This window comes from Rhipicephalus microplus, chromosome 8 (assembly GCF_043290135.1).
Source record: "Rhipicephalus microplus isolate Deutch F79 chromosome 8, USDA_Rmic, whole genome shotgun sequence".
Classification (NCBI taxonomy): Eukaryota; Metazoa; Arthropoda; class Arachnida; order Ixodida; family Ixodidae; genus Rhipicephalus; species Rhipicephalus microplus.
In genome coordinates, this window is record NC_134707.1 from 20,433,684 (window position 1) to 20,671,844 (window position 238,161).

The 238,161-nt window shown below is 46.1% G+C and overlaps 7 protein-coding genes and 1 non-coding gene across 12 annotated transcripts in view; 2 read left to right on the plus strand and 6 right to left on the minus strand.

Annotated features, from left to right (window-relative positions):
- Positions 1-6,785: 6,785 nt before the first annotated feature.
- Noc1 (Nucleolar complex protein 1) lies at positions 6,786-54,216 on the minus strand. The gene is made up of 18 exons (XM_037416378.2): positions 53,986-54,216; positions 52,789-52,903; positions 51,665-51,856; positions 50,093-50,160; positions 45,772-45,975; positions 44,539-44,736; positions 31,294-31,557; positions 27,201-27,380; positions 25,026-25,220; positions 24,363-24,529; positions 19,146-19,334; positions 17,044-17,229; positions 15,730-15,928; positions 14,642-14,822; positions 13,866-13,938; positions 13,053-13,089; positions 9,898-9,976; positions 6,786-6,966 (listed from the first exon to the last, which is right to left on the minus strand). The coding sequence occupies exons 1-18, from the start codon at positions 54,199-54,201 to the stop codon at positions 6,827-6,829; spliced, it is 2,883 nt and encodes a 960-aa protein (XP_037272275.2). The 5' UTR covers positions 54,202-54,216; the 3' UTR covers positions 6,786-6,826.
- Positions 54,217-57,176: 2,960 nt separating this feature from the next.
- TRNAV-CAC (transfer RNA valine (anticodon CAC)) lies at positions 57,177-57,249 on the minus strand. The gene has a single exon. It is a non-coding gene; the product is annotated as a tRNA-Val (tRNA).
- Positions 57,250-57,832: 583 nt separating this feature from the next.
- Positions 57,833-90,972, plus strand: LOC119164231 (uncharacterized). Of its 2 annotated transcripts, XM_075871254.1 has the most exons (3): positions 57,833-58,393; positions 63,428-63,597; positions 84,794-90,972. In XM_075871254.1, the coding sequence occupies exons 2-3, from the start codon at positions 63,539-63,541 to the stop codon at positions 86,706-86,708; spliced, it is 1,974 nt and encodes a 657-aa protein (XP_075727369.1). In that variant the 5' UTR covers positions 57,833-58,393; positions 63,428-63,538; the 3' UTR covers positions 86,709-90,972. The 2 variants fall into 2 exon arrangements, with proteins under 2 accessions (XP_075727369.1, XP_075727370.1); XM_075871255.1 differs by lacking the exons at positions 57,833-58,393; positions 63,428-63,597 and adding an exon at positions 80,636-81,340.
- On the minus strand, positions 63,880-174,027 carry LOC142768855 (uncharacterized). Of its 2 annotated transcripts, none has more exons than XM_075871258.1 (2): positions 173,756-174,027; positions 63,880-64,449 (listed from the first exon to the last, which is right to left on the minus strand). In XM_075871258.1, the coding sequence occupies exons 1-2, from the start codon at positions 173,986-173,988 to the stop codon at positions 64,227-64,229; spliced, it is 456 nt and encodes a 151-aa protein (XP_075727373.1). In that variant the 5' UTR covers positions 173,989-174,027; the 3' UTR covers positions 63,880-64,226. The 2 variants fall into 2 exon arrangements, 1 of the variants encoding a protein (XP_075727373.1); XR_012885502.1 differs by lacking the exon at positions 63,880-64,449 and adding an exon at positions 98,070-98,522.
- LOC119165730 (uncharacterized) lies at positions 94,428-100,410 on the plus strand. Of its 3 annotated transcripts, none has more exons than XM_075871256.1 (4): positions 94,428-94,614; positions 97,044-97,224; positions 98,404-98,545; positions 100,288-100,410. In XM_075871256.1, the coding sequence occupies exons 1-4, from the start codon at positions 94,449-94,451 to the stop codon at positions 100,372-100,374; spliced, it is 576 nt and encodes a 191-aa protein (XP_075727371.1). In that variant the 5' UTR covers positions 94,428-94,448; the 3' UTR covers positions 100,375-100,410. The 3 variants fall into 3 exon arrangements, with proteins under 3 accessions (XP_075727371.1, XP_075727372.1, XP_037273710.1); XM_075871257.1 differs by having other exon boundaries at positions 97,047-97,224; XM_037417813.2 differs by lacking the exon at positions 94,428-94,614 and adding an exon at positions 94,813-95,011.
- Positions 174,028-182,236: 8,209 nt separating the features above from the next.
- LOC142768411 (uncharacterized) lies at positions 182,237-186,981 on the minus strand. Its single transcript, XM_075870381.1, has 2 exons — positions 186,252-186,981; positions 182,237-183,252 (listed from the first exon to the last, which is right to left on the minus strand). Exons 1-2 carry the CDS (start codon positions 186,719-186,721, stop codon positions 182,796-182,798), a joined length of 927 nt encoding a protein of 308 aa, XP_075726496.1. The 5' UTR covers positions 186,722-186,981; the 3' UTR covers positions 182,237-182,795.
- Positions 186,982-188,315: 1,334 nt separating this feature from the next.
- LOC142769394 (uncharacterized) lies at positions 188,316-192,298 on the minus strand. The gene is made up of 4 exons (XM_075872612.1): positions 192,284-192,298; positions 189,395-189,620; positions 188,411-188,960; positions 188,316-188,319 (listed from the first exon to the last, which is right to left on the minus strand). Exons 1-4 carry the CDS (start codon positions 192,296-192,298, stop codon positions 188,316-188,318), a joined length of 795 nt encoding a protein of 264 aa, XP_075728727.1.
- A 27,583-nt stretch (positions 192,299-219,881) lies between these two features.
- Positions 219,882-238,161, minus strand: part of LOC142768856 (glucose dehydrogenase [FAD, quinone]-like) — an 87,157-nt gene continuing 68,877 nt past the window's right edge. The window contains exons 2-11 of the mRNA XM_075871259.1: positions 236,743-236,945; positions 234,705-234,894; positions 233,253-233,384; positions 231,689-231,810; positions 230,093-230,263; positions 228,740-228,893; positions 227,136-227,299; positions 225,241-225,418; positions 223,789-224,011; positions 219,882-223,127 (exon numbers count right to left, since the gene is read on the minus strand). Coding sequence (XP_075727374.1) covers positions 222,944-223,127; positions 223,789-224,011; positions 225,241-225,418; positions 227,136-227,299; positions 228,740-228,893; positions 230,093-230,263; positions 231,689-231,810; positions 233,253-233,384; positions 234,705-234,894; positions 236,743-236,945 — 1,721 coding nt within the window. The 3' untranslated portion in view covers positions 219,882-222,943. The remainder of the gene's footprint in view (positions 223,128-223,788; positions 224,012-225,240; positions 225,419-227,135; positions 227,300-228,739; positions 228,894-230,092; positions 230,264-231,688; positions 231,811-233,252; positions 233,385-234,704; positions 234,895-236,742; positions 236,946-238,161) is intronic.

The following is a 238,161-nucleotide window of genomic DNA, read 5'->3' on the forward strand; positions in this document are numbered from 1 at the left end:
AAATTGCTAGACTATAGCTTTTAAAAATTGCCTAGTTATCGATTTTTTTTGTTTGCGTGGCATATGAAGTAACTCGAATTTAAGACCTATTTTGGTAAAATGGCAAACCTTTGATAAGTTCCAATTTGTATAGCTTGCGTCGAATGCTGATAACTCATTTCAGCATCACTATGAGAAAAAAATCGCAAGCCTATTGCATTTGAAAAGTTTCAATTTTTGAGGTTGCATCGAAAGGTGATAATTCATTTCCAGGGCCTTTTTTACACAAAATGGCTAGCCTATAGCCTTGAGAGAATGCCTATTTTACAATTTTTCGACGTTCAGTCACCTTTGGAGTAATTTATTTCAGCATCATTTTGAGAAAAAATTGACTTTAAAAAGTTTTAATTTTTTAGGTTGCGTCGAATGCTGGTAATTCATTTTTAGGGCCATCTTGAGACAAAATGGAAACCTTCCGAAGACTAAAGGCTACCTATATTTAGATTTTTTAACGTTTAGTCACGTTTTGAATACGTAATTTTGACATCACTTCCAGATAAAAAATCTCAAAAATTTAAAATTTTTCAAGGTTGCTTCGAATGCCGATAATTCTTTTTTGTGGCCTTTTTCGTGACAAAATTGGTAGCCAGTAGCCTTCGCAATCCTTCTATTTTTCGATTTTCCGACGTTCAGTCGCGTTTTTAATAATTTATTTTCCGCATCAATTTTAGAAAAAAAAGAAGTCTTAGGCCTGTAGGCAAAAAATAATTAAGATTTTGAGATAACAACTAAGGGTCTACCGATACAGAGGCGAGAAAAAAATGCGTGCGTCAAGGCAAATGAAGCTATCCAAAATGAAGCCTGTACCTGTACCCTTCAGAAAGCTTCTAATTTTTTCCGACGTTTGGGCGTGTTTTGATTGGCTCAATTTCGACATCATTTTGAGGAAAAAAATTGCAGGCCTATAGCCTTTGAAAATTTTAATTTTTTGAGATAACGTCGAGGGCTGGTCAATCATTTTTACGGCCATTTCGAGACAAAATTACCAGCAAAATACTTCACAAAAAAGTCAGTCAAATAATTCAGGCATAGCCCGTCGCCACTAGCTGTCGGCCGGAATTCCTTGGGACACGGTTGCAGCAAGGTTTGGACTGTCGCGCTGGACGTTGGGGTCTGGGCTGCGGAGCAGAGCCTCCCAGGATTCTACAGTGTGGGAACCATCGCTTTGACTTCGACATGTCCACACCATGTGGACCAAGTTCGCTACCTCATCACAAAATTTACACTGGGACCGGTAAACAGCGGTGTGCCACTTGCTGTAAAGTGCGGAGTTTGGAAAAACCCCGGTATGTAAGAAAAACGAAGTTTTGTGGCGAAAGTTACTCAGCGAGTTGTCCACTCTCGGGTACACCTGCCGATTTCGTCTGAAGTGTGCGACAATTTCACGGTGTGTGCGCGCATACCCTCACTTAGAATACTCGTAGGTGAGACTTCGGGCGACCGAATGAGCTAGTTCATTGCCTATAAGTTCCTGGTAAACTGGCGCCCAGACGAGCAGAATCAGCTCTCTTGGTACTCCTACAAAGTTCAAAGGGATCCTGCAACACTTTTTGAGCATGGTCAAAAAATGCTGCTAATCAGTGGTAGATGCTCCCGACAACACGCGAACCAAAAAATATAGCGCGGCACGCGGCCTGTAATTCACAATAAATTATCAGTCAGCTAAACATTGCTTTCTCTTCTCTCGACAAATCATGCAATAAGCCCAAACACCACTCGTAGTAAGCCCATCTATCAGCCATTGGCCGATTTAAACATGGCGGGCTCAGTCGTTACAGATGTCGCCGCGGGAGGTCGTCGCTTGTCCACGCGTGCGCACGCGATCGCACTGAAAAAGCCACGTATTCGAAGAAGAAAAAGAAAAAGTGCTGAAGGTCACGAGGCGCGCCTCACGTTTTTTTGTTTGGCCCCATCCCCATCCCTCTCTGCTTGACTTCGAGCGCTTTCGTCGGGACGAGAGAAGAGAGAATGCGATTGCACCGTGTGACAAATCTTTGTGACTCCACTCGTACTGGTCGGATTTTAAAATGGCGTTGACTTTGCGAGGCAATACGCCTTTCCAGTGAATAAATTCCATGGTTACTCAAAGAAGTGTTTCAGGGCTCCTTTAATATACGGACAGTAGTCTCCGTCTATACTCACGATTTTTAACTTCTCACGGCGTTTTTGGAGCCACTGATGACCACCCTGACCCTGGCTCACGGCCAAAGCTATGGCCACTTCGTCGGCCTCTACAGCTTCGACACCACGGACTGTGCAGCATGCCAACAGGCCGCCGCCGTCTCTGACCGCCACCGCCGTGTGTGCCGCTTTGCTTTCATATTCCGCAACGTCTTTCTGTCACCTAGTGTACCTGGATTGTAATGTCTCTGCCCTGGTTTTACGCCTGCCTTCGTGAAAGGTAGGGTTCATGTTTATGAGCAGCCAAAGTACCTTCATCCTTTCGCTGACCTGTACTGCTAGGTCTTTTGAACGCGCTTGCTCACGCGTGGGCTCAGAGCCCAATTTCTAATATTGCTCTGCCCATTTCATCCTTTGATGCTGCACAGTAACAGTAGCCTCAATCAGCTAATTGAGTGCGTTAGATACCCCTAACTTCATAAGTCTGTCGATGGAAGTGTTCGGGGGAAGTCCGAGTGCGACTTTTGCACTTTTGCTAATAACGGTGCCGAGCTTGCTCCGTTCCACTTGGTTTAATTTTACATAAGGTGCCCCATACATTATCCTACTTATTATGAAGGTTCGCCTCCTTCGTCCCGGCATGCCTGTTCGCTATTCGTCTGACAACACGACATGTATGATTAGAACTGGCTTCCAAGCAGGCAAGCGTTTCAGAATTCTTACGGTTCGCCTGAACCCTCAGTCCAAGGACACCGATACTGTCGACCACGGTGATCTCTGCGCCGTTAACTTACAATTGAACGTCCACTTCGGGCTTTCACTGAATGCGAGAAACGAGAACTTAAGCGACGATACATGTCTGCTGGTAAAGTTCCGCTTTAAACACAAGCGCTTGTTTCTCCCCTGACGGGCAGATTCGTGGGTATACATTTCCTCCGCTTTCTTCCAAGTGCCGGTAAGGTGGGGCTGGCCCACCCCAGTATCTTCTTACTCTGCGCGCGAAACGTCTCCCGTTTGTGATTGCGCCCCTACAGCAGGCTAGCAGTTTCTGTTTCGTTGTGACGCAATACCAAAAACATGAACGCGAAGGAGTTTATGCCAGCAGTGAAGTTCCAGCAACTCGCATCAGAATGCCTAAAACAAACAACCAACAGACACCGATGATGCACAGTACTGCGTAAGCAATTATGGTGCACTATGCCCTGCAAAAGACGGGAATTCATTCCTTCACCACTAGTGAACCGATCACTCGAGATTTTGTGTTCGACGAGGCTGCTCCTGTTCGCGCTGGCGAGAGTGCTAATAACATAAATGCACGTAGTATTTTGAACAGTGCATATATATGCTGCGCGGTGGAATATTCTGCATCGTTCTGTATCTGTCAACGTAAAGGGAATTGAAGGCTGCACGCTTGTAAACAACGGAAAAGATCTTGCCGCAACCCTATCGTTTAAGGGAGCATAGCAACTAAACCTAGGGGGGAAAAATAAAACGGAAACATAACGCGCTTTTGTGCGTATTTAGCTTGTTTGCTGCATATATGCACTGGAAAACTTATTTTTACGTGAGTAGGTGAAGCTTGGTCCCAGGTGAATTTTAGATTTCGACCAAGTGAACGTTTCTCAATAATGAGTTTCTTGCCCTTGCAGATTGCACGATAAAACATCTACAAATGGAGTACTTGACGGCTATCGAAAGTCAGCGCCACTGTAATGTCAAACAAGGCTGCGAGAAAGTCAGCCCGAAAAATAACGTGTGCGAATTCACGTTGGCAATGTGCAGCATAACTTACAAAACAAAATGCTTATTGTGCATCGCTAGTGTGCTTGGATGCGCGCAGTAAATAAAAATGTTGACTTAAGTGCAAACCTGCTGTACCCCATATCCCCAACCCTACCCGGGAGGAGTCGTAGGCGACCCAGCTTGGCTGTTCTAACCTTCAGGCCCCGAAGGGCTCGGTTCGACGAGCCCAGACAGCAGCCGATCGACGCTAATGGGGTCCCGTACTAGGGATCTCAACCTACTAGTTGTGGCTGTCGTCCTCTTATGAGGCGGTCACTGCATACCTCTCCTGTTTTTTTTTTCTTCGTTTTGTTAAATGTTTTTACCACCACCACCACCACCACTTAAAGCTATCACTGCATCAGGGCTATAGATACTTGACATATACAGCGTAATATAAAAAATCCTTCTCATAGGCATGCAGTCACAAACATTGACAGTAAGAAATTATTCGCTCAGCAGAGTAAGCAGAACAGAAATGTAATGATGAAAGCACAAATAAATGCTGTGTATACCTTTTATTCTTGGAAGTTAGCGCAGCCATCCTTGACTTGTGAAACGCAGTTCGCCCCGACGAGGACTATACGCCATTATTGCTTAACAGAAATTAACGATTAACAATGTCTTCTCTGATTGGGTACTTCATCGCAACGATGCGTTTTTGTAGTCCATTCACTGGTGCGACTTGAAGCAGTTGCTCCAAACTGTCAATGTATTCGTCGTTTGCTGTATTTTACTGCGATTACTTTACTTTTATGTACTCTCTCCACAGGCATAAGCGTTCCCCCCCCCCCCCCCCCCGTTGAGTCAGCGTGAACCCCCCCCCCCCCTCCCCGAAAAATTTCTGGCTAGGCCCCTAGGTAAAGTGTGGGATTGGGCTAGTTGGTAATCCATATAAAACTTCTAGGCGCGTAAAACTTCAGACAACTAACATAAGAGACAAGGACGAGGCCCCTAGGGTGCATTGACGCGGAACTTGCCCACTACCCGAGTCACACGAGCCATAGTTTCCTAAATATACATTAGAGGGAACTCTGGCGCTAGCTTCTATGGGAGCTACTACGCTCGACGCTTCAGCGAGCATGGAAATGACGGGTAGTTCACGTATTTGTCTAATCTTCGTACTTCTGGCTTGGTTTGTGTTCGTGTGGTTTGTCACGAAACAAAAGTCGGCAAATGTTCAGCGGTTGCGCTTTATCGCCATGATCTTTTAGGCTTGCCATTTCAAATCTGATCACGTAGTTCAAAAAGATCCATTTTTTTCCTTCGAAACAAAACCGAAGCACATCAATAAACAAAGCCACAAGTGCGATTCAGCGCCCACAAGTACGAAGACTAGGCAAATCCTTGTACTACCCATCGATCCCAGGCCATCGATCCCACGGTCGCTGATAAGGTCCCTAGATGAAACGAGTTTCCAAGGTAGCGTCACTCATTGTTCTTGAGCCGTCCTCCTAACTCTCTCGCTTGCCCCTCCGTTTCTCCAAAATCCACGTCTGTAATCGGTGCATTCTTTGCACGTGATCTTACAAGTGGCTGGTAATGTTATTATTCAAGAGGTTCAAAACGAGTACGCATGCGCATATGGCAGTAGCTGAATTCTCGCCGCAGCCAAAGACGAAATCGTAGCCAGGACATGAACTGAAAAGTAGGAGCGTTTCAGTTGGTGCGAGTCGGCCAAAATTACTTTGTGGTGCTCGTTTAATGCAGTATACGAGTTTTCAAACAACGCTCGGTTGCCGTAAAACAACAAAAAACAGTTTCACTCTCTTCAACTTACCTTGTGCTATCCAAAATGAAGCACGTCGAGAAACGTAGCTAGGGAACATTTCACACGAATGGTTTCGTGCAACTCTATCGGCGTACGTCGACGCGGATTTGCGAAGCGAGTTTATTTGACGGTTTCTATTGAACGCCAGGTGCACGTCTAGTGTATTTCAGTTGGTACAAATACTTGTGCCTATGCACGTATAAAGAGCAGCTTGAGCGCGTAATTATTGCACCTTCAGAAACATTTTACGCTTGACCAGTTGACCAGGATGCGGCATAAAGAAGCCGGAACGTGCTGCTTCGGGACACCTCCCCAGTAGAACTCCCACTTTTCAGGATGATGCGCGAACCATACCAGAGTGACCTGGCATCACGATTGACAAACAAGGGCACTTTAAAAAAAATGGCAGCATGTCCACGGGGTGAATGATGGAGAGTGGGGCGAAGCAACCGTCTGTCCATTCGTTCTTGCTTCCGTCCGTCCATGCGTCCGTCTGTGCGACTGTCCACGCGTCCATCCGCCCGTCCGTGCGTGCATCAATTTGTGCGCCCGCTCGTTCATCCGAGCGTCCGTCCCTGTGTCTGCCATGCATCCACCCCTGCGTCCGTCCGTGCAGCCATACGTCCGTGCAGCCATCTGTGCATCCGTCCATGCATCTGTCTGTGTGTTCATTCGTCCATCTAGTCAACACTCCAAGTACCACCCTCTCGCATATATTCCGCATATAGAAGCACCGCCATCCAGCGCACATTGCAAGGACTAAACGAGAGGTGGCACACGCACAATTTCTTACGGCTTGCACTTTGTGTCTACTTCCCACCTTTAACCACCTCGAGTTCATGGTATATACTAGTTCACTGTATTCGTGGCACTGCGGCCCAACGGTTGCTAAACCTTTCTAAAACCAAGGAGGTTACGCCCAGCGAGTGTAACCTAGCAACCTTTTCCTGTCAGATAGTGCTCAATGTACATGCAAATGGCTGCTATTGGAAAAAGAGAGACAGGAGAATTCGGCTTTTACTTTCTTATGGCTTGCGCTTCGTATCTACTTCCCATTTTTAACCACCTCGAGTTAATCGTGTCATTTTATTATGCGAAAGGCAAGAAGCAACACTATCGCTGCTTCTGTCGCTTTCCCGCCATCTTTCCACGTCTTGGCTTAGAACCAGCACCCAGCTTACGCTTCCGACTTCTCCAGTCTTCGCCGCGGACCCAGGCATCTCGGTCTCTCTCCCATCTGAGCTGCTTGGCGCCTGATAAAAAAAAGAGATAAGAAAACATAACAATTTCACAACTGGCAGCAAATATCTGTCATGTGGGAACAACAAGGCATCCCAGAGAGATGACTAATCCGGAAAAAGGTTCAGTCCCAAGCAGTACTTCCAATAGAATGACAACAGCTGTACTACCCTACCGCAATGTGTCTTGGGTTTCATTTATTATAATTTTGAAGCACATACTTTTATAGGCATTTCCACACAATGTGAACAAACTTAAGAAGCAGCGCACCTACATCCCGAAACTTGCAAAAACGTTCAAATTTCTCAAACGATGAAGCTAAAGTGTTCAATACGGAAATGTCAGCCACTTTAAAAAGTTAAAAAAATTTTTTGATTTGAGGTATTTGAGGAGAACATGGCAAGTTTAACGTGACTTCATTAGCTTCATGGTCAGAAAATCCTTCGACGACTTCACATTTTACACCCTGTGATGGAAGCACGCAGCCCCATAACAAACTAAGGCTGCAGCTAACGTCTTTTGTCTGCTCTCACGAAACTGTAAAATGCTGGTGTATGAGAATACGGCCACTCCCGGAACCAGCAGTGTTCGTGCAGCGATATCAAAGCGCGTAGAAAGGTGCATGAGCCGTTCGCTGATGCCGGCTGTAACAGCGCTTGCGACCACGCCCTTATATTCAAAGTTCGTAGATGCGGATCGAGTCATGCAGCCTCCTACCTCAGCGTCTCTTCATACTCCTTCGTCCAGCAAAAGATGAACAGGGCTTCCCTTCTAGTTGAGAAGCAATCAACAACAGGCATCGCACGCGGAGTGATGTTATCGCATGCGCTCTTTGTGCAATGGAGATGAGCAGTTTGTTTCGTCTATATGCTTCAGCAGTGTTCTCTGCTAGCGCTCGCGAAAGTTTTCTCGCGCCAACAGCCCACAATGCCCATACAGAAGTTATCGATTTAGGATTTATGAATGAAAGCCTGTACGGAGTCTCCATACAGTTCTTCTCACAACGAAAACACTTACAAAGACCGTCTAAGCATGCTGGCCTTTTTTTCTGGAGAGCTGTGTCGTCTTCGCTGTAAGGAATTCCTCCGTTGGGAGAATGAAATAGTCCGGCACCTCTTCCTTTGGTGAATTCTTCACTACACTCGACAACACCCCTTCAACTACAACTCTTACAGGCTATATCTTAGACACTCATGTTTTCATGAAGCACGTGCGCAATGTGAGGACTAAGCATTGAGCCTATGAAGATTTCGAGCTTGTCGGCTACACTCTTGTTAATTCCGCTTGCACATTCGGGTACTCCGAAGATGCAGCGAAATCACGAGTTCATCGGACGCGATAACGATGCGAGATGAGGAGGAGAGGGGGGGGGGGGGGTGAAGGCATGGCAAAGCAAAGTTGGTGACAATTCAGAAGTTATATTTCTCCTGTATGAACCATTCGAGAGTATCTGCCCTAATCACGTCCCGTGAGTCACTGTTTTAGCCTCACGAAGAGCGCAAGAAAACAACAACAAAAAAACGAGAAACACCAAGAGTGAATAACGCGCTCCATTGGGTATTTTCAGAAGCTGTTTTACAGCCCTCTTACATAGACAGCGCAAGCAGACATGGACACAAAAAAGTACAGTCGAGACACTGCGAACGCCACTCCGAGAAATATTAAAGCTGCAGAAAAGAAGGTGAAGTAATGCCTTTCATGTCCCAATTCCCCGCTTAGGTCAAGATAAGACTGACGGCGGCTCGTTGCAATTATTGCGTGGTGGCGGCATGGTCCTTCTCAGGACATCTTGGTCACAACGTTCGCGCCGCCACCGAACGAATGGCCGCGACATGCCAGCGCACAGCTTTATTTCCAAGCAGAGGAACTTATTTTGACTGTATTTCCAACCTGACACATGGCTCTGTGGTACGTGCTTGCCATGTAAATGACCCTGGTTAGGACCTCACTCACACTGAGAATTTTTTATTATTTATTTTATTTGCATATTCCTTGATTTTTCTGTCACGTACGATATGATCCAACGGCACCAAATCATTTTACTATGCACTATGTTCATTAATGAACCAACCAAGCCGCCTAATAAGAACCCTTATGGACTATCTGTGTACAGGAAACGAGCCTCAAATGGTAAGTAAAGTGCTTGCCCAGACAGGATGCAGAACTGTGGATGTGCATCGTAGCACTGGCAGTAAATAAGCTCGCACCATCTCAGCGAGTCTCTTCACGAAACAGGTCTGCCGAACCAGAACGTGTTCAAGCCAAGTTCAGGTGACAGCAAAGACAAACAAGCCCAAAATTATGGGCATGGGTAACATCATGCTTAGGAATTGAAAAATGTTGGGTGAACTTAAACAACAGCGTGCACTACCCTTTTCTTTGATGATTGGTGGAGTTTATTGGCGCAAGGGCCAGATATGGCCGAAGAGGGCCGAAGCGATGATAATGAACTGTGTGATGTGCAGTGTGGATAAAACAGATGTGACGTGGCTGTTAATGGGCCTAAAAAACAGTCGCTGTAGGTGCGTAAAAATATACATATAGTAAAATTATGGCAATGAGAAATGATGTGTGCTATGGAGACATAAAATGCTTTAAACGTGATACGTATGTAAAATAAAAACTTGCAGAAAGAGAGTAGCTTTATAAGCTCTGATCAATTGTAAAGATCTTCTATCGGTCAATCTCCATGACTTACCAAAGTAAAAAAAAAATTCCCTGAAAACTCTCCGACTTTTTCAGGTTTGTGGACACCCTGCTGCTACTGCTAGTATGCTAAATTGTGCAGGTGATGCCTTCACAGTTAGCCACTCATTCTGCCCCCCCCCCCCCCTTTTTTTTTTGTTGGCTGCACCGAGAGACATAGGTTTCATCTTAGCAATGATACAGTACTATAGTGCGTTAAGTCTCAATAACCAAAAAAACCAAATACTTCGCAGACTTACTTGCTTTATCCTTGTTGGACACAGCCTGTGATGTTGTTGTGTCCACTCCTCCAGCATTTTCTTCCAACAGATGTGAAAACTGAAGGTGTACAAAAAAAAAGATTACTTACACTTGGATATAATGAAAGAATGCACACAGGGAATGGCACGAAAGTCTACAGCTTGCTTGCGGTAGCACGTGACAGAATGTCACATTTTAAGCACCCAGGGGTGTACGGCTGCCACACAAAAAGATTAACACAAGTGACCTGTGGCCAGTGTGGTCGCCTGTCCTAGTTTTTTTTTCTACAGTGACTATACATCACTGTTCACGATGTTTGCTTTCCTAGTGACATGAAAATCTGGTTCACATATAACCATGTTGGTGTGCAAATACTGCGTATGAACCGATACAACACTATGTTAAGCAAATATGCTTACCATGTTTATCGCAAAGTGACCTGTGCTATTTTGAAACATTGTACTCTAAATACAGTAGCAGAAGATAACTTCGTGCTGCCATTATGGCCGAGCAAAAATAATTAGCACTAGCAAGCTTATAGCTGCATATTCATTGTACTTCCATTGTAATTCATTGCATTGCCATTACATATCCATTCCATTCACTGCATATCCATTGTTATTGCATATCCATTGAACCCTTGCCACTGTACTTTGTTCTTACTGTTATATTCGCTCAAGCGATGGACAGCATGTGTAAATAAAATAAGGTACCCGTAAAGTATTCCACTAACAAGCAAGAACTTATTGTGAATTAGTAGACCGATTAACAATTTACCAGGAAAACACTGCAAAAACACTCAAGAGGCAACAGATTTTTTTTTTACAAAGCACTGTCATCAACAAGGCAATTCTAAAAGAAAGTGACGATTCTCCTAACTCTACATAAGCCAGCTGGTTTAGATAGACTATGCCAAAACATATACTATGAATATCTTTAAAACTGAAGACAAATGGCATGGCGTAATTTCATTGCCATGCTGGCCAACATCCACAAGTCCACAGTGGAGTCCAGGCACCGCAGACTTGCTTGGTCTGAAAGAAGCCTTACAAGATTTGCGACAATGCCACGACACATACCTTGTTTCAATCGATAGGAGCTTATGGTTCAAGTCAAAGTTTATAAAAATGCCAAGATACCGTATTTACTCACATAATAGGCACACTTTTCTTTCGGAGAATCCGGCTCGAAGTTAGGGGTGCGCTCATTAAGCGGGGCAAAACTTCCGAAAACTTTTTCTACTCAGTTCTCACGCTTCAGATCTACACATTTGTCAAGTAAATAGCGACTATCCTTTACCAATTATTTCAGCATAAAAGAAACATACCTACGTACATTTTAACAAACAACCGAGAGGCGTCAACTGCACACACACGTAAAACTTGTTCACACAAAAGTCGTAAGTGTTCCTCTTTTTATTTATTCGGAGTTTGAGTCTGAGAGCACACATTCATCTTCCCCAAGCGAGCATTCGCTTTCGGTGTCCAAATCATCTGCACCCCACAACATGTCATCCTCACTCGTATCCAGTGCATTCGAGATACCAGTCTTCTTGAAGCTTTTCCCAACGATTTCGTCAAAGATCGCCTGCCACGGCTCGACGATCCACGTGTACAGCATTTCCACAGGCAGCCTCTTAATCTTATCACCTGGAGTCAGCTGATGTCCTCCCCCAGCCATCCAGATGGTGTACAGCCTTCGAACATTGTGCTTGATAAGCTTATTCAAAGACGCGTTTAAAAGCTGCAGTATCGATGTGAGGCCGCCCGGAATTACTGCCAGATCTGTGCGCAGCTCTTTTAGCTCATCTCGTACGCGGTCTACTAGGTGCCCATAAAAACTGTCCAGGACAAGCATAAACGGGAACAACAGACCACCTGGCCACAGACCCCAGACTGTTTTCACCCAATCCACGATGAGTTTCGCGCTCATCCAGCCTTTTTCCTGGGCTTTGACGTAGATGCCTCGAGAGAAATTTGCCTTTGGGAGTGTCTTACATTTAAAAATGACGTAAGGCAATAACTTGCGCCTATCCGCTGTCACCACCAACATTACGGTGCATCGTTGTTTATCAGCACCAGACGTTCTGGCGATGACACTCCAGGCACCTTTTTCCTCCACTGTCGTGTTTCGCGGCATATCAAAGCAAAGGGGGGTCTGATTAGCGTTGCCAATCTGGGACGAAATGGAGTCTTCCTGCTGTCACAGCTTTATAATGAAACGGTGGAAGTCCACCACTTTGTCCTCGTATGCTGCGGGCAAGCGCTGGAACAAGATGGTCCACCTTCGCAGTGCGAGGCCATGTCGCCGCATGAAACGAGTTGTCCATCTGGAGCTGACTTTGAGCTCTTTTGCTTCGATGCGCTGCACTCTGGCTATTCTGTGCGCCACAGTCTGCACAATATCCAATGACACAGCACAGCCATCTTGTAATAGCTACCGTATATGTTGGACCAGTTGCTCTTCGACGTTCGTATACCTAGCTGTCTTGGCACCGGGGAGAGCCCGTCGTGTCTTCTTCGTCGCCTTAACTTTTTCTTCTTGATCCCTCCAGTTTCGAATACTGATTTCTCCAACATCGAAATGCCTGCTTGCAGCCCGGTTGCCGTGCTCCAGTGCGTACTGCACTGCCTTCAGTTTAAATCCAGTCGTGTAGCTTGCTTATTTCCCCATGGTGCAACCAAAGTTGAATACACGCTTACAAAATGGCTTTTCTTTTTCTCTGATGGTGGTGATGGCGATCGAGCCCCCGGCGTTGCACACGTGACCTCCAAGGAGCGCGGCGATTTGGGGGTATCAGTAATTGATGGAACAACGGGTTTTTTTTCGCGCTCATGGACGCTTTCTTTTTTTTTTTCAAGTTTATTTTGACAAACACGCTGGCTGGGTTGTAGCACTTCGAACTTTTTTTTATTTGCTCGTCCATTTGCTTTCTTTTTTTTCTTCAGGGTACGGGGACCGCGTTCCAACTGTACCGCTGGGGGGGGGGGGGGGGTAGAATCGTTGCGATCACGGCCAAGTTGCTGTGCGCCTCTTATGAGCTAAATTTTAAAAAATCGAATTTTCCGCGACCAAACTAGGGGTGTGCCTATTATGCGAGTGCGCCGATTATGCAAGTAAATACGGCATCAGGCTTGAGATGCATGCGGCTTACCTCTTCTGCAGAAGCAACAAGCTTGGACAAGTCGAAACTGAAATGCAAAAGGAAACATGAATTTCGAGAAAGAACCCAGGCGTCATTGGGCTGTGGTGAATATAAAACGATTGGTATAACCTCATAGCAACAGACCTCCATTGTGAAGAGGATTTCGGTCTGTTGTAAAAGGAGTAGGTAAAATCTAAGTACTGTTACAACAGACTCTTATGTAAACAGTGAATGGGGGTATGTTGTCACCAGAGAGTCATAGATGAATTTATTCTCAATAGGGGCATACGTAACTTTTTTGACAATCGGGCTTTTTTTGTTTATCCTTTTGCAAACACACTTAACCGCTCATTACACTCCTCCATGACCATGATCATTGTGAGGCACAATGTGTGCGGCATTTCAAAAACACTGCGATAAAACCAAGCCAAGCAAGTGTCTAACCGCTAATATGTAACTAATAATTGTGAAAGGCTTCAGTGCATCGTCAGGCTGAACCCACTGCTAAACAACAGGGCAGCACGTTTCAACTTTCACCGGTAAACCATTTGTACAGAATGCTTTGGCAGCGATTTTTCTTGGATGGTTATGTGGGGTTTAACGTGCCAAAACCACAATATAAATATGAGAGACGCCGTAGTAGAGAGCTCCGGAAATTTCAACCACCGTTCTTCAAGGTGCAGTGATTTTTCTCACAAAAGTCACAAGAAAAAAAGTGATTTTTCTTGCTTGTAGGTAGCTGAACATTGTGGTCTGGCAAAGCACTGTTACAAACCCAAGCACACCAACCAACAAAAAATCTGGCAAAGTATGTCTACTGACCCTTTACTCTTGACCTTGCCCTTGCCAGGTATCTCTCTGGATGGCCTTTTTTTTCCGACGCTGAACTCGTCATCTGCACAAAAAAAAAGTGCCCCATGACACATCTTTGACTGATGTCGTGACATACGCTTCCACGATATGAGGCATGATTCCGTACAGAACGTCTGTTCTATAACTGAGGCAAGTTCTAGTTACAACAGAATGTCCGTTCTTGCTGCATGCATGTGGTCGAGGCTCCAACGTACAGCAGAATCTTGTTGACCCGATTCTACATTGTACACTTTTATGTGCATTTCCAGACGTCACTTGGAAATAATGAATTTCGTGCGGCTAATACGGTCATAGTGAAGATGAATGGGGGTGGAGCAGCTTGAAGGTTCCGCGTAGGTGCAGTGCTTCAAAAGCATTTTAAGTGATTTAATGTTAGTCATTATGAATCCTTATTTTTGTCGATTACACTCAAACTTCAATACAGGTGAACCCCTTTATAAGAGACACTGATATAAAAGACAAATGGGTATAGAGACAAATGGGTAAAGAGACAAATGGGTAGTGTTCCTACAGTAAAATACGGGTTGATAAGAAAATGCATGCGGGGTACCCTGCTTATAAGAGACATCTCATAAAAAAGACAAGAATTGCTAGCCGGAGCATGCCTCTTATAAAGAGGTTTAACTGTATAACAAACATGCATGTAATGAAATATCAGTTATAGCAAAGCAAATAAAAATACGCTCAAACCTCATTATAACATCGCTAACAATCAATCAGCTTACCCTCATCTGAAAATTCAATGTCTTCCTCTTGAATCTCCGAGCCGCCTTTGCCAACGGGCAGCCCCTTGAGGGCCTGCCGGTATTCCTCGTCATCTTCAAGCCCCTCGAGGTCGTCCTCATCTTCGTCATCCGAGTCCTCGTCACCAGAGTCATCAGACTCCGCCTTGCCCTTTTTGCGCTTCTGAATGGAAGATACAGAGCGCGATTCCTTACCCGAGAGAAAACAGAATCTTTCCTCTTTGAAACACCCTCCATATTTACTTTACAAGTTGGTCTGCGTAGAACCTGGTTATCTAGGGTTACCAGTTTCTTTTATTTCCCCGAGGAAATTCAAGCCAGCAGGCTCTCCAAAACTATATAATGACATTTCTGTAGCTTTTACACTGTTGTGAGAAACAACAAAGCTCATAAGCATAACAAAGAATGCCTGATCTAACGCATTTTTACTGTGCTTACCAGACATTAGCATGCAGCTTTTTTTTTTTTTTGATGAGTTCAGAAATCTTGTTTGACAAAGTTGTATTTCATGAGGCAAAATGAGAAGAGCAATGTTCCCCTATTAACCCTTCATATGAAAGCACCTCTAGTGCATGTACGCCAAGGATACTTTCAGCATTAAACATTCACTGGAATGTGCCTGTCGTGGCTCGAATTCGATCCTAGGACCCGCAGGTCCTTATTTAAAAACAAACTTGTCTAAGAACAAGAGCCATTATATAATACGACTATTTACATATAACACAAATAAAATTTTACACAAGAAGTGCTGCTTCAACAACGGGACTCGTTTTGCCGGAGAAGCAGCTGCCGTTTCTCTGACATTTGCTGCTCTGACCTCTAGCTCTAAAAACTGTTGACAGACCTGTTCCTGCTCTGGCAAGGACAAGTTTCTTTGTCGAAATATTTTCAAAAGCATCATTCCTTTTTTGACAACTTCCCATAATTTCAAGCCCCCAGTTTTGCCCGACAGTCCATCTTGTCTAGACTGATGACAGTATTGTGATTAATAGGTTCAGCACAGAAAAATATGGGAAAGTAGGTCTTTTTGCACACACTAAGCTTCTACACGAGGCCACATCCCAACTGACCTTGCCTTTGGAGAAGGCCGAGGCAAAGTCCAGCTCCCCATCAACGCCGGGTTCAAACATGTCCAGGACCCGGTCGACGTCATCGCTGGCCACGCTCTCAGCGTCGGATGAGAGTTCGTCGTCGTTTGCATCCTTCTTCTTCTTGTCTTCATCCTTGCCTTTTTCAGCCTTTCGCCGCTCCCGCTCCTGCTTGAAGTACCTGGTGGCCGAAAAAGCAACGTGCCGAAACTGTTTGTTTACTTCACAAGACCACATATTTGGCCCTCACACAACGTTGTCAATTTGTTGGGAGGACCATTTCAGGGTTTTCTTTTTAATGTGATAGCAAATAGATGTCCCGTCAGTGTATTTTCACGTCTGCCATTGGCACTGCTGCGCGTGTGCGTGTCTGTATTAACCCAGAGAGAAAAAGAGTAGCAGAAGATTTTTCAGATGTGTTTCGCCATAAATTCGAACCTACGAAACCCCGCTGCATAGCCTGATGCGATAGACGCCGCGACTACAACGCATACATGCTCCATCATACACTCAGACCTCATTATAACGAAGTTACATCTTACATAAAAATAACTTCTTTATGACCGAAAATTTGTTGTAAAGGTGTATACTTAACACTATATCTACTGCAAGACTATTCTTAATTTACTCAATTATAATCAATATTTAATTATATCTGGGTTCGTTATACAACAGCTAGAGTGTACTAACGGCGAGCCATTTTTTATGCACCACATACCAATGGTGGTTCGAAAAGCTCTGAAGTGCTTCACTATGGCAGAGGCCTGTTGGCCACCTCCCTTGAAATTGTGCAAAGAGTGCACTTTAGACGTCATCACCCCACTCTTCTTTCGCCAAACTTAAGATCCACATCTATGCCCCGTTACATTGATCTACAGGGTGTGGTCACCTGCGCTGAAATGCTTACCACTTGAAAAGAAAGGTTTTTTTCACCGAAAAGTGTGCACTGATGCCATAGATGGCAGGACAGTCCCTTCGCACGCTGCAGTGACCACTCTTGCAAAACGAGTGAGCCGTCAGCCTTTTTGTAATGTGAGATTTCAATGTGTAATCATATTAGTTACTTAAAACTTGCACCAAAACTGTGGTTATTGTTTTCAAAACATTTCCTAACAGTGCCTTCTGACTATTTGTGGTGACAGTATAAAAGCAACTGAGATACAGACTGACAAGCAATCAACCCAAACAGACGTCACGTGTTTTCCGGATATAGCTCTTGCAGATGCCATTTTGCGGAGCACCTTCCCCAACCTATCCAAGAAACACCTTGTCAAGGCAAGGATGCCAGTCACTCACCTATACAAGAATGTCTCCTCCGGTGGAATGTTGGCCTCGACCTGCTGCTGGTACTGTTGGCTGAGCACATCCATCTTACGAACTCCCTTCGGCGTGTACTGTCTCCGCCTGCCGAAGACACTAGCAGCCTGGTCCTCCATGACGGGCTGATGGGCGCCAGGTGCCTTGGGATTTCGATATACAAACCTGCCATATGGAACGAGAGAGATTGAAAATGCCAGTTGCACGAAACGAGAGAGACTTCGCGTTAACAAATCAAAGCAGAATTGCAAGCAGTAGCGGCCTCGGCTAAAAAGAGAACTTTTCAACACACCAAACCCAGGACCATAGAACGGCAAACTCACTCGGAAGTCCACCAACTCTGACTCTGATCAAGCCACGAGCTTGCGTCACAGTGAGTCCAGGTTAGTTAATACTTTGGAGAATTTGAGTCCACTTGAGTCCAGCTGAGAAAATGTTTATTAGCAATTCTTCCAAGTGGGTCCAGTTAAGAAAAATTTTGGCGAGTCTTAGCCTGAGTGAACCCTATGGGGAACACACATGCATTTTTTCAATGAGTCCGAGTGAACTGCTGTTTTTGCTGACCCATACACAGGAAAGTTCTCTTTAAATTTTATTTTTTGCCCGATAATGAAGTAAAAAGGGTAACCAACATCAAAAAATGTTGTCGAGAACTCATTCCACTATTTTTATTTCACGACTGGTGAAGAATTCCGCAAACCTCATTTGCAATATTCTTAAAGTTTGTGCTTCGAGCTGTTGACTTACCTATTCATCCTCGCTCTGCCAATCAGCTAGCGTGGTGGTTAGCTCAACTGGTAGACTGGCCACCCAGAAAAAGCACCGGTTTCAGGTTTGAGCCCCGGATTGACACAAACTTTTTGGCAACTAGAAGCTTTGAGTCTTGTGAAATCGGTAGGGATTTCCTCGTGCCTGCATGCTACAAACTGATCCTTGTCGATTCAATAGTGTAAAAAATTACTAAAAAGCAGTGTTGGGCTTGTAATCTAGTTTGCAGAAAATATAATGACTGGCTTTGGAAGCAAGACAATGGTTTTCAAAGAGAAGGAGTAAAAGGCAGCAATGAACTAGATGAAGTGAGGGATTCAGACCGTTGACAGCTACGGCAACATGTTAATAGGTCATTTTATGTCGTTCCCCTTTGCTGTTGTGCTAATCAGAAAGATTATGCTCTGTTTTGTGGGAATCGAGAGTGCCCTCCTACCTGGCACCTCGTTCCCCAGCTGCCCCGCGCGTGCCGACCGCGTATAATCACCGGCATTCGCCAAGATGGCTGCCAGGGCGCCTCTTGGTCTGGGCGAGTCAAGCCTCGGCTCCGTACCCTGCTGGCATGTCCGGGCACGCTACGCTGCGCGGGCCTACGTCACAACGCAGCGCCATTTCCCTTTGGGCGAGCGTGACATCCTCCTCTCCTACGAGCTGTGTTGCGCCCGACGGTTCGCTCGTCGGGGCAGATGCTCTCAGGCCTTCACGAGGGTTGACGCGCTGCTAAGCAGGCGGCTTCTCGTTCGTGCGTTCGACTTCGGCCCTTGTGTGGCAGTCGTCGCGCCCTAGGCAAGCGTACTTGCTCGGTCTTGCGGAGTTCCTTATACGGCCTGCAAGCCCGTGAGTGTCGCACTGTGCTGCATCTTGGGTTAATAAACCCGTTGTTGTTATCCTGCCTCGTGCGTGGTTTCTGCGCCGTGCCGGAGAAATCGACGAACCCAGCCACAGAGTCTTCGCACGCCGCGGCAGTGGAGGATGTCGCATCCTTGCACGGTTACGCTTAGTAGGTAAGCCTTGTGCAAACCTATCTCCACAGTTTTAAATATGAAAATTAGATTAATTACATAATAAAGGTCCGACTTACTGTGTTAAGATAATGTTATGACACAGACTTGATGACACAGTACCACTGTCATAGCTCAAGGTCTCCCAAGGAGCTCATGACTAAATTATCATAATGAAAGCCACTGCACCTGGTTACAATCCCGACAGCAGTAATGATAAAGGCCTTGGTTTAACAATACATATAGCAGATTATATCATAAAAGTGAATGCCCAGAGCCTCGGAGACATTCAGAGTGCACACTGCCACTCACCTGTCGAGAAAGCGTGACAGGGTGAAATCTTGCAGCGGGTCGCCGGGATAAGCGACGGGCTGCCCTCGCAGGATGCGCTCGGCGAACAGTGCTACGGATGGGTGGTAGTGACGGCTGAGGTGACGCAGCTCCCATGCAGGGCAGAACTCAGCACCACAATAAAGTGGGTTGCGAGCCAGTGGGTCATACCTGCAAAAAATAAAAAATAAATGGGGAAGTTATTCAAGAGAAACCAGAGTCTTCATGAAATGAGGTAGACATGAACTCTAGCGCACATGTTCGACTCCTACTGCTGCAGCATGGGACCTTCAAGAACAGCCTTTGAAGCTTTGGCCATTATGAGAGTACACTAGAAGAAGAATCCTTTACTTTCCGATGAAATTACTAGCAAAACATTTGTGTGAAAACATCTAGATCCCCAGTTGATATGGCTAGTTTTAAGGATTTGTTAGAGACATGGCATGATAAATTAGCGAGTAAAATCTTTACACAAAGAATTTCATCACAGATCACAAAATCAAATACGGTCACGTAGGGTAATGACCCAAATATTGTGACATGTACATACATTTCCAGAATATTAATGTGGCAACTGGTAACTGTCCGATATAGAGAGTTTCCTGAGCGACTGCACCATATCTGGCAGACATTTTATTAGGGTAAAGATGCTGTTCCAAATTTTAGCAGCAACAAAGGGTATTGTTGGACAGTCGTAGACATTGTGGACTATTTGCAGACTTGCAGATTAAGGTTTTATTGTATGGTCTGCTGAGTGCGAGCTCTAGGTTTTAATAAAATTGATGTGTGAAAGGGTACGTTCTTATTCATTATTTTGTGTACGAATACAGTAAACCCTCGTTAAGTCAAACTCGCATATCTCAAAATCTCGGTTAAGTCGAAACTTTTTTTTCGCCATGCATTAACCCACCATAGGTGCTATGTATTTGCCCCCTCTTATCTCGAAACCTTGACCGGGAGGGGAGAAGGCAAAGTCCACTCCCAACAGGAAACGCGCTTGCACAGCGCGTTTAGTAAGAGCTAAACGCGCTGTGCAAGCGTTTAGCTCTTACTATACATGCTGAACGTGGTCGTGAAGGGTGAATTTGAAATTCGTGCAGTTGTAGCCGTTTGCTATCTGCCTTGTCAAGCAATTATGGGAGTGATCATGTGAGTGCACCTGCACGCGACTGCTGCCCGGTGTGTAGCGCGCATGGCGTGCTGTCAGCACCGTCAGTACGTAAGCTAGCACTCGCATGTGCGAGGTGGCTGTCTGTGTTCCCTGCGATCTGCACGCGACGAATCTTCAGTGCATGGTCTGTGCAATGGACGCTTTCGAATATCAACGAGGATGTCTCGCCCAAAGCAGTGAAAATCACTAACGTTGGAGAGAAAAGTCACTTCAATCAAGAAAGTGGAAAAAGCATGTCGAAGCAAGACGTGCATCGCCGAAGATTTCAGCATCTCTTTGTCAACCCTCTTGATAGTGCTTAAGAACAAGCAAACGGTTTTGGAAGGCTTCGAGCAAAGTTTTTCGAGCAAGCGAAAGCGTGTTCAAGCTTCCAAGTTCCCGGACATCAAAGCAGCACTTCTGTTGTGGCTCCACAACGTTCAAGCAGCCAATCTTCCGGTGACAACCCACGTGATAATAGAAAAAGCAGATACTTTGCCACTGCAGATGGCTTACACGGACTTCAGCTGCAGCAATGGCTGGTTCGAGAGATTTAAAAACAGAAAACGCATCATTGAAGCCTATTCACGGCAAAAGTGGCATTGTCGACGAACAGGCTGCAGATGAATGGAGCAACCTACGCACCGCCGCGCTGCGAAAAGAGTACGCAGACAAGTACATTTTTAACCTCGACGAAGCTGCTCTCTTTTATAAGATGCTGCCTAACCGCACTTACACACCAAAAGGCAAAGCGTGCTCAGGCGCCAAGCAACACAAAGACAAAATTACCATGCTTTTTAGTGCCAATGCTACCGGCAATGAAAAGCTGCCCCTTCTCATCATTGGCAAGTCGCTGAATACCCGGTGTTTTCGCAATGCACGGCTGCCGAGAGATGTGACCTACCGCGCAAATAAGACGGCCTGAATGACGGCAGCGCTTTTCGAAGAGTATGTCTGTGCACTTGAGCGGAAGGTGGCTAAGGATGGTCGGAAAGTGTTGTTTGTTGTCGATAACTACCCCTGTCACAGAAAAATCGACAACTTGGCGGCTGTTACGCTGGAGCTCCTGCCGGCAAATACGAATGACGTCCATTCTACAGCCTATGGATCATGGAGTCATTCAGATAACCCAGAAATATTACAGGAAAAGCCTGCTGCACCATATTCTGCTATCATATGACAATGAGAAGAAGTACGAGATCGATCTCCTGGGTACAGTCAATCTGGTGGCCGAAGCCTGGTGCCAACTACACCCGCTGACGATTGCCAACTGCTTCGCTCATGCAGGGCTTTCTCGCGCTCCGGCATCGATCAATAAGACATTGGTGCTGAATTCAGCGGCTGTAATGCGCTGTGCAGTGCACAAGGCAACCGGCAGCGTGAGCGATACTGAAGACGCCGAGATTGCCTTTGAGGAGTACGCGCTCTATGAGGCGGACGTCCCCGTTACCGGTAGCTGTCGGACGCGGACATCGTTGAAATGGCCGTGAACAACGCAGATGACCACGCAGAAGAGGAAGAGCCCCGAGAAGTGCCTACGCCAATAGAAACGCGTAACATGCTGAGCTTGCTCCGCAACAAGGTCGAATGCAGCGGTGGCGACCAACGGCTCATGCGGTGTATTGAGCAACTGGAAAATGCCTTTCTCTGACCGAACGCGAACGCGAAACAGGCGAGCATCACACAGTTTTTTGGTCCTCGTTAATAAATTCTTTTTCCCTGCAAATTCTTGTGCCTTTACTACTGTAGCTCTCACGTGCAGAGGGGCTTTTCCTGACAATTTTTCTTCTGCAGTGACCGGGGCAAACATTTTCAGCATTTTTCTCAACTCAAAATACCACTTATCTCAAAATTTTCCAAGGATTTCACAGCTTCGAGTTAAAAAGGGATTACTGTATTGCGCTTTTCAATTGCCTAAACGTAATAAAAGGCATTATGTTGAGGTTTGTGAAAACTTCAGCAGATGGTGCATTCTTGGGTGCCGACGCAATTGTTTGTACAGCTCTTTTTTGTAAAATGGTTATGACCAAGCAATATGAGGCATATGTGTAGCTCCATGATTCGATGCAACAAGTTAGGTGACAATAGAAAACGTTGAAGTATAGAATACGGAGTATGCGTGCTCTAAAGTATTTTCTAGTCTTAAATATTGTAAAGCATGCAAAGCTTAGTTTTCTTCACAAATTGTCTATGTGCAGTGTTCAGTGAAATGAATGGCCCAATGTCACACCAAGGTAAGTACATGCATTTACTCTATCAATGGGAGTTTCACCGATGAACAGACCTTGTGTTTGAGGTATCACTTTTTGTTAGGGGCAAAAATTATGTACTTGGTTTTTTTTTCTGTATTTGGTAAAAGGTTGTTTTGTTTAAACCACTGAGAAGTCATTTGCAGCTCTTCATTGGCTAGTGAATCAGCTTTCTGAAGGGAGTGACAAGCTATGAGTAAAGCAGTGTCATCTGCATACAGAGCTGCTTGCATACGGCTTAAGGAGAGAGGATAATCATTTATGAAGAGAGAGAACAAAATCGGTCCCATTACTGAACCGTGCAGCACGCTAGTTTCAATGATCTTCCTGTTTGATTTGTTACCAAGTATTTGTACATATCGAGTCCGTTCGGACAAACAACTACGGAAAAACTTTGAAGATATTCCTCAAAATCCATAGCGTTCAAGTTTGTTAAGAAATATATTGTGGTCCACCGAATCAAAAGCTTTTTTAATAGCAAGGAAGATGCCGAGGACGAATTGGTTATCGTTTAATGCATGGTTTACCGTTTCTGCCACAAAGCTTACCGCAGCAGCCGTACTGTGTTCTTTCTTAAAGCCATGTTGATGCGGAGTTAGGATATTGTATTTTTAATAAAGTTCATGATTCTTTTGGCAACACGCTTCTCCAAAAAACAGTTCTCACATGATAGAATTGTTATAGGGTGGTACTTTGCAATGTTGTCAGAGCATTCGCCTTTGTGGACTGCTGTCACCCTCCCTATTTTAAGCTGCTCTGTGTACACACCTGTCATGAAGGACAGGTTGAAAACAACAGTGAGAGGCATGCTTAAGGTTTTGATATTATCCTTCAATATTTTAACTGGTACTCTATGATGTCACATGGCCTTGTGTGACAACGTCTCACGTACAACTGCAATAATTCAGCTTCAGTAAATTCATGAAAAAAAAAGGTATTCTAGAGAACAGCAGAGAATAGCAAGTAATGTTTTTCGTTTGTACTTGTTGCCAACTGCTTTCAAATGGTTATGAAATAATCATTAAAAAGTACATGGTGCATGGAGTAGAAGACCATGCAACAATGAATGCTACAATGAAAAAAATTCGTGATAATTTTGAATGCGACTGGCAATCATGCCTTCAGGTTTCGAGAAAATTAAGTTGGACATTGTAGCAACGAATGGTCAGGCACTGAAGTTTACATTCCAAGATAAGAACAGGCACTTCTGCTTTGCTGTGCTGTGTTCTTGAGTAACAAAGTCCTCAAGATGGGAAGTAAGACCACAAGAAAGCTCTTAATTGAACTGGCAATGAAAGTTCTGCAAGTGACCAGTGCAGAAGCCTGGTTTTATGATTGTCATTAGACAATTTCAAGAACCCTCTGCTTGCTAGGACTGTTCCAAAAATAATCCACATGTGCGTATATGCACCCTTTTTAACGGAGGGTTCCAGGGTGCCACCATAGTCTCCCCAAAGGCCATTGTAAATGAGCATGACCCCCAAAAAATGGACTGCTGAGACTGTGCCATCAGCCTTTATACTCCTGTCTTCAATCTTGCCATTCAAAAGGTCTACTTGAAAACAAGTAGACTAACTGCATAAAGGGAAGGTAAAATGCACAAAAACATTATCACTAGAAGGAACACTTACAACAGACGAGCGCAAATCTCCTATTGCTTCAGACTATATAATCGTTCTTTCCACAAAACATTTGAGATGATTGTAGAACCTGCACCCTAAAAAAAAAACACTGTTCCTACAAATTGCATCAAATCCTGAAGTGCTTTGCAGTACACCAGTCTTAAACGCCACTACTTACCCAGTCCTCCGCCGCCGCTCCACAGTTGGAGCTCCAGACTCATCTACAGTGGTCAACTTAGTGTGAACCCAGGAAGCTGCGCTTTGCTTCTCGCCGGTTGTTCCTGTCCAATTACTACTTGACCCAGGCTGTACCGGTTTTACTACACCTGACGGTTCCTCTTCATCCTGAACACAAAAAGAACAATTGACTAGGGATGTAAAAATAAATTTTAGGTTCATAGCAAATTTGAAATGAATAGCAACTTTCATAAATAACTTCAAATCGAATAGTTTGACTTTTTGAAGATCACATTATCAAGGAAAATCAGCATTTTTCAGATGATGCAACTAACTTGTACAATATTTTTAAAAATTGAAACTACACATGAGCGAGTGTTCCTTTTTCGGTTTTACGTGCACGCAAATTTGAACAGTGGAAGAATTCACAAAACATCCATTCTTATTTTACTACATACCGTAGAACTTCACGTTGTAGCAGAATAATAATTGCATATTTGGAATCAGGACATAAAAGGAAACAAGCTGCAAACACTTCATAAAAATGAGTTCAAATGTAAAGAAATACTAATCTAAAGCAGGGTATTCTCTCAAATATGAGTGATAATTAATTAATGACGTGACTGAACATGTATTTAAGAAACTGTAACTTGATGCTACTCACGCTGTCATCCGGAGCATCGTCATAATGCTCGCCGTCACTGTCGCTGTCATCCATTTGCACCGCACGTTCTGGGGCTTCATCTTTGGGGCTGTCGTCAAACGTCCGTGCATCAAGGAGCATCGGCCGTAGCTTGACAACTTCAGACACGAGGAACAGGATGCCGCAAGCCAGATGCGGAGAACGGTACAGACACGCCTGCAGTCAAAACATGAAAACGATGCTTGCCATAGAGTACTAGTTTGATGAGTTAATCAGGTTGATGCCACAGACAGTAAAAAAAACAAATATTGTGCTTACTTCCTCCTCCATTACAAAATTGCCTCCATTACAAAATTGTGGCATCACAATTAAATTTTTTTTTCTTCCTGAGTAACAAATGCACACTGAACCTACAGCAGAGTCACGCCATATCATTGTTATTCGTACAGGAACATTGTGGCATAGGCACAGCTGTTTCAATACTGACACATACACATGCTTGGTTGGTTTATAATGTCGAATACATCAAGCAACCCAGGCTATAAGGGTGCCACAGGAATGCAAATGCCACATAATTTTGCCCACGTACGGCTCTTTAATGTTCAGTTGATCTCGGATATACCAAACTCGTATATACATATATCTAATTATTTGCTATATCTAACAGTTGATAAATCCCCTTGAATTTCCCATGCAAAAGTATGGGACTGTTGCACATGTAGATTCAACTCTCACAAAGTGTAACATTCAACATATTGAACGATGCACCGGGCCAGAGCCCAGAAAGTGCACTTACTCTGACAAAGATTGAACATTTTTTGGATGCATTCTAACAAGTATCGATCTCTCCACGAATGCAGGTAATGAAAAGGCAATGTAATTCATGGCTCGCAAGGCTTTTGCAGGTGCACCGGCACGTGATGTGCGATTTGTTGTAGGTTGTAATACGTGGACACAGTGTTTCCAAAAAGGCCGATCGCCGAGGGCACTAAAACCACATGAATGAGAAGCGACTCAGCGGCCTCATCGCAATGTGCATATTCCCGTTCTTGTTTGCTCACGCATGATGGCACATGGGCCCGAAATGCATAGCCTTTGAGATCAGCAACCTAGTGACATATTTTTAGCTTTTTCAATTATAAAATACACATCTCCAAGGCTACGCTTTTTCATGTTTTTCACTTGCTGCTGCAAAGCCGCTAGTGTCATTGCCACCGCCAAGATATGAATGGTCGGTACATGGTCCTTTTGTTTATTGTTTGTGGATAGTGTTGTCACTTTCGGCTTGTACTAGTTTTGCCTTCGTTGTGGCTGAATCTTCCATCGGAAGCCGAACTTACCATTGCACCCCTCGTAGCAATAAAAATGATTAATGGTGAAGGAACGATGTCAAAGCAAGGCACCGCCGTGCACAGTTTCCACATGGGCTTTGGTGTTGGACCACGACTTCGTGTGCCTAATCTTAGCTGACAACAACATACGATGCCTCAATCAATTTCACTACGTATTAGCATTTCCAAGCGTCACGTCAGGCGGGAGTACAGAAAGAGACTTCATCAGTGCAGATGACGTCTCCGTTTATGACTGCATCGATGCAAAACACTGCAAAAATGGTCTTGCTTCTGCGTGCAGCAATTTGAGGAAACACAAGTACAAATGCTATTGCACGTCTTACTTGCTCAGAAAAGAGAACGCAAACAAGTGTTTCGGAACCAGTAGCAGGAGCACATCCTGAAAACGTGATCATATTGAAAAAATAACAAGGAGCATCGTTAAAGGCTTATTTTTTTTTTTCCTTCAGCATTCCAAGTTCCTTTCTGTGTGCAACAAGGGACACAGCAATACGTCAGCATTGGGGTTATCAGCCAATACATGCCTCACGTCAATACGTATATGTAAACACAGGCGGACTGTACATACCGTGCCATGTTCGAGCCTCTAACAAGGCGGTATGCACACGATGGCCGCCAGACGACAGCAATTTTGCATAAAGTCTATAGAAAGGGAAATACAAAAGCACCTGTGCTTATATCTACATACAAATTAAAAATGGAGCATCAAAATTAATCCAAACTGCCTTGCTATGGTGTCTGTCAATATCATATTAAATTATTTGTAAGTAGAACCTCCAAATTTAAGTATTTATCAATATCCTTCATTAGAATTCCATAATTAAGGTGATGAAGCGGTGGTTACCTGAAGTAGTCGTTTCAGGAACGCTTTGACTCTATTGTTCTCCGTGTCCCTCTTGAGAGACTTGTAGAGAAGGTTGAGAAACATGGTCTGGTGGCTGGAGTGCTCTAGCGCGGGGTCCAGTGCCTTACGGTAGAGGGCACCATAGAACCGATCCGACAGCGAACTCTTGGCATCCAGGATCTGGCCACAAGAAAGAGAACCGAAAAAAGGTTACGCTGTTCTTAAAACTCCTCATGTACAATATTTCCTCACTTACAATTTCCTTCTACATATGCACACGCCAAACAAGAAAACACACAGAAATAAAAATAAAATATAAAAAAGCCCGAAGTATTGACGTGAAGCCACATTTTTTCCATTAACCTGAGGCAGTGTGGCAGAGTCAATTTGCACATCAAAATTTGTGTATAGCCTAGGGCTCCAAATTTTGTATATAGCTAATATACCGTAAAATCTTGAGCAAGCACAAGCCCAGGCCTTCTTTGGGAGATGCCAAATATGCAGCCTCTTTTCCCCTCCCAAGATTTTCACTGTTTTATTGACAGTCTTTATTTGCCCAACCAGGGCGAATTAAGACAGTGAATGCATACATATTCAATAAAGCATCTTACTAAAAGCACTGGCGCGCATTATTCATTCTAAGCGTCTATCCTTCAATCATAATGAATTTCGAGCCATGGCCAAGCAACAGTTCCTCTTCCAAATCTTTCGATTTATGCTTCACCAAGGCAGGGGGGGGGGGGGGGGAGGCACTTGCTCGGGATATTATAGTACAATACACTCTCAGAAAATTATGCAAAAATCTTTTGAGGGATGGGCAAAATATTCCGCAATGCAAAAAAAGTCACAGTTTCACCGCTATGGTGTAGTAAAGAACGAGATAGTAACGATTCGGAATGTTAGACAAAGTAGGACTGGCAGCTAACTTAATAGAAAATCGAGCCATTGCAGCGGGAAATCATTGTGGAGCTGCCTACGGCTTCAATGCAATCTTCGCTATGAGAACACAACATGCACAAAGCTAAGAGCCATCTACAGATTGTCTCTAGTATACACAGTAGCCTCTCATTAAAAACAAAAGCTGAAGGGACCCGTAAAACATGTTTCCTTCAACAGGAGTTCCATTTACCGAGAGATGAACAGAGGTGCAGAATGCAAGAGCAAAACCAACCTTGCGAGAACCACTCCTTACATTCAAGCAGCAGTTTCATTTCACAGATTTCCGTTTACTGAAAGTCTTCTGTATATGGGTTACGTATGGCACGTTCACCTACTACACACTATGCCTGGGTAGTCAAAGTGGCATTTAATGCTAGAGCTGTGCAGCCCTCCAACTTCTATTTCCATGCACTTTTTGTTGAACGAAAAATGGCTGGGGTGTTCCCTCTGTGCCTGAGCATCGATTGCCAGCCACTGTTGTAGGTTCCACACGCACACAGAGGTTCCACACGCACACAGATCATAACACGCACTGGGAAATATTATCGATTTGGAGTTTATACAGAAAAACGCAGCCAAACCAATGGAGACGCCAGTACAAGAAGCACGTAGCAAAATACACCTCAAGCGCCCGTATCATGGCTATCGCAATAAATAAAAAAAAAAAGAAAGTGCTACATCAAAGTGGCACAATGCAGTTCCTGCTCCTGCTGCCACGACGTCAGTCAGATTCCGTGAGGTGGAGAAAGCTCTGAGTGCAATCATTCCCGAGACGGCAGAGTATCAAAGTTAAGAGAGGATCCATTACGTGGAAAAAAAGCAATGAATATTTTGACTACTGAAGTTGCAGTTGCGTTCACTATACAGTTCAACGCCTTATTTTTTGAACCGCTTCAATGTAGCCACAATCTTATACAGTCGAACCCGGGTATATCGAACTCGCCAAAAAACGTTTATTAGTTCGATATATGGCATAATTCGACATAGGCCCGGTACAGGATTTCACACAAAGGCACATAATAAATTATAAGAAAAGTAGTTTATCAATATGGGGGCTTACTTGCGACCCCTACTCTGGTACAAAATAGTCCCGGATTTTCTTCTGGGTCAACGACTTCGCTGCCTGCCACAGCACGCACGACTCCACGTTCTCCAACGAGTCGGAGCAGCTAAGGCCACAACCTTCCACATTCACACAATAGCGCTGGACCAACGCAAGTGCACTAATCACTTCGGAGGATGTAGACAATGCGCCATCAATTTCCTTATTGCTGTCGCTTTGGCTCGTGGTGAGCACGACATCTGCAATGTAGTCCTGATTTTACAGCTGACCAGTGATGGTGACATAATCGTCCGCACTGACGAACTCGTCGAATATCGATCCCTCGACAGCACCCGCGAACTCTGCCAGCTCGTTTTGAACTTCGGCGGAAACACCTGCGGTGACTTCAGCGCTGTGGTCGGAATTTGGGGTGCATGCCTAAAGCAGTTCTGGATGGTCTCCTTCGTGACATCTGCCCACGATCTACTCAACATTGAAATAGCTCCAAGCAAGTCGATCTTAAGCTCCCTGCCGACATGAAGGTTCTACAGCAGCCTCTCCACGAGGCGCTTCCGATAGCCGGCTTTCATTGCGCGTATACTAACGCCTTGATCCAGTGGTTGCAGTACAGACGTAGTGTTCGGGGGCAAAAAACGCAGATCGATGTTGCTGAAGGTCGTACTGCAGTGGTACGACCTTCAGCAACATGAACAATTGTCCACGAGCAGGAACACCTTGCGATTTTCGCCTACGAAATCATCATTCCACGACGATAGCCACCTGCGAAAAGCTGCCCGGTCATCCATGCTTTTAAGTTTGTTCATTAGGTAACTGGAAGCGACAGCGCATTTCGAAAACACCGCGGTGCCATGCTTTTCCCGATAATCAGAGGTCGAAGCTTATTCAATCTGTCTATATTAGCTGCCAACAGCACGGACACATGAGCTTTGTTTGCCTTGCCGCCGCAGGTCTTGTCACCACGACACGCAAGTGTCTTGTTTGGCAACATTTGCCAAAATAGAGCGGTTTCATCCGCATTGAAGATATCTTGGGCTTGATATCTTGCTGTGATATCTCGCCAATTTTCCTCGAGCCATTTGTCTATGCTGTCCAGATCCGCCGCTCTGCTTTCACCTGTAACAGCTTTGCCAACGATGTCATGCCGTTCTTTGAACCGTTGGAGCCAGCCTGAAGCGCCTTGGAAATCGTTCCTGCCAAGCAGGAAAGCAAGGTCCTTGGCTTTCTGCTTGATCATAGGGCCCGACACCGGGATGTTTCGCGACCGAACGTCCACAAACCACTTGTAAACGGCTGCTTCAACATCTTCGTACACAGCAGTGCGCACACGTCCGGCGCCATGGGCACCTGGCCTTTTGTATGACTTGGCCCTGATGTCTGCCTTGTTCTTCAGGATAGTACTCAAGGTGCTCCTAGGAATTTTGTACGTGGCGGCGACGTCGGACTTCTTTTCACCGCGCTCGACCCGATTTATGATTTCGAGTTTCGTGGCGAATGGCAAATTCTGCCCCTTTGAGCAAGCCATGACGACAGCGATCAACACAGTTCACAGAGCAACAGGCAACACCACCAGCACAGACTACATTGAATGAAGACTCGAGGAAAACAGGCAGCTGCAGGCACTCAAGCATAAAGAAAGAAAAATTGGCGCTCACTTCTACCGCCTCCGCACCTCAGAGAAAGCATGACGGCCTCTGATTGGCTGTGAGCACTGCAAGCGGGCCAGGATTATTTCTTGCAGGGGGGTGTTCGCCCGTGCACAACCGGGTCTAACCAACTTTTTCTAGAGTGGCGCCGGCAGTTTTCCCCGCCACCGCGAGGGAAAGCCAACTTGCTGGGGCACTTTTGAAGCACATGGAGTTCGATATATCAGTTGTCGTTGCTATTTTCATTCGATAAAACAGTAACTTTTGCTATATATTTTCAATGTAAGTTTACCTTGTTTGGGAATGGTCCGATTTACGGGATAATTTGATATAAACGGGTTCGATATAGTCGGGCTCGACTGTACAGCATCTTGTATAAGAAGGCTTAACTGTACTTGTGCATATACTATGTGCTGTTTAAATTCAACAGAAGTTATTGTTCACCAACCTGGAAAAGCAGGGTGAGTGCCTGTACTGCAATGTTGAAGTCGGTAAGGTGGACGAGACGAAACATGAGGTCTGTCTGATCGTCCGGCAGTCCCTCAGCGTCACTAGCTCGGGCATAGGGGAATGCCCGATTGACGCCCGTCAGCAGCACCTTCATTGTTCGGGCGTCGGCTACCTTGGAGCGCTGCACGCACTTTTTGAAGAAGGTGAAGTAGAAAGACACCAGGGAGCGGGCCAGTGACACATCGTTGTCCGACAATAGGAGCTGGAGAGACAACAAAACGAAAACAGGTATGAAAAGCAGAAAGCTGATACTGTATCTTTCTACGTACAAGCTGCACAACTAATAGCAACACCACAGCAAAATAAAAACGTACTCACAGGTACAGAAGAACGCGAATAAGCATCTTAGCTGTTACTTCGCTGTGTCTGAAAAGCACACCCTTTTCGTAAACGGAGACTGTGCAATGGTTGCACTGACATTTGTGCGCCCAGTCACTGCGACAAAATCGTTCCGGTGAAAGTCTAAAGCCAGCCAAGGCGTACGATCCTCCTCAACGTGAGATAATATCCCACGAGTGAGCGTCCACCTTCTCCTCTCAGTGGGGTAAAGTATGCGTAGGAGATGAGAGCGTGCGCCGCCACATTGTGATGACGTGGCGACATGCACTCATACCGCCATCTTGCTGGTAATGCTGAAAACACGTTAGTCCACACCCCTCGAGATGCCCAACACCAGCGGTAAGTGGCAGATATAAATAGCTTGCCATTTGAAGGTTCAAGGTCGTGCTCTTCGGTGGCTCGGTGGTTAAAATTTCGCACCCGCGTTTCAGAGATCCGAACTTTGATTCCGCGCTCCAGTCTTTTTCTGGATTATTTTTCTTTCTTGCATTTTCATAAATAAATTATATATATATATATATATATATATATATATATATATATATATATATATATATATATATTCTTACGGTGCACCATCAACAGGAGCAAGCGTAGCACATTGCGAAGAGGACGAAGAAGACGCCTGTGGGTGAGACCTTGCGCGAGAGACAACTCGACTATCTTGTTTGGCTGCCGATTCTCTGTGGACGCTATACTATAAACCAAAATCTTTCCCAGTCACATTTGGTGGATGTGCTTGGTAACCGCCTCGCAACGTAACTTCGAAGTGGCCGTCGTTTACGGCTCGTTCTGGCGACCCTGCTGCGTGGAGAACCGTCGACAATCGACCAATTTGCTTTCATTGCCATCGTATTGGTCATGTCGTCCGGTACTGCCATTACTGCTGGTCCTCACCACCTCGAACGTCGTCTGAACATTACTACCGACAGAAAAGCACCCGCTTTGCATCTGCCGCGCAGCCTTCTTCGCCAAACAACTACAGAAAGTTCAACAGCCGATCTTCACCGCATAGTCGTCAGTCGCGTTTGTCTCCAGGACGTCGCCAGTCATCTCGCTCACCGCAGACTCGTAGGCCGTCATCCCCATTCAGCCCCGCTCCTGCCTATCCAGAAAACTAAATGATGCAGCGCCCGGAGGTGACGCTGCATTATCGACTTCCTCCACAAATCCTCTCGACGCTTCTGACGAGACAAAGTTTGTTAGACATTGACGTTGATGGTGTGACTATTTCTGCCCTTATAGATACTGGAGCGCACATTTTTGTAATGAACGCAAACCTTCGCCGACGCCTACATAAAGTGCTCACACCTGTCGCTTCCCGCACACTCCGAGTCACTGATGTGTCCATTGCCGGTCATCCTACATTAGTTCAGTTAGTCATCATTGAAATGTGTCCTCATGACCTAATACTTGGCTCGGACTTCCTGTCACGTCATTCTGCGCTCATTGATTGTACCACTGGTGCTCTTCAGCTTGAACTGCCACAGCTTGCCGATTTTCCAGCTGATCATTCTCCTTGTTTATGCTCCCGTCACCACGTTCGCTTGCCTCCGCAAGCTGCTACATACGTCACTTTGCCGTTCTCACGTGATGTGCCCTATAGTGACTACCTTGTCACTCCTATAGTCGACGTACTGATGACCCAAGACGTTGCCCTTGCTCACACTGTTGTCTCTGTCGCTGATAATACAGTGGTCATACCCCTACTCAACGTCAGTCTCTTGACTCAAGTTATTCCGCAAGACATGTCTTTGGCCACCCTATCTCCACTTGACAGCTGCAACGTAACTGGTTTGGACACCGATGCTAGATCCCCCTGTCTTGGCTGCAATTACACTCTGCCTGCCGATGGCATTAACAAGATCTCACCCCAGCGCAAGCTGCCGGCCTCCAACGTCTGCTAACATCATATAGAGACATTTTTTACTTTGACCACCGTCCTCTCGGCCAAACAACTGCCGTGACTCACCGGTTCAACACTGGTGATGCCAGTCCTATACGGCTGCGTCCATATCGCGTATCTCACAAGGAACGCCAAGTAATTCAGAATGAAGTGGACAAAATGATTACTAAAGACGTCATAGAACCATCATCTAGCCCCTGGGCCTCCCCAGTCGTGCTCGTTGAGAAGAAGGATGGCAGCTGGCGCTTTTGCGTGGACTATCGCCATTTAAACAAAGTTACCCACAAAGATGTCTACCCTTTGCCTCGGATTAATGACGCCCTCGATTACCTCCATGGTGCCCAATACTTTTCGTCTATCGACCTTCGGTCCGGCTATTGGCAAATCTCCGTCGACCCCATGGATCGTGAAAAAACCGCTTTCGTTACGCCCGACGGCCTCTACCAGTTCAAAGTCATGCCGTTTGGACTGTGTAATGCGCCGGCAACTTTCGAGCGCATGATGAACTGCCTTCTCCGAGGATATAAGTGGTCCATCTGCTTATGTTACTTGGACGATGTCATCGTCTTTTCACCTACCTTTGACAGCCATATAACACGTCTGTCAGCCGTTCTGGATGTTTTTCGAAGAGCCCCTTTCCAGCTTAATTCTGCTAAATGCCATTTCGGACGTCGCCAAATCATCATACTCAACCACCTTCACAGTGACGCTGGTGTTCAACTGGATCTTGACAAGGTGCGAGCAGTACAAGAATTTCCTGAACCACCTTCAACCAAGGACCTCTGAAGTTTTGTAGGGCTATGTTCCTATTTTCGTCGATTCGTCCGCAACTTCCCCGACATCGCACGATCGCTTACTGATCTCTTAAACAAGGATGTTCCCTTCACATGGGGCGAAGAGCAAACGAACGCTTTTTCGGCTCTTATCCATCTGCTGACTACGCCACCAATACTGGCCCATTTCGACCCTGCATCACCTACAGAGCTTCGAACCAATGCTAGTGGCCATGGAATTGGAGCGGTCCTCGGCCAACAACAGCACGAGAGGAATCGCGCGATTGCTTACGCCAGTCTTCTTTCACCTGCTGAACGGAAGTTCTCCATCACTGACCGTGAATGCCTAGCTTTAGTGTGGGCCGTGACAAATTTCAGGCCTTACCTATATGGCTCAACTTTTTCCGTTGTTACTGACCATCACGCTCTCTGTTGGCTCTCATCGCTAAAGGACCCATCTGGATGTCTCGGTCGCTGGGCGCTGCATCTCCAAGAATACTCGTTCATGGTGCACTACAAGTTGGGAGGCCTGCACACAGACGCAGACTGTTTGTCACATCATTCGGTTGAAACGCCCGACTTGACAGACCTCTCATCAGACTCCTGCGTGCTCTCCATCCAGGCTTTGGGTGATATCTCCACCGAACAACGTGACCCATCGTTACTCTCCATCATAGAGCATCTGACCTCTGCTCCAACAGATCCTTCAGTTCACCTGTTCGAACTGCACGATAACATTCTGTACCGTCGCAGCTTCAACGCCGATGGCCCAGAATTACTACTCGTGCTTCCCCACCACCTGCGTTCCAGCGTTCTCGAACAACTCCACGACGTACCTACAGCCGGTCACCTAGGTGTCTCTCGTAACTATGATCGTGTGCGACATTGCCTTTTCTGGCCCGGACTGTATCGTTCTGTGGTTCGCTACGTCACTGCTTGCGACCGCTGCCAACGCCGCAAGCGCCCCTCTGTGCTACCGTCTGGCCTCCTACAGCCCATTGACATACCGACCGAACCATTCTTCCGTGTTGGCCTTGACCTGTTGGGCTTGATTCCTACGTCCACCTCCGGGATTAAATGGGTTGCAGTCGCCACAGATTACGCCACACGCTTTGCCATCACTCAGGTACTGCCGACAAGCTGTTCCACTGATGTCGCCGACTTTCTCTTGTATGAAGTCATTCTTCATCACGGCGCTCCGCGGCAGCTGCTTGCTGATCGAGGGAGGTACTTCCTTTCATGTGTTGTGGATGACATTCTGTGCGCCTGCTCCACTGAGCACAAGCTTACCACCGCTTTCATCCACAGACAAACAGATTGACATAGCGTATGAACCGAACGCTGATGCATATGCTGTCAATGTACATTTCACCAGATCACCGTGACTGGGACAAAGCACTCCCCTTTGTCACCTTTGCGTACAACTCTTCATGACACGACACAGCTAATTATTTGCCGTTTTATTTGCTATTTGGCAGACATCCAACGTTACCATTTGACACGCTCCTTCCTTAAGCTGCCCCTTGTTTACTGAGTACGCCAGCGATGTCGTTTCTTGAGCCCATGCAGCCCGTCAGCTTCCCCATGATCGGCTGCACTTGTCGCAAGAGCACCAAAAAGACCGTTATGACAGTCGCCACCAAAGCCTGCACTTCCAGCCGGGGTCTCTGGTACTTCTCTGAACACCAAATCACCAAGTCGGCTTCTCAGTGAAGCTACTACCACACTACCACGGCCCCTACAAGTGTTACGACAACTCAGTGACGTGACCTACAAGATCACACCCCTAAACAATGCCTCTTCGACCCCCTCACTCCAGATGGATGTTGTCTACATTTCCAGACTCAAACCCTATCACCCTGGTAGTTCGTACCAAGCGCCGAGATGGTGCTTCCGCCGCAGGGGAGTAATGTTACGGTGCACAATCGACAGGAGCAGCCGTAGCACTTTGCGAAGAGGACGAAGACGCCTGTGGGTGAGACGCTTGCCGGAGAGGCAACTCTGCTATCTTGTTCGGCTACCGAATGAATTACGTAATTTTCATGTGCGAGGAAAGAAACTTTACTTAATGTCTGTACGTGCTAAAAAGGTAGCAAGATTGAGCTCGAGGAAGTTGCACACAGAGGAAGGCTTGGCAAATGACAAAAAGGCTGTGTTTGAAATGCAACATGAATTATGAATTGTCGATTACTTATGTTGTGCAAAAATTTTAATGATTATACACAACGACATACAGAAAGAGGTTCTAGCTTTAGTTCATGTAATGCTAATGACGCTGAGAAGTAGAGGTTTTACCTGCAAAAAATGAAACAGGCAGTTTTTTTTTTAACTGTTTCGAGTCTGAGTATGTCGCATTGTCTGTAAGGTGACCACACTATGGAGGAATACCGTATTTACTCGCATATTGAAGGCACTCGCATAATAAACGCACTCCCCGACTTCAGTCGTCAAAATTTAGATTTTCACCGACACCTGGCGCCTCCTTACCTGTTGGATCTCTTCCCTTTTTATTTACTACGCTGACCTACCATGGCTCACTCCCTCCCACCCCCTTCGCCCATTGCCGCATGCCATATTGTTTTTCTTTCTATCTGTGCGCAGCACATCTCCAGTTTTTTTATCTGTGCGCCACAGCAGGGTTCACGAACGGTGCGAGTGTAGAGACATCTCAGCTGATAAGCACGCAGCGAGCGAAGGTCACGAAACTGCCCGTGCAAACCGATGGTTGCTTCCTGCAAACAGAAAACTTTAACGCCCAATGACGTGCACATGATTTTCGAGCGACAACGACAGGGTTTGCTGTCGCGAAGGGTCATTCGTCACTATCGCGTCACAGGTTTCTAGAAAATCAGAAAAAAATCGCTTCTTGCCCAGAAAAGCTCGTGACGATTTCTGCAACGTGGTAGCACCCCCGATTCTCGCTCCACTTGTTCTCCCCGCATACAGGGACTTCTCATATAGAAATGAGGCGGCGGCTGTGTTTTGTCGTTAATCTTGCTATCGACGGTTTGTTTCGATGCTTTGGGGTAGCTTGCTGCAATGTCAACAGCGGCGGCGCGGTCGTGGTGCGAGGTTGCCGTGAAGTTGGCAAAGTGTGTCGTAGCATCGTAGCGCACGCTTCTGAGTGCCCCTTGAGATCACAGCAGATACCACTGTTGCGGTTAAACGATTGCAAGAAACGATAGCTGCAAAACGCTTTTATGGCGTGTGCGGACAGCGTGGGGAAAGCTTGCAGAAGACAGCTGCCATCAACCACCAAAGATGAGTAAATGATGATATATGGTGTTTTTTGGCGCAAGGGCCATTTGATGGCCAAAGAGCGCCAGTCCATGGGACAAAGAATGTGGACAATGATTGTGATTAGCGGCTGTATAAGGGCCATAAAATTCCTCGCAACAAGGCGGGTAAAAACATACAAGTAATAAAATCATGACCACGCCGTGAAAGGTGTGTGTGGTGTGAATAGGTGACAAAAGTTCGTGATAAAGAAAAACGATGGTGGACGTGTCTGGCATTAGCACAAGTGCCTCACTCGTTCGTACCCTTGCGTCCAAGGGCCGTGAGGCAAGTGCTTTCTTGGGTAGCCACCGCAGCAAAAACCTCTCTGGAAAGGTTGTGCTACGGAATGCCCGGGTATATGATATGAAAACTATGAAGTGCTTTTAAAAACGCTAACAAGGATTTATGACTAAAAAGCGGTTCCCTACCGACGAACATTGCAGGGTGTAAAGGTATATGTTGTCGGTAGGGTAATGGAAAATGTTGTTTTCTTAGAGTTTCTAAGTGTTTGCACTGGATTAACGTGTGAAGCACTGTTAATGCTTCACCACATCTGTCGCACAATGGTGGATCGCCACCGGACAAAAGATATGTGTGTGTCGTGTATGTGTGTCCTATCCTAAGTCTCGTTAGTATTACCTCTGTATGACGCGATTTCGATACGGGCAGCCAATGACCAAGGTATGGTTTAATAACGTGTAGTTTGTTTTGTGTGTGTGTATCCCACTTGCTCTGCCAGTATACCCTGAGGTTTCGTTTGAGAGACGGCTTAAGATCAAGGGCCGGGATTGATATGGGTGTAGTGGCGGTGCTTTTGTGAACGGATGCAGCGAGCTGATCCGCCCTCACGTTGCCTTGAATCTCACGGTGCCCTGGCACCCAGCACACTACAACATGTTGTTTGAGTGTGTAGAGTGTGCACAAAATGGAGTAAAGTGAGACAAGGACCGGGTTTTTTTGTTTTTTAAGACTGTGCAGAGCCGTTACCACACTAAGGGAGTCTGTATAAATTACTGCTTTTTGTATTTGTAATTGTTTGATGTGTTTAGCCGCCACAAGTATCGCATAGGCTTCCGCTGTGAAGATACTTGTGCCTGGATGTAGAGGGCCAGCATCCGAAAAGGATGGGCCGACAGCAGCGTAGGACACAGAGGAGTTAGACTTGGAGGCATCTGTCAAAACTCAGGATGTGTGTATTTGTGTTGAAGTGCGAGGAAATATGTTCGAATATGGGCAATAGGCGCATGCTTTGTAACTTCTAGAAAAGACACATCACAGTCTATAGTCTGCCATTGCCACGGTGGCGGGTATGCTACAGGAGCCATTAAACTGTGTTCAAGTGAGACTCCAGTTTCCTCAGCTAGACCCTTCAGGCGAACTGAGAAGGGCTGCCTCATCGAAGGCCTGTTTTGAAACAGAATTGAGCTCGACAAATCATTAATAGTAGAGTATGAGGGGTGCTTCTTGTCTGCTTTCACCTTAAGGAAATAAACAAAGGACATGTAAGTTCTCTGCAGATGAAGCGACCACTCATTTGACTCAACGTAAAGGCTTTCTACGGGGCTGGTGCGAAAAGCACCCGTAGAAAGGCGGATGCCCAAATGGTGCACGGGGTCCAGCATCTTCAAAGCACTTTGAGTTGCAGACTGATAAACAACGGCCCCATAATCTAAGCGGGTGCGAATGAGGCTTCGATACAGATTCATGAGACATTGCCTATCACTACCCCAAGTAGTACGTGACAATACTTTTATAACATTCATGGCTTTTAAACATTTTGTTTTTAAATACTTGATGTGCGGTACGAAGGTCAACTTGTTGTCCAAGATTAATCCTAAGAATTTATGCTCCGTATTAACAGACAGACGTTGACCGTTCAGTTCAATGTCGGGTTCTGAGTGCATGCCTCTCTTTCGAGAGAACAAGACACACGTGCTTTTTTGTGGGTTAAGTCAAAATCCGTTTTCATCTGCCCATTTGGAGACCTTGTTTAAACCCAGCTGGACCTGCCACTCACACATTGCCAAGTTGCATGACTTGAAGCCAAGCTGAACGCCGTCGACATATGTACAATAGAACATATTGCTGGGGATGAACAAGTGGAATTCATTTTGATAATAAAAAGTGTGCAATTAAGTACACCACCTTGTGGCACGCCTGTTTCCTGGACAAATGTTTGGGAGAGAACACTGCCCACACGGACACGGAATGTCCGGTTTGACAGGTAACTTTCGATTATGTGAAACATTCTTCCGCGCACACCAAGGTGAGACAGGTCTCTTAGAATTCCAAAACGCCATGTTGTATCATAAGGCTTTTCGATATCGAGGAACACAGAGAGAAAATATTGTTTATGGACAAAGGCGTCTCTGATCTGTGCCTCGATACGAACAAGGTGGTCTGTGGTGGATCTACTTTCCCGAAACCTGCACTGAAATGGGTCGAGCAAATTGTTTGTTTCAAGGATATGTACAAGTCGGCAGTTTATCATTTTTTCGAAGACTTTGCACAAGCAGCTTGTAAGTGCAATAGGCCTATAACTTGAAGCTAAAAGAAGGGTCCTTGCCCTCTTTCAAAATGGGAATAATAATAGCCTCTTTCCAGGAAATAGGGATAGCGCCAGAAAACCGGATAGCATAGTACAAACAGAGTAGGGTTTTTCGTGTTTCTGCTGGTAGGTTTTTTAACATTTCATACACCACACGGTCAGAACCTGGGGCAGAAGTACTGCAGGAGTTTAGAGATGCTCGGAGCTCAGCTAGACTGAAAGCTTGGTTATATGCCTCGTATCTAGTGGTTTTGTGTTTGAGTTTCTGCTTTTCTATTCTTGTTCTGTATTTTTGGAAAGTGTCGGTATAGTGGGACGAGCTGGATACCCGTTCAAAGTGTGCACCGAGGAAGTTTGCCTGATCTTCCAAGGTATCGATCACCCTGAGTGTTTACGAGTGGGAATGAGTGTACTTTTCTTCCTGCTACCCTACGAACCATGTTCCAGACTTTGGCCTCTTGTGTATATGAATTTATTCCTGATAAAAACTTGTGCCAACTTTCTCTTCTGGCCTGCCGACGCGTTCTCCTGCCTCGAGATTTTATTTTTTTAAAGCTCTCAAGGTTTTCCGCCGTCGGCGAGTTCCGCAGCAACCTCCATGCCCTGTTCTGTTCCTTTCGCGCATTCTGACACTCAGTGTTCCACCACGGGACATGTCGTTTGCCGGGCAGTCCAGACGTTTGTGGAATGCACTTGGCTGCTGCGTCAGTAAGAAAGGCCGTGAAGTACTGCATAGCTTCATCTATGCCTAATCCGCATATGTCAGTCCAATTTAAGTGGGTAAGCTTTTGAAATTGTTCCCAGTCGGCTTTGTTTACCAGCCATTTGGGAACATGTGGAGGACATTCATATATTATTGGTGTACTCAAAACTAAAGGAAAATGGTCACTTCCGTATGGATTTTTTATGACTTTCCACTGAAGCAATGGTACAAGTGAAGGAGATGCGATACTCAGGTCTATGGAAGAGTAAGTTTTGTTGGCAAGGTTATAGTATGTTGCCTCTTTCCTATTCAACAGACAAGCACCTGATGAAATGAGGAATTGTTCAATGAGACGACCTCGTGCATCACAGCGAGAGTCACCCCACAGACCATTATGTGCGTTCAGGTCCCCAAGGACCAGATAAGGTTCAGGTAGTTCGTCTATTAAAGACTGGAATTGAAGTTTTTCAAGACGGTGGTGCGGAGGTATGTACAAAGAGCAGACAGTGACAAGTTTGTTTAGAATAACTGCTCGGACAGCCACCGCCTCGAGGGAAGTTTTAAGGGGTAATTGTGTGCATGCTATCCCTTGACTAACTATAACCGCTACACCACCGGATGGTGGCATGGCATCATCTTTATTCTTTCGGAAGATTACGTACTTACGTAAAAAGTTTGTGTTTGTTCGTTTTAAGTGTGTCTCTTGTACACACAGCACTCTTGGATTGTATTCATGGAGGAGTTCTTGTAAGTCATCAAGGTTTCGAAGAAGGCCTCCGATGTTCCACTGTAATATTTCTGTCTGCATATTAAAAGAAGAGATGCTGCTGTGTGTACAGAGAGTGTCCTGTGTTAGAGTGAGCTTGTTATTTTAGGTGGCAGGACGGTCGTCCGGCCCCGTTATTGGTTTTTTATTTTTCTTGGCGCGCTCCAAGGAGGCGCGCCGCTCTTTCGGTACCAAGGGTACCGTTGTATCCATTGCCTCCTCAGAGGCACTGGATGCCCGCACATGCGAGCTGGTGGTTCGGATTTTAGGCCTCGCCTGGTGAGGGGAGGCCTTGAGACCAGAGGACCCTGGAGTCTCCGGCCTCAATTTGCTTGAAGGCGGAGTAGACTGAACTACTGCTGCCTTGGGGGCAGGCGCCACAGCCAACGGCTCGCTCTGCGCTGGCCGAAGGGGTGGCGAGGGCTGGTGCGGCGTTGCCCCTGATGCGCCGCATCAGCATATGTTGCGCCGTAAAATGGCGACACTCTTCGTCTTGCTTCTTTGAATGTGATGTTTTCTTTGACTTTAAGAGTGATTATTTCTTTTTCTTTCTTCCAGTTAGGACACGAACGCGAATACACGGCGTGTTCCCCGTCACAATTCACGCAGTGAGGCGTAGTAACACAGTTATCAGATGTGTGGCCGTGGCTACCACATCTTGCACAAGTTTCCTGACCCCGGCAGTTCTGCGAGCCATGACCAAATCGTTGACATTTATAACACCGTCTTGGATTGGGAATGTAGGGACGGACAGAGAGTTTGATGTAGCCTGTGTCTATAGATGAAGGCAGTGTGCTAGATGCAAAAGCGAGTATTAAATGTTTGGTAGGTATTCCTTTGTTGTCGCGTCTGATCACGATTCGTTTCACGTCCCTAACATTTTGCTCTTTCCACCCTTCAAGCAGTTCCTGTTCAGACATTTCAAAAAGGTCTGCTTCTGAAACAACGCCGCGTGAGGTGTTCATTGATCTATGAGGTGAAACAGATACTGGGATATTACCAAATGCTACGAGACTGCCAAGTTTTTCATAGTGGTGTTTTTCAGGCAGCTCAAGGAGAAGGTCTCCGCTAGCCATCTTTGTAACCTTGTATCCTGGGCCAAAGAGCTCAGTCAGAGATTTAGCAACAAGAAATGGAGATATGGCTCTGGCTTGTTTTGCTGGCTTTTCGCTGTGCACTACATGGAATTTTGGAAAGCATTGTCTGGGTTGGCTGAAAATTGATATTTCATCGATGCGTCCCCTCTTAAGCGGAAGACGATCTAGGAGATGGGGAAATGCAGGTGTTCCCATAGTAGTGTACTTTTTTTTCGGCAGCAATGGCGACCACCCACCATGGAGTCCAACCAGGGGACGCTGAAGCACTTAATAGCATAAGGCTGCAGACGCCAGCCGTACATTGCCACTATAACCAAATATAACTACTCAAGGTTGAGTAATTACACAAGGTTAACCCTTGCCGCCAGGAAAAATCGGAAGTAAATAGAAGAGAGAAGAAGACAGGATAGATTTAAAGACGAGAAAAGACTAAGATGTAGGAAGAGAGAAATAGGAAAAGGCGACTGCCGATTTCCCCTGGGTGGGTCAGCCCAGGGGTGCCGTCTACGTGAAGCCGGGGCCAAAGGGGTGTGTTGCCTCTGCCGGGGGGCCTTAAAGGTCCAATCACCCAGCATTGACTCAACCCCCAGGATCCCCTTTTCCCCGGACACGGCAAAGCCACGCACGGCTAGGCGTGGGAGGAAGCCGAAACTCCCCCGTTAGCTCGGGTCCGTGGTGTCGCTACACACCAAAGGCCTACTTGCGCAGGCGCCCCTGCGGGGACCAAAGATGAGTAAAGTGCAACAAAAAAACTATTTCCTAACAGTGTACATGAACATCAATTGCGAAGGGCTAAGCGACCTAACTTTTTTTTGCATTACCACATTTATTGGTCATCCCAAAAAAGTTTTCATAAAATTTTCCCCGCATAACAAATGCACCCCTTACCATGCTCAAATTTTTCGAGAAAAAAAAGTGTCATTACGCAACTAAATACGGTAATCGATGATAGGGAGAACAAGCGACTTATACATTTAAAGTTTAATATCTTTTGAGACATTCTGCATTGTTCGACGAAGACATCCCAGTTGTTTGAAGACTTTAAAACATGTTAAGGCAATGTGAGTAGACCATGAAAGATCTTGAATGTGACACCGAGATACTTGTACAGCACAACTCTGGTTAAAGAGGCACCATTGCTAGTGTTTATTGCAATAACCAACATTACTTTTTTATGAAGAACAAAACAACAATTCTTCCGAATCTAATGTTAATTTTTCACACCAGGCACAAAATGAGTTAATAAAATCACTTGTACGCTTTCCGTCCGCGGCGGAAAGAATCGCACCATATCAAGCACCATCATCTGCATAAAGGCAAATGTTCGAGGATATATGTTCTGGAAGGTCGTTTATAAAAATTAATGATGATAAGGAGCCCAGGACAGACCTTTGTGGGACTCCAGAGCCTACTTCTAGAACTGATCAAACATAATATGCACACAAAACTACAGCCCCTCTGGAAAATTTAGAAGACTCGCGCATATAACCCGCACACTCTCATCCATGCAAGCTCATTTCACAACTTAATAGAAACGACCCTGTTAAGTATTCTGGAAGTTTGCAAAAGCTTTGTTTTCACGCCATTTCAGTAACTAGCGTCACTCCCCGTTCTCATCTGCCATCAGTTTCAGCTGTTGCTGTCGGAGCCATCTTCCCTGCATTGACGTAGAGCCACCTTGTACACCAACATTTGAGGAGAGCTTGAGCCGAGTCTCAGCTCATACTATCTTGTACTTTTTTCAGATGCAAGAAGTTATGGTGACCACCCACCTGGCTAAGAAAACAGAGGGCGTAGTATTGTGCCTTTGGTGCCACGTTTGGACGGTAGACAAACCGGTCCACTTCGGTCAACACAGCGCCTTTCATGCGAGGATGGTGATTGGTCAGCTGGGTCAAGTGGTGAGCTACCCGGGAGGCAACTGCATGCGTGCGGTCACCTAGTTTGTTGATCAGTCGCTCCAGTAAAAACTGAAAAGGCAAGCCAACAGAAAAATGGATTACGCAGGAGAAGCGACTGAGAGCTCGCTTATTGAGTAAAACCATGCTAAGGAAGGACAAAACGACGCCTCAAAGATGGAACACATAGAAAGATGGACAGGTGTGGTACTAGGGTAATACAGTCAAACCTCGCTACAACGAAACTGACGGGGCACGGAAAACATTTCGTTGATGCGAAAATTTCGTTGTAGAAAAATTTTAAAAAATATAGATGGCTTGAGCTGGCAAAACAGGAAAAATTTTTTGTTCCTAAAAGTCGAAAGGTATCTGTCAGCTGCTTTTTTTTCTTTCCCAGCAGCGTCACAATGCGAATCTCACCTATGCATAGCGATGCCATGATGAAAAGCATGTTGAAACAACGTCCACAACGGTTTTCGTGAACGAACATAATTTAACTGACACACTAACACCAACCTTGAAAGTGTATCCGACAATATCGAGACGGAGACGCGGCATTGTGGAGCGGTGACTTATGCCTTACTCTATGCTATTCTTATCATCAACTAGTCTTGGCTGGCCGATTTTGCGGATAGCACAGATGACCAGCCGCTTTGTTTTCGATTGATCATGGAATGGAAAGCCTTACATGCACCCAGTGATGAAAATTACGAAATAGAAATGTTGGAATTTTCGCTTATCAGTTGATAAGATTGATTGTTTTTGCCTTCCCTGTCTGTTTTTTTTTTTTTTTCACACCAGTTGCTTTATTGTGTGTTTCACACATGTTATGCTGCTGGTTTTGCATGACAAAATCATATTGTATAACTTATCACTGCAACACACTCTGCAAAAACTTTTATGTGTTAGCTACTGAAACCCCGACACAATCAAGCCAGATATAACGAATTATCGGTTATAACCAGATGAATGAAGAAGAGTATTATAATAAATGTGGTATTAAGAACATACTTCTACATTGAATTTTCAGATCTAACGAACTAATTTCGTGTAAAATACAACTTTGTTATAACGAAGCCTTAGGGTATTGTCGAATAATCAACGCACCAGTTCTCTCTCAGGGTGGTACGTGAGCATGTGGAACATGCAGGTGACTGCACGCAGCTTGAGCTTCTCCACTTGGTCGAAAGACACTGTCTCCAGGGACTGCAGAAAGGTCGCGTAACGCTGCTTCAGCAGATCCTCCAGGTACCACAGCAGCAGCGTCCGAGATTCGACCAGGCCACTACCGCTCACACTCGCCAGGGGTCGCTGCGTGCGTTGGTAAGCAACGCATCCCGTGACGCAGCCACGTGACTCGGTGACCAGGCAGGGGAGGTAGCGTGACGCGATGATAACATGACACGATCATAGCACGCCTAAAAACGCTGGTAAGAAAAGCATTTGCTGCTTTGATGAAGGCAAGTCAACCTGTTGATTTAGTTATTCATTTACGTAGTAGTTCCTGCAATGCCAAAGTGGCATCACTGCAGGGGAATGTATATACAAAACCAGTATAGCTGATGACTTTTCTGTGATTGTACACAAAAATATAACAAATACCGTATTTACTCGATTCTACCGCGCCCTCGATTGTAACGCGCACTCGGTTTTTCTCGACGAAAAAAAAAAGTAAGACATCGATTGCAACGTGCACCCTTTTTTCTCCTTGGCCCGCACGATCACACTACTCGGGAAAACGACTCCTTTCGGGAGCGCCTTCCGTTTAAATATGAGTTACAGGGGAAGCTTGTGCCTATCTGACGTGCAACGGAGCATTGCCGTCACTCTTGTTTTACCGTGGCCCGATGTCAGCATGCGAACTTGCTTCGCCCCCTTCTTCTCGACGGTTGTGGTGCCAGGCATCTCGAAGTAAAGAGGCGTCTGATCGGCATTCCCGATTTGCCCAAGCAGGTAGCCGTTGTTGTGCCGCAAGTTTAGGACGAACCTCTGAAAACTGAAGCTTTTCTTCGTACTCCTCCTGCAAGTTTTGGCCCATGTCAGTTCGCTTTCGGAGGGAAAAGCCTTTCCTCTTCATAAAGTTAGTTAGCCAGCACTTGCTCACTTTGAACTGGCTTCGCGTTAGCCCTTTTTCTAAAGCTAACTGCATAGCCCGCACTTAGAGCAGTTCTGTCGTCACGGGCCGCTGTGCCACTCGCTGCTCAAGCACGTACTCAGCGAGCAGCTCTTCAATTTGCGGAAACCGGCCCTGCTTTGGTCCACTGAAGCCTTTGCGTGAATCTTTGCTGTCGACAATCTTCTGCTTTTGTTTCCGCCAGTCCCGCACGCACGTTTCGGGAACTCCGAACGACCGCGATACGGCCCGATTTCCGTCTGTTTCGTCACACGCGATGACTTTTCTTTTAAAAAAGGCATCGTGGTGCCGCCTTTACACACAGGCAGAAATGACCGACGCGCCATGCCGAAGCACGTAGGGGGCGGTCATTTCGGAAATGCCGATGGCAATAGAAGGATCGTATTCATTTTTTTTTCGCACTCGATTTTAACGCGCATGCGATGTATGAACTCGCTTAACCGGAAAAAAGGTGCGCGTTAGATAGGACCCTTAGGCTTCACCTTTAAGAGCTGAATGCAGTACAGTGAAACTTTGGTGGTTCGAATCTCCCGGGGTCACCAAAAATATTCTTATCATCTGAAATTCGTGTCCCCAAAAAATAGAGAAAATTAGCATGTGACAAAAGAAAGCTGGTGTATGTTCTCATTTATTGTTTCTCATGGCTGCAGCAATGTCATGAACGGCTCTGAATGCTTTCCAACAAAGTTTTTAGACGTACAATCACACTTGTACTCGTAGATATACGACTTCTGCCCTTTCTTACTGCTACAAGACGTCACTCGAGATTTACTTTGTCTACTGTCACCGTGATTCTGACGAATTGGCAGCGCTGGGCGTATGCCCGCGCTTGGGTTCATGGATCCGCGACAGCGCGGGCAGCACCTTTTTGTATCTGTGCAGTAACTTGCGTTCGTATCAAACGACCCGCGGGAAAATCTGTTCGCAACACTGTACTCTATGGTAATGCAGGCCAATGGGTCCAGCCAGAGACCAAAGAAAAATTCGTATCACCCCGAAGTTCATACAAGATGAGATCGTATCGCCGAGGTTTCACTGTGCGCACTTCAAACACTTGGTGCATGAAATCTTTTAAAACTTGCTATGCACCCACTACGAATACGCGCAGTAATGCGTGTGCCTTTTGTAGCCGATGATCGGCTCTAAACCACACAGTCATCACGATAATCACAAGTTCTGATGCCGATGGTAATGTACGCTTTTACCACGCAATATCACTGCAATACTTCATGTTGAATCGTGAAGCATGTACACAGCTTGTGTGCATTTGTAAAGCATGAAAGTTATTTTCACTGCATTCACAAGCGGAGGAAGTTATTTTCACTGCATTCACAAGCAGAGGAAGTTATTTTCACTGCATTCACAAGCAGCAGTGTGGCTGCATGGTAGAACACCCGCTTGCCCCGCAAACGACACAGGTTCAATCCCCATTCACACCCAAATTTTTTGCGATTTATTTTATTTGCATCTTTCTCGATTTTTCGGTCACACACAAGATGATTTTTCCCTCACAACAACGATGGTGACACCAGCCCCGACACTGGAATTTTTGCATAATGAGCTATTCAATGCTATCGCTTTAAGATATAATTACTATAAAAACCTATAACGATTACAGTATACAAACAAAATTTTGGTACGATATGACACATAGCAAAACAGGTACAAGGCAACACACATGTCACAATTTCACAATGATACAAAAAAAGCCCCAGTGTCCCTCAAGTTTACTTTAATTCTGGGAAGTTCATTCCAATATCTAATTATTTTTTTAAAGGAGTTGACAGAACTAGTGGTTTTGAATGAGTATGCTATCTTATGCGAGTGTTGGCATTTTAAGAGCAATATATTGGTGCTAGTAGGTATTCGAACTTATCAATTCCCGTTTGGTTTTGTGTTCACTCGAATCTAGGCCAACCTCCAAAAGTCCGAAGCCCTGAAAAAGAATTACCTCAAATGCAGGCTGAACGAAAAAGCGAAGACAGCGTTCACAAAGAGAAAATATTTTTTGAATGTGAAGATGAAACAAAGCAGTCGGTTCATGATACAAATAACTCGAGAAACATTTAGCAGCTAATCCTGCTGTGTGTGTTTCTTTGCCTTTTTCTTTTTTTGTGCTGTTCCTAGTTATTTGCATCGTGAAGATACCGCTCTTGCCAATGCCACGCTCAATCCGAGTCGTCATCACTGACTTCTTTGTCGCTGTCTTCAAACAGTGCGCAATCCTCAGTGTCATCAAGCACATTGGATATCCCGCACTTTTTAAAAATATGCACCATCAAATCAAAGCTCCTGGGATGTCGTCCCGCGCGACAGACGCTTCAGTGACGCACATTATTTTGTCAACTCCAATGTCCCGCCCGGCTTGAACGTCGGACATCGACTCCCCAGCTAGGACAACTTTGCTTTTAAAAGCGGCACTAGCCAGAAGCATGACTGACAAGCGGCTCGCTTCAACACTCACCACAGAGACGAAAATGGCGGCCTCACGTGTGTGCTTAAGCCGGGTCTTGGCTCGGCCAATAACCACTACAATGCCGTCTAAATGACGCTAATTGTGCACCACTTTTCTAAATGAAAAATGGCACGTCTTTCAAAAGCCGACCTTGGGGTTTGATAGAAAGAAATTTGAAAAAGCTATTGGCCTAGATTCAAATAAATACGATATGCTATGCAAAATGCATTGGCTCTAGCGACATGCTGCATTGAACAATTTTTAGTGACCATAATCACGTTGCTCCATTCTAAAGATGTAGCAGCAAGTCATGGGACATTATCATCGCGCACCTCCTGGCTCTGTAAAAAAGTAGGCTGTGCGTAACATAACGTAATCATGCCAGTAGTTCACAAGGCAGGCAGTGGATAAAAACATTTGGCCGTGTGCCATGGTTACAATGCAGTCAGGCCTGTGATATTGTCATGCGACTATAACACCAGGCACAAATCACAGATATAAAGGGTTAATGCGGGCTCGCTGGTGCATACTAACTTTGCATAGGCTACAGCGAGCCTGAGAAGGAAGCGACAGGACCAAGCACTTGGTCCTATCTTTTTTAGTTTTTGTCCCTTAGTAAGGTTGTTTATTTAAAAAAAAAAATTACCCGTTTACGAGTACCTATGTGTCCATATATCTGTTTCAAACTTCACAGTTGATGACCATAAGCAACAAGCTATATGCAGTATATATAACGGCTCACAACTGCAAACCTCTAATATGCTATAACTACTATGCAGCCTGGTATAAACAGTTTAACAGATGCTAACTGTGCTCTGAATGACTTGATGTGCTCTCACCTGACAAAAAGACTTTAGCTTCTTATCGGGTACAAGGAGATCAGATAAAAACAGGTCCCTCAGTGCATCTGAAAAAAACAAATGTATGTATGTATGGCAAAAGTGAATCCCATAACATTGAAAGGGGCAGCGATTTCCTTCTTAAATAATTTTTGTAGTTGAAAAGCGACTTGGCACAGACTGAGAATGAAAAAAAAAAAAGAAGAATCATGGCTCAAACTCCATCAAGCTATTGTGGCGAGTGCTCACTGTATGATATGTCATGCCAAGCTGAAATACACACATATTACTCAAACAGCGGTCGGATGTCTGCGGAAGTTGACAGTGATATGACGTACTACCAACAGCAAAAGTTTGCGGGAACTTGGTTCCACAAAAATTGCAAATATCTGCTATATCAGTGCTTAATGCTTGTAAAAAAGCTGTTGATGGTATAGGTTGGGATGCCAAGTGCAGAATGGAACATTTCTTTTGAAATTAAATTACCAGACAAAGCGGGAATCCAGCTTTATCGAACATTGCAAGTCCCGCAAACTTTTGCCACTATTAGTACATATATAGTAGCTATGTCATTTCGAAAGGGTCGCGAACTGCCCCTAATGAGCAGGCAACCGATTGTTGCCGTTGGCCTATAGCCGACATAAACCAAAAATGAAGTTTGGGTAAGATTCACTTCCTGCCACGGGGTGCTGCCACATGCCATGAGCCATGCTGTAATTTATAGACTGCTGCTGCAAAAATTAGGTAGTTGAACTGCGGAATCACACCTTGAGAAAGCAGTCGTGTTTCAAGGCACACACTCAAGATAGTGACAAGTGTGATGTAGCTTTTTTAACACGCGTCACCTATTTCTCCATAGTTCCTAGCAAACTCGGCGAGAATTGAGAAGAGGGAAACTGAGGATTTAATCCCTCTAACTCTGCTTGTTCATGACAGAGAAAAAATTTTTCCAGTGACTTATTCGTAAGGCAATAAACTTTGATACTGCGGTAAGCCAACTATTAGTTTGAAAAGTAGCTATACGTTTGTTGCCTACAATCAGTTTTCTTTTTGGCAACAATAACGGCAAACAAGCTACTTCGGATTCCTGTGGTAGCCTCTACAGAAGTGTCTTCTTATCACTGCTGTAAAAAAAAGTATTTTGCATCAGTAAGTGATACACTTTTGAAAAGGAAGTATAGGAAGACCAGTAAAAAGATGCTACACAGAACTTGTTCCTCGCCAAGTGGGTGCCATAATGAAGGCATAGTTTGTCACTAAAAATATGCGCACAAAAGAAAACGAGGATGACAACGCAGCCACCTGCGTCATCATCCTTGCCTTCTTTTGTGCGCGTCGTTGAGTTGCTCGTTAGACGAACCCAAAGTCACTAGTCGAAATGTCATCTCCAGAAACTTTCTTCGTTAACAATGTTTCATCACTGTACGAGCAGTGCGACGGCAGACGGTGTTTGCCACGTGAGCTATTTATCGTTTACGAGAAAGACCCCGTGATCTTTTGTTTTATCGCGTTTCGATTGTTGAGCACCCTACCTGTAAAGAGCATTCCAACAGAAACCAGCACAATGTTTACCCATTGCAAGGAGACACTCCTTTTTTCCCTTGGGCGTCACCATGGCAAGCAACGCGTCCAAGCTCCCCAGGTTGTGCAGGGGGCTCTCCTGAATCAGCAGGGTGTGGGCGGCCACCTTGTCAGCGAGTACACCTTTCGCCAACACGGTTCGCACCCAGCGCATGTCTGAGGCACGTGCCCGTGACTCCGAGTCTGCAAATGTACAGCGAGCATGCTAAATAAAAAAAACTACATCAAATGTGCATACGTCACAGCTAAGCTGTAACGTATGCACATACTACGACTACGTATGTTGTAGTTGTAGTATGTGCATACTACGTACGCACATGCAACTAAGAAAAACTCATCCCACACTGCTGTACTGCCACCCTGCTCTCAGCATTTCTATTCATCAGGAACACAGATCCCGAGTATAGGGCAATAATTAATCTCACTGACTTGCAACTTATTTTGCCTAAAGTCACACAGTCAATGACCGCTGTTACTAAAGGGAACAACTAAAGTGTAGAAACATTTCTTTATTATTTAATTCTTTTCTCAAACATGGCAGCATTAAATGCTATCAAAATGCTTTCCAGGTAGCTAATTACCTGCTCCCGCCTGAACGAGCGTGTCTGACGACCATGCTCATCGTAATAAAGCGAATGATAGTGAATCGATAACAGCATAAGAAAGCTCGGACATGAATCTGAGACACACGTGTACTCACAATGTTTACTTTCAGTAATGCACGAAACATATAGCATTAAATTGTGAGGCTAAACAATTAAATTTCCGGCTTCCAGTAGCTGGAAGAATTATGATTATGAGAGCGATAGCATAGCGGCCGGATTCTAAATTAATTTTGGCCACCTGAGGTTTTTAACATATCACCTAAATCTAAGCACACAGGTGGTTTCAAGCTTTGCCCCTTTCATAATCCAACCGTTGCGACTCGGAACTGAGCCTAAGCCCTTGAGTTTAGAAAAGCAACACGCTACCCAATAAGCTACGCCAACATGTCAAGTGCAGCGGTGTCATAGATATAATGCAGGGACCTTGCAATGTGCATGTCTCTTTCACAAAATGTTTGCACATAAAGTTCAGAGAGTTCTATGCAATCGTGACTCCAGCAATGGGCTTACGTTTTTTGTAAAGTTCCTTGTCATGCTCGAACAGGGCTTCTGCCAACTTGCGCTTGGTCGAGACCAGTTCGGGAGGGTTGTCAGCAACTGTCGCAGCAGAGCCCTCTTCCGGTAGCTGTGTTGGACATAATACCGGAAATAAAAGCGTGGTAATATTAGTGGCGAACATTAGAAAACAACAAACATAGTATAATTTGCTTATGCAGAGCCCTCGTCTATCCGTACTTGAACCGATGGCCTTGTGTTTCGTGACACCAAGCTGTTGCGAAGGGTATGGTCATGAGATAATAACAACTTGATCTTTTTAAACAGCCCGAGGAAACGATAAATACAAAGAGGGAGTGTCACGTGACAATTCAAAGCCTAGTCATATAAATTTTGTGAAAAAAAAAAACCTCTAGTCCAATGATACGCAAAACGGTACTATTGGCCACCTTGCTTTGATTTTGTCTGTTGAGGATAGAGAATTCTGCATAAACTTGAAGGTCGCTCGAGTTTCGCCATTAAATGTAGAACAAAATAGCGTAATCAAGCCCCGTGTACACCGTCTCTTTAATCATTAGCCTAACTTCAGTTCTGGGCGCTTGCCTCAAATTCGACACAAGAAAAAAAAAACAGATCTGTGCATGTAATATGGGCCCATTTTCCTAGAATGCACTATCCTAGAATGCCCCCTGCAAGTACAGTTAGGCAGCATGTTCCGGGTTTTTTTGTATGTTGGTCTTTTCGCCGAGTGTAACCGATTCCGCATGTGCGCCTGCTTTTATCGGCGAACGCAAAAGCTGAGAGCGTTACACTGATTTTTTTATGTGTTGGATAACTAACGTGAGATATCAGGTATTCGAACCTCAAGTAATACGCCCGTTTCTGAATACATGTTGAAGCCAGAATGTGATCCGTGTACCTTTTCTTTTCTTTTTTGTCCTGAATCTCTTGCGCTTTTCAGAAAGGTCACTGCGCAACTTTACCAACTAGCCCAAAGCGCCGCACAAGACGGGTTTCTTTCCCACGTACTGCAGCTTTCCATAGTAACCCACTGGTAGCATATAAAACAATAATAATTACCAGTTACATCAGGTCGCCGGCTCTAACTATAGCTGATGAACTATCACGATTGTAGAATAGATTACCAGCGAGTCCTCTCAGCGAGGATTCGCGAGAACCATGCATCAGTTGTAAACACGAGGACATGCTCACCTGCTCGTACCACTTCTTGTTCGGTTTGACAAGCATCTGGTTGAATTTGACGGTGTCCGAAGACTCACCGACGAATGCCGACTTTGACGCATTGTTATGAAGCTTGGGATTTGTCTTCTTGAAGATCTTGGTCCTGGGTATGCCTTCTTTTTGACGTTTTCTGTGACCAGCGTCACTTGACCGCACGTCGCCAACCATTTTAATGGGCGCAGCCATTGCTAAAACCGCGTTGCCAGACGCTTTTTGTGAATCTGCTAACTGTGGCTTAATTTTGGATATAGGTGGATAGAACTGGCTGTGAGAAGTCCTGACTACTGTAATGACGATATTATGATGGTCGTGACGTTTGTGGCAGTACACAAACATGAATGATCAACTGAGCATTGGTTAAACCACGGCGTATTCCAGAGATACTGAAATAAAATAGTGCACCACAATTACGATGGCCTTCAAGATTTGTGATTCAAATTCGGCGATGGGTGGGGGATACGGTATTTGGGATATGAAATGCAGCACAAATCCACTGTCCATGGGGTAATGACCTTGTTAAATTGTACTTTAAAAATATAATGGTCACTGAGTAACATTTTCAAAGCGGCAGCAAAATGAAATTCAGTGACGTTGTCGATGAACCTTGAATCCTCGCTTAAGTATCAAAACTTGCCTTGCCCTCCCCTCCCCCGCTCCAAAAAAAAAAATAAATAAATAAAAGAAGGAAAATAAAAAAACTATTTGTCATAGATCATATTTGCTATTCCAGAATAAACCGGCCAACATATTTATTGCGCTATTCTTTAAACATGAATATCTGGTTGCACCCAGAATTAGTTCACATCTCTTCGGTTACTGACGAGACGCCAGTGTTTAGAAAGAGTTTATCACAGCGGGGTTTTGAATAAAGTTTAATGATTTATTCATAGTGTCTTTAAAATATATTGTGAATACTTCAGAGCACGATGGGCACTCGACTATGAGAGAGGCATGCGCTGTCCCAATTACACACGTTGTGTTTAGAAAAAGTGTTTAACAATTTCCAGAACTGAAACAATACACTAGTGACCACCGAACATGCACAGTGTTAAAGGCCCGCAGATGTTTACGTATGACATGTTCAATACCCGTCACTTTTAGGAAATGTGACAGTAGAGTTTGTTAACATGTCTCGTCTTATTGAAACTCGATTTCATCTATGCAAATGTATTTCAGGATTATTTTGTCTGCCACATATGACTTATCTAAACCTTGGGAATGTTGCAGGCTAGAAGGAAATAAATGTATCATGTCGCAATACGTTCGGGCCCGCTCACTGCGAATTCAAGGATACGAGGACGCTCATGTAACACATCACACATTTGGTGGTGCGTTTAAAAGTAACTACCAAAAAAAATTGCAGACTGATGAATTACATGGCGCGACGTGGGAGACATGATCCCCGGTCATTAATCTGATGGTTAATTAGCAAAAATTTTCCATGGAACCATGATGAATTATATTGCACATCCGACACGTTTGTACATTGCGTTGCTTGCGCATCGGTGACGTCGCGATCCTCGAGCTGTACCTCGCTCCCAACCAGCCGAAGGAACAGGTTCAGCGCTGTCTGGAGGAGACACTCCTGACTGTATCGCTCTCAGGTCTTACCTCAAGTCCATGCTGACTGGCTGAGGGAGGCTTCAACATTGACGTCAGCGAAGGTGGGGGAGAATGACTCGTCGATTACATGCGTGACGCGTTCTCGCTCAAGTGCGTGTCGGCGGCGCAACGGAAACTACCGACTGCGATAACTGGTACTTGCATCCATCTGTTTTTATTGAGATAGCAATTATATTGACCGTCTCGGTTGGGTTTTTTGCCGCCGCCCCCGTCATTCACCGTATATGTATATACACATTCATACATATGAAAACTCAAGAAAGAACAAAAAAAGCCAGCCGCGCTCGGCGCTCAGCTCGTCGATCTGTAGGAGTTTAGCGCGTGTCGATGCGCCGATGAGCGCTTATCTCCCATGCGTACTTTGCCCCGCAAATGGCGGGGGGATAAATGTTTGTGCGTGCGCGCTTATCCTTCAGTGGGGAGAATGGTGTGCCTTCGCGGCTTTCACCGGAACGGTTGCGTTAGTTGCCGGGCCCACAAATGTTCCTTCACTCGCTGCACAGGCCCCGTTTGCGAAAAGAGCGCGTTTTTTATATACAGCGAAGTATAGCAACTGGGACACTTGTTAGCTTGTAACTCATCGCTACTTGCGACTATGTTTCGTGAGTCGTTTTTGTTTGAAAAGGGGGTTAAGTGTCGATCGGTAAACGTTTGTCGTTCGCTCTCGTACTGTGCATGTTGTTTCCGTGTGTCATTTGTGCGTAAGCAGTACACTGCACGTTTCGATCTGCTTGCCGTTCTCAGAGTTACATTACAAGTTGTTGCTATTGAATTCATTGCTTCGCCCTTGCGGCGAAACTGACTTTTTTTTTTTTGCGAACTTCGACATCGTACGTGTGTCTACAGGAACCTCTCGGTGTGCATGCACTTGACCGATCACAAGGCACGGTGGTAGTCAAGGCGAAACGTGTGCCTGTTCCAGTCCAGTGCCCTTGTCAGTGTCTGATGTCCAGCGCCCATGGTTTTTTAGATGCGATACGTCTTGTGGTCGACCTCATTACGGTGTGCTGCGTGATAACCCCTACAGAAACGACGACCACGAAAAAACCGAGGACTACGAGGTCTTCTCAAACGTTTTAATGAAACTTAGACGAAAACCAATCCGCCACCTCCTTCGTACGGTAACAGTGATGTTCGATGGCCTTTGGGAGACGGAAAAAGCTCGTGTTCATCGATTACACCCACAAGTGCAGTTGGAAGAACAAAGAACAGTGCAGATAACAATCGCAACGTGTCGAACGTTCCGCCGACATTATTCCCACTTCACCGACGCGGCCGCTGGCCCGCTGCACCAGTATGGCGGATAGTGTCCCAGGATTCCCAGACGTGACGTAAGTGCATGCTATGTATTTACTGTCTCAATTTAGTGTCCCATTATGGTCAATGCAAATTCTATAAAGACACTTTCCAGCTATGAAAGATACTGATCCCAGCCTTATTTTCTGGCGTTTCCTCGAGCTACCACTACAAGGCAGGTTATTTTTTTTAGAAGTTGAACCAAAATCTGAACCAATATAAAAAAAGTAAAAACAAAAAAATGTTTCCGCCCGGGATCGAACCGGGGACCTTGCGCGTGTGAGGCGCACGTGATAACCACTACACCACGGAAACGACGTGACTGCTGGGCTAAAACTTGTGTTGTTAAGAAGTTGACGCACTGAAATTCAAATATCGTAGATGGTAGGCAAATGTTTTGTTCGCTGCTGTGATTACAGGTAACGTACTCATTGAAAAGTCCGTGTGTGAATTGAGTGGCAGTTGCAGCGTTCCAAGACAGGCCCTCCTCAAGACGAGCGAGGCTTAGAAGTTTGGGCACATTCATTTCAGGTGCGCTACGAAGCCTACCATTGCGAAATGTAAGCTACACAATTTTTTACTTGAATGAAAAAAAAAAAAAAACGTTTACAGGAAAGAAAAAAAATATAGCAGAGCGTGGTTTCGATCCACGGACCTCTGGGTTATGGGCCCAGCACGCTTCCACTGCGCCACTCTGCTAGACGGCAAACGAGTTTTTAAAACCTGTCAAGGCATTGGGACGCTATTGAGTAGCAACATTCACATTCAATATTGATCAGATAACAGTTTACGAACTTTCGCCTGTCCCCACGTATCTATTTTACTCAAGGCATAATGAAAACAATAAGACTCCAGTTTGCCGCGACTTACAACTTTATCTTACGATGTCCAGAGCTAGGGTAATCAAACATGGCAGCGCCCTGTCGCCAGGAATCCCTGCGAAAATCTCGGATAAGCTCATACGAAGTTGTCGCGTTTGTTCCCATCCGAGTGCGTTTTTTTTTTTTTTTCGCTACTCCTTGACTCGGAGAAATCCTCCCTGAAATACGACGCGCACTCAACCCTTCGACTACATCGGTCTCGTGAACGAGGCCTGCCCTTGTTTTATTTCGAGACTCCACCGGCACGTGACGTCCAGGAAACGGTGTTTTCGGGATTACCAAATTTGGCTGAAATCCGAGTCGGCGACCTCCGGCTTGCCAAATATGCACCGAAGCGTAATGGAAGCAGCGCGTTTTGGGAGCGGGTGTGCGCTAGAAACTGTGCCACATTCAGATATCGGCGCACCGACTAGTTGTGGGCTTCGTACTGCCCGGTGATAAGCGACGCGCGAAGTCGTGCCGCTGGCGGAGGTTGCGTTGACGGCGCGGAATCGGTTGGTGCGGCTAAGTGATTGGTGAAAAACGAGTGAAGTGACAGTGGCGGTGTTCTTGGTGCGTTGTTTACAAGGTTACAATTGGTGAGTACGCGTGCTGTCGATGTGTTTAAAATTTGAGTCGATGTCTACTTTCGTTCACTTACACATCTGATCAGGATGAAATCGATCATGACCAGAATGAAATTGTTCAGCAGTGATTGCCTCCTCTGTGCAGCGCTCGTAAGGGGGTCAATTTCGGTTGTGAAAGTTGCCCATATCGCGACTGAAAGTGATCGTGTAACAATGATTACCTACTCATTTGTTCATTTGTGCGTTGATAAAGTTGATTTGTGAAAGTTGCTTAGTATCGGCCCATATCGCGACTGAAAGTGATCGTGTAACAAAGATTACCTACTCATTTGTTCATTTGTGCGTTGATAAAGTTGATTACCTGTTAATTTGCTTATTTGTGTGTTGATTGAAATGCGCTACCCTGTGAATGCATATTTGCTTGAATAATAGCAAACCAGTTCAAGCAGGCTAGTGGAAGGAGCATGTGCGCAATAAAGAACCCCTGGTGATATTTAAGTTTGCAGAGCCCTCCACTACGGCGTCTCTGATTGCCATATCGTGGTTTTTTGACCGTGAAACTCCAAGAATTGTGTTAAGTTAGAAGAACGTCCATCAATAAAGAGTATTTTTTGTTTTTTAGTCACGCATGACTACACAAACAAGTGTCATTCCACTTTTGGGGAAAACCATGCACTGGTAGGCTGACGGCGTTTCAACTGCAATATTTGAATAACTAGCGCAGTTTTTCCTACTTGAAAAATTGAATTGCTGCACAAACTTGAAGGAAAACAAGGGAGACAGGAAAGCGCGCAGAAAACTTGAAACTGGATTGCTGCACAAACTCAGTCATGGCTAAGGCACGCGAAAAGACTGAAAGGGAGACTATCGAAGCGTACTTTATCAGGCAATTTAATGACAAGTGCATAAGCATGCCTTCAATTTCACTTTCGGACAGGGAAATGGTCTTCCTACATGGTCATGTGTAATGTTATGGGTAGCGCCTTGCGTTGTGTTCTCTTCAGTTTCTCTTCGTTTGTTTTGTTCATGAGTGTACCTGTTTCATTTCCCATGTGATGCTACGTAATGTCTTGTAAGGTTTTATGTTCGTTATTATACATGTTTTTTACTTTCTCGGCGTACTGCTTCTTCGGGTTCGCTCACTTGGGGCTGCTTAGAGTGACTATAAAATTTTTTATTCGGTGCTAAGCGCTATTTAAAATGTTTTTAAACAAAAGTCTCTAGAGTACTTTTTCATTTTTTCACGCCTTTGTTGATGCCTGGTGCAATAAAAATACAAAAAAACAATAAAAACTTGTTTTAGATCAAATAAGAGACCTTGGGAAAAAAAAAACTGCACTCCTTCCTGTCTGGCTTGTTTTCCTTCAAGTTTGTGTAGCAATTCAATTTTTCAAGTATGAACGAACTAGTCTGCAAAAAAAAAAGTATTGCAGTTTTTCAGTGTTATGTCGTGACAGCTGAACTAGCCTGTTACATGAACTCGGGTTTGATGAACCTCTTGTGTGTAGCCGATTTCGTTGACATGCAGCTAGGTGACCGGTTTCGTATCTGCGGTCGTGCACTTCAAAACTTACTTGAAGTTCATCGTAGCGGACGCTTATCAAATGTTATCGGTTGGAGACCTATGCCAGTGAGCATTTTGCTTTCGTTCGTAATCAGCATGTTTTCTTTTTGTGTTCTTGGTTGTGCATGCGTGCTTTGCTCGTTCAGTCGATACTTGAATCAGCCGCGTTGAGTTCTTCAATCATTGTTGATATTGGGCAGTTGGGGCAGTGTGTATCGAAATTCGAGAGACGGGCGTCCGAAACACGTAGATAGTGGCGTGGTTTCTCTCAAAGGATTTGCTTCCGGCGCACGCAGCGCGCGCTAAGCATGGCCTTCGAGATCCCAGCTCAATACATGGAGAGAGTGCACTTGATTTCGGCGACACCTGTTCGAACGCAACGTGCGGGTCACCGCCCAACAACAAGTTCTTCTACAATACATTTATAGCACAGTGGGCCTGTTTTACGCTGTTATCGCGCACTTTGACAAGCTTTTGAATAAGCTCGGACAGCCCGACATCTGATGGACTATAGGGAGGGTGATAATGATTTCGTCGAATTATCGACATAGAGTTTCCAAAAAGTAACTCTATGCTTATCGACATACTTTTGAAACTGGGAAGCGACTAGCCGCATTCTAATCTGATTTGATCATGTGTTACTTCATTTAATGCTGTCTAACACCCGTACTCCTCTTTTTTTTTTCGTACTGGTGGAACATCGATCGTGATCGTTGAATTATTGATTCGTCACGGACATTGAAAGCTGGCTTGCTTGCATGAGGTATGAAAAATCGTGGGTTGATAAAGTGGACTAATAATGTTTTAAAATAAAAGAGCAGAGAAGCTGTTATGAGCAATCGTTTTGTCACTGTCTATATTAAAATACAAAGAAATTGGAATAGCACATCAAAGTCGATGCAATGATATCACCACCTGACATGACATTCAGTGATAAAAGTTACCAGCGTCGTATAGTTAGTGTAATGATTTCTGCGTGGGGCACTTCTGTTAATCGGTCAACTGAATTTTCGCTGTGCACATTTCTAGCTGTCTGTGCAGAATGTGAATACATTGAATGCGAAGCGCTGCATTGGAAGCGAGCTGCGGTTTAGGAGGAAGCATTTGGGTTCGCATGAAATCGCCATTTTTAGGGCTGAAGGGGGAGCGTGAAAAGGGGGAAGATCAAATAACTGTAGTGTTGCAATAAATAAGTGCATAGACAACCCCTATAAAATTATAATAAACATGAAATATATTCCACATGATTACTAAATTTAGAATGAAAACTTACTGGAAACGGGGACTGATTGGGACCCCTACAGAGGGACCCCTACATAACAATCATCATCGCCCGGCTGACCACGTTAACTGCTGGTAAAGGTGTATCCAACTTCTTGCTAGTCAACCTTCTTGCTGCGGCCATTTTATGCCCGCAAACTTCTTAAGCCGAACTTTTTGCTTCCCCCCCCCCTCCCGTACACTTGCATTATTTTGGAATCTAGTTCGTTACGTCTAATGGCCAGTGGTCAACCACTGTTTAACAGTGTCCTTCCTCTCATAATCGATTAGTGAGAATATAAACGTGGGCAATATTATTTATCCGCTACTGTGTACTACGCCTTTGACTGCTTTGCTGGCCACAAAACTTCCCTTAGGGAAGGACTCGGCCTGATTGTGCGCGTATGCATTAATTCCGTGTTCAAGCTTTTCCCAATGTGCATTTTTACGTCCCATTGAAATTTCCTCTCGTTAATGAAGATTGTGTAATAGCTTCTCGTGATTTTCGTCCCAAAACTACGATGTGATTACGAGAAACTCCGTATATGTATACTAGTTGGCTCCGGAAACTTCGATCACCTGAGGCTCCTAAACGTCATCATCAGCCCGACCGCACCCGCTGCAGGGCAAAGGCCGGGACAAAGATCGCGAAAACACAAAGACCGCTGTTTGTTGATAAACGCAGCTCTGGTAAACAATTACGCTCGAAGATCTCGTTACATCACGCTTCGTGAACGTTTATTAGGGGTGGTGGTGGGGCCCAGCAAGAAACGATAATGTCATAAGATAGAGATGAAAAGCGAGAGAAAAAGGAAATAGAAAAGAGAAAACCGAGAAGAGGAAAGTAAGGTAGAGAAGAGACGTGTAAGTGGCAGAAGGTAAGAGTTAAAAAAAAAAAGTGCCCCGCTTTTCCGCGCACACATGTATAGGTTCAACCATTCGCAGGTACAGGGCATCTTGAGGCGTCTTGAGGCATCGTTCATGGTCCTATACCCAACTAAAAAGACGGACAAAAGTAGGAGAGAAGAGAAAACACTGTCCGGCGATTGTCCAAATACCGTGCCACCAGTACTCTTGCCCACACCGTTCTGAGTCCGGGTTGAGTCTATGCGTTCAACGGGGTGGTTGTGAGGTTCCATTAGGCCGCCGTTGAGCGAGGATGGCATCACTGTTTAATTGGAGTGTGTGCCCGCAGGCAAGGACAATGCGGGGAGGCAGAGGCAGCCGAGGTTCTTACCCTCGCCAGTGTATGGCATACAGGACAGCTCCTCTTCCACATCATCCCAATCATGCGGGTGTGTATTTGTCCAATGCCGCCTGTTTTTTTTTTCCTGTTTTTTTCCCTCCGTCTTGGCACTCTCATATAGCGCGAGGAATTTCGCAGTCTACGTACTCAACTGAGGTCGGGAATGGTGTCTCCTACCAGCTTAAGTTTGATGATCAGCGTGCGGTTCTTTGCGTATACCGTAGCGCGTGGCTGGATTCGCGCTGCCAAATTTCGGGTCAATTACTGATCGCTCCGCGACGTATATGTCCCCGTTGACCTCCTATAGGGAGACGAATGGGCTACCTTTGCCCAAATTTAGCTTTTCTTTTCTAATTGGCTTTCTTATGTAAATAGCGCCTTGGGTGTTAACTAAACGCCCCTATTTATTTATTTTCCATTGGCTTTAAACATGGTATGTTTATGCAGGGGCCAGTTTTTCCCACACCTTTACTTTGACATTTCTTTTATCAAAGGTGGGAATAAAGTTTGGAATGGGGTGGTGGTGGAGGGCGGGTACACTATATAACGTGGGGAGCCAGCGAAGTCGGTTTTCTTTATTGTGGCACCTTCCGGACAAGTCTAGTTTTTCGTTATTCTTTTTTCTAAAGTGGCTAAAGCCTCTCGCGGCCACCACAGCATCGCTTCGCGTGCGCGGCTCGTGCGAACTTCGTGTTGCGTAGCTTGACGTGAAGTGGATGAAATAAAATCACCTAACTAGATAGTCCGGAATGAATCCGGGACATGTAGCTTGCCTGGCAAGAACAGCGTGGAACATAGCACGCTGTATGAGAAGTCGGGACAGTCCCGTAAAATCCGGGAGGCTTGAACTTGTTTTGCACTTCGATACGATGCGTGGTAGAGCAGTGGTCGACAATCTCTATTTGTATCTTCGTAGTATCCGCACTTTTGAAAATTTTTTGCGTTGATCTTCAGTGTTCATTCGCATTTGTTTCAGAATCCCAGCGAAGTCCATAATTTCGCACCAATCAACGGAGGCCTGGATGTCATGACCTGACACATTCGGAGTGGGTTTGGCTCGCCTAGCAAGTTGGAGCCTACAGCAACGATGACCGTGTTAGATTCTTCCTGCAGTGCCCTAGCCAAGGAAAGTCCGTCGGCTACCCTGTAAGTCGCATTGTTAATTTTCTATAGCACAGATTTCAAGAGACGTCACAGACCCTTGCTGGGTACCTCCACATGGTGGCCACCGTGGCTTTTTAATTTATTAGAGAGTGTTGCTACAGCGGAGGACACGCAGTCTTGCAGTACCCGCGTTCTTTCCTACTCTCACCGCCCTCTTATTTTTCACCAGCCGCGCCAAAGGGGAACACAGAGGAACGTATTGCGGGCACCGACACTAAACCTGATGTCACCGTTTCTTGGCCCGCGTGTTCGAGTAAGAAATAACGCGGCTAGACGCGGCATCTTAACCGGCTTGTACCCCAAGATGGTGACCACGGTGACGTCAATGAAAACAGCCTACGCAGGAAGGGAAAAAACGCCGCCATGATGGGTTGCGTGCGGGTGCACGATGGCTAAAAGCAAGGTACATCCTCTGCAGTGCATTTTTTGGGGGGGTCACGCCAATTTGCGCAGTTCAGAAAGAACAATGGCGGCTCCCGGAGAGCCGTTTCTTCTAGAAGCCTATATACTAGGTTGTGCGAACAACTAAACATTTCGATCGAATTCCGTGGCTGCATCTGCGGAGTAGTCTAAGGCAACGCCCTGTCGCCGTCACATGTCTCGCGTTGGCGTCACTCGAGTCCCACGTCGGACAAATACAGACCCAGCAGGCTACGCGTCTGGAACGGCAGTGCTTGCTTGTCCGCGGACGCCAGTTTTAGGTCCGAAGAGCGCCACAAGTGGAGGTCGTCGAAACCGTAACAAGGGGGCGGGGTTCCGTGGCCTTTGAATTCGTTCGCCCTGCACCGGTGTACTATCTCGTTGGCCTCGTACTTTTCGGGATAATTTGCAAACCTGCGACACCAGGTGACAGTCAGCTCACACCTGTCGCTGTCTGGTGACCCCCAAAAGACATGGCGCGCGTGACGTCACCGCCGTTGCGTATGCGCAGACTAGTATATGAAAAAAAAAAGCCCATTCGTCCGTCCGATACAGCGAACCTTAACCGAAACGCCTGCGACGGGAGTTAAATGCACATAAACATATAACATATAAGCATATAACATAAAATTGATAATGACAACACAAATAAGATAACCACAAGAAAAGAACAGGAACGGATAGGGAATATTGCATCCTACAAAAGAAACAGATCAGCACAAGGCAGGCACCGGAGAATCAGCGCTGCGCAGTTCGGGCAGCTTTCACATGTGGTAGAATCTGGCTTAGAATTCTTGAAAGGAAATCGCCTGAATGGGCACTGCAGGCTGACACCAGCCTACAGTATCTACTATGGTGACTTCCCGCACCAGTATAGTTAATTGCGGCGACGCGAGTTAAAGTATGCAAAATTACCGCTTGCTCGAGCGTGAGACGAGAAGCTCATACCGTTTTGAACAGCAGGCGTACGCTAGGAACGGGAACTACCTTTAAAAAAACGTGCTGTCATTCATTATTCAATGACTACTGATTGTTAACATGCGTATTTTCATTGCTACCGAGGGCTTGGACTATCAATTGACGTAAAAGTTTTCGCGTCAGTATACTCCTTTAATTTCTCGACCTACCTGACCCCCTGCTTTCTCGCAGTGCGCTGCCTTCTCGGAATTCAATCTGTCAATATGTCGAGTGGTAGCCTTACGCTTTCGCTACATCCCCTACACATTTTCTTGTTTAGATGTGTATATTGCTTGACGCGGCAGATCCGTCCATGGATAGGATGTTGTGCGAAAGCCGTATTAACTTCACACTTTCTCTGTGCAACCGCCAATCCACGGATGATCCATGTCTCAGTACGCATGCGCCGACGCCTATATCCGAGACATGGTTAAGCTCGGAGGCAAATACAAGATTTTTCGTGATAGAGAGGGGTGGGGGTCTGGTTCCTAAAGCTGAGCGTAGAGTCTAGAACATGGGTCCTCTTCTTAAGGGTAAACGTTAAACAATTCATGGAAAGTGGAGTCGTACATCTTCCCTTACATTGCAACAGGATGGAAAGGTGGGCTAGTTGGTAATTCATGATGGTTCAGCGAACTGGGAGCGCGGGGGTAAACACCGACACAAAGCAAAGAAGGGGCACACAGCAAGAGCGCGAGACGAGAAGCTCATGCTGTGTGCCTCTTCTTTGCTTTGTCTCTGTGTTTACCCCCGCGCTCCCACTTCGCTGAACCATCATCCTCCCTTATTCACACGAAGGAGATATACATGGGGGATAAAGGCGGAGCCAAGTGACGTTAACAGGTGAGGATAAGTCGCCCCAAATGTTCCTCACTCAGACGGACGACGTGAACGGTGGGGGAGATCAGTCTGGCCAGAGCCTTCACCATATGATTGAGCGGGAGCGTGGAAGAATTCTTTGACCCCCAGCCATAGATACCGGCAAGCTTTCGTCTTGGAGGGGGGGGGGGGGTTCAAAGCCGCGTTGTGTCTTGATCAGAGAAGGAGGAAAGCGCTGGCGTTTCTTGGGTGAGGAAAGTGCTGGTGCTGTTTAAGGGAAGTGTCGGTTTTGCACCCCCCCTCTCCTTTGCCGCTTTCCTGCTTTTAGAATATTTCTTGTTCATATGTAGTTTTTTTTTGTAGAATGCGAACAGGGTGTTGCCCTTTGTTTGACTCGCCATCACAAGCTTTTTTTTTTTGCAAAAATGAACTCGCCGAAAGTAACATTCCAGGCAGCGTCATTGACAATGGCTTTTTTTTTTTACTACGAAATTGCTCACAGCCTCTCTGCCTCGTCAAATACTACTATTGAGTCGGTAGATAGGAATTTCATTATCTTTCGATGTCGCTTGGCTTTCTGCGAACGAAAGAATTATGCTGTCATATCATTTCTCTCATGAGAACAACCGAGAACGGAAGGGATCTAGCCTATTAATATTAGGCAATTATCTGTACAAGCGTTTCATTATAATTTCGTTACACAAGGTAATAGAGGACCGCTTTTTTCTTCGTGAGCTCAGCCTAAGATTCTGCTGCATCAGTGCAGCCGATAAAGTAAAATGTGAAGTATGTCATGTTTCTGAAAATAAAAAAAAGGCAGCTCTCGGATTCTAGGGCTGCGTATATTTTAAGCGTCTAATATTCAATAAAGAGGGCCGTTAAAGAAATTTCGTTGTAAAGTACGACATCTGCGTCAGGCTGAACAAGTAGAGCAGTAGCAGCAGCAGTAACAACAACAAAAGCGGGTGATGTCACAATTCTTATCAGAATAACCACTTTAAAACAAAACGTAATATCACTCCGTAGAGATGGTAGCGCTCGATCATCTGCTTGACTAGCGTCTCCCACACAGCATTCTTTCGGCTAGTTTTACTATAATCATCGGAAGAGATTTCCCACAAGCGATGATATTCTTCCACGAGAGAAAAGAAAAAAAAAGTTGCTTCATCGTTCATTTTCGCCATCACTGTGCACGCGAGTCCGGAGTGTAATTTGGAACAGCCACCGCCGCTGCCGCGTTCTGCAGGCACTGCCGGAGAGGTCTACAATGTGGCCAGAGACCCTCCCGAAATTTCGCTACATCTCCCGCTGCACGGGGATTGTTTGACTGGTTAGAGAATGATGATGATGTTTGATGTTTTGTGGCGCAAGGGCCATTTCACGGCCAAAGGGCGCCAGTTCATCTTATTAAGATATGGAAAATGATTGTGATAAGCGGCTGTATAAGGGCCATAAAATTCCTCGCGGTCAAGCGGGTAAAAACATTCAAGTAATAAAATCATGACCATGCCATGAAAGGTGTGTGAGGTGTGAATAGATAACAAAAGTTGGTGATAATAAAAAACGATGGTAGACATGTATGGCATTAGCACATGCGCATCACTCGTTCATACCCTCGCGTCCAAGGGCCGTGAGGCAAGTGCTTTGTTGTGTAGCCACCGCAGCGAAAACCTCTCCGGAGAGGTCGTGCTACGGAATCCCCGGGTACATGATATGAAAACTACGAATTTCTTTTAAAAACTATAACAATGATTTATGACTAAAAAGTGGTTCCCTATCGACAAGAGAGGTGACAGGCGCACCTCTCTATTGAGGGATTTGTGGGCAAAATTGTATTTCAAATTTGGAAACATAAGTGGGTCAAAAACACAGGGTTCCGGGTCCTACTCCTGACCAGTTGTGGAGCTTGGGGGGGGGGGGTTCCACGTAAAACCTCACACCCCTGAAATGAAAGATGTCACAGAACGAAGAGAAGGTAGATGGAAACCAGTCTCTCCCACTACAGGTCGCTCAAGCATACTGGGAGCAGAGTCTCCCTCAAGTTATGGAAATGAATTGTAGTCACCCACTGTGTCTTGATCAGATGGTGCATAAGACCATCGCTAAGACGCCCAGCGATATAACCCCTTGGAGCTGGGCAGACCCACTCACACCAATGCTGTGTTCATGGTACACGGGCGAAGGGATACTTGCCATGAAGCACACATCCTGGCTGGAGACGTGTCCCGTGCCCAACGTGCGCGTAGATCGCCAACTCAGCTGGTGTGGTCGGGGTCGAAGTGACCGACAGGTTTCGCGCTGTGGCCGACGTGCTCAGCAAGCCGATTGGGGACTTTCAAGCTAACCGCTTTTTCGAGTTCCCGGCTATGCTTGACACTAAGGCATATGTCGCAGCTAGTGACATTCATAGCGACCTCAGCCGTCACCCCAGGCAAATTGCCCGTCAGCACGTGGGGGGTGACGTCGCTTAGCACCTTTGGGACCCATCCCTTCGGGTGGCTCCATGCCTTTTGCCAGAAGCCGACACTAGGGTCTGGTCTGGTTAGCTCGGCCCTTGGCTCCCCGTCGGCAAGGGCAGCGGGAATTGTGTTGGTGACGTATTAGTTACTTACGTTGAGTTTTATGGCGCAAAAGCAACAATGGCTATGATGCGCCAGACACTAGGTGATTTTGATAATGGGGTTAAAATATGAGATGAAAAACAGGTTGAGGAATGCCTCAGCAAAAAACCTGCCGGACACGCTTGGCGTGAACAGGCGAATGCGGCCAGGCAATTCCAAGACGTCACAGTCTACCGCCAAGCTGGTGACGTCGTCTTCCCAAGCATACGGCCAGACTGACATCTCCAGCCTCCGCTCATCCTTGCCGAGTGGTGCCGTGGTGATCACGACGAACCCCCGTCTGACAAAGTCGATGGTGTCACACATCCAGGGTGTAAAGAGCTAGTTGCGTGATGCAGGCATCACGACACCCTCTGGAGCGGAGTCCTCGTCCTCATCAAAGTCGTAAAACCACTGTTTCGAGGGAGGCTCCTTCAGCTGCAGGCCCAGTTTTCCCAAAACTGCCCTGATGATGAATGTGGGCAAGGGGAACCCTTGCACATCGAGCAGCGTCCTAGCGACTCCATCAGTCGAGGCGTTCTTAGTCACGTCGGCATAGCCAGCCCAACAGGACCCGTCGTTGTACAGCCTTCTTTTGACGTCAATGCAGTTGGCAACATGACCATTCGTCACAAGCGGAAGCAACATCTTGATGGAAGATGTCAGATCTGAAGGCGGTGTTAGAAGGCCATTAAGCATCGCCCAATCAAGGCCAAACGACAAATAAGCACCCTACGTCGCACCAGCCAGCAGCATCGCATTGCTGCTAAGCCAGTATGGCATAGTGCACTCATGTCGGGGCGTGATGGACGGCATACCTTGCTCGATGAGTTGCAAGGCGCGAGCCATGCGCAGCTCGTAGTCAGCCTCGCTGACCACGACCAAGTAGGCATCGCACGTGTAGGAGTTCATGTATGGCCACGTGCCGCCCGCGTATCCAGTTGCCGTAGCCGTGTCTTCAGTGTGGCAGCGTGGGCTAGTTGGTATGGCATGACGATAGTTATATCGCGAGAACAAAACGACGACACAAAGACAAGAAGGACACGAAAGACACGAGCGCTAACTTCCAACTGAGTTTATTGCGCAGAGCGCGAAAATATATAGAGGAGACTGTGACCATGTGATAAAAACCATATGGCACAAAGAGCAGAACATGAGTAAGAAAAACAAAAACAAACAACACAAAAACAAAGGCACTGAAAAACAGCAAAGAAAAAACCTAGAAGAAAACGAAACAGTAAGGTAAAGATAAAATAACTACCTGCCCGCACCGAAACCTTCGAGGAACCTGCGTTCCTTCTCGGACAAAGCTACGGAGGGCTTGCTAATACAAGGCACCTGTTCGCGTGCCATCTGTGCGGCCTCGACAATGACCAGGGTGCTTTCATCTCTGTGTTTGTACAGCGTCGCTGTGTCATTGTCGAGGCCGCGCAGATGGCACGCGAACAGGTGCCTTGTATTAGCAAGCCCTCCGTGGCTTTGTCCGAGAAGGAACGCAGGTTCCTCGAAGGTTTCGGTGCGGGCAAGTAGTTATTTTATCTTTACCTTTCTGTTTCGTTTTCTTCTAGGTTTTTTTCTTTGCTGTTTTTCAGTGCCTTTGTTTTTGTGTTGTTTGTTTTTGTTTTTCATACTCATGTTCTGCTCTTTGTGCCATATGGTTTTTATCACATGGTCACTGTCTCCTCTATATATTTTCGTGCTCGGCGCAATAAACTCAGTTGGAAGTTAGCGCGCGTGTCTTTCGTGTCCTTCTTGTCTTTGTGTCGTCATTTTGTTCTCGCGCTATAACTATCGTCGTGCCTTCAGACAGCATTCCAGATGGCGAGACGAAGCAGAATCTAATCCACTCCATCTGGCTCCCAACCGCTGTTGCGTCCTTGAAGCTGTACTTCACTTTGGGTGCACCCCTGCCAAAGCTTTCCCTGAGGCCACGTTGTCGCCTATGCAAGACAAACCGTAGCTGTCCCAACCGTCACTCGTCACACCCCCTCCCAGGGAGAAGACTAGATCTGGACAACTCTGTGGCAGCGTTCAGGGCAGAGTCGAACACGCCCCGAGTGCCAATCAATGAGTTGAGCATGGCCAGTGCCTCATACGCGTCTCTTTCGCGGCCAGGTAGAGTGCCCCTCGTCAGCTGCCCCCCCCCCGAACCACGCGTCAACAACTGTGTCACGTATGCTGGGGTAGGAGGCTGGTGCTGCTCTAGCAGACTTTCCAAACACTTTCACCGATCTACCACCGCTGAGGGCGAACTTGACAATGTCACCCCCCTGGTGCACCACAATATCTATCACGACCAACAACAGGTTTTCTGGACTACCGACAAGCGCCTGACCTGCCCACGGAAGACAGTCAAGCTGAACTACGCGGGGGGGGGGGGGGGGGGGGGGGCGTGACGCCGACCTCCTGAACAGATACGTCGTATCCGACCCTCTGGGACCAGTACCTCGTCGTAAGGAAGCTCAAGACATAGGGAAGCACTGCTCGCGACCCACTGTGTTCCATTGATGATGATATATGGTGTTTTTTGGCGCAAGGGCCATTTGTTGGCCAAAGAGCGCCATTTCATCTTACTAAAAATATGGACAATGATTGTGATACGCGGCTGTATAAGGGCCATAAAATTCCTCGCCATAAGGCGGGTAAGAACATACAAGTAATAAAATGATGACCATGCCGTGAAAGATGTGTGTGGTGTGAATGATGACAAAAGTTGGTGATAATAAGACGATGGTGGATATGTATGGCATTAGCACAAGTGCCTCACTCGTTCATACCCTTGCGTCCAAGGGCCGTGAGGCAAGTGCTTTCTTGTGTAACCTCCGCAGCAAAAACCTCTCTAGAGAGGTCGTGCTACGGAATGCCCGGGTATATGATATGAAAATTATGAATTTCTTTTAAAAACGCTAACAATGATTTATGACTAAAAAGCGGTTCCCTACCGACGAACATTGCAGGGTGTAAAGGTATATGCTGTCGGTAGGGTAATGGAAAATGTCGTTTTCTTAGAGTTTCTAAGTGTTTGCACTGGATTAACATGTGAAGGACTGTCAATGCTTCACCACATCTGTCACACAATGGTGGATCGCCACCAGACAAAAGATATGTGTGTGTCGTGTATGTGTGTCCTATCCTGAGTCTGGTTAGTATTACCTCTGTATGACGCGATTTCGATACGGGCAGCCAATGACCAAGGTGTGGCTTAATAACGTGTAGTTTGTTTTGTGTGTGTGTATCCCACTTGCTCTGCCAGTATACCCTGAGGTTTCGTTTGAGAGACGGCTTAAGATCAAGGGCCGGGATTGATATGGGTGTAGGGGCAGTGCTTTTGTGGACGGATGCAGCGAGCTGATCCGCCCTCACGTTGCCTTGAATCTCACGGTGCCCTGGCACCCAGCACACTACAACATGTTGGTTGAGTGTGTAGAGTGTGCATAAAATGGAGTAAAGTGAAATGAGGACAGGGTTTTTTTGTTTGTTAAGACTGCAGAGCCGTTACCACACTGAGGGAGTCTGTAAAAATTACTGCTTTTTGTATTTGTAATTTTTTGATGTGTTTAGCTGCCACAAGTATCGCGTAAGCTTCCGCTGTGAAAATACTTGTGCCTGGATGTAGAGGGCCAGCATCCGAAAAGGAAGGGCCAACAACAGCGTAGGTCACAGAGGAGTTGGACTTAGAGGCATCTGTAAAGAACTCAGGACGTGTGTATTTGTGTTGAAGTTCCAGGAAGTATGTTCCAATATGGGCAATAGGCGCATGTTTAGTAATTTCTAGGAAAGACACATCGCAATCTATAGTCTGCCACTGCCACGGTGGAAGGTATGCTACAGGAGCCATTAAATTGTGTTCGAGTGACACTCCAGTGTCCTCAGCTAGGCCCTTCAGGCGAACTGAGAAGGGCTGCCTCATTGAAGGCCTGTTTTAAAACAGAATGGAGCTCGACAAATCAGTGATAGTAGAGTATGAGGGGTGCCTCTTGTCTGCTTTCACCTTAAGAAAATATACAAAGGACATGTAAGTTCTTTGCAGATGAAGCGACCACTCATTTGACTCAACGTAAAGGCTTTCTATGGGGCTGGTGCGAAAAGCACCCGTAGAAAGGCGGATGCCTAAATGGTGCACGGGATCCAGCATCTTCAAAGCGCTTTGAGTCGCAGACTGATAAACAATGGCCCCATAATCTAAGCGGGTGCGAATGAGGCTTCTATACAGATTCATGAGGCATTTCCTCTCACTACCCCACGTAGTACGTGACAACACTTTTATAACATTCATGGCTTTTAAACATTTTGTTTTTAAATACTTTATGTGTGGTACGAAGGTCAACTTGTTGTCATAGATTAAGCCTAGGAATTTATGCTCCGCATTCACAGACAGACGTTGGCCGTTCAGTTCAATGTCGGGTTCTGAGTGCATGCCTCTCTTTCGGGAGAACAAGACACACGTGCTTTTTCCTGGGTTCAGCCGGAATCCGTTTTCCTCTGCCCATTTGGAGACCTTGTTTAAACCTAACTGAACCTGCCGCTCACACATTGCTAGGTTGCATGACTTAAAGCCAAGCTGGACGTCATCGACATATGTGGAATAGAACATGTTGCGGGGGATGGACAGGTGCAAGGAATTCATTTTAATAATAAAAAGTGTACAACTAAGTACACCACCTTGCGGTACTCCCGTTTCTTGCACAAATGTTTGCGACAGAATACTGCCCACACGGACACGGAATTTCCGATTGGACAAGTAACTCTCGATTATGGAAAGCATTCTACCGCGCACACCCAGGTGAGACAAGTCTCTTAATATGCCAAAACGCCATGTTGTGTCGTAGGCCTTCTCGATATCGAGAAACACTGAGAGGAAGTATTGTTTGTGGACGAAAGCGTCTCGGATCTGTGCCTCGATACGCACCAGATGGTCGGTGGTGGATCTACCCTCCCGAAACCCACACTGAAATTGGTCGAGCAGATTGTGTGTTTCAAGGAAATGTAAAAGTCGGCGGTTTATCATTTTTTTCAAAAAGTTTACAAAGGCAGCTGGTTAGTGCAATGGGCCTATAACTTGAAACTAAGGAAGGGTCCTTGCCCTGTTTCAAAATTGGGATAACAATAGCCTCTTTCCAGGAAGCAGGGATGGCGCCTGAAAGCCAGATAGCATTGTATAGAGAGAGTAAAGTTTTTCGCGTTTCGAGCGGCAGGTTTTTCAACATTTCATATGTGACACGATCGTAGCCTGGAGCGGAATTATTGCAAGAGTTTAGTGATGTTTGTAGCTCAGCTACGTTGAAAGGTTGGTTGTATTCCTCGTAATTTGTGCACTTGGATTCTAGTTTCTGCTTTTCTATCTTTGCTTTGTGTCTTTGGAAAGCTTCAGTGTAGTGTGACGAGCTAGACACCTGCTCGTAGTGTGCACCGAGGAAGTTCGCTTGATCTTCCAGGCTATCACCCTGTGTGTTTACGAGTGGGAGTGAGTGTACTTGTCTTCCTGCTACCCTACGAACCATGTTCCAGACTTTAGCCTCTTGTGTATATGAATTTATCCCTGATAAAAACTTGTGCCAGCTTTCTTTTCTGGCCTGCCGACGCGTTCTCCTGCCTCGAGATTTTATTTTCTTAAAGCTCTCAAGGTTTTCCGCTGTCGGCGAGTTCCGCAGCAACCTCCATGCCCTGTTCTGTTCCTTTCGCGCATTCTGACACTCAGTGTTCCACCACGGAACGTGTCGTTTGCCGGGCAGTCCAGATGTTTGTGGAATGCACTTGGTTGCTGCGTCAGTAAGAAAAGCCGTGAAGTACTGCACAGCTTCATCTATGCCTAACCCGCATATGTCAGTCCAATTTAGGTGAGTAAGCTTTTGAAATTGTTCCCAGTTGGCTTTGTTTACCAGCCATTTGGGAACTTGTGGAGGGCATTCATTTATTATTGGTGTACTCAAAACTAAAGGGAAATGGTCACTTCCGTATGGATTATTTATGACTTTCCACTGAAGTAATGGTACAAGTGAAGGAGATGCGATACTGAGGTCTATGGAAGAGTAAGTTTTGTTGGCAAGGTTATAGTATGTTGCCTCTTTCCTATTCAACAGACAAGCACCCGATGAAATGAGGAATTGTTCAATGAGACGACCTCGGGCATCACAGCGAGAGTCACCCCACAGACCATTATGTGCGTTCAGGTCCCCAAGGACCAGATAAGGTTCAGGTAGTTCGTCTATTAAAGACTGGAATTGAAGTTTTTCGAGACGGTGGTGCGGAGGTATGTACAAAGAGCAGACAGTGACAAGTTTGTTTAGAATAACTGCTCGGACAGCCACCGCCTCGAGGGAAGTTTGAAGGGGTAATTGTGTGCATGCTATACCTTGACTTACTATAACCGCTACACCACCGGATGGTAGCATGGCATCATCTCTATCCTTTCGGAAGATTATGTAGTTACGTAAAAAGTTTGTGTTGGTTCGTTTTAAGTGTGTCTCTTGTACACACAGCACTCTTGGATTGTGTTCATGGAGGAGTTCTTGTAAGTCATCGAGGTTTCGAAGAAGGCCTCGGATGTTCCACTGTAATATTTCTGTCTGCATATTTAAACAAGAGAGATGCTGCTGTGTGTACAAAGAGCATCCTGTGTTGGAGTGAGCTTGTTAATTCAGGTGGCAGGACGGTCGTCCGGCCCCGTTATTGGTTTTTTAATTTTCTTGGCGCGCTCCAAGGAGGTGCACCGCCCTTTTGGTACCAAGGGTACCGTTGTATCCATTACCTCCTCAGAGGCACTGGGTGCCCGCACATGCGAGCTGGTGGTTCGGATTTTAGGCCTCGCCTGGTGAGGGGAGGCCTCGAGACCAGAGGACCCTGGAGTCTCCGGCCTCAATTCGCTAGGAGGCGGAGTAGACTGAACTACTGCCGCCTTGGGGGCAGGTGCCACAGCCGTCGGCTCGCTCTGCGCTGGCCGAAGGAGTGACGAGGGCTGGTGCGGCGTTGCCCCCTGACGCGCCGCATCAGCATATGTAGCGCCATAAAATGGCGACACTCTTCGTCTTGCTTCCTTGAATGTGATATTTTCTTTAATTTTCAATGTGATGATTTCCTTTTCTTTTTTCCAAAATGAGCAAGACCGTGAGTATGCGGCATGATTTCCGCCACAGTTCACACAGTGTGATGGTTCTTCGCAATTGTCAGAATTGTGGCCTGACACTCCATATTGTGCACAAGTTTGGTGACCACGACAGCTTTGTGAGCCGTGGCCATACTTCTGGCATTTAAAACAACGACGTGGGTTAGGTATGTATGGTCTGATCGACGTCTAGTGTACCCTGTTTGAATACTTTCTGGCAGATTACTGGAAGCGAACGTGAGTATTAGGTGTTTTGTTGGTGTTACCTTGTTGTCTCTTCTAATGGTGATCCTTTGTACATTGGTCACATTCTGACTCTTCCACCCCTCCAGAAGTTCCTCTTCAGTCAAGCTGAGCAAATCAGCATCAGATACTACTCCACGGGTTGTGTTCATGGATCTGTGTGGCGTTACTGTGATGGGAGTGTCACCAAAAGTTGAAAGATTCTGTAGCTTTTCAAACTGTTCTTTTTCTCGAACTTCAAGGAGGAGGTCTCCGCTGGCCATTTTGGTAACTTTGTACCCGGCTCCTAGAGTTTCTGTGAGACATCTGGCTACTACAAAGGGGGATACAGTTCTGGCTTGCTTGCTGCTTATCTCACTATGTATAACATGAAAATGGGGGAAGTTTTCAGTTGATCGGTTGAAAAATCCTAAGTCTTCGGTGCGTACGCGCTTTAAGGTGGTACGATCACTTAATAATGGAAATGCTCTATGCATGCCAGTTTAATTTGCTTCAGAAGCGTTGGCGGCCACCCACCACGGAGCCCAACGAGGGGACGCTACGAGTTTGTGGGTGCTAAAACCTGCAGACGCCAGCCGTACAACGCTACTATAACCCAATGCGCCTAGACCAAGGTAGGCTATTTGCACAGGGTTAACCCTAGCCGCCAGGAAGTTTGGAAGTAAACAGAAGAGAGGAGAAGACAGGACAGATAAAAAGTGAGAGATAAAGACGAAGATGTAGGGAGAGAGAGATAGGAAAAGGCGACTGCCGATTTCCCCTGGGTGGGTCAGCCCAGGGGTGCCGTCTACGTGAAGCCGGGGCCAAAGGGGTGTGTTGCCTCTGCCGGGGGGCCTTAAAGGTCCAATCACCCAGCGTCGGCTCAACCCCCAGGATCCCCTTTTCTCTGGACACGGCAAAGCCACGCACGGCTAGGCGTGGGAGGGAGTAGAAACTCCCCCGTTAGCTCGGGTCCGTGGTGTCGCTACACACCAAACGCCTACTTGCGCAGGCGCCCCTGCGGGGACTGTGTTCCATTCTGACAGGAACAACGGTCGTTTGGCTGCCCCAGTTGTTCACGCCGAACATACTCCTTCCTGGGTATGTCGCCTTCCTTGTCATTAGTGCGGCGAAGAACGTCAGGTCTACAGCCACGATTGCCCCGCTAGGCGGAGCAGCGCCGTAGATGCCCACGTGCCTCTCAATCTTAGTAATGTGTGAATAGATGGCGAATCTTGCTCCCATATGTGTCATCCTTTTCATTTTGTCACTGTTGACGATGACTTCGCTCAGCAGCATGCACCTCAAAAACGCAGCCTCATCGCGCTGGGCACCAGAAGAAGACCCGACCGCCTCAACAAGTTGTGAAATGGCCTTAGTATCCAGCATAGCCGGGAACTCGAAGAAGCGATTGGCCTGGAAATCCCCGATCGGCTTGCTGAGCACATCAGCCATGGCGCGGTACCCATCGGTCACCTCAACGCCGGTGACGCCTGCTCTCAACTGGTGGTCAATGCGAACGTTGAGTATTGGGCACATCTCTTGCCAGGACGTCTGCTTTAGATCGAGCTGTCCGTCGCCTATGTACCATGACAACGTCATTGGTGTCAATGGGTCCGCCCAGCTCCAGGGTGTTATGTCGCTGGGTGTCTTGGCTATGGTTTGGTGCACCATTTGGTCAAGATGGCGGATCCCCACAATTCAATTTCATGGCTTGTGGGAGGCTTTGCTCCCAGTATGCTTGGGCAACCTGTAGTGGAAGAGACTGGTTTTCATCTATCTTTTTCTGACTTCGTGACATCTTTCATTCTTGTGGTGTATGATTTTGCGTGGAGCCCACCTAAACTCCACAACTGGTCAGGCGAAGGACCCAGAACCTTACATTTTAGACCCCTGTATTGATTTCCTAATGTGGAGAGTAATTTTGCCCACAATCCCCCTAATCCCCCGAGCAGCCGCGAGGAGGTCGCGCCGATCACACTAACCCGTGACGTCGTTGTCACGTGATGTGCCATCCTCGCCTCTTCTCCGGGGATTTCTCCCTCGTGTGAATCCCGCTTAATCAGGGGACATCCGCAAGACACTTGAGTGTCTTGGGGATGTCTGAGTGAGTTGTGTTGAGGGTATCCCCAGGACACCCTCAATTTGGGGATGTCCCACCCTGGATCCGCACATGGTTATAACCTCAAACTTCTTGACGCGCTAGCGTGCCGCAGCAGCGCGTCTCTCCCTAGTGTAGTCTCTCCCTCTCTCTTCTCGCCCGTGGTTCAAAACCATGCCAAATTTGCTGACGCACTGCAGTTGCCGCATGTCGGCATTATATAGAGTATGCTTTGGTTTTACTCTCTTTCCCTCATCATCACCACTCTTACCCGGTTCTGGCCATAGGCTCCGCCCTCGACGCTCATGCCAGCCGCTGAATGCGCGTAAATCCGTCCCCGCTGCGGAGAACGGGTGCGCGCGAAACCCAGTTCCAGAATTAGCCTAAACGGGCACGCTATCGCGGGACGGGCACAAACTGCGTCAGCGGCCGCAGCACCACTGCCACACAGGCTAGGCTTCTTCCGGCCGTGCTATACTCGTATATTCGCCGTGTTGTTGCTCTTTCGTCATTTGTGCTGCTCGTCCTTCTCTTTCTGCGCGTGCGTGCGTGCGTGTGTGTGTGTGTTGCAGCTTTGTGTGTTTCTGCGTCCAAGTGTGCTTGTGTTCCTCTCGTGTGCGTATCGGGATGTGGGCCAAATGCTCTTCGTAGACGGCCATTAACACGGGCCTCGGGCGTCTAGTGTCGGTTGCTTATTTCTGCTATTCCGCTCCGTTTCCTACGTGCTGCGCAGGTCTCTGCGCCCTCCCCCTCCGGCTTGTGTGTGTATTTTTTTGTTTGCGTCATAGTTTCAGTTTCCTGGAAAACAGATTGTTGTCTTCTCAATGGAAGGCTAAAGGATTATTTATTCCAAGATGTCCGCTTCAGGATACAGTATGCGAACTGTGGGAGGGCATGAAACTGGACTGGTGTTTGGGACATGCATTAAACAAAAAAATTAGAGCATATCCACCGAGTGAGTGATGATGAGGAGGGCGAAGCTTTCGGAGGGTTTTATTGGTAAACCGTGAATCCTTCGTCTATCCGTCTGTCCGCCCATCCGTCTGCGCCTGCTGAGTGAGTCATAGAACTAGGCGATAACGTACCAAGAGACGTGCATATACAGACACACGCCTTAAGGATCTTTGCTCCTAACAAAGCAGAGCTAGAAAAGGTACGGGGATGGAGTGATTATTCTTAGAGGAAACGTTTTTATTTCAGTAGTCCTTTCTCTGATCATCCCCAATTTATTCTTGAGTATACGTACTGGGTATGGGCGCGCCGTACTGGGCTCGAGGCATCAGACTTCCCATAAGCTGTTCCCTCCCCCTATTGTGGGAAAAAATACTGTCTCAGTCCCTGAATTGTGTGCGTTGCTTAACATATCTGCAACAGGATATTCATTGGTGATCCCTACGCTTTGCAGTTTGTGCTAACACGATGATTGCCATAGCGTGAACTGAAGACTTGGGCACACAAACGGGATTCTGAGGAAGGACGAATGGCCCTCGGTGATGTGTCGTAGTCCTCATTTCGTGCTATAACAGTCATCACATAGGAACTAGACCAAGCTGCCACCCTTCAGCGCTGACACGTTGTTCTCTACATAAAGACATTACGCCATCTAATTTTGGCAGTAACGTAGTCAGAAGGGGGGCGGGGCATACAAAGCGTTCCGTGTTTCAATTACGTTCCGCAAGGTCTGCCACGTTCGAGTTTTGTTCCAGGGTCCTCACAACTTGTACTGTAAATATTTCGCAGTCTCGCCATGCCGAAGTTTGTCGTTGTCACCGTAAAGCAGGGGTGGTATAGGCACGAAATTTTTTCCCTCAAGTGCCGGTCTAGTGAACGTTGGTACGTGGGTGGGGAGTATTCCGTCCAAAATGTCAGTAAACGTTGCCACTTAAAGACCTTAAAGAAGGTTCATTTCTGAGCAGGAATAAACGTCATGATTCGATAAACATTCTCATATAAATTGCCGTTCTTCAGAATGATGCAATGTGGAAGCCGATTCTGAAGTATAGAGCTTTTTTGTTGATACCTCGCTTATGTTTCGACATATGGTGAGCGCACCTTAGCGGAACAAAACGTTATTAATTGCGATGGGCGAGAAAATATAGCGAGTACCATTTAGCAAAATTGAATGCTCATGATAAGAAAGCATGTGACGAAGAAAGCCATGGGCCGGGCCGTATGCGGCCCCCGTATTTGAGGCCCCTGCCGTAGGAGCGATCTACAGATCATCATAATGACACGCCTTCTGGCCCGCAAGCGACTCTAACTTCTCTTCCTCGAGCTTTCCATCGTTTCTTCTTTCTTTGGCCAAGTTAGGCGAATGACGATACTCTATAAATAGTGATGAAGCAAAGAGCCCGCAAACGCTTCTAGCTGGCCTTCTCTCTCCCTCTCCTTCTTGTGCCCCGCTTTGCCGTTGCCTTTCTTTTTAAAGAGTACTGAAAACACGCCCGGCAGAAGCGGGGTGAGAAGGGCACCCCCCGAAGTGACTTGTAAGGGGAAAGAATGTCTGCGAGCCGCGCGGCCGCAGCGCAGTCTCCGGAGCTCGGGCACAAGGCCCGAAACCCAGCTCTGTCGCCCTGCCCACCCTTCCTCTCCTCTTTCCTCCTCTCTCCTGCTTTCGTCTTTCCTAATTCGCTCAGTCACTGATGGCAACCTCTCGCTCATCGGTCTCTTCTTTTTCTTCTTCGTCTTCCCTTTTGGCCCGGTGAAGAAGCTAGCCGCACGTCCTTTCCTCCTCGCATGTTTTTATCGAGGCCTTGAGAGAGGAGAGATATGCGGCTGTTTCGACGTATGATGAAGAGAGAATATGCTGTTCTCTCAGCCTCGCCACGGGCGACCTGTAGGCTAGCGGCGTCGTTCGTCCCTTGGCTGGCGTTCCCGCGCCTCGTGCTGCAAGGCCCGAGAAGGGTGGGAGACTCCGCGCTGTGGGCAAAGAAGATGGGTCGGTGTTGGTGGGGCGAGCTAAATTTGGCCCCAGTTTGGAGTTTTCGACGGTGGCCGTTTCGTTTCTGGAGAAACGAAGCGGAGAGAGAACGAAAGAAGGCGGCAGAGAGTGAGGAACTGGGTGGTTGGTGGTTCTGAAGCCCTTGCGTCACTCGTCCTCGGCTTCACCGCTCCCCTTCCCCCATAATCTTTCCCACCTTCTCGTGGTCCTTCTTCCATCTTGGCTCTTGGCAATCCCCCCTTCTCCCTTCCACCCTCCTTTGCCTGCCTTCTCATCTTGTCCCTACATGTCGGTCCAGATGCGCTCAGGTGCTTGGATGACTGCACCGTTTGAGGGGGGGCTCACAAGCAAGCCGAGACGTCAGTTCCTTCACCGCGTCGGACTGTCTTAGATTGTGGTAGCCGTTGGGCGGTACTGCCGATGTTCTTGGGAACCGTGTCTGCCACGACCGGACGTCCGTTGTTGCCGGATATGATTGTGCGGGCCCGCACTTCGCAGTGCGCAGCATAAAAGGATTGCGCAACCGGAGGCTCCACCGAATGCTACACGTCTTGCGTTCTACAGTGAGTGTGTGCTCTCAACTTCATTGTGAAATTTTCCCCAGGTCCTGGAGCGGTTGTTTACTGTGTACGTGCGTCTCTTAACGGTGGAGTTACGCGTGAATATTTCCTTATCGTTCTTCACGCTGTTAGACGATTTGGAAATAGCCCAGTGGAAGCTTTCGAATAACTACGTACGCCAAAGAAGTAAGCCGGATTTGGCTGTTTCTGGACTCACTGCGACTACGTCTCACGTGGTTTTCTGAAGTGGCACGACTTATTTTTCCGGGAAGCTCTCATGTGGCTGTAACGCATGGTGAGCCAATTTCTATATATGGACTTCGTGAAGTCCTTACGCTGTGACCAAAGACGGACCGTGAGACAGCCCCCATTGTAAACCTACTTTTTGTTGAGTGTTAGAAGGTTTGCAACATAGGACCCATTTCTTCTTCCGCAATGGTTCCACCACACCAGGAACCATTGATCTAGCATTGAATGATCCGGTTCAAACGTCATGTAATAATGGTATTAAACATTGCGCATGTTGTATCAATGATGCGATCTTTGGGCACACGTGAACTTCGTTCACCATAGGCAGTGGAGAACTACTTTGTTTTTAAGCTCGTAAATAGATCTGCACTCACCTATGATGGGCTATGTGGGCGAAGCGATTGGTTTTGCGATAACAAAGACGTACTACACACGTCCCCTCCCGCAACTTCCTTCTCGCCTTTGCCTCTGAGTGGGGTACTCGCCTTCTCAGACATTGGGCCAAGGCCTGTCCTGTCTATATTTGGTCGTCTGTCGGTCGCGTGACGCGCACACTTTGGTTTCCTACTTCCGTTCATGCTGAAACGCTCGTGGCCTCGCTCAAGACGCGCAGTTAGCAGAGTTTCTTCGAAGCTTTCGCGCGCACGCTCGTGCCATTATAATTTCGCCCAATCGTCATCTTGTGCGCATGTGAACTTAACCCGAATCCGTTCGTTCCGAATGCGGCGACGGTGAGTGTAGCACGTTCGCGACTGCGGTTCTCGCAAAAATGTGGGATGTCTGCCTCGAACGCTTGCGGAAGTTTCCGGGTCTCCCACCGCGCGCTGTCGCCTTGCCGGTAAGGCCCGTGTGTCTGGGTTCTGTTCGCATTCGCAGTTGGTTAGGATTTTCTGTCTTTTTTAATATTTTATACAGATTGGCTTGGCAGCAGCGTTGTAGCATCTTGTTCGTGTTTTTTATCGCCAGGTCGCTCTCGTTGCGTATTCATTGTAGTGACTGGCAGCGCGATGGTCCTTACGATGGGTCTGTATGCATGGCCATCTCGCTGATGAAATTAGCTTTTCCTCGATCACACTGATTCACTGAACGTTATCACTGTATGTGGTAGATTGCTTGCCCGGGCCGGTTGGCATAAATGGGTACAAGGTTGCCCTTAAGGAGGGAGGGGGGGTCGCAGAGTTTTCGCTGTGCCCCTTCTTATTGGGCCAATGTTGGGGGCAGGCTTTGCGCCCCCCCCCCTTTTAGTGGACTAAAAGGGGTAGCTGTCCTCTGCACCCCCCGGATGCACGCCTGCGCCGGTTCAAACGGGAAATAACAGCACGAGTCACATGACAACAGTCAGTCTGTCCTGTTGTCCCGTGGCTCGAGCTGTTTCTCACTTTCCATGGCCAGCATGCAGTATGCGTCAGTCTTACAGTTCTGCCAACCGCTATTGACGCATGCGCAGGTCGTTATAGACGGAAAAGTTGCGGTGTGTAACGGCGGGATGGTGACCCGATGCTGAACCGCTACTTTTCAGTAAACGTGGGCAGGACGATCGAAAGAGGTGCACGTTTCATATTTTGGCCTATAATGTGGAACATGGTTGCCGTGCTCTTTCGCCGATATGCCGCGGTGTTTTGCGCCTTGGCCACGTATACTGTTTGACCGCTTCGTGGAGACTTATTTAGAACGCGCCTTGCGCATCCTGCGTGCGTCCTCCGGTGACTAAAGCTGGACCGCGTGATCGGCACTTTTTGTTCGTGTTGTTTGCCCTATATGGCCATATGACGTCAATTTATGTCAGCGTATACCGCGCGCTGCGCAGAATAGCACCGTCAGCACTGACGTAGTCCGGGGCCAGGCTCGTCTCCCGTTTCTGTTCTGTCCTTTTCCACATCGATGCTTAGTTTGCGTCATTTCTCTGTTGCATGTCTACGCGCCTGTGACACATCGCAAGTTTTCAAGTGCGTATAATGCGTAAAAAACGTGACCGCAGAAAAACACACACGACGATGAAAGTTACAAAACAATCGTATATCGCTTCGTGCTGTGTTCTTTGTAGACGGGGACAGCACTGAGTCGAGTATTGCTTACGTGTATTGTATTTTTTTCTCTTAAATATGCGAAAGATCACGTAGATCCACTTTTTAAAATAAAATTGGACGCCGTCAGGACATTGAGAGGCTTTGAATGAGTAACCATGTGCATCCGCAATGAAACCTTCCAGGGACAATGAATTGTTCTCTTTCGTACGGTATATCTTGTGAGCGGGGACGAACTCTGATGAGCTCAACAATTCGCAGTTCAACGTCTGCGTTTTATATATATTGAGGTTTTCCAGTCAAAATTTCCGAAACTTCGCTTCAAGATCCAAGCACCTCAGGTTTCTGCATGAACTCGGAGGCACGGATGGCTTAATTCTAAGAACGCCGTGCCCATGCTTCGAATGGCGCTGGTTGCGTCACCCAGATAGATATTGGCTACCAGGAAGCGGCTGTAGTTCCCGTCTCGTCTTGTGCTAAGCTAAATATACCCGGCTTCGGAGAGTAGCAAGACGAGCACGTGGCCGAGCGGCCTCGTTTTGTCGGTAGCTGCAGTCGCTACGGCACTGAGCTACTGAGCATGAGGTCGTGAGTTTTATTCCCTGCACCGGCTATGTATTTTTAAGTTTAAATGTACAATAACCGAAATGTGTGTTCCCAGACGGGCTATATAGAAAACTTTCGAACGATTGTTATCTTGGCAGTAGCGCAAACTTAGCATATCTATTGCATAGGAGATAATTAGCATATATTGAGTGCGCTAAGCAGATACTTGTTTTTTTTTTGCACTTGGTGGCGTCTGCATATACATGTCCATTTTCGCCATGATGAGCAGTGTGTTGACCAGTGCTTGCATGCATTGTCGGTTGTTACCACATGTGTAGGATTTTTTTGTGTGTGAAACCAGATAACCTATTAGAAGTTATTCGAATGAACCTTTTAAGGTTATCCCAAATTACGAAGGCCATATATTTTACAAAAATTTTCTCATCGCGACCTTAATTTGCTTACTACGGAACTTTAGAGCCGTATAAGAAGAAGGTTCTGCTCATAGAGACTCCAAGCAGTGTGGAGTTCCGAAACCTTTGCATCATCTTGCACACGCGTGTTGCATTTGTCACATGTGACAAGATCCCTAACTTAATATGTCATCCTTAATGCGCGCGCACATGCTTCTTCGCAGAACTGACGACGGTGCCGCAAACCGAGACTCTTCTGGCAGCCGGCCGGGGAAAGAACAGCGCGGTAGCGCTGGGTACTTCCAACAGCTCTTCCACGCTCCCAATGGCAACCTGTTCGGCGTACTGTCACCGCTGCAACAGCGCAGCGGCCGCGGCTGCACTATGAAGCCTTCGTTCCTGTGCCGTCAGCCGGCTCAGCAGATGGGCCAGCGTGCCACGCGCAGCCGGAGCGGCCGCCGCGGTGGCGGAAGCCGCTGTCTCAAGTTCCACAACTTCATCCCGTCCGAGAGCATCACTTCGGAGAAGGACGATGGCTCGCACGACGACGTGTGGAAAGTGCACGCTGAGTGCAAGCTCCAGGAGGAGCACGGAACTAAGCAGATCATGGTGTCCCAGTGGTCCGTGTCTTCTACGGACGCCCCTCCTTCTTCGTCAGCTTCTTTCGCCCAAGCAGCGATGGAGTCAAGGAACCCCAGCGTCAACGACGCCACAAACGAAGTCGACAAGACCACGTCGTCTCAGCTGGCGTCGAGATTGCGAGCGGAGGTGACGCGACGTCAACCACCCGCGTCGACTTGCCCACCGCCCGCATCCAGCCCGACCAACAAGGCCACAGACGTTTCAGGACTGAACGCAGGCGAAGCTTCGCCACACCCTCAGCAGCAAGTTCAAGTTACTAACCAGACGGGACTCGTGGTCACTGCTGTCACTTCTCCACCGGCAGCACCCGTGGACGAAGATGTGATTAGCGCAACGCCCGGGTGTTTTGTGCCTTCGAGAAACAGCGAACTCTCCAATGAACGGGCATCATCCTCGTGCTGCTCCGAGGACGCCCAGAGCAGGACCGAATCTGCACCTGCTTCGCCTGTCGGTGCAACGGACGAAAGTGCCGACACATCCGGGAAGCAGTCGGAAATCCTCTACGAGTGCTTGTCCAAGCGGCACCGAAGGAAGCCTTCGCAGACGCGCAGGGTAGTCCCTTACCGAAAGTACCTGTCTCTGCTGGAGAATGACGAAGCTCCTAGTGCGTCACATCCACTGGACTTATCTATGAAGACAAGAGCACGAGCAATGCCCAACGACTATGGTGCCACTGTTAGCAGCATTGCTAGCTGTTGCTTGCCTCCCGCGGTATGTGGATCATCATCGTTTGTGCCATGCTGCTTGCCGGCCTGTACCTCACAGCCATACCTTCCAAATGTTCCTTCAGAGCACTATCATTTTCCTTATCAGGATTTGAGGACATCTGTTCCTGGCTGTTTCGAGAAGTCTCCACTCCAAGTGGCATTAGAAGCACCTCTCACAACTCCACCCAGCCATAGACTTTTCAATGCTTTCTCTCAGCCTAGTGGACTTGCGTTAGGACACAAGTCTGCAGTGCCCGTACCTACAATACCTACAACCAAGTTGCCGTTTGGCTACGCCCTTTACTCAGCCCCATCATCGTCAGGTGCTGGCATGAAGCCGTCACACCCTCTTCAAACGCAGTCCTATACAGACAGTTCTGACAGTGGCAGTAGGTCAGCACTGATGGCAGTTCTGCAGAATTGTCGAGATCCGAGGACCAGCAGCGGGCACAGTGCATCAGCGAGCCCGTCACCTTCAGAAGCACCCCGGGGACTTCGCAAGCCAAGCCAGAGGTCACTCATAAAGCAGAAGCTGGAAGACACATTCAAGCAGAATGGCTTCCTTGTCAAAACTAAGCAAGTGTCGGATGGTGATGCCACCTTCTGCAAGTTCCGTCAGCTTCGCAAGTACACCCGTTACTACCTCAAGAGCTGGCACCACCATCTTCCAGCTGAAGTGCACAAGCTCTGGAAAGGTTTCCTTCCACCCAAGACATTGCCTGGTCCTGGAGGCTCTACTGATGAAGCGCCCAGAGATGCCTCCCATGGTTCTCTTTCCTTACAACAATAGTGCTGTGCTGCAGTGCCGCAAGTGTCGGAATGATATAGGCTGGCGATATGTTTCACTTGGTGTGTGATGTTTTTATTGGTTCAACTCGAGTCATCTTGGTACTACGAGAGGCTCATTTTGAGAAGATTGTTAATCTTGTGAGTAGACGTGCTCAAAACAAATTTGAGGAAGAAACAGTTTTATGGTGATTCTTTATTCCCGTTTGTCGATGACACAGTGTGATGGTGTGATCTTTTGCAGTCTTTCTAGCTGAATAGTAAACAGTTGTGACATTTTTCAAGTGCTAGCCATGTGTTTGCTCTGCCTATATATATGAATATGTGAAAAAGTTTACTTCTTTCACATCTCAAGCCTCAGAACAATTTATGCAGAACATGTATAGTACAATTTGTATATACACAAAAAGTTGTCTTTATAGTAAGTTAATACATGGTGCTGTTTGTGCATCTCTAATGTTTTTGTTGTTGCTATTAGTAGATTTTGTTTATTATTGAGTAAGGCAAATCGTACTTGCACAAAAGCTAGGACAAAAGCAAAGCTGGTACCAGAGGGCTGAGTTCTTGTCTGCATGTAAATTTATTGTCCTTGTGTTTACCCCATTTGTACGTGTGCTTCATTTTCTCTCTGGACTGATGTATGAACAACTCCGATTTCGCTTTCAATTTCTGAGCCAAAACAACCCTACATTTCAATTTTCCCAAGTACCTGGTTATAGTTTTATCATTTCTGACCTTTTGCAAACATTACATTGCGGGTAAGAACATACTGTCTTTAAAATCTGCCTGTAAAGTAGATGAGCTTGCAGACTTGAAATCTCTTCCACTACTCCATCTTAGAAACATTCGTGTCATACTTTGTAAACTTTTGTGTCTTACTTTGCTGCAGGTAGTTCTACTTCTTTTTAATCATGCCTAGTCGCGAGGTGTGTGGAAGAGAACCATATTTTTGTTCACATCTCTACACTGAAGCATGCTTGCCATGACCAGGAGCTCTATGATGCAAAAGACATTGTTTTGTTTGGTGCAGTGTTGTAAATTCTACCATCATTTTATTTCCTTCGTTATCTGTGATTTAGTCCATGACCTTTTTGAAATTAGTGTTTCATTCAATATAGCATCTGTAGAGTATGCTTTCAGTTATCACTTAAATGGTAGCTCAACACTATAAAACATTTATTTTTGTACTTAGAGCTAGTCAAGTATATATGCGGAATAATATGGTTGACATGACCATCATTTCATTAAGCTTCGAGTTATTGCAAATGTTACAAAGTAAGAATAAAAAAAGTGCAGTTGAGAGCAAATATGCAAGATATTCATGGCATCATTCTGATGTGCTTCATTGAAGATACCCTGTGCCATGCATGTCATAGCTCTTTGTTTTGTCATTGCTGCATTTTCCTCAAAGGTTGTGAACTCTGTTGTTACAGAGAATTATTTCTTTCTTTGCTGGCTACTCTTACTCTTCACTTTGTTGACACGGCCTATTGCCTTTGTGCATCTCAGAATAATAATAAGTGCAGCTAATAGGAGGATGTATAATGCAGGGTCCAGAGTACTGTAAAGGAGAATGGAAAGACAGGCTGTGGGTTATTCATGGTATTTAGCATCGCAGCTAATGCACAGGCATGTGTGAAACCTGCGAATGCTTTCTCAGTAGTGTACACACGAAGCGAATAAGAATAGAGGAAAAGGCAGGTCAACAAGAATAGCACATTGTTTTCTGACTGGGGAGTAGGCATCTAGTCAGAAGAGATTATAAGGCAGCATATCTATGGTTCACAAGCAGACCTCCTCTGAAGCCACTCGCTGCATATTTCTTCTTTCTCAGTGGTTAGGCAGTTTCCTGTGGTCTGGCAATTTATCCTAGACACAGTGCGAAAGTATAGGCAAAATAAGAACCCTCATGAGTGCTTGCAATAAGCACGCAAAGGTTCAGGCACAAACACTCCTACTTAACAGAGTAGCCTGCATGAACTAGGCTTTCAACAGCCATTTTTAGGACTAATTCTATAACTCCTAATTCAAGCATATTGTTAAACTGGTTGGTTCAGCGCAATAAAAGTGAAGCCCAGGTTTTCGCACTATGATAGGTTATCATTTTCACATCTTATGCGGGAGTTTCTTACAAGGACTTCTTGAATGAAACTAATTCCCTGTTGTATGTCATATGTAATATCTGCTGCTAGCTTCTGCTGCATGTTTTTTTTTTCCCACTGCGAAATGCTTTTTGTACGCTGTGTGCACATTGTAAAATACACAGCTATACGAGACAATTGAAAGCTTCATTACCGCCTACACATAATTTGACTATGGGTGAAGCATTTTCTTCTTAATCCGTCCTGCTAACCTTCTACTAATATCCAATACTTCTGTCTGATGTGCCTGTGGTATTCTGTTATGCACTTGTTTGTGATATTGGATGCAAGAAAGTGTTGTAATAGGAGGATTTGAAACTGTTGGGGCATGTTTTACTTTGTTCACTACGACTTTTCTATAATGGTGCTGCAAGGAAGGGATTTGCCATGATGAAAAAATTATTGCCTTTCGAACAACTCAGCTGCACCGCATTTCTTCACATTTAATGATGCACTATGATGAGCAGTTTTGCTTGTGCAACATTCGCAGTTATTTTTCGAATGTATGGAAAATAGGAAATGTGATCGCTAACTCATGCTGCTGATTTCAAGGTGCCAACACTGTGCCGAACTTCCTCGCACAGTTAGTTGAATAGCTTCGAGGGGATGAACAGGCATCCTCCCTTTCCCACTTTGGTTAGCCTTGTGAACATTGTCTATACACCACCCATGACATCTGCTCAGCTGCCTTCGATAGCCTTGCTTCACACGGCAGAATTTTGTTGGCCCCATGATCTCCACCAGCCTGTGTAAAAGGCATTTTATTGTGATGCTTGCGAGACTAGTCAGACACCGGGTTCTATTTCTTGTTTGATGTTGTAGAAAATTTGTTTACAATTTGCTGCGCTCTTGTGAAAGCAAGAGCAACAGTACACTTGCACTTCTACAAGAAAAAAAGAGCGTAGTTATGTATGATCTGTCCCTTGGGAATATCCTGCAGAATTCACGTTTGCAGTAATAGCGAAGAGGGAAGTGTGAAAGTCCTCATACAAAGCTACTATTGTCTGTGAAGCAACATCTCTTGCTCGTGAACTATTTCTTGGTAAGTTCTGTGAAGAGTGCTATTTTCTTTTCTCTGCTGGAGCTTTCTGGTGCGTTTGTTTTCATCTGTGTATTGTGAAACTCAAATTTATATTTAGGGACATGGCCACATCCCAATTCCTACCTATAGCTTAGATGTCTATTGAGACGAAAGTGACTTGTTTTGTTGAGACCTCTAGCAGCATCTGCTACTGTTTGGACTGTATTTTTCGTACACCTTTTTTTTTTTGCTAAACCTAAGTTATCAAGAAATAGAAGCTACGAGTACTAAGCGAGTGCTCGCTAGTATTCGCGTGATTGTTTTTATGCTAGTTGTTCTTTTCATCTCAGAATGTTATTTGCACTGTTATTCAGTGGTCTTTGTCATTTGCGATGAATATGTGGTCATTTGCGAATTCTGATTGAACATCAGTATAACACGGCCATCTTGTTCTCTCTGGTAACGCTCATGTTTAGCCGAATGTCGATACTTTTCCATCATGTTTTTTATTTCATTGTTAATAAACCTTTTTTTTTTACTAATCTCAGGCTTTGTGTTGGGTTAGGATTTTGTTTTGTTGAAAGATTGCAAGTTTCTGATGTGTTTAAATTTGTGGTCAATTTGCTGTAGATATTGTTTTAAGCAGGCAGTCGGCAATGTATTCTTTTTCATGCCTGTGCTGAGGCTCAGAGACTTTATACTTAATTTGTTGTTGGCACTGAACATCTCTTGAGAAGATTTGCGTAATGTCTCATGTAAGCGCCAGCTACCGTGCCTTTCAGACTGCTATTAACTTTTTAGAAAATGTCTTTGTACAGCCAATCTTTTCTTTGTTGAGTTTTTGTTTCAGAATTGTTGTTTGCAATGTTAAGTTTTCTATGATGTTTTAAGAACAGTGTGCTTGTTCATGTTCTTTCTCCCTACACCTGTTGAATGATGTGTCGCTTGCCGACTCCCTAAGGAATGTTTTAGCCATCCTGTGTATAAATATTGTGCCCCTAGCATGTGATGATATTTTTCTAACGCATGTTCCTTCATTATGTTGGTCCGTTAGGCTGATCACAAAGCCTCCAAAAAGCGTTGTTAATAAATGTTTCCTTGCCCAATGCTGGTTCTTTTGTGTCTGCTTATTCTAATATTTACAGAAATCAAGTCATCATGGTGCACTGCAGGCTTATGTAACTTTGTGATGAACCGCACTAGCAGTTCATCACAGTTACAAAACTTGGTTGTGGTACCCCCGGTACCGCAACCAAGTTTGCACTTCAGTTTTGGGCGCTGGAGTTCGGACATTCTCGCATTGTCTGTGACCAGCCGTGGTTTGAATCCAAGCACCCTACGCCTAGGAAAGACCTGAAATCACGTGAAAGACCACGCTATGCCCTTGAAACCAACTACATTCGCTGTTTCTTAAGCCTTACACGGTCCTAGTGTAAACTTCATTTTTCGGATCGGCCCATTATACAACGAAAGTGTGGCATTGTATATGGTGGTAATGTGAAGGCAGGTATCATGAAATTCAAAAACTTGTGACGTCACCACCACCTCCATTCATAAATAATGAAGGCCGAAGCAACAACATGCGTGCAAGTAATTGCTCTACCCCGTAAATAAAGAAGCGGCCTACGAAAATGTAACCTTCACTTAGAAGCTGGGTTTTTTCAGGGGGGTTCAGAATGAAAACATGAAAGGCTGGGGTCATTTGTACGCTTTCACTATATATATATATATATATATATATATATATATATACATATATATATATACATATATATATATACATATATATATATATATATATATATATATATATATATATATATATATATATATATATATATATTGTGACGCTTCTGTAGACTTTAGCGTCCTTTGTGTGCACAGATGAGGGCGACTGGGGCGCAGTCGGTCATCTAGCACTCCCGTTACGAACCAAAGGTCCCATTTGATGACCGCCTGACGAGGGCAGTGTGGCAAAAGCAAATGGCCGAAAAAAAATAAATATACGACACGCGCACGTGCACGCACATACGCACCTACATAACTCCTCCTATACGTGACTATATGGTATTGTTGAAAGTCATGCATTAACGGAAATTTCCACGCAGAAACTTCTCTGGGAGATGATAATAATATCTAGGGTTTAACGTCTCGAAACCACGATGTGATATGGAAACGCTGTAGTTGAGGGCTCCGGAAATTTCGGCCGCCTGGGGTGCACCCAATTCTAAGTACCCGGGCCTCAAACACTTTCGTTTCCATCGAAAATGCAGCCGCCGCAGCGGGGATTCGATCCCTCGACCTTCACGTTAGCAGTCGAGTGCCATAACTACTAGATTCCCGCTGCAGGGTTCTTGGAGATAGTTAATTTTTATGAATACTTCAATCCCTACTAGGGATGTTCGCAGAGTGGGTTACATGAATTACATGAATGCTCAATATGAAGACGAAGAAGTTTTCAAAACAGGAAGATAAAAACACACAGAAACAAAAGTACGCACAAAGCAACCCAAATATACAAAAAATTCGAACGTTTATGGGGACAGCGCTTAATTGGCATGCTATATTAAACACTGTTATTGAGGCTAGAAGAAAAACAATGTTAAGGATGGGTAAGCGCAAGAGGCTCGCAAAGAGGGTTAAAGTTAAATTGAGGACGGTGCAGTGTGCAGTGGAAAGGAAAATGATTGTAACTTTCGTGGACAAGAGGACAACGTAGGAGGTGAGGGAACAAACGTATGTTTTGGGAATATTTTAGGAGATTGATTTGTGGGGTTTAACGTCCCAAAACCACCATTTGATTATGAGAGACGCCGTAGTGGAGGGCTCCGGAAATTTCGACCATCTGGGGTTCTTTCACGTGCACCCAAATCTGAGTACACGGGCCTACAACAGATATTTTAGGAGAAACCAAGACGAAATGAGCACGGGCAGGGCACGTAGCGCGTAGGCAAGTTAACCGCTGGTCATGGAGAATAACAGACTGGGTGCTCAGAGAAAACAAATGCGCGAGGGGAGACAGAACGCTGAATGGGAACGGGCAGACTAGGTCAAGAAGTGTGCGGGTATAACGTGGTACCAACAAGCACAAGACCACATTGATTGGCAGAACATGGAAGAGGCCTTTGTCCTGCAGGGCCCGAGGTCAGGCTAGTTATGATGATGATGTTGTTGAAGCGCTGTGTTCAATATAACTTTGAAAAAAAACCATAAGACGAAACGGAGGAGTAGAAGTAGGGAGCCGTCATACACACGCGCCCACCGCCCGGTGTTAGGGTGGTGCCAGCCTTTGATAGAGTACCTACCCGCGCCCTGAAGTTTCAACGGTCGCCGTTGTTGCCAGCTTCTGTCGCCATTTTGATTCCCGACTCAACTGGCTGAACGTGTTCAAGGAAAGTGTGCAGGTGGTTGCAGGTTGTCGCTACGCATGCGCACTGCGACGACCATCGAGAATGTTGTTCCACGTGCTCCGCCTGTGTATTTGGACGAGTGGAACGCAATGCCGAGAATTATACGTTTTCTGTGGTGCGCGTCAACGTTCGAGAGCACCGCCTCACCGGCTGCTCGAAAGCATGACAGATTGTTGCAATCACAATGTTGACACAACAGTTCCGGCTGTTGTTTTAACATTGTGATTTCGGCACCCACACGAACCCCGTAAGTGAACGCCACATGAACATTGTGACTGCAGCACCCACAGATTTTGGCATCCATGTGGGGGTCGCAATCTTGGGCTGTTAAACCAACGCTGTCTTGCTTTTGTATATCGCAAGCTGAATTAATAAAGCCATAAAACATCGTATGCACCAGTTCAATCATTTTCATGCGTATGCGTCTACCGTAACAGTGTTCGTTTAGTTGTGAAAGATGGAAAGCACAACGGTCAACAGCCGAGTAGGGCTTACCCTCTCCCCCCACTTTCTCTCCTCCCAATTTTCACTTCGATTTTCTACCCATTTGCTGCAATATACTGTGCAGGGCTATGCCATGCTACACTATTAATGAGGTACTGGTTATATCCAGGGTATATTTAGCAAATTAAACAGCAAATTTCTGATGTCCTGGCTCTATCCATCGCTTGAGACGGGACCTGATTATAGTTTTGGAAGTGCTTGGCCCATACCCACTTTCTGTGGCGCATATAGCCACCTAGTTTTGGGTGGACGATCACGGAGACCGCCAAGCTTTGGTGTTGCGCTGTTAAAGTTTCTGGTGATACCCTTGACGTCCAATATCACGCGATTCAATCGTCCAATACCATCAATAGTGTACGTCAGTAGAAGCGGGCCTCATGAAGCTTCAATGAGAGCCGTCAATTCAGCCAAGGTTGAAGTGGTCGCGTTAACCACCTTCAAGTGCTGCTCCAAACAAGTTGTAGTCATAACGGGTGTGGTGACGCTACGTACACCTTGGACCAACTATCGTTTTCAAGGGCGCCACAAAATAAGAGCTGTCAATACGAGCTTGTTATATATACGAGGTCATCACTCCAGCAATAAAGCCCGTACTGGTCGTTGCGGGGTTGACAAACATGGAATGACAAATGATCGCGAAAAAAAAAAGTGGCGAAAGTCGCCACATCATGATTAACGGCTCCCGAAAAGTGAAAAAGACCTCGTGCCCGTCTGGTTCGACGTTCTCGGTGTTTACGGGGCCACCGGATCAGGTCGTCGTGCTCCCTCGTACTCCACTGCCAGCCTGTCTTTCTCTTACTTGTACGAGTGTTCATGCTTCACAGCCGTGGAAAGGTAATCAGTTTGCGTATAGCGCTTTCCGGCCTGAGTGCACCGTGTTTAAACAGAAGGTTCAAGCAGACGGGACCTACACGAGTAGCGTGTTTGACCACGCCTGGTCAAGACATAGAGGAGAAAATAAAAAGGAAAGTAGGTCATTATGCCCGTTTGAACAGTGATACCATAATAATGAGGCAAAGGAGGCCATGCGCACGAATGTCTTCTAGGCTTATCATAAAGGGAGCTTGCGAGGTGACCTAGTGTGGGAGTCGCCAACGTGGCGTCCCTTACAGAAGACCTTTGAACATGATGTCACGAAGTGAGGTTTTGATTTTATGCTGCGCCGGTTTGGTGCTCGTAACTTGTTCCAGCTGGGCATCCGTGCAATATCCCGTCGTAAAGTCGTGCCAATGTAAGTGTATGGATTGTTCGAATTGTTCAGGACGACCATGACGATTGGTTGTTTAAGGTGTGGCCAAGGAGCTGCATAGCAGATAATGTGGTGTTAACGGTGACAAATAATTTAAGATATCTGGATGCAATACGGCTGCGAAGTGACCTAAAACACACTCTCTACATGTTCGAATCGTTATTTAACCTCGGTAAGTGGGGTCCGGTCACTAAAATAATGATTCTTTATGTTAGATACCGTATGTGTGGAGGACTCTAACCGGTTTAATATTGACGAAGAGAAGTCACGTGACCTCGAATTCTAAGCACACAAGCGCCCGGACACTTTTCTACATCATTGAAATTACCACCGCTTCGTCGGCAAAATGAAACACGCCAGTTCTTGCTTTGTTGTACCAAGGTAAACAAAAAAAATTTCTAGGCTGCAGTGACAAAGTCGGCACATATAATGCAATTGCCGTGAATGTAGGATACAGATATACGTGTCTGTGAGAAAAAGCCCTAGTACATAGGCTGGCTAAAACATAGTAATTTATCTGCGAAGCATTCTTTTTTGAGACCTTCATAGTAATTACCTTGCTCCTCCGTGCAACAGTCAGACTGGTGCTACACTTTGCCTTCGAAAAAAAAATATTAGACAAAAAAAAAAGTCACAGCTTTGCCGCAAAGGCGAAGCAACGAACGCGATAGCAAAAAAGTGGAAAGTCATGCGAAGAACGGCAAGCAGATCGAAACGCGCCCCGTGTTTCTGATGCACAAGTTACGCACGAAACGTAATGACAGGTACAGACGAACGCGATTAACTTATGACAAACAGTACAAAACTGGCAAAACGTGCATCCACTGCATACCAAGCTGTGTCTCGAGAAGCCTTGTCGGTGGCTATGTATGCTCGTGTGCATGTTGTCAAGTGCAGTTCGTGACTGTGGTAGGAATGATTGCATAAAATCAGTTTCACCGAGAAGGTGAAGCAATGAATGTGATAGCGACAAATTGGAATGTTATACAAAGTGAGGCTGGCCGTCCACTCCCTCCGATCTGATCTCACATACCTGTACGGAACGCTGGTGTAAAAGAGCACAGCTGCACCAGGTACTCTCCTGGCACCATTTTTTAGTGATGAGAGTGTAGCCGCTGTGGGGGCACGAGGCGCGCGCAGATCTTTGCCGCAATAGCGCGGCAATCATAAACATCCCCTTCCTCCTTTGTTCGCTCACGAGATGAGCGCGCGCGCAGACGACTACGGCCGGAAAGGCGATGTTCACTATGCAAAAAAAAGGAGGCTAGTGCATCCTTGCCCGTATATAAATACATATACAATAATGATGGCAGCGGCAACGGCAAAAAACCAGATGAGACAGCACACATACTTGATATCGCAATAAAAACCAGAATATCGCAATATCACTGCACAGGCGAAACAATGAATTCGATAGCAAGAGACCCAAATTATAAGTAATTCCAGCAGCTCGATCTTTCAGCATCCGACGTGGCATAACTCAGTTCTGTAGCTGACAGGACTGTTTACGTGTTGTCTATCGCTACCACGCAAACCAAGTGTTGAAAACATAGCATATTAAAATGTATTTGAGACGTCTGATAATCTCTGTCAAGACAGGGTGGGTGCGATCGCGCTTAGCCGTTAAAAGGGCGTAGTTCCTGCCAAAGCCAAATACCAAGCAACCAAGAAACTCAGTGACCAACAACTAAGCAACCTAAACAAAGAAGGCACGTAGTACCTTGATAGTGGTGATCACAGCTGTCGGTTATATGACCTTTGGTGGAATGCGTCATCGTTTGCACACACCTCATCGCTGGTGGTTTAGTTTAAAATGAACTTGACTGCCATGCGCCAATTCTTATCGGAATAGCCTAAAGTATACGAGAAGTTTCGCAAACGTTGCAGAGTGGCTTGCGCCGAGCGGTGTTAGCAGTTTTCGAGACAGATACAAAAATGAAAAAATAAGTGCACGTTGCAGCATTATCTGCCCTTGTACTTGGAAGCTCACCTTACTTCGCAATCCTTGCCACAGCAGAGCCGAGTTTAGTAAGCCTCCACAACCTCAGCATCGAGGACGCCAAGGTGGGCCGGAACATGACCATCCGCTACACGGGCGAACTGCACGAAGTCCTCCAGGTTACGCCAATCACCAAGTTCACGATGTGGAACTCCAACGGAATGAAGATGCCTTGTGTACAATACATGGGGTCCTGGTAGGTGTCTTTTTCGGTACAAGACGATACTATAATGGAACTACAAACCACTAGCTGTCATCAGTCCTGGAAACATTGCAATGTTGTTGCGCCTCACCTGGTTTTGCGCTACTTTCGTGATTCGCCCACCTTTACGCAAGTAACGATGTCATGCAATGCTCTATTCACGTGATCACAAACTGTGTGACGCCATATGACGACCTCACCACGTGATTGTTTCTTACATAATTCATGTTGATGTCGTGTGCAGTAAATTTTCGCGGCCCTCCTCTAAGGCTTTTGCCTTAAAAAACAATGGGACGAAAGTTTGATTTCATTGATATGTGCGGTTTAACGCCCCAAAACCACCGTTTGATTACGAGAGATGCCGTAGTGGAGGGCTCCGGAAATTTCGACCACCTGGGGTTCTTTAACGTGCGCCCAAATCTGAGCACATGTACCTACAGCATTTCCACCTCCATCGAAAATGCAGCCGCCGAAGCCAGGATTCAATTCCACGACCTGCGGGTCAGCAGCCGAGTACATTAGCCACTAGACCCCCGCGGCAAGGAAACGGGACGGATTAAACAAAAAAATTAACAAAAAGAGATGACAAGTATGCGCACCTGGTTGCGCATGTCATCTCGTGTGGTTGTGACGCACGATTTTCTGAGACGAAGATTCTAGGCAGAAGCGCAAGTAAAACTGCACGTGAAGTGTTAGAGGCCTTTTTCATTGAAAAAAAGAAAAAAATAAAGATCACTGTGTAAACGCCCCTTCAATTTCGTTACCAAGCGCACTTCGGTTTATCGCTCTGAGGCTACGACATTGAATAACTGTACGTTTGATAATGTATGCTGTTGGCCTTCTATGGTGTGTGTGCGCACAATGTGTCCTGTATATATTCAAGCCTTCGAGCTATGAATAAATCAGTTGGAAGTGGGCGCTGTGTGTGTTTGATGCATGGGTGTGTGCGTGTGTGAGTGATCGTGTCAAGTTTTCGCGCTCGAATTAACTTTTCGAAACGGGACGGAAGTGCGCAGTGGCTAAGTATTTCGTTGACCGTGTGCCAGTTTTGTTGACTTGGCTCCACCTGCACGTAAAGCTGTTTCAGGATGCAACACTACGTTAAAGATTTACTTTGAATGGTGTCTAGGCCTGTTTACCATAATAAATTTACTTTCTTCTGCGCCTGCGCAGTACGTACAAGAGCTGTGGCGGTGAGAGCGACATGGAAAGGATGGTGGGCGAGCCTTGGAACAACACGTGCCCGATTCCACCGGGTGTATACTCATCCAAACTGGTGTTCTTCATGCACCCTGTAATAAAAGCAGTGCTTGCGGTGAGAACGCACTATGCTCTATTTCACCACTACATAGAACAGTACCAAAACTACGCGGTGCACTGAAAAAGCCAGTTCCCTGCGCAGCAAAACGTAGTTCCGCGCTTTTCACATAGTTTTGCGCAACCTTGCGAATAGCAGCGTAAAGACGTTCGCCTTGTTTGGTACCAATATTTCTTTCCGAGATCTAAGGTCTCAAAACCACAATATGATTATGAGAGACGCCGTAGCGGAGGGCTCCGGAAATTTCGACCCCCTGGGGTTCTTTGACGGGCACCTAAATGTAAGCTCACGGGCCTCAGTCATTTTCGCCTCCATCGAAAATGCAGTTGCCGCATCCTGGTTTTGATCTCACGACCTTCGGGTTAGAGGTCAAGTGGCATAACCGCTAGACCACCGCGGCGGGGCTTGTTTGGCACCAAGGGTTGCACTAGGTTCAAGTGGCTGAGGATCAGGTCAATTGAGTGGCCACGATCGTATACGACCTGTCCGTATCGCGGCTTGCTGGCCGTGCTCTCTCGCCTTCACCTATGACATAACTAAGCTTGCAATCCCTGTGCTGGTCGCGCCTGGTTACTCACACTTGCTCCAAATGCGGGCATCGGAGCAAATGAACCGGGCCTGTAGGTTCATATTGCCACGCTGTGTTGGTGGCAGAAGACGAGAGCGAAGTAGTGAATGGCAGCTGTGGCTGAGTAAACAGTCCTCCACTTCGAGTTCCTGCCTATTGTTTCCTCTCGCGACAATATACTCAGTTAACGCGTTACACCTTTAGTTTAAGGGGGAAAATATTTCTCTGATACTTCTTGCTGAGTCCTGAGGGAGAGACAAAGTCATTCGAGAAAGAGGGAAGTGAAAGGACGCTATTTGGTGTCTCGTGGAGGAACGGCTCAGCGACTTAAGGGGTGGGGAAGGCGGGGTAAAATTGATTGAAAGAAGGTAGAAGATATCTAGAAGGCATGAGTAGAGTACAAAAGAGTATCTTGTCAGTCTAGGCAGAAAGGACAAAGCCAAGGCGTTCTTCTATATGAGCCCTGGCTTGTAACGAATGACTCTCTATAAAAAGACACGTTAACTCTCTCAGGTGGTCATTACACTCTTGTTGGAGGGTCACAGGACCTGAAAGAGAATCAACGGGCATATTCAAAGATTGTCATAGGCCTGGCAAGTCGGGACTCATCGAAAAGAGCAAAATTTTTTTTTCTCAGATTGAAGTTATTCAAGGATATAATGATGCGCTTCTCTCCTTCAACCATACTACTCTGCTTTCTTTTCTTTCTTCAAATACTATTCCACACAAAGGAGTACATGGGGTTGCTGAAATGAGAATTTCATTTCGTGAGTTGAGTAACAGACGCTTATCGTAGGCTAGGAGTAAATAGAGAACTAATTGTTGGCGGTAGCGACCGACGCTTGACTACATCGCACCTGAGCGGCGGCTTCAATGTGTGTTCATATCTCATATGAACTGCCGGACTATTGTTCACCTATAGTTGTACGTTCTCGACGACGTGCCGTCGTGTGTTCACAACAGTGTGTGAACATGTCAACTATGTCCCCGTCATAAATGTGCCAGAAGTGGGTATGTGCGCATGCGAAAATGTTGCATTATATCAGCGATGAATTCGCAGTACTTAGTGCGTCACACTAGGGCTAGCAATGCCTTTATTCATTCACAATGTTCGGCTGCAGGTAACTTCTTCATTTTTTATAATTTTTTGTGTTCTGTTCTCACGTTTCAGAATGGCACGTTCAACGTGCGAATGGAAGTGACCAGCGGGGATCGCAAAGTTCAGTGTCGACTTCTCGACGTGCATATCGAAAAATAAACCAACCAGCAAAATAAAAGAAAACACTGTAATACAGATTGGTTCCACCAAGTGTGAAATCTGCAGGAACGGCGGAGCAGTGGTTCCGTGTTCCTTTTGTAATTTTCTGTCATGCTGCGTGATATTCTGGGGGTGTCTATGATTACGTTATTTGTATACAGTATAGAGGCACAGAGAACGGCATAATAGATTCACTACATCACTGCCCTCTACCGGCACCACCGTTTTATCACTAGCATCCTCCCTCCTGCCGGCACAATCAACGTGAAGTCTTTAGTTTTAGTCCACTACACAGAGTACATGTTTTGGTTTGCTCAAGCCATGCTCCCTTGTTTTCCTTGTGCGGCAAACAGTAGGCGATAACTTGGACAGATGGTGAAACTGTGGCAGTTTCGCCATCTATCGGTGTATCTTTGCACCAGATCGTGAAACCCTCGGCACTGATCTGTCGTCCAGCGTAGCCCTAAAACAGCTCCATTGGTAAACTATAATATACTCCTCGTACCGTCAATTGCGACGCACGGAAGAGGTATGCGTACGGGAGTGGGACTGGTTCTCGATTGTCAGATTCGCTATCTACAATGGTCAGACAGCAACTGCGTAAGTGGTCTTTAACAGCTGTCAACAACAATGAAAAATGACCTAGTTGCTAGGTTGTCAACTGGTCAAGATTACCTGAGAAGTTTGTGTAAGCCTTTTTTTGCTGGCTTAGCTTAACCGAAACATTGTTTCAGTAGACCGTCAAGCCCCTCAAGATGGGCTACAATTTGAGCTTGCGGAAATACGCTTGCGCACATATTCTGGCCCCCAGGGAGGCGTCGGTCACCTCAAAAACACATAGGTGTGAACTAGCATGCACGACGATATACAAACATACACTGGCACAATTACACGTGTACGTAGAAAGACTAATTAGTCGTAGGAACACCGACTTACACCCTTCTTTCTCTTCCTAACAGTGACAATTGAGTCTTTATTTCTCTTCGAGCACCTCCCTAACGGAGTTGACTGTTGGGCGAGTCGGCGTTTTGAACATTAAATGAGCCACGCATTGCAGCAACCAAAAAAAGATCGAAATCAGAAACATACACTAGAAGACACTAACGTATAGTTTCCGGTCGTCAGTTTGCTCTCGTCATTTTAGGAAGCCGAAGAAGAATCAATCATTACGCTGGAATATTACACAATCTCAATACATTGCATGTATAACTTATCTACTAAATACGTCTTAAAGGGAGCTATGGAAGAGTAAAACATATCGTGTGTAGCGAGATGTGTTACAGGATAAAGCACTAAAAAAGTGCCTTCTTAATTTTCGTAATTTGCTTGGGGGCATCTTTTGTTGATGGGAACTTGCTCTCTAGGTCTTTATATTTTCTTGTGCATCTATGATTGTCTGAAAACCCGACTCGTTGGAAGGAAGGAAGGAAGGAAGGAAGGAAGGAAGGAAGGAAGGAAGGAAGGAAGGAAGGAAGTTCTTGGAAACTGTGGCCCACACCCACGCTGGGGGATTGGCCAAAAATTGGGTAGTTCTGACTAACTACTGTTAATTTGTTAGTTCAGGATTTTTAAACTATAGAAAAAAGGAAAAAAAATAAATGAGAAATATGCAATTAGAAATAACGAATACAGAAAATGAAGCAGATGGTTTCCCCAACAACAATAAGTAAATGAATGAATAAAGCAACTGCCCCAAATGATCAGTGAGCACGTGAGGTAGTCTTTCCATCCTCTTTATCATTATCATCATTGCTTCCGGTATACCAAACCTAAGTGAAAACAAGAAAGAAGGGCAGAACCGCCATGGCCGATTCCACTGAACAACACGTCTCGGCTGTCCAGGAGCGAAGTAAGTTACGACCAGAGGGACTTATGTCATTCCAAAGCTTAAATAGCACTTCGGTAGTTCTGGGCGTTGCGTCGAAGGAGCTAGTCGTGAAGATAGTCGATGAAGAGTACCTTAGTAAAGTGATACAACTTCAACATAGGCATGCGAACAGAAGGTTCACCAGGACGGGGAAGACCGCCTCCCCCATCACCTAAGGGGAGTCTGAAAAAAAGGATCATTTGACTCATTTTCGGAAAGTCTGGCTTGGCGCTTATATCACTCCCTATAAGGAGTCACGTCTAATTTTTTTTTGTTGGTCGTTATACTTTCTTGAGAGAATCGTGGGGCCCCCAAAGGCGTAAACGTGTGTCTTTAAAGAAAGTCATACGTGGTAAGCCAGAAGTGTAACAAAATATCAAAGGGCCCTTTTTTTAGTGGACGCATTTCCTCAGTCGAACTTATGCCATCATTTTTTTCAGTGTGATGTTACGGTGATTCAAGATTTTGACGATATCTCTGGCTGGAAGGTTCGATATTGCATTTCGGAAACATTTTACCCCCCTACATATACTCCTGCAGCACGGGAGACTACATGCAGAATGTTCTCAGCAGCAAGGCGTCGCTTCATTTTCAATTTCTCGTGCATTGCTAGTTTTGTTTCATTTTCGAACTGGACAAACAGGTGGAAAGAAGGGAGGGAGTATGCACTGAGGTGAAACTACGACTTTCGCCGCGCGAAAACGCTCAAACTTCAGAATATGACCGTGTTCATAAACCTAACTTGTCTTTATCTGGCCCTTTCCTTATCGGTTTTGTGCCTTCAGTGCGTTTGGTACGCAAAGCAGTCCGATAATCATGAACCAATGTTCGTGAATACCAGAGGGAGGACAGAGAGAGAGAGAATGTCGATGTCACCTACACTCCTTCAAGCACCACTAACTTAAAACCAACGCGCGCAACCCATGCGTCGTGAAGAGCAAGAATAAAAAGATGGAGGGGCTTATCCTGTGACCATGACGTGGACCCTTACATGTGCCACCTTAGGCGCATTGGAGTGCGCGGGTGGTAGAAGTGAAAGGACAGTTCAGCCATTTCACAGTAATGCTCCCATCTAGCAGGCATGACAACTGAACAGTTTAATTTCGTGCACATGGTACAATGATGAATTAACGAAAGAAGGGGAATCGATCAAGAGCTCGTTTTCTTTTCCTACTGAAATGAACGGACGATGAAGCAAAGTGAAAATATAGGGGGCAGTGCTTGTTGTCTCTAGAGTGATAATTATAATATATCACTCTTTCTCTGCAGTGATAATTGCCAACTTCTGTTGCGAGCATTTCTTTCTCGATTTTTAATCGGCATAGTCACTGCTGTTTGTTTCTTCTTTTCATGATGATTATTCATCTGTCGTTTCTATGTGATATTGAATACTGCTTTATTGTGTGAACACTATGTATTATGCGACACGCTCCCTGTAATGACCCCAAGCATGGGGTTGACAGTATCAAACAAATAAAATGAATGAAATGTGGGAATTACTTTAAGTGAACGAACGGAAATCTTTCCCGCGTTATGGAAGCGAACTTACCATCACTGGATAACCCTTGTGATGCTCTACGTATTTAGCCACAATGGCGGCCATCCTCTCCGTCCGATTCACTGGTTAATTCTGAGCTTCCAAACCAGAGAGCATTAGCCAACACCACTCGTAGCCATGATAATTTTAATAACGAAACGATTTAGAAAATATTTGAACAGAACCGCCCCTAGTCTGTACCTGACAAGATTTCTCGCGTAATCAGAGCTTCTTAGTGCTGGGAAGACTTTTCGTGAGATTTTATGCAAGACACAAAAGACGTGACGTAGCATTTACCACTTCCAGAATATGGAAGCACAAGAAGTACACCGCCGCCGTCGATGGTGGGATCCAGCACCGATATCGAAGGGACAGAACCAGCCTGCTACCCAGAAAGCAACGGTAAGCTATGTGTAGAGTTCGAATGGGCAAGTTTGATTAAATTTGATTTGTTGATTTCTGTTTAGACATACTTGCCCAAAACTGATGCAAACGGAGATAAACGAAGAAAGCCGCACAACCGTGTCTTGAAAATAAGTTGACCCCATTTTGTACGGTATAGCCGCAGTGTAACGCACACTATGCTCATCGTAAGACTATACTGATACAGGGACCGTTGAACGAGTCATTACGCTACTCAGATAATGTGGCAATATGATAAATTGTATGTACTTAATGACACGGAAGAATACATTAAAAAGAAGGCGTAATACACATTAATTCTCATAACAGAACCGGAGAATGTCACAACGTCTGGTCTAAAATAGCACGCGCATATACTTCCATTATGCCCCCTGCATTCCTTAAGAAGGCGCAGATGGGATAGGAAAGGTATCTACAGGTAAAAAGGCAAGTGCATGCAACAAAATATGAAAACAACGTTCGCAGTGAAATGGGAAAAATGGCATGTAATTAGGACGACTATTAAACGGAAACCAGTGTATAAAAAAGTACACCGAAAGTGATGACGTCGTGCAAACTAGAGGTAGTAGCAGTGAATTATAGCAATAATATAGCACATAATGCGCGCTAGTCTTAAGACAGATTCACAACCTTAAGAATGCAGCAAGTTTCATTAAAAAATGACCTAAATGTGCCCGAGATTCAGTCAATGACGATTAGCAATTTTCAGGATAGTATGTAGCGCTGAAATGTCATGCGTACAGATAGTATACGAAAGCGTTGTTCTTACGTAGTAAGGTGTGGAAATGGCAACGTGACGACGATTTGTTCGGTGGAGAGTAAGTGGTCTTACCTAACAATGCGCAGAGAAAGGCTACATTGCTATTGCATAACTAAATTAAATAGCAAATACTTTTAGTACACGTTATCAAGTAGATCTCTTTGGAATGTGAAATAGTTTTTCAGACTGTAAACTATAACTTAGTTGGCGTGTGCAGGGTAAAAATATGAGGCTTAGCTTACTGCTAGATGTCCATAGGATTAGATGTAGCGGCACGTTGAAGAACCCCAGATAGTCGAATTGTCCAGAGCACTCCACTACGGCGTCTCTCACACCTGCATTGTGGTTTTGGAACGTAAAACCTGAACAATTCTTATGAACTTGATGACACAGAGAGAGGCGGCAGCGAGAGGGAGAGTGAGCTTCAGGTAAGCTTTTGTTAGCATGCACCGTTTCATTTAGACGCTCATGCAGATCCTCCGCCAACTGAGCAAGTCAAGTGCGTTCCTCCATCCAAGCAAGAGGTGGACGAACTGCCTCCTAAGGAGCTGGTGGAGGGAGAAGTACTAATGGGTGAGCATCCCCTCCGGAAAGAGCGTGCGACAACGTTAATAGATTAGTCGATCGATCTGATAAATCAATCAATCAATCAATCAATCAATCAATCAATCAATCAATCAATCAATCAATCAAATACTGTGGCACATTTTACTCCCGAACAAAGACATGAAATGAAGAGAAAGAACGCCATGCTTCAATTGCTCTTGATAACATGTAATTAAGCCGTCTGTTTTAGGGGCTTCTTATGTAACGGCTTTTACGTTTTTCGCTGTCGTTGTGCGCAACCGTCGGTGACACATACCCCAGAGAGCAGGTATGTGTCGCAGAGGATATACGGGTATGTGCCACAGGGGAAGGAGAGAGACGATTGCGCAACTACGATCGCGATGAAAAGATGCGAGAGGGTGGTACTTGGAGTGTTCACTAGATGGACGGACGGCTGGACGCACAGATGGACAGACAGACAAGCAGACAGACGGATGGATGGATGGATGGATGGACGCACGAATAACCCGATGCACGAACGAACGCAAGGAGGAAAAGCCACACGGATGGATGCACGCACAGACGGACGGACGCAAGAAAGCATGGACGGACTGACGGACGCTTCGCCCCACTCATCATCATTCACTCCGTAGATATGCTTCGATTTTTCGTTCTCAGTACGAGTCAGATCAGGTATCGATACGCCTTGCAGCAGTGACTCCAGAAACAACTGTGACACCATAGTGGTGAAAAGGATGGCATGCAAGTAATGAAGTTCAACTAAAGTCCGGCGTCGTGTGCCCTTCTATCCTGTTCATGTGTTTGTTCGCCAGTAGAATGTTTCATACTATTGACCAAAACGAGTGGCGCAGTATGCACGTTGTTATTAGAGACTATAAACTTTCCAGCAACTACATGTCGGCTGACATCGTCGTCATCTCTGGGCAATCTCCACTTGTCAGCACAATGATACATGCCCGGGGACCCCATTATATAGGCCAAAGAAATATCTTGCACTCAGTATCACCACGCCAATCTTAGCGCTTCAAAAAAATTCTGCCTCCGCACACAAAAAAGAACAAAAAACATTTTTTTGGTCGCTGCTCAAGTACCTGGACGACCGCAGGGCTCGAGCCTCAGACTCAAGCACCAGGCATCACCTTGGGCGGGACGGCCAAAACATCAGCTCACAAGGTGATCATCTTGCAGAACATCAGCTGGCAAGTTTAAGACAATGCTATTTACTGCACCGCCCCTTTTTGAATTTCCTTCACTCACCCTACATTCACTGCAGTTGATAAATAGCAAAAACGTAAATAAAGGCATGTCCACAGCAGCAACTCCCAATGCCTTATCGCGAAAAATGAAGACGTCGTTTGCTCAACCTAATCTCGGAAACCTGAACTTCCGGGTGGAGGTGACCTAAATATCAAAATGCTTCACTCGGTCAATATTAGCGGTAGGTGAAATAGCAAGCAATAGATTATTGTTCCCGACTAAAGCACCTCATCGAGATGAGTAACAATTGCCTGATCTCTAATAAAATTAGATGAAAGTGACGATTCCTGTTGGAACCAGTAACACAAAGGCAGTATATGTTCGAAAAAAAAAATACCTCATAAAACTTCTACAAAACGTCGGTTACAATCTAAGAATAAAAGCAAGCACCGTCTACAGCGGACGCAATCCCACTCATGCAGATTGGGCATATATGTGTGTTAAGAATAAGCGGTTGACATTTTTAGAGCACTATGAACCAGACAATCGGAGAGCGCTAAGCTCTCTCTAGTATGTGTGTTCAGAAGAATTGTGAAATAATTTGGATCACTTCGTACTCATTTCGTAGGGCAGTGAGCCGTCCCTTCTGAGCCCGTACCACACAATAATCACATTCTGAAATAACCTAATTAGGTGACGTCAGAGGACCTATAACGTATTTCAGGCATATGACTTGGCCGTACAGGCACGCGTTCATTTCGATAGTTTGCAGTCGAAAAATTTCACTTCTGGGCAAATTCGATCAAAATTTCAGACTTCACTGCTCAGCCAAACGTAACAATGTAACAAAAAAAAACGATGAACATTTAATGCATAATATGCGTGGTATTTCTATTATCAGCGGAAAAGTGCTTATGGTTCGAAAGGAAATCCTCAATCACTGCTCTGTTGCACTGGGGAATGACAGGCACCCTGAAGTGCGTGGGGTGGAATGCGTACCTATTCTTAGGTTGTAAGCTTGAGAGGTAACAGCTTCCTCTCGTTCGTTAAACATGAAATAAGCGTTTCCGTCTCTGCGCAGCTCTTATGTGAGCCCGGTAGCCTTCTCCGCTTAAAGTGATCACCATTTCGACGCTGCTTCCGCCATCTAACGGACTGTCCCGTATTGTACAAGAGAATTCACGCCATCTACTTTCAAGAAGTTTCTACAGCATCTAAGTTGCGTTGTACTCAGTGTATCGACAACCAATGAAACGGACCCAAAATAATTGAAACAAGTACCTATCAGTTCGAAAACTCACAGGCCCCTTTATGTCTCCACCCGAGTCGACGCGAACGCGAAAATTATTTTCTTCTATTCCCTCTAAGCCGATGTATTGAACTTGCCGCGCCCTTTGCGACAGCTTTCTGCAACTAACGCTGTGAGTGGTTCTTAATAAAGAGAAAGGAAGAGAAAAGTGAGCCCCGTTATTGTCTGCTTCAGTGAGCGACACCGCCACAGGGCTCACAAGAGATGGGGGTGAGGAGGGATAAAAAGGATAGAAGTAAAGGTATAGAAAAGAGGAAGAAGAAGCAACAACAAACTGGGGGGATAGGAGAGACAGGAAAGATGGAACCACGGTCACTGGAGTCCGAGGACGGGGTACACTTGCGAGAGATGTCGGCGTCTGTAGATGGCGTAGAGCAGGGCCAGTAAGTCAGAGCTTCACTGTCGTCGAAGGTCGTCGGCGGCAGGAGGTGACGTAGGGCGAGCCCAGTCGGCCAGAGCTACGGTGACGCCGAAGGTCGCAAGCGCGCGGAGCGCGCGGGCGCACAATCGGTCGGCACGAAATCCAGCGAGCGACTCCGCAACTAACGCTGCTTTGCAACGGCTACAGAATCGAGGGCATTGTATGTTCTCAGCCCCTCACTTTGCTGGACCTACGGGGTCCGCCTGCCTTTGCCAATCGATGGCATGTGATGACGGCGCCATGTAAGGTCACGTCGCGTCTTGATGACGCCGCATTTTTTTGTGCGTATTGTGGCACCATGATGACGTCAAGTAATGATGGCATCACTTGATTTATTTTTGCATCAAGCCCGGCGCTGACTTCGAAAGCAGACAAGGAACACCGGTAATCTTAGCGTTTAATGAGACATTCAAGGCTGTCGCCTTAAAATATTTTTATCATGCGCAGCTTGATTTCCACGAGGACAAACGCTGTACGCATGTGTCCATCTATTTCAGCACCGAAGAGGCGGGCATCCGGGACATCCGCCGATTACAACGCGGACATGACAGCCTTCCAACAAAGAGTGGCCAACGCCACCGGCTGCTTCAGTTTCACCGTCATCCTGGCAGTCGCGCTGACTGTCGTGGTGCTCGCGGTCACAAACCGGGTGCGGCGACCGAGGAGCGAGGCCCTCTTGGAGTGCGGCCGGGGACCCTGCAGCCGCGAGCTGCGATACCTGGACGCCGTCGTGGACGCCACCGTGGACCCGTGTTCCGATTTCTACGCGTACATGTGCAACCGCTGGAGCGGCATTCACGCCGGCGCGGGTTTCCTACGAGACGCGTTCGACAGGTTCTTCGAAACCCTGGCCACGGCAGCGCTGCAGTCGCGACCCACCATTTTCGGTAGCGAGGCTCAGGGTAAGCACTAGAGTACTGGGCTACAAGGCGAAAAAAACAGAGGAAAAAAAAAAGCCCGCGCTAAATCCAATGCTGACGTCATTGTTGTGTAGGTTTTGGTGTATAAATTTCTGTGCTTAATAAAGTTCTACTCCCGTGAAACCAGAGGAAGAGTCTAGCACGAGCAACTCGGCGCTTCTCTTGACAGTCGCATTCTTGCTGAGGTGGTGGTGCCCCCTATGCATGGCAAGAGCACTATTCGGATGTTTCAAAAGCCTTTTTTCTCATAAAGTAATGTCATAACTTCTTGTCGTTTCGGTAGGTGGTATTGTTTTAGGCCTTGACAGTTTATATAGCACAGCTTTCGAGCATTATCGTGCTTGCTTTAGACCTGTATTGACCACTGCGTCACGATGCGACATCAAACTATAGATGGCTCACAAACAGCTCATCTAACTTAGTGCTCGCTACACCCATAAAAATGTCAGGCGCGTCCACTACTGTCGTTGTCGCTCCTACGAAGACTTTCATTGGGTACTGTGTGTTTAGAAAAAGTGGGTAACGAGTTACAATACTATAGGTACTCTACTATGGGAGAACTTAAAGCCGTCCCGTTGGCATAATACGCCGCGTCCAACAACGGTGGTGTACTCCATTCAATAGCGCTTGCTCACTTTTGTGACGTCCTGTGCATATCCAGTGTACTAGGCAGTTTAGCTCCATATTCTGGAACAGAACTGTGTCGCTGGTTTTAAGGCAGAAGCTCGAACATTGTCTTTAACTTCGTTCTGGCATTGTCATCGGTGCTCAGCCGATCGTAGTAATTTAGGTAGTAACGAAAAACCTTTAATTCTCTATAGACATTGCATTTACAGTAGTTGAGAAAAAGTGCTCACAGTTCTAGCGGAGACTGGCCAGAAGGGAGACGCGCTTGGACGCCGGAGCGAGCGGACGCGCGTCGCATGCGCTCCGCCGAACGTGTGCTCTCGTTGACCGGATTACTTCGATATCGTCGCCGGCACTGTGTCGGATCATCAAGTTTTAACTGTCCTGGGAACCGCACACCCTTCCCGATGCTGTAGAGCATCTCCATTTTGCTCTATCGCCTTCAGAAGAACCCATGTGAGCGCTGGGCCGCTGGGCCTAAGCGTCGACCCAGCTCGCCGGTGCGAGTACGGGTGACTAGGCCTAACGGCGGGACCCCTTCCACAACAATATGGACGCTAGCACTGCGCCAACTGCTGACGTGACTACTACCGGATGCGTTCAACCTGCATTCAGCCCCAACGACACCCATGTTAACACGGAATCTCTCGACCTCGACGAGCTCGCCTCGGCAAGCGAAGATGAAGTTGCCGTGCACCATCCTACATCGTCTGCATCGCTGGGACCGGCGAGCGACACCGACGCCAACTGGAAACTGGCGATTTCCCGTCGCCAGCGTCAACGCCAGAAAAAATTCGACAAAGCTCGAGCGGAATTGATGCAGCCGGCCGGTCCTGCAAGCACTCCGCCCAGCCACGTCAACGCCGGGGCAGCTGCGGGTGCGAGCGCTCCTGCTGCGCAGGCAGACGCGGCCGGCGTCGCACCGGCGCGAACACCACCACCCGTAACGAAGCCGCGCCAGCTACGACGGAAGCTGCCGCCGCTTCCACGCACGGACATAAAGATCATCATGCGCCCGAAAAAGGGCCTGGCCATTCGGAACTTCACTACGCATCAAATCTCCCGAGCCGTAGCACTGGCGGGCAATTCACGACAACATTGTACTGGTGATCATTTCATTATACGTACTCGCCCCGGGACGAACATCATCATTGCCAGCACGCCACATGTTGAGACGGCCGAAATTCTTCGTCGGATCACCACCCTCATGCTTGAGAGGAAGACCTACGAATTCAATACCTATGTGGCGGTCCCTGAGGGCACCTTGCGGGGAGTTATTCATGAGATAGACCCTGGCACAACTCCGGAAGAACTCACCGCCAACCTCCGCGTGCGCACGCAGGGAGTGACAGTGCACAGTGCACGAATGCTTGGTGCTACCAAATCTGCCGTGATCACTTTTGAAGGCCCCCTTCTGCCCCGATATGTACTGTATTACGGTGGGGAGGTGGCCTGCCATCCGTACAAGCCGACGCGACAAGCCTGCCAAGTCTGCTTACAACCGGGGCACCGCTCAGACGTATGCCCCACGCCAAACACTCCCGTGTGTCGGCAGTGTGGTATCCTCAACCCCGTTGACGGTCACCCCTGTGCTCCCAAATGTCACTTGTGTGGAGATGCCCACTTAACGGGCGCGAAAGAGTGCTCTCAGAGACTGAAGGCCCCGCGCCCACGGCCACCTCCTCAACCAGCAGCACCAGCCAGGGGTCGCAACCCCCATCGTAACCCACCCACTCCCAAACGTAGGTGGTTCAGCAAGGAAAACGAGACCTCATGCAGCCACTCCCGCTCACGCTCAAGGTCACAGTCCTTCCCGCCCCTCCCTTCTGTGGAACCTGGCCAACAGCAGCAACCACAGCAGCGACAACATCCGAAGAACCAGATGACCAAGGGGCAGCAGCAGCAGCAGCAACCCACCTGTCAACAGTCCCAGCACGCCTCCAGCAAGCATAATGAGAAGCCCAATCCCACTCCATCAGCCGGTGCCGACAATAAGGTGAGCTGGTCAGCAAATGTAGATCCTCCCATCGCTCCACTCAATACCCTGTCCACCGCATACGAACACCTTCTCGCGGAAAACATAAAACTCAAACAGGAGCTGGCGGCCGTCAGGGCACGTCAAGCAAAGGACAGTTCTCAACTTCATGCCCTAATGGCACGTCTTGGATCGCCGCCCGACTCCCCCGAAAAAACCCCCCAACCTCCCCCAAGGGACAGAAGATCCCTAAAACGGCGCTATCAATTCCTGCTGCGTCGGGCACCACAGTCACACGCGAAGAGTTACGCGAAATGCTCTCAACGCTCGCGCAGCAGCTATCGCAACAATTCAGTGCCGTATTCACGCAGTTCGGAGAACGCCTCGACTCTCTCGAGACACGCTTCGAGGCGCAAATTGCTGAAACAGGCGAAAACATACGCAGGAAGAGGGCCACTCGTAGCTCGCACGCCACGACAGATCAAGGTTACCATAGACTAGGATTGGAATCACATGCATCCGAAATCCTCGCTACCCCCGCATTGACACCCAGCGCCCTCACCCTCACTCCTACATCGGCGTCGCAAGCCGAGATTCCGATACCCACGCCTTTCCACTCAACGAATTAACCATGGGCAGCACAGCCCCACTCATTGGCGAACATTTAGAAGTCTGGCAATGGAACTGCCGCGGCTTCCGCAGAAAGCGGAGCCTCCTCCAACAGTACATTAACACGCACCTTGCTCGGCCAGATGTCATAGCGCTTCAGGAGCCCGGAAGGCCACCCATATTTTCAGGTTATGAGTCCTATAATAGTCAAACAAAGGGCAAAGCGGCCATCCTGATTGACAAAGCGCTAACCGCAGTTGGCTTAGACAATATCCCAGACACCAACATAGAACATGTGATTGTGGAGCTAGTTCTCAGGCAAAAAAAGAAAGGAGAAAAGCGAAGTATCATCATTGTCAACGTATATAGCGCCCCAAAGCAAAAAAACACTGATTTCCATGCCCTCGTCCAAGGTGCCTGCCGATTGGCCCAGGGAAAAGAACTCTTACTGCTCGGCGACTTCAACGCTCTCGACGAACGCTGGGGTTACAACCGTTCGGATGTCAAAGGCAAACAGCTTGCGGCTGCCACTGAAAAATTTCAGCTTGAACTGCTTACGGATCCCGCGTTCCCTACCCGGATCGGCAACAGTGTGTGCAGGGACACTTGCCCCGATCTCACCTTCGCCCGTGGCCGTGCAAACTATAACTGGGACAACCTGCAGGAATCCTTGGGCAGCGACCACTTCATTCTCCGCACAAAAGTTACAGAGAGCGCAGCGCGTCGGTCTATTGGAGAAGCACGCATCACAAACTGGGACGCCTTTCGTCGTGAGAGCGAATATTCACTCGACAGCCTCACAAGCCTCACCGACTGGTGCACCCAACTTAAAGAAATTCGAGAGCGTTGGACCACCACCATTAACAGAACACCTGCACTGCCGGAAGTGGACGGCCATCTGCTACATCTGTGGGAAGCCCGAAGGAGCCTCATCCGCAGATGGAGGACGCAAAGACATAACCGACGCCTCAAGCTAAGCATCGCCACACTCACCACTCAGGCAGAGCAGTACGCTACAGAACTGGCGCGACTCAATTGGGCCCAGTTTAGCGACTCTCTTCGAGGCTCATTGGGCACGGCCCGCACGTGGCACATTTTGAGCGCTTTGATGGACCCCACTTGCACAAAAAATGAGACGAATAAGTCAGTCATGCGCCTCATACACGCCTTTGAGGGTACTGACGATGAGCTGCTGGATCAAGTCCGGCGAAAATGCTTTGGCGATTTCTACCCACCCGCATCTCAAGCTGCGTATCGTGGACGTGCCAATGACACTCTCGACCGACCAATAACGGTGGACGAAGTTTACGCAGCCATTCGCAGCAGCAATCGCAACACAGCTGCTGGGGCAGACGGAATCACGTACTCCCTTATCAGGAACCTCAACGACAGCGCCGTACAAGAAATCACGGCGTTTTTCAATGATCATTGGCAACGTGGCACGCTTCCTCCTGAATGGAAGCACGCGGAGGTCATAATGATACCGAAGCCGGGCAAAAAACTTCAGATCGAAAACCTCCGACCAATATCCCTCACTTCCTGCCTTGGTAAACTCTTCGAGCGCGTCATCACTAATCGCGTGCAAGATTACCTCGAAGACAACGACCTTTTCCCGCACTCAATGTACGGGTTCCGGGCACATCTTTCAACGCAAGATGTACTGCTACAATTAAAAGAAGTCATTGATAACGCCCCCCAGCAAGGAGAAAACATTATCTTGACTTTAGACATTAAGGGCGCATTTGATAACGTTAGCCACCAGGCCATACTTGAGGGCCTCGAGGCCCTTCATTGTGGGCAGCGCGTCTACAGTTATGTTCTCGCCTTCTTGTCGGACCGCACTGCCACAGTCGGTCTCGGCTCCATCCGATCAGATGTTATCAAGGTTCCGAACAAGGACACCCCGCAGGGCTCAGTGATTTCCCCGCTACTCTTTAATGTAGCTATGGTTGGCCTGGCACATGAACTCCACCCCATCGATGACATCCATCACGCAATGTATGCGGACGATATCACCGTCTGGGCCACGCGGGGGTCCCTTGGAGAAAAAGAATATAACCTGCAGCAGGCAGCCACATGCGTCGAACAATACGTGCAGGCACGAGGCCTGGCCTGTGCAACAGAAAAATCTGAGCTTCTACGAATTTATCGACGCAAGCTCCCACCTTCGACGCAGAACAACCAAGGCTCCCGCCTCCAGGTTGTCCTTGCTGGCAAACAAATCCCAGAGAAATCCACCATTCGAATATTAGGCATGTGGGTACAGTCGAACCGCCATGTGAATCACACACTTTCCCTTCTCCGCACCACTACACTGCAAGTGGCCCGAATGATATCTCGGGTAGCCACTCGTCGCCATGGCATGCGCGAGGAGGACACCCTGAAACTCATACGTAGCCTCGTGGTCAGTAGGGTGACATATAGTTTGCCCTACCAACGCCTCACCAAGAGCGAACAGGGCCAAGTAGACGCAATGCTCCGCAAGGCCTACAAAGTGGCACTCAAGCTACCACCGGGTACTCCTTCTAGCAAGCTCCTCGCATTGGGCCTACACAACACCTTTGAAGAACTTTGTGAAGCGCAACTCGCCACACAACTGCAACGGCTCAAGCAAACACCTACAGGCCGTGACCTGCTTCTACGCCTCGGCTACATCAGCCAGTTTCACGACGCAGCTCGTCGCAAGCCCATTCCGGACCAACTTCGTGCCCCTTATAAGGTCGCTCCCATCCCCCGCAATATGGATCCCCGACTACATCAGGGCCGGAGGGAAGCCAGAGTGGAAGCCCTCGAGCGAACTTATGCACACAAAAACACTACGTACTATGTTGACGCCGCCAACTACGACCATGCAAACAATAAGGCTGTAGCCACAGTCGTGGACCACACACTCACAGAACGTACCAGCGCTTCCGTGCGGTGCCGCAACATCACCGATGCTGAAGAAACTGCCATCGCTCTCGCTCTCGCCCTCGGCTACAGACAACGAAGGTCGCTGACAGTTCTCACGGACTCTTAAGCAGCTTGCCGCAACTACCTACAGGGGCGCATCAGCCAACCCGCTCTCAGCGTCATCATGAGCGTTACAGACACTGGCGAGCATTCCATTACACATCCACTCAGAATTTGGCATCGGATTATATGGACTCCGGGCCACATGGGACTGGAGGGGAATCAGGCAGCGGATAGGGTAGCTCGAGGGTATGCGAGCTGAGCACCTTCCAACTCCGCCCCTGAGGAACTCGTTCCGGTCCCTTGCGACTATTCGGCCATCCTAAACCATTACAGAGGACTTAGGAAAGCTTGTTCGCTACCACACCGAACACTAAATAAAGAGGAATCGGTCAGCTGGAGGCAAATTCAAACCGGCACGTTTCCAAATTTGCACATCCTGAGTAAAATGCACCCCTCGGCATACTCTCCTCTCTGCCCATGGTGTTCAGCTAAAGCCACTCTGTACCACGTCACGTGGGAGTGTCAGGCCATTACAGCCTTACAACCAGTACAAAATCCAACAGCGGAGCGATGGGAGGAGCTGCTGGCCAGCGAGAACCTGGAAGATCAATTGAGTCTGATCAACCGGGCCCGCAGAGCGGCTGCTGCAAGCGGAGCCCTGGACTAAGGGCCCCCCCACCGCAAGCCAAGCATGTCCGACTACTCGGAGCTTCTCCGCAGAAAATTTCATGTAATTAAATAAATAAATATGTTTCCACCACTGGCCAGAATGACATGTGAAAAGTAGGCACAGCTAATTTTGTGGGCGCACGTGCAATTTCTTTCCGACGTTGTAACCGAGTATACTGCGGTGGGTGCACATGAAGAAATTCTATAAATCAGCGGAGAGCATTCGGCACGTAATCTATCATGGTCAGAAGTTCTCTAGCAGTTAGTGGGTCGTGTACTCTGCACGATGTCGGCTTGTTAATTTTGCTGTATACCGGGACAGCTGAAAGCTTTCCAATAGTAGAGTACGTCACACTCTAAATCTTCGAACGTTGGTTCTAACCACAGCACGTCCTAATGTAGCACCTGTGTCTCTCGGGACGGCTTTCACCCTTCTTACAGTAGAGTACCAAGTACTCTAATTCGTTAACGAGTTTTCTAAACACACAGAAGAAAAAAAAAGTTGCTCCTTGTCACAATTGTATGATGCTGTACGAGCTTCGTGCTTTTGTGTTTTCTTTTTTCATTGTTTGCTTCAGCGATTCGTGATCTGTGTGAGTATTTCAGTGCTGTAAGTTGCGTCGTGTCTTTGTACTCTTGTTTGTACGTGCCTGGGAAGGGATTTTGTTACACCAGCCAGTTTTACTCGCCTGAAGTGCTGTTACAAGTACACAATAAACTTCCCTGTTTATTCTGTTATCCCATAGTAGAGCACCAAGTGCTCTCAGTCGTTAAACACTTTCTATACACACGGCGTTCTTACGTCGTGTGTGTAAGCAACGCAGTAAACTAGTTCAGGGCGTAATTTTTGTCAGCACGGCGTCATCAAGTCTGAGGCCCAGGGGACGGCTTTATGCTCTCTCATAGTAGAGTACGAAGTACTCTAAATCGTTAACCACTTTTTTCTAAACACGCAATGGTTTCACCCATACACGGGACAGCTTAACACTCTCCCATAGTATAACGCATCGTTCTTTAAATCATCTGACATTTCCTCTAAACACAATCAGGCGCTGATTCATCCCCTTTGTTCAGAGCACTCTTGTGCAGAGTAGCTCACTTGTACGCTTGCAGAATTGGCCATTAATTGTCACTAATGCATTCATTGAAACTGTGCTTAGCTACTGCAATCAGTCCATCATTATCTCACCCACGCAAGCGCTCATTCGCTCACTGCTGCTTTTATGGATTTATTTGATCACACGCTCGAAGAACCTCTGATTCGTAACCTTAACTGTACTCATTGCCTCTTTCTATCGCACGTTTCTCTCTGCTGCATATGAATGTTAAAATTCTACTTGGCTGTTTCTGAAAGAACCTCGATCAGAGTTGGCATGCAAGTTTAGTTTCTTCTCTTAATTCTAGGGACGTGGTTATTTTTGTATGTTTATTATTCTAATATATAGGTAGGAAAGCGATATTTTACGTCCTTACTCGAAAGCAGAAATAACTAACTGAAAAAAATTCGACACGTCTGCGCTGAACACGCAGCATTGGCGCAACAAAAGCTAAAAGAGCGGCCTTCAAAAGCCTTTTCTTAACGTTCTTTGGGTAGCTGCTGCAAGAAAACTTGCAGGTTACCCACAACGCCGTTAATTATTGTGTAATAGGCAGGCATTCACTATGTCTGCCTTCATTATTCTTCAGAGAAACGTGGTACTTGCTGCAAACTTGCAAGAAATTTATGTGAGCTGTAGCTGACAGCGATGAAGAATCATGCCATAAGCTTTTGCAATCCTTACGATCCCCCACAGTGAATATGGGCTACAGTTAATAGGTGAACAAGATCAAGCTTTTGTTAAGGGTTGGAGCATTCGATGACCCATTCGTTGCCCAATTTGCATTATGCGATAATAGGTTGTTCCTTTGCTGTCCTGTAACGCTTTGTTACCCATATTAACGTGATTTTTTCCCCGGCACCTTCCTATGGCCATTTTGCAAGAGTTCGAAGCAGCGGCGTAGCTCAGTGGTAGAATTCTGGGCTGCCACACAGGCGACCCGTGTACGAATTTCATTGCACCTTTGGTGTTTTTTTTTTGTTTACTGACTTTTTTACTTAAACTGTGCGATAGTGGTTGCGGACACCAGCGATGGCGGCGGACAACTACGGTGCACACGTGACCCGTGTTGTGATCTTATAACAGCTTTCGCAGTAAATATGCAAATGACATGCACTTCAATAGCGGAAAGCAGAAGGTTAACAAGAAAGGAATACCTTTTTTATTTTATTGTAATTTACAACATATAACAGAAAAACTTTGGCGATAAAAATCTCGCGTGTTCACCGAAAATATTGGTCTCATCGGAAAACCATATCAGCAAATAACATGCAAAATTTAGTGTGTGACCAGAGGAAGCTGGCACATCTTTTCATGTACTGCTTTTCAGCGCCACATCAACGTCACGAACAGCTCTGAATGATTGCAAGCAAAGGTTTGATTGATATGGGGGTCTAACGTCCCAAAACCACCATATGACTATGAGAGACGCCGTAGTGGAGGGCTCCGGAAATTTCGACCACCTGGGGTTCTTTAACGTGTACCCAAATCTGAGCATACGGGCCTACAACATTTCCGCCTCTATCGGAAATGCAGCCGCCGCAGCCGGGATATGAACCCGCAACCTGCGGGTCAGCAGCCGAGCACCTTAGTTACTAGACCACCTCGGCGGGGCTGCAAGCAAAGGATTTAGATGTCAATGATCATACTTGTTCGCGTAAACATGCGGTGCGGGCATGCGTGTGTAATCAACTAGATGAGTTGACACCTGCGACATAATCTCGCCCCTTCCTAAGCCCAGTGCAATTTTTCGCGTGACATCAGAGTACTGTGGCGAAAGCCACATAACAAGCTCTTTTCAGGTGGTATATCAAGGCAAGAAAATTTTAGAACAGCTGTCCTTTGTTATTATTAGTTTCTTAGTGCGAGAAGTGTGGGGGATGTCTTTCGGGAGATTGACGGACGTCCCCACGCAGTGCTGAGGTTGGCTGAAAAGGCAGGAGTCGGCAGTGCGAATCGGTGATTTGACAGGTGTGCGTGTCCCGAACAATCGCACGCGTTCCCGTTGCGAGGCCTAGCTCTTTCGCCCAGACCACCCGCTTCCTCTTTCGGTCTTCGTCCACCGTTCATGGGTTGTCTGAATGTGAGAACACGAATTCCGTCCACGTGGCAGTTACGTGTACACACATCCAAGGCCGTGACACAGCACAACGGTGCTATAGAATAACACAACACTGCTTTCAGCACAGCGAGACGCGTCGACGCGTTCGAGTATATATACAAAAAAACCAACGTCAGCCCCACCTGTTCCCCAAGTTCAAAGTGACATGAAGGTGCATGAAGGCGTCCAAAATTCATGCGCACAATCTCGGAGGCTACGACACGTTGTCACGCTTGGGTTCCCTTCGCTCGCGCGTGATTTTAGTGTCTTCCGCAATGCGCAGCTATAGCGCTTGTTTGTATCTGCGTGGTAGGGTACGTTCGTATCAAGCGTCACGAAATGAAAATTGGTTCGCAACAACCATACTCCACTAGATTCCAAGTTAACGGGCTTTGTACGGGATCACAGAACGATTTCTATCGCACCAAATTTCGTATGAGCCGTGATTGCATCACAGGCTTCTACTAAATTGCGTTAAACTCCATTGTGAACATGGCCATGCGATCGCTACGCATAAGACAAAATTTAAAATCTTGAACCAAAAATAGGTGAAATCTGCTTGCTATGTTGTGTGCTCCGAGCCCTTAGCTTCCTGCTGCATAAGAGTGGTTCTGCTATTTGTGGCAGCCACTGCTATATCACGGTAATTTTTTGCTGGATGGGCAAAGTTAGTTTATCAGGAAAACCAATAAAAACAAACGTGATATTTGGCTGTGGAGAGTCACAATCGTGTATACACATGCATGGTAGCAAATATTAGTGCAAACAAGCTAAATGCAGCAAATGCAAGTATGACATTACTGATTTGTTCCAGCATCCACACAGCTACACATTAGGTGGCCTATGTCTGTTGAAATTGATATTGCTGCTACAATGCTAAACTAAGAGGCAGGAAAATTTGCAAATAGGGCAAGTAACAGAGGACGCTTTCAAAAATGCCATTTCCCAAAAAGTATTGTTTCTTCATTTTTTGACACTGTAGCACCGTAACTGTGAGACCACCCCTGCGTTTTACGACTGTATGTAGATACGCCGAATACAAATTCCATATGCTTTCTTTCTTTTCACAGTTTTCCAGATGGCCAAGACCTTGCTCCAGGACTGCATCGGATACATGAACGCTGAGACGCCCAATCTGACTCGTGACGTTGCTTCCGTGCTTGACGTACTCAACCTATCGGCTCTTCTCGCAAGCAATACGTCGAGAGCTGCATTGCTGTTCTCCCTCAACATGTCGTTCACAACAGGCTTGCGCAGTCTTGTGGGCATCACGCGTCGCAAGGATCAGCAAGGAGGTGTTAGTTACCTGTATTTGTACAGGGCGCCAAGCTTGCTCCACGAGTTGAGGGCGCAGACCACAGACGAAGGCCTTTATCTCTATTTTCAAGCTCTGATTGCTGCGATATCACCGTCAGAGGAGAATGCTCCGATAACCGGTGCCCGGGACCTCATCGACGTCGACACCGTAGTCGAGTCCTTTGACACGAGTGAGACGCGAGTAACGTGGCTTCCGTTGGAAGTGCTAAAGAAGGGCACGGCGTTTCCAGAGGGCCTATGGAGCGAAGCCTTTCGCTTGTTTCGCGCCGGAGGCCTCGTACAAGACGACAATGATGAGGTCCTGTTTAGTGGCCACAAGCAGACCGGAGGTATCTTCAGGCACCTCGACAACGCTCCTGCACAGACGACGTCCTGGTACTTGGCAATGATTTTCCTTGCACAGGTACGTTGTGTACATTGCGTAAAACGAGGTAGCATACCTCGTGGCTCAGGAACACAGAGGCTTGTCAAATATCAAAAAACTGAAGATGTCTAATTAACCCCGTGAAAGGAACTTGGGTACAGTACTTTTAGATTCGAAGCAGCTCTTTGACTAGCCTGTATAACGCTGTCCCTCCGTCCGCACCGCCCTCCTCACCGCAGGTGTTGGAGCGGTGCCAAGTAGCTCACGCCCTCGTGGCAGTGCGCGGTGACGTCTTCTCTTCCTCGGCTGCCGTGCGCTCACCGCGTGTACGCCCGCTCTCGCTTCACGCTCTCCACCACTCGCAACGCTCGAGCCCACTCCTCACGTGGGCATCATCTCACCCGTGACACCTCTCTCCATCTGTCGGCGAGAAGAAGCTGCGAGCCGGTAGGTGCGCACGTTCCACGCGCCTCGGGAATCTCGAGGCGCCGAGATTGTGGACAGCGCGCCAATCCTTGCCGTATGAAGTGCTTATTTGGGCCGGTTGGTACATGGTCAACGAAGTGAAAAAACAGCGCGTAACACAGGACACAGGACAGAGAAGAGACGGACGAGGCGCTGACTTACAACCAAAATTTATTTCGTACAGGGGTGTATATATAGCACACGAAACTTGAAAAAAGAGGGAGAGAAGTCGAGTGACATGAAAGAGTAATTTTCGTTATGATTGTATGCGTATAACAAATAAACTGTGATTGCGCAATCATTCGCTTGTCAAATACGCCAATTCCCTGGTGAGGAGCGTTATCGAAGGTGCACTGACACACATATCGCCTTTCTTGATTATGCAGAATGCCTCATAAATCTCACGTGTCCTTTTATCTCTGTAGCGTCGAAGTATCTTGCATTTGTCAAACAATGCACGGCATCCACAAATGGAGCTGTGCGCAGCTAAGTGGCTGCCAACAGAACCCCGCATTAGATTGCGGTGTTCCCTGAGGCGGTCATTTATACAGCGGCCAGAATGCCCGATGTAACAGCGGCCGCAAGAGAGGGGAATTTCATAAATGGCACAAAAACAACATTCAACAAACTTGATTGCGTGTTTTTTATCACACACGCGAGGCCCTCTGTCCTCTCTGTTCACCTGATGGCACATACTAGAGAACTTATTTCTGGCTGAAAAAACAACTCTGATTCCAGCTTTTTGTGCTACCTTTTTTAAACAATGTGACACCTTATGCAAGTAAGGAATGACTGCTGTTCTTGAAAAAGAACTTTTTTCTTGACCACTAGTCGGTTCGGTTAGCTGTTTGATGTCTTTTAAGATACTTTCAGCTATGGAACACAGTATGTTATCCGGGTACCCTGCCTTGCGCAATCTGCGCACCTGTGACTCAAAACTAGTACACAATGTGTGATGGCAAGACCGCATCAGGGCCGCCTTTAGACAGGATTTTGCAATCGCTCGCTTTACAAGTTTTGAATGCGCAGAACTGTAGGGTAGCAAACTTTTTTTGGAGCGGGGGGCATACTGCCAGCACACGTGGTCGGACAAAAAAACTTCAATGTCAAGGAACCGGAGTTTGTTAGCAATGGGGAATTCAGTGGTTAGTTGCAGTGAGCCCAAGCAAGTGCGAAACACATCATCAAACAGCTAACCGAACCGACTAGTGGTCAAGAAAAAAGTTCTTTTTCAAGAACAGCAGTCATTCCTTACTTGCATAAGGTGTCACATTGTTTAAAAAAGGTAGCACAAAAAGCTGGAATCAGAGTTGTTTTTTCAGCCAGAAATAAGTTCTCTAGTATGTGCCATCAGGTGAACAGAGAGGACAGAGGGCCTCGCGTGTGTGATAAAAAACACGCAATCAAGTTTGTTGAATGTTGTTTTTGTGCCATTTATGAAATTCCCCTCTCTTGCGGCCGCTGTTACATCGGGCATTCTGGCCGCTGTATAAATGACCGCCTCAGGGAACACCGCAATCTAATGCGGGGTTCTGTTGGCAGCCACTTAGCTGCGCACAGCTCCATTTGTGGATGCCGTGCATTGTTTGACAAATGCAAGATACTTCGACGCTACAGAGATAAAAGGACACGTGAGATTTATGAGGCATTCTGCATAATCAAGAAAGGCGATATGTGTGTCAGTGCACCTTCGATAACGCTCCTCACCAGGGAATTGGCGTATTTGACAAGCGAATGATTGCGCAATCACAGTTTATTTGTTATACGCATACAATCATAACGAAAATTACTCTTTCATGTCACTCGACTTCTCTCCCTCTTTTTTCAAGTTTCGTGTGCTATATATACACCCCTGTACGAAATAAATTTTGGTTGTAAGTCAGCGCCTCGTCCGTCTCTTCTCTGTCCTGTGTCCTGTGTTACGCGCTGTTTTTTCACTTCGTTGACCTTGCCGTATGACCGCGCCGATAGGCGGAACGCCGTCGCGGCATGCTTCCCGCTAGTGTTCGCGTACCTAGCCAGGATGTCGCCGGCTTTGCGAGGATGAGTGAAACCAATCGCGTTGCAGCATGGTGACGTCAGCACCGACGAGGCGCAAGCCAGGGAAGCCGAACGCGAAAGTCGGCAGTGGGAGACCAGCGACACCGACAAGGTGCGAGTGAAGAACACCGATCGCGTTCGAGAATACAGACGGCGCGCAGGTAACAATGACGAGGCGCAAGCCAAGGAATCCGAGCGCAAACGTCTTCAATGCGTCCCGCCTCCCGTGTCATTGCGTTTCAAACAAGCGTTTGCTCGAGTAAACGCTACACCAAGTCTCGCTTCAAACCGTTCTTCCAGCGCCCACGTTGACGCCCGCTTCAACCGGGTCAACGCCATGGTCACCACTGCTGCTTCGCATCCCATCAAGGTTCTCTTCGGGGAGATGATTCATTATTTTTCAGAGCTAGCTCGGAGCTAGTTCGTCGCACATGGCAAGAATTTTGAACAGAAATATTTGCATGGACCGAAAGAAAAATAGTGTGTGAATGTTTTGCAGTGTTCTGAGGGGCTCTATTCTGGAAATTCTCAGCGCACACGCCGGCATTTTCCCATGTTGTGGAGCACACTCGATCCTCGTCCATATAGCACGAAAATGTGAACTCAGGTCATCTGAACTTCATAAGCCTGCCAATGCGGCTCAAAATTTCAGGGGGAAGCAATGATTTACAATCGCTTAACAGCGAAGATACGGAGGCACAAGTGCCACTCCTCGACCAGACGTGGCGGGCTGTGGAAGCTAGTGGAGCCGTAAACTAGGGGCCCCACCTACTAGCTTCCCGAATCTTTCTTTTCATTAAACGTTTTCCTAAGAAATTCCATTATTCTTAGTGGGCGGGAACTTTAACGCCATGTGTGATAATTTTGTTTCGTAACTCCAGAGACTAATATTCAAAAAGGGGTAGGTACAATAAAAAAGGGACAATATATTGACAGAAATGAAAACTTCCTTATACGTCACACATTCGCAACCCGACATGCAGGCCCTACGCGTCGACTACGCCAGGCGGTACCAATCCGGACGAACCCGGGACCAGGAGTACCTCTGCCTGGACTTGGTCGACCAAGCGTTCGAGCTTCGCTGGCACAACTTCGTCAGCAATCTCAGCTTCGCCAGCATGCTAGGCGACTCCGAGCTCGACAACATGTTCACGCTAGTGCGCGAGAATGTTGTGCCTGCCTGGTTCGGCAATGCGACGGCGCTGATGGCAAAAGAGAAGCTCAGCGTCGTGTCTTACAAGGCATACGTGCCTTCCGATGACGACACATACACACGGACACTGGCAGGTGAGCAAAGATGGCCGAAATGTGGAAAGCCGGACCAGAAGGTCTAGCGAAATTGTTAGTTCACTTGGTTGGCCGTTACTCTCCTCAAGGTGTAAATATATCAGGCTATGTCTTTTCTACAACCTAATAAACGACAAAAGTGCGATCAATAAAAACAAATACATCAGACCACCAACATACATATCATCACGACGGGATCATCTTTTGAAAGTGTGTGAATATATGTGCCGAACATCAACGTATGCAAATACTTTTTTCCTAAAACTATTCACGAATGAAACAGTCTTCCAAAAAACATTGTGACCGCCCCTTCCACAGCATTTCCTTCTCTTTTAAAGGAGTATGTGGTCACACAATGATATTGTATGCTGTGATTTAGGTATTTTTCATTTGCTTTTATTTTTTGAGTGCCGTGCAATTCAAAATACATTTCAATCAGTGGGGACAAGTTGAATTTTTAAACCCCCCGACAACAATGCCTCCAGAGGGAGCTGTAGGTATAAGTATACTACCAGGGCTAGGAAGGTTTTCAGCTACTTGTACATGAAGAATGTCGATACAAAATGGAGGAAGCGAACCAGGAAGTTGACTGGTAAATACTTAGAAAACAGCAGGTGGCCAAACAAAAAGAACTATCGGTTAAGAAGAAAGTGAAGGAAACGGAGACTGACATGTGGAAAATGGGCATGATTAAGAAGTCCGCACTAGAGATCTATCGAACTTTTAAGCAGGAAATTGCCAAGGAAAGGATCTATGATAATACTCGGGGTAGTTCTTTACTGTTTGAGGCAAGGACGGGAGTACTGCGAACCAAGACATATCGGCCCAAATACGAAGGGGTAGACACAGTATGCAGTGCGTGTGGAGAGGAAGAAGAAACTGCCGAACACTTGATAATGTTCTGTAAAGGGCTTCACCCTATAGTTCAGGATGATGGCGCAGAGTTTTTCAAAGCACTGGGGTTAAGTGACCGGGAGGGCAAAATAGACTTTAAGCAAGTAGACTTAACTAGAAGGAGGTTATCTGATTGGTGGCTAAAGTCAAGGCACGAGTGAAAATTAAACTCTTCACTGCAAAGTGCGAATCCTCAAACTCACTTTTTAAGGAAAAAATAAATAAATATAGTTTTGGGTTCATTAAGTATTACGGCTTGGTGGCGCTAGCCACAGCCCGATCTAAAGGGTACAGCCATATCCATCAATCCATCCATAAATAAAGAATAAATAAATAAATATGTGTCGATTCAACATGTCAACATAAGGCACAGTAAAGCAAATTGTGATTTCAGTGTTGTAATACTAGTACTGTTCTAGCTGTATTTCAGCTGCTTGGACGAACTAACCAAGAGACCGACAGCGTACCTATAACGCCAATCGACTTATCTTTCTCTTTCTCTCTCTCTCTCTCACACATCCACGCGCACACACACAAACACCCACACCCACACACACACGTGTGTCTGTTCAAGTGAGCATGTGCATGCACACCTGTTCACTTGAATAAGAACCATTAATTTTGCGCCAGTTTTATTTTATATGAGTCAATATTTCCATCAGCGAGGTTGTTAGTTGGGCAGGCTGGAACAGGTCATGCCGCAAGTGAGAACGCTATTTGAGCGAACACTCATTTTATATGGAAGAATGCACTGCGTCTTCGTTTTTTACCGTTTATTACAATTTTCCCGCTTATTACCATTATGAATAGCTTTTTTTGCCTATTTGAAAAGCCCGAATTAACTGATCTACCGGAAGTACATGGAAGGGAAAGAAGAGTGTCACTGGCTGTGCGTGCTACTGAAAACCAAGCAATGGCAGTAGTTATGCACGTTCCTTAATTTACTGATATAACACAAGAATTTCACACGGAAGAAAGTGTATGACTAAAAGTACTGGTACAGTGCTTAGTTAGGAAGAAAATGGCGTCGCAGTGTGTCCAACGCCACTGTTTTGCATGTCCTTCATTCTTCTTAACCGGAAGGCCCCAACATGACGTACCTGTTGCGAGAAGCGGAAGCTGCTGTGAACCGGCCTTTTCCAGGAAGTTACGTGGCTCTGCGAACCGTGACGCAACGAGAGACCATGTTTGTGAGTGCGCCCGACGCGGCAGAAGCAGAGAAGGCGAGGCATTGGGCTGAGCTGTGGCCCGTCTACAACGATGTTCACGGCACGATTATTCTACCCTCGGCATATTTGGAAAAGCCTGTCGCCTACATTAACTCTGCGACTCCGGAAGTCAACTACGCCACCGTTGGAGTGGTGATGGCCAAGGCCCTTTCCGACGCCATCGGTCCAGACTCAAGGTTCGTTGCGAGCACCTTGCGGGATGAAAGCAGTAATACTATCGTCTTTGAATCATTTTGTGGACAACTAAATGGGAATTTTAGGTTGAGGAAGATTGAAAGATTAGGCCTCTGAGTCAGGACCTCCGCGTTATACCTGGCGAGAACAAAGTACTTGCAAGCGAGGAAACGACGAAATTGAGAATTGGTAGTGCGCCACCTGTCGTGCTGGTTGATAACTCAACAGATGACGTTATATGCTCAATTTGGTACACCCAGTTACTGCTGTGGCTTGGAGATGACAAGTGAACTACATAAATTTTGATAAGAAACGTGCAGTAGACCCCAATTGTCACTGCGTAGTTCGGCTCTGCAGCTCTTCGACGCCCAGACAAGTTTAATGGGTAGCTGGGATAGTGACGTCACGTCTCTCCGTTCGGCGCGGGGGATTCAAAGCGAGCACAGCACCAGGAAATTTCTGTTTTCGACCCGGAAAGTTCGTTCTTTCGCGCACCCAAAGAGGTGATATTCAAGCTTATTACTTTCCTTCAATTACATGTTGGACAACAAATAATTAACAAATCCTCCTTTGTTTTCTGCTCACTATTTTGCAAACGTAAGTGCCAAGTCACACAACTCCGTCTCCTGTTTTCGAAGGTTTGGATATCAATTACTTGTTAAGGTAATAGTATACTCACTTTGACATTTGCCTCCTCGATCTCTAAAAGAGGGTCTGTGAGGTGAACTTCCGATACTTCAATGGCCGGAAAAGCATGGCGAAAAGAGATACTATGCCAGAAAAAACGCATGGAAATCGAATTTTTCCACTCAAGTTTTTAACTAATAAATCTAAAGCGAAAGCTGGCGCGAGTAGATAAAATGCCACGTCTTGTGGTATATACAAAATTTTCCAGTTTATGTAATAGCCTCGCGATACAAATAGTCCGGTTTGGGTGTATGGTCAGTTACAGCTGAAAAATAAGGGCAAGCTCCGCCTATAAAAGCATGGCGCTGCTTGTTATTCATACATATAAAACTGTAGTGCAAGCTCGTTTTGTTTCAAGCTTGAAGTGCAATTTTCTGCGCCAATAGAACTACCACGCATATCGAAATGTGAAACTACGTCGTTGCTGCCTAAAATATGTTCGACTAAACAGTAACGTCAAAACCTTACAAAAAAACGGCCAGGGCATACCCGTTTTTTGCTTGATACCAGCAAATAAGTTCCTGAAACACGCAATAAGTGCTTGACGTAACGTTGATGAGCGAATGTGATTGCATGAAACGTCTGTGCGAATTCTCACTGGGTCTGACAGCAAGCGTTATGAGTGGAGCTCAGTTTTTCTCAAGTTGTAACTGACACTAGGTAAGAGTACACCGCACGATTTATAGTACTTTATTATCTACTCGCACATCCCGGTTACACGTGCATAGGTGGAACGTGACGTCGTCTGACACCTGGTGGGCGTCCGAGGCGAGCTTCTCCTACTCGATGCTGGCTGGCTGCCTGCGTCAGCACTCTGACCCCAGCGTCATGGCTAACCCGACCGATCCCCAGCCGAAGAGGACGCGTGCCTTCAAGTCGAGCCTGTTCTCCTGGATGCGAGCGGCCAGGGCCGCGTTGGACGCCCTCCGGGAACAGTTCCGAGGTTCGAACCGCGACGCGGATCACTGGGAGCAGGCTCAGCGCGTGTTCTTCAAGCGCTTCTGCCTCCTATCGTGCGTCTCGGAGCGATGGGACTCCATGTCACCGCGGGAGCGATGCACGTGGCCCCTGCTTAGCATGCCCGAGTTCCGAGACGTGTTCAAGTGCAGCAACGACACGTTGGAGCGTTTCGATAGAACATGTGGTACCCTCTGAGTCTATAAGAGGACAAGCATTTTGAGCTTCTTGTCCAGTAGATTAGTGATTACCGAAAAATACGAATACATGTTGCTCTGCGGTGGTTCGTGTGGATCATTACGTCGAACCAGCGTCAATGATACCCGGCTTCACGTGAGTACCGACAAGCACAATAGATGCACGAGCTTAGGTAGCGCTTTCGAGGCCGCAGTGGCATCCGCTCCAGACCATCGCTATCAAAAACGCCCTGAATGACTGGTCCGGCCTTCAAGATTGCCACAGCAACAGATTTTGTCGTGGCTGCGCTAAGCGAAATGCACAAAGGACTAAGGACAACGAGAACATGACTTGTCTTTCTCGTTCTTAGTTCTGTAGTCGTACATTTTTCCTCAGCGCAGCTACGTTAGTATGTCATTCCATCTGGGCCAAGTTGAACCTTATGCTTAAAACAGCGAAAACACACTGTCACTTGACTAGCTCGTTCAAATCTCTTTATGTTCGCGTGGTCACTCAACAATCTCGGTGCCCGAGTTGGAGCTGAATAGCATCGTCTAGTCGATATGTGCTCTGGTTGCCTCTATCAATGAAAAATCGGCTTCCTTCCTAAAGCAAACAGCACCTGCTGCGTATCGCAGGAAAAGCGAAAGCAATAGTGAAACCATCGGAACTGATATACCAGTGAAAAAGAAAAATGTGGTGTATACTACGACGCACTTGGACGAGAGCTGCTAAACGCATCGGACATAGCCAGGGACTATCATCGCAGACGTGTCTTTGTCGATCGGTACTGCTGTAAAAGTCGGAGGCTATGGAAACAGAATGTGGAGAGCGGCAGAGGAGGAAGGTTATTAAAAAAAAAAGACATGAATGGGCTTTGAGAAGCTCTCAGCCCGGAACTTCCTTGCTTAGTTTTCTCAAACCTGCGAAGCGATGTCGTCGGCTGGTGTAGTGGCTTGACTCAGTCACCTGGTTTTTCGGGGGTAATGAAAGAAGTCGCACCTTTGCCGCAAAAGCGAAGGATTGAATGCGGTAGCAAGTCAAGTCAAGTCAAGTCAAGTCAAGTTTATTTCCAACAACATCAAGTCGGAGGTCCTTAGGCGAAAAGATGTCGGAGACATCTTGAGAGAGCCCAAGAACCCGTTCCAGAGCAGCAGGCATTTTACAAAAATATCGCGTAATTCACTGTACATGCATAAGCCAAAATGAGAGCTTAGTACTTTTTCCTTTTAGTGAACAAAATACATACATAATTTCACGTAGGTCGCATAAATCTTGTAGGCACATGCGCAAAACAACAATTCTTATACAAAAAGGAAAGAAAACATGTAAAAAACATGATAACGAAAGATAGCTAGTGCTGTTTGAGCAATTCCTATGCGTGTAACAACATACTTCGTACATGTTTCTTGAATATACGTTCAGGCAGTTCGAAGTCGATACTGGTTAAGAATTTGTTCAATATTGTTGGTATCTGGTGGTGTAGAAGGCATTCTCCGTAACGTGTGCGAGAAAAGGGAACTGGTCTTAGTTGATTTCGGAGAGCGTATCGACAGGAGCTGTCAATTGAATGCTGATGAAGTTTGTTTTTCTGAATATAAAGTATTAGTTTATATGTGTAAAGGTCACTTGCTCTAATGAGATCATGATTTATAAAGAGCTGATGAGTACGTAGTTCGCTAGGAAGCCCATAAAATTTTTCAAATATTCTAAGAACCTTTTTCTGTAACGTCTCTAGTTTGTTGAGGTTCGGGCTGGGAACATCCAACAAATTGGATGGTCACGCGAATCTAAGCAGATCTAAACGTGTCCCGCGTTTTTTACGCACTGATGACGCACAAAACGTAATCACAGGTACAGATGAACGTGAGTAACTTATGACAAACTGTACAGAACCTGCAAGAAGTGCAATACCGCTGGATACTTAACTGTGAAGAAGCTTTCTCGGTGGCTACGTGATTCTGAGCACGTTGTCAAGTGCAGTTCGCGACTGTGGCATATATGATTGCACAAAATCTATTTCACCGAAAAGGTGATTGATTGATTGATTGATTTGTAGGGTTTAACGTCCCAAAATCATCATATGATTATGAGAGACGCCGTAGTGGAGAGCTCCGGAAATTTGTACCACCTGGGGTTGAAGCAATGAATGGGATAGTGACAATTTGCAATGTAATTCAAAGTGAGGCAGGCAGTGAACTCATCCAGATATGATCTCACGTAATTTTACAAAAAGCTGGTGTAAGAGAACACGGGCGCTCCAGGTATACTGTTGGCACAAGTTGTTTCGTGTTGAAAGCGCAGCCCGTAGAAGCTCCGGCCTGCTGTGGGGCACAAGGTGCGTTCTGATCGTTGCCGTGATAGCGCGGCTAAAAACAGAATTTTCTGTAGCTTGTAAATTTTAAAAAATGTGTCCCCAATGTGCCACCTTGTTGCTCAGGTCTTGGCTTCCGTAGCGGGGTAGGGCCGAAGCCCTTCTTTGCTTAGGAAAAGAACCATTTTACGAAAGCCAAGCAGCTAACGCCTAATTTACTCGTGTTGTAACGCCCCACCCTTTGTTCGCTCAAGTGGGAGGGGGGCGACAAGCACCCCAATTAAGACGATGGCGTTCCAGACACTGCGATCTGACTCAACATCATCGTTAGGGTACAAGGCGAAATATACTTGCTTATTGAGCTGCGCTCGGAAGCGCTATGCTTTCACTTGAGCGTCCACGCGTCTACGTCTGCTCGCGCTCTTCTTATTCGGTTCCGTGTCCCAGCCCGAACATGCAAAAATAAACAACATTCCCAGCCAAGCAAAGTTAAACACACAGTTCAAGTGGCCACAGTCTTTTTACCGGCCTGATCGCAAGGCCACCGCCTTGCAACTTGAGCTTGCAGGAACGAATGAGACCGTCGGCACTACGGTACACTTCCGCGACCCTTGCAAGCTTCCATAGCTGGCGTGGAGTGTTGCCCGCATGCACGAGAACGACGTCCCCTTGCTTCAATGCTGTAGTCAATTTCGTGTCGGCAAAGTGTGCAGATCGTAGTAGCAACAGGTACTCTTTTTGCCAACGCTTCCAAAAACTTTCAACCAGTAGCTTCCTGTAGTTGTGTCTGCGTATGGCGTCTACTCGCTTGGACTTACTGTCGACTTCGTCAGCAAACGCATACAGTATGGAAGTCAACCTTCTTCCAAGGAGAAGTTCGACTGGTATGAAAGTGCAAATTTCTTCTGCATCTGTCTCGATCAAAGTCAGAAGTCTAGAGTTTACGACTGCTTTGACCTCAGCCAGCTCTGTTGATATTTCTGCGTAGTTCAGACGAGCTTTGCCTATACATTTTCGCAGCGGGAGCTTTACTGATCGTACGAGGCGCTCCCACCATCCACCCCACCAAGGAGCATTTGGTGCAATAAACTTCCACGAAATGTTGTTCGTGCAGAGGTGACCAGCGACGTCCTCTTTAGAGATTATTCGGAATAGTAGCCTTATGTCTGCTGATGTCTCGTGAAAAGTCCGTGCATTGTCAGAATAGATTACTCAAGGTAATCCTCTTCGAGCTGTAAATCGTCGTAGGCACAGCAGAAAAGCCTCGGATGTCATTTCCGAGACAAGCTCGAGATGCACGGCTCTAGATGCGGCGCACGTAAAGAGTGCAATGTAGCACTTCGTGTCCCCTTTTTCCGTACGTGCATACAGAGGGACCGCGAAGTCGACTCCTACAATTTCGAACGAATTTCTTGTTGACACTCGATGACTGGGCAACGGAGCAGTCTCAGCACTTCCTGGACCCACACTGAAACGCTTGTATATTGCAGTCATGCAGCACTCTCTTTACCAAAGCGCGAGCTCGACAAATCCAGTAGCGTTACCGAAGCTGGGTAAGGCTCCATGTAAGACTTGAACATTGGCTCTGTTTACTGAAAGTTGCGAAAAGTGGTGGCTTGACGGCATTATGATTGGATGCTTGACATCTTGAGCGATAAACGGCCTCCAACCCGAACAATTCTGTTTTTGTCAATGTAAGGGTGTTTCGAGATATAGACTCGACTGGTTGGCCGTTGGTCAAAGCGGTGAGCTCTGCAGAAAGCTTTGCTCCTGAGGACATCTTATCCAATACTGTTCAGCGTTCAGGATTTTTGCTGCCTCGAGATGTCTTGTGTGATCCGTCCTTTTTTGCATCGGTAAGTGAATCTGAAAACCCACGCCGTGACTGAGTAGGTGCTGAAGCCTGCTGTAACGTTGAATGCTGATTATCGATATTGAGAAGCGTGCCACTAGTGTGATGACGACTGTTGCAACTTCACCTTAGGTGGCCATCATTTAGACCTGCACAGAAGTCTCTCAAGCGTCACACCACGGGCGAGTCGGTCAGCTGGGTTGTTAGGTCCGGGGCAGTATCTCCACTTTGATGGATCTGCTGTGGACCTAATTTCATTGACTCTGTTGGCTACGAACTATTTCCACTTTTTGGCGTCACCTTTTATCCATGGCAACACAATGGAGAAATCTGTCCACATCGTGTAGTCAACTTGAACATTCCTCAAACCACTTTTCACGTATGCCAACATTCTTGAGCCAATTAAGGGAGCCAGTAGCTCTAATCGTGGCATCATTCTCCTTAATGGGGGCTACACGGGACTTTGAAATGAACAGTTCCGGCTTCTCGGGACATGGCACAACGGATATGGCTGCTCCGTATGTCGCTAGACTGTCATTACAGAAGACATGTACTTGAAGCACATTGGGCTTCCTTGCTTCGCCGCCCAGATAGCGAGAAACAACAACGTCTTGCAGTTGCGGTAGCTGGATGACCCCAATCATTCCATTTTTTTGAAGGTCATTGGATAGTACTTCATCCCAGCCAATCCCTCGTATGCACAGCTTCTGAAACAATATTCATATGACAATGGGTCCCAATGGGTCAAATATTCTTGATGCTGACTGCAAGACAAATCGTTTTGTGTCTGTCTGTGCTGTAAAAAACCGGAATGTGTTTTTAACCACAAAGCTGAATTCATCCTTTGCAGGATTCCACATCAAATCCAAGACCTTAACCGACGTTTCATGAAGAACAACCATCTCTTTAATAGCAGACTCTTCTTGAATCACAAGTGTTTGCCATCAAGTTTCCTGAATTTGTTGTCCACTTTCGCAATGTCATGCTAGCCGCTTTCATTATTATTTGTGCTTCTCGGCAAAGTTTAGCGGCTTCCTCTTCTGTATCGGCACCAGTAACTGAGTCATCCACGTAAAACGACTCGGCAAGAGTTTGTGCTGTTTGTGCCATGGCAGCCGGTGCTCTTTTCACGTGGTAGAGAACATTAGCTGTGAGCAAGAATCAGTAAAATGTAGCTCCAGAAGGCACTCGTGTCATTCTCCACTCTTGGAGCTTGCCCTTGCATGAATCTTTTTCTGCGAACCGGAGAAGTGCAAAGCGTCTTTGACGCCCTCCCGAATCGCAATCTGAAGGAATGCCTTTATGTCCGCGATCACTGCCACCGGGTGCTTTGTGAAGCGTAGCAGAATCTGCACGAGGTCTTGGTACATGTTGTCACCTTTTTCAAGGCAATAGTTAAAGAACTTGCTCCCTTTGGTATGTGACGAGATGTGAAACACCACTCTAACTTCGCTCGTCAGCGCTTGTTCAAGGATGACTTCCTTGTGCGGCATGTAATACAACTTCGTCACATCTGCAGGTACATCACTGACTACTTCGGCGTGTCCTGCCCGCAAGTAATCTTTTATGGTACGGTCATACGTTTCAAGCAGTCCTTTCCTAGAGTCGAGACGGTTGACAAGCTTGTCCAGTCGAGTAACGGTGACTTGCTTGTTGTTTGCAAGCTCGAAACCATCCTTCCAAGGGAGGGCCACTTCATATCTTCCGTTTCTAAGGCTAGTCGTTTTCTCAAAATGCACCATGTTGTTGCTCATTTCATGTAGCTTGTTTGTAATGTCGGTTATTCCTATGTTTCCAAGTTCCCAAAAGGAGCACAAAATCTCGTCGGAATCGGTACCTTGGACTTTTAGCACGCACACCATTATTTGTGAAGTAGTTGGTCGAAACACCAAGTGCGATGTGCTTCCCTCGAAGGTCCATCCAAGCTTGGAGTTCAAAGCGATCGATAATTTGTTGCCTTCGCATCGTGAAACTTCGCCGGTCAACACTTTCCACATCTGATCGGATCCGATCAGTACGCTGATGCCACTCTTAAGATGATAGATGGGTATTTGAGCTCATCAGCAACATCTTTTTCCAGCTTCTTGAAAGACGCGACGAAGGCTACGTTCACTTCTGTCTCTGCGATGTCCTCGCAGATGCTTGCGATCTTTATTGCTGTTAGGACTATTTCCGCGTCAGAAAACTCGCTTCGCAGTCGCAATTTTGCGATGCGACGCCTCTTAGCCTCTTGGTCTCATGCACTTGCGAAAGTATGGAAGGCTATTTGAGTTGTTCTCACGCTTTTCAGCTGAAGGTGCTTGGACAGATCTTCAGATAAGAAAGTACTCTGACTGCCCTTATCAAAAACGCCTCGTATGGGGCGGCAGGTGTCATCATTCATGGTCCATGCTTTGAAAATCTAAAAAACGCAAAAACAGAGCCTTCTTTGACGGGTCTTCTTCCAAGTGATGCACAGAACGTCGCAGCTGTTTTTCGTTGTTCTTGTTAGCATAGCCTGACTTCCGCAAACGCCTGTCGGGATCGCACTTTGTTAAATGAAGTGCTGCATGGCTGCAATATATAATGCACAAGGCAAAAGATACTTGTTTATTGAGCAGCACTCGGAAGCGCTCTGCTTTCACTTGAGCGTCCACGCATCTACCACTGCTCGGGCTCTTCTTCGTTTTCTTGTCCCAGCCCAGAACGTGCAAAATAAACAACACCCCCCTCCTTCTTGTTCGCTCACGGGAGACTCGTCTAAGGTGGCGGGAAGGGGTATCCTGACTGAGATTGGGATCAATGCGACAACGATGAAAGGCAAAAGTGTTTGGCTTTCAGATAATGTGCGACCGGCTAGTATGGTCTGCCATATTCCGAGGAACAGGCATCCAATTTTCAATACTGGCAAGAGTACGGCTTTCGCCTCTGCGCTTTTGCGTTGCGCGCATGCGCACAAGGCTGATTCATGTTTTTGTAGACGCTGCTCAGTATGAAGGAGACTGCAGTCACTTTATTACAAACGCTATGAATATAAAGGACCGAGTATTATCGGCTGCACCAATCAGGACATCGTCGGCTTCCAAAGCGGAGCAGCTGGTCATTGCGCTGGCGCTCCTGAAATGGGACAGGACAGAAATATTTACGGACTAAAGGTCAGCCCTTCAAGCTTTCTTGACCGGGGTGGTCTGTGAGGAGATAGCTAGGGCACTTAAGGGTAAGTTGCTTACTCATCATGTCATGACATGGCTCCCAGCGTACGAAGGCGCCGAAGTGGGTGGGCTGGTTAACGTTAATGATTTGGCCCAAGCCCGGGCGCCAGATCTTGCCGCCCGCGCCGGGCATCGGTACGCCGGTGTGCCGGTTGGGAGCGGTGACGGCATTGGTCTGGCCTTTTCGAACGCCAACCCACCCCACTTCAGAGACATTCTGCTTATAAACGAGATCAATAGCCACTACCAGATGAGTCGCAGGGCTTTTCCTTTGCCACATCAAAATCTCACGATGTCCCAGGCCGTGACTCTGCAGACGAAGTCATATCGAACACTCTCAGCCTTCAACAGGTACACGGAGGCCTCCCCTCTATGTCCTGGCTGCGGGGCAGTTAGTGATTTCAAGCACATGCTCTTGGAGTTCCCCTCTTTGCAGCACCACATCGATCATGGATCAATTCCTTTCTCAAGAGCCACATCTGGTTTGACCAACTCCGGGCTGTCCAGAAAGCCCACGATGCACGGTGAGGCTTGGCTTCTCTGTGCCAACGTGGGAGAGGCCCGCAGTCTTGCCTCTTTAAAACGGGGTAAAGATTCTTCTGGACGCGCAGATGGCCGTGGCGCGAAAGGCGATGCTCACTACGTAGAAAGAGGAGGCTAGCGCATCCTTACCCGTATATACATATATATACATACATATACATATACGTTACTGATGGTGGCGGCGACAGCGGAAAATCAGCCGAGACTGTCCATATAATTCCCATCGCAATGTAAAATAGGGGGCCCTTAACCGTCGAACACAATAGCGATATCCTGTTCCTATAGCGTACTTCAAAAACTCAGTACATACTTTATTATATGATATTACTCGAGAATGTATAAATTGTGAATCAATACAATACATAAAGTTGAAAGTGGCTTCTGTCGGTGAAGCTCTCACATGTGGCTGCTTTCTGTGTAATGGGTAGCATTGTTCAAACCAAGATCAATCATGCGCATAAAATTTTTTCAAACTTGCTAGGCACCCGCTACGTCGCCTCAAGAAAACAGCCGCAGTAACATGTGTACATTATGTAGTGGGTGGTTGGCTTAAAGCCATGAGGTCAATATGCTGACGTTTGATGGAAACATGTTTGCACCACGCATTATTACTGCGCTGTTACACGTTGTGCCATGGAGAATGTAGACATGCTGGACGCATGTGTTTGTAATGTTTGAAAGTTACTTTCACCGCATTTCAAAGCTCATGAGGTTATTTTCATGGTATTCCCAAGCAGACACGTGGCTGTGTGGTAAAAGACTTCCTTACCACACAAATTACCCGGGTTCAATCCTAACCTCAGGCCCAAAATTTCAGTTTTTATTTTATTTGCATCCTCCTTGATTTTTCGTCTACACACGAGGCCATTTTTAGCTCACAACTACCGACGGCGACGCCAGAATTTCTGCTCAATGAGCTCTTCAGTGGTATAGCGTTAAAGGCGTTGAATGTCTGCCGTGGAATGTGAACGGTGTCTACAGTGGCAAAGAATGTGGAGCAAGTCAGAATAGCCGCGCACATGGTTGTCCATGAAGGAGGGGGTGGAGATTCATTAGTGGATGTGCAAATGGAAAATGAAGCGATGACTTGAAGATGAAGCGACAATCTCAGGAACCTTCGGCCTTCGTTATCGTCAGAAAGATGCGTTACCCACCCCGTGCGCCTGTAAAAATACTGAACGCTTCAGCTTCGCCTTCGGGAGTAGCAGGTGGTAGGACAATCGGGCCCTATGCAGATCGCATTCTTAATGGTTAGCCTGCTTCAGTTCTTGGTGCTTTCCTCATCTGCACCGCAAAGAAATGAACGTTTATGCGCGCAACACTGGTCGTTTCAGCATATCCTAGAACGCCTATTAGAAGTACTGTTGTCAAGTGCCCATTACGTCATAACTATCCTTTTGGGGAACAGCGAAGTGACAATTACACGACAGCACGTGAACTAACGCAGTTGGACAATTTTATCAAGCTTTTACAGCTGAGGATTAACAAATATGTCTGAGCGCTATAGTGGCTGGGCCTCTAAAAGATCCACTCGTAGCGCAGTTTACGTGTTTTGACGCCTGGTGCAATTATGGGGTTCTGAAACGCAATTTTACAAGCGTTACTGAGACTTCTCCCATTGAATGACATTCATATTGTAACGCAAGGCTAAAAGACCACTTTCAATTAACCAACAACGTAGGTAGGGCAAACTTGTGCCCGAGAATAATGAAGCAGCTAGAACGAAATTTTTCAGCAGTCCCGAGAGCTCACTTCTTTCTTCCCCGGGTCGCGCACTGCTGGGTCTCGAAGGTGCGTGCGCCGTAAACCATCCGATAGGCGTAAGTATCATCTAGCGTGCGTAACTTGAAATCACACTGTGTCATTGTTACCCTATCCAAAGTGCATGTCCCGACGCTTGGAACAAACTGGTTGCATGGCGGTGTTTTATAATACTTCGTCGTGGATGCGGTTAACGTCGAATAGCGTTGTGTTCCGATGTTTCATTTCCTGTCGTGATTGATTTCATCTTGACGACATGCACAGTTTCAGTGCGATGCCGGCATCATGATGACATATCCTGTTCCTCTGGCATAACTTCGTAATTGAGCAAGCCGTCATGGTGGAGCACTCTGTACGGACCGAAATAGCGGCAAAGCAGTTTTTCTGATAGGCCACGTATGTGAACGGGAATACACACCCATACTCTGTCTCCTGGTGCGTACTGAACGTCCCTTCGTCACAGATTGTAGCGGTGCGTGTCGGTTTTCTGCTGTGGAGAATACGATATCATGCCAGATACCTGGCTTCTTGGGCTCTTTGTATGTAGTCGTGAACATCATAGTCATCCTCGGACGTATGGTCAATAGGTAATTGCATCTAAAGGTGTCGTTACCGTCCGGCCAAAAACAAGTTGGAATGGCATCATCAGTGTTGTTTCTTGCATCGCGGTGTTATATGCGAACTTCGCATAGGGTAATACTTTATCCCATGTACGGTGTTCTATATCCACGTACATCGACATCATATCAGCAAGCGTTACGTTCAGCCGTTCGGTAAGATCATTCGATTGAGGATGATATGCAGTCGTTTACGTCTGGTGTGCGTCAGTTTCATAATAGTCTTCGTCAGATGGGCCGTCAATGCAGTTCCTCGGTCAGTGATCAATACTTTTGGAGCTCCATGCCGCAGTACGATTTCGGAGACGAAGAATTCAGCTACTTCAACGGCTGATCCTCTAACAAGAGTCGCTGTCTCGGCATATCGGGTTAGATAGTCGGTCGTAACTATTATCCACCGTTTTCCCGATGACAACGTAAGAAATGGGCCCAGTAAGTTCATTACCACTTGTGTGAATGAGGCCTCTGGTGTTTCTGCCGGTTGAAGAAGACGTGCTTGTTTTAACGGTGTGGTTTCACGTCTCTGGCAGTCTCAGCGAGTTCTGACAGTGTCGTACAGAGCTGAGCAAGTTCGGCCAGTAGTATTTAGTGCGGATGCGTGCTACCGTTCCGATTCCTCCTAAATGTCCAGCTGATAGATCGTCCGGGTAAGCCTCCAAAATATCTGGTCACAGAAGTGAAGGGACCACAAGCAGCGATGTGGCTGTATTGTTGTCAAAGTTCCTTTTATACAGGATGTTTCGTAGGACGAACGCTGGGAAACGGCGGGCAAAAGCTCGTGGAGCATCGACAGACAGACCTTGTAGGTACTTGATCAACATGAGTAGCTCATAGTTGGATTGCTGATGATGTGCCATCTCTGACGGTGTCATGGCTTCCAAGAAAGCAAAATCTTCACCGTCCTCAGTGGAAGTAGAAGCAGCAGGTTGAATCGGAGCATGTGGCAAGCAATCCGCATCACTGTGTTTGCAGCCAGACTTGTACACAAGCGTGATATCACACTCATGTAATCGCAGGCACCATCTTGCAAGCCGTCCACGTGGGTCCTTAAGATTAGCCAGCAATGATGGTCGCTTGTAACCCGAAAAGACCTAGCATATAAATGCGGTGGAAACTTGCCGAGTAGTTCACCTGAGCTTTCGAAAAAGTGCGACTGACATACGCAATGAATCGTTCTTGTCCGCTTTGCCATTGGATGAGTACGGCTCTGAGACCTAAATTGCTGGCATCCATGTGGATATTAGTTTCCGCTTACTCGTCAAAATGTTCCAGAACAGGATGGTTTTGAAGACACTTCCGTAGTTTATTGAAGGCATCCCCTTGCTCGTCATGCCATACGAAAGGCGTGTCTTCTTTTGTCAGCCACGTCAGTGCTTCAGCGATTTGTGAGAAAATTTTCCCCAACCGTCGGTAATAGGCGCAGAGACCTAAAAATCGCCTAATAGCCCTTTTGTCTGTAGGCTTCAGAAATTTCACCTCGGCTTCAGTTTTTCCGGGGTCTGGGCGGACGCCTTCTGCACTGTTTACATGGCCGAGAAAAAGGAGCGTACGGAAGCATAAATGATATTTCTGCGGTTTTATCGTCAAGTCTGCTAACTTTATAGCAGCAAGCATGGCCCGGAGCCTTTCCGAATGTTGTTCGAAGGTAATAGAGAAGACTACAACATTATCGAGATAAACTAGGCACGACTGGCATTTCATACCCGAAAACACTGTTCCCGTCATTCGTTGGAAGCTGGTGGGTGCTGAAAAAAGGCCAAAGGGAGGTACCTTGAACTCACAAACAGTCCGGTGTCACAAACGCTGTCTTTTAGCGATCTCTTTCGTGAACTTCTATCTGCCAATGTCCACTTTTCAGATCCAGTGAGGAAAAATACCTGGCATTTCACAGCGTATCAAGAGTGTCGTCAATTCTGGGAAGAGGATAAACATCCTGTTTGGTGACGGCGCTGAGCTTCCGGTATTCAATGCAGAAGCGTAAGAGAGAGGAAGAAAGAGAGAAACTATTTGCGCAGGTTCGGTCTTTTTTCTTCACAAGCACAACAGGTGATAACCATGAACTTGATGAAGGCTGGATTACATCGTCCTTGAGCATTTCTTTAACCTGATTACCAATAGCTTCACTTTCTCTTGGTGACACTCGGTATGGATACTGGAATATTGACCTGACTGATTCGTCGACAATGATGCGATGTTTGGTGATCGGAGTGCGTCAAACTTCAGAAGACAACGAGAAACATTCAGCAAATTTTCTCACAAGGCCCTTCATTTGCTATTTTTGACTTGGTAGTAGCCCTTAGTCGATGTCGATAGCTGCAAGGACAGACTTCACGTCTTGCAAATCACTCATTGGCTTCGTAAGTGCGCAGCTCCATAACCTGGACGAAATCATTCAGACTGACGATGACGGTTCCTTTTGCAACGCGCTGCACCTTGTTTCCAAAGTTTGTAAGCAAAACATTCGTACATCCTTCACGTAATCTAAGAAGGCCTCGTGCCATGCAGCTCGCTTTTTGAAGTAATTAGGCAGTGTTGTCAGCAAATATTTTGAATTCACTGAATGCTTTGTTAGGTACTGCGACAGATATGCTCGATCTTGGCGGCACCATGACGTCATCATCTCCAATACAAAGGTCATATACATTTTCTCCCGTTTCAAAGGTAGCAATGGCGTGCTTAGTCGAGAATGAGACGGAAGATTTCCCAAGTTGTTTACAGCACCATTTGCTCGTAAGAAATCCATGCCAATAATCAAGTCTCTAGAGCATTTCGGTAGCACAATGAAGGTGGTGACGTACGGGAAACTCCGTATTCCGATTCTTGCTGTGCATATTGCAGTTGGATCGATGAGATGCCCTCCTGCTGTGCGCAACTGTTGTCCCTCCCTAGGAGTCGGCACTTTCTTCAGTGCTTTAGAAAGCCCCCAACATGTCACCGAATAATCTGCGCCCGTATTGACTTGTGCGATGATTTCGTAGCCATCAACGAACACACGTGAATCTGAAGAAACGTCACTATCGAAGCACCGGTTTATGAGTCGGTCATCGTTCCAAGTCAGCGATGGACGTTTTTCTGCATTAGCATCGACAGCGGCCTTGCCTTCACAGGTCACCGACTCCAGTTTTCCCGACGCGGGCTTGGGGAACGAGACATCGGGGAGCTTGTTGAATTTCGGCGGCTTGGTGACCTATACCTCCCCGTGGTCGTTTCTCGAAGTTGGTGTCATTGGAAGCCACTTGAGCTTTGACGACTCGACAGATATTCTTCAATTTCGAAGGGGTGCCCACGATTTCGTGGTCGAGGCGCATTGACAGGGAAACCACGTAGTCCTGACTGGTGGTGGTAGTGCCAAGTTCTGTAGAGGTGACCAGCCTTACCACAGTGTTAACAAAGCGTTGTCCTGTCGGGAGTGCGCCAGACATCGCTCTTCCTAAGTCTCCTCGGGCGGCGGCTGCAGGATGCTCGGTGGCATCGGGTACTGCATAGCTGTAGCGGCCGTGACGTCCACACGTCCTGGAGATCCTCGCAGTAACACATCAGCACAGGTAATTTTCGGCTACTGTTGTAGCGGCAGTTCAGGCTGTGCGTTACTCCAAGGTTCACGTACCACCTGCCTAAGCTCTTCACGGATCACGTCGGCCAGAGACGATATCATTGGAGCGTTCTGGTCAACTGAGGCGCTGCTTCTGGATCTCTTCACGCACAATTGACCACCCTAGCTCGCGTAGTGCTTCCATGCTGTTACCGATGACCGGTGGCAATAGATCCAGGGAAGTGATTATACCATCCCGGTTATACATCCTTGCTCGTTGTTGTAGTGTTCTCTCCATCGTAGTCGCCTCGGAATGAAACTCTGCGGCGGTGAGGGGCGGGCTCCGAATCAGTCCGGCAAAGAGTTCTTGCTTCAAGCTTCGCATCAGATGACAGCTTCCGGTATTTGCTCATATTTAGATCTGCTCGGCGGAAGAGAAGAGACATGTCTTCCACATACATGGCCACACTTACATTATTGCGCTGATTTCTTGTCTGGAGCGCAGCTTCAGCCCTCTTTGTGGTTTGTGTTCGGGAAAGCAGCGAGCAGCTCCAGTCGAAAGTCATCCCACGACCGAAAGGTAGCTTCGTGGTTTTCATACCACGTTCACGCTATCTTCTAGCGTGAAGTAAACACTTCCAAGTTTGTGATCTTCCTCATATCCGTTAGCCTTTGCGACGCGTTAAAAGCGTTCAAGCCAGTCCTCGGTGTCCTCGTAGCTGTCACTATGTAAATGCTTTGAAAGCATTGGCTGGTTCACTACAATGTTAGCTGATGTGACCTGAGCTGCCATGTTGGTCGGTTGCGTACCCGTTCTGTAGCCGCCTAGGTTTGAAAGGAAGTCAACAAGGGTGAAAATTCAGGACTCCCACCATGCAGGCGTCGACTGCAGCGCTGGTGAACAGGCGTCAGCTTGTTGGATCTAAGTCGCAGTGTTTCTCGGCTGTGTTCCGTCACTTGAGAGGGGCTTGGCATCATACGCCACACATCCACCAAATTTGTAACGCACAGTTAAAAGAACACTTCTAATTAACCAACGTAGGTAGGGCTAAGTTGTGCCCGAAAATAATGAATCAGCTGGAACGAAATTACCTAGCAATCCCAAGAGCCCACTTCTTGCTTCCCCGGGTCGCGCGCTGCTGGGTCCCGCAGGTGCGTGTGCCGCAAACCATCCGATCGGCATAAGTATCCTCTAGCGCAGGTAACTTGAAATCAGACTGTCTATATAGTGATTTTTTTAAAGTTCAGTTTCAAGTGATGACATGGCTTTGTGGTAGAAAACCTGCTCTTTCGTTTCACCTATTCTCCCGTGGTTCGCTTCATCTAATGTCCTTGTAAGGTGACAAAGGCTCAATGCTCATTCGAACCGAAGATTGGTGTTACTTATTTGATTGGCATCTTTCTGAATTCTTCAGCCGAAGACAACACTGTTTTACAGCCCACCAACGATGCCGCCGCTGGCTTTGGAATGTAAGCCAAACGAGCTCTTTAACGCTATCGCGTTAACAATGACAGCACACACCCGACGGAGTAAAAAGTAGGGGTGCTGAATTGGTGTCCCTTTTGACGGCTAGGAGATGCAGCCACAATCTGTTGTAGCAAGAAGCGATAGTCTGATATCTTCAACGCTATTAAGATCCATGAATACAGTTCCTATAAATTCGACGAATAATAAGTAACGAGAGGTTCATGCGCATGTCCAAAAGAAATATATAAATCAGTTAACGCTAACGAGGTGTATGAAATATTCATGTGCCTGTCAAGAAAAACTTACCATAAGTGTTTTAAATATAAAACTGTCGAAACCCTGAAGAAAGGTCGGAAACAATGGATGACGCGAGAATGTCTGGAAATGATTAAGAAGAAAAATCTACTGTACGCGAAATTCGTGAAAACAAGACACCACAACGATCTTTTGGAATTCAAGCGGTATAGAAATTTTGTAACGAAGCAACTGAGAAAAACTAAGGATGCGTACTATGAAGTTCTCTTCAAGAGGTTTAGCACTCGTGGCGACGTGCTTTGGCGAGAAATAAATAAGCTTCTAAATAGAAGTTGCTCTCGAGACAACGCACTTGAGTTAAACATAGATAACAAGATAGTAAAGGGTCAAGAACTTGCTAATAAATTTGACGTGTACTTCACAACGCTGGTGTCCTCTGATTTATCAAACCCTTCTCGTGCCTGTAATAGGGATTACAGGGACTTTCTAGGTGTGCCAAACATGAGCACTGCATATTTTTTAAACACAACTCCTGAAGAAGTACTGTCTGTATTTATGTCACTAAAGAACGCTACTGCTCGGGACACAGATGACCTACAAATTAGACCTATTAAAGCAGCACTTGATCTTTTGTTACCTGTTCTTACCCATCTGTTTAATATCTGCTTATCCACGGGAGTTTTCCCAGAAAAAATGAAGCATGCGAGAGTTAGTGTCTTATACAAATCTGGTGACCGAAATATTTTTTCTAATTATCGTCCGATCTCGATACTTCCTGTTATATCTAAAGGGCTAGAGAAAATAATATATCAACGTGTCATGTCTTTTTGTGAAAAGTACTCTATATTATCACCGCATCAATTTGGCTTCCGACGGGGCATGTCCACGTAACTGGCTCTCCTCACACAAAAAGAACTCATACTTAACTCATTTGAAAAGAAACTGTTAACATTGGGTGTTTTTATTGACTGTTCCAAAGCGTTCGATAGAATCAACCACGAAGTACTCTATGCAAAATTGCGTCATTATGGTTTTCGGGGAACCCCACTTGACTTTCTGAAATCTTATTTATCACAAAGAAAGCAATCTGTAGTTATAAATGACAGCCAATCCTCCCTACTAACCATAACGTCAGGTGTACCTCAGGGCAGCATATTAGGGCCCCTACTGTTTAATATTTATATAAACGACATAACAAGTGTCAGCAAATATGTGGACTTTATAATTTATGCAGATGACACTAGTATATTTTTTCATGGTAATGATTTAGGTAAGCTTGCAGACTCAGCCAACAACATTCTTAACGACATCTTCATTTGGAGTACTGCAAATTATTTAACGATCAACACAAAAAAATCCAAAGCTGTGGTATTCGCACCGGTTCAGAAGGCTGTCTGTCGTGGTTTGGATATATATCTCGGGCCCGAAAAAATTGAGGTTGTCAAAGAAGTTTCATCCTTAGGAGTAATTTTTAATGAAAATCTTAATTGGGATGAACACGTTAATAAAGTAACTAGAAATATAGCTAGGACGTGTGGTGCTCTCTCTAAACTTCGACAGATACTTCCAGCAAACATTAAACTTTGACTCTATAATACGTTGTTTTCATCTCACATAAACTATTGTAGTCTAGTGTGGGCAGATACATCTAAAGCAAATCGGAACAAAATATTTTTACTGCAGAAAAAAGCGATTCGTCATATTGCAAACGTACCATACGACGCACATACAAGTCATTTATTCAGAGAATATAAGATTTTACTGATCGATCACATAGACAGTTTCAACCTTATTATGAAATACAAACAAAGCTTGCTATCAAACAACGCTTGTTTTCTTAAACTGTGTAACCTCAGAAAAAATACACAATCCTATTATGACATTCGGAAAAGGCCTTCCTGGTTTGTTCCTTATTCGCGAACTAATCACGGTTTGAGAAGACTTGAACACTGTATTCCAGCTTGTTTTAACATGTTTGAAAATAAAAACATCGACATCTTTAATATACATAAAAAACAACTTAAGAACCTTCTCATCCAAAATGGCGGCGTGTAGTTTAGCATCTTCTAGTTGTCCGGCTACAGTACTATATGTAAAAGAAACACCCTATAATAGTGCTTGTGTAACATGGCATCCTATAATGTTTGCTTTCTTTGACATTTTTTTGTTGCTTTTTTTTACGAGTAAAACATACAACATTTCACTCGTCAGTGTTTCCCTTGTGCATTAAAACTCGTGCTTTTCGCATACCCAGTGTTGTAAACGTTGTATAATCATTTTGTAATACTTTGGTAGCCGTTTAGCAACGTGTGCATTGTTTCATGATTGACCGCACGCTGTTTTCTTTTGTTTTTTGTTGTTTTTCTCTCTATGTGGTTTGCTTATTTTATGTAAACCTGAAACTGATGTAATTTTGATGCATTTTCTTTTTATTTCCTAATTTATTGAAGTTTTGAAAATCGACTTCAAATTGTTTTTTCATGTTTTGTGCTCTGCTGATTTTGTAATGCCAAGTGAAAAAGGGTAGGAGCCTCGTCAAGCTGCTAATATAGCAGCTTTTTGCTCCTATCCTTGCGTTCTCTTTTTCGCAACTCTGTGAAGAAAATGCTCAATAAAACTGAAACTGAAACTGAAACTGAAACTGAAAAAGAAAAGAGTTGTTTGACGTTTTGACTGGGGAATGACCTTGAGACTCTTGAGGAAGACTGCCCATTCTTCACCTGCCCCGTCTTCATACCTACATATGTGCGCAATATATTGAAAATATTCAACTTCCCGGTCCACTTTACGGTGACATTCACGTCAAAATATTGTGCAGACCTTGCGGTGCACGCTTCTTTGCTTGTTCAGCGCGTCGATCAACCTTGCCTCCTCTGCAAAGGCGTGATACGCATGGCGTTTGCTTTCCGCGAGGAAGACAAATACGGTTATATGCGGATGACCTCTGCAGTTCCTCCCGGCACAAGCGCCACGCAAAAGGAAAATAACGCCGTACCGCGACATTGAAAAACGACTGGCAGAGCGCAACGCGCCGATTGTGACGGCCTTTTTGATGAACGACTCCTATACGAGTGTTATCAGGGGAAGTAATGTATACAGCGAAAGGGGCGCTGCTAAATCAACTCGGCGTTCCTACGCCAAAATATCGCGATACCGTACTTCATACGCGTTGACTTGCTTATCACCCGGTTTATTTCTTGGAGATCGAAAAAAAGATGTGTCTGGTGTCGCCTCACCCATTCCAAAAGACTTCCAGAACCAAGCCCCTGTCGTTGGCTACGTCGTTTGTCGTGTTGTGTGTGACGACGTTCGGAGTTGGCACAGACGTTGTCCAGCGACCTGTGGTGACGTCGTGCATGAGTAAGTGAAGCGGGGACCGTATAGAAGTACCCATGGTAGTATCGATGCCTTTCGAATCTCGGCGAGCTTCTTTGACCAAGTTACAGCGATGTATAGGTAGCGATGATACACTCTGAAGAGGAAAAATGTTTGTCTACTATCAGTAAATTACCTTTTCACGATACCAGTTTCACCAAACTCGGCACCAGGAGACGCATGGTAAGCGGGAAAACGCCCAAACTGAACATGTGGACGGTGACGCCACCTTGAAATGTATGGCCAAAAAACGTCGAAACGTCATAAATTTTGACGGTGTTTATTAAGGCCTATGTAGTTCCTAATGAGTAAAAATGAGCCCCGCCGCGGTGGTCTAGTGGCTAAGGTACTCGGCTGCTGACCCGCAGGTCGCGGGTTTGAATCCCGGCTGCGGCGGCTGCATTTCCGATGGAGGCGGAAATGTAGGCCCGTGTGCTCAGATTTGGGTGCACGTTAAAGAACCCCAGGTGGTCGAAATTTCCGGAGCCCTCCACTACGCCGTCTCTCGTAATCATATAGTGGTTTCAGGACGTTAAACGCCACATATCAATCAATCAATCAATCAATCAATCAATCAATCAATCAATCAATCAATGAGTAAAAATGAAGCTCAGTGTATGGTTATGGGGCTATACACTCAACATACCAAGCTTCGAGAAATTCTTTTGAGCCTATGCAGGCAAAATCTGACAAGTAACTTTGAAGTTCATGACGTCAGGCACGCCATTCTCGGCGCGAAATTTAAAATTGGTACTTCGACCATGATTTTCCCTCTAACAATGAATTTACGACGGTAAGATCCACTATATTAGAGTTGTCAGAGAACACTTAATTATTCAAAACAAAATCACTGTTTCAGTTTTGTGTCTCGTTATCTTTATGAACACATCTGTCGACTGTCCGTAAGCTTACGTTATCGCTGAAAGAATTCACTACGAATCGAGATGCTTATTAACACGTTTATGCATGAACATTAGTTAGAAAGTTCGAAAGTGTTAACATGAACTTTTTCTTACTGTTTCGTTGTGGAAGCTGTGTTGTGGCATCGTGGTAGGACTATAATTACGGCTGCGGCGATCGCGTTTAGACGGCAGCGAAACGCTAGATTCTCGTGAACACAAAATAAGGCGCGCGTTGAAAGGCCTTGGGTGGTCGCGATACCCAGAGTCCTCCACTACGGCCCGCCTCGAAATAATGTCTCGATTTTTACGCGTTAAACGCCAGAAAAATATTTTCATGAACGTCTGACTCTGGAGTTTACATATTCAGCTTTTACGGACACTAGCGGATTAGTTTGCGTGAACGACACCACGTGGCGTATCGGTCAAAGAATTCAAAAGTCTCGCCATGACGTATGCAGTGACGGAGCAATAAATAAAATATTAAAAAAACAGCGCACACACCATGTGACTGTCGCTTCACCTCAGTGCGCACATAAGAGAGTGCGATGTGTCGGCGTTATCTCGACGGCGACGACTGGCAACGGTTCGACAGTCTTCCTAGACTATGGTGACACGTAAAGGCATTCGCAAAGTGTACGTTCCTCTCAAGCTTCGACTGGGCTTTCTGCAAAAAGCACACTACATGTCAGTTCGGACACGTTGGTATTAAGGAAACTGTGGGCTTGTTGTCGACATCATACTATTGGCCGGAACTCATCGCAGACGTTTCATTCAGCGTCCGCCACTGTTACATATGTCAGCGTTGCAAGAAGCCGAAAACCAAGACATTCGGATCACTCGAGTCACTCCACGAAGAAGTTTATTCACTTGGCGATCAACCACACTACGCGGTACGTCTGGCCGTTTTCCCACAAGAATGAAACTTCTGATGCATAAGTTTCATGATTCACCACCATCTTCGCACCAGGGAAGCCCAAGAAGTTCCTATCTGATCGTGGGCCAGCTTTCACGGCTGAAAAATTCAAGCAGTTCTTAAAGCACAATGGTGTCCATGAATTGTTCACGTCCTCCCAACATCCTCAATGTAATGACATGAACGAACGTACGAATGAGACTATTGTAACCCGGATAAAGTTCAAAACGAATGAGCAACCGCAGAAGTCCTGGGTCAAACACCTTTCGGATCTCGTAGAAGAATACAACAGAACCCTACGCGAAGTAACACAATATTCACCATCATGCCTCATGTATGGAATCCCTTTACACGACACAATATTAGACGTACCAATGAAGAGTGTGTAAGAAGCAAGAAAAAGTGCAACGATATACAACGATAATTCTTACCACAATATCTTCATCCTGGCGAATTGGTGCTCTACGAAACACCTTCATACCCGAACAAAGGAACGCTCAATTGAGTCATGGAACAACCTCACACAATCCTTCGTAGAGTGTCTCCTGGGAACTACAAGATCAACCGATGCGTGGCCCTTTTAAGCAAAACTACTGACATTGTGCACGTCAGGACCGCTACTATTGTCCCAATGGGTTCACGCTCTCTCGGGCGGACGGTTCACAGCTAAATAGGGGAAAGGAAGATGAAGGCGAAGAGTTATAATAACGTTGTGTTCTGACTGATGTCATGCCTCATTTGTTACATACACACAAGTATATGCAGATGATATAGAATTTTCTTCTTCAGACTGTGATATAACATTGCTATATATTCACCTACAAACGTACAAGTGAGCAATAATTAATCAGTTGCAGGCTATTAATTTATTATGTCCTAATTGTTCAAACAGCAGCACAATTACAGTTTTATCTTTGGATAACCCAGTGACTTATCTAGAATAACTTCCAACCTGTGGAACATAGAGTTGAACTTGGTAAAATATCTAGGAAAACCTTATGATAACAACAATTTTGGGCATACGACCAAGAAAGGAGTATGGGCACTAGTCTTACGAAGGCTGTGCAGCAGTCGACCAGGGATGCGTAGAGCATCACTAATTATGCTCTACAAAGTCTACCTACACGCGGCTTTTCAGGACACCAGTGGTTTAGCACATTAATAGAACTTGCATGTGTTTGATATTCTGGTGCACCGGCCTATAAATTGTGTACTCTTGAAAAGGAAGGCACAAATTAATTTCTTCGACTACCGATATTCACAGCCTCTAATGTTCGCTACTTGGAAGAGAGGTTGCCCCTTTTCTTGTGCAGATTCAAGATACTGACTGTGCAATCATTCGTAGAGATATATGCGAATTCTATAAAAATAAATATTTTCTTGTATACATCGGTATGAGTAGTTTTTTTTTCTATTGACTTCGGTTTCAAGCAGCGTGCCTGGGTTTCGTAGAAGCACTTTTTGGACCATAATATGTTAAACTGAGTGAAGTTCCTTGCGGCGGTAATGAAAGACAGAACTTTGAAAACGTTTTTATGGATATATATTCCAATCATGAAAAAAATTTGTCTTACTATATATCCAACTAGTTTCTGCAGAGGCATTTGGAGCGGATAAATGTAAAAATATATCTTAGCTACAGATGCTTCACACTCTGAAAAAAAATCTGGCATCGGTGTTTTTTCCGAGACCTCCAACTGTTAATTCCCAATAAGACTTTCTGATTTCTCCTCAGTTTCTTTGGCGGAATGGCATTACGATAGCTCAGCTGATCAACCTCAAGTGTGGCCGTAGTTAGAGATACGTTATCGGTGTGTTCGACACTCGCTAAAAATAGCGGTTCTCAATTATCCCGTGGCTTTTGTACTTAAAACCCTAGCTATCATTACATCTAGACTTTTATTTGATTAGATTAGCGGAGTGGGTGCTACAGCGAAAGAGGGATAGAGAGAGTTGTTTTAATGGGAAGCTGGGGAGGTTTGCCTGGTTTTTCACCTGTAAGGCTACTCCAGTTACCGGGTGATGACAGTGATATATACAATGATAAACAGACAACTCATACAGTTACATGCATAAAAGTCACATAGTACATAAAGCCACTTCCACGCACTGCACTATTGACAATGTTTCGTTCAAGCCTGTGGCCCGTAAGAACGTCAGTAGCGCTTTTGTAGAGTCTAATGCACAGGAGGTGTTCTGCCATGGCCCTAGAATATTTTATAACTCCAAGTTTGTGTCCTGTTGCATTTTTAAGCCCATCTTCAGAGACTGTATCTCTGATGCACATTTCGTACACTCACTGAGGACACGATTGATGTCTTCAACGACGTCACATTGGGCACAAAATGCCGAGTCGGACAGTCCAATTTTGTTCCTGGAGTAGTTCGTATGTGCTACGTTTAATCGGATGCGATGTAAACACGTTTCATCTTGTCTGTTGAGATTTCGCGGCATCCTGAATTCACACGATGGATCAATCTTGTACAGAGGCCCATACTGTTGGCTAGTGTCTGTCAAGAGGGATCACTGGAGGCGCCAGGCATGTGCCAGCACTAGCGTTGCTGCGTCTTGCCTCGAGAAAGGTATCTCGACGATTTCTGCTGAAGCGTCATGCCCAGCTTTGGCAGCGTCATCAGCCCAGACGCTGCCTTGTATTCCATAGTGGGCAGGTATCCACTGCAGAACAATGCGATGAAGGAGGTCACAGGCTTTCTTGCATAGGCGTTTGTTGTCCATGACGAGTTGGTCCTGTGTGCATGGAATCTCAGCGACTGCAGAGCTGCTCTTGAGTCAGTGAAGATGTACTAGTACTCGGCTGTCTGGTCAATGATGTAATTAATGGCGGCCCACTGCGTAGCTTGTTCAGTGGCTGTAGATGAGGTGCAGTGACGAAGAGTGGCAGAGATGGTGACATTGGCAGATGGAATCCAGACGCCTATGGCGGAGGATGTAGACGTAATAAAGCCGCCAGTGTAAAGATGACGGTGAGCTCTGTAGCAGTTTTCCACATGCTCTAGCGTGAAATGTCTGAGTGCTGGTTCGGGTGTGCGTCTTTTGCTCTTGAACACAGGTACAAAGGTGACTAAGGTCCACGAAGGAGATTTCCACGATGGTTCTGCATGCATTGATGCTCTCTGACAGTGTAGCGGGAAGAGGCTCCACACAGGGCTACTGTCTGAAGCAAGAGGATGATCCGGCGCTCTGATGGCATAACGCAAGTGGACTCGAAACTCCTGCTGCAGAAGAACAGGAGCTGAAAGGAATCTACTTTCAGCGAGGGTTCCGATGCTTGATGTGTTCTTTGGTAGGCCAAGGCACACCCTCAGCGCTTGTGCCTCGACTTCAGTCAGTGCTAGTATGTTCGTTCAAGAAATTCCATCCATCGCAGGGATGGTGTAACGTAGAAGACCTTCGCAGAGAGCGGTATACATTTGTAACATAGCATTAATGGTACAGTCACCAGCATTGCCTGTTAGTAAGCGAAAGATGCTCGCGTATGACGCAACTTTTTCCTTTAATATCCGAACGTGGGGAGTCAACGTCATTAGCCGATCGATTGTCACTCCCAGGAACTAATGACTTGTCCGTACCGAATAGGAGAAATATCAGCAGTCATGCAGACACTGCGAAATCAGGGCGTCGATGAAGCATATATAAACATACTGGAATAAATCTGCAGGGAATCAACTGCTACCATAGTGCTTCATAAAGAAAGCAACAGAATACCAATCAAGATGGTTGCAAGGCAGGGGGATACAATCTCGCCAATGCTATTAACCGCGTGCTTACAGGAGGTTTTCAGAGGCCTAGAATGGGAACAGTTAAGCATGAGAGTTAATGGAGAGTACCTTAGTAACGTGCGCTTCGCCAATGACATTTCATTATTAACTCAGGGGACGAATTGCGACTCATGATTATAGAGTTATGCAAGGAGAGCAAAAAGGTGGGTCTTAAAATTAAACAACAACCTCAGAAGAGACCAGCGCTTCGAGATAGGTAATAGTCCACTTCAAGTTGTAAAAGACTGTCTACTTAGGGCAGTTAATAACCGCGGTACCTAGCTACAGAGCCGAAGCCTGGAGACTTACAAAGAGGGTTCAGCTTAAATTGAGGACGATGCAGTGAGCAATAGAAAGAAAAATGGTAGTTGTAACTTTAAGAGACAAGAAGAGAGCAGAGTGGATTAAGGAACAAACGGGGGTTAAGGATATCATAGTTGAAATCGAGAAGAGGAAATGGACATGGGCTGGGCATGTAGCACGTAGACAGGATAACCACTGGTGATTAAGGGTAACTAACTGGATTCCTAGAGAACGCAAGCGGGTTAGGGGGAGGGAGAAGGTCAGGTGGGCAGATAAGACTGAGACGTTTGCGGTTATAAATTGGCAGCAGCAAGCACAGGACTGAATTAACTGGCGAAACATGGGAGAGTCCTTTTTCCTGCAGTGGACGTAGTCAGGCTGATGATGATGATAATGATGATGATGATGATGAATGGGAAAATGAGCTACCTTTAATGTGTAGCGTGAGACATCACGCCTCATAAAAGCAATGGCGACACACTTCTGGTGGCATCGTTAGACTTCGTTCGAGCAAGAATTTTTTGATGAAGTGGAGACCTTTCTGCAATCTTGCTTGTAGAACACGTTTGTTGCGACCGCTGCTTTATATACAAATGTCATCTGCGTAAATGAGATTTCTACCGATGCGGGGATGCAGTTCTCTACTCCGATGAGAGAGATGTTGAATAACGTCGTACTGAGGACACCAACCTGGGGAACTCCTTCATGCACTGTGTGTGGAGTTGTCACCTTTTGTGGACATGCAGACTGTCCCGTCTCTGAGGTAGTCCAAGATCCAGCGGTACATACGACCTCCTACACCTAATGAACTCGGGGCGTGTAGGATAGACTTATGAGTCACGTTATCAAACGCTCCTTTGACATCGAAGAAAACACTGATAGTGATGTTGCCGGTTGCTTTGTTCAGCTTTACGCAGTTGATGAGATTGATTACATTGTCAATGCTGCTGCGTCCTTTTTTAAATACAGACATTTGTTGGGGGTATGCATTCTTGTATGCAAATATTCTGGTATGCAACCACTCCAGGCGTATCGACACCATCTTCTCCACGAGTTTTCCTACGCAGCTGAGAAGAGCAATGGGGTGATAGGAGTTGAGTTACGTGGGAGGCTTGCCTGGTTTTAGAATAGAAATAACACGGGCTCGTTTCCAGGAAGGTTCAAGACGGCCACTCTCGCAGCTGGCATTAAATATGGCAAGTATACGCATCTTTGCCTTGTCGCCTAAATGAGTTAACTATGCATGGCTGACGCAATCAGGTCCAGGAGACTGGTCCAGGCCTCGAGGAAGACTGTATCAGAATAAGTGTACGTGTGAAGCAATGGCATGAGTGCAAAATACCGACGAATACTGAGTGTAGGAAGTGAAAGATCTTGTTTTATGTACGCGAGATGCTTGATTTGTGCGTATATTTATGAGAGATAAACCTAGCGGCTCTATTTTGTGCCGATTCTAACGAAGTGACTAAGTTGTCACGATGGGGTGACCAGAGGCGTATTCGAGCTTCGGGCGGACAAATGTCTGAAAAGCTAGCTATTGAATGTTGGAGAGGGAATTTCGCAGGGTTCGACGTAGGTACCCCCGTGACTACGAAGCGTTGGCACATGGGGTTGTGGCGTGAAGGTTCCATGAAGGCTGGGCGTGAGATGACTTCCCAATTACTTGTGTGAAGTGGAAGGATAAATTGGCTTTTGACTTACATGATAAGAAAAATTAGAAACTCAGTGTTTTAGGGTAAAAGAGATTACCTTGCATGTAGATGAATCGAGTGTCATTAACCATGTTTTACACCATTGGGAAGTAAGATGAAGATTGTTCTGTATAATGTGATCGTCATTGGGGCTCATTGTGGGGCGGTATAATATGCAATCATCTGCGAACAGTCGTACAAGGAAATCCAGATTATTATGGCGATCATTGATTAATATTAGGAAGAGTAGCGGCCCAAGAACGCTTACGACGGGGATAACATAGTGTCACGGGGTCGTGACGTGGCCGAAGACAGGAGACTTCGTGTTGGGATTTAACTTTATTTTCGCGAATCTGTGCCCGATTAACGGAAAGTCCAATTACAGCAGCAGTCTCGCACAGATAGCAGTCTCGGACTGATAGCGGCGAACGGAGCGTCGGCCTTCGATCAACAACTGACAAGCGGCGAAGCGCGTCGGCATTTATACTCTTGCCGTCGAATGTTCTAGCGTTATCGCTGGCGGTGGCGCAGGTTCCAGAACAATCTGTACCGTTCGCACAGTGGGCGTGATCTTATCGAAATGATCTACTACAGTCCGGAACCTTCTCGAAAACTGCAGGCGTGGTTTGCGCTGAGAATCGTGTGGTGTTTTGGGACGATAACAAAAAACTTGCGAAATGGAACGTGGCATTGCCCCCCTCTGAAAAAAAGGCATCGTCCCGATGCTTTAACTAAAGATGAATGTACAATAATAATGCAAGAAATTATAATGAATAAATTACGATACAACAATAATACAAAAAAAACACTGTTTCAGTTTGTTAACGCGCATGAAACTGCTTGAGGCGCGCGACATGGACGACTTCAGGTCGCGATCGGCGTCGTTGAGAGTTCGTGATGCCGTCGGGGACAACCTCGTAAACAAGTGTGCCGAGACGTCGAACCACCCTGTACGGTCCGAAGTACCGTCGCAGAAGCTTTTCACTTAGTCCACGTCGGCGTATCGGCGTCCACACCCAAACACGTTCACCAGGATGGTGTTCCACGAAGCGTCGTCGAAGGTTGTAACGGTGGCTGTCGGTCGTCTTTTGATTCTTCATACGGAGACGCGCAAGTTGTCGGGCTTCTTCGGCGCGTTGAAGGTACTCGCTCACATCGAGGTTTTCTTCGTCGGTGATGTTGGGTAACATGGCATCGAGCGTCGTTGCCGGGCTCCTTCCGTAGACCAATTTGTATGGAGATATCTGCGTCGTCTCCTGCACCGCCGTGTTGTATGCAAAGGTCACATACGGAAGAATGGCGTCCCACGTCTTGTGTTCGACATCGACGTACATTGACAGCATATCGGCGATCGTCTTGTTAAGCCGCTCGGTGAGGCCGTTGGTCTGTGGGTGGTACGCTGTCGTCCGGCGGTGGTTTGTTTGGCTGTATGCCAAGATCGCTTGAGTTAAGTCGGCAGTGAATGCCGTTCCTCTGTCGGTGATAAGGACCTCCGGGGCGCCGTGACGTAGGACAATATTTTCGACGAAGAACTTAGCTACCTCGGATGCACTGCCTTTTGGCAGGGCTTTTGTCTTGGCGTAGCGGGTGAGGCAGTCGGTAGCTACCACGATCCACTTGTTTCCGAAAGCCGATGTCGGGAACGGCCTTAGTAGGTCCATACCAATCTGCTGGAAAGGTCGGCAAGGTGGATCAATTGGCTGCAGAAGTCCCGCTGGCCTTGTCGGCGGTGTCTTGCGTCGCTGACAGTCCCGGCATGTCCTCACATAACGAGTGACGTCGGGGGTAAGACATGGCCAATAGTACCTTTCTTGTATCCTCGCGAGCGTGCGAGAAACACCGAGGTGCCCTGCCGTCGGATCGTCGTGCAGGGCCTGCAGGAGTTCTGGTCGCAGAGCTGAAGGCACCACAAGGAGGTACTTAGCTCGAAGCGGTGAAAAGTTTTTCTTTTGTAGAAGACCGTTTCGTAGAAAGTACGACGCAAGTGCGCGCTTGAATACCTTCGGGACTTCGGTGGTCCTGCCTTCGAGGTATTCTAATAGGGCCTTAAGTTCCGGGTCGGCCCGCTGTCGTTCAGCGAAGTTGTCGGTAGTTATCGTTCCCAAGAAGTAGTCGTCCTCCGGGTCGTCGGGTAGCGGTTGGTCGACAGGCGCACGAGAGAGACAGTCAGCGTCGGAGTGTTTCTTGCCGGACTTGTAAACTACGGTAATGTCATATTCTTGAAGTCTCAGGCTCCATCGTGCGAGGCGACCTGAAGGGTCCTTCAAGGTGGCTAGCCAACACAAGGCGTGGTGGTCGCTCACAACTTTGAAGGGCCTGCCGTAGAGGTAGGGGCGAAATTTTGACGTAGCCCAGATGATGGCGAGGCACTCCTTTTCTGTTGTGGAATAATTTGCTTCTGCTTTAGATAGCGATCAGCTGACATAACTAATAACCCTTTCAAGTCCGTGAGCCGTCTGCACAAGAACGACGCCAAGACCTACGCTGCATGCGTCAGTATGTATTTCTGTCTCGGCGAATTCGTCGAAATGGGCAAGTAACGGAGGCGTCTGGAGGCGATGTTTAAGCTCCTGGAAAGCGTGTTCCTGTGGCGTTTCTCATTTGAACTCCACATCGGCTTTGGTAAGGTTAGTGAGAGGATCGGCGATGCGGGCGGAGTTTTTCACGAACCACCTATAATGGGCGCACAGGCCCAGAAATCGGCGCACGGCCTTCTTGTCAGTGGGCGGCGGGAAGTCGGTGATGGCGGCTGTTTTCCGTGGATCGGGACGAACTCCGGACTTGCTGATAACGTGCCCCAGAAACAAGAGCTCCTCATACGCAAATCTGCACTTTTCTGGCTTCAGTGTGAGCCCGGACGTCTTGATGGCTTGAAGTACAGCTTCAAGGCGCCGAAGATGCTCGTCGAAACTCGAGGAAAACACGACGGCGTCGTCCAAGTACACAAGGCAAGTCTGCCACCTCAATCCTGCCAGTACTGTATCCATAACGCGTTGAAAAGTTGCAGGCGCTGAGCAAAGGTCGAAGGGCAGAGGTACTGGGATCGATACCCAGCACCTCCATCAGATGTCACGGGGTCGTGACGTGGCCGAAGACAGGAGACTTCGTGTTGGGATTTAACTGTTTATTTGGGCGAACCTGTGCCCGGTAAACGGAAAGTCCAATTACAGCAGCAGTCTCGCACAGATAGCAGTCTCGGACTGATAGCGGCGAACGGAGCGTCGGCCTTCGATCAACAACTGACAAGCGGCGAAGCGCGTCGGCATTTATACTCTTGCCGCCGAATGTTCTAGCGTTATCGCTGGCAATGGCGTAGGTTCCAGAACAATCTGTACCGTTCGCACAGTGGGCGTGATCTTATCGAAATGATCTACTACAGTCCGGAACCTTCTCGAAAACTGCAGGCGCGGTTTGCTCTGAGAATCGTGTGGTGTTTTGGGACGATAACAAAAACTTGGGAAATGGAACGTGCGAACAGTCGTACAAGGGAAGCCAGATTATTATGGCGATCATTGATTAATATTAGGAAGAGTAGCGGCCCAAGAACACTTACGACGGGGATAACATAGCATAATAGAGACGGAACATTGTTAACTATTGCGAACTGCTTGTGATTTGAAAGAAAATTCCGAAGCCATGTTAAAGACTGCGAATCCAATTTAAGAGCAGATAACTTTGAAATCAGGCGGCAGTGGGCTACATGGTCAAATGCCTTCGAGAAAAATGAAGAAATATACCTTCAATCTGTCTATCATGCATCCGCTTCGATTATATTATGCATCCGATTCAATATTGTTTTGTATTGTACAGTGGTGCCAGAAGTGGCAAATGACGCTAAACCCCAAAAAGTGCGTTCATATGCGTGTTTTCAAAAAAAAAGAAACCAATAGTAACGGCGTACACCATAGATACGCATACTGTTATTACCGAACCAACATGCAAATATCTTGGCGTTGTTTTGTCGTATGACTGCTCATGGAATACCAATGTTGATCACGTTGCTGGCAAAGCGGCAAGGGGTCTAAACTTCATTCAGAGGAACCTAAGATTGGCACCCCGAACATTAAAAAATACAGCCTATCTCACATGTATTGGACCGATTTTGGAATACGCATGTCCTGTGTGGGACCCGATGCAGGCGAACTTGATTGATAAGCTTGAAAAAATACAAAACAGAGCTGCGCGGTTTGTTTTAGGGCGGTACGAGCGGATAGACAGCTGCAGTGCTATGAAAGCTGAATTGGGTTGGGAATTGCTTTCTTTACGCAGAAAAAAACTGCGTTTGAAGTTTTTCTTTTCTGTTTTTCATGGGCGGACTGGGATTGACCGTCATAACTATTTCAGTGAACCCAGTTACATATCTAGTCGACATGGCCACCGACGCAAAGTGAAAGAGTATCGAGCAAGAACGACCATGTTTTATAATTCCTTTTTTGTGATGACCATTAGAGATTGGAACCGGCTGCAAGACAAGCAAGTGTGCTGTATAAACGAAGAATTGTTTTATTCCAGTCTGTAACCCCCCTGCTGTAACGCCTTTTCGAGCAAAGCGGGGCACTCACCGAATAAAGAATAAAGAATATATTGAGTAAAAAATTTTCAAAACGGTGTTTAATCCAACCGGATTAGATTTAGTCATTTCAAATATTCTATCAGTGGGAGCCCCTCATCGTCATTGTCACCGAGACCTCCGTTCTACGGTGAATTTTTTTTTAAAGTATCAGGGTGGTGTTGAGCTGAACTATCTAAGTTAGCGTCATTATGTAGTTTGACTTTTATATAAATCTTTAGTCATACAATTTTTATACGAACACTTTGTCTAATAAAGAATTAGTTTATTGGCCAGTCCCGAGGAGTTGGCGTGAAACAAACATATAGGTAATAATCATCATCATCATCAAAAAGTAGAGCGGCTCCACTTGGAACAAATAAATAAACAGAAGTGATTACATCGCACGATGTTCCGCGGACGACGGCTCCTGGAGTCCTTGCTCGGGCCAGTAAATCCTCGTTGGATCCTAATAAAGTTTATTACCTACCTACCTAAAAATAAAAGTGGCTCTGTCCCGTATATCCGTCCGTAGTGGCTTCGTCCCGTATGGCTCCGTCCCATATACGTCCCGTATCTCATAGGACGGAGGCGCGGTTTCTTGTCTAATGCGATCTATTTGTGTGAGCCATTGCGATTCGCATTGCAGTGTTGTGTCAACCACGCACCCATAACTTGTTTTCGATGCACATAGAGCGGTTGCGGCGCACTTCTCCATATATAGTTTACATCTTCCAACCTCAACAGAGTGTTTTAGCTAAAACCACCAATCAATAAAAAATATACATGAGCACCACATCTATCCAATTAGTGCAGTATGCTTCTGCGCTACATAGAGCATGTCAGAATATGTTTTTCCAGTCTGTATAGCTTGGCAATTCACAAAAAAGTGAACATTGTAGTAGGGACTCTAAAGAATAATTTTCAATACAATATACCGTTTTAAAGTTTGCGATAGGGAAACATTATCACATCACTGGCGCGAAACGCGCCGCATTCTTAGTGTCGTAGGTTTAAGGAATTATCGCATGCAGTTCACGAAGGAAGGTCGCTTGAAAAGGCTATCGGTGACTAAGATGGACAAAGCAATTGCAGAATAATACCAATGTAAAAAAAAAGAAAAAAAAACATCAATGAAAAAGCGGCCTCACGTGCGAATGTGATACGAGACCGCTGGCAGAATTCGAAGCAGCACCGGCATTTGTTTTTTCCTTCCAGCGATTAGCGAGCAGTGGAACGTTGGTTGCAAAGTTGAGGCAAAGAAGCAATGCGCGCTTGATCTGTTTTTTTTTATTGATATGATATATAAGGAGATGTAGGCACACAAATATGGTGCCGGCTACTCTTTAGCCTTTGAGTGAAACTTGAACACGCATCCTAAAGTAGAACACACAAAGCAGTGCATAGAAAATAGAACACTTGGGTGTTTAGTGGAACTATTATTGGGCTTTACTCACGAACACTGTGCGGAGGGCAGTCTAGTGAGCATCGAACACTTGGCTCAATGAATCTATAGGCAGAACATTATTGTGAAAAACGCTTGGTAGCGCTGAATTTTCTTCGTTTTTTCATTTACTCTGTTGTATATTGCTGATCTGTACCATGTAAGTCAGCAGTAATGATGACATGCATGTGTCCATGCCTGAACTCACCCCCGTATTTTAGAACGTCCCTTTACTCAAGCTTCGCCTTCACTTATGATAACTGATAGAAGCGCCATATCAAGGCACGGTAAGTCACTGCATATCAGCGATAATCTGCTGCGATTCTTGAGTAGCGCAACGTCGGCTTCAGCTGTGTGGGGGCGCAGTACTCAACTCTCTCAAGTGAAGGGTGAAAGTCGAGTCGAGGAGCGTTTGTGAATACGGGGGTTAGCCTCTTATGCACGGATTACTCTTTGAACGGCGTAAAGTGGCATTGCGGCAACGAAGTTATTGTGTCATCGGTTAATATTTCCGATGAAATTCTGCTGATTAAGAGATCACCGCATTGGAGCAGTGGTTATGGAGCCCGGCGTCTGACCCAGAGGTCACGGTTTTGATCCCAGCCGGGGTGGTCGTATTCCAATGGAGGCGAAATGGTAGCGGGCCGTGAACTCTGCAATGTCACTGCAAGTTAGAGAACGCCAGATGATCAAAGCTTCCGGAGCCCTCCACTGAGAAGTGTGGCAGCTTGGGCTAGTTGGTATGGCATGACGATAGTTATAGCGCGAGAACAAAACGACGACACAGAGACAAGGAGGACACGTCTTTCGTGTCCTTCTTGTCTCTGTGTCGTCGTTTTGTTCTCGCGCTATAACTATCGTTAACCTCCACTGAGGCCTCTTTCATAATCATCTCGTGGTTTTTGGACGTAAAACCCCAGATAATATGCTGATCAGGAAGGTAGAGTAGACTAAAGACAGTGTTCAAAGAGTGTTGCATTTTGCATGCCTCTCGGTTGTATTGAGAAATATTATTTATTTAATTTTACGTGTTTTTTCCTCTTTTTAAAACGTTTCCCTTCTCTCTCTTTCTTCCCTCATTTCTTTTATGCCTCCCTTCACGAAAGAGCAGGGAGGCGTTGTGCCCCTATAGGTGGCAGTTGTCAGCCTGTTTCCTCATTATTTCCTTTGTCTTCATATTTTCTAGATACTCTAACCAAATGATAAATGATATCCGCGCGCTTACGCCACTTTCACTTAAGAATGGCAAGCATGTTATCAGCCCGAGACATTATTTTTTTGTTTGATAGAGAAGTGACGAACGCTGAAAAATCAAGGAATAGAATGGAATACAGCACCAAAGAAGCCGATGGAAGATATCTCTAGCGTTGCTACGGCAACTGCAGCTACGCTTTGTCGCGTTTCCGTGTCTGCTTGCCTATCGTTTCGCCGTCTGCACCGCGCACATCAGTCCGCGCCGTCCTCGCCGCTGACCTCCGCCAGTCATCGAGGAAAAGGGGGAGGGTATTGTACATATTTATGGTCGTGCGTTCATTTGTATATGTGCCTGGCGATCGTTTGGGATGCTAATGAAGGGGTGCTTAAGCACAAGGCGAGCAAAAAGGGTGTGAAATATTGGGTTCTGAGTGATCTGTTTGATCTACAGAACTCTTTTTCATCGTGCGGCATGGTCTTCGGAGCGTGGAACATGGTTTCTCGGGAAAGCGTAAAGTTAGGAGTAGCCGGCACGGTCTGGCATAGGTTTAGTCGGCACGGTCTGGCATACCTTAGTGCATCTGTGTTAAGGGGGAGTTTGACATCTCTAAACAGGTTCCGAAACCGAGTGTAAGCCTTGAACGCATTTTAGCTTCTCTTTTTGCCTTCCATATGATGTTCTTTGCGTTGATTGTTGACTTCAATAATTGGCTTTTTTCTTTATTTTTTTTCTTTTTTCTGTTTTTTTGTGTATGTTTCTCGCGTACTTCGTGTTCGAAAGGAGTGCAAACGCCCCCACCTCCGCCTATGCCAATGTTGGCTAGTGAGAAGTACATTACAGCAACTAGCCATGTCTGAACGCCTCAAAGCGGCAAATCAGCGTGTATGTACACCGTTACTGCCACCGCTTTCTAACAGTTGAAGTCGCGGTAGGTCATTCGTTTTTGCCATAATGTTATAATGTGTTTTCTGTCCTATGTTTGCATATGCAATTGCAATTTTTTGGTACCCTCTCTGAGTACAGGAAATGTGGAAGTGAAGTGAGCTTCTTCGCCGAGGCAGCCGGTATCGCAGTGAACCTAAACGCCCCCGCTTGACCTTCATTATTCGAACGAATTGTCTATGACAAGGCTAGATTTATAGAAATGCTGCTTTTATACCTGCAGGTAATCTTTCCAATTCCATCATGGGCGTGGATACAGGGAAATAAGAGTATGAGTGTAAGTTCCTCCAGAGTAATCGCAAGGGCGAAGAATTTTCGGCAATTCATCGGTGGCGCCCGATTTTCCTCCCGCATCTGCCGCGGTGCGATTGGATATGTTGAATATGTCGTGACACCATATTCAACAACACTACGGAGATGCACGGCATAGGCATTTATGAATATAAAGTGCGACTTTTTTTAAACTGCGCATTGTGGCTAGAATACCGAGGACAGCAACAGTGTTCATCCTCGACGTGTCCTATCAAAATAAGGGCTTTGTGCCTACGGATAAATAAGCCCCGTCACGGTGGTCTAGTGGCTAAGGTACTCGACTGCTGACCCGCAGGTCGCGGGATCGAATCGCGGTGGCGGCGGCTGCATTTTCGACGGAGGTGAAAATGCTGTAGGCCCGTGTGCTTAGATTTGGGTGGAACGTAAAAAAAAACGTAAGGTAGTCGACATTTCCGAAGCCCTCCACAACGGCATCTCTCATAATTAAATTATAAGACAGCAGCAGCGTTGGGGTCGCGACAGCATTTATTAGGCCGAATGGTCCGATCAACACTTCGAACGAAGAAGACGCTTTTAGTGTTGATTATATGCAGATGAAGAAGATGAAGGTCAAACGCTGTGAATATTGTGCTTACACTAATTTCCCCCTCGCGCGGAAGCGGCCAACGTGGCTGCTGTATATGATGGTGGTGTTTGTCGCACGAATGGTTTTAAGCGCGACGCGTGAACAACCTCCGTACCACGAAAACGGCCGCTGGAAGGCATGACAACAGGGATTACTCGGTAAATAACAGGAGACGTCTGCTCGATTATTGTGTAGGTGCCAATGAAACGTGAGTGAAACTTACCACACAGGCCGGGAACTCACGTTGGGGTCCACAACAGTACTTCGTCTCCAGTATTGAAGTGAACTACGTGGTGGACGCCATCGTAGCGAGCAGTCCGCTCTTGTTTGCTTGCCTCTGTATTGAGGCGGGCGCGTCGGCGACAATCGACCAGGCGAGAGATTAAGTGCTCACTCGGTGACGATGACGAGTTCGCAGAGACGTCAAAAAAGGTGATGTTGAGCGGAAATGTTGGTTGACGGCCCTAGACGAGAAAGAATGGAGAATAGCCCGTGGTGCGCTGCGTAGCGGTATTGTACGCAAAAGTCACGAATGGCGGGATGGTATCCCAGTTGGTGTGGTCGGCGTTGGTATACATAGAGATCGTATCGGTCAAAATAACGGTACATCTGCCAGACGGGGCGATATTTGAACACACGACTCAGGGAGCGTTTGAGTTCCTTGAAAAATACTCCGTTTTAGCTTCACATTGCGATTCCTGCAAATGTCAACCGTTTTTGAAAAAACAAGTGTACTTTTACGGCATCCGCTTTGAACCACGCGTGAAATTTTTGAAGCATATCACATTTCTAGAAATAAGAATCATTGTATTAGCCATCCGTCATTATCACTACTTGACTGTGACTAACTATATTGATAATTCGTAGACAAGTGCTTCGAATGAACGCCACGCTTGCTGCTCACACTATCATCCTATTTCTGTTGACATGCGCACCCTTGTGTACGTTTATGTCCTTCAAACGTGCGAATAAACCAGTTGTTAGTTGAGCGCTCATGCTGGGTGCCTCTTCTTTGCTTTGTGTCTGTGTTTACCCCCGCGCTTCCAGTTCGCTGAACCATCATAAAGGACCCATCAGGGCGATTGGCGCGCTGACGCCTCAAGCTTTAAGAATTCAATATGGCTATAGTTTATAAATCCGGAAAGCGGCATGCAGACGTCAATTGCTTTCTCGTGCACCATTAGAAGACGCAAATGCCAAATATGAAGACGATGCGGCGTTTGTTGGTGTAGTCAACACGTCTACAATCGCACAGCAGCAACACGACGACCCCGAGTTGCAACCCCTTATTTATTTCTTGGTGGGACGCATATCTGCTATGCCAAAGCTCTTCGTAAGAGGGGTAGCATCGTTTTGTTTGCGCAACGAGGTCCTTTATGAGGTGAACTTTTCTCCGAGCGGCATCACCTACCTACTTGTCGTCCCAACACCACTCAGAAAAGAAGTACTAGAGGCGTGCCATGACGAACCGAAATCCGGTCATTTAGGCCACACACGAACGCTATGCCGAGGAGACAGCAACTGGCCGAGACTGACGGCAACCGTTCAACAGCACGGTCGGACTTGTCTTGAGTGCCAACGTAGGAAAGTGCCAGCCGTCAAACCAGCAGGGCTCCTCCATCCAATCGACGTACCAGAAACTCCATTCGCTCAAGTCGGAATGGATCTTCTAGGACCATTTCCAACCTCGGCTGCTGGTCGTTAATGGATAATTGTAGCCACAGACTACCTTATTCGCTACGCCGAAACCAAGGGTTTGGAGCGGGGCACAACAAGTGAAGCAGTCTGGTTTTTCATTTAGAATATAGCCCTGAGGCATGGCGCTCGATCTGTAGTAATCACTGATATAGGAAAAATATTCACAGCCGAGCTATTACGCACAGTTTTAGGCCTAAGTGGAACATCTCACCGGCGTACAACGGCACACCATGCACAAACAAATGGTCTGACGGAATGGCTGAACAAAACACTTGCGGGTATGCTTTGCATGTACGTCAATGTGGAACACAAAAACTGGGACGAGATACTGCCTTTCGCTTTCGCTTTCAATACGGCACAGCAAGAGAGAACACGCATGACACCATTTCGTCTTCTCCATGGCCGTGACGTCACAACCATGCTGGACGCTATGTTACCACATGAAAGTGATGGCATCGAAAAAAACGCCGACTACATAAATCAGCTTGCTGAAGAAGCCCGCCAACTTGCCGGCGTACGTATTCGTCGCCACCAGGACTATGACACAAGGCGCTCTAATCTTCGTCACTGACCAGTCTCCTATGAACCAGGAGAGAAAGTTTGGATCTGGACCCCAGTTCGCCGTCATGGCCTCTCGGAGAAGCGTTGAAGACGGCACTTTGGGTCGTATCATTCCTTCGGCGTCTCAGTGCTGTTAACTACGAGGTCATTTCCGACAGTCCACATTGTTCAAGACGTCAAAGACATGTACCAGAAGTTGTGGACGTGGTTCGGATGAAGCGTTATTTGTCCGAATGAACCCGTGGACTGCCAGTGACTACAAACCCTGCCGCCATGATAATGAAGCATCGGGACGATGCCTTCTTGGAAGGGAGGCTAATGTCACGATTATTAGCCGCAAGCACAACAGAGGAGGAAGAAGCCAGCATCACGAGTGGCAGTCTCTGGCGTTTTTCGAGGAAGACGACATTGCGCGTCTGTTCTTGCGTTTTGTTCTTGTGTGCGAATAGAGCCTTGCAGTTCACGTCGAAACGAAGCCTTGTGCCATGTTCCTTGCACATTGTGACAATATTTAACCTTTGCCTTCATAGGGTACGAGCTCCTGGTTTCAAATTTTCTTGGTTCTCTCACACTTAAATTACAAATGTCTCTTTCTCCTCTCCAGGGTCAACAAACTGCCAATCATCACTGTCATGTAACCACATACCGCCACATTGGTTATGGGGTATGTGCCACGTATGTGTGGACGAAAAGGTTTGACGACGTACGTACGCAACGGAATTTGAAAGTTTTCATGTCATGAACCATCAAAGTTATTCGACAAGCTTTCTTAGCCCTAAATACTTATTTTGGGTCACACCACGATAAGAAGGCGATATACGTAGTATATATTGTGGTATATGATATACGGCGATATACACTACGTATATCGCCTCCTTGCCTAGGAGAATGGGACATACGTTACGTGAGTAACGGGTCAATATATTGTGAATACATTTACACACGTACAAAGAGGATACACAAGTGGGCAGCTAGATAGATAGATAGATAGATAGATAGATAGATAGATAGATAGATAGATAGATAGATAGATAGATAGATAGATAGATAGATAGATAGATAGATAGATAGATAATAGATAATAGATGATAGATAGATAGATACATAGATAAATAAGTAAATAGATAAATAAATAGATAAGTATATAGCTAGCTAGATAAATAAATAAATAGATAAATAAATAAACTAACAGAAAAATAGGTAAATAGAAAGATAAATAAATAGATGAATAGAAAGGTAAATAAATAGATAGATAGATAGACAGATAGATAGATACTATAAGAAACTCTTTGCATTTAAAAAGAAACGACAAAAGGTATAATTTTGCCATGTTCTATGCATTGCTCCTCTACTCTTAGTTCGCGCTCTTTACATCGATGAATTATAGAGACCTGAAAAGAGCATAACGAAATCATGAAAACAGGAAGTAAGCTTACACCACAATACGTATACGAAAAGGCTTTGTTCACGCAATTTGATTGAGCGTTGTTTTTCTTAGGATATTTAAAAGAATGTAGTAAGAACTACAAATGTACATATTAGGACTGTGATATACGTGCAGTATTGAAAAATGCACTAAGAAGTAATAAAGATGAAGGAAAAAAAATCGTCATGATCTCAGCGAAAAATCGAAACTGAAACAGAAACTTGTTTGTTTTGTTTCAGTGGCGACATCTTGCAATGTAGGATGATGTGAAACTGATGCACGGGCTGAAAAAAAAATTATCATCCGACGCGCAGCATTGAACCTATGATGGCACGCTATGTTGTGCCCCGTAACTGTGCGATTAACGCACTCAGCCAAGAATAACGCCGAACCACCTGTGATAAGCAAGGGTTTATCAATATACCACATGAATTTGAAGGACCGCTTTGCCAAAAGCGCGTAAGCGAGCAGTGTTATGCCGATCGCGGCATGTTGGCAATGACTTCGATCGAAAGCTGAGTGCCAGGACTATATACGGTGCACGGACCTTTAATAGAACCTGCTTGGTTTTACTGCAGTAAACGTTTTGTCTCCAAAATGAGGCCACTTTTTCGCCGTTTCTATATAATCCCATTGTACGATCTTCAACTGCCTCTAGGAACAAAATTGAAGCTCACTTAATTGATGCAGCCTTCTTGTCCGTTTGGGTTCCCAGACACGCTCTGTTGTCTGCATTTTTCCATATCTACCCTATACAACTGATTATTCGAGAAAAATGCACTGGTTCCATTGAAAACGCGCTAGCTTTGAGCCGGGACCACTAGGGGCGCTGGCCCTTAAGTGTTCATGAATTCATACACGAATCTATTTAGACGGTTTGAGCTAGAGCTTGCTAAGGCACGTGACAAGTCACGCCGGAAAAGAAGACACAAACGCAAGAGTTGGTGCACGGGATGAGGAATTCAAGAGAACCACAGCAAAACGTCAGTCAGGGAGCCTCTAGGGAACACAAACATGCTAAGCAGCGGGGTGAACTGCAGTATATGATATTGAAAGAAAATGGGAATCTTTCTGAGCATCATTGATTAGAAGGGAAGCATCCCTTCTGATCAATGAAAAGATTAAAAGAAGTACATAAAAGGATAGAAAGGCAGCTGTGAATATAAACTGCCTAAAAATGAGACGAGCCTAGAGCAGAGGTTTATAACAGCTCAAGGTGCTAGGCTGGAGGGGGACGAAGCTATTGAATATATAGGAACAAGGGTGACAGAAAAATTTCAACAAAGAAGTGCTTTATGCACCACAATAGACAAGGGCGAATCAAGTGGCGCAACGGCTTCATTTTCACAACGAAAGTGCGAAAGGGCTGAGAAGAGGGTTCTTAGTAGTACATCAACAGGCCCAGATGCCATTCCAATTATGCTGATAAAGACATTGGGTCCGAAGTCTAAGCAGACAGAGAGGCAGCGAGCAAAATAATAATCGTTGGTGAAGTCTTCGATGGATGGAAACTTAGCAGGATGAGGATGATCTATAAAGGGAGACAAAGCTGACAAACAACTACCGTCCTATAACAGTGACATGTCATAACAGGTCTACAAGGTGGTGATGCAGATTATAAATGAAAAACTGCAGGCATGGATAGAGGATGAAGGGCTGCTGGGGGAACTACAGAATGGGTTTCGGAAACACAGGAGGTTGGAAGACAATCTGTTCTCACTGATGCAGTGCATCGAAATAGTAGAAAAGAAACACAGGCCCCTGTGGCTAGCATTTTTGGATATCAAGGGAGCGTATGATAGCGTGGTTCAAGAGGAAATGTGGGAAATACTGGACACACTAGGCGTGGAAGATGAGTGATTGATTGATTTGTGGGGTTTAATGTCCCAAAACCACCATATGATTATGAGAGACGCCATAGTGGAGGGCTCCGGAAATTTCGACCACCTGGGGTTCTTTAACGTGCACCCAAATCTGAGCACACGGGCCTACGACATTTCCGCCTCCATCGGAAATGCAGCCGCTGCAGCCGGGATTTGAGCCCGCGACCTGCGGGTCAGCAGCCGAGTACCTTAGCCACTAGACCACCACGGCAGGGTGGTGTGGAAGATGAAGTCGCTAATCTTTTAAAGGATATCTATAAAGGTAACAAGATGATTATAAAGTGAGAAAACAAGTATCCAAGCCCACAGCGGTAAAACGGGGGCTTAGGCAGGGGTGTCCTCTGTCACCCCTGTTATTCATGATGTACCTGCAAGTATTCGAGGCCAAATTGGAGGGAAGTGGACATGGCTTCAACCATTCTTTCGTCAAACAAGGAAAACTCACTGAACAGGCACTAGCTGCATTGATGTACGCAAATGATATAGTGCTAATGGCCAACAACAAGGAAGATTCGCAGAGATTGATGGACATCTGCGGTATTGAGGGAGATAGGTTAGATTTTAGATTCAGTAAGGAAAAATCAGCAGTCATGATTTTCAATGACAACGAAGGTAGTGAGCTTAGGATACAGGAGGTCACGCTAGAGATAACAGATAAATCCAAATATCTGGGCGTATGGATAAGCAATGGGACCGAGTACCTGAGGGAACATGAAATATACGTGACGACTAAAGGTAACAGGAATGCAGCAGTGATGAAAAATAGGGCACTGTGGAATTACAATAGGTATGATGTTGTGAGAGGAATATTGAAAGGGGTCATGGTTCCTGGTCTGACGTTCGGCAATGTGGTCTTGTGCATGTGATCCTAAGTTTAAGCTAGATTAGAAATTAAGCAACGTGGAATAGGTAGGCTTGCCTTGGGAGCTCACGGGAATACAACAAATCAGGGAGTACAAGGTGACATTGGATGGACATCATTTGAGGTCAGGGAAGCTAGCAGCAAGATGAAATTTGAGAAGTGATTGAAAGAAATGGGAGAGGAGCTTTGGGCTAGGAAGGTATTTAGCTACTTGTACATGAAGAATGTCGATACAAAATGGAGGAAGCGAACCAGAAAATTGACTGGTAAATACTTAGAAAACAGCAGGGGGCCAAAACAAAAAAGAATTATCAGTTACGAAGAAGGTGAAGGAAGCTGAGACCAATATGTGGAGAATAGGCATGATTAAGAAGTCCACGCTAGAGATCTATCGAACTTTTAAGTAGAAAATTGCCAAGAAAAGGATCTATGATAATACTCGGGGTAGGTCTCTACAGTTCAAGGCCAGGACGGGAGTATTGCGAGCCAAGACATATCGGGCCGAGTACGGTATGCAGTGAGTGTGGAGAGGAGGAGAAAACTGCGGAACACTTGATGTTCTGTAAAGGGCTTCACCCTATAGTTCAGGATGATGGTGCAGAGTTTTTCGAAGCACTGGGGTTGAGTGACAGGGAGGGCAAAATAACCTTTAAGCGGGTATAATTAACTAGGAGGAGGTTACCTTATTGGCGGATAAAGTCAACGTACGAGTGAAAATTAAACCCTTCACTGCAAAGTACGAGTTCTCAACCTCACCGTTTGAAGGAAAAAAATAAATATAGTTTTTGGTTCACTAAGTATTACGGCTTAGTGGCGTTAGCCACCGCCTGGTCTAAAGGACACAACCATATCAATCCATCCATCCAGCCATCCATCTGGAAAAACTGGATGTGCGCAAAACCAATAGGGCCGCCTTTCGGAGCGGTATTGTGTAGTGCAAAACCCGACTTTCGTGAGAAGCTTGCCTTAAAATCATGTGCAACTAGTGATTGCGAAATAACGATTGATGCGTGTGTTTACGCAGTTGCCATTCAGAAGGTGAACCATGAATTTTCCTATGTTATTAAGGCGCGCAACTGAATTGCCACGAAATTGTTTTTGGATCACTCACCGAAACGATGGCCTAAACAAAATCAGACGCAGCAGCCGCACGCGATACAAAGCAATCGACGTGGCAGCTGCGTTATGAGCAGCCGTTGACCTAAATGACTGAGTAATAATTGCTTAGTATTACCGATAGCAGAAGGCGAGAACGCTAAATACAGGCCCGTGCTAACGTGTTGGGTTAGTGAAACACCCGTTTTCTCCCCAACCAGTCGAATAGAAAGTTTGATACACTGGCTCTGCATTTATTTGGCGTAGCCCTCATGGCTACGCCAAATCTGACTGCGGTTCGCGCCGTGTGAGCAGCAGATTATAAGCAGCGGAGTAAGCGGCAGATTGAAGAGGCTTCACATAATCAGATCCTTTTCGTCGCCACATGGCATCATGCACGTACGTTTCAAAGTCGCGATGTTAACTTGCAAATGCTTGCACACGTGTCATACTAGTAATTGGCAAAATGTCGGTCGTGATCCCCTTCGGGTATCTGTTGTCCGAGGCATCCGCGATTGCCGTAACTGATTTCGGAAGCCATGATTGTGTCTGGGCCGTCGCTGTGGCGTGAAAGTGAACTCACGCAAGCCCCGTTTGCAGTACACACGATTTGAAGTCAACAATGAACATAGCATTTGAAGATGTGTAAAGAACAGTGCAACGCGCAGAAAGCAGGAGCTGAGGGGAAAATGCAACTGAAAGGACAAAAGTCACCCCGGCCACTAGTTCCTGATAAAGCGAGCTTTGCATCACTGATGGCAAGGTACACACAGCCAACTAAATTCAACATTTGCGTACTTCATCGCCTTCACAATATGTATACACCCAAACGTCCCTTGTTATTCACTGGCCTTTCAAATTCTCAGTGCTGCGTAGCGCATTAGGTTTTCACGCGAAGCGCTTGTCAGCAGAATGACCACAACACTTCTGTTTTCATAGCAGGATCAACGCTATCATGGGGTAACTCGAACTGTGTTCCTTTGGCTAGGTATCATTGTGATAAATGTTGCGAGTGATAACACTTACGCTATTCAACTGCCCTCTAGGCCGATGCACGTAGACGTAAATTCCAAAAAAAGCGACATGATTCACATAAAAAACAGCCAAAAACGAGGGACAAGAGAAGAAGGAGACAGACAGCGGCACTGCCAAAAAGCGGTAACGAAAAAAAAGAGTGAAGGACGCAAAATATTTGTACCCAGTCAGAAACCAGACGGGCCATAGCTTGAGGTAGAGATGCGTCTAGGGCGCTGCAGTGCTGTCAATTTACGCTGACGTAGCCAAAGTGTCGCGAACAGACTTGGTTCAAGCGCTCGCCTGGTCCGTAAACTTTTGTGGTCGACTGTACTACATTTGCTTGCGGACGGCTTTCTTTGCACTACCCAGTTAGCAGCAGAACTGTTATGATAGTGCTGGGGGCGGTGTTTTTTACAGCACTGCTTGGGTAGAGTGAGACGTTTATGATTCAACATTCTGAGCAGAAAAACCGATCTAAAAGTGCATGGCTAATGCGGGGCATTTACGGGAGCGCTTTGAGATGCCATATTTGCACCGGGACACTGCCTTCAGAAAGCGTTCAATGCATGGTTTACGGTGCCAAACTTTTTTATGCGCTGTCCTAATATTGCATGAACTCGACACTTGGTAGCCTTTTCGTTTTTTGCCAGGGTTGACTCGAACAAAAGAAGAAGCCGCAGCAAAGCTTACCATGGTTTGACCACGTGCTTGTCGGCAGTGTTCGCTGTCTCTGCGGCTTGGTCTTTGGCTGTTCTAACTCCCGCTGTCACAGTATAAGCCAACACGATTCTGATTGCCGACTGCCGGAACTGCCCGTCACTGCATGCTCCGGTCGCAGTGCACCCAGGGGGCGGAAACTTCCTATGCCTCCCATGTATTCGCTCTGGCATGCTGATACATAGCGACAGCACCAATTTCACCATGGGCGGCTGGCGGGCATCCTACTAAAGATAAATCACGAACAGAACATTTATGTGATGACGTCACTGGGGACGTTAAAAATAGAGGGGAAAGACGAAAAATCGAGAGGAAGAGAATTGCCGTGGAAGCCTTCCTTACCCACTTTTCAATCATACAGATCGCGCTCTTGCCTTCTTCCAGGTACACTGGCTGCTTGTGTGATACGGTCATTCGTTAAACTTTGTTACCCGCATTTTTTTTTCAAACCTTTCGCTCATGTGGTATGAAGTGGCGAAAGAAGCTGATTGATTTCTCAATAAGAATAAATATATAATTTCTTTAGGCACAAATAAGATGAGCTTTCTATCGCACGTTCTGCAAAAAAAAAAAAAAAACAGACACACACGTAGTGTGAAAGTGTCAATTCATAAAAGCAGCTTTAATTACCAACTGCCGGGTGGACATAATGAGCAAACATTAAACACAGAATATTCGAAATAATGCGAAAATTATCAGTGATCCCGAGTAGGACACACCGTATTTGACCCAGTGACGGCGCACATTGTTTTCTTACAGAACTTCGGTAACAAACGTGAGTGAAGTTCGAAGGCATGACAGGGCTTAAAGCGATCATAAGTCCTTTAAGAGCTGGAAACTGTTTCAAGCGTCACTGTATCAGCAAGCTTACTTGTCTTCGTCAGGGCAACAGCGTTGCCTTGGCGAAGAAAAGTTCTCTTGTCAAATTGTTAGCTCCAGGGACATTCGCTGTAATGATTTTTAGAAGCATTTAGTGCATCACATGTATTTGACTGACATTTTAGAAGTAAGAACTCAAACTCCGTCTACATGAATTTCATGAACAGGAAAGAGCCTATAATTACTTGAAACCATTTGAACTACATGCGAACAGCAAGTAAGCAAAAACTATTTAGCCGGGCCAACACAAACTCGAGCATTTCATCAAACGCTTCTCCCGGCTGCAACTTAGGCGCCGTCTTGACCAATTAGTCTAGCGACACTGCACTTCTGTCGATCCAGTCAGGCTTGCAGTGAATTGGGTTTTCTTATGTGCTCATGCAAAATCAATAGCTGCTCAAATAAAGGGTCCAAATACCTGTGCTCACCCATTGCCACTTGGAAGCCTCAAAAACCTTCGTGAATCGGGAAATACCGGTGTTAACACGCTGTAGAGGCGCACAAAACATATGATGCCTTGATTTGGCCACCTGATTCACCAGGCCTGCTGCAGCTTTCGTTCGCTGTACGCTACATCAAATGCCTTATCTTTGCCGTATTCATACTTGGCGCGCTAGCCGAGCGAGACAACCGAGCGCGATCCGACATGTTATATTGCTGAGAGAGTGGCTAGGAAAAGGGGCGGGGCAAGTGCTAAACGCAAATCTTCCCGCGCTTCGCCTGATTCAAAATTCATAAAGTAAGGAATAAAAAAAGACATGCACAAATGATGACTTCTTTACAGTTCATTTAAATCTTTTCAGGCGTAAAAACTGATGAAAGGCAACAAATACGAACATCCACGTTAACCTCACATTGTTCAACCATATCTTAGGATGCCTGGCAACGGCTACGGGCGCACATGTTCCCTGAAACCGAAACTAGCGCTGAGTTTCCGGGGCCTGCTGCACCGATGTCAGCAGTTCGCAGACAACCCTCTGCGGCACTTCGCGAAAACGGATCTGCCGGACTGCAGTTGGGTATTTTTTTTTGTCACACTACGAACACGTGGTCATGCGCAGTCTCCCAAATCTTAAGCTAGCGTGCGACAGCGGCGACATTTATATGCGCCAGCACTGCACGACAGATCCAAGTAGCAAATAGGGTGAGCATCAGCACATGCGCAAAATTGTGCTCATCTTGACCTCCCGTCTGCTATGCTGTCCCGTCTCCGCTGCCTGTTTAACTGAAATGCGCAATAGGGTCCGCATATCAGTCAAACTTGCAGCGTGAGTATAAGCGAATAGTTTCGCTCATATCTAATGTCCCAAAGGAGAGCGCTGCAACAAGCGATCGCGGAAACAAAATTTAGAGATATGCCACACTTGTGAGATAAGTCAGTAACATGGTTCGTCTGGAGCGCGCCACTATAGGGGGTGAGTTTTTTAAGGAGGAATAGCCTAGCAGGCGATGGGCCCAGCTAAGCACAATTTGTGGCCGTGCGCTTTCCATCGCCCTGTTTACAACTTGGTTCCATTACACGGCGCGACAACACAGAAAAGTCGCCACTCACGCGCGCTTGTTGAACTTTTGGGAGACTTACTACAACGGTTTACGCGCAAAACCAAAGTCATTGATTGATTGAAATGTAAGGTTTAACATTAGGAAACCACCATATGATTATCAGAGACACCGTAGTGGAGGGCTTCGGAAAATTCGACCACTTGGGGTTATTTAACGTGCTCCCAATTATAAGAACATGGGCCTACAGCATTTTCGCATCCACCGAAAATGCAGCTGCCACAGGCAAAATTTGATCCCACGACTAAAACCAAAGCCAGCGTGTGAGCCAACATATACAAGCACAAACGTAGATCGAATGAAATTTCGTTCAACTACCTTTATTAATCTATTCTGGTCTTAAAGTGACCTTAAATACCTTAAAGTATTGACCTTAAAGAGTATGAAGTACCATGACCACCTCGATTCATTTGTGGGGTTTAACGTCCCAAAACCACCATATGATTATGAGAGACGCCGTAGTGGAGGGCTCCGGAAATTGTGACCAGCTACCATGACCACCTCCTCTCTAATTTATTCTTTTCTTAAAGCAATGGCGAAGTCAGGGGGTAGCATGCTGTGCTCCCCCTCCCCCAATTTTTATTTGTCATGGCATACAGAGCCCAAAATGACACTCGTCCTTATCTGCCTACCCGGACCCCAGTTCAGATTGGAATGCCCCCTCCCCCCTCCCACACACACAAAAAATTCTACTACAGTTAGGTGCGAAGTGGCCCTACGCAGCTCCGTCCTGGCCGACCAACTTTTTGGGCTGTCCAGCAGGACCGTGGAGCGGCCTATAGGCTTCTTAATGGTCCTGGCGTGGGAGTCGTCCGCTGCGCGCTCACGCACGCCTTGCAGGATCACAATAAAGTTTCGCAACCAACCTACGCCCCAGCCTTGTAGTGACTAGTGCCAGAGACAACACGGGATACGATGTCCAGAGGTAACCCACATGAAACTCGCCGGCTATCAATGACAAGGCACTTTTCTAAGGAAAAGAGCCCACCCATTGGACAGCATGTCTGGTGCGCCTTCTCCAGTTGATTGAATCAATCTGCTTAGCGTGAGTATCACGGCATTATTTCCAAGGTGAGAGACAACTGCTGTCTCCCAAGTCACCGTCCTGGACTGCGTTGAACTAGCGTTATTAAAAAGATAAAGAAAATTTGCGTCCTTTTATGCTTACCCTGTTCACCAACAGTTGTCGTGTGCCTTGGGCGTGTTTTTTCTCGACGCTGCGTGTTCTGTACTCTTAGGTCACGAACGCGGTGCAACAATACTTCAGGTGAGCGGACGCCGTGAAGCGAGCGCTTGGCGTGGAGGGACCAATCATGTTCTCGTTTGCGGCATGCCGATAGATGGCTCGCCAGAGTGAGGACCATGGCGGGTTGCTGGCGAATTCCGCAAAGCACATCCGGAACGTGGGCGATGGTTTCCAAATCTGAGAAAACAGGGTTATCGCGCGATATCAACCACGTGATGCGCATAGAGCGGCACCGCGAAAGAGGGGGTGATAAGGGAGGAAGTTGACGGTGCGGCAAGGGTGTAGGGGTGAGGATGAATGAGCGCCACACCTTTCCCTACGCAACGGGACTGCCCAACAGTGAGGGGGAGAGGGAAGGGTAAGCCGGGGCAAAGTTTGTAGTGCCATCTCTCGGGCTCCTTGTGAAGCAGAACGTTGTCGGGCAGTGGATAGTACCGGAGTTTGCTCACCTGAAGTATTTTTGCACCGTGGTAACGGACAACGCACGTGCTGTCGGCATGATGTAGCGCTCGTGACAACAAAACTTGCAGGCTTGGTTTTGAAGAGACGAAACACCAGCAAGATGTTTGACGAATATTTTTTAGCAAAAAGGGACACCCTAAGGCATACTCTTCTGTTGGACTGGCTAGTTGCCAAGAGCCAATTGCAGTTTTGTTTAGAGGTGACTCTTTGTGTTGTGGTAAAGCCTTTGAACAGTGGGTCATCCTCTTCAGCGCCTTCTAGGGGGTCGCCCTTTTTCTTAAGAAGAAGAGCAGCTCGTGCAGAGAGTCTATCCCCGCATTGACTGTCGCTGTCGTGAATCATCGCTGAGTGTCCGTCAATAAACCGCTTAACAATTTGGTGGAGAGTGCTGAGAGTGCTGTGCCCTTCAAACACCTTCGGTCAGCATTCGATGCCCTTGGAGCTTCGATCCCGTACCGTGCCTCCAACCATGTACCAAGACGCCGCCCAGGAAACCCTTCCTCCTACGTCGCCGCCATGTCCCGGTGTCCCCCGCATCCGCGACCCTCCTGTCTTCACCGGCGCGGATGGCACCGACGTCGAGGACTGGCTTGCCATGTACGAACGTGTGAGCGTCCCCAATCATTGGGATGAGGCAGCTAAACTAGGTAACCTGTTCTTCTACCTTGCGGGTGTGGCCGGAATGTGGTACAATAACCACGCATCTGATTTCCCGACTTGGTCCGCTTTTAAAACCGCTGTCGTCGACGTGTTCGGCCGCCCTGCTGTTCGTAAGCTGCAAGCTGAACAGCGTTTACGTGAACGAGCCCAGCAGACCGGTGAGTCCTTCACAAGTTATATCGAGGACATCCTTGACTTGTGCAAGAAAGTCGACCCGAACATGTCAGAGGCTGACAAAATCACGCATGTTCTAAAAGGCATCGCCGACGATGCCTTCACCATGCTCCTGGCAAAGAACCCCCGCACTGTGGCAGAAGTCATCATGTTATGCCAAAGTTACGACGAGCTGCGGCGGCAGCGCTTGATGACCCGTCGTCCGCCACCACGTGATGCTGATCTCTCGGCCTTGTCAGCAGTTCCAGACCACGCAACCTTGCTCGCCGAAATCAAGTCGTTCGTGCGTGAGGAAGTTGCCCGCCAGGTCTCTCTACTGGCTTTTGCTTCCCCACAACAAGCTCAACAGCCATCAAGTACACTTCTACCTCCGCTCCGCCGAGCCATTCAGCAGGAAATCGCGGAGGTCGTCCCTGAATACCACCAGCCACCTCCTGCATCTGTGCCACTCAGCTACGCCCATTGACTGTCGCTGTCGTGAATCATCGTTGAGTGTCCGTCAATAAACCGCTTAACAGTGTATTGACATCAAAGTATTAGCAACAAGTTAATACTGTTTCTGATACCCATTCATGCTCTCGTCGTCCACTAGGCTTAACAAGAACTCAGCAGAAAATGAAATACTGTTCCGTGTTAAGTCCTCCCTGAATGACTGCTTCCAAACATGTCTTGGCAGTCCACATGGGCAGCGTCAGAGGCGCGAAGCGTGAGGACTAGTAGCAAAAAAAAAGTCATTTTTCACATCATGTGGTGTGATAGGCCCACTTTGTTTGTGTGGGCATAATTCGACATCAACGGCTGCTTGAACATGTAGCGCTTGCCTGCAGGAGGCGATGTGCCCAGCCATATCTCCGGGGCCATATTTCACTCTACGCTGTAGCCGTACCCTATGAACGTTTGCTTGGTAGAGATATGGCGTCACAACTCCACAATTTCGAGAAAAGAGAGCCCACAGCTTTGCCACGTTTCAACGACGGTTTGTCCCGATAAGGGAACTTGGACGGGTCGGTTTTGCAAGGGTATCGTAAATTGCGGGTAACAAAGCTGATTCTTGACATTGTACCACGTGGTTTTAGAACTAGGACCATGTGCGATATGAATTACGGGCACTTGCTGCTTGTTTCAGCTGGGAAGCACGGCTTTCGTCTCAAGGACTTCACCATTCAGGATTCCAAAGTGGGTCGCTACATGCGCGTCAACTACACGGTCGACGTCCTCCGCCAAGGCGATCGTTCACCGGCGGTGACGTTCACTGTGCATAATTCCCTCGGGCTGCGGATGCCTTGCGTCGACGACTTCGGCTCCTGGTGAGTGCACGGCTTTATGAAACGTTTCATGCATGAGTTGGTTCCTGGTCTGAAATAACGAAAACAAAGTCTCGAAAACTACGTGGTTCTTTACACATTTTTCTATGATGACTTAATGGTGGAAGCCGTATTTTTTTTGTAATGAGTCAACACATTGCTTGCCACCGCCCTGTCTGAAAGTCGTACTCATTAGGAACTGTTCCATCATTGTTTAGGATAGAGAATTAGGACTGCCATAGGCGTAAGAAGTGTTCAGGGGAACTAAGGTTTATCGAAGCGTCTTTCTCCTATTAGGGAAATGTGTTGGACCGGTATGCACACCCTTTAGAGTGACCGGTGGGGGGGGGGGGGTGCTCTGCTTGCCACTACCGAGCACAGGCCCATGACGAATATGCAGAGTTTCGACGATAGTGTTTGCTGGTGACCCCTAATTTTGCGTTCAAAAAACGGTTTTATTCCCATATTTACTCCCGCAATGCTAGGGAATAAACGCAAGTCTTTGTGCACGTGGAGAGCACGTCCTAGCTTCATTTTCGTATTTATTGCAGGCAAGCTTTTTACTTTGCGGACTCGACCAATCAGGGGGGGGGGAGGGGGCAGGGAAGATTGGCGAAATTCACCTCCTTTGTTCTAGCGGAAATTGTGAGCACGTTTACAATTAATATTCGCAAAGTAATGGGGACGGGTAAGCAACCGTTTGCAGAATTGAGTGATATATTAGGCATACTTTGAGTTACTTTACTTGGAGTGAGCATACATAGAGCATACTTAGAGAGAAAATACTAATGAAACCTAACAATCTTGACTTGACTTGATAAGTGATGGTTGACTTAAGTGTCCTGGTTCTGTTCTTCCATCGCAGTACATTTAAGGCGTGCGGAGGCACGAAGTTGACTGAGCGCATGATTGGCGCCGCCTGGAACAACAGTTGCGAGAGCATACCACCGGGCACGTACCAGTCGTCCATACTCCTCAAGGTCATTCCTGCTGTCCGGCTCGTGATGGGAGTAAGTGAACGAAGTCTAGGGTTATTAAGACATTGTATCCAATGAAATCGCAGACATTCATATTATCTTGTGAGCTTGCTGTCGACCTTTTCAATGAAGCTGGGCTACGTGTCAGGGAATAACCATTTAGAATTATACCGAGTAAGCAGGTCTAGTCATGCTTGTCAGTGTTTTACAGTACAAAAAACTTCCGTAGTGTCATAATAGTGGTGCTCGTATGGGTTCGTAATGATTATGTAAGTTGATCGACCAAGGCAAACAACGTTTGTCAACTCTTTGAATCTTTTCACATCGTGCATAATAACTGTAACGTTCGCGCTAATTTCGATATCGTCAAGCCATAGTATAGACGTACTTGACTCCTGAATTAGTGCTACCTGTGTGTTTGGTGCAACAGAAAAACGTTTAACCATGCTAAAAGCTACCATTTTCCAATAATGCGCAATTATTGAGCTATGAATGTGACATATGCCATTGTTTCGACAATGAATTGTATTCGTAAAAGTAGTTAAACGCTGGCAACACCGGCATTTATTTCTAGAGTGCTGTTGATATGTTTAAGCCTCCGTGTTCTTGTTTTGTGCTTTGACCATGACACATAAATATACATTGACTTGACTATTTGGCATGCTATGCATTCAAGAGTGCTTCTGTAAGCGGAGTCTGTGATATGCACGGTTTTTGCATGGCTCCCTTTTTGTCGAGCACATCTGGATATGCGTGATAGACCTACCTCCAGACAAATCTTTGTATTCATGGCTAATCACCTTTCATTAAGCAGCTCGCTTTCTCTGATAGCTAAGCATCTTTAAATCTGTGCATTCCCGGTTACGGAGGGACACTTAAATTTTGTTGAATATAATCTTGTTTCCAGAACGGTACGTTCAACATCAGGGTCGAGGGAATCACCGACAAAGGACAAGTTGAATGCGTATCATTTTACGTCTTCATCGAAGACTGAGCGAACATATCACCGGCCGGAGGCAGTGGCACTGTTCGTGTTCGTGAAATGTAATAGTGACAAGGTTTGCGTTAGTAGAAATTGCACATATTGCTGCCACTTACTGAATAAAAAAATTATGATCTGCTATTAACTGTTTTCCGTCTTTGCCGAAATATCACTTGTCGCCTTTGCAATCTGCTATTAAAAACACCCACAAAGTGTTTGCTCCATTTAATAAACACAGAATGTACTAAGTAGGTTGCAGAAAGCACTACAGTGTGAAAAGAAAAAGCTACTTTGCACTTACTTTATTGGAATAACTTGTTCCACCACACATTGCGCTCAAGGCAACGCATAAAGCAGATTTATCTTGTGTGATTGTTATAGCAATAAATTTTGTGCAACGGTTTGCACATCGCCAAGCTCGCCCACAACAAAAATGCCCATTATGTGACACGTTTCTTTAGCAAGTTCAATAAGGCATTCCAGATGCATGCAAAGGGCTAAAAGACGTGCCATAAATTACAATTACGAGCGTCCTCTTGAATCAATACAGCTGATGTTTCTGACGCACCTGAGTAAGGCTTCACAAACATACAATTGTAATCAATATTCCCAAATCAGGATGGGACAATATAATTTTTTTCTCGCCACAAAAGTACCATTTAAAACGCGCATACACTATTTGCAGTCTGACAACAAGCATCGCACAATAACCCAAAAGAAAACGAAAATGAAATCATCGAAGTATGAATAGCAGGACACCAGTGAATGGTCAGAGAGGAACGCACGACTCCTGGTAGTCCTTGTAAGAGTCGTTTCGACAATCGAACGCTGTCGCGAACTCCGGCATACTGACGAGTGGCCAGGTGCATCGCTCTTTGGGTTTGAGAGCATCTTGCCTCTCGGTTCCACACGCCATTAGACAGAAGCGTGTAAAGAACTGCCTCTGAACTTCCGGCCAGTGCTTGTCGTGGGCACCATCTCCACTGCGGCTGTCCTTCTTGAAGGCGTCCGTCATGGCGTCGTACGCGACCCTGGCGGCTCGAATCCAGGCGAACGTGCTGCTCTTGAAGGCCTCCGAGGTCTTCGGCTGCGGTATGCGGTACGGATGCCGGAGCACGTCTTCGTCGACTCGAGTTCGCAGACAGCCCAATCGCAGTGTGGCATCGAACAGCTTCGCGATGGTCCACCAGGAGTCATGCGACTGGTGCGGTGCACTGGCGTTCCATCTGGACGAAAGAAACAAAAAAAAGCTCATGAGACTTGCGCAGACGGTGATGTCAGATTTGATCAGAGAATCAGTCTGGAGCATACAATACACAAGTTGCTAGGGCAAGATCATCACGCCAGTCTCTCCATCTTTGATGTGCATAAACGTGCGTGAGACTGTGCCTAAAGTTCGTTATCTATAACAGAGTGCTATCGGTTTCAGCAAATTGCAGCTGATTTTGTGGGGAACCATATCAGCTACCATTATTTCGCTTGGTTTTGGGGGGTAAAAGAGCCATTGAATGTGTTGGAATGCGTCCTTCGTCGATAATACCTCGACTTAGCTGAACCATACCTCGCACGATTCTGGCCGAAACGGTGGAAACTTTGACAGTGACACGCCAGGCGTCGTGTAGAACAACGTGTGTGCATGCCGTCAAAAGGGGCTTTGACGTCCTCATCTGAGTTGGCAGGCATGACTAGGCTTCTGTAGGTATTGCCTGTATACTGTTTTTGCTGATCTGCAGTTGATATTGAAGTTCTTGCACTTGCTGGATGAGAGCGGCATGAGCTTCGGGGTAGGCCATGGAGGTACGATTTGTTCGGCTTCTGTGTCACCAGATATGGGATGCTGGGTTGACGAAGGACACATCCCAACAAGAAAACATAATTGTTCATTTGATCTATAGGAAAAAGTATCAAATCGAGCATACTAGCGCTACGCTCTTCAGAGGCAATGGAACAATGATGAAACCGAGCTTAGCAGCATGGGTTTCACGTAAGCCTCCGGTGAAGATGCGATGGCGCTGTCCCTTATCGGAAGCGCGTTGCGGTAGGTGGCTTTGTCACGCCAGGCTAACCAGTGACGAGACGGAGGCTGTGCAGGTTTGTGCGCAGTGGTCGCTACAAAGGTAAGGGCTAAGCGTGAACTGCGTCGGCGGACAACTAGGAGAATTAAAGTACCCGGCGAAATGCCTTGCATTGCTTGCAGTAACTCGGGCAGTAAACCAAGGAGACGTCATCGAGAAGTCTGGCAACAGTACTAAAACATTTTTCGTTCATTCAGGCATTTGCTACTATACTCGGTAAAGAGTACAATGCCTCAACAGAAGCTAGTAAACATACCACAAAGATCCCTCAAATCGCAACGTTAATCTGACAATTCGAAGTCCACTTTATTCTTCCGGAACGGATTTTTGCTATAGTCTCATTAGCAAATGTAGGACGTAGGCAAATATTCTTTATATCAAGCGCTAACATGTAAATTATCGAAGTGTTTGTTAGTTACGGCACAACATTAACCTTCCGCCTTGGTGCTGAAACGTTGACTCGAAGGACTCGAAATCAAATCCCACGTCAGCGGCAGCATTTCAATGATTGATTGATATGTGGAGTTTAACGTCCCAAAACCACTATATGATTATGAGAGATGCCGTGGCGGAGGGCTCCGGAAATTTCGACCACCTGGGGTTCTTTAACGTGCACCCAAATCTGAGCACACGGGCCTACAACATTTCCGCCTCCATCGGAAATGCAGCCGCCGCAGCCGGGATTCGAACCCGCGCCCTGCGGGTCAGCAGCCGAGTACCTTAGCCACTAGACCACCGCGGCGGGGCAGCATTTCAATGAAGGTTATATGCTAGAGGCTCGTGTACACACATATAGGTGCACACTAAGAAACTACAGCTTGTTCAAGTATCTGGAGATAGCCATTACTGCATGCCGCATAATCGTGCAGTGCAGAAGAAGTTGTTCTTGGGCTAGTTGGTGCTTGCTGAACATCATAAAACACAACGGACACACAGGATATCATGCCACAAGCAATACTAATAACTTTTATGGAACAGCATTGAATCCTGGCCGCGGCGGCCGCATTTTTGATGGAGGCGAAAATACTTGAGGCCCATGTTCTTAAATTTAAGTGCACGTTAAAGAACACCAGACGGTCGAAACTTCCGAACCCCTCCCCTACGGCGTCTCTAATAATGGTTTTGTGACGTTAAGCCCAAACAATAACATTCACCGAATGTTGACGACACATGGCAAATAAGTTCTAGCTGCGCAGGCGCGAGGTATCAAGAAATATGGTAGCAAGGGCATTATTTAGACGTATGTTGACTTGTTTGCCTCGGAACAAGTGTTTTTTTTTCAGTCTGTGTTGATGTGTACTCGTCGCCTAGCGACCCCTGTAGCCTGTCGCATCTAACTCTCGCACCTTCGTGGTTGGAACATATATTATTGCGATAGCAATTGCGTGGGCACTCTCGACGGGATTTCACCGCCGGCGTCGATTTCATGCATCGTATATGTATACGTATCTATATACACATATGAAAACGCAAGAAAAAAAATCCCCCCAAAAAAGGCCTTCGGTGCGCGGAATCGGACCTCCGCATCGTGAATGCAAGGCATTAACCATTGAGCCACCGAGAGGCACCTCCGCCAGAGATTTTAACGGCAAGCTATTTCTATCTACCACTTACCACTGTTATCGGGCATCTGGGGACTACCGTGCTTTCAGCATTATCAGCAAGATGGCGCAATTAGCGCGTGGCGGCTTTCATCTCTCACGCGTACTTTGGCCCGCGGAAAGGAGGGGAGTAACGATCCCTCGCGCGCCCTTATCTCCCAGTGGGGAGGACCATACGCCTTGAATGGCGTTTGGCTTGCACTGCAACGATTGTATTGTAATTAACAGGCGCAAGAAGGTCACTGAAAGTTTGCACAGCATCCGTTTGCGAAAATAGCGCACTTTTCCGACACAGTGAAGTAGCAACTGAGACGCTTACTCGCGTTCATATGTACCTGTGAGTACGTTTCGTGCGTTATTTGTGCGTGAGAAACGCGGGTCACAATTCGATCTACTTGCCATTCTGTTCGTAACCTTCCAATTTGTTCCTATCACTTCATTGCTTCGTCTTTGCGGCAAAGTTGTGACTTTTCGTGCTGTATTATGATCTCCAATCACGTTGTGGTTTTGGGACGTAAAATTGCCACAATCAATGCTGCCATCACTAACCTTGAATAAGGACCAACAACGTCAGCCAGTGCCTTGGCCATCGCAGCTCCAACCGTGCCGTAGAGAAAAGGCAGCGCTGAGGGTTCGTTGTAGAACACCGGGCTGTGAAGGTACGCCGCTGGTAAGAAGATCTTGTCGTACAGGACATCAAACACGGGCCACAGTTCCGCCCACAGTGAGGCCGCGCGTGCGGTCACCCAGTGCGGCGGATTGCGTAGGAGCCCCTCTCTTTGGGAAAGCGCGCGAAACAGGACGTACTTAGCGGGAAAACTGCTTTGCGTTCTCGCGGCCGACGATGACCGTAGTCCTATTTGAAGGTAAGTAGTGTTCGCGTTTGCGACGTCACCGGCAGATGGCGCCAGTGTCTCCAGCAACGTCTTGTTCACTCTTCCGTGCGCTTGTGATGCGGTCACTGCGTCAAACCATGCGGGTATGGTAAGTTGACGGACGCTGAGGAACACGGAGTTCATCAGCTGGCTGATCCTCGTGACCGGTTGCGTTATGGAGAGTTCACGCCAGACGTAATGCCAGTGCAGATGAAGGGCGTCGTTGACGGCGTCGAAGCAGATGTGCGTAATGTCGTGGCCATGAGTCGGGTAGAAGCGCCTCGCGAAGTCGTATCGAAGAGCCTGAAAGCAAGAAAAGTAAGACTGGCTTTGCCACGCGTGCTAATGCGTGCGCAAGAAAGCAAATCTGTTAAGCAGTTCTCTGTATCAGTATATCAGTATCGGTAATCGGTCATTCCTGCAACGCAGGAGGCGCCATGTAGCCGTGCTGCGAAGCTGTCACACAGGGATAAAACTGTGACGCATTTCGGTCTCTCAGTAGTCATGAACCAATGAATGCGTCTTCACGCTCTGCGACACTGACGTAAGCACTCGCGACATCACCGTCTCGTCCGTCATTTTGACCTTCCACTGCGCCGCCTAGAGTCACTGCATTGATCAAATACCATACCGCTTGGCATTCTGCATCGAATTTGTTGCACACGTTTGCTATCGCTTTGATATGCCATAATTTAAATCTTTGTAACGTTTTAACTGATACTGGAATTGATGTTTCCTTACAGCACATGTAACTAAGAATTCCCATTATTTCTCTGCAGCCAAAACCAAGTTCATCGCTTTGTAGTGAAAGAAATACGACCACAAATCACGTGAGTAAGCAAGCAGGCACCAGCGACAGTAGCAGCACCAGACTCGAGCTCGTGCTTGTCTAGATTTCAGGTCCTTGACGCCCGCCGCTCTTCGACGCTCTTTATCGTTTATTGAAGTTCCCTGACGTCCAGCGTCAATAAACGACGTCATATTTGGTGGAGTAGCTGGGCATTTTTTTTTAAACGTTGAGAGACTGTGTAAGAGTGTAAATATGAATTGGGCCCTGTAATCTTTGATGCAGCCAAATAGGTTGAAACGTACAATGTTGTATAGGCTGAAAGCTTGATGTATATTTGTTGGGAATATAAAATGCTTATCTCTACCGATGGCATTCGCTTCCAGAGTGAATTTTGTCTGGACTATTATCTTGCCAAGTTCAACTGCGTGGCAGAGTTAGTTATTCGGCATCGAGCTACGGACGTTGTTTAAGCAAATAAACTGAAGCCCATATAAACAAAGAAAACAGTACAATCTCGACATGAATTCCGCCTCCATTACAACTCGCGAGACCACACTCTTAAACTCGTTCCCAAAGAGTGATAGCGTTTAAAATGGTATCTACGGGCTAGCGCTAGTGGTTAGGTTTGTGTCTGGTTTGACTAAACATATCAAATGCTTTCGCATTCCAGATGTTAGCACACATGGAAGTTCTCGCGTACAAAAGTGCTGCTATGGCACGCTCCATCACAGGGCATCGGTGTGCCAAAGCGGGCTTACTCTTTGATCAGTACATATCAAGTGCGGGACAGTACAATGACCTTATATTGTGTCTGAAAAAGTTATCGCTTTTTCAAGTTTTTTTTCACGTGATCTTGTTCCAATTGCGCTTCTACCAATTACGTTCTCAGGGCTACCTCTGCACCATAATACACTTCATATTAAATACCTACAGCACAGATGAATTGGATTACCTGCGCGATAATGGTGATTGTGAGATACAAAGCGGTCGTTCGGAGTCGAATCTCGTTCAAATGTTTGAATAGTTTCCGGGTCTGCTCGTACCCGGTGAAGAGGTTTACGTCGGCGTCTGCGACCGGTAATCCTTGGTCGGCGAAAGAAGCGAAAGCCTGCCTCCAGACGCCAGATGGAAAGCCGGCGTCCTTCTTCAGTTCACCAGCGCCAATCCACACGCTACTCACGACGCCCTCGGAGAAGGTATCAACTTCGCCGTCCACATCAAGCACGTCGCGAGCAATGGCTGCGGCGTCCGGGTTTGAAGACACGTGACGAATGACGTCTATGACGTAGGGTTCGATGTCATTGTCCGCGGGTGGCACTCGCAGTACGCGCCGTATCGACGGAGTGTTGGCGAAGTGGAGGTACGTGTTGGAGTCGTCCTTCTTGCGCGTCACGAGCACTGCGCTGTGAAGACCTGTTGCAAACGAGATGTTTATTGCTCGCACCAGCGCTGTGCTCAAGGAATCGCTCTCCAAGAGAACTGACGTGTTGACGTGTTCCAGTACGGACGCAATGTCCGCTTGAAGTGTACTAGAGTCCGGCGCGTTCATGTACGTGCTGCAGTCTTCAAATAGGTGCTTGCCGATGTGAATGACTGCGCAGACAAGAGAAAAAAAGAGAGAATTATTTTTGCGTTGTTTCGACATATAAATTCGTTCAATAAATCTTCACACACAGAGAATGTTATTGTATACAAAACGTGAAAATTGTAGGGTGCATCTATCATCATAAAAGCGTTCCTCGTGCCATTGGAATAGTGTAGCCATTCAAAAAAATTTTTGCAGAGTTTATTTTTCGCCCTTTTGGCTGAAGTGATTTATTCCGAATCATGCAAACGTTATCTTGAAAATTTCGGGTTAGAATGTTTCTTCTTTTGACGCTCGGCCTGTTAATATTTGCGTACAACTTTCTATAGCCTCGATGCCCCCGCCAGTTTTCCAGTCTTGGAGGCTATGGTTTCAGCCTTACAGAATGCGACTACAACCTCACTGGCCACCTATACTGAACGCTCTTAAACGTTCGCCGAACCTGAAGCCATCGGTTCTCCTAAGACGTCCTCTCGAACGCTTTGAAGCCGGCGTACGAAGTGTTGCAGGAACGAGCGTAGGGAGTCCGGCAGGAAGCCCACGCCACGCCGTCGGCTTGTCCATCGGTTGCACACGTGACTGTACATGTCCACGCAAGGGTGCAGGTCTCGCTCCACCACGGACTGCAGGTAGTGCGTCGCGTCCAAGCACTGCTGTGACTGGCACTCCTGCGTTCACAATTTCACACTGCCGCTGTGGCATCTCTGAACAGTGCTGGAGCCACGAACGTAGTCCGCTGTAGCTGTTAGTGTTTGGAAAGTTGTTATATACGAGGAACTATAGTTGGAATATATGCCAGATTTCGCTCCGTAAGTTTAAGTGACCGGTTCGTTGACGAAAGGTATAACGTGAATTTGGATAAATTATTGATTGAATGATTAACTGAATCAATCAATCACTGAATCAATCAATTTCTATCGTGTAGTATAGATATAACAATCGGTTGTTATGAAGGCAGGATCTCCAAACAGTTTAAGTGACTGGGGCCGGGGTACGTTCTTGGACAAAGATGGTTATCTATGAACCACAAGGCAAATTAAATACACAAAATAATATTACATACAAACAAAGTTTAATGTTATTATGGCTTTGTTACAAACGAATGAAGAGCTATTTCCGTGTTATCTCGGTTGCTTTGTGCGAACAAGTTGCTCACATAAATAAAATGATGCTGATGATGCGATGCTATAAGGTGAAGTATTGCATTGTTTTCGGCATTATAAGGCAATGAAAATAACACATAGTTTGTGCTGATGCAGAGTACTCATAATGAAACAGTTTACGTAAAATGTAGTGAGTAAGGGGATATTTATGCGCATTTTTACATTCTGAATAACTAAGTTAGGGTAATAGTTGGAATACTGAAAAAATTGATTAGCTCTCTAACTGAAAAGAATACGCCACGTTCAGTTCAAGTGTCTTTGCTCCTGTGATCAGGTGATAATTTCAATTGGAAAGAAAAATTTCAGTCCAGGTGCGTTAGAACGAACACGTTGACTAACGGAAGTAAGTTTTGGAACTCTGTTACCTTATTTGGAATGTAGAAATAAATTTTCATAAATGTTCCAATTCTTTTGCAGTTCTTTCATCTCAATCTGCTATACAGTCGAATCCACTTAGAAAGATACCAGTTTTGAATACAAATCAATTAAAACAATAAGAAGGGGCTGAACCATGAATTTTCGTACGTTTTTTTATAAAATAAACGAAACCTGCTTATGGCAAAGTTTGCCCGCCGCCTTATTGATTATAAGAAAATATTCTGCTGGTTGGATGTTTGTTATGAAACGTAACTGGACGTGAGACCTTTGAAGAGAAATGAGAAAACGAGAAATTCAAGCTCCTGAACACCCGCCCACAACCTCAACGTCTCCAGCACCCCTTCGGACTCGCGGTAAGCTATATGGCATAGCGGTGTGACAATGAGGCTACAATTGATACGTGGGGTGTAACGTCCCAACACCACCATATGATTATGAGAGAAGCCGTAGTGGAAGGCTGCGGAAAATTCGACCACCTGGGGTTCTTCAACGTGCACCCAAATCTGAGCACACGAGCCTACAACATTTTCGCCTCCATCGAAAATGCAGCCGCCGCCACCGGGATTAGATCCCGCGACCTGCGGGTCAGTGGCCGAGTACCTTAGCCACTAGACCACCGCGGCGGGGCAATGCGGCCAAGTTGGCTTTTGAAATCCGCAACGGCACAGGGTGGTGGGGCTTGTACACGTGTTGACAAGCTGTTAGAGTAATAAAAACTGATTCGGCAATATTTCATTATCCAAAAATTCTATATCACTATATCGCTGTATATCACTATATCATACGACCATTTTATAGGAAATATCGGTTATAACAATAGAATTTTCATGACTCCTGAGTATTCTTCTGAGTGGGTTCGACTGCATTTTATTCTTAAAGGACACTAAAAGAAAGCACAGAAACATGACTGAGATTGTGGTTACACCAAGGCGTCACAATGTGTCGTTACCATCACCCGATAACCCGGTATTTTGTAAACCCCTTTGCGTATATCGGAATACCGGGCAGGCTGAAAAAAAATTTGCCCCGTTCCATGACGAATGTAATGTGTAACAACAGCGGAGCTGTGGTTCTCTTGTGTTTCTCTTGCGATTTTCTGATATGTTTTGCGATTTCGTGTGGGTATATGTGGGTGCCTTATTTTTTTTTGCATTATGAGGCATGAGAAAGACCGTGTATCAGCGCTTTCCACACTGCGGTGATTTTATGCCCTATTCACTGCCGAGTGGTGTTCCCCAGTATAACTTTTTGAGGCACACTACTTACGCGAGCACTTTCGTGGCCATTGGTGGTGCTATAGCACCACTAATGGTGGGGCTATAAACCACCAATAGTGGTGCTATAGCACCACCATAGCTATAGCACTATTGCTATAGCACCACCATTGGTGGTGCTATAGCACTACCAATGGCCACTAAAGTGCTCGCGTAAGTAGTGTGCTTCAAAAAGGTATATTGGGGAAACACCGCGAAAGTGCTAGCGTAAGTAGTGTGCGCCGCAGCAGTCGCCACTTCGGGCACGTGGGCCTCGCACTATAAGCTCCCCGCCTGCGCCGTGCCAACAATTCTCAAACGTGCAAGTATAACCAGCTGCAGCATATCAAAGCGTAATCAAATCGTGAACGTCTTCTGTCTTTTTACTAGGACGACATCTATGCGATTTCTATCTGGCTTTTTCGGGGATCACTGTTAGACGAGCTGAGTAGTTCCGAAGCATCATTCTTTTGTTTGTTTCCTAAAGGCCAGTAAGCCCAACAGCATGAATTGAATGAAAACGTACAACTAGATTACCTGGACGAATTTCATGAGCGCGGTCAATGCGACACGCGGATTGATTCAGAATCACTATCGACCGACACTGTTGAAGAGCACAAGGGGAGGTTCCCAGATTTAAATATTGGGTGAAATAGTACAGTCAGCCTTTAGTAACGTATGGTACATTGATGAAAAGACAGCGTGGCTACCGATTCGTCCGTGATCAAGTCCGTTGACCCTCAAATGTCGTCCAGCCTAGCCCTAGAACCACAGCGCTCTTATAAAAAAGCATTAGGGGACCCTTAAGCTTCGCCTTTAAAAGTTCAATGCGATAGCGAAATCCGGCCCCTAGTGCGCCCTTCAACCGCTAAGTACATACTTAATAATGTGTTTTGTTACATACACACAGACACACGCACCTAGTAGATCCTACCAGCGCAAGCGCGCTAATAGTACATACAGGTTTTTGATGAGTCACATTGCCTCCAAGATAAGCGCCGTGCGCTCGCTATTTCAGAGGTCGTAAAAAGTTTCATAATGCCTCACAGATAGCAGCACGTTATCTAGCGTTTGATGTTTGCTTGATCAACGCCTCTGGAAAGGCATGATGTGTTTTCCGCTAGATTGACATAGTTGTCCATTTTTAGAGCTATTTGAAAATTTTTGCGCGTTTTTAGCGGCAATGGCTGCCCCATCCCGGCCTTTTTCGACGTAGTTTGAGGCTTCCCAAATGTGCCTACAAATTGCCGAATGGGCTTGTTTTCGTCGTGACACCTGTCGAACGAAACGCCTTCAAGGGGCCGTGAAACACTTTTTCAAGTAGTCATGTAAAGAATTCACTAGAAGAGCTTATTTCCTCACGATCTCAACGCCGAAAAATTTTTAAAAATCTGTTCAGTGCTAGTAGAGTGACAAAGATTTGTCGCATGCTGCAATTGCGCTATCTGTTCTCTTGTCCCGACGAAAACACTCGAAGCTAAGCCGGAAGGGGTGACAGAGGCAAGGAAACTACCGCACCTCGTTATCTTGAGCACTTGTTTTTTCTCCGAATGCGCAGCTTTTTCAGCGTGATGGCGTGCGTAGGCGTAGAAAGTAGCGGCCTCTCGCGGCGCTCTCTGTAACTTGGTTTTTCGCTCACAGACGCACAGACGATTTTTCACTCACAACCAACAGGGCCGACGCCGACGGCGGGACTTCTGTGACACGAGCTCTCTAACGCTATCGCGTTGAAACCTCTAATGGTCTGCTTCTGTACAAGGGTGGCTCGGGAATTCGTGCATGTCAGATACTTTCTCCGTAACTATAGGGAAAATCTACGTGCCTGTGAACCGTCGGCAAGATGCTTCACACGATGTGTCAGCGCCACGACTACGAGGAGGAGAGCTGCCGCGCCGATGACGCTCAAGCTGAAGCAAAATGTGACGTTGACAACCTTGCGCTGGAAGGGAGTCATCGCAGCGTCGTACTCGGGCTCTGAAATAGCGGCAGGCATATTGCGTGAAGCATCTTAAAAGAAATAGTAAAAAGCAAAAACATCACTTTTTTAGAGAATACATTATTCTAATATTTTCAGATGTGAACGATGAATAATCGCTTCAAAATGGGCCATATTCACAGAAAGTTTTTGCAAGGAACTTCATGTGTTTCAAAACAGTATTATACACTGAATTATGTGGTTTATAGTGATTAATATTAATTAAATTGTAACTGGCTCTTGATCCACCAGTCATTCATGATCTGTCCTTATGTAAATAGAATAAAGTCTCTGTCTAGAAATGTAGCACATAGTTGTTTTCTGTAACGTCCAGTTCGAGCATAAAAACTATACCTTTACCTTTGCTCGCTGAAAACGGCACGTTAATTGATTTTTCGAACATGGTAATGACATCGGCAAAGTGATTATTGTATGAAGCTACGATTTTTGAGCAGGAGTTTGAATCTAATATAAGTGAACATGGGAGCTATTCTCGCGGTGTCCGATTCGTAGACATGTCCTATTCGGCCTCCACTGATTGAGTAAATCTGGCGAGCAGGACGCCGCATATTTCCGGTAGTTTTACCGCAGCGTCATTGTGACGCCATGCAGCTTTCACAGTTTTCCCCAAGGAATTTTGGACACAAATTTCTGAGGCCATGCATGAAGTGTGATCACGTTAGCCCTTGAATTAAGTTTAATGTGACCATCCACGTGACGTGTCTGAAAGGTCGTTACGCATTCCCTGCGTCGCTTTTCAGACCTCTTAACACGTTTATACGCACGTTCAGGCTTGTCAATTTTGTTGAAGATACCCCTTGCTGTATATTTCTTGCACTTAGACTTTTTACGCGTGAAATGTGCTGGTGGATTCGTTGCATCCACGTGGTCCAAAGGGCCATGACGTCACAGTTCACCACATTTCTGCGTAACTGAACGCACTTCGGCGAATCGGGCATGTCTACGGATTGGGTCCCGCGAGAACAGCTCCTCGTGTCTGAAGTTTGAGGAGAGGCCGGACTGTTGTAAGAAAAGTTCATGCAGAAAAGTAATGTATGTGCTGTTTGCTCATGCACCACCCTGCCTAAAGGTCGCACATAACATTAAAGGACAAGGAACCGGTTGCCTCGTAGGCTGAATCTCACCGATTGAAGGAGATGACAAAGCTAGTTCCTCGGACGACACCCTCCTTTCTTCTTTCGGAGACGAGCCGTCATCCGGTAATTGTTTCTCCACATGGTCCGCAGCTACGGAAGTCAAAAAAAAAGGCGCAATCGAAATTAAACCATTTTGAAGGCTTCTGAAGGCTTTTGAAGATTTTGATGGTGGCAGTGATGGCGGCAGGTGAGGTTGCGCTGGTAAAATGCGTATTTGTACGCGTCATCTTTTTATAAGAGATGGTCTTTGAATTATGGGCTTGTCGGCTGAAAGCCTGTATTATAGCAATGTGGTTTTTTATTAGGTCTGTTCTGAATTTTTATTGCAATTTTTTTGCCTAGATACAAGAACATGACTACCGTTTCTGCCTGTAGCAGCAGAGCTGTCTCTCCCGGCACGCAGTGTAACACTGTGGGGATGTGTATTACCCGCGAATGTCCTCGTTGAAATGCCAGGAAAGGCAACATTAATAAATATTATCTGGTGTTTAACGTTCCCAAACCACGATGTAACTATGAGGCACGCCGTAGTGGAAATCTCCCGAAATTCCAGCAATCTGGTATTCTTTACCTCACCCTCGGATCACACAGTACACGGTCTTCGGGCACTTTGCATCGACCGAATTGCCACGGCCCGGATCGAATCTGCGACCTTCCGGCCGGCTGTCAAGCGCCGTAGTCACCAGTAAGGAAAGAACTTACGCGTGCCATCGCGGAGGGCACTCAGCTCCCGCACTTCCAGGTGGCTGGACGACTCCATGGCTCCTGTAAGCGGCCGGATGATCTCGGAACCTGGCGCGACATCTGCAAGTGTGAATGGAACGAGAGAAGCACCCAACGTATAGTTTCCAGCTCACGTCTAATTCTCCTTCAAGCAAGGCCAACTCCGGCGATTTTTTTACCATGCCCGAATAATGTTGCTTTTATGTTTCTTAGATACTCTTCTCACGCGCCAGATAACTGAAATGATGAACAAATTCTAAAATAAGTTTTAAGAACCGAAAAACCACAATACCAAAACCGAAACCCAACCGAGTGCGCTTCTCCGTGTGACGTAAAAGATTTGCGTGACGCTGCTGGAACCTGCCTTAGCACATAATGCCCATCAGATGGCACTACCTGTCCACGTCGTTGCGGCTATCGGCTAATACCCGTGCCACACGGGCATAGAAAATGACATTCGGTGGCGAAGGCCTTCAGTTCCCGAATGACATTTTTTTCGGCGGCGCTGCTACACGTCCAAAGCGAATGACATTTGACTTGATGATGTCGATCGCAACACCTTCCAAGTGAGCATTGCGTGAATGGCAATTAAAAAATAAACAAGCGTTTACAAGGTTCATACATATCAGATAATCATTAAATGTAGAAATAAGCATATTACGCTGCCCTGAGTTTTAGTTTCTTGCTTTGTTTTACGACGTTGCAGCCGACCGTAGAAACCTAAGCCAACAATAGTCAGATCCACAGCGTAAATAGAAAATGGCGCCTGTCGCATCGTACCTGTCGCATCTCTCAGAAGATGTTCGCAGAGTTCATTTTTTCACGGCGGCACTCGTGTGTTTCTGTGCAAAGCATCGTGCTCAAGAGCGAATAATTCTGGAGCAGAGACGAGTTATTATGCGCCAGCTTCAGGACATTAAACTTCAATTAATTTCAAACCATTTCAAACTGATCTTCGTATAACGTTCAAAGCACTTTTTTAAGAGTTTAGTGCGGATAAAAGACGGGCATTTTTATTTTTAGCTGAATATGATTTCATTTATTTACGTTGAGATAAATCGCACTTCGCGAGTTGTGTCGTCGAGAGTAGGCATTTCTCAGTCAACTGAGTTCTAGCGAAGGCATTTGGTGGCGAATGGCATTCGGACGAATGCCATTTCGTTCGCCGGTGTGGCACCACGCGAATGGCAATAAATCTGAAGGCATTCGGGGGTAAATGCCATTTTCTCTGCCCGTGTGGCACGGGTATAAAACGCTTACGATGTTAGGGTGAATATATGGGGAATCATGTGTGACTCACAACGCAACACCACTTGGCACCTATCGCACGCCCACCAACACGGAAAAAAATGGCGTCGAGGCCACTGCACATGCGGGAAACCCAAACAGAGTGTGTTTTGCGTCGGGCATGCTATTTTTAAAATTTATCGGGAGCCCGGAAGTCTGCCCCAAAAGCTTTGCGTCCAACAAATGTGAAGGCACTTACTGAAAAGACGCCCCTCGGCCAATGCTAGCATGACCTAGAATAAAGGAAGTGTCCAAGGCGCCACAGACTCTATTCGGGTACTCTTAGCTCCTGCTTCACCCAAAGCGAACCGATGTAGAGGGCTTCTGGAGCCCCAACTTATAGGGCCCCTATTCGAAAACACCCTAATGAAGCAGAGAATATGCATGAACGTACCTGGGTCAGAGGGATCGCCAGGGGGATTCTCGGGTGGTGCGGCCATCTCCTTACTACTGGTTCTTTGCTTCTTCTGCTTCTTTTGCTTGATGATAATGATGATCATGATGATGATGATGGTGATGATTATGATGATCTCAGGATCACTGGCATTTACCCACTCGGGAGGATCGGCCATGAGTAAGGCGGATCATACATACTGAATTTATGATTATTATTTAGTAAGATTTCAAATAATTTTGAGATGAATTTTTGATGTAACGTTAATTATGAATAACTGTAACTTTAAGTCGCACTATATTGTTATTATTATTCAATGACGGTGACGTTGTTTTCATGATGTTGATGACGGTAGTGCTGTTGCCCAGTGCAACTTGAAGCGGGAACATTAGGGGGTAGGGTAACGCCACATGGTCTATAGGCCAAACTGAGAATAAAAATGTCTCTTCATACTTCTCTTAGCACTGACATTTCATACTATACGAATCTTGGCCTACCCTCCCCCGCCTCCCTTCCCCAATAGTGGGTAAATGTTTTCACCACAGGTGCATCATCATCCCCACCAACATCATACATGTTTTGTTTAATGTCCACGTGCCCTTGAACTAAATGTCGGCGTGAGTGACATATGATGCGAGGTTGTCAAGTGATCGCGAGCTGATCGATCAGTTCATATCTTTGCATTGTTCACGTGACTTGGTATAACAAAGCGACGTTCATGTGACAAAGTGCACTGTGTAATGGCCACACTGGATAGTGTCTTTGTCGGTAGGTAGTTGCTCCACGATAAAACTAACTGTACCATCAAAATAATAAAAAAAACCTTTTCTGGCTTAGCTGAGCTTCAAGCTTACTCAAAAATTGTGTGTATACCTGTTATTTGCAAGACAATGTACACTCACCTTGTAAAAGTGTCGTCAGTATCCCATTAAGACGAGATAGCATCGTATTCTGAACGAAACGTGAGAATTGGCTGCCCAGCATCGGTGTCAGCACGATGTGATACAAAAAAAAACAGGATCATGTTATGACGACACCGTCGGAAGGGCTCAAATTACGCCGTCGATTGGTTTAAATCGTACTGATCACGGAGGCAGTGCAAAACGCTGTAATGTACAGAAAGTTTGCAATTCTTCCAATCTTGGAGGCCGTGCAAAAGTACGCTAGGTGCACAGAACTTTCGAAAGGGCAGGTAAAATCAATATACAGACTGAGAAGAAAAACATTATTTTTTCTTCTTTAAGTATTTGAATGAGAACAATTCTTTAGCGAACTAAAGCAATTTAGGATCTGTCTGTCTGTTTTCACCTGGACGTTGTGGTGGTGCTTCACTTAACTTGTTTCAGGTGCAAAATTAACATGAGAGAGCCCGAGTGTATGACGAAACTATCCACAAGCCACGTACGTCTTTTAGCACCTATATACCAGTCACTTGCAGCACATACCCGCCTAACAAGACCCGTCTTGTTATAGATATGTACCGAAGGTGATCCGCACTGTAAATCAACCATGGAACACCGACAACAGACTGAAAATATTTACGTAAAACGCTGTGAATATTGTGTAGCAGAAAATCCTGTGCCGACATTTACAGCATTGTAAATTTTGATGGAAGACAGGAACAGAAATCGAACCTCTCGCCAGAATTGAACCCGTGCATTCTTCTTTAACGTTTTACTCCAGAGCCATGCAAGTGCTCGAAAAGTTTTCGAAAAGAGACCCTACACAGACGCCATGCCGAGACGATGCCAGTGATGGTTGCGATGTTTGCTGCACGCATATGAAAACACATGCACGTAAAGTGGCGCAGAAGTTCGGCTTTCTTGGTGTAGGACAGTGATTATGCAGAATGCTTAAGAAGTACCAGACGATGACAACTCGTGAAAAGCACTCATCCGTGCTCCGTTGTCATGTCAAGGGCTTTGCATTGACATTATATCAACATAAACGCGCATAGAAATCACAAAGACGGACGGGGAGCAAAATAACTGTCAGTATTAAAGGCACCATAGATGCGTCTTTTTGACAGAAAAAAAAAGTCGTGATCTCACTTTGATGAAGCAGCACCCTTGGCACGCGATTGAGAATTGAAGAGTAATTAGCCCATCTGGTAAATCCTCATTTCAACAAAAATAACTTGAACCAACTCATTTATTTAATATGTTGCTTAAAAAGTGAAGGATCGAGATAAAATCGGAACCATAGGGAATGTTACTGCATTGTTTGTTTGTTCGCGCTGTTTCAGCATATGTACTCAAACATCCTAACCAGGCTGAAAATTTGCTGTGAAATTCTCTGTATTTCGACCATATTCAACGATCATACGAAAAACGCTAAAAGTAAAATAAAACTTCATCTTGTCAAGTACATTACAGCCAGATTCGCCAGGAACCGCTGCTTGATGACGCCGTGTTAGGCCTAATCTAACTCTGCGTCCTTAACGCTTGGCAAGTGCGTCTCGCAGTTATTCAGGGCGCCGCAGTCGCACTTGTAGTCGCCGCGATCGGCACATCCGTACGCGAGGTAGAACTCGGGCATGACGCGCGACATGTCTCGGCACTTGTCGGTGCCGTGGGGGTCTCCGCAGCCGGAAGCGCACAACGCGAGGAGCAGCAGCCTGCGACGAGTGTGAGTGCCGAGGCGTCGTGAGGTCACGTGATCGTTGTCGGTCATTGCAAGGGCGATGGCTGCCGCCCAACGACCTCCCATCAAGGACTTGATGTCATCTGGGAACGCGCGCTTGGTAACTTATACCCCTGTCACACGGCCACCACCAAACTCCGTTGAACACCATCAACGCAAATCTCCCCTAGGCGGTTAGATGGAGAAGGAGTTGTGGCAGTGTCACACGGCAATGACAAGGTTGTAAAAGTTGCCGCGAGGGAACTCAGCTGGCGCTGTCTGATTTTCGGAAAAGTATTCTAATTTCATCTCTATTGATTTTTTGTGAATCCTCGTTATGCGGTTTTTACAAAAAAACACTATTAAGTAGGTATGCTACTATGAAACCAATAAAATAATTTCAAATAAAAACGCATTTGCTAAATGTAGTCATGCTGCTTGTGACGCTGGCCACATTGTGCTTTTACTTGTTTTGTTGCTTGTGTACATGCCCGGTACGATAGTTTTTCTGCTTCCTTTCCTCGTGAGCGCACATTTTGTGTTCTTCAGCCATGAATGACACAGTGGACGAAGTGAAGAAGTGGTGCAATATTGCGCTGGTAATGACGTTGATCGGCTGGCGCAGGCCAGCCCGACTCGCGAGGCACGGTGTGTAGGGCATCGGTGCTGAGAGTAAATGAACTCTGGTGGGCGTAAATATATGTAAACAAACACGCGTTGCGAATGAGTACTACAACAAAAGAACGTTCAATATTGACGAAATGTATCATTCTTTCACTGTGTCCACTTTAGTGCTCGAAATTTTTCTCTGACCTCTACACTGCTGGGGACGACAGTACCTCGTTTCGCTGCGAAGGGAGATCGATGAACGTCCTTTGCGAAATGCTCCGTTTGCCTTCGTTTGCATAAGGGTGGCCGTGTGACACGGACCGCATCTTCGTTGTCGTAAGGACGAAGGAGTTAAACGGTCGTCGTGGGCGCCCGTGTGACAGGGGTATTAAAGGGATACTAAATAAAAAAAGTCATATTCTCATTGCAAAGGCAAAGCAATGAATTTGATAACAACAAATTGTATTGCCATACGATGCAAGGCTGGTAGTTAACTTAACAAGCAGTTAAGTTAAGCTTAACAAGCAGGAGTTAAGGATATCATTGGTGAAATCAAGAAGAAATGGACAAAGGCTGCTGGGCACATAGCGTGAATGCAGGATGATTTCTGTCCTCTAATGATAACTGATAAGATTACAACAGAAGGCTAACGCGCAAAATGGAGACAGAAAGTCAGGTGGGCAGATGAGATTAACGTGGTAGAGGCCTTTGCCGTGCGGTTGGTGCTGTCAGGCTGGTGATGATGATACTAAAGAAAAGAAAATGTTTATGGGGGAGGGTGTACAGGTTTATTTTGCCACCACTTGGCTATAGGCTACTGCCCAGAACCACGAAATAGGGACAGGATAAACAGAGATGAGAAATCATTTCCTCTTAATTGCAGGCAGAGCACGGAAGGTAAGTCGCTAAATTTGATTTATGCAAGTAAAATTATGGAATAGAATTAATTAACGTAATTTTGGTATTCCAGCTTTCACCAGGTTAGTGCTCGAGGCGTGCAGCAGGATATGGGTGGCCCATGTTTCGGTATCTTAAATCAAACTTGGGAACGCACTGTTGAACTCTGTAGAAAAGTGTTATTCTTATCGCCAGGTTATTGCAGGAAATATCATAATTTATAAAATTAGGTATTATTATGGCGCATCTTCGCGCAACGCAAGCAGGTGCCACATGACGTAAAAATGAGTAGTGTATTAAATTTCGCGCGAATTTTTTTTGTGAAAGCTCTGGGCTGATTGCGCCAATAAGTGTATGGTGTCAAGGAATATTTTTAAAGGGGGAGGGGGGATGACCATAACATTCTCAATATGCAATTCTTTAAATTATCGTCGAGATATTAGGATACAAAGTCCTAGCCGATCTAGCAGAGCTGATATGTGCCATTGTGGTGAGAATACGAACAGAGGGACCGGATCATCCTGGAGTGGCTTTGTTCCCAGGGATTTAGGTTTTGTGCAGTTGTAAACCTATACAACGCAACAGTATCATGATCATTTATCTCACAAAGCATTTTTCTTGACACCATATTTGTGCAGTTAGTTAGAACTCTCCTATTTGAACCACTTTAAGCAAATATATGTGAATTACAGATGGCAGCGAGACTCAAATTTCTCACGTCTAGCTGCACGGAAGTCAGCATATAAGCTGAACAAAGATAAATCGCTGCGGAAGCTTGGAAATTTCTGCGAACGCGACATCAAAGGCATAGCTGGACCTTCTGTTATTCTGCGGTTGAATTTTCCGCGTATCGGCTGTCATTTCGAGCATGAATAGCAGTGATACGACATAACTGAAAGACTGGTAACACATAAAAATGAGTTAGAGCCTGACAAAAACATCACGAGCTTCGCAGTTTCATAGCTGCCCACGAGATGGAGCTGGTTGGTTTTTTTCTCGCGTGAGCTCTACGGGAACGAAGTAAACGCACAGTTCGGGCGCCCACCTGACAATATCTGCAACTCACAACGCAATCTTAGAGCTCTAAAGCTTTTAGTCTTACGCATAGCTGGTTTCGCCAAAAAACCAAAAAGCGCATATTGCTATCTCTGGACCGAGCAGAAGCTGTGCAGAGAGCGTGCCATGATACCGACGATCAGGCATAGCTTGCCTGTCCCAACATGGGAGGGGCCCACTGCTTGCTAGTCGCGTCTCTCAGGACCCTAAGTTATAAATGTTTGACCAACCAACCCATCTAGCTCTCAATTCTTAGCTAATTACAATTAGTTGGCGTCATTGTTGCCTCCATGAATGGTTCACACCTACCAAGGTGACTCACAGTACTGTTCTTAGTAAGGATAGTGCCGAAAGAAAAAAAAATCTAAAGGGTGTGAACGCAACCACTAAAACACAACTGATGATACGAAACGTGGGGGAATCGTTGACATACATGTAGAATTTATTCAGTGAGCGGAGAGTAAGCACTTCAAAGGAATTGCATGCCGCAGACAAGTAACGTCACGAGCGTAATTTTCCGGACGCTTTATTTAAGTTCTGCAGAGTAGTTAAGTCCACGTAGCTGTTAAGCCAACATCATTGTTTTTATCTGTTCGACAACTGAAAATAGTGGTATTTACGCAATGACCAGCATTATAGGGATGTGCTTTTATAACGGAGTGGCACGGTAAATCATTTCACTTGAAGAAGTTTACTACCTACGTAAGAATTGCTTAATCCAGTGAATGAAATGATTAATAAAACTGCATATAACGAACGCATAACGCCGCCGTTTCGGATCTATGACCACTTGACAAGCAGCTGTGGCTACTGCCGACGCCGTGTTAGGGTAGAAGAGGATCCAAATCCGTAACACTTCGCAGGTGCGTCTCGCAGTTGTTCAAGGCACTGCAGTAGCACTATAGTAGTCTGCGTCCTGGGCACAGCCGTACGCGTCTAGGAATTCCGGCATGACGCGGGACATGTCCCGGCACTGATCGGCATCGTCCGGGTCTCCACAACTGGAAGCGCAGAATGCTAGGAAGAGCAGCCTTCGACGGGCACGAACGTCGAAGTGCCGGGACGTAACGGCATCCTCATCGGTCATGGCCAGGACTGTGGCCACTGCCCAACGACTCCCCATCAAGGACTTGATGGCGTCTGTAAACGCACGACTTGTAAACTAGAGGGACACTTAAAAAAATCAGTGAATGGTATTCTGAAGGCGCTGCGTTAGAGTGCCTCGAGCGTGTAACGGAGGCGAACAAGAGCATCTAGGCACGTTAGACACGAGCGCAATCTGGCAGTTATCTTTGAAAACGAAGGCGAGCGCGACCGTGGATAAATATGCGCGCCAGTCACGGAGGTTATAAGGTGTAGAATGCAAAGCAACGGGCAGGTGGCACGGCCGTGCCGTCGTAGCAAAGCGTTGGAAACACCTTCTTGAGCACCGGTTAGGTCCGGATATCGTGAGCTATTCATTCATGATGTTCTGTGTCTGTCTTGAGCATCGCGTTGCACTGTCAGCGCAGCGCGTTAAACGCTACAGTCCTTAGAGTTACTTGTGTGTGCCTCTTCTAGCATAAAGGCAGACATACAAAACTAGACATGTTGTTATGGCGCCTCAGATATGCGCAATATTTGCTTTTTTAATGGACAATCGCACAACTATGAACGCTAAATTTTGAGCAATATTGGTGGGTGCTGCGGATGGGGTTGGCCGTTTGGTGCCGTTTGAGGTATCGTTAGGGCGGACAAACATACAAATGTACAGATAGACAGACCAAAATTTTTTCGTCGAAGGTACCCAAGAAAGACTATCATCTTTAAAATTCAGCCACTTCTACTTCGCGAACATGGTCTAAACAGCGAAGCTCAGCCTTCCTTTGAATTCTTCCGTTCGTTTGCACCTGGATCGGCGATGACATGCTCGTTCTAGCGTAAGCTCTCACTGACGCTTAAATAGGGTGGATTCTTAAATAGGGTGGAAATAGGGTGGATTTAGAACGCGCTAACGCCTGAACACTTACATTGACACCCTCCACTGCGTCTCACTGTCAACCCCTTTTGGCACGTTTCTCGAAGGTGCACTCCTGGACAGCTTCTGCGCTCGCCCTCGCCTCTCGGAGCAATACTCTCCTCTCTCAGCACGGCCCATGCAGTATTCCCCTTCTCACCAAGGCTCACTCTGGCCTCATTAGAAGGCCACGTGATCAGTTCTACGCCAATCCCGCACGTGAAAGCCTCGACTTAGGACTGCTTCGCTGTTAACAATGGTACCAGCCAGTTACACGCCGCGAAAATGGTCGGACAGCGACCGCTTTCGCCAAGCATTACGTATCACTCTTCGTCGGCAAAGTTTTCCCCAAGGATTTCAATCATTATATCTTTGTGTTACAAGGGGACTTATGGCAGATCTATGGCAGCGTACCAGTGCAGTCGTTGCCCGTTCCGCCCTTCTATACTTGCCCAAGACACGTGCTACTGCCACAGAGTAACACCTGCTATAACTTAACACGTGTGGATCCTCACCACTGCATTCTGTTTATGTATAGAAGTCTTCCTTGGTTAGATCAATTGAGGTAATGCTTATACAAGAGGCTCCCATTGGCTCCCGTTGTTGTGATTTTCACTGCCTCGATGCTCTCGTGGGTTGCCTTACTGGTGCTAGTACCGATAACTGTGCAATTAGCAAGTGAAGGTTCACAACCACAGGTCCTGAAATGTTGATTAAGAAGACCAACTGCTGTTGTTCATAAATAGGACTTCGCGGACATTGTAACTCTGCTGATACTATAAAAGCTGGTCATTTTACTGAGCTTTGTACCTTCGCTTAATAATTGCATTATCAATGGTACTAGCAACAGTAAGACAACCTGCGAGATCATCGAGGCAGTGACAATCGCAAAAGTGGGAGCCTCTCATACCAGCAAAGAATCCGTTGACCTAACAAAAAAAAGTGTGCATTCTTAAACAGAATGTACTGGCGCTCCTGCACGCGTTTCAATGTATAGCCTTCCAGGTGCTCTATCGCATTTGCTCCCATCTTATAGCGAACGTTGAATTGAACTTCACTTTGTCAGCCCAGCCAGGACTGTCGGCGACTACGCGCATGCCTGAAAATATACGTTCCGCTTCTGCTGAATAAACATTCTGCTAAAAAGTAAGCACACAGTGCCGTCGTTTCTTTCCCTAATTGCACGTGTCTTTTTCTTGCGCCACAAGTTTCACGGCATATGTTGTACGCGACAAATGCATGGGCATATATATTCCAGCATCACCGTGTAAAGCTGTGTGTGGTCCAGATGAGACGATTGCCGAAACGTTGAAGCTTTGGATTTCTTAAATCGGCGAAACCATAGACAATAAAAAGAACTTAGGTATTGCCACACGCAGTTCCTATTTTAACTTTTGTTTCAATCGGTTTTAGCCTACAAATCCTGTCAGGACTGCTTAGCGCAAACTGCGCCTCGTTGTCTGAAAAGGTTCGCGATTACTTTAGATTGTTCTGACTGCGCGGAAGACGGGAACATTCGAAATTATTTCAGAGCTTGTGCGACGACCAATGATAAGACTGGTGTATTTGACGGCGCATGTATAAATTCCGACGCGCTTCACAGCTTTTCAGTTGACCGATGGTCGACGCTCCGTTCCCCGCTATCGGCGCCAGTGTGTAGCGCTGTAATCTAACCGTCCGTTTACCAGCCACAAGTTCCGCCAAATAAGCAGTTTCATCTTGGACTTACAGTATGCTGCCTTTGTCGACGTCACGACTCCATGACAGTCTGATTCAAGTTGTCATGGCAGGAGCCTCCAGCGCACAACCTGCGGACCTCTCGAATTGGCAGGCCGCACATGACCTCGTGCTATATTCATGAAGCGTTTCTAATAAGCCTACACAGACATCACTAGCCTCAATCCATTCTTCCGTGACGCCAAAGTCTTTTGATAAGCTGCGCATATATGAAACTTAAGAAAAGACTTTCAAGTGGCGATGTTCATTGTGCAGGCGCTTGCAGGAGACGTACGCCATCTTCAGCGAACTACAACGGCGGGCTTAATGGCTAAGGCGCCTTGGTGTGTTCCGGTGGGATTTGATGAAGGTATGTATGAGGCTAATTTGCGACCACTAGCTTGTAGCCCCGAAGCATAGACTCCTTTTACACAACACTCACCTTCAGAGAGAGTCTTGTTAAGGCTTCTTCTCAAAGACTGGCCAAAGCACGACTGCACATAGTCCGCCATGCTGGAACCTTTGACGGTGATGCTCGACTCTAACGGGGCGGGGCCGTGGTGGTACGCCGCTGCCCTGTCGTATATGGCACGCAAGATGAGGTAGCGAATCGTGAACAAGCCTACGTCCACTTCAGCCACGTGTAAAGACAAGAGGCCCTCCGAGGCCACCATGGCTGGTGGTATAGCGAACTTCCCCTCGCGCCTTTGGCCGTAACCGATTTGACCCATGACGAAGTCACGGCTCTCCGCGAACACTTTGTCCCTGTCGACGGTGCCAACCTGGGCAGCTATAACGGCCGCCATGTTGGGCAGGAAGGCCTCACTCATATTTCTCCGATGAGAGTCGGGAAGGTTGGGCATGACGTAGGTCGGTTCACCTGGGGACAAAATGTAAGTACTGTACTGTGTGCGAAAGACTCTGAATCACTATGGAACAACGAAGAACAAGCGCTGATAGGCGAATTAAACAAGTGATATCAAAATAGCAATGCTGTATCAATGTGATAGCGAAAAAAAATAAAATATCACGTGAAGAGCGACATGAAACACGATACTTTCAGCACGCCGCTGCAGGTACACATAAAAGCAACAAGTACACTCAAGTGCTGTGTACACGAGCTGTTTCACTTGTGGACGTTTGTACGTGATGGCGGTTGCTTGTTTCACAATGAATTAATTCGCCCAAAAGAGCTATTTAAGAAATTCTGAGTCACAGTGGCCACTCAGACGCTTCATCCACCGTGCAGAGCAAAAATATACAGACACCAATGCCGTAATAATACCAAACGTTGTCATACCACGCAGTAGGTGCTTGAGATGTGATTCAAACATGAATATGAGTTTGTAGCTAACGCGAGGTGTCAGACAAAGGAAGCGCCAGCATCCACAACCACACGCTCAAACACTCCATATTGCCACACACGTTCCTGTCTTTCCATTTTAATGTTAATGCCCATTCAACGTGCAACTTATACATGCGCGAACCGAGCCAGAATGTCTGGGAACCATCTAGATACTTCTCGAACCGTCCGATATGACCACATGCGCAATACGAAGACTACATAGGTTGCCTAGAACTTACGCGGCCGCTGGCGATAGCACTGGAAACTTCGATGGCACATGTATAAATGCTGACACGATTCACCAGTTGGCTGATTAGTCTGTTCACCGCAAACAGTACACAGTATGCATTGCTTTAGTTTGACTTTTCCTTTCCCAGCAGAAGTTTGGTCGATCGCACGGAGAGGTCTCTCCGTGAACGTCACGACCCCGTGACCGCATGATTCGGAGGTTAGCTAGATGAAATCTATCCTCACGAATGCCGTGTCACCGCTTGCGTCGCTTTAGGGCAGAACACTACATTACCACACATGCTCTAAGAGTGCGGGTCATTTGGCCCGACTTGAACAAAACAAGTGAACAAAACGTTTATTTGATGTTCTGCAAGAGAAAATCGGTGAACTGTATTCTGAAAGCGCTGCGTTAGAGAGTCTCGACCCGTGCCGCGAAGGCGAACGAGCGCATCGAGGCACGTCAGACACGAGCGCCATCTGGCAGTTATCTTCGAAAACGAAGGAAGGTGTGAGCGCCAGCGGAGAAAGATGCGCGCATGTTTCGGAGGCCATAAGGAGTAGAATACAAAGCGACGGGCAGGTGCCACCACCGTGTCGTCTTAGGAAAGCGTTATAAACACTTGCCTTTTTCAGCATCGCGCTGAACTGTCAGTGCAGTGCGATAAACGCTACGGTCTTTAGAAGTACTTGTGTGTGCCTTCTCTAGTATAAATGCACACACACAAAATGTCGACGTGTTGTTATGGTGCCTCAGATATGCCCAATAATTGCTTTTTAATTGACAATCGCACAAGTATTAACGCTGAAACTTAAGCAATATTGGTGGGTGCTCTAGATGGGGTTGGCCGTTTGAGATATCGTTTGGTGCCTTTAGGAGGATCGTTACCACGGATAAACAGACGAATATACAGACAGACAAACAGACCAAGATTTTGGCGTCGAAGGTCCCCAAGAAAGATAAAAAAACTAAAGTAGCGCCATTCGTGTCAATGTGCAGGATTCTCTCCCACCACGCATACATAGCAGATAGTAAACGGTGCTAGTTGAGGGGCTGTATGGCTCCTGGCCGCAATAATGGCCGCGTGGTCATCTTTCCGTTAGAGCTCAGGTGGGTGCTGTGGTTCTAGACGATGCACCAAAAGAGTAATTGAGAAAAAAAATAAATAAGTAACGTTAAGTACGACAATGTGACGTGTATATAATCAAGTGGCATGCAGTAGCAAAAAACATCACCGCAAGCAAACAATGCTTAACGCGATAACCCACCGTTTGCGTGCAGATGCGCTCAGTGCTGACGCTCTCGATGGCAGCGCCACTGCTGTTCGTGTAAACTCGGCGTTGCTTAGAATCTGCAGCATGACGCACTAGCTTTTGTGAAGGTATCGCAAACGCCATATTGTCTGTCCACTTTCACTAGCACGCGCTCCACGAACAGACGCCACCGGCGTACCCTTTCAGCATATCCGAGGCACGGCCACTCGATAAACACACGGCGCAGCAGTGCCCGAGCTGCCCAAGCGTCTGGCACATGCATGCAGTGCGTCCGCGTGCTTTTACTTTCGTAGTTTCCTGGTGAACACTCTAGAGGCGCTGCTGTGGTTGCTGACATAGGAGGTTGAGGTGAAGGGGTGTGGTTGGTGGTATACTTTACTTTTAAAGACAATAGTCTTTCTTGGGGACCTTCGACGCAAAACGTTTGATCTGTTTGTCCATGTCTGTCTGTACATTAACCTGTTTGTCTGCCGTTAACGGTACCCTAAATGGCACCAAAGTCGCCAAACGATACTCCAAACGGCCGACCCCATCCGCAGCGCCCACCAATATTGCTCAAGATTCAGCGTTCATACTTGCGTGATTGTCAATGAAAACTCAATTATGCGCATAGCTGAGGCACCATAACAACAAGCCAATATTCCTTATGTGTGTCTCTTACTAGAAAAAGCGTAAATAAGTAATTATAAGGACCGTAGAGTTTATCATATTGCGTTGACCAGGCAACGCTTGCACGAAAAGGCAAGTGTTTCCAGCGCTTTGCTAAGACGACACGGTGGTGGCACCTACCCGTCGCCTTTTTTAGATGCGGAGCATCTTATACTCGCGCCTTGTAGTGCGCCGTCCGCGCCGTCCGCGCCGTCCGCACCGCTTCTCGAACATTCGACAGCTGACGCGCGCGCATGCGCCGTCGCGCCGTCGCCCACTCTTCCACCATCTGTGCATCCCTTCCTCCTCTACACACCGCGCGCGCTTCACTCCTCCACCATCTGTGCACCCTTCCTCCTCTACACACCGCGTTCGACATCTACAATTCTCCTGATTCTCCAGTGGACGCGCATGTGGCGTCGCGCTTCGAGAACATTCAACAGCTGACAGTGCATGCGCCGTCGTGCTGTATATATACTCAAGGTCTGCGCTCGCTCGCTCAGTTGCCGCTCGTCGGTTGGTTTGTACGGCGCGTCGACGTCCAAGGTCGCGGTGAAATGAATTCCAACGAATCCACAAACACAATGATCGACGTCCCTTGGACCAGCGCCGCCCTTTCGCATACGTGTGTACGTGTTCACTCATTTAACACCCCCTCCTACAACCACGTTAACCAATTTAGCCATCGACCCAAGTAAGTCGCAATTTAACACCCCATTTCACAACCACGTTAACCAATTTAGCCATCGACCCAAGCAAGTCGCACTTTAACACCCCGTTAACCAATTATATGGTCCGCATCCTCCTCAGTGTTCCCCCGAGGGAAGCTGCGGGCAATTTTTTTTTTCAGGGACATTACTGCGGATTAAAAATACTGAATATGCTACCATTAGGTAGCATATAAAGGTAACATATAGAGTAACTCTACAGCAGAGCGCATCGCTGTGCCACCAGTTGCAGGGCGTTGAAGTTACTGTAGATCGAGCAGAGGCCTTGCCTGGAGAAAGCTCGCACGCTGGTTCGCTGGGCACGCTCCGCTGAGTGGGCCATTCCGTAAAACCGCTGGCTCGCTCGGCGTGCCGCCCGCGCTCAGTTGCGTTCCGCTCGTTCGCTGGGCCCGCTGATCCGCTTAGCGACTACTCTCTAAAGTTATTTCCGGTCGCACGGTACAAAAGGTAAAACTAGAAGAAATTTGTTGATAGCGCGCGATAGTCAAACCAGGCAGAACGCACGTGCGGCTTCTTGGCAACGAGCTTACTTTGTCATAGCCTCACGTTGTCAGACTGCTGGCGTCACGAATTGTGAACAACAGGGAATGCCATGACAAAAAGAGACTTTTTTATGTATTTCCATAGCTTCTTTAGGGGTCCTCAAAGAGAAATCACAGGGACCATGACCACACCAGAGAAACCTGAATCGTGGTGATCCGGTGTTTTCGTATATTTCTTCTCAGGGCTTACGGCAGAACCATCGAATTAACATGAACTCACACTTAACTCGCCTTTTTTTTTTGACGTAGACACAACTTCCGCAGTGTCAGCCTGAAAGCCGCGTGGTTTTCTCAAGCACACCTCATAAGCACTTTCGCATTCACAAATGGTAATATGTTGCGGCTTTAATGAATGATAAAAAAATTGTTATATATAGAAACTGCTCGTTCAAGCGATGCCCGGTTTTGGGTAAGTGCTGATGGACATGTTGGCTAACAAGTGCTCGATAAATTTATTGCTAACGACGTAATTTTGACTAACGGTTGTTACGGCAGACTAGGTTTCGCTAGCATGTGCTAATTTTGGCTGGTAATGTCTAGCTCAAGCTTTTGTTGGCTCACCGGATGAATGTGGCTGTCAACTAGCGGTAGCTAGTACTTACTAATGTAAGCTTGTTGTTGGCTAGCACTGGAGGAGGCTGGCTCTCATTCAGTGTTTGATCATGCTGGATTATGTTAGGTAGTGTTGATCAATCTAAAAAAATTCTTAAATGTCTTTATTCTTACTAAAGATGATATCAGTGAGGTGAGCAGGAAAAACTTACGTTCGTCATATATCTTCTTCGTTTCCGCCCAGGTCGAGCTGCTAACTCTCCGATGCTGTCGGCCGGCAGCCTTGTCTCAGACTACTTTGTAGAGCGTCTTGATGCGTGCCACGGGCCAGGGCTTGACACTGCTGGTCGAATGCGACTTCCCGGCTGATGGCGCGTTGCCGATCGGCAGGGTCGTGGAGTCACTGACCGTGCGACGCGTGTCTACGGTGGCAGGCATCTTGTGAATGTCGCTAGCTGATGCGAGCTTGGTCGCTGTTCGTGGCAAAAGGGCACTGCCAATCGTTGGGCCGGAATCATGAGTTAAAGAAGTAAACGGCATAGTTACCGAGGCTCCGGGACTTTCGATCATCGTAAAACGCTGCCACATAGCAGACCAGGTACGTTTGCTTGTAGGATCCGTGGCTCTCGCACTTCTTTTCGTCTTCTTAATGGTTGAGAGCTCTAGACATGCGCGGGAACATGATGCGGGGCTCGTGTTGCCAACACCTGGCTATGACAGCTTGCAATGCACTTTTGTGCAACATGAAAGAAAAAGACTATGGCTGCCAAAGTGTTATTACGCAATAATATTTAGGTACCTCATCAAACGGGAAAGGCGACGGCTGATAACATGAACACAAGTGAAGAGAATTGTTCTGTAGTGACATCATCGCTGAATATGTGACGTAACCAAGACGAAAACATCACGCGGCGTCGTCGCTTGACCGAAGGTAGGGCCGATCTCGGACGAAGGTCAAAACCACGTGAAGATGCATAACGCTGCCACTGATTCCGATCGTGAAGGCGGTGCAGAGCTACGTAAGGTGCAGAAAGCGGGGGGGGGGGGGGGGCACACCAGCATTTAAGGGGAGAGGTGAGGGTTCATCGGAGCAGCGCCCTCCCTATTATGACAATGTATATAGGGCTGACATACTGCCCCTCTCAGGTGACTAAAAAAAAAGCGGCCCCCCCCCCCCCTGCTTTCCCCTTCCTCGTGAGCGCGCCTATGAGCATCAATATATTGGACTGGGAAGACAAAGAGGCAGATGGCTTCCGTCTTCGATTCGTTTCAGACAAATTGGTAACTGATCATGTGGCTTTCACGGCAAATGTAATCGAATAGGAGGTACTGCACCACGATTTCGTATTGTCAGAGATACGACGCTGGCGCCACCATCGTAGCGTCTTTTTCTTTATTTACAGAAACTTTCTCATTGATATGAATGATCTCGTGAGGTTGCGTGCACATTTCTTCACTTGTGTTGATGTTATCAGCCATCGCCCTTCGCGTTTGATGCACAAAATAGGAGTTCGATGTATTTTTGCCGCGCGCACATAATTTGAGCTGTATTAGCATGGCATCTTCCTCACATTGCAGTTTTAGCAGTGCATTTCTGCCCCCCCCCCCCCCCCCACCCCATCAAGGTGGATGTTTTACCTGACAAAGGCTTGAATGGTCAGGAAGTAACTGTCAGACCAAGAAAGCACCACCGAAAAAAAAATTATGCAACTGAGGACGCACCTTTTTTTTAGAGCTGTCTGCACCACTTGTTGCTGACTGGGTAAACATACCCGCTTTGTTGTGCTCTCTACGCAGGCAGAAAGCAGCTGCAACAAAGTACCTTGAAAATCAGTGTGTCATTTGCTTAGGTGTGTGCACGTGGAAGGGGGAGGGGGACAGCTGCCCTCACTAAGAAGGGGGAGAGGGCGCCAAGTCTGCTACATACATTCGAATATTAAGCAGGGAAGCTACTGCGATGAACCTTCGCCCTCCTCCAAGGTGGATCTTTCAGCTGGCAAAGGTTGGAATGGTCAATAAATAACTACCGGATGGATAAAGCAACAAAGGAAAAAATCACACAGGCAACACCTAGTCTGCACTTTTTTTTTTCAACTGAGTTGTATGTGCCAATTGTTAATTTGGGAAATGCACCCGCTTCATTGTGCTGTTATGAGTACGTAGAAAACAGCAGCGACTGAGTTATTTGAAGACCAGTGTGTGAAGTTTAGGCTGTACGTGGAAGGGGGGTGGGAGAACCGCCGTCACTGGGACGGGGTGGCTCAGACGCGTGTTGTGCCTATTGAAGTAGAACCAATGTGCAACGCCGCCCTGCAGCCAGTTTCATCACGGTGGCCTTGTATACCCATCTTACTCGTTTGAAGGGCTCGTAACAAAGCTGAAAATTGCATTTACCGCATTCTTTAGCACAAATAGCCTGAAATTTTTTGCAGAAAGAAGCTGGTCAGCTGTTTATTTTTTGTCAATGTTGTGAACTCGAACCAATCGGTCGCACAGTACATAAGCTGTGGCTCACTGGGGACGTGATCAAGTTTTATACACTCGCCAGGCTGCACTTTCCCACAAAGTTGCTGAATAAGAATGTGGCCTCAAAACGGGACAAACAAAAACGCCCGAAAATGTGGTGCCGCCAGTAATTACTGTTTCTACCTCACGCGAGAATTTCGATTTTTTTTTTTGCAAAGTCTCATTGCAAATAGGGGCACTGAGAAACAGAAGTTTGCATCCAGCTCTTGCTTGGCTTTTACTCATTGTTCTTCCTTTTTTATTATGCTAATGCCAATACATCTATTTGATTTGTCACAGCTTCTTATTCATCATGTGTGCATAAATTTCTACTTATTGTCTGCTGACGATAATTTTTGAATAATTATTTATTATTTACTCTTTATTTCATACCTGTATTTTTTTTTCCTTTTTATCTGTTCACTCACGTTCACAATAAAACACTTTTTGCGCTTTTCTATCTGGTTCTTGTATTTTGTTCTTTACGTAACCATTATAAACACATCTACATACTGATTTCTTTATACTCAAACGCAGCTGTGTGCAAAAGAATGTTAATAAACTGGCACTAAAGCCCCGAATATTCTACATCTTCGTTTCGTGCGTGCTATATATCCCGCTTGTATGTGCTGTTCATTTCAAGATAACCTGGTAGCATACTCGGAAGACCTGTTTTTTTTTCCTTTCGTTTACAATTTATTGGCGCCCTGTGTGACAAGCAAAGCGAATTCTTACCGTTACTACAAAGCTTGGTTTCAACGGGAAAGGAGCAAGAAGGCGGACTCAGTTGAGTAAATGCCGCGCGCCAGCGTGTGGTTGCGCCCTCTATAAGCTGTATTGTAAACTCAGCTTCGCCGCCTCGTTCACGACACTATGAAAACCTTTCTAGACACTACACTAGAAGACAGAACGAAAGCAGCGGCAGCCACAGCTATACACTCTACCACAGCTACAGTGGCTGGAAGGTAGGTACCACATCAGCAACAACGGCCATTGATCAATATCCTCCCATTCGCTCCGAGATGGCTAACGTGTTTTTGGTTCAACTGCATCCCGCTAGATGACACTACCTGTCCCGTGTAACCTCGCAAAAATGGAAATTTTGAATCACTCGCGCCAATTTTCATGGTAACGTCCGGCGTTTTTTTTTTTTTCATAAAACAGAAACGAACAAACAGCATTTTATAGGGTGTTTTGATGCACGGAAGCATCTTTATGTAGTGTTGCTAGACTGAATACTAGTGATTATTGGGGCCGGTGCGTCTGACGGGATCGGTATCATTTTGGGAATGTCTAACTACGGTGAATGTATTTTTTGTGAATTTACTTTATTTGTCGGTGAGAAGTGTACTGCTGTGGATAATGTTGTCGTTTAAGATGTCATACATTGAGCTTCCACTCTGACGTAAATTGTTATTTCACTTTAGTGCCAGATGGTTTTCTTGTGAGCAGTTGGGAACGTAGCGGCATCTAACGGAGCAGATCTCAACCGCCAACTTTTTTTTTTTTTTTTGCGTGGCTTTCGAAATTTGTTTTGGTAGCACCGCGCCACCCAAGTTGAACCCCAGGACTACCACTGGGCACACGGAATTCGTGTGAAGAATGCCGTTACCAGGCACAAAAGCCAACAATTAGAGCGGTACAATTTTTTTTATTCGACTTCTGCACTGCAGTCGCTTCGCAGTTTTCATGGAGAAAGACCTGGTGGTCTCAAAACGGGCTTGATATCCCGAGTGCACTTCGCGTACTCCTTTGACACCAGATCTGCAGAACCGCCATACGGGTAGAATGAACTCTACGGCAGCGTCACACGTCATCAATAAACAGCCTCATCATTGGTCGATGTCCTTCACGTGGACTTCGGGGCCAGACCGAACAGTTGCAGGATCCACGGATTGCGATGACTCCCCAACCGACGTCACCGTTGCCCTTCACTACCAGGCCGTATGTCCAGATCAAGCGCTCACGACAGCGCGAGTGCCACATCTGCAAAGTCCTAAGCGACTATTACGAAGGGGGGAGGTTATGTCCGGCCATAATAAAACCACGACCATAATGTAAGAACTGGCAGTAACCCAGATGACATCATACAAGTAACGACAGGAGAAGTCAGGAAAGCTTTGGTAAGAAAGCAAAGATGAAAATATGCTGGTTAAGATCAGGCAACATCAGATCTGCTGAAAGAGGGAAGACGGATTGTGTTAGAAAAGCTAGCCACCCTGTTTACGAAGTGTCTCCTGACGGGGAGAAAACCGCAATCTTAGAAGAATGCTAACACAATGTTAATCCACAAGAAAGGGGACGACAATGACTTGAAGAATTACAGGCCGATCAGCTTGCTCTCCATCGTATACAAGCTATTAATAGAGGTAGTTTCGAGCAGAATTAAGACAACAATAAAATTAATTCAACCAAAAGAACTAGCAGGATTTTGAACAGGCTACAGAACATTCGACCACATTTATACTATAAACCAGGTGGTAGAAAATGCTGAGAATGCGTCCAACCACTATACGTAATCTTCATAACTTACGAGAGGGCATTCGATTCAGTAGAGATATGCACGGTCATGCAGTTACTGCGGAATCAGGGCGTAGATAAAACACATATAAACACCTTGGAAACATCTACAGAAGATCAACTGCCATAATAGTGTATCATATAAAAACGACAGAAAACCAATGAAGAAGGATGTCAGACAAGTGGATATAATTTTCACAATTCTATTCACCGCGTGCATACAGGTTTCAAAGGCATAGAATGGGATGACTTAAGGATAAGAGATAACGGAGAGTACCTTAGTAACTGGCGCTTTGCCGATGACACTGCATTGCAAAGTAACCCAGAGGACGAATTTCAGCTCATGATTAGGGAGTCAGAGAAGGAGAGCAGAAAGATAGGTCTTAGAATTATTCTACAAAAAAAAAAACAAAACGAAAGATATGTACAAGACCCTCTGCAGAGAACAGTGCTTAGAGATAGGTAGCAGTACAATTGACGTTGTAAAGGACTACCTGTCCGTAGGACAGGTTGTAACCGCGAAGACGAACGACAAGATTAAAGTAAGTGGAATAAGAATAGGGGAGAACACATTCGGCAAACATTCTCAAATCATGACTGACGGTAGATCGCCACTATCTCTCAAGAGGAAGGTATATAACAGCTGCATCTTGCCGGTACATACCTACCGAGGAGAAACAGAAAGAGGGTTCAGCTTAAATTGAAGAGAACGCAGCGAGTGATGGGAAGGAAATTGATAGGTGTAACCAGAAGACACAAGAAGAGAGCAGAGTGGGTCAGGGAACAAACCGTGGTTAAGCATCATAGTTGAACTCAAGAAGAAGAAATGGACACAGGCCCGGCATGCAGCGCGTATGCAGGATAATCACTGAAAGGGACACTTGGAGATCAGCAAAGAATTAGATGGAAGGATTAGGTGGAGAGGGTGGGTTGGAGATGAATTGAAGGACATTCGTATTGCAGTGGAGCTTAGACTGTTGATGATAAGTATGGATCAACTACCTCTCTAATCAGTGCATTTTTCAAAAAACTTCTAAGCAATAACAGTGTCCTTGCCGTAATGATTTGATTGTGATTAATAGAATGATCTTTATATGTGTGAAGCTAAGTATTTTCTGAATACCATTACTATCATCCATTTTTGCTCTCCAGTGCCTAAAAAAGTGTGCTCCAGAAGATATGCGAACTGTGATGCTCCGTTGCTCTGCAACTTTGCAAACGGCGCAACGTTCTCACAGCACCTGAAAGGCGTTAAAAAAAGTCTTCTCACTGCTCATAAGTGTACATAAAAAAATGTGTACCAGCATACTGGAAGGTATGGCAACTGTAGGAAGGAAATATCAAAAGAAAACTCTCCAAAGCTCTTGAGAATCTTTTGTTTCTGCTATAAATATATCGATTAGTTTATTTTCACAGGGCAGCTAGAGTGCAATATCCTATGTTAGAGAGCAAGAAATCTCACTGTTGAATGCTTCGAACAAAAGCTTCTATCTTGTCCTAAGAAAAACATGGACGAAGGCCACGACATTAATGAGACATGTGAACCTTGCTTGCAGAACTTTTTATTAAAAAATAATCAGCAAGGCGTATTCTTCAAGCAGATAATCTTCGTAAGTATGCGCAACAAAAATTGCGCCAAAACTAAAAAAAAAAAGATGTGAGAACAACAAACCAGAAAAAAGCAAATCACCGCGTGTGAAAGCGATCCGCATGAGAATGATAGTTAGGATGTTTTAAGACAACTTGTTTAGTAAACGAAAGCCACCTTGACGTTGGAAATGCTCCTTTGTATCAGTGAGAGGAACGGCATGTTGAACCCCACGGGCAACTTGCACAGGGTCCAGAAGACGATGTAGATCAACAACGCGATAGCAAATGGAAACAGCGCTTCGTCAAGGCACACTTTGAAGGAATGCTTCCTGCAGTCTTAAACTAATTATAAACGTTCATTCAGAAGTGCAAGTGCTCGTGTTTAGAAAAAAGTATTTATTGATTTAGAGCACTTGGTACTCTACTATGGAAGAGCACAAAGCCATCCCTTGGGCCTAACACTTGATGAGACCGCACCGATCTGCGCGATTGCAATCGCCAAGAATATTACCAGAAGAAACACTTCATTCTCTATGTTTGTGACTATTGCCACTGTCGCCGGAACAGTAAGGCATGTGCGCAAGTGCGAGAAACCAAACTGCAGTGGAAAGCGATCAATAAACGCAGATACTTCACAGTACTCTTTTGTTGGTGAATTTACTGGGTGCATGAAGGTCAGGAAAAATGCACAGGGCACCAACGTATATAATCTTCACAGGTAATCCCGCTGTGACTTAGAGTTCTTCAAAGTTGGAACAAAATGTAGAACCTCCATATTGTCGAAGCCAGCCACACTGAAACTTACAGATGTAGCAAAATCGCAGCGTATATGCGTAACGAATCAATGCCGCTTTGAGTGCTGACATGTTTAAATGGCAATCATTAGCTTAGCACGTGAGCCCTATCAGTTAATAATATGGGAGAGGCCCGGGGGCACCGCAACAATCAGCCATTACGTGACGAAGAGAAACCATACCTGTGACGTCATTAGTGGTGCAACCAATGAGATGGAGACCCTGGTTCTGGCATAAACGACCCTGAAAAAATAGTGAGTACAGCAAACTAGCACGGCATATGTGAATGACCCTCTTAGCGACGCTGACACCGGGAAAGCATCGGTGTTAATTAAACGCCAGAAAGAATCATTGACACAAGACTGCCACTGCTGTGAACCAATTATACTGACACCGGCAAAGTATCAGTGTTCATATAATAACCGACAGAACCATGCTGCGTAATAGTTATTTTCAGCTCACATGACTCAGGAATGTTTAGGGGCAAATAAACTCCCCCGAAGTTTGTACAGGCAGCTTAACTCCCTCCCCCTGTACGGAACGGCACGAAGACAGCTCAGGAAGTGTAATGTGCAAAATACAACACTGGTGTAAGCATTCGCTGTCACACCGATTTCCTTAACACGAGGTAAAAGTTCCCGCATTTCTTTAAATTGTGAAGGTGGCCATGCGATCAACGATGAATATTGAAGCATGTTTGCTCGTCTGTCTTTTTGTGCGCCCCCCTATCGGCCGATCTCGGTGTATAGGGTTGCGTGGTGACACCTGGTGAGTGCACGGTGCCTGCGTTGAATAGATTTCGCTTGTTTAAGACAATGACGCTTTGCAGAATACTTGTTTTCATGGCCAGCGAACGTCAAAGATTTATAAATAGCAATAAATCAATAGGCTGAAATGCTCATTTGCTAAGCACACCGGCGGCAATATTTACGCAAGCTTTCTGAGATGATCATGGTTCAGGTCTTGATTAAACACATTTATGAGCGCAAACTTTTATTTCACGAATTGAACAATTGAAGTAAGGATGCACAAGACCAACAAAGGTTACTAAAAGTCATTTGTACACATAAAATAACGAGAAAAACGTTGGCGACATTTGTACAAGTTGGCGAAAATAAGCGAAACATTGTTAATATCATAAATGACACACTTGGACGTTCTTCAGGGCTTATATTCTAGTAATTATTTGTAAAAAATGCAAAAATTTAAGTTTTTTTTCTTACAATGACACCAAGCTTCATGTAGGTGGCCTAGTATTTTTTCTAGAGTTGTCGTGATGCTTGAGAGACCAAGTGTTAAGAAGAACCGTGAGGCTAACTGCAACACTTTATATTCCGCACTACAACTTTTTTCACATCGTCATTCTTTCGTTAGGTGGTACAATAGTTGAAACCTGCAACACTAGAAAAAAACCAACAAAACAAATGTACAATGACAGTACGATTGCGGAACGAAAAGGCACCGACAGCACAAAAAAAGACACAACCAGCGCTTGTGCACAGTCTTCTTCTGCTCTGTTCCGCAATCACAGGGAAGTAATGAATTAACAACAAGCCCGAAATACTGCTCTCATCAGCTGAAGAACTTTCTAACCAGAAACGGAATGGGCCACAACCTCTTATATAAACACGATTTGATAGAGATCTGTGACTTATAAAACGTTAGCAACGACACCTCATCATGCTGCAGAAATTAGGTTTGTAAGAGGGAACAAAGCAATAATAAGGCTAGTTGTTATTACCTAAATTGGGAAAACTACTTTCTTACCTCATCATGTGAATATCATGTGGTGAATTGGTTATATGAGCGTTTAGAGTTATGCTTTGCATAATCCACGTGATTCAGTTGCGGGAGAGTAAAGTGCTCTACACCTCCTGCCCTCCCTTTTCCATAAGAGGAAGTGCGTTCCGGACGCTAAAGATAGTGTAATACACATTATTTAAATATCGTAATGTATTTATTCAAGAAATGAGTCATAAATATATTCTGTAATTATAACTTCAAAATTTATAAATCTTCTCTTAGGGAAGTGCTGATCCAAGATAGCACCATATCAACGATTCCCTTGGATTGCCAGAGTGTACGTCTCTTCTAATGAAGTAACAAGGCTAAAGACGAAAGGATTTTGAAGTAACTGCTCATTCTTTGTCACAGCTCACAAAACATTAAAGAGGGTTGGTTGTCCGAATGGGACTCCACATCGGCTTCTTAGAATTTGTGTTGTGGCTGCAATGCGTCACACATGTCACGTGACCCACAAAATGTATAGTTGGTCAAAGGGTGTAAACAAAATCATTTGGCTAAATTTTGACACAGAAGGTCAGCACAGCTGAACAAGCAGCAGATATTACATTCAAAAATATAGCGGCACGAGGAGAAGACGCTTCATCTACTTGCTGCATTTGTTATGCCACCATGTGGTTCCTTGTAAACATTTGCGACATCAGACAACTGCCTTTTTATTATTTAGTTAACATTGTAATGCATATTAAAAAACAGTAGCACTTTCATAAACCAGTACATTCACACTCAAAAGACGTTAAACCTGGAGCCCAGCTCTTCTATCATAGTTTATCACCTCACCCCTCTAAGCACAAATCTTGACTTCAGCATTCACGATGACAGCGAATTGTCCGGTGCGCCGCCATCGCATACTCAATCGGGAATTCCGCGCACCAAAATAGGACACAAAGCGAAATCTTCAGATTCCAGGCACATTGAACAAACTCGAATCTTCGAAACAGCTTCACGTCATCGATTCTGGCTGTCTGCTGTCAGCACCATACAATCTTCATTAGCGTTGCTTCCCGCTTGAAGCGTCAATGCTTGAAGTTGACGCTTGAAGTCTACCAGCCTCATGGTGCTTTCATACAGGCTTTCATGGGAGAAAACCTGCAGATTCGACTACCGCCTTAACACAGCACTGACTGTTCGTTTACTACCTTCCCGTGGTTTTCATCGGTGGCCTCCTTGACATGTCTCCTAGCATACCTGAGTGCACCAAGATGTGCCTTAGCATACACAGAGAAACGACACATAGAAACGCATTACAGCCTTCACCGAAAGTGCGCAAGCCACTTCAAGCTGCGGTGATAGGACACAGCTGCAGTATCCTGAAGCCTCCGTGAGCCTAGACTTGGACGAAATGTCTCTAGTGTGTGAAGAATTGTCACTCTGGTCTCACAAAATGTTTCGACATATCACAGGAGTAAACCGACTCACAATTTTTTTTTTTTGACGACACCACTAAGTAGCCTCAAACTGATGCGAAGATCTTACGTTCCTCAACGAAGTTAAAATATCTGCGTTTTTACGTCTATAAACGATATGATTATAAAGTGAGGCGTGGTGGAAGGCTCCGGAAATTTCGATAATCTGATGACCGTGTACTGACGTCATCCAATGCACGGGCTTATAGGATTTCGCTTCCGTAGAAATGTGACTGCCGTGGACGATATCGAGCCCGCAGTTTACTGGAGAGCAGCGGAGCACCATAACCACTACAACATCACGGCAAACATCTCTCGACCGAGTTGAAAACACCACCACCACCAATCGACTGAAAAGTAAGGCGTGCTGCTCAAGAATTCTTTTTGAACATTACCCATACAATGTGACCCCTTCTGACAAGGTGCAGTGCTGTCATCGACACTCTCAAGTTAAGGTGAGCCTGAGTGATGTGGCCTTCTGGAATACGAGGGCAATTATAGCACACTGCTGCAGACTGAAACAGGGCGTTGATGCGCTCACTTTCTTCATCTGCAGACAGAAAATCCCTGATTGATAACGGCGTTTAGAAAGTGGCTTAGATGCTTTCGACGAGGACGATGCATGCGTGTCCTGTGTTGTCAACGAGGACCGTTCGCAGGTCTATCGTAGCCGGCGCTGGGCTCGGAGTCCGTCTGTTAGTCTTTGCGCACTGTACACGGCACGCGCCTCTGGCGCTGGCGTAGTGAGCAATGCCTCGGCAACTGTCTTTGGCAAGAGTGCATACCACGCACGCAGCGGTTGCATCGCGCGGTCGTTGGCTGACCACGGTCACCTCTTGCGCTTGGCGGCCTCGTGCAGCTGCTGGTGGAAATTGCTGTGGTGCACCCACGCGGCTTTCACAATGTCCGCACCTCTCTCGCCGATCATGATGGACGGGGCGTTGGTGTTGCCGGACACGATCGTGGGCATGATTGACGCGTCTATAACCCGCAATCGCTGGACTCCTTTAACCCTGCGAGATGAAAAAAGAAGAGAATTTTTTTGAGAAACCAGGCGTACACAAAGTGCCAAGACTATCAAGTGTAGCAATGTGATATCGTAGTGACTGATTCATAAAAATTTCGGCGAGTTTGACGCTGTGAATGAAAATCGCCTGACGGCGAAACAGCAACGATGATGATAAGTTTCGGTACAAAAAGCTCTTAGTATCACTTTGTTGTCTTTATTTCTGATTAACTGCCCCTCTCATACCTTGACCAACGGGACGCCTAACACTACGGCTATAGTACTACCACTACGACGGCAAATGTAGACTAAGAGTTTATGGCTGTAATAAGTGACAGCTGCGATTCTACGTGCCATAACACCAATAGGACGCTCTAGAGTGTTGCGATCTCTTGGAAATCTTTATTATGCATCTATGGCTCAGCACACGGATCACTCCTGCATTTCGTCCTCACCTAAATGTGGCCGCTGTGTCCAGGAGGCAACTATGCACCCGCAATATGTCTATCACTTCCACAGCCAAATTTCTCTTTATGATAAAGTATCCCACGTAACAGAGAAAAGGATGTGGAGTCCGCCCTAAGGTATGCATTATGATTTATTTCATGTTTTCACACGTATACCCGCAGAACGCGTTCATTCATTATAAAGCCCCAAGGTGCTCTCACCTAAGCCTAGGGTCGACGACTGTGGTTGGGTCCCAAACGGGTCCCATCTTTGCCGTGCCCACAGGGTGGTAAATTGTGTTGGTAAAAGACCTAGCCATGCACGCCAGGTTTTCGTCACTGAGGTGCTTGTAGTGTTCGCATCCTGGGAATGGCAAGTCCCACATGCGGACGCCATATCTCTGGAAAGCCGGCGTTTCGGCCACTGCCATTGAAAACTTCATGGCTGAAATGAAAAAAAATATATTACAAGACAACTGTAGAGTCTCTATAAGCCCAGGCTGCATTAAGTTAAGGAATACCAAGACTGTTTGGTTGAATATGTACACACATTCATTCGGCAAATTAGTCGTAAGTATTCAAGGTGAAAATAACTCTTTTGGCGAATTGGTGTCTTGATTGCTTAGATACGCTTAACTGTGGCACAACATACACCCTCGTTTTCGTGAAATGTACTTTGTCCCACGGTGTTACGAAGCCGAAACGCCAACATGGTCCTGAAGGCGCCACTGCTCTGAACTCCGCCGCCAAGGTCACCAGCCGTTTGGTAGCGTGTGTTACTTAGCTCGCGACTGCTTCTGCGCAGAGCTGATAGACGAGCGGACGAGACGACGGTGGGTCAAGGGAAGGTTTATGTAAAGCATAGAAATAGAGGCGTTATAAATTCGGCACTGGGACCGACAGCTTAGGGACTCGAACAGCAGAGAAGCCCTCTCTCGCACGCATCCGTCGGCTTCTCTCTCTGTTAGGAAGCACACAGCCGACGAGGTTACGAAGGGCGTCACGAAACTCGCCGCTGCCAAGGACACTGGGTGCGCCGGCTGTGAAAGGGGCTCGACGCAACGAGAGGCTTCTCTGACACACAGGTCTACTGCTGGCGACGCACCGCAGGGCTGTTTCTATAGGCCCCGGGTGGACCCTTTGAGTCACCAACGTTCAACCAGAAGCACCACTGGCCGTGATGTCAGAATCCTCCAATGGGGCTCACCGCTGGGCTGCGTCATGCTCATCAAATCTGGAGCCGCTGCGCGTGGTTGCAGCTAAGGACGAGTGACGTTCTCACGCATTGCGTAAGACTCCACAGACTGGAAGGCGCCGATTGCTTCAACGGTCTCGTGGGCTGAGGGAGCTCGCTGTGCGTTGCGTGACAGACCGGCGCCACCGCTTGATGACGTCGTTGAGTCGATCGTGTCAGGCGGGCTCGATTGCTGGCCTTGACACAGATTGCCTTTGCAGAGGCATTGACGTTCGGTGTGGAATCCCAGGCGTAACAACGGTCAAACATACCTGCGCAGTCTTTAGGATCATTAACAGACATATTCAATAAACTTCGGTTATTTACATTCTTTCAGAGACTACCCCCTCCTCCTCACACGGATGTTCAAGTTGTCTATGTGAATGCGGTCTTCGGGAACTACTACTAAGAACTGTTTGTGTCAATAAATGAATTCTCACCATCAACAAGAGTCATGATGTCATCCGGATGGCTCAGGTATTTCGGGTCAATCAAGGGTGGATCATAAGGATTCCGGGACCGAAGCTTGATGTATCCTCGGGATTTAGGCCTCAGCAGCACCGGATACACAGACATGGTGTCCGCATAAACGTAGGGCGCATAAACTTTCTCCCACAACTGTAAAACAAATTGTAAGAGAGGGTTACTTATTTTATAACAAACGCCTAAATACTAGTCATATTTTAAGATGTTATACTGGCTTCGATATCAGGAAGTGTTAGGGTGGAACACAGAGCTACAGCTTTGACCCTAGTTGCCCAGGCAATACAAAATTCTTGTTGTGGCAGAATTTCAATATTAGTTTCACAAACAGCCAGGTCATCTAGAGACACTGTAATCTGTCAGAGAGCATCAATAATGTCACCTGTACACTGATTTATACACATGAAGCTTATTGGCACACAATACCTTTTCCGGTAGTTCAGAACATATAAAACGGGCAAACGGACGGCTCCGAAGCTACGCTAAGGAGTAAAAAATAAAGTATAAGAGAAGGATAATATGGATGAAAGAAAGGCAGGGTAGTTAAGCATGGCTGAGCCCGGTATTCAGCGCGGTACCTTGCACTGGGGCAGGGTATGGGGGGGGGGGGAGTTAGAGAGAGAGGGAAGAGAAAATCACTGGTTCCGTCGACATAACGGCACTTGTGTGCTTCCCATCACAAACGATGGGTCACTCCCGTGGCTTAATCAGATCGCGCATTTGTTGCATTACGCAATTTGTATGCGTGGTGTCATGCAACCAACATCTTGTCGGTGGTGAAGCCATAGTGGTACAGCTTGCGTTCTCAAGCGACAGACTTCTGAAGGCTTGCGAAAACTGGAGTGATGGTGTCAAGCAGTTGCGTCACACTTTGAGCTGTCGGTGTCCACATCTTTCTCAGCAGCGCACGCATAGCGCGGAATAGGGTGCTGACTATGGCGAGCACTTGCCAGTCTTTGTTTGTCAGCTAATTAAGTGACCGATGGAGTGTCCATCATTGCAGAAGTCTGGTGCTGCTCAACAAGTGCACGAATTTTTCGGAGTTCAGGCCAAGCGTCAACCGCATTCTTCGTAGAGGCGTCACTTTCCGTAGACACGGCTGCGCGGCGACTGGGTAGTAGGAACAAAGTGGCAGCTCTGTTGCTAGCAGAAGCATCTTTGCTCTTGGATCCAACAGCACTTGGCCCGAGTGGAAATAAATGAAGTGGTTTTGAATGTGCTTCATGAGGCTACAAGTCTTGGGAGGGTTTCGTGCAGCGCCGGTGATGGAACTTTTGTAGCGTAATGAATGCAGCTGCTTCTCGGTGTAAGATGTCATCTGTAGCCCTTTTATTCAGTATTGCTATCTTTTTTTCGAATAGCAGAACAATTTTCAAAGAGGAATCACGTGGCTCGAAGGAACTTGGGCACTTCAGTAACGTGGCTGGGCACGTGTCCCTGTTGTGGTGCCAGTGCATCGGGAACAGGTGATAGAGTTCGTGCACACACTACTCTCGTGACCTAGCTTAAGCACTACCAGTACTGAAGTGTTTTCAGTATAAAAAAGGTCAAACTGCGTGTTGAAAGTGGCCAACGTTTACGAGTTATGGGAGTGATTCGCCCTTAAATACAGTCCTTACGATTAGTGATGTTTAGATACGACATATACTTGCAATAATGGTATATTATGAAGCGGGCTGGATCAGGACGGGTAGGTTCGTGTTCATAATTGCTTCGTCAACATCATAAATTACCCCAGTGCTCACGACGTTTAACCAGAACTGAGAGTGACGAAGCGTTTTACATGTGTTGGAAAGCAGTGTCAGAAGCGTTCTTCGTTACTGGTAACCTTGTACGCTGTATATATCCGTACCTCATCCGCGATTCCTTCGGTACGTCTGAACGTTTGTCCTCCGTCGGATACGGGCGATCCCGAGAGATAGTGGATCTCGATGTCAGGCCAGTCAATGCTCTTGTTGGCGTACTTCGTGTTGATGAACGCCAGACCCTCAACTCCGCCCAGCAGGGTCAGAGGACCTGCAAAAGTAAACGAGGTCAGAAAAGGACGCAACGTGCAGAGGGACACCAGATGTTCACTTTTTAGGAAACGTGAGCTGCCAGGATGACACAACTTCAGACATGAAAGATCGTCAAGAAGGTATCTCGGACGGCGTCAACCAAGGCAATTGTTCATGGTACGATCGTCAAAACTGAGGGGCTCTACATTTGGGGCACTAATGATGGCGTGAAACCAAAAAAAAAAATTGACAGTTTCTGACAATGCTTTGACATTTCGGGATTCAACTGTCGCAGCTGCTGCGTAAAGTTGTGTTTGCCTCCAAAGACGCCACTTCAACTGCATGGAACTGCGAGCACACCTCGTCCGTAAATATATCTAGAAAGGCAGTCACGTGATGATCATAAGAAAAAAAAAATGTTTCCAGTTCGTTTTTTCATAATCTTTATTGGCTACAAGTTTCACAGAACCCGTGGGGTAAGAGACTTGGTGCCAAAGATGCACCAGTTTTATTAATCTCGTAGGCATAAGGAATCCTAGAATTTCTTAGGCCCATATGAAAAATTTTGTGTTCACCTATGTAGGAGTGTATATAATTAATATGCTATTTTCTCTTTTTAATTCTTTATTTTGAACAATCCAGTAGAACGGGGTAGCCATCGCCAAGTAACGGTGACAAGAACTCCTTTGATTATTTTCTATTTCACTAAACCATTCCTTGAGCAGCGTCGTTTATTTAAACGCAGCAATTTTGAAGGCGGTATCATTAAAGGAAGCCAAGGTGTAGGGTCTCTATCTGCCTAAAAGAAGGCACGACCGCTTTTCAAAAACACCATCTCCAACGCCACTGCCTATTCAAGAAATTTCCATGTTCTCAAAAAGGAAGTTTCTTAGCGCTGTTAAACCCGAGGAAGACAAGAAAAAGACATTGAACACATTCGGTACTACTCACAACAGTAAAGCTTATTCATAGTAGAAATCATCGCATAAAACAGGGACAAAAAAAATCTCACGAACATAGCACTCATAGTGCTATGTTCGTTTTTTTCACAAAAATTTTCTATAATTCACGACCAAAGAGACCAACAAGCCACTCATCTATAGTTTATTAAAAAGTTTGGTTTAAATGTAACCGAATCTAGGAATAACCAACTGAAAGTTCAGTAACCAATAGGAATGTGACTAAGGATGGGAATCGAAGAAAAAAAGTGTCTCTTCCTTGTTGTCCTCGTCTTTACCAGAGCTAAGAAACTGCCTTTTTTACGATACACCTACGCGCCCATATCGCTAAACATGTCCTGCACCTTTCGCCTTCACCAGAACATCCGGCTTGCCCGGAGAAGTCAATCAGAGGTTTTATCAGGGTGTCCCTGATTAAACGTATTTTCAGCGCCACAGAGAGAATCTAAATTCTAGGAGTTGGAGCTTACTTGGTTCTTCATCCATTTACGGCACCTCACCTTTGCCTATGGTTAGATAGCGGAGGATCTGCTTCAGGTTGAACACACGAGTCTGAACCATTGACACCTGATCACGCACGAGGAAGTTCATGCCGCCAGGGTAGATGTGGTCTTGCAAGTTGTAACCAACTGGAAGGTCAGCAAGGACAGGAATCTAAGGGAAAGAATAATAAATAATTCAAAGTTCGGTAATACCAGAAATATGCAAGCGAGAAAAAACAAACAAACACACACACAGCACGTTGAAGGTGTCTGTAAAAAAACTCTTACTTAGCCCCAAGTTGACCGTATCAGTGTTACTCTAGTGTATCACCCTACCACAAGTTAAACTTCATGAGCTGCTGGTTTTTGTAGACCCAGCAATTAATTTCTGAGATCTTACGTACGAAACTTGGAACATGGGACATGATATGATGAAAGTCGTAATGCTACTGAACTCCGGTTTTTTTTTTGCCCCTTCGAGTTCCTTAACACGCAACTCTATTCATTCTAACTCACGTCCTCTAGCTAATCTGTGCGATATATAACACCCACTAAGCGGACACGGTGGGTATTTTGGCTATTCTAGCAGGATGAAAGCAAGAATGGCTAAATCTCGAGTGGTGCAGTAACGTACGGAGCTTCCAGTGAGTTCCTATTTGTGCTTCAGGACTTGGTAGCGTCAAGGTGTGTATTGATTGCTTCCTAGGTGATCCTGCTAAAGTAGCTAACAAAGCTGCAGAGAGTGAGGAAAAGAGAGTGATCTATTCGCGAAGTACCTAAAAGTACACGTTGAAATGAGTCAAGTGAACAGATCTATCTATAGCTGTTGTAAAAGAATTACCTAAGTGGACGGTCTCGTACCACCACCAGTATTATTAAGCAAATGTTTTTTTTACACCAAAGCTTCAGAGATTATGGACTCATAAACCTTCCCTTACACAAGTATTAGAAAGGTGAGCAAAATGCTAAAGCGCATTCTGTTTTATTCGAGCTTATTATCTTCTATCTCGGGCTCTCACCCGCAATGGCAGTTCAACACGCAAGGTGCCGTGTTACTGAGCCCGAGGCCGCACTTGTTGCTTTTTTTGACTGATGATGTTAAGTGATCATCATCAAGGTGCATGAAGAACAAGAAGAAGTAGACTTAATTTTAGCGCAAGCACACACGCAATAGGCTACACAGGCAGTGTTACACTAAACGACGGCAATAGCATACTACAGCACACAAGAATATGGCTCCCTCAATCACTCCGCACTTAAAGAAGCCACGATCAGAGTTTGAAACCAATTCTGAAAGGATACTGCAACAAGAAGCACCACTGGCTGCCTTCCCAATGCGACAAAAAAAGGCATTACATAGTGTCCACTTACGCCCATCTTTTGCAGGTCGTGTTTGGGTCCGATGCCGGACAGGAGCAGAAGCTGCGTGCTGCCAATTGTGCCGGCCGACAGAATAATCTCTCGTCGCGCAAACACCATGTGTGGAACCTTGAACCGCTCAAACTGGACTGCCCGGGCGTTGTTCCACTCATCGAAGTGGATCTGCGAGTTTCGGTCTCAATCAGGAGAGTCTTTGTGAGCTGCTGTTTTACACCGGAATGTGTGAGTTACGCTGCAGCAGCCGCTGTGTTACAGGCATAGGTCAACAGATTGACTCATAACTTGATTCACTAAGATCAACTACTTCTTGCGCAAAAAATTTGTTACACAACAGGCGAAACAGACACTGTTTCATGCGTGGTCTAACAAAACTTGTGCCCAAAAAGTAGTTGATCATGGAGTGCCAACTGTAGCTGAACCCACACCTTGAAGAGACTCACTAACACCCACCCGGACTCAGGCCGCGTAGTGTGTCTTGTACTGAGTGCGGCTGAGTAATATTTTGGTGAAATTGAGTAAGGCTGAGTACAGTTGAGAAATATTCCAGAGAATATGAGTGGAAGTGAATCAGCCTGAAATGAACTTTCGTGAGTATAAGTCCTAGTTAGTCCGAGTCTTGGTGAGTAGTAAGCAAAACACACTTCTTGAGTGGGTACGAGTGAACTCCATTGCTTTTACAGACCTACTGTTCAGCTGACCATGTTCGAAGGTAACCACATCAATATCAGCTTGATACGACCCAGGTAGTGTACAGAGTGCCACTACTGCGTGGAACTCTGAGACTGATCCTCATCTTTTGTATTTCACCTGCGCAATGCGTGTTTTCAAAGCTACGAATGCACGGCTTCTTGATTTAGGAGTTGATAAAAAAACTCTTGTCCGCGTCTATATTTCATCAGAACATCCTTTCTTTAAACTTTTTCCGTTACCTAGATTTTGCAAGATCAACTATCTGTGACTTCAGTACCAGTTACTTCAGTTAGGCTGTACTGTCCATGAACATGGGTATGATTCGTGTTGCACGATTTGACAAACGCACCACTTCATCGAAAAATGCCATTGGACTGCTTGTACAAAAGTTCTGTAGTGCATGAATGTGCTCATCTGATTTTGTAGATTTCGAACGTGGTCAGTATGCTTATCTCTTTCTCCAGCGCTGCGCTTTCTCTCTCTTTTTAGGGCACACACAATTTTTTGCACTTGCCTCCAATTACGGTACACGGGGCTTTCGCTTTTGGAAGTCAGTAGCTTCCCTTGCATAAGCGTTGCTTTTTTATCATATTTATAATTTATACTACATCTGACTCGAGGCTATTATATATTGTGCAATATCTAGCAATGACTGCAAAAAGAAATGTAATATTAACACACCTATCAACTGCGGTCCAGTTCGCAAATTAGTGCTGTCCTTCTGCTCACTTTCTGAAGCGAGATTAGTCTAATTTCAATGTGTCTTATGCAACAAAATGCTTCATATTACGATAGGGTGCTGATTCCGGTCTTATCGAAGACTGCCTTGACTTTCACAGCGCATATCAATAAGAATAGAGTACAAGTGACGTTATTATTTCGCCAGAATGTACGTACCTTGGTGGCTAAAGAATACAGCGTGATGTGGAGGTTTTTTCTGTGACGAATAGGTTTGATAAAGGCCTTGCCGGTGCTGCACCTGGCGCTTCGCCTTATGGTGCCTTGCGGAATGGCGAAACCTGGAAGCGTCACGCGGTATTGTTAGTGTTGACGTTTCACGCAAATCAGAGCATCGCTTCAACAGTGACGCAGCCAGGTCGACACACATCAAGAAGCGCAACATGAACTGGTAAACTTTGAATTTCGCATATGACTGAGTGTGATATTTGTGCTACTGGTGATTGGCTTTGTTATCTTTATTGGTATGGTCAACAGTTGCACTCTCGGCTTTCGTCTAAGCACTTCCGTTCTAGCACTTAACTCTGTCATGAAATACTTCTGCGCACATTGTACATGGGGACAAAGAAAAAAAAACACGCTGTACATAGCCCTGAACTACGACTGATCAGTTGTAGTTCAGGGATATGTTGTTCCCCGTGTTCTTCGTTCGTTCTCGTCTATGCGTGCTGCTGTCTTTCATGATGCAATACCAATTAACCCGACAAGCCGTCTTGACGAGCCCAATTATTCTTTTCAATATACTATGAAAATTTGCTTTAAGAATAAAACTGTACAAAGTCGACAGTTCTTGTTCAGGTTAAGTTATGTTGGAAGCCTAATATTGAAATAAAAGTTTATTAAAAACGAAGGTGGGATAACTCCCGCTATAATAATGGTACTTAGTCGAATGATTTTATTAAAAGAGCAGACATTATTCTTGTGAGTGGCTGGGACAGTTGTGGCACATGGCGGAGCAGATGTCAACCACGCACCCCTTTCTACGTGGCTACGTGGCCTTTAGGGATCCGCTTTGGTACCGGGGGAAACACACAGTTAAAGGGGAGGTGACACAAAACTTTCAGCTGTTTTTTTTTTTGCGCCAAATAAAAGGCCAAGGCATGAAAAGCTTAGAAAATAAAGCTAAAAAGGCAAGGGCGCACTGATAAAGTATATTCAGAATGTGTTTAAATGATAGTTGTGGTTCTCACTGTATCCTGACGTAAAAACATGATACGAGCTTCTCCTCACGTGCTCCCGCAAGCTATAGTGCCGTTTCCACGACGGCTTTGCACAATAACTCGATTGATGACACACATGTGGCTATTTAAAAGTTTTGGTAACGCAGAAACAGCGATCATTGAAGTTTCAGTACCTGACGTCATCACAACTAGCCAGACTGCTGCGTAATGTCACCAGTATAAGTCCTGTAGACTGACATCAAGCTAGTGTCGGTGTCGGTAGGTGTGGCATGAAAAAACAGACATTAGTAAAATAATGAAATACTTTAATAGCATTTGCTTAGCTTCACATTCACTCCCAGCAGCCTTTGTATACAGGAGATTAGTATCACAGAGTAAACTCATCTTCGAAAAAAGTTCTTGTACCACTTTAACCCAAGGAAATCCCCAGAGTGCACGAAAGCAGACGTGCGAATATCATGTCAATGATGCCTCGAGATTTTTAGGAGCACCACAGTAAGTGTGTGAACGGAAAGCAGTGGTGTGCAAGTGATGTGCCCGACCTGTTTGCTGCGGTCCGTTGAGATCCACATTTGGGTAGCCCAGTTGAAGACCGGCCTCAATGAAGGCATGACCCAGTTGTGTCGCGTATTGAGGAGTGGATACAGTCAGGGGACCGCCGTGATTGTGGTAACCTGATAAAAAGAAACACGCAAAAAAAAATCTCGTTGAAAGTTCTAGTGACAACACATACCATGCGTTTGAACACATGGTTGTGCTCTCAGTGCTCGCTCCAGGAATTCAGCGGCCATACAGAATCTCCTGGTAGAATGCACCGTAAAACAGTACAATTTCGAAGCCCCATCTAGGAAATTCTTGTACGTTAGACGAACTGGGGCGCCATACACTCCTTGTGGAAGATGCTCTACTTAGAAAAAAGAAAAGTGTTCGTTTGCAAGAAAATACCGAATATAACGAATCTTGGGCTAATTTTTCTAAAGCAACCACCAATGAAGTTTAGGGAATGTATAAAAGACGGTACTTGTATGCTTTACCTGCAGGGAACAGAATTGGAAAGAAAGTAAGGAAGATGAAAAATCAACTGGCCACTGATATGAGCCTGTGTGTATACATACAGCCCCAAATATGGTCTTGTAATCAGTTATAACGAAGGTAATTGTTATGACTAAGAAATCTTAGCGCCACAGAACGGAAACAAAAGAAAGAAACGTAGACAACACGAGCGCTAACTTCAAACCAAGTTTATTAGGAAACACACATGAATATATACGAACTCAAATCACAGAAATCTCACGCCTACTTTTTTACACATATATTGTTATACAACGTCATACAAAAAACAAAAAATGTAATATCAGGAAATAAACAGGTAAACGCGCATGTGTAAATGGAACCAAGAAAACTTAGAAAAACTTAACAGCCCCCCGAAAAACCCTACAAACGAAAAATGTAACACCAACTGCGCATGCTTACCTCGGTGAAACTATGAAAACGTGCTCATTAGGAATGAAAATTCTTTATCGTGAAGGAGTACTTGTTATGTATGTACACAAAGTATTTGCATACGCATTTAATTGTTTAAGCGCTATATTGATATCGCTCATACTATTTTGTGCATGATTACATCTTGGTATTTGTGCCAGTAACGTCTGTGTGCTGGTGCTATAGTTATATCAGTTAGATCCTGTCATAATTTTCTGCTTACTTTCGGTAGACATCCCACCCTAGGCACACTCCGACGCAATATTCTCCTTTACAGGATGGTATCGAAAGGATCGATTAAACTTCAACGCTAAGTAGCGTTCTTTTGTGAACAAACGCGGGTTAACATAGCATGACTTTGACTCTGACAAAACTCTCAAAGATAGTCTCTAGGAATGGCACATGCGAGACGCGCTCATGCACCAACGGTATGATAACGTTCGCGGCCGCACAACGATTTTTTCGGATGTATTCGTTACACAAGAACGTGTTCATGTCGAGTAGATACCCACCATTTTGCAGAATTGCGGGATCACGGTTGTCCTCCGATTTCAGGAAGTAAGGGAACACGTCGTTCCACGACCAGCCCTCGCATCCATTTGCCGCCCACTGATCGTAGTCGTGCGGATTGCCCCGGATGTAGATCATGTAGTTGATGACACTCGAGCCACCAAGCGCTTTACCTCTCGGCCAAGGACTCCTCTGCACAAAAAAAAAAAACGCAATTCATGTCTGTTGTAGTAAACGTAAACCAACCAGACGTCCCGATTTAGGCAGAACATGTCCCGGTTTAGTGGCTGGGGTCGCGCTGTTGTGCCCACCCTGCTTGCGGGATTGTCTCCTGTCCCGCTTTCCGTCATTGATCGGCTCGAAGTCGCGATCAGCAAGCACGGTCACCACATCCAACCCCGTTGCTATAGCATACTTGGCAACAGCGTTTTTTGGCAGTGCTGTGGAGGCTACAGAGTCGAACCACATGCCTCCTACCACACGTAGATATAGTACTTAAATTTATTGACAATTTTCTCATTTATCTTGCCTAAATAAATACTCATTATTTATTGATACATAAAGAGTTGCACAAAACTGCTGGTAAAATACAATTACAGCTCAATATGGGCAGATGGTACCTTTTTATTTATATTTTTTAGAACGCGCCACCATCTTAGAACGCCCGTTTTCCAGAATAAACGTGGTGACGCCTGTGACGTGAGTGAGTCCGCGTAATTCCACAAACGTGCTGTTCAGTCTTCCAAAAAAGTCATATGTGGGGTTTAGCGTCCCATAACCAATATATCATTATGAGAGACGCCATGGTGAAGGACTCGGAAATTTCGACCACCTAGGGTTCTCTAACGTCAACCAAAGCTGATTTTCCACATGCTTTCGGGATAGTGCATGGGTGGCGTGTGATGAAGACTGCTCCACGATGAGTGACTAGAAACTGCCGCTTGCCATTGTACGCTTTTTCCCATAATTCCCGTCGTCGCACCCATCGGCCTATCATGCGAGGTTGCCGTCATCTTCTCCACACCCTTTGTTAACACGATGGCTGCCGTAATACAGAAGAAGCTACCGCTGTTCTCCACAGGGCCGGCGTTGTGATATGAGTGAAATGTGGAGAAAAACAATCTGATGTCGCCACTGCTTCTCAAGAATCACGCTGAGCACGGTATTGAAGAACAAAGCAGGCATAAAGATGACGGTGTGCTAGCCTGAGCGTCTTCAAGCCTGAATGTCTAATTTTACCAGAATATTCAGAGTATGTTTGACATATTTCAGTGCTTGCACAATAGTGGTAAATCTATAAGTATTGTTTTCTACCTTTGGCACTGCCTAAATTTTTCTGCCTGACACTGTGGCGTACTAGTCATAATCGCAAAACATTCATTCTATCACAGTGCACAGCGACTGAGCACTTTATGAAGGACAAAGTTTTTGTTTATTTTAATACTATTTTTCTTCTTGCACCAGGAACGCTTCACGACGTATGACCTAAAGAGGTATAGGTTCAATGAAAACACGCGCTGTAGAAATACGTTTGCCTTCTGTTTGTTTTTAATTGCAACATAGCTCTTGGGCATATTGGTTTACACCGTGTACGATGTCAAGCGCAGAACTGCTGTTACGTCAAAGGCAACAACAACTTCTCTCTTCCGTTCTAACTCTCCTCCCCTTCTCTCCCCCATCATCAGTGCAGGGTAACCTACCCGACTCAGTACTAGCTAACCTCCCTGCCTTTCTTTCATCCATATTGCATCTCCCTCTTATAGGTATGCTGCACTAAGGCACTAAGGACTATGATAATATGCTTAGCCTGCGAAGTGCAAAACAGTGGTTTCAGGTAACTTGAACAATGTATGAGCATAATTTTGACACCACTGAATGGTTCATTAGACAGTATTTGTTGCATAAAACAGGTATACATTATTGTGCTAGGCAATAATGCCCTGTATTTATCCACGTGTAGGTTCTAGCAGTTTCCACACAGGTGGTCGACAGAATTACCATGAAGTATGATGGTGAAATCAACCGTTCATACATACGTACCCTTCCTTCTAGGCCGAAGCAAGACGTTTTCTGAGGTTCGGTTCGGTAGGACCAGTCCAGCGGTGACATCTGCATGGTCGCCGCGATCAGTGGTATGTCCGATACTTCGTTTTCTATGCCGCCAGCTTCTATTAGTAACACGGTCGCTGTGATGTCTTCAGATAACCGGTTCGCCAGAACTGCTCCAGCCGAGCCACCACCGACTGCAATCAGAAGGGGAGGAGAATTGTAGCAAATGCGAACAAATTTACTGTGCGCCCTGACTAATAAAGATGAGGAACAAATTAGAAAGAAATGTCGACATTCTCATTTAAAAAAGCACGCGTTCAGAGCAAGTTGGATGTTGAAGCGATAAGAGTCTTTGATAAGGAAGTGTTGCTGGCGTCGACTTCTAGATAAGTGGGCTACTCTTCTTCAAGGCAGCAACGTGTCGCATTAAAAAAGGCAATACCACTTGTCAAAGCGTCTGATTCAGTGACAAGAAATCTTCATAACGTGTTTTCTTTTAAAGAACACTTGCTTCTCAGTCAAGGTAATTTTACCAGATTTTTGTATTGCCTACATTGGTTTGAGCGCAACCACAGTCAACGTACTGCCCGAAAAAAAAGAAAAAAAACAAAACCATTGTTTACTCCCAACTCACGTTAGAGTTAAGTACGAAACGAGATACAACTGGAGCCGTACCTCCCTCCTCCGCTTCCAAAAAAAAAAAAAAACAGAAAACAGGAAGTGCAAACACTGCCATCTCCCTTCGTGACACGACAAAGCGACAAGCTTCTATAGGCATTCTGTGTGAAAAAAAAAACACCACCACTATTGGGCTGAAGCTCCTTTATTACGCTGTATTTCGCTGGTAACTTTTTTTTTACTATAGGTGATTATTAGCTATGTAAGCAACGCCTGGTTTTTGGCATACAGTGAGGCTACCAAAGCATTGAGCAACACATAAAATACATAAATATGAGGACATATTTAGTGCATAAAATGAATGACCTCTTCTTATAAATGACCACTTGGAACATTCGGTTTAGAGACAGACACTTTTAAAAACGTTTTTTTTTTGAGTAAAAATAAATGGAGTTGTGGCCATTTCTTGGCGATGGCTACCCCTTCTCGCTTGGTTCTTAGAATAAAAAAACTTGCAAGTTGGATGAAAATTTAGATGTATAAACTTCAATAAAGCGGTAAGCTTGCCCAAACAAGATAACACACTCGAAGTAAAACTAACGACTGAAATACATCGTAAATAACCACTAAATAAAGGAACACACATGCTTACTAACACAAGTTTTTGTACCAGTCATTCAGTCAAAAATCTGCAGGTTTTATAATCAGTGAAGAAAGCCAAGTTTTCATGCATCATCGGCGGTTGAGGAAAATCATACAGCAATTTGTCGTTCACATACCGCAATGCAATCT

Bases quoted from the DNA above. Each gene is read 5' to 3' on its own strand.
- Noc1 (XM_037416378.2), bottom strand. From the start codon at position 54,201: ATGGCTGCGCCCATTAAAATGGTTGGCGACGTGCGGTCAAGTGACGCT. The intron at 25,221-27,200 runs GTAACCACCGCT...TTTTGACTGCAG, and splicing joins TCCTGAAACGACTACTTCAG to GCGTGTCTGTACCGTTCTCC. The intron at 19,335-24,362 runs GTAAGTAGTGGC...TATTTTTTGCAG, and splicing joins GAGCGGCGGCGGAGGACTGG to GTATGACCCACTGGCTCGCA.
- LOC119164231 (XM_075871254.1), top strand. From the start codon at position 63,539: ATGACCGTGTTAGATTCTTCCTGCAGTGCCCTAGCCAAGGAAAGTCCG. The intron at 63,598-84,793 runs GTAAGTCGCATT...GCTTCTTCGCAG, and splicing joins GAAAGTCCGTCGGCTACCCT to AACTGACGACGGTGCCGCAA.
- LOC119165730 (XM_075871256.1), top strand. From the start codon at position 94,449: ATGATTAACGGCTCCCGAAAAGTGAAAAAGACCTCGTGCCCGTCTGGT. The intron at 94,615-97,043 runs GTAATCAGTTTG...TCCTTGCCACAG, and splicing joins TGCTTCACAGCCGTGGAAAG to CAGAGCCGAGTTTAGTAAGC. The intron at 98,546-100,287 runs GTGAGAACGCAC...CTCACGTTTCAG, and splicing joins TAATAAAAGCAGTGCTTGCG to AATGGCACGTTCAACGTGCG.
- LOC142768855 (XM_075871258.1), bottom strand. From the start codon at position 173,988: ATGGTGAAATTGGTGCTGTCGCTATGTATCAGCATGCCAGAGCGAATA. The intron at 64,450-173,755 runs GTAAGCTTTGCT...CTGGTGTCGCAG, and splicing joins AAGCACGTGGTCAAACCATG to GTTTGCAAATTATCCCGAAA.
- LOC142768411 (XM_075870381.1), bottom strand. From the start codon at position 186,721: ATGAACTCCGTGTTCCTCAGCGTCCGTCAACTTACCATACCCGCATGG. The intron at 183,253-186,251 runs GTTAGTGATGGC...TCTTTCGTCCAG, and splicing joins GTTGTTGGTCCTTATTCAAG to ATGGAACGCCAGTGCACCGC.
- LOC142769394 (XM_075872612.1), bottom strand. The intron at 188,961-189,394 runs GTTCGGCGAACG...TTGTCTGCGCAG, and splicing joins AGGAGAACCGATGGCTTCAG to TCATTCACATCGGCAAGCAC.